Raw genomic sequence first — 265,999 nt, forward strand, 5'->3', positions numbered from 1 at the left:
ATGAGTAATAAGTAAGAAGAATATCAATAATATGTCACATTTACATAATGCCCTTCATTTGATGATTTTTAAGGGCTTCACGGTCATGAATAAATTAAGCATTTAGACAACAGTCTGCAAGTAAGTAATTTTGTGGTATAAGGAAAAAAATGAAGTATAAGGAGTGACATCGATCACCTAAGTTGAGTCAGTGACTGATTGGGAAGAAGAACTTGAATGTCTGAGCCCTTATTTTCCTTCTAACCACTAAGCGTATTTTCTGAACTTGATCACTTGGACTGTTACACCAAAAAATCAAAACAGAAACCTTATCAAAATGTTATGGACAGAAGATAATGAATCATGAATCAGAAAACATCTGGATTGTGAGAGCTTGAGAAGACTGCCTCCTAGAAGGTCTTTCTAGGTACCTTTCCCAGGCAAGAACAGAGAGAACAAGAATCAGCTATTTTCAAGAAAATGCCACAGACTCCCCCTGTGGTTTCCGACCTTGCTGTTCTGAAGACAGTTTTAAAGCAAATTCTGCATAAAAGTTGGAGATGAGTGTCTGGAAGGGAAGGGGAGGAAGGGAAGCTATGCACTCACCCACCCATCATGCTCCTCAGAGGTGCCACCAGCTCTTCACCTCACTCAAGATGAACGAAAAATAATCCAGCAATTTGTTTTTGTTTTAAGCTCAGGTTTGCCTTAAAACTGAACTTTATAAAGAGTCCTTCTACTGAAGGACTGACTTTCAGACTTGGCCCAGTGCCGCACCCATTGCAATCAACAGTCTTTCCTCTCAGCTGCAAAGTCTATGGCTGTGCATAAGCACTGGAAGACGACGGTAATTTTGCTAATCAAGAAAAGAATGAAATGTTTCCTTTAGATATTTCTTTACATTTGTATAAAAAATAATAATAATGAAAAGCAGAAAAGTGATAATGAAATAACAAAATGGCAATGTATCTATAGCATAGAAAAATGCCTGTGAGAGTCAATTAGTGACCTTTATGACTTTAGCTTATGATACAGTTCTTTCCTCAGAGCAATAAGAAACAATGAAACTGGTTCAATAATCATCAACAAAATGATCAGTTTCAAATCTAGCAACTCTCTCTTGATATAAAATGTACAAAAACACACCTAGGTACAGGTATCTATTTTCTCATGTGGCTATAATGTTCACACTTAGGTTTTTTGGTGGATGGTTTTAGGCCTGTCACATTTTGTGATTAAGGAGATCTGAGTTGAAAGGTGAGGATGCTTCCCTCAGCAAGCACTGATTCTGAGAGACTGGGAAAGAAATCTCAGTTTTTTTGCTTGGAGTACACTGTCTTGATATGGGCCTGAAGAACCTCAAAGGATTCAAGTAAAGTCAGGCAACACTGAAGAGAAGAGCAGAGAGTCACAGAAGAAAAAAGAAGAAAATATAAAAGCAAAAGGAACATGGAAAATTTCTCCATTCTTGGTTACAATGTAGTAAATACAGAAAAAAATGATGACTTAAATGGACTTATGCTAAACACACTCCAGCTAACAGAATGATGTGTGATCTGAGGTGCTCTCAGCAAAATAACTTTTTTTTGTTCTTCTTGTCACTGGTATTTGCATCTGAGATGGAAAGCATTCATTCTCCTCTACACTCATCTTAGCTTGTTTCTGGATTTCTGTGCAGAGATTCTTCGACCAAAGTGTTCTTTAACATCTAGATGAGAAATGGGAACTTTGTGGTGGCCTGTCTGATAATAATTATGGTTAGTACAACCACTGCTGGAACCTGGGACAGGAACAGCATCAGACAGGCATTGCAGTAGCCTCTGAATCCTCAGAGACTGTGTTTCTTCCACCACTGCTTATGGTTGTGACTGATGGGACACTTGTTGCCGTGGAGTTTAATGACTGTTTGAGCTCCTTTCCTTCATTTTTCCATTTCGGAGCTCCTCCATGGAGTTATGTCTCCACCGCTTTTATATCCAGACACCTACTGGGCTCAGAGCTTTGTTTGACACCATCTCAGAGGCTTTACCACAAAGTCCTCAGACTCCTAAGATCTGCATTAGTCTTTGTTCCAAGCTGTACGCTATAAAGAGGCACAAGTAATGCAGGCTAATGAAGTTCTAAATTGTTTGTGAAATGTACAGGCTTAGGACAATATAACTTCTGATCTTGTTTAATGGAAAACATTACACTGAACTTGACCTTCTGACTGAATGGAATGCCGCTCTAATTACATGTCTTTCTCATTTGTATTGCTCCAGGACATCTTGCTTTCTGCGACATTAAGTTTTATCTGTGCCATCAATCTCCAGCCAAAAGATGTACAGAGGCTCTGCTTCTGTAAAAATCTTTTTTCTTATTATTAATGCTGAACATAACCACTTTGTACTCGTTATTTTCAAACTTTATCTGTTCATTTTTCTGGAACTTGAGAAAAATATAGTTTTTATGCTTTATTTAGTGAACTGTCATTTGCACTATAACAGAACTGCAAACGACTGTCAAATCACAGAGAGTATGCCATATGTGATGTTATACTAAGCTGTTGGGCCAAATATTCTGGTGTAAGTCAGCACAGCTTAATTTATATGAGCAGAGCCTTTCAATCAAACTTAAAATAACAAATCCATCCACCCAAATTATCTTTTCCTTCTTCCAGAGCCTAAGTGCAGGTTTCAGAAGTTGTATTACAACCTCTGGAAGTGTGAAAGCACTATGGCAGAAAAGGAAAAAAGGAAAGAAATCAAATCAATCCCTTTTAAAAGAAGTTCATATATACCTTAAATATATTTTTTGTGCTTTGTCTGCTTCTAAACATTAAACTGTTCAGTCTGTAGTAGAATTTTTATCTCCAGTCATCAAAATTTAATGCATGAACTGAGTCTTTCCATTTCTCAGTGTGATGAGGGTTCTCAGGGACAGGCAGGGAGATAGCTGTGGAGAGAAATTGTTCAGACGACCCACAGGTCTTGCATCCCTTCCAGTGATGGAGATGCTGGATGACCAGATTCACAGCAGACACATGTTGGCAGAACCAAAATTTTGGTAAATGTTAGAGGCACTTCCAGTCATTGGATAAGAGAGAACACGGCTTTGCAGTGTCAGCATGGGATATTGTATGACCTGTCTCTGCTATAATATTTTTCACCCTGCCTTAGTCACAACTATTGTCATTATCAGGCATTAACAGTGCTAAGCACAACATGGATGCTGTGTGGGACTGAGGCAAGAAAGTCCCAACAGTTCAGCACTTGGGCAAAGGCACAGACAAGTAAGAGATAACCAGCACATGAGAAGAGAGCAGCACAAATGTGTTCAAAACTTTCACAAATTCTACAATTTATAGGAAACTGGAAAATATTAAAAAAAGACAATAATTTTATGGGGGGGAGGCTGATCTAGGACCTTTACAAAAGACACAGCAGTAATTACAACAGTTAGAGATACACTCACAGTCTGATTAACACTCATCAGTGCTTGAAGTTCCGGACAGAGAGAAAGTGAGAACTGAAGCCCTGCCATTTTTATCATCTAAAAAAAAAAAAGCTTTCCTTTCACCTTGGAGTGTATCAGCACAAAGAGGGCTGTTTGTGTCCAAGCAGTCAGAAACACATTGCCAACATTTAATCAATGTTTGGAAAACTGGAAGCTTTAGGAAAGAAAGGATGGGAAGATTTTTCCACAATGTTTGGGAATGCTTGGCATGCAGAAAACCCCTGCTGACTGCCTGCTACCCTGACAGAGGGCCAGAGGACAGAACTGCAGATTCTGCTGATAACATCCAAATGTGTTAATTTTGCTGCTGCTTTGAGTGTTTTTCATCACCCTTTCCTAAAGCAAGAGAAAGACAGGAGGGACTTTTTCCTGCTCCCTTTGAAGCCTACAGCAAGTTTCCTTTCAATGGCGAAGTGTCAGGACCTGTCCCTGATCAAATAGTTTTGTATTTCTGCAGCAGACTGCATTTCCCTAAAAGCTCTTGATTTGAGCCATAGATCCTAGCCATAATCCTTTGACACCATAAGAACAGATTTTGGTCCTGGAGCCGGCACCCTGTGCAGACAATGCTTTTTGACTTAGTCTCACTCTGCACAGTGAACCCTGCATATCCTATTGATGACAATGCCCTCCAATTGTCTTTGGGGCCGTACCTTCTCCTAAAGTTGTACTTGGCCCTTCTTTTTTTCCTTTTACAGTCACACTCACAGTGGGGCACCAGCACTGGTTGTAATAGCACCTTGTCATGTCAGGTCAAGAGGGATCATCAGAGTGGGTAAACTTCCTTGCAGACCCCTCAGTTCTAGTTCTGTAGCACAGTATTGCCTTGCAGGGAAAGCCACCACAAATAGTGTCCTTGTTGAACCCTGCTCTGGTCCTAGTGCCACAGGCAGTTTGAAGGATGTGACCCATGAGCTGCGTGCCCTAAGGAGGCAAAGGTTTCTTAAACCACATGCACCCAGAAAGGACACTGGTTATGTTGACTGGAAAAATAAACTCCAGCCTTGAACACCATGCTCACTCTGGCATAAGCAGACTGGTTCACATCCACATGCAAGGACTGTGCATGCTCCTGTGGTCCCTCCCCATTTTGGCAGGAGGAATCTAGGAAAAAGCTGTAAAGAAGAAAGCCTTTAAAACATCCACCACCAAATTTTCAAAGTAACAGTTTGGAGCTGCTTTCTGCCTCACTGCCATGGGTAATCAAGACAGGAGCAATGGGAAATGGTAACACTCCATTTTTAAGCTCAAAAGCATCAAGAGGAGTATGGCACTGAAATTAAAAATAATATCTGATTTCTGCCCTCAGGAGATGTATGCTTTTCTACTGGGGAGATCAAATTTGAACAGGCACAAAGAAACATTCACATAACAAGAAGGTATGCTATTTCTTATAAGACTGTTAGAAGCAGCATAGTGTAAAGGCAATCTGTAGGCCAGATCTGAAGTGGCTTTGATTTTCTGATGGTAGCAATACTCAAGCAAATAAACCACAGGGCTCTGAGAGCACATACAATATATGCATTAATGCTTAGGGTGTTCAGATGAGAGAAGAAATTAATCTGTTGGAGTTATTCCCTATCTGAACAAGATGCAAAGTAGTAGAGTTCGCAAGATGCTTGTGTGCTCAGAGCTAACAAACACAATCAGAAAGCAGGAGGCTCTATGTTACATGTTTTCACAATACATGTCATACATAATGCTTTATATCATGATACGATAAATCGCTTGTTTGTATCCACAGACTCACATACTTTAAAACAATCAGCAAAGGACTGCATTGCAAAACAGTTTGTCACTGCTGATTCTCCAAGCTTTCAATGACCTCTGTTTGGCCAGGTTGTTACTGATGGTCCTTTTAAAGAACATGTGGCAATATAGCAAATATCAGAGCAAGAAGAAAGGAACATTGCTAAGCAGAAGTTTAACTGTGTCAATCCTTTCTCAGAGCAGACCAGGTGTTAGACACCTGCAGCCTGGACTTTAAAGCACTGCACCTTTTCCCTTCCTCCCTTAATATCATGTAACTCGCAGAGGTATCTAAAGGTCTTGCACCCTTCTGCAGGCTATGGTCCCATGTTGTGTCTCTGATTCTTTAAAGCAAATAGAATATGTGTAGATTTTTCTCTCTGCCTTTTACTATAGTTAAAAAATACCAGGTAGCAAGTCAATTTTATTTTGCTTTTTATCCAAAATTTCATGCAAATTTACAGACACAAATCTCACAAACCTCAAAGGAAAGAATGTGTCTGTGCATTTCGTCAAGAGGAAAATACATGAACACAGAGGTTAAACGACCTAATGAAAAGCATACCAGAAAATTACTGACAACCTCAAGAATGAAACAAAAATAAAAAAGTCCTATCTTGCCAGCCATCTTTTACCAGCCATTGTACCACAGAGCCTCCATCACTGCCCCTGTAATGCAATGCATAGCAGTATACAACTGCTTCCACTGACACTCTACCGTTAACAGTTTCATTGCTTAACATTTTTTTATGCAGACGGGAAAATATTGTGATCCAATTTTTCAATATAGATTATTCCCTGCTGTAACAATTATGTCTAAAATCCTCAAGTGATTCTTCAGTGTTTTATGCTTTGAAAGCGCCTTCAGCAAATTTTGCTGCTTGAGCAGGAATAATGTAGTAAATTTTTTTTTGTTGGGGGGTAAGATATTAGGATGACCAGAAAGGATGACCCACTTCTTAAGGAAAGTCTAATAATGACCATAATTTTCTTAAATTATTACCATGCAAGTTGAACACTAGGGGTCATATTTAGATAACTACTGACATACTGCAGAGCACATCCAGGAGAAAAACAACCACTGTCTCACTCACTAATGACCTATGAATGTTTAACAATTAGCAGAGGAACAGCTGTGATTTTCATAGTATACAGTGCAAATGCTGCTTTGCTGTGAAGTGCTAGGTTGACCCTTGTATTTCCGTGCTTTCAACAGAAATCTGAAAAAGAAATAGGAAGGCTTGCAACATGCTCATGGCATCAGATGAGTTCTACCTTTTTCCATAATGGGGAATGCCCCTGCACAGACATCTCAGGGCTGGTGGTCTTTTTGTATTTTCAATACCACAATAGTTCCAGTTCAGGAAAAGTGGGACACAACACTTTTGTTGTCGAAACAAAGTGCTCTTGGAAAGGCCATGAAGCTCATTTAAGAGCCAAATTCAGAGGCAGCAACATTGTTTTTTTCATTAGTTTTACTAATCTTTTGTATACTTACATTTCCTGAAGTTAAAATTCACCACCTATAACCTCCAAACGGAAGAAAACTGGCTCCAAGCAAAGTGCCTTGAAATTAACTTTTCATCATTCTTACAGGAGTAGAAATAGACCACAAGGAGATATGCACATTTGTGGAAATGCAGCTCTACTTTTGCACAGTCATGTCTCTACAGACATGTTCCTTTTGTAACCAACAAGAAATGCTAGAAGTGGCCTGGTGAGTGTCTTTGCATTCCCACTAACTCCAGCGGTGCTGTGGTTCCCTGATGAATGTGGAGGGCTTGTATGCTCATGCTGTTATGGATTGTCATAATTCTGGTTAGATCTCAACTTGCAGCGTCATGCAGTTCCAAGGCAATGAAATGCAGATGTAGAATATAAGCATTAGTTCATGCCTAACACCTTTCTGTCTGCATGGCTTGCTTGTTTCCAGCATTTCCTCTAGGAGACTATCTCACAATTTGAAATATCTTGCTGTGACAGAGGTTTTCCTGACATCCATCCTAAAATTTCCTTCTCTTAATTTCATCTCGTTATTCCTAATTAAACACCCTCCCACAACTACAGCCAGGTTGTGGCTCTTGTTTTGTGCACATGCTGAAGAAGAAACAGGGAAACTGAATTTAACCTGATCCTGTGAGGTAAATGCAGAACCAACAACAAGAGACTCTTTAAAGAAAATTCTTTCAAATTTGGAGTGATAAGCAGTTTAGTTTGAACTCAGATGCTGTAAAAAATGTGAATCCAAACTGAAAATAAATAAGCAGTTCAAGACAAATAAAAGGTGCAGAGGACTTTCACCTAAAGGCTTTTTAAGAACCTTTACTGCTCTTTCATACTAAATATATGTCACATGTATGTCTTTCAATCTTTCTTTGAAAACATACTGCCACACTTAAGTATCCCCACTGTTTTGTGGAGTTTCTTGTGAAACTCCCTGACCAGTACAACAACCATCTGAAGTGGTTAGCAAGTTACTCCAAAGCCTTATTGCTAGTAACTTATTAGTAACAGGTTATCCCTCAAAGCATGGGTTTGCACTCAGGCATGGTTGTAAGAAACCCTGGATGCACAGATTTGACTAAAACTCATCATCACTTTGTGCAATACTAAGAGATTATTCCATGTTGTCCTGGTTAAATTCCAATTTACCTCTATTGTGCTGACATTTAGTTCTCCTGTAGTTTCAAATTGAGAGGGCAATTTTTAATCTCCTTTCTCAAAAATAGTTGCTAGTACATAACAGCTAGTTATGTTACATCTGTTGCAGACATTGAGCCTCAACACTGAGTGGAATAAATGGTGAGATACTTCAATCCCTAAATACTCTGCAGGAAGTCAGAAAGTTCTATCCACCTAGAAATTTAGCTGTATAGACATCTTTATGTTAAAATACATAGCTGTTCACAAAGTTTGTTCTTCAGAAACCCATGTTATTTCACAGAACAAATTTATCTCTAATTTGATTTCAGAAAAGTCAGAACAATATCAACTGAGACCCAAAAGGACTAAAACAACATTTCACAGTCAAAATCCTACAGAAATAAAAAGAAACTTCAGGAAATGCTCCAAGTCAAATGAAATAACAAACATTTCAAATGTTCTTTTTTTCTTTAAGATCTCTGGGAAGAAATCAATGTGTCTTAACAAATGGCTCTATTTTAAAAAGCACACCAAAGCACAGCAAATACCAACTATTGAGTCCTAAGTCTGTTGAGTGGGATACCAAAAAAAAGTTTTATTTTCATTCCTTTTCCTGCTTGGAACAGAGAATCTCCACACAGCTAATGGCTGAAATACAGCTTTTCCTATACCATCCAAAGCTGGATTTGTGGATTTGTTTGTAATCCTAAGGCACACAAAAGTGCATTGTGTAACTATCCACCCTATTTCATCTCAACAGGGTGGATTTCATCTGGCAATGGGCAGCAACGTGAAGCTGACCCTGATTTCAGAGTGGGTTAGGAAAGTACATGTCCAGGTCATGGCCTCTGTGGATTGCAGGTGGAAAGCCTGATACATGGTCTGCCAATGTGTTGCAAAGGGCCTTGTCTGGAGAAATGCCAAGCAGGCAGTGAAATAGAAAGAAAACTTCTGGTTTCTTGGAGTCCTACAGACAGTTCATGTGCAAAACTGGTATAGTAATAGCATAGTTTTATATTAAAATTTTTCTTTCTTGGGTGTGATGCAACAAGGGAAGCATGTAAAGCGTGAGGCTGGTAGTTGAAACAGTATTCTCATGTGAGTTTTCACAAGCTTTACCAGTAGTATTTTCATGCTGGTAGGTTTTAAAATGTTTGTTATACTCTATCATTGTGACCCATTTCAAATCATAAGGGGTGCCTTGTTAATTCTGTCAAATGTCGTTTCAAAAAGGGGAAAGTTTTACAAAACACTATCAGAAGTTCTGTGTTCTGTTACATCTGAGTCTCAGAATTAGACTTTTAATGCTAGGATCTCCACCCCATACTACTTAGAAAATTATTTTCAATGAAAAATTATGTTTATTTTAACATAATCAATTTTTATAAGATGGACCATAAGAGGAAGATAAATATTAAGCTACAGAGTTTCTATCCAATAGTGATAGAGATCCAATAGTGATAGAGAACTATTTTTATCAAGTGTGTAACTTTGGGACAAAATAAACACCTGGTGTATTAAAGTAAGGCACATGGGACAACTTATCAGAGGCAGGTCAGAGGCTGGAAGAATTAGCATAAGAGTCTTATACAGATCACCTCTACTTGATATATTTTTGTATTCCAATAGGAAATCACATAAACAAAATCTGTGCACTTAAATATTGAATTTTGTGTTTCAAATCACAAGCTAAACACATTTTAAAAGCTGGTGAGAATGACTTAGCTTGGGAGCAGCTTATGCAAAACACTGAAGCATAAGCACTTGCTGTGACAATGAAGAGAGTGACTCATCTTTGGAGTACCAGCTTCAGTATTTGACTCTTCAAATCACAGTTTCCCTGCTTGGGAGTAACAGAGGCCCCTACAAAGCACACGACTGAACATCCTCACTTCTTCTTTTCAATGAGGATTGGTGAATTCAGCACCTTGCAAGAACTGGGGGTAATGTTTGAGGAACTACAGTGCTGTCTTCTGTTGTAACTTGTTGTGAAGCTGAGAAAACATTCCTTCAGTAAACTGTGGTTGGAGAATTATTTGCATACTGCAAGTCAAATTTTTGATACTGTAAAGCACTAGGACTATACCCTGCAACCTACATATCTGGAGTTTTGTCCAAAACACATTATTAAAATTTACTGATTCATTAGGGAATGCCCCACCAGTATATTTAAATCAAATGTAACTGTTCTGCTTTAGCAAACAAGGATACAAAACTAGGAAGTCCCTACATTTCTATGGGCTGTCCCAAAACACAAGCAGCAAATTAGTGAGACAGCTCAGGATAGGGAGAATTAAAGACCAGTTGACTCTGGACTTGCCCAAGGGAAAGAGAGAGTGGGAGTCTCTGGTAGTCCCAGGAGCTCTTTTTGCTGAAGATGAGGAGCTGTTGATCAAAGTCTTCTGCAGGACTGCAAGGTGGCCTTGGGATGAGGGACTAAAATGTCACCTCTCCCCTTTCTGCCACATCCACCTTTCAGAAGGTGGTTGATTCATGAATCCGTGGCTTCCTGCCATGACATTTTGGTGGCAAAGCCTGCTCAAGGTGTTGCCATCCTCATTGCCCCACGCTACACTCATGACACCTGGCAATGCTGCAGTTTCTAAGAGACCCGGAAAACAGAGACTATTCCTTTACTTTGGGATGGATGAATCATTGCTCCAGGAATGACTTTTAACCATAGAGTCTATACACCTCAGTATGGCCAGTGCGACCCTTCCTGCCCAAAGCACTGTAGGTCTATCTTAGCTTTTCATTCTCTCTCTCAACAGTAGCTCATTCCTGCCCCACCACAGCCCAGCTGGAAGAACAACTGCTAACACTGAGGAGCCTTCTAGGGAGGTCACATACATACAACAGGTTCTATCATGCTTCTCTTCATATTCCAGGGCATCCCAGAGCATAGAGACATTTTAGGGCCAGATGAAGAGAGAAGTGAGACAGCCATGAGAAAAATGGGGGTTCTTGTGGGTCCAGTTTCTCCTTTGAGCTGCGTTCAAGCCTTAGGATGCTTCATAAGACAATTAGAGCTTATCTAAGGCAACATAAGCTCCCTGGAGATGTGTTCACACTGTTTAATTTTAGAGATTTAATGTATGTGCTCTGACTAGACTTCTGAACAGCTCTGTCTCTCTCTCCATTAACTCTGTCAGGAGCTCAGGCATCCAGGCTTTCCCCTTCTACATTGTCTCTTGCTATTACAAGCCCCAGGTGGCCCAAAGTATTGAGATCACACATTTGCACAAGTGCCACTTTCCTAAACTCCATCACCAGGAGCTGCTAGCTGGTGCAGGAAGTAAAATACCCCCAGCATTTCTTCTCCTGATGGACAAGACCCTGCTGGGGGAGGAACTGGGGCATGAGGAGGTCTCCCTGTCAGCAAGCACTGCTGTGTATTCACATCCACATGTTCTTTGTGATATTCACCTGGACAGACTCTTTCAATATGAACAGCCATCCTCAGTCGTCCAAGGGAACGGCAAAAGTACCCATGATGCCAGGAATATCAAATGGATGATACACAGGATGCAATAAAAAGCCTAGAAAATGAGCATTTTTTTGTCCTTTCTGAAAATGAGTGATGTATTTATGAAGTGCTTAGCTGCCATTTTATTCTTGAATAGGTTGTGATCTGTCTTGCAATTGCAAAGTGCTTCGAATCTTACTCTTCAGTGACATCTTGTTTATGTGAAAATGAGATGCACTAGGGACTGAAATCTGTTTGTTGTAAAAAACAATAAATGATACAGGTTATATAAATGTTCAGGTTATTTATAAGAATAGTATATCTGATTAATTCTATTTTTCAGAACTGAATGAAGATGAGTACTGAGAAAATATTAGAAATAATGAAAAATAAATGGACTTGAAAAAATACCAGTTTGAGGACAAAATTATAGATCTGTGAAAGCAAACATGGTTAACTAAATTTACTGTGAAAATGTCTGACTGTCCCTCCCTAGAGAGCAGGGATCCTCAATAACACTGACACATAGTGGCATTCCCACGATACCTGCTACTTTCCACCTCTGGCCATGCATGTTAAAGGAGTGGTGCCGCTGTTGTATGATGTGCATGCAAGGCATTGGTGTGCTGTGGACAGCTGTCCACCAGAAACTATGACCCTTTGTCCCCTGCTCACTCTGCTTAGAGTGGCACCGAGCTCACCAGTGACTCTAGCTACTGGGGAAAAAAAGGTCATCTCCTTAGAGTGTTTTTCTCTTAATCCTGTGCTGAAAATGCCATCGTCTGAAAAGACATCCAAATCATATGCTTCTACAAGAACAGTCCCTCTTTTCCCTGGAAAGATTTGCCTGATCTTAACTGCCTTTCCACCCCTGCAATATGTCTTGATTTGAATCTCATTTAGATCAAAAGATCAAAGTCTGATATTTTTCTTTAGCTACATTGGTCCTGAAGATATTCAGATAGTATTGTGAAAACTGAATTTTGATATTATTCTCCTTCACTCAGATTTAGGGTATATTTGCTCTTGTTCTAAGATGCTACATGATGAATTTCACCTATGAAGAATCTGTTTTCTAGGGTCTGAACCTGAATCAGAACAACTCTAAACAATCTTGCCTTTTAGTTCTGTTCTTAGCAGAAACCTCTCATTTCCCTCCTGGGACCTTTCCCCACCCATATGTGGAATGTTTAAGGCTCTAGGTTTTTTCCAGTGTGATTCTAGAAGTGTTCTGTTTACTTCAAGTGAAGAAAATAAAGATATAACCAGAATCAGGCATTCATTTTCTGATTTGATCTCATCATGAATGCATTTATGAAAATCATCTATTTCAGTAACTTCAGTTAGCTTTTTCATCATACTTGTTTTCATCATACAGTTTTCATCATACAGTTTTCATCAGCTGCCTAGACCAGCAGTTGGAAAAGCCAGCAGTGTTGCTCTGAGTAGTTTCCAGTGCACACATGAACTGGAAGATACATCAGAACAGCATAGAACTTTTCAGTGAGTTCAATCCCCACCAAAAGCAGACATCCAGACTGGCTAAACAAAGATGTCCTTCACCAAGGGCAAGTCCTGTCTGACTAACCTAGCGGCATTCTATGATGGCTTGACTACTTCAGTGGACAAGGTAAGGTCTTCCCTGGATTTCTGTAAAGCCATTCACACAGTTCCCCACAGCATCCTTCTCTGTAAATAAGAGAGAGAAGAATTCAATGGGTGGACTGTCTGGTGCATCAGAAATTGGTTGGACAGTCATATCCAGAGGGTAGTTGTCAATGACACAGTCCTGATGGACATCAATGACAAGTGGTGTCCCTCAGGGTCCATACTGGGACCAGTATTATTTCATATCTTCATTAATGACACAGAGAAGGGGATCAAGTGCACCCTCAGCAAATTTGCAGATGACACCAAGCTGAGGGGTGCAGCTGACATATCGGAAGGTGGGGGTGCCATCCAGAGGGACCTGGACAAACTTGAGAAATGGGCCCATGGGAATCTCTCTCCAAAAGCCCCTGAGCCCCTCCTGGCCTTTTCCTGGGGAGTCACACTGTAAAAGGGAATTAGCTGGGCAAGCCTCTGTCCTTCAGGGATAAAAAAGGTAGTACAGCAGTCCAAGCCATAATTTGAATTTCACTTTCAGAGTCAGAATCAACCACTCCAGGCAAAACAAACAAACGCATCCTTGTGGTTGAAGAACGGCCAATTAGTAAGCCATGGATCCTCGGTCCCAAGGGTCCCCACACCCCAGTAGGTATTAATGCCATGGTAGTGGATGTTATGGTCACTGGCTGTTTGGAGGTCAAGTCCAAGCCAGCACTGCCCATGGTGGCTGCGAGTCAGTCACGAACTGATTGTTTAACGCTGAAGTTGTTTGATTCGCAGGGGCACGCTGCGCCCCTGTTTCCCGGAAATGCGGGCTGCCTTCTACAGTAGACTTTGAATCGACACTCTCTATCCCAGTGCTTCCCTTTGCTGCAGCTATGGCAAGTTGTCGAAGGGGGTTTTCTGGGGCAGTTTTTAGCAAGGTGATTGGTTGCTCCACATCGGAAGCAGCCGCTATTCCCTTTCACCCCTTCATATACCCGTAACTGGGCTGCTAAAGCCATAGCTAGAGAAACCATGTGGTGGTCGACAGACCTCACATTCTGGCAGGCTTGCACCATTTTGGCAATCGCGCAGCTTTCTCGCTTAGTGATAGATTGCAGCGCCCACCGACAGTCACTGTTGGTATTCTCATATGCAAGCTGCCTAAAAAGCAACTCTCTGGCTTCTTCATTTTTGATTTGTCTGCTTAGAGAAGCCTGCAACTTGTCAAGAAACTGCGTATAGGGTTCTGTAGGTCCTTGTAGGACCTTAGCAAAGGACAGATTACTGTCTTTGTCTGTGCTGGGAAGCTTTCTTACTGCTCTCAATACCAATATCGTGATAACCTCATAAATTTCTCGTGGATAATGAACCTAGGAGCCATGTGCCGTGAAAGCTCCTTCTCCCACCAAATGGGCACAAGTCACTTCAGCCTGTAAACTGCTCTGATTATTAACGTAAGCCGCACAACTCTCCCTAAAGTCTGTAAGCCAAACACTGTATTGAGTCACTGTTAGGACCATTTTTAAGAGCGTCTTCCAATCGTGAAGAGATTCTTCCAATTGAGGTTTCCAAGTAAGAAAACATATGGGGCAAGGAGACACCACTTTCTTTAACTATCTGCCTCAGTTCCTTCATCACATCATACGGCAAGCTACGGAACTGAGGGTTTTGTTGCGGTTGATATATTACAGGACATGCGTTTATCACTTCCCAGTCCCCCACTCGTAATGCCTCCTCCCGACACTTTTCCCATTTGCTTACAGAAACATTTGCACCCGCGCCTCTGTTCTCAACCTGAGGGACTATGGCTGACCCCTCTCCAGCATCTTCCATTATCTCACGCCCTACCAGACCGAGGCATCCAATCTCTGATATGGGCATGCAAAAAAACGGCCACTGGACTGGAAGAGAAGGACTCTCTTATGCCGCGTGGCTAGGACAAAATGGCAGCCCCCAGTCAACCATGCAGTCGCCACGTGGCCGCAGCTCTGCCTCAGCCCTGTGGCCAAGGTCATCCTGCACGTGTCCCTCCATTTCACAGCAGGAATCTGGGAACCACTCCCGGATAACACAGTTTGAATTACGCATTTGCTTCCTAGGTCCCGCACACCCATGAAAACTCGGCACATAGCTACTGTCCACGACATCCCCCTCCCGTCCTTGGCTGTGGGAATACAATACCGACTCCGAGAATATGCCTTCTCCTTCCCATATTCTTTCCTCCTGTATTCCCAGCAGTTCCCCCCCACTCCGATCTCTGTGCCTGGTCTCTAGGAGAATTCTATGACTGTCAAGGTTTGTAGGGGGAACAGGAGGGTTAGGGTCTATTTCCATGGAGGGACTGGCTCTCCTCTGTGCACTCTTTAAGGCTTCCATGACCTCCATCCAGGTAGTAAGGTTTCTAAATGCCTCCATGTCTCCCAGTATTGCTCTGTCTCTTAAAGTCTTTCCAATTTTTTGCCAAGTAGTCACGCTTAGAGTCCTGGCCAGCGGGAACCCCGGTACAGCTCTGTTAATTCATTTTAATAGCTCGACTAATTTGGCTTCCTTGATTTCTTGCAAGTACTTTTTAAGTATTAAGCTTAAGGCTTCAGCATTTTTCTCTAATTCTCGGGAAGCACTCTTCCCCATCTTGGCTGCTTACCTGGAATCCAATCACTGAAGCCATATTATCTTATTTTTTCTTTGTAACTTGACTCTCTTAATGCAGGATTTCTTCCTACCGACTCCAGGTACTATGCGCGCAATTCTTTTTAGCAACTCCTTTCTTCTTTTACTTCAGCCAGGGGTGCCACTGGTAGACGTTCACCTGATGTCTCTTACTTAATATCCTTGTTGCAGGGTACCATTTGATGGCACTGTGGGCACGGACCCTGACGCTTGGGTTGACAAGCGTCCGAATCAGAAAACAACACCTTATATATGCAGTTTAAAAAGTAACAAATGATGTTCAACCAATCACATATGAGTATTCCACAGAGCATGTGCAATAGAGTATCAGGAACTACATTTCCCAGGATGCCTTTTGGCATTCTTCCTGTGACACTAACCTCCGCGAAAGTCCAAAGCCAAACCCAAACTCAAAATAAAAAAACAAACACTCTCAAACTCCTACTAGAAGGAATCTTCTTTCCTTCCTTCCTTCCTTTCTTCCTTCCTTCCTTCCTTTCTTCCTTCCTTCCTTCCTTTCTTCCTTCCTTCCTTCCTTTCTTCCTTCCTTCCTTTCTTCCTTCCTTCCTTCTTTCCTTCCTTTTTTTCTCATTTTCTTTCCCTCCACCTCCCCCTCTCTGAGACTTTAAAAAACCATTAGAGACACAATTTATCAACATTCACATGGGTATGGAGTACAGATTTCCCAGAAGGTTTCTTGTCTCTACAAACTAGCAGCTATAAATCAGAAGTGCACTACTATTTTGCTCCCAGGAAGGTCCTGAAATGAAAAGAGTCTGGAATGAAAATGACAGCAACTGGACACTGATTTAAAAAAAAAACCACATAAATTCATATTAATTTCTAATTAATCTTGAAATAGAATATCAGGTTTACAGAAGAAATAGTTATATTACCAGAGCTAACAAAGTAAGAAACATCACCACACAACAAGAATATGCAAACCTGCCTTTTCCTGAAGAGTTACACACCTTACAACACTAGATGCCCAGCCTTCACCTGTAAGTCTATTAAGTAATTTCAGGTGCTACAGTACACTTATTAGACATTAGAACACATGAACACACTTAATTGAGCAAGATAGCCAAGAAAGACTAGAACAAATGCTGGATTTATTACCCAGTCTAAGTAGACATAAAACTGCAGCCTTTACTGCTGTCAAATTACCATTCTGAGAAACCACCAAAAAACTTGGTGCATACTTCGGCAGCTTTCCATATGTTACAGATCTTCAATGTGACATCAAATTCAAAGATACTGACTAAAGCCAAGTTCTTGTCCACCTCTGACCTGAATAGGGTTCACAATCCTTCTTTCATAACTTTATGTATGTCAAAAGATGAAAACACATCCTCTTAATCATACCATCATACTTTAAAATAGCTTTTGATGGTATTGTTTTAGTAAAGGTAGTTGTGATGATTGCATAAAGGGTACAGGAAAAGCATGTCCTTAAAGACTGCAGCCAATACCATTTACCAGAAATGAGCTTGGCCCAGGATAAGTTATAAAGGCCACTTGAAATTATAATAAGGTGTTTATTGCCAGGAATGTTCCTCTCTTTGATAAAAATTCCCACATTTCTCTCCCCAAAACAATTGACAAATGTGGTTGGTCCAAAGGTTATAGTCTGCAAACGCTAATAGTTCATTAAAGTGATGGTTAGGTACTACCTGTCTAAAAAGTAAAAAAAAAAAAAAAAGTAGATTCAAGAATAATAAATTTGGCTGTACAAGCACATACTCATGAGAATACTCTGATCATACTATAATCATGAAAGACAGGCAGTAGCGTAAAACCTTTGGAACATCTAACATTCTAATATTTTATAGTCTGAGAAACTGAACAAAATACTTATCAGTGTATGCAGGCTTATTGTGTTGCAATACAGTAAGTTGCAAAACATAACCTTACATTGACATCTAGAGCTATGTTCTCCACACACTGCAGAACAGAAGAGGAGAGTTCTTTAGGCTCGGCTCTGGTTGTCTCTGGTCCCACTAATGTTCTGCCAACTTGTTTCTGAATGATCTATGGTAAACAGGCAATACAGAAAAGAAACCAGGAAAAGCACAGATGAGAGTGACTTATGAAAAACAATTATGTGTCCTTCAGGTTTTTTGTCTCTGATTGAGAACTATATTATTTTTATTCAGCTAAAATGCCACAGGTATACTGTAGACCGGAAGGAAGATATTAATCTTATTTTTTCACGGACAGTTCAGATATATATGGTTATTGTCCTAAAGCAATCAAGAAAACCAGTAAATATTTCTGGGGTTTGCCTCTGTTTCTTTTTCTCAGGATAAAGTGGAATACTATTGCTGATGCAGTTACCTCTGTGTTCTCTCCTATTATGCTGGATAGATGCTCATTGTTTTTAGGATGCTGAACTTGTTTATTTCATTCATATTTTGAAAGCATCAAAATAAGGAAATAGGAAAAATAGAAAGCATCTCTGCAGTCATTGGAAAGAGATTGTGAAACACAATCTATTCCCTACTGAAGTAAAAAGAGTAAGAAAGAAGGAAAAAAAAAAGAAATAAGGACCTTAACTTCTCAGATGTCAGTCTGATTGAAGATCTAGGCTGATCATATAGAGTGCTATTAGAGGAATCCTCCAGGTCCTCAATACTTACTGAGACCATGAACACAAGAATGTTTTTTTTTGTGACCACTCCTTACAAGACATTATGTATTGGACCCAGGAAATACTTACAAGTGATGTTGTTCATCAAACTGCATTGAGGTTGGCACTGTATCTGTCTGACTTTGTATCAGTGCCTTCATTTTGGTAACAGTAGACTGAGAAAAGGTAAAAAAAAAATACAAACACTTCTTCCAGAAATATATTCTGAAAAGCAGATTAACTTGTCCCTTAAAACTTGGGTAAATATCATAATTTAATCTCTTATTACATGATTTGCATGACTCTAGATTCCATTGGTTTTGGTCATGCTTTTTTTTTTTTCCTCTGCAGTAATTGCACAGGCATGACCTTGCAAGGTATTTTTCTGGCGTGAAAATCACAGTTTCAGTGCCTCTTCCTCCTTGGGTTGTGATTTTCTGGCAGCAGTTGGGAGAAATTGACAAAAGTAAGAACAGGTCAAGTGTTTCAGTGGCTGCATGCTGGGAAGCAATATTACTTTACCCAGACTTGGCTGGGCAATTAAGTTAAGTCCTGATCTCTTGGATAGTGGAAAGGTTGCTGACAATGAGACCCAAGGTAGCGTTAAGTGAAAGAAGACCTTACATCTCCTGATGTCCTCGCTGAAGTAAGGGGTTCCCACAGTCTCCTTCAATCAGAATAGCCAAGTCTTATAGCCTGTTGTTAGTTAGTGTGGTAGTGCAGTACTGAAGATGGAGCTGCTTCTCTACAACCAATTCAGGTTGAGTTCTGTGAAGGACAAAAAAAAAAAAAAAGCCTTTTCAAATGGCCTTATCATATACACTCTGCCTCCAGACTTTGCCCTGGGAGTAATAGCTAGATCAATGCTGCTGAAATTTAGTGGAAGGACAAGAAGCTTTGTAGATATTTGCGTCCATATGCTTAGTTTTGCAGTCCTCAAGAAAGGGAAAGCTACCCTTTGAAGAAGTACTGCTGTGACAATTACGTGCTTCGTAGAGGACTTCAAAGACTATCACATACCCTCAGTGACTTACTTAAGAATGATCCTAACTTGATTAGTATAGGTTTTCAATTACACTTCTGCAATGGATTCCCAATGGAGAGACACAAAATGTTACATAATGGCAGTCTTCAGGGTCTCATTAACCTGTTGTGCCTGGCAAATAAATAAATTAAACTAGCTAAAAAGGCCTGGAAGCTGCAAATATCTTCAAGATCTTGAAAAACAATTTCAAAACACAATGACAAGTTTTGAGCTGTTAGACTGACCCCGCAGGACAATACATTACTTTGGTGGCTTTCCATGCCTCTTCACTTTCCTTGTGCTCAGTATGCACAGGAGATCTATTTGGTTAGGACCTCCACTCCCAAGGGAGAATTAAGGACTTCATTTGCAATATACAACCCAAGTGCATTGCATTCTTTTGCTTTTAAAATTCAGCCTCCTGTTATACTTTTACCCATTTCAGAAAACCCCGGTGATGTGGTAAGGCCAGAGATTGGTCATAGCACCTGCACTGCTCTGCCAAGTACTGATACCCATTATCAAATATTTCAGATTCTGAATATTAGAATCAACCCCAGAAAATTGCTTATTATCTAGCCAAATAATTGCTATATATCTTCTGGAAATAGTACCAGTAACTACATGAAGGAACACAGGTGCTAAAGAGCTACTTCCTACATTGGTTTACAGCCTGTCAATATTTATTATTCTATAATAAAAGAATAAGGTACCAACTTGTCCTTCCACTAAATTTCAGCAGCACTGATCTAGCTATTACTCCCAGGGCAAAGTCTGGATGCAGAGTGTATATGATAAGGCTACTTGAAAAGGCTTTTTTTTTGTCTTTCACAGAACTCGACCTGAACTGGTTGTAGAGAAGCAGCTCCATCTTCAGTACTGCACTACCAGACTAACTAAAAACATAACATGACTTCGTGACAGTGTAAAGGTGTTTGCTGGCAAGAATGTTAGAATAAAAAAAGTTAACGGGAAAAAAAAGGGAGCATCTAATCACTGTAAGTGACCTTCAGATGATAGATAAAGTTAGGGGAAAAGATACAAGCAAAAAAAACACAGTGGAGCACAACAAACTAAACTTATCCCAAGTATAATTCCAGGCAGCTGGCCAGTATCTGTTTGTCAAAATAAGTGTAATGGGGAAAGAAAGAAACAAAATAAGGTATGAAATCTGTTCTAGAACATAGCACATTGGTTTTGTTTGAATAGATCAGGATGTCCTCTATAATTCTTTGAGATAAATTACTTGTTGCTGTACCTTCAATATCAAGCTATGAGTCTTAACATTTTTCTCTCCCTTTCACCCCTCCCCTTTTTTTCCCCACAGCATTTTATAAACATCCAATGTGATATTTTCCTGTGATCAGAGTAAAGAGGGGGTTTAGGCGTTTTTTTACCTATATCACCATGGAAACAAGATCTGTGTATTCATCTACAGCCCTTTTTCTCCAGAGTAAAAACCTTCATTATCTATGCAAGCTTATGGCTAATTGTTCTGCATAAGAGATGGTTGTCTTATTCCTACCCACTATTTTGGAAATTCATTTCATGTAGTTGCACATAACGAGCCGTAAAGAAGGTTTTATGAAGCCAATAATGCAGATATAACACTTGAGGAATTCCTTTTGGATTGGACATATTTATTTTTCCAAACATTTTGTTTGAGAGAAAACGAGATTGCTATCTGCTGTTTCCTTATTTTTTTGCAGGAAAGCAAAGGGTTGTTGACTTCCTCTCCCCTCCCTTCCTTCCTTCTTTCTGAAGGTACTGTACTCATCTGAAAAAAAGAGAACGAAATGATTGTTCCTGTTCTCTTTCTTAAGTCATTTGAAACATTGTCCCTGCTAGTTTTCTAAGTTTACTGCAATCTCTGCACGGGGGGAGGGAGAAAGAGGGAGAGAGACACAGATATTACAAACTTGAGAACAGGTAGAGTTTAGGGCAAGACTCCTTCCAGCTTCAACAATTGGTAAGTTAAGTAAAATTCTTTTATGGTTAACTTTTTAGAAGTGCAATATATATATGCTTTTGTATTAAGAAAAGGCACTAATCAGATACACATTTAACTGATAAAAGGATAATAATCATATGCATTGACAAGCAGTCTATTTATGCTATAAATACCTATAGTCTGGTTTTTAGATACTGGTGCTAATACCATATGGTTTAACCAGAATTTCCCAGTAAGGCTAGAAACAAAGCATAATCTGCTGTGAATTTCGCATATATAAGTCCTACCAGAATCTTGTTACGGGCTTCACTAACTTTATCAGTGCAGTTTCAGCAAGAGTCACTGGGCCATTGCTGAAATATAGAGAGGAGCTGTGTCATAGGCAAATCAATGTATTTCATTTCTCTACTGAAGTCTGCTCCAACCCACCAACCTGTGCTATATCAGGAGAAGAATTAGCAGGGCCATTGTTTTTTTTTCCTTCTAACTGTATTGTGTTTAGGATTACACAGGTTTTTCTCTACTTATCTATGTATATGATTAGTCCAGAAACAGTAACATTTAAGAGGTGTTAAAAAAAGTTCCTGATTCTCTTGTGGAAAAAAAGAAAACAAAAAGTTCATGTTGTGTAGTATATAACAACAGTGAGGCTAATTACCTGCATTAGTAATAGGATGGACTCAATTGTTTATCTGTTGTTTGCATTGTTATAGACACCAATAGCATTTTTCATGTTGGTCATTAATGTATCACAACGATCAGAACTGTCATGTGAAATGAGTGATTGAATGCAAGGGTATGTTTCAAATATTCGAGAGAAAAATCCCCTCCTGCACACTTTTATAGAAGCAGAATGCAGAGGTGGGGGAAGAATTGGGACAGGTGTCCATTTCTTTGCAGAAGGAGAGTTATTCATCTTATGATTCAGTATTTCTTCAAGCTGCATCTCTCTGAAGTGCAGGGTCCTCTGCAGAATGCCCAGAGCCCAGATAGAGAGGCTACAAATGGTGAGCAGATAGGGCAGAGAGCCAGCAGGCAGCTCTAGCTGCCCCTCTCCAGCTCCTGCTCCCACCAGGGTACCTGGGCTGCGCTTCCGCCCCGTGACAGCCTTCTGCTCCCACCCCTCACTGAACCAACTAGCGGAAAGGACTTTCTGCCCCACTCTATCTGGCATCTTTGTGCAAGTTTTTTCATAGGAAGGAATGATCTACCACAAATTCAGCCCAGTTTCTGGGTAAGTTGTAGATTCCGTTTGCTTTGGGAGCAGCTGATGGGTTCTGCCAAAGGAGATTAAAATAGCTTGTTTCTTGAACTTCTTAGCTTAATGTTACAGCTCCATTTAGTTTGGCACCAGTTATTAGGCTTATTTCATTATATTTAACCCACAAAGAATCCTCTGCTAATAGAAAGTGTATGCCAGGCATTGCCGTGAAAACCACTTGCCATATTTTTTGCTTGGGATATCTGGGTTTATTTTTTTGTGACTTATACTGACCCTAATTTAGTAGATTTTTTGGACATCTATTTTGACAGTTACATGTTAAACACCTGGAATACCACTTTTTACTTTAAGTGAGAAGTAGAAGAGTCTTCCAAACACAAAAAAGAACCCCATAAGCTCTACATTTGTAGTGGTATTTTGCTCAAACTGCAGAGTGTTACTTGGGATTGCAATCACTTGTAGGTTTTGGTCTGGTTAGTTCAGAAGTCCGGTTTGTCATATAGGTAAGAGCCAGCCACAGTCTTTAGGTACAGACTTTTTTTCTGAAGATGATAAACATTAATGTATTATTGATTTAGGATGTGTATACAACAAATTCTTTCTCTCAGACATTGTCAGAAATATATAAATAAGAACACGTGTGTTCAAAATCATAGTAGGTGACCAAAAGCAGTACATACTATTTTAAAACCCAGTCCTCAATAATGAGCACAGAGAAAAAACATTTTTAAAGGAATGCTTAGTAATTTGACAGTAAAAAGTAGAGCTTGAATTTCAAACTTCATTCTTAGATTTTACCTCTTGGCTTTATTTTTCCTTCAAATGATACACTTTTGCAGTCATCTGGAGTTTATTTGTTTTCACTTTGTGTAATTTATTGCTGGGAGAGCTCTAACATGATTCAGTATAACAGGAATTTGTAACAGAACTAATATCTTTCTTGAGGTATCAAGAAGATTATTCTTTTGCTGACATGTTATCCTTATCCCACATTGCTGAGATACTTGCAAGCAGAGAAAGGTATAATCTGAGTCTGGTTGGAGTACAGATCTACTACCATCTTATGGCACAAATTAAACATTTGTGAAATGAATTTTCAATTATTCACCTCAACATTATAAAAAATATTGGCACAACAACCAAAACCAAAAAGAGAGAGACTGTGTTTATTTTGCTTCAAGTGTTATTGCTTCTATTGCTAAGAACCATATTTATATATATATAAATAAATATAGCATAAATATATATGCTATATTTATGTATATAGCATAAATATACTCTCAGTTTATGTATTTTCCCAGAGTATTATTTAAAGCCATTATTTCCATTTGATTTGCTCTCAAGTATAATGAAATAAAATGTAGAGGGATTTTCCTTTTTTTTTTGAAATAGAAAAATAAAACCACAAAAGTAATGGCAAAGTTGTTACAGAAACAGGTTGTAGCCTGTGGGAATCTGAAGGTAACATATCTAATTCAAACAGCACAGAAGCTGAGAGAAGTCTTTATGTAAATGTCAGTTGCCTTTTTATGTTTAGGACCAGCTTCTTTAATGGTGAATACTATTGAGAATGGGAGTTTTGGATGCAGAATAGTAGCACTGAGTTACATTCTCAGTAACATTTTGACATCTTTAATGTAGAGATTTTGACCAGGAGTTAATTTGAATCTTTGAATCTTAGTGAGGTTTGGTGTTGTGGTAAGTTTTTTCATTTTTAGTTGGTTTTGGGGGTTTGTTGTTAGTTTGTTTGTTTTTTGAGTGGTTTTGATTCTTTTAAACAAGCTCATCAATAAGAACCTTACCTTCAGACTATCTGGATGCAGAGCAGATAGTGGTGATCTGAAAGCCATGATGTGCATCTCACAGATAAACATAGTGTCATGTTTTTAAAGTGCTGTTTCTAGTAGTGACAAACAGATATACAGGATTTAGAATGGGAGAAGCACAAGGGGATGAATCATGATAGCAACACAAGATAAGCCTAAAATACAGAAGAGTATGGATTATCCCAGAGAATGCTTAAGTTGTTTCTAATCTTTGAAATTGCAAGGACATAATGATGCAGAAAAATGACCGTCTGGATGAATAACTTCATTCTGCTAGGCACATCAACAGAACAGCACCATGAGAAATAAAAACCGTAAAGGCTGCATAAGGTAATAGGGTTTTTCTATGGCTGTGGTTTAAGGACACTAATCAGGTAACACTGTGTAAGGAAACATTAGTTGGCAAAAAATGAGCCATAGCTTTCGATCACTAATGTATGTTCCTCAGTAGCAACTCATGCAATGAAACAAACTGCTCCTTCAAACAGACCTTATAAGTGCTGTGAGACTGCTACAGATTTTTCATTTGTTTGATGGACTGATTTTATACCCCAACCTATTTTTAAGAATAGACCACCTGTTAAAACCAAACAGTGGTTTTCCTCTCGAGTGCAGTAGTTTTCCTCATTCTAGTTTTCCGTCCTAGAAGACCACTGAAAAGGAATGAACATCATCTTGGACAAGAAAGAATTAGATAGAAGCAAATAATGGAAAGTCTTTAAAAAGAAAGAAATAAGTCTGGAAAAAAAATTACTTGGGATTATCTTTTTTCTGCTGAAAAGCTGATATTCTGAAACTGAGACTGCAGCTTTCCATTGCTGCGGATAGAATGGCATTTTATGGGTGATATTGAGATTTTATTCAGTGAAGAGGCCTAAGTTAGTACTCAGCGGTTATTTAAAACACACATTGAGCTGCATGCTGGATATCTGGTTTTTGTTTATGTATATGGCAGGGACTAGTCCTTGCTTGGCTTCTAAAATGCTAATGATCCAATTAAAAATGTTACTTAATATTTTGTTTAGTTCCTTCCAAACTTAATACCTTTTCGACTTGCTTTTGTAAAACAAATGGTTTTATTTGAGCATTACTCTGCTCTTGATAAGCAAAATGCATAATTTTCCTTCTAAACCAACAATGCTTAATGTAAAAACTTCTAATGTCGTTGGGAGTAATTAAACTAAGAAATCATATAGTAAAAGAAAATATTTTTTCTGCTCTGGAGGTTATGGGAAGAAATTATGTGAATAATTGCCCCTTTTTTAAACTTTCATTCTTTATTTCCTGCTTTTTATGTTAGAAACCACTTCCCCCCCCCATTATTAACTATTTGAATGAAGGATGAAACACACTATTTTTAATTTTTCTTCCCTCTCTCCTCTACTATGACATCTAAAATGCAGACACATTTTTCTTTCTACTTTGTGGGTGTGCATGAATTAATCTGATTTAAAGGAAAAAACCTATTTTCCCCTTGCCAATCTTCAAAAACTCTAAACCTGGAAACACCTAACTTTTCATCTGCATATGGTAATTAGCGGTATCAGAATTTAGAGGACACTGAAAAATATAAATGTTACTGAATTGGAAGATTTATTTAATTACAAAAACCTACAAGGTAAACTGAGTCTCCTACATTGATAATATCCCCTTTTGCTAATGAATTTGCAACAGGTACAACTGATTTGAAATTGAAAGCAGGGCTGTAAGAAGGGTCGTGCATTTTCAGTGCTAGAAAGAGAACTAATGCAGAGCAAGTAGGCATTACCCACGCAGTCCTCTGTCTGGAGGTCTGATGAAGAACATAAATCACCTAATTTCCCTGCAAGAAGGAACTTTGAAAGGTGGTCTTCCTAGAATGGAGGAGCAGGTGTGGTGGCTCTGGAATCCCAGAATGAATCACAGAATATTCTGGGTTGGAAGGAATCTGCAAGGATCTTCAAGTCTGGCTCCCGAGTGTCCCATATGGGGATCAAGCCCACAGCTTTGGTGTTATTAGCACCATTATCTAACAGCTGAGCTACTCTCAGGGACGGAAGCATGTGATTTTGCCCCTTTTTGGGGAGCAGCTTGTTCTGACAGCAGCCCCTCAGAAAAACCACAAATGTTTTGGCTGGGAGGGACAAAATGACTTCCAGCCTTCCTCTTCACTAGTTTGTTGATGTTTGTGACTGTGCAAAAGTCACTTATACTTCAGTTATCCCTGTTTAAGCTTGCAGTGTAACTGCTGGGCTCTTTTTTCAGTGATGAAAGACCTTCTGTTTTGTGAAGAGCTCTATGCTGGGTCTGCCACTAAAGACTTTGTAAATTGAAAAGAGTGTGTGCTCTTACCAACACACAATACACTGGATTTAATCCAAACTTATACACACTCTAAAGATATCCAGGGAGATCATTTCGGAATGTAGTTTCAGGTTTAGTCGTTTCTCTGTGCTGCTTTCTAAAGCATCAAGTGTTTCAGCTTGCTACTTTTGCTCCAGGTAAAAATGATTTGAAAGCACTATTTGAAAATGGGCTGTCTGTCATAGAGTACTTTCAGTTAGCATATTATTTTTCTACCTGTTTTCTTTTTCTTAAAATTATTTAAAGTATATATGTATTGAAAACAATATCAGGAGGGGGAAAAGGAAGGGATGACCTGTCTTTAGAGCATCTGTCAGCTTCTAAGGAACACCAGAAATTGTTTGAACCATCTGGTAGACACCAACCCACGCTGGGTCAGTTCCTTAGTGCAGATTTCTGAAGCTATGAAGATCATCCTGTATTTGTCCAAAACTATTGTCCTTTGATAGGAATTCAAGAAAATTGTAGTGAACCTCCTAGAAGAGCAAGATGACAAAAATGTGCTCATAAGTTCACCAGAAATTAAACCCATTCATTTATAAATGTGCAGGAAAATATTTTTTCCACAGCACCACAGCAGGGAATCACACTAGCATGAATGTTATATCAAACAGTTTTCCTGTATAGTGCTGAACTCACAATATGAAGTCACCAAGATTTCCAGAATAATTTTGTATGTCTGTAGGCAGCATTTTGTCAGGATGCTACAGAAGTTGTCACATACATCAGAGGAATGGCGCTGACCAACTCTTCTTTCCTCTGCCAGAAAAATGGAAATACTAATTAATGACCTTAGATTCCAAATATATTAATTGATTTTTTCATGTCCCACGGAAAGCAAACCCCACCTGAACTTCAGCCATAGGTAAAGAGTATCACCAGATATGACAGATAGCACTGGATTCTGTAGGCATATGATTGGGACTCTGGATTTACTCTAATGACTTGAAGTGGAGATTTTCACTAATTTGTTTGCTACTTAAAAATACATGAATAGGCATCCAGTGGAAGGTACTGAATATGATTAGGAGAGTAAGTTGTAACAGAATTCAGTGGGTAATGTCATCCTGCCCAGATCACAACCTTACCTGCTACTGCTCCCAAAACACAGCAATAATTTCTATCAAGTTTTCCTGGTTTTTATATGTAATACTTGCTTTTTTTCCCCGGGAAAAATTCCTGGGTAGAATGACCGGGGGTGAGGTCATGGGGATGTGGGCAGGAATTGCTAGAGAGAGTTATATTAATGTATAAGGTGTTTTTTTACAAAACTTTATTTTATATTGCTGGCTGGCCATTCTTACTCATGTTGTCGTGGTGTAGAGTCGCAGTGGTTTGATGGGGTTTCTTGGTTTTCTTTTTCTTGTGATGAAAATCTGAACTGAGTTAATATCCAGTTCAAGTCTTTGTAATCACCCACCTCGAAGGATTAGTACGAGAATGGTTTGGGAAATGTTCAGAATCTCAGATTTCATACTATATTGAGTTTTTTCTCACTATTTCTTTTTTTTTCCCCCTTTGGCAAAAAATAATTTCTTGTTTGTTTGTAGCTCTAGTCTCTGTTTCAGTATCTGCTGATGACACTTGGCTAAGTTTGAGCTGTCATTCCCGTGCCATATCCTAGTTTATTGAATTCAGTAAAATAGGCATTTTACATCTGTTTCGGCTTAAAATAATTAATCTCAAGAATTTTTTCCTGTATTTACCATAGAAATTTGTTTTCCAGTTGATGAAAATCACAGAAGCAAGATAAACATTTGCTTTAAATTTCAGATTTTCTGTAGTTGTGGCAACAAACTAATGCTTATTTTTAAAACTTTCTGGAAATCAAAAAATAATTAAAGGCAATATGCAGGATTCATTTTGAGGATCGGAGAGGGAAAGTGTTGGTTTGTTTTTTTTTTTTTTACTATTCAGTCAAGGAGAAGATTCTAGTTTGGCATCACAGGTAAAGAGCAAAGACAGAGAGGAAGGTATCTTAAATTACTTCCTTGCAGATGTTTCATATGATCAGTCAAGAATACCATTCTGTGCTGGGGACTAATAATACTCCTCTGTGTTTAAGAAAAACTAGACTTTCCTAAAAACTAATGTGTTTTGGAAACTTTCTATGAAATATCTCCCATACAATCCTCCTCAAGCATGTGTGCACATTTTACATGGTATGTTCTTTTTTGAGGTACCTGCAATGCCCAGAACAAGCAATTTTGAAGTACATGGAATTAAATGCTAATGCAATGCAGCTGACTGGATTGAAGAACCAAGTTGAAGGTGGCCCTTAGCTACCCTTTAAGATAACAAAGAGATAGGAGGAGAACAGACCATCTCTCTGGCCTCCATATATGATAAGGACACTGGGACTACAGGAGGAAGAAAAGCCCAATGCATTTCCTTTTTAAAGGTCATGAATGCCAGTGAAAGGTTTACTTTCAGAATAACAGCACAAGCAGGACAGCATGAGGGTTATGGAAGGGCATGCCTTTTTGATCATTCTAATTTTGGATGTTCTGCATAACTCTGTTATTTTTCTTAAAATAACACACTGTACAGCTCAAAACCTCTCTGTTCTCTTTATAGTGTTTAATGACTATGTGTCCTTAAAGGACTCCACATTGTATTAAAAATCACTGTTTTACTACCAGATCATTCCTAATAGTTACAATACCTATATGGTGAGAAAAGTTTCATTAATGTTATTTGATAATTTTCCAGAGGAAAAACTATTTAATACCTAGGAATCCTGTGGTGCCAGAAATGTACTATTTTAATTTGCAGTGGCAAATATGTGATAGACAGGAAATAGGGATGGAATGATAGGACTTCTATAAACAGTGATTAAAGTGACTCCACATACTTTATAAAGGAAGGGACACATCCACGGTTCCAGCCTATGACATGAAAATTCCTTATTCATTTAAGAAAAGGAAGAAATTTGTCTAATTGTCATCACCTCATAACTGTCAAATACCAAATCTTGTTCTCAACTATACCACAGATTTTCCATAATTATTTCAGTACAATACAGATCACTCCAGAGAGAGAATTAAGTCAGTTGCTTACGATGAATTGTTTAATTGAATAGTCAGCTGGGCTGGCCAATCCACCATTAATTCCAATTCCTAGTCAGAGCAGGATCGAATTACGTTTCCACCCTGTCTGCTGGCACCAGTTAAACTGTGCATTTAGAACTCTGCTACTACATGTGCTTCAGATGTCACCATCATGGCCAGTTTGATCTTGTCAGCCCTGAACTTTGGTCATGATCTGAAAACTCAGTACATCATTGCCCAAATGCTCTTGGGGACCCGGTCCTGCAAGAATATTTATATGTAACTCAATATACACTGATGACATCAAATTCAGGGTAAAATATAACAGGTAAAAGACGGGAGACTTTGATTCATTTCCCTCCTCCTTCCTGATGAGTTTGGTCACACATCTCTATTCTCTTAAGGGAGTGTCCTAGCTAAAGCCTGCGAGGGTGACCCTGGTTGTCTTTGACGGGAGCTGGACCTTTAGACAGATAAAAGTGCAAGTGCCAAGGGGCGGGGAGCAGAGAGAGGTCTAACGTGTTTTTTGAGTGCTGCGAACTCCATGCCTTTAGCGATAGGTCTGTTCTGCTCCCAGGTGTCACTTCTTTAGGTTTATTGAAAGTTTAAGGCACTTTACCATCCTGAGTGATTACATTTATAGCTTGGCTATGGTGTCAGGCTTCTTCCAGTTCATTCTGCCTTGTAACCCCTTCTCTGCAGTGCTAAAACTCCAGAAGAAGGGAGTGAGGATCCAGTATGGGTGAGTGAAATTTCTTTAGGTACATCCTCGTTCTAAACTCAGACCTGCACTCATTTCCTGGAGAACAGCTCTTGGCACTCAACCTTTCTTTTCTGTTTTATTTTCAAAACAGGTGTAATTAGTCTGGGGTAATTAGTCTAATACAATTTCTTCTTGACATGAACATAAGAGCACCTTCAAATGCAGCTCAGTGCCACACACCTGTCAGCCTTCTTGAGGCGGTAGTTCACCCTTGCATATCCTCCAAATTTCTATTCGGAATATGAATATATTTTGCTTTCCTGTTTTTGTGACGGTGGGGGGGAAACAAAGGAAAAGGAGAGGAATTATACATTTAAGAACCCTAACTAATAGAGACTCTGCAGCTGAACCGTTACCAGCAAAAATGATCCATCTTTACAGTGACAAAATAATGGTTTCTAAAGATGGGGCAAATGGAAGCAGGAGAGGGTCTGCTGTTCAGAGAGTTGGTAGGGAGATGGAAAGCGAGGCATAAGCAAAATAATCTACAGTATGTTTGGGCTTCAGTGGACTTTAAGATAAAAAAATAGAAGCACTTCAGGGAAAGGTAGATTGAGAAGAGTGTATGTGGGCATATCATCTCCTGCACAGTGCAGCTGTCAGTGCCTGGGCTCCTCTCTAAATCTTGGAGGCACAAGACTTTCCATCAAACCACTGAGAGGTATGTCACATCCCCAGAACACAGTACCTAACTCTGTATGTCCCTCAGCTCACAAGAAACAGTTCTTTGTGGTTTTTATCCTAAATAACTTTTATCCGCATCCATGCTTCATTGAATAAGAAAAAGCCAGAATGCAACATCTTTAGTTCAGGAAAGCATGAGCCACAGATCTGAGAACCTGTCTGAAGATCATGCTGGAAAGTTGACATGACACTATGTCCTATACCTTGTATTCTTCACAAGACCAAGATTTTGAGTTAGCTACACTGCTAGCCTGAGCTGATATGTATGGTTTTACATCTTCCTGTGCCTTACCAGCTGCTCTGTTTCAGGATACACTTAGCAGGTTTCTGTGGAGGAACGGAGAAAGACAAGAGTTTGGGCCAGAGCCCATCCTGCTGTGAGCAGAGATGGGGCAGGGCTGTACTGTGAACCCAGAGGAAGAGATCTGCTGGTGAGCAGCTATTCCCCCTCCTGCTTCCTCCCACTCTAAAGCAGCCTTGAATTTCATGATGGTACCAGCAAATCAAGAAGATGGAGGTACTTAGCTGAGGACAAATAATCTTTGTCCCCTGACACTTTTAGATCGGATGATTTGCTCTGCCTTGTAGGCTCCTGTCATGTGCAGCTGTGGTTTGGTGTGGCTGTGTATAAACAGCTAGCACTTCAGAGCCTGTGGACTTAACATCCATGTCGTTATGCAGGTTGTCTACGTGTTGCTGACCCTTTTAGCAAACAGAATAGAGTGAACAACAAATGGAATACAGAAGTGAAGAGGTAAGGACATATAAGAGAAGAACTAAGAAAACTCATAAAGAGGAAGAAAAAAAAGAAAAAAAAATAAAAGAGAAAGGAGGATAAGAAGAAGAGAAATAAAGAACCAAAACAGCAGTGAGCCTAAACTGTACTCAAAACCCACTTTGTACATACCCAGAAATGACTAGAGAGGTCCATGAGGCTAAAGTACTGCTAAAGGCATTGCCAGTAAGGCCCTAGAGTTAGGCCTAGAGTAAGGCCCCCAGTGGTTAGCCCAGCCATTCTGCTCTGAGACCTTCATCCTCTGTCCTGTTAGACAACAGAAGAGTAACAGCAAAGGTTTCCCTAAGGTAAGGACAGAGTGCACATAAAAGCAGTGAGAGAGAGAGCAAACCATTTTGCTAAACTGACAACATGGCACTCATAGTGGGGAGAAGAAATACATCTGCAGCTACCTCACTATAGCATCTGGCAATCTTTTTTTTTTTAAATCTAATTAATGAATGATTGAAAAGCAAATTATGCCGTAAACTACTCTATAAACATATCTGATACCACAAACAGTGCCCCATCTCTGGCAGCGTGGGTAGTGGGACAGCTCCAGACTTTCAGCAAAGTCTAATCTAATCTAATTTAGTCTAATCAAAATCTAATTTAATGCTTTCAATAATTACCAGAACAAAAATAATCTGTAAATTATGGGAAAGTGAATGTGTGTTCATTTTGATACTATTTTAGAGCATTTGCTCTATTACAATGAATACCAAGATAACTATACTCCTCTGATAATGCTTGTAGTGTTTCTTTCTCTGAAATAAGTACAAAACCAAGTTACATGCATATCCAAGATGACTTCAAAATCTACTCTATAGGCAGTGCAGCCAAATGTGTGCTTATTAAACTTCTCTATTTCCCAGCTAAAATAAAAAAAAAATTGTGCAAGTTAAATTTGGGAATAACAAAGACAATGCAGGGAGGCTATTTCTATTACACAGTTTTCTGTATTTCTTTGTATTGATGTCATCTTGTAGACTATATTAATGCAGCTACACTGGATAGGAAGCCCTAGGAGCAAAAGGAATATCTGAAGTGTTAGAACTTCAACCATGAAGCAAGAAAGGTGCCAAAATAGTAAATGAAGTAAAAAAATTATTTAATAAATAAGGTGTCTTTGAAAGTTTGTTGCTTGTTTCATCTGCTTGCTGTGTCATGTTAAGCTGTCAGATTTTTTTAATCAATTAAGTTTCTTTGTTGTGTGATTGTATGATTTACATTAAGCTTGTCTGCAAATGTTACCAGCTGCTAACTTCTGAGGATATAAATAATTTTTTCGTTTGGTTGTGCCACAGATGGGTTCATATCTCATTGGACAATAGAACCCATAACAAAAAAAATTCTAAGAATTACTTTCAGACTTCATTGGAAGTCTTCCCACAAACCTTAATGAGCTCTGATTATGCCCTAAGAACAATTATAAAGATGATCACTTTACCAAGCATTTACTGAGAAAAAACCCCCCACATTTCTTGGTGGAAAGAAGAAGTTTTAACTTGAAGTCTGATACCAGCAGATGAAGGTAATTTCCCAGGGAGAAGTGAAAAGACAGCGAGCTCCTTGGTACTATCATACTAATGTAGGAAGAAAAAACCTGATCTAGTCCACTTCTCATTTTCAGTCATTCCAAGTCATTTTTGTGAACAATTGTTTACTTGTTTTCAATTCTAAGTCTATTAATGATGGTAATCCAAAAAGGGAAGAGGGATATATGTGACAATACTTTTATCTTGATAGTGTTCTCCATTTAAGCAGACATTTGTCTCACAAAAACATGGGGCAAGAAGCCTTATGTCAGTAGACAATTATGCTAATGGTTAAATCATGGACTTCATTTGACACCAGGTCTACATGCATGTGAAAGTGAGAAAACAAGCGTTTGTAGAAGTGGTATAGAAAAAGATTTGACTAAACTCAATGACTGTTATTTCCAGCTCAAGCCTGTTTTTCTAAAGGCTTCCACAACATTTGTGTCTCTCTATAATCAGTATCCACAGTTATTGATTCTGAATACTTTCCCTAAAACCATATTTAATTTTACAAGGTAGTCCAAAGTTTTGTCTTCTCCCATCTCCAGATTGAGGCAAAAAAAGTACTCTCTTAATTTAAAATGTAAATAATATTTTAGGTTAGCTTCAAATACTGTAGCATAAAATCTTCAAGGCTGTTTTGTGTATGTTAACATATATTTAGTTTACATATAACATGCACACAGTTTATATATTCAGATAGAACATATTAACATACACTCAGTATACGTTAATAGAGTCAATTTTTCAAAACTGTGCGCTTGAAACATGGATATTTACGCATGGAGAACATGGATAGAAAATACAGCTTGCATGGACTTCTCTAAAGAATAGGACAGTAGGGTTGACACTGATTTTAGAGAAGTTCTGTTATGGGTTTGAACACAATCTTTTACCTTCTGTCTGGAAGGGTTCATACTGCCACTGAAGGAAAATAGCAAGGAAAATTGTAAGGAGGGATCAGATGTGTACTAAATGAAAATACTTGATTACCAGTAATGGATATATTCACATTTATATAGGTATTTTTGGCATTTTCAAAATCTGACAAATAGCTCAAAGCAGTGTGTCATTGAGCAGAGAGCACCTTCTCACTGTTGAAGTGAAATGAATTCATCACAGTAAAGTTTCTTTGTCAGATCCTGAGACAGATGCAGTTTTGCATCAATAGTAAATGAGAGAAAATGTAAGTAATTTGGTGCTTAGTTCAACAGTTGTATGACTGAATAAATTTAAAAAGATAATGTATTTGGAAGTACAGACTGAGAGCCCATTAAACCTACTAAGATAATGATAATTATCACCGTAATAACGATTGACAAAAAACAGTGATTGAGAAAAACCCAGATGGTAGTTCAATAAGGCTGAAGCTCAAGAACTGCTCAACTTTAGCTCAAGAAATGTAATAGTGTTAAATTTGTCGCTAATACTTCCCACATCCAACACATTTTTTCATTTTTTTCCTTATAGATGCCAATATTTCAGTTCTCAAGAGGAGAGCAAACATGCACTGTTACAGATCATGGTTCTGCAGTCCTACACATTCAATTAAACATGGAACTTCTCTTCCAGTTAAGAGAAGCTTTTTAGCCTATTAAGCCACCTTTAGACTTCCTCCATTTTCATGTGTTTTGCCTTCTTCTGAAAGAACAAATATAAGTGCAAACGTTGTAAGAAAGTAAACCATTTCCTTTTGTCAGAGGGTACATACCACTTTTGCTCACCTTGGCCTCATTCCTGGTTTTATAACTGTGTTACCCAAGAGCAAGATCACAACAGTAATAGGCAGTGTTTAACTTTGAGAAGCTTCACAACCTCACATTGTTGTAGCTGGACACATTATTAATCTACAGATAGAAGGCATTTTCATACAGGAAGAAGAATCTTGGTTCTACTGAAGTCTAAAGAAAATTTGCTGTTGACTTCAGTACCAAATATTAGCAGGACACTGTAACAATCCTTGTAGAGTGAATAGCAGCATTTGCATACTTTTTTAAATCCTTTGTCTGTAGAAGTGAGAGAACGCGAGAAAGTAAATGGTGATTCATATTCTGTATTAAACTCTCTTCCTCATTCATAGAAGTTAACAACATTATTAGCTGCTGCATAGATATTTTATTTTGGAAATACCTCAACAACTATCTGAACTCACTGTCACATTTCTTTTGTTGTTTTGAAAGGACAGGAAGAGATAATTTTTGGTTCTATTTTTCAAACTAGTGTATTTCCAAATATATTTTTTTTACATAAAGAAAGAAACTGTGAGGATGCTTGTCTCTTCTAAAGAAATTGACTTTTTAGTAAGGTCTGGAGGGCTAGGTTTTTTGGAGGGAGTGTTATATTTCAGTGACAATACAGCATGGAAAACTCTGTCTCAGTGAGTTTTCCAGACCAAATTTTCAAAACCTAGGAGCTGAAATATTATTGATGAAAGCTAGAATTTTTAATGACCATCCAACGTTTAGAATCACACTACATAGCACTACATTTTAAATATGACGTTCTGTAGAAAGAAGGATACTTTAAAGTGCTTGTATAAGAAACAAGCACTTTATAGAAGACCTGTAAGTGATATTCAAATATAAAAATATTTAAATAATAATAAATATAAAATAATAATAATAAAAAAATAAATTCACCCCCTCCCTCCTAATTTGTTGTTGAGTATTAAAATGAGAGCAGCTACTGCAGAGTTAGATAGACAAAACGTATTGGGAAACTATTAAAAACTTTGAAGTTCTCTACTGAAATTATTTAAAGAAGAGGGACTCTCCTCTTATTTCACAGAATATTCTGAGTTGAAAGAGACACACAAGGAACGTTGAGTCCGAAGTGAATGGCCCATACAGAGTCAAACTCACAGCCTTGCTGTTATTAGCACTATGCTCTAACCAACTGAGCTAATCTTAGTCCTTCTGTTCCTTAACTACTTCTTGCATGGTGGTCACATCTGTCATCTCTTCTATGGTTTCATCAGGACTCATGTTTTTATGGAATTCAGTTCTGGACAAGGTTAAGATCACAGCTCCCTTCAAATTAGCAAGGTTTTGCTGCCAGAATGAAAGAAGAAATAATTAATTTATACATTATAGGTGTTGGCAGATTCAAGGGGGAAAATAAAGCAGTAGAGCGATCCATATATATAGACCTCCCCTTTCCTTCTGAGTGCTCTTGTGTTGGATTATATAGCACCTCTGATTGTGCTGGTCACTGACTATTTAAACACTTTCCTTTGTAGGCTTAGTCCTGTGATGCATGTAGCTGTGGACAGTGAAATCAACCCCTATGCTCAGTGAAAGCACTGAAAGGTTAGTAGCACAAGGAAATTATTTCTTTCTAGTAATTTCAAGGAGTTCTGCAGCCTCTGCCGTAACTGCGTGTTCCAGAAAGAATGAAACTGCACAAAACTGGCTGTGGAAGAAGGTAGTAATGGGCAGACAAGAGACAAGAGAGCAATGAGACACAACTCACTGTCATCTCTGTATATTTTTGGCAGCATTTCAATAATCCAACAAAAGCAGTAAATAACATAGCTGTTTCTCAATTGCTACATGCCTTTTGAAGAATGTTATACCCATATCGGTGGGAAAAAATAAGATACACTAGTTGAAAGATATTTGAGGGACAGACCCCAGAAGGAAAGATTTTGGTCTACAAGCATATTTTATGTTCAAATTGTGTGAGTTTAACGTTGTTAAAAATTATTTTTAAAGTATTTTTTTCTTGTGGAAAGAAGTGAAGAATTTTTCAGTATTCAGGGGATTCCCTTGCCTTCTCCAAAAATTTTCAAGATCTAACTGTTCCTTATTTTGATCGGGGAGTTAGGGTGACAAGGAAACAGTAGAATGAACAGTCGATCAAAGTCCTCTCTGATTGAACATACATGCTATGTATGCATACACACATATAGGTGTGCAGCTTTGGGTGCCACAATACAAGAAGGATATAAAGCTATTAAAGAGTGCCCAAAAGAGGTCTATAAAGATGGTGACAGGCCTTGGGGCAAGCCTGATGAAGAGTGGCTGAGGTCATTTTATTAGTTCACCCTGAAGATGAGAAGATTGAAGGGAGACCTTATTGCAGTCTACAGCTTCCTAGTGAGGGGAAGAAGAGGGGCAATCACTGATCTCTTCTCTGTGGTGACCAGTAACAGGACTCGAGGGATTGGCATGAAGTTTTGTCAGGGGAGGTTTAGGTTGGATATTAGAAAAAGGTTCTTCACCTATAGGGTGCTTGGGCGCTGGAACAGGCTCTCCGGGGAAGTGGTCACAGCACTGTCTGTTCAAGAAGTGTTTGAACAATACTTTCAGGCATATCATGTGATTCTTGGGGTGCAGGGCCAGAAGTTGGACTCGATTCTTGTGGGGCCCTTCCGAATAGGATATTTTATGATTCTATGATTCTATATTGTGTACATATATGTATGATATTTCCAGTCAGTGAGCTAGAAACTGAAAGCCAAGTTGTGGTACAATTATTAGATACTTGTCCAAGATGTAACAATTTTTTAATCTTTTTCCTCTATTGGATGTATTTTTTGAATTGTAAGTTTAGAGATCCTTCAATTTTTGCTTCAATTAATACCCCCTCTTCATGTATTGTTTGATCCTTTTGTCTAAATTTTCTGCCTTAGAGTTTCGTCATTGAGCCTTTAGCTTCACACTTTATCTCAAAGATAATTCCACAGTGTATTCCTTCTAAAAAAACAATGTGCTTGCAAGAAGTTTTTTAAGATGCCTCCTCTTCCCCATGGCCTAACTAGGTTACAGAGATCTGCTTTTATCTATCTTTAGAAGAAGGTTTATCAAGCATGGAGCTTCCTGAAAAAGAAATAGGAGTGTATATAGTACTCCATTCACCTTCGTACTCTCCACCCAGCATTTCCAAGAATGATGTTATAAATAGCATCAGCATGTCACAGATGATAGAGGGAAAATATGTCTAGTTTTCCAGCCTAATCTCTGCCTGGTTGGCTAGATACATGTACACAAACACACACACATTCGTATAAGTGTATCCCTCAGGAGGGCTACAAGGATGTCATGAGGTTATGCAGGGAGAAAATTGGAAGGGCTAAAGCCCAGCTAGAACTTAATTTGGCTACTGCCACAAAAGACAATTAAAAATGTTTCTGTAAATACATTCACACCAAAAAGTGGGCTGAACAAAGTCTTCATTCTTTATTGGATGTGGAGTGAAACATAGCAACAAAGGTTGAAGAAAAAGCTGAGGTATTTTGTGCCTTCTTTGCTTCAGTCTTTAATAGTCAGACCAGTTGTTCTCACTTAAACCTGTACAAGTCTATGGGACTGGATGGGATCTGCCCATGGTCCCGAAGGACCTGGTGAAAATGCTCACCGAGCCATTTTTCATCATTTACTAGCACTTCTGTCCATTTGGGGAGGTCCCAGTTGACTGGAGGTCGGTAAATATGACTTTCATCTACAGGAAAGGCTGGAGGGAGAGTTATGGAGCAGATCATCCTGAGTGCCATCACACAACACATACAGAGCAACCAGGAGATCAGGCCCATGGGTTTAGGAAAGGCAGGTCCTGCATGACCAGCATGATTTCCTTCTATGACAGGATGACCCAACTAGTGGATGAGGGAAAAGCTGTGGATGTTGTCTTCCTGAACTTAGTAAAGCTTTTGATGCCATTTCCCATAGCATTCTCCTGGAGAAATTAGCTTCTCATGGCTTGGACAGGTGCACCGTTTCCTGGGTTAAAAAAGAGTCAGGATGTCCAGGCATCCAACATGGTGTTGGATGCAGTTACATCCAGCTGGCAGCTGGTCACCAGTGGTTTTTACCAGGGCTCAGTGCTTTGTCCAGCCCTGTTTAGTATCTATATTGATGATCTGAATGAGGGGTTACAGTGCACCCTCAGTACATTTGCTAAGTTCTGTGGGAGTGTTGATTTGCTGGAGAGTAGGAAGGATCTGCAGAGCAATCTGAACAGGTTGGATTGTTGGGCTGAGGCCAGTAGGGTGAGGTTCAAAAAGACCAAGTGCTGGGTACTGCACTTGGGTCACAACAACCCCAGGCAGCACTACAGGCTGGAAACAGAGTGGCTGGAAAGACACCCAGCAAAAAAGGATCTAGGGGTACTGGTCAACAGTGGCTGAACATGATCCAGCAGTGTGCCCAGGTAGCCAAGAAGGCCAATGGCACCCTGGCTTGTACTAGCAATAGTGTGGCCAGCAGGACCAGGGCAGTGATTGTTCCTCTGTCCTTGGCACTGGTGAGGCCCCACCTCAAATCCTGTTTTCAGTTTTGGCCACTCACTAAAACAAGCACCTCCTAGAGCTGGAGCTTGTCCAGAGAAGTAAAACAGTGGTGGGTCTGAAGCACAAGTCTGAGGAGGAATGCCTGAGGGGTCTGTGGTTTTTTAACCTGGAGAGAAGGAGGCTCAGAGGAGATCTTATCACTTTCTACAACTACCTGAGTGAGTGAGATGTGGCTTGGCCTCTTCTCCCAAATAACGAGCCTTAGGATGAGAGAAAATGGCCTCAAGTTGGTCCAGGAGAGGTTTAGATTGGATGTTAGGAAAAAACCTCTTCATGTAAAAAGCAGTCAAGAACCAGACCAGGCTGCCCAAGGAAGTGGTTGAGTCACCAACCCTGGAGGTATTTAAAAGGTGTAGACATTGGTGCTTAGGGACATGTTTTAGTGGTCGACTTGGCAGTGCTGACTTAATGGTTGGACCTGATGATTTTGAAGGTCTTTTCTGACATAAAGGATTCCATGATTCTATGATTCTAGAAAGACAAGGGAAAAGGTAGCAACCTTATTTAAGATGAACCAAAATTTATAACCAATATTTTAGATGAACCCCAAATCCAGAAAAAGACATCTGTATAATCAGTGGGATATAAAATTTTGCCAGAAGGAAATAATTAGTCTGCCTCATCACATTGTATCACTAGAAAAGCTCAGAGCATTCTTAGTTGTCAATTACCGTGGAATCCCGGGGGTTTGTTGATATTAATTCTATATTTGGTTTTATAGTGAAGATTTTGCCCACCTGTTTAGAAACAAAAAACCCCTATTAAACTGAATGTAATTTGGAGAGTTGTCAAATGTCTTTCCTCCCCCAAATCTGCCAGGTAAATATCTCTGGGATTAAAACAAAGAAAATAAATTAATCTCCGCCTTCTTATTACAATACAAAGTGAGAGAAGTCAGGAAACACGGCGCAAAATCTGATGGTACACAGTGTCCTTAGATCACTTGGCCATTGTTTTCTCTCACAGTAGCACATGTTAATGATACAAAGAAGTTTAATATTTTTTGGCTTTGGCTTTTCATGTCACAACCATAATAAATGTCCACATTGCTGTTTGTATTGCCATATCCTTTAGATGCATCGCCAATTTCTAAGAGACTGTGCAAGCACAGCCAAGGACAGAATTTTGCCCACAAACAGCCTGTCCGAATTAAATTAAGCAGAAACACAGCCATACAGATGCAGCTGCAGAGTAGCTGTCACAGTACAGAATATTTATGTCGTAAGGATGCTGTGTGAGTCAAACTTGATTTAAACAACCAAATCTCCTTCAGGAAGACCAAAGTCTTTTTGTTCTTCACTAAGAAACTTAATTCTTCTTCAAAATGTCTTTGTCTTATATAGGTCTAAGACATTCCTGGTTGTATTTAATTAAAAAAAGCCAACAACCTTCAAAACAATAAAATAGTCAATAAAATGTTAAATCCAAAAGAATAGGAAGAAATAAAGAGATTTTGGTTTTTTGCTTATTTTAAGGAATTTGGGCCACACAGAAAAAAATCAAGTATGATGAAGAACGAAGAAACGGATTTTAATGTGGACAATACCCAAGCCTCTCCCTTCTCCCGCTGCCTGCAGCCACTCAGCCCTGTTACAAAGCCACACAGAACAACTCCATTTGATGAAGAATTCAGAACACACCTTTCACATTTCCGCTATGGTCCTCCTCCTCTTGAAAACATGGAATCTTTCCAGGGGTCCTTGGAAGGAGGGTCTCGGAAACGCAAGAGCATGCCAACAAAAATGCCACCTTCCATCACCCTTGAGGATTCCTCATCACCACCAGACAGACCTGACGACCACAATGACATAGGCTCTTCCAGTCTCCCCTTGGTGTTCCAACAGCCAGCACAGCCCAAGTACAGCTCCCAGATGATTGACCTCTGCAACTTTGGTTTTCAATTCTACAGAACTCTGGAGCATTTTGGAGCCAAGCCCATTAAGCAAGAACCAGTGAAGCCCAACATGGCATGGCCCAGTAGCCCAGCATTCATGCAGGCTCCTTACCCTTATTATCCTAAAGTCCACCCTGGTTTAATGTTTCCTTTCATTGTACCACCAAACTTTCATTTCAGGAACCCCTTTCAAATGAAAAGGCCTCCAGAACCACCCTTCAGGAGGGCTGAAGTAAGAGAAAGCGGTGAAAACAAACAGAAAGTTGAAAGAGTAGATGTTAACCTTCAGATAGATGACAGTTACTATGTTGATGTGGGGGGTGAACAGAAACGCTGGCAATGTCCCATGTGTGAGAAGTCCTATACATCCAAATACAATCTGGTCACCCACATCTTGGGGCACAGTGGCATTAAGCCACATGCTTGCACCCGATGTGGCAAGCTTTTCAAGCAGCTGAGCCACTTGCACACGCATATGTTGACACACCAGGGCACTCGACCACATAAGTGCCAGGTGTGCCACAAGGCTTTCACTCAAACCAGTCACCTTAAGAGACACATGATGCAACACAGTGACATCAAGCCTTACAACTGCAGGATCTGTGGCAGAGGTTTTGCCTACCCTAGTGAGCTGAAAGCACATGAGTCTAAGCATGAGAGTGGCCGGGAGAACATTTGTGTGGAGTGTGGTCTGGACTTTCCAACTCTGGCCCAGCTGAAGAGACACCTAACCACCCATCGTGGTCCTATACAGTACAATTGCACTGAATGTGATAAGACCTTCCAGTACCCAAGTCAGCTGCAAAATCACATGATGAAGCACAAAGACATCCGCCCATACATCTGCACTGAATGTGGCATGGAGTTTGTGCAGCCCCACCACCTGAAACAACACTCCCTCACTCACAAGGTAAGCATGGGTTGCACTCTGATCTTGCATCTGAAGGTAGCAGGAGGGTTACAGGCTGCTAAGGTATCTACCTCCTTGGAAAGAGAAGAGACTATACAGCCTCATGTGGCCTTTTGCCAGCTTTTGCCATACTTACACAGAGCAGAACCCCCAGCACTGCTGGTGGAACTATAATCCAGGTGTCTCTGTCAGACTTAAGAAAGTACACACAAACCGACTTCATTATAAACAGGAGTTCAATTAAACTATCCGTATTACTTTCCAAAACTGTATTCACATCTTTCCGGTTTCTGTCTTTGGAATGACCTTCTGTAACATAACAAAATTTTGCAGAGCTGTATAATAAACATCACCACCCCCTGCCCTGAAAATTTTAAAAGAATTTTTTTTACTGAAATCCAGTTCTGCTGTTTTGTTCTCCTAATTAGGAACTAGGTGGGTTTGCAGTAGACTGCAGCAAAAGAAAGTATACTATTACTCATCATATTTTGAAGAACAATTAAAATGAGATAATTTAAAAACAAAAAATCCTAGGAAAAATTCCCCTTCATGCATAAGTTATCCAGAATGCCAGTTAATATAAATGGGCAAGCAGGACCATAATCGCAGCCAATTCATATCAAGTAGCAGTCTTGCCACTGCTGACAATAGTGACAACAGAGTCAGTTTAGGGTAGAAGCAAACTTTGGAGCACTTCCAGAAAGATTGCTTTCAGAAACAGGGAAAGTGTAATTGTTCTATTCAAGAAGCTCAGAAATTGACTGTCCACCTTTACAAAAATATTGTTAAGACAAGATAAACCCCCTCATTTAAAAAAAAATTGCTTCCAGATTTGCGTATTTTTCCTTTAAATCTTGAATTTTGGCTTTTATATGAAAAACATTAAAAATACAGAAAGCTACAGCATTTTAGTTTTATAGACATATTTTCTTTTAAAAACCAACAACCTCTACTTCATATTTGCTTTTTCTTTCCTGCTTAATGACTATAGTTTTTGCTTTTCTTGAAGATTCCCTGGTCTTTGGATTTACCATGTAAAATCCCACTAATTGAAGACTTTAGTCACAGGAAATGAAATGTCCCTGCGCCTTTGCAGAGCTTCTACTTCTTTGTCCACAGCTGCAGGTGGATTCTGCTGTGAACACAGTTTACAGTACTTAGCTCACCAAACCAAGCCTCACATCAGATAAGCAGACACTCAAAGCTGCTGCTGATGTTCACAGTTTTAGCTTTTAAATTAACTGTGAAAATCACTGACAGTCGTTTCATGTCTTTGTGAAGAGAGCCTGCAGGAGGAGTAATTGCTCTCAGCACCTCACTAGTAAATCCCTATACCTTCAGCAAGTCATACTCAAACTATTAAGATTTTTGGTGGCAAATTCTTTGATTTTCATAATATCTGAATCACTTTTTGAGAAGCTGACATTTGGACCACACAGGTGTAAAAAGACAGATTTATGCATTTTGTATTGAGTATATGGCATAAAGCATAATAAAAATGCCCTATAAACCTCATATAAAAGGAGATCATTCACTAGGGTTACTGCAAATCCCACTAAGAATATATATGTTTTTTCCTCTTCTATGAATGTAAAATATTTAATCTTATTTGGTACCATTGCTTGACTACTTCTCAGTTACTTCAGACTATTTTCTATAACTTTCTGCAGAACAGGGTTATGACTTTTTCATAATCCAGTGATGCTCAATTATCAAAGGCAACTACCGCTTTAGTCTTATAGCTGCTTAGCTTTTATTCTTGGTCAATAAATGCACATATTTGACCAATACTTTACTTAAGCAGCAGAGTAAGACAAGGAAGCACTGACACTGACTGTCTCATTGATTTGTAAACCAACTTCATTATTTCATTAAGCTTATATTTTGGTTTACTTCTCTGCTTCTCAGAACCTTGTAAGAATTTCTCAGGAAAAAATACATTGATACCTCTTGAACAAATATTAAAAGTGAAATAATTTATTATCTACTTTTCTAATATGGAATGAATAATTCATAAATCACTGTACTGATGATTAAATTATCTAAAAAACTTTCCATCTACTGAATTTTTCTTTTCTTGCAGGGTGTAAAAGAGCACAAATGTGGAATTTGTGGCCGGGAATTTACTCTGCTGGCCAACATGAAGCGACATGTACTGATCCACACCAATATCAGAGCCTACCAATGTCATTTGTGCTTCAAGAGCTTTGTGCAAAAGCAGACTCTCAAGGCCCACATGATTGTTCACTCGGATGTCAAACCCTTTAAATGCAAGGTAAGTGCATTTGGTGACAGAGGCGTTAATCCACAGTATATGTCTCTGATATTATCATCTTGTGATATCAAAGAATTAGAAAAACAAGACTTGTTAACACCTACTGCATTTAAATCAGCATAAAGCATTCTGGTTTTCTTTATTTATCCAGGTTCTTCTTATGTAGTACAAAATAATAGAATTAAATACCTGTGGTTTAGTCCCTTCCTCTTCAATACCAGTAACTTTCATCCTCACGTAGTTTTGGTTTTGATTTGTTTTGTGAGCATTTAAGTGCCACAGAGGTTTGAGGACAAGACAATATTTGACATTTGCTTTGTACAACCATCCAAACAGAAGTCTAAGTCCTTAATATCTTGACACACTAACTAAAACCATAAATCAAGTCATGCACCCTGCAGAGGATCACGGAAAAGCAGCAGCCACAGCTTCACACAGTGAGGCTATGCAACACTTCGAGAAAGGAGACAAAAAAACCCACAGCAAAATACAGAAACTACAGAAGGGATTTGAATGGGCCAAATGTAATTACCAGACTGAAATTCAGGGCAGGACATCAATATGCTAGCAGAACAACCTCTGAGACCATCTGGCTTTTTTATGATCCTTTGCAAACTCCAGTTTGCTGCTTCTCACCAGTACATTGGAGGCTGACATTTCCTTTCCATCCTCTCTTCTCCTCCCTCTCCATAAAAATCTAAGAGTTTCTTGACCCTGTTTCTCTCTAATATATTCTTTATGGATTATTCCTGTTTATATTCTTACTCAGTATTGGATACTATGTAAGTTCCTTTTTCTACCTATATGGTTCCTTACTGTAGTCATACCTTGTGAAGTCAAAGGTTGTAGATTTTATTCCCAATTTAATTTGCTCTAATAAATAGCAAATACAGAGTGGAACATATTACTCAATTTATATATAAGACTGATTTGAAAGCAATTTCTAAAACTCTTTCATCCTACATCTTTATGGAATCGAATATTTGAATATTTTATGGAATTGAATATTCCTTTCTTAAAAGGAACATTTCATCAAGAAACAGAGACGTATGAAAAATTTTAAATAGAATGATTTCACTTCAAAAACCATAGAACTTTAAAATGCCATAGGAATACAGAACATTCGGTACTAATTTTAATAAGAAAAACTAAAAGAAAATCTTTCTGACTTCATTTTGCTTTGTCATTTTATTTTGAAAAAATAGCAGCAAAGGTTTCTAACTTTGGTGTTTTGTTTTTTCCTAATTTATGTCCTATTAAAATGCTATTTTGTATACTTGGGCTTACATTATTCTGTATTGATAAAAAAAAATTTTTACTGAAAAGCTTGGGGAGTTTCATGTCAAGTCTGCTGGAGATTTTCGTTCTTTGAAAACATCTGGAAACCTGCCTTTTTGTTCCCATGTGGTCAAAGTCCTCTTCTGACTCCTCAAATTTCAGAAAAGAAACTCAATTGTTTGGTCAGCTGTTGTGAGTGCAGTATGTGGACCCATACAATTTTTTAGGTACGTGCAGATTAGCTGGAAGGTTGTGTTCAGCTTAGTGTTTGATGATGGTAGACTATTAAAACTTGGAGATGGCAATAACTGGAACTGGGAAATGGAGTATCACTAGAATGTTTTCCAGCCAGTAACAAAAGCTCTGCAGGAACACCTGTTTTTCTTATTTTTTCACTTTTCTGTCCCCACCCAGTGTTCCTAGGAGGAAAGAAATAAGTAAGCACAGTGAACCTGTTTCTTCTGTGGCTGAAGGGGTATGAATCAACATCAGTGCCCCTGAGAGTGGAGATTGCAGCAACAAGCAAAGGCAGAATCAGGAATTGCTCTTGGTCATTAGGAACATCCTGACATTACCTCTCTGACAGAGCCCTCAAAACACTCTTGAAAGCAAATTTTTCTGGTTGGTACTTGGAGGGTTAAGGCAGTGACCAGATAGCAGCCTTTTGGCACCAAGCTCCTCCTCAGCAGAAGGAAGGATATAGCTGTATGAACAGCCTGCTTAACAATGGCTCACATGTCCCCAGGGAACCGCCTGCAAATAGATTTCATCTTGCTTTCTCTTGTACTTTTCAAAGCTTCCTGTTTTCTCACGGTCCTTTTGGACAGTTTACAGTCATTCTCCCTCTCCCTCTCTCTTTGAGGAAAGGAACACCCTTCTTATGAAGAAAAAAAAAAAAAGGAAGAAGAATGCAAAGGAAAGAGAGCACAGCAGTAGCCTTTCTATTTCACCACATGCAATGGTTTTCTTTACCTTTTTCTCACAGCAAAAGAAAACATGAGCTTTCCTATGAGTCTAATCACAGCTAAGCACAGACCATCAGAAGTGAGGGAGTAGCAAATAGTTGTCCCTTCTGTTTCCTCATCCAGCTGCAGCCTTCATCTGTGTTTGATTTCTCTTTGAAGGGTGAACTTCTCTGTAACATTTAAAGTCCTGAGCCCATGTTGCCGTGTTTATTTCTGTTAAAGAAAAAAAAAAGACTGAAGAGTTATGAAGGTGTTACACCAACTGTTGCAACAGTGCTAATTCTGACTTGTAGAGGAAGGTTCCATGAAATTTACTGTTGTTTTTAGTGCTAGAGTAATCAGTGCTTCAGACCTCCAATAAAGAATGAAATGGATTTTTTTCCAGCCCAGTCAAATACACTTCGCAGTGGACGTTTTGAACTCTACTTTTTTCCCATCTAAAATTGTGTGTTTTAATCAGGAGTTCAAAACCAAAGAAAATGTGAGAGAGAAGTACTTTGAGAAGAAACAAAGCAGGCTGACAAATCTAGAAGTGTGATACTTCATGTGGTATCTTAGGAAGACAAAATCTACCATTGAACTAATGCAGGATTCTTCTAGCAAACTGTACTGAAGTCCATTTCATCAGCGAGTGCAACAAAATGTGTTCAGCAGACTTGCAGCTGAGGTCTGTTTCTTCAAGGCTTTAATTTTATCTTGTCTGGAGTAGACAGCCCAACAAAAAATCCACAAGTTCCTGACATCCCAAGTTCTCTTGCATAAAACTGCATCATTTCCTGTCATGCCGCAGAGAAAGAAAATCTTGTACAACCTTCTAGTTTGATATGCAGACTCAGCCTGTTCATTAAGCATTAGCTGTGTACCCCAACCAGCTTTGAGTTGTAGTCTTCCAGCATGTGACCAAAAACCTACTTCCTTTACCCTCTGGATCATTCATCCAAAAGGTGTCTTGCACCTTTTGAAAAGGAGCAGTTAAACAAAGACCATGACACACAGAAACATCATTCTGAAACACAATTTTAATATCTGCGATTCTTTAATTTTCCTGCCACACCTCTCCCTTCTAGTGCCATTTTCTCATGTATCCAGAGAAGATTTCATGACAAGAACACATTACACAACCCTAAGATACACCTGACTTTGGGAAATGGAAAAATCTGTCAACTTTATTCAGAGACAAAGAACTTTTGTACTATAAAGAACTATCCTTTATGAAGTTCCTTTTCTTTATGAAGAAAGAGAAATAGATATTAACTTCACAGAAGAAAATAAATGCTCTTACTAGATCAGTTTTAATACTCAAGAACCTATAAAGATATGGATTTGCATGAAGTATTCTAGCTACTCACCTATTCAACTTGGTTTTCCTTGGCCACCAATTTAGATAGAGAAATAAAGACCTAGCTATAGGAAAGCAAGATCTGATGACAATATAGGTCAGCCACAACATAAGCAGATAACCAGAAGCCTTCATGTAAGAGGTATTAGAAAGCTATTATTACTGGCATTCTTGTAGCAAGAGTAATATTGACATATTATAGGTTGTTCCAGTAGCTGTCAGAATACAATCAGCTGCTGTTATTCCTTGCGAATTTTCTGGGCTCATCAGTACTTTTCCTCTTTGTTTTCCCTCAGCACTTTGGGAGTATTTTTTTGGTGCATTCATTTCTCTGAATATAAGCAATCTTGCATATTGACTTTGTTTGAATGCAAAGAAGAGATAATACTCTTTCCTAAATGGATGGATGACCATTGGGACCAGATATCCTTATTTTAAAAATTAATAATTCATTTCCAGTGGCTTTTCCCCCCCTCCTACTGTCTTGCTGATAAATTTATTTGCTAGTATGTTCATTTTAGCAAAATTGCAGAGAGAAAATCATGGAAGAAAACATATGCAGCTGAAGCAAATATTTGTTTTAAAAACAAGTGAATATTTCCAGAGTCTTTGTTTTTGCAGCACTGGCTCAGCTCTAATTTTAATTGTGAAACAGTACAAAGTTTTGGTATAAATGAACTGACTCAATTTTCCCTCAAGAGAAAGTGTAAAATGCAAAACACATAGTACTGTTTCACCAATGATAATTCCACTATCTACATTTCATCCAGGTGTTCCAGGTGATGACTTTCTGAATATGAATCTACAAGTAGCATATCAGATCTTCTACAATATCAAAACAAATAAAATCAGAATTCCCATTATACAAAAAATGTGGTGGAATCTTAGTAATTTCTTTTTAGTAATTTTCTACCAGATGATTACCCTGCTAGATGGAAGTTTCAGTTACTCAGTAATGGTGATTCTGGCTCATATAGAAATAAAGATCATTTTAAAAAATTAAAATCTGATAGTAGAACCGGTCAAAAAAAAAAAAGGAGCTGAAGTAGAAAGCACATACAGAAGTTTGCAGAGGATGGAAATAGCCACTTGAACATGAATAAGACTATAAATCCTGATAAGGAAAGACTAGAAGGCAAGTAAGACTAGATACTTGTAATAGTGATGTCAAACTCTCATGTCTTGAGAATACATTTGTTTTATAAGAGTCCAGACTACAAAAGGACTCATCTAGATAAACAACAACAATGAAAAAACCCGACCCTTATTGTTCCATCAAAGGAAAAATTGCAGGATCAATGGCTTGAGCTGGCAGGAACATGCTTCAGGGAAAGCTGAGTCATTCTTGCAGCCTCATGACTGTTTACATTCCAGCTTACTCACCAGAGACATCAAAACACAGAATTTGATAAAAAAATGATAAAGGGATCAGAGAAAAAAGGGTGAGCAAGAAACAAACTAAAATAAGGAATTGCTTTTTCTAGCTTTAAGCAAAATATGCAGCTGTTTAATTTCCACTTAAGGAGAAGTAATATTCTGTTTGACTGTGTCACAGAAACCCTTAATTGGTTTTATTTTTTATCTCCATCTCTACCTGACATTGTTCTTGATTAAAGGCTAGATTTATAAACTACAAATTAAATGCTTCGCCAGGGCAGAAAGTTATACTTTGAATGTCATTCAAGTTAAGAGCCTACCAGATTACTCACTTAAGTCTCTCCTCTCCTTACAACAACATTGCCTGCTTTTGGGGAATCCTTGACTATGTGTCTTGGTCACCAAATTAAAAAAAAGCCAGCAGTGCAGAGGGCTCTAGATACTCAAACACATATTCCTGTCTGTAGGATTATTGCCTGGAACTTTGAAAAACACATTGCAGCCAAAAGCTGCCAAGGCTAAAGTAGAAAAGTGTAGGTCTTACTTACTTTTAAAATATTCTCCTAGTAAATACTGATTCAAACTAATAATTTTCATTTTTACTGTTTTTACAGCTGTGTGGAAAGGAATTTAACAGAATGCACAATTTAATGGGACACATGCACTTGCATTCCGATAGTAAGCCTTTCAAGTGCCTCTACTGTCCCAGCAAATTCACCTTGAAGGGGAACCTAACCAGACACATGAAAGTCAAACACGGGGTCATGGAAAGAGGATTTCATTCGCAAGGTAATATTTTTCAGAAAGGTTGTTTTCTGTGAGATCTGAAGATGCATATCAGTGAACCCAAATGGGCTTTGTACTACAGATCCACGAACTTGTACCATGGATCCTATGCTACTGCCAGTGATAGAATCCCATAAGCCTGAGAAGTTGCTATTAACTATATTACTACAACGTTACAGATCAGAGATTCCCAATAAATCATAAATTAATCCTAAATTGACAGAAGCAGAAAATCTAGAACATTTATGGGTCTTGCTCACTGCATATTGGATTCCAGTCTGGAATGCGGATGGAGGGCTGAGTGTCTCTACATCCAAGAGCCTTGGTTATTCTGTACTGTATTGGCATAGCTGATGTGAGGTGAAGGCCATAGGCTCAAGACCCAATTTACAAAGGGGTACATGAACAGGAGATACTACTGCCCCATTTCAAAGTACAAGGATTTTTGACTACCCAGGGTATCCTGCAAAGCATTTCCTGTCTGCCATCTGCCATGTACCATTCCAAAAGTTATCCTTATGTATGCACACATGTCAATGCTAACTAAAAAGTGGAGGAATTAGGGAAGATTGTTTTGAGAGTTTGATTTTCCAAGATATGTTTTTTAAGATTTTGTGCATAAATAATTCTTTAATGGGAAAGATTTCTTAGTGTTCCTCAAATTCAAGTGTTAAGGCAGTCCAGCACATATGTAGAACACTCTAATTACACTACATCACTCTAATGACATTTGATATAAAATGTACAAACATCTTAATGGATAATGAAATAAGTGTGTTTTTTCTGTAAACCTCCTCCAGCACCATGCTAGTTAGACAATTACTTGGAATTGGAGATTGCTAAGAGCTTTTCATTGTACAGGGATTCTGCATCCCTTGAGGCTTATCAGACACAAGATAATTTGTAAGGCCTGCCACTTGCTTATGAACCATTTTAACAAATACAGTCTGTTGCAAAGTAGCATCTGTTATCTTGTGAGATTGCATAGATTCTTCAGAAACTGGATTCAATTACTGAGGGGAAAAAAAATCAAAGCAAACAAAAGCAAGTAAAGTACTGACTTTTGTATATATTTACTATGGGGTGAAATCCTCGCCCCAGTACTGTCACTAGTCTTTAAGGAAAATGGTCTATGCCTACAGTATCCTGATCTTCTTCAGTGTCTCCTGGTGCTTGCAGCATATTAGAGTACACAGTTGCCTCCTGGGTAACATCTATATTTCCAGTAAGAGGAAAGACACTCTGACAAATATTAAGGCAAATCAGATCCAGGAGTACATGCAGATTTACACTATACTGCTCGAAATCATTGTTTGTTTATAATGATTTCCTCCAGCTGAAGCACTATCTAGTGCATAGAGCTTTTCAGTTGATTGGTTTCTCAGTGGATGAAAGGAAAAATTTAGGAGAGTGGAGGTCATAGACTGCTGAGACTTTATTGTCTTTTCATTCTTAAAGTATTAACTTTGAATTGGAGTGTCCAGAGAACAACTACATTAACACAATTTCAGTATCTTCCACTCCTATGGAAAAATAATATATAAAACCTGAACTTGGATTATGGACTGTGATGCTTTAGATCGAAGTTTTCATTTAAAAAAGAATAGGAAGGAGGAAGTGGATAGGTTCACTGGCAAAAAATAGCTTATAAAAGGACAGACCATTTCACTTTTTTTCCTAGCTGCCTCATCAAGAGTCTGGCATGTATAACACAATGTTTTGTGTGTCCTGACCTGTCTGTGAAGTGTATAGAATAGCACTCCTTTTTGCAGCATCTCAAAGGAGATGCCATGAGATGCAAATAGTGAAGTACTTGGAGGTAGCTGGATGGAAGACAAAGGTAAAGTATGAACTAGAAGGCCACCTCAGAATTTTTTAGCCATGTATCAAGTACTAAAATTTCCGATATATAAATTTTTCCTCTTCTCCTCCCCTCAAACTGCTACAAGGTTTTGGAAGAGGAAGAATTGCTCTGTCGCAGACAAAAGTCTTGAAAAGTTTGGAACAGGAAGAGCCCTTTGATCTTTCCCAGAAAAGCCAAGGGAAGGGAATCTCATTTCATTCTGATGGCGAGAGTGCCAAGGGAAGCTCATGCCAGGAAGAAGAGGAAGACAACTGCTATGAGGCAGAGCGGTACAGCCCTGTCATGTATCATCATGATGACAACAAGCTATGTGTGGCTCAAGATCTCTCTGGCAAACCCGAGTCCATGATGAAGGACTTCAGAGAGTCCTCCTGCAATGAGAAGGAAGAAGTGCTAAGTGAGGGAGGACTAAGGAAGAGAATAGGAAATTCGGACAAAGAGGAGAGCCAAACAGAGGGGGAGCTTGCAAACAACAAAGAACGTCTCAGCTTTAAATCCTTTGAAAAGGCCAGAATTGGCCACTCTTTCTCTGATTACTTGTATTTCAAGCACAGGAACAAGAGTTTGAAAGAATTGCTGGAAAGAAAAATGGAAAAACAAACAATGCTTATAGGCATGTAAAATGGACACTTTGAAACAGCTGGAAAATGGGAACCAGAGAGTTTTTAACGTGAACTGTAGTTTACCAAGACCTGAAGTCTGTAGTATTCTTCAGAAATAAACAAGCCAAATAGATAAAAATAATTTAGTGTAAAACACATACATTAAAAGCCACTGAGAAATGCAATAGATATTGAACAATAACACTTTTATATTTATCCATTTGATGTAAAAGCAAACAATGGGTTAGGTACAGAAGTTTATTTTCTATTTTATGGGGATAGATACTTACATGCAATTTTCTAGTTAGCAGAAAGCAACATACTTTAGCATCTGATTTATTGTCTGACTAGATATATATGAACACTTCTAGCCATATGTCTCAGAAACATTTGAAATACTAAATATTTCACATTATAAGCCAGAGTACTATTAAATGTGACACGCATGAAAATGCTGTCAACATTCAGAACTAACACAGTCCAAATACTTTGATTTACTGAAGTGACTCTTAATCCAATTCTCACTTATAGTGAGAATTGGGAAAGAAATTAAGAAGAAATACTAATGTCTTGGGAGGCAGTGAAGGGAAACTCTGTAAGGCTTTGAAAGGACTGGAATTTATTACAAAAGCTCTTCCTCTAGCACAAGGAATGTTCCTGTTTTGTTTCAGTTAGTATGAGAGTATTCAGTAATTCTTCAAATGAAATAGCATAGACTGTGTTGACATTTCATTCTACTGCCTGCTCAGACCAATATATCTAATGGGCAGCAGCAGCATGCAGCATTCACAATCTTGCTATAATTACACATAAAGAAATATGAGTAATTGCACTGAAAAAAATATACAGTTTTACCATTTATCTCTTCATTTTTTCATGACTAGGAAGGATAACTTTGAAATACACAGGTGTGATCAATTTTTATTTTAGAAGGTAAAAATAACCCCTATAGGACAAGCAGTACCTCACAGAGTAAAACTGATTTTCGATTTCCTCTTATGGGAGGCAGAAATTTTCCCTTATCAATGTGTCTTGAGGAGGGTCCAGGCCTTTCAGAAGAATTCACTTACACTGTTTTTACCGTCACACCCAGCTTTGCATCCTCTGATTCCCATACAATTACACGTTCATAACAAAGATGCTTAAAGCATATTCCATTCAACTTTTCATTATTTGCATGAATAGTTCAGCCAGCATATTAATTTCTGCATCTTCAAGATAGAAAACAAACAGCCTTGCATCATGCTATTCCTTATAAAGAAATAAAAATTTAAGAAGTCATAAAATTTGTCTTATGTCCCTCCCACATCCCAGCTTAAAAGGTTAAAATTCTCTTCCAAATACTACTGCCTTCTTCACTTACCTGCCAAGTTCTTGATTTGAAATACATTGCTATCGTGTTCAACATATAGCAAATTATAATTAATATAGTCATATACTTATGTTTTGCTAAGACTATAGTCAAGTAGCTGCAGCTCTCTGCCGCTATAAGAAAACACATACCTTTCAAACTAATGATTCTCACACCTACCAGTTAATCAGCATTCACAGTGCAGAAGCCTTTATTCCTCGAATAAAACTGGATTTGTGTAGTCCAAGGTTGGAGAAGGTGGTTTCACTTTCCAAGGCTCAAACATGGCATAATAAATATTCTGAAAGAAGAGCAGAAAAAGCTGTTGATAAAAGAAACTGTAACATACAGGTGACTCTTCTAAATGTAGTTAACTTACATAATTAAAACTGATGTGCATACTTTTTAAAATATAAAGGGTATGCCAAACTGATGTGGAATGTAGGTCAGTTTAAACCTAGAATTAAAGAAGACTTTGAAAACTGAGTGTATTTCAGTTATAAATAGCGATGACGTTCAGGAGTGTACTGTTTTACCGTATACACTCTTCCTTGCTGCAACTGTGAGATGACACCTCTTGAAAAAGGAGCCATCCTTCTTTCAAGGAAGACATTGTGGTCACACAGAAGAAACTGAAAAACTTTTTTTCATTATTCTGAAAAAAATTCAGAATAATGAGTGTAACTGCATTCTTTCTTAGACTATGGGGAAATGATCCAGCAAAAATTCAACGCAGTCTAGGAGATGGTCCCTTAGAAATGGGAACAACTCCTTTGGTTACCTTCTTGTCACTATCTTGTCTCTATCAGACAAAAGCTCCCATTTGAGAATGTATACAGCCAAAAGCTGGGAGTCACTGAGTCTTAGAATTGTCTCTGTCTCAGTGGTGTAGTTTCCAGCTATGCATGATTCCAGATCAGTCCACTCCGCTTTTGCAGCCATATTAGCTCTCATGATGGGAAGAACAAGCAAGAAATCAGAAATCTCTTTGCAATTTCTAGAATGGTAATCGTGCAGATGGGTTGAACTTAACAAGTCCTTCACTTCTGTGGTGGGTAAAGCAGGAAAGCACTCAGTCCTTCCATTGCAAAGCCTTGTTGTCTATTCATTGGAAAGTGCTATGGGACAGCTAACCAATCCTTACCAAGAAAGAAAGAAACAAATGATTTCGTATCAACAGCAGTCCAGGCAAATGGAACAAAGGAGAAATTTTCAGTAGAGTTCAGCTCACAGAAGCTAATATCATAGGATGTTATCTACCTGGACTTTAGCAAAGTCTTTGATACTGACTCCCATGGCACTCTCCTGGAGAAGCTGGCAGCCCACAGCTTGGATAGGTGCACTCTTTACTAGGTTAAAAACTGGCTGGATGGCTGAGCCCTGAGAGTGGTGGTGAATGGAGTTACATCCAGCTGGCAGCCGGTCACCAGTGGAACACAGTACTCCCCAGAGTACTGGGGGGCAGCCCTGTTTAATATCTTATTGATGATCTGGATGAGGGGTTTGTGTGCACCCTCAGTACGTTTGTACATGACTCTAAGCTGTGTAGGCGTGTTGGTCTGCTGGATAGTAGGAAGGATCTGCAGAGCAATCTGGATGGGCAGGATCAATGGGACAAGGCTAGTGGAATGAGATGCAAAAAGACCAAGTGCCAAGCCCTGCACTTGGGTCACAACAACCACAGGTAACGTTACAGGCTGGGGACAGAATGACTGGAAAGCTGCCCAGCAGAAAAGGACCTGGGGGTGCTCGTTGACAGAGGCTGAACACTATCCAGCAGTGTGCCCAGGTGTCCAAGAAGGCCAGTGGCATCTTGGCCTGTATCAGCAACAGTGTGGCCAGCAGAACCAGGGCAGTGATCGTTCCTCTGTCCTCAACATTGGTGAGTCCCTACTTCAAATCCTGTGTTCAGTTTTGGGCCCCTCAGTCAAAGAAAGACATTGAGGTGCTGGAGCAAGACCAGAGAAGGGCAATGAGCCAGGCACCATCCCTGGAAATGTTTGAGAAATGTTCAAGAAATGACTGTGTGGCACTTAGTGTTACAGTCTAGTTGACCTGCTAGTCTTCAGTCAAAGGTTGGACTCAATAATCTGAGGTATTTTCCAACATAAATGCTTCTGTGACGCTGTGATTCTATAACCACAAGAATTATGTCTACTGAAAGCACGCAGTCCAGAGTTCCCTTACACATGTTGTAAGAGAATGTGCCAGTTGTGTCCTTGGGAAAGGAAATCACTGCAAACCACTCTGGTTTTCTAAATGGTTAACTTGAATTCTTTCAACCACACTGTCACTGCAGTCAATTTACCCTCTTCTACAAATGCACTTCTCATTGGAGCAGAAGCATCTGACAACCACATACTATTTGAAAATAATTTGTAATGGGAGTCCCTTTTTTTGCATTTTTCCTAGAAAGCAGAGAGTATTCCATTACAACGAGATCCTGAGATTCTGCCCAGTCACAAAGTCACACTAAGCTAATTCACAAACACCCAAGTGTAATTCATGCTAGAATAGTAAAGAATTAATCTAAAACTGTAAGTTACCATAAGAGGAGTTGCAAACAAAACTATTACTGAAATAAGGAGACAGCGCCAAGTGACCCAAGCAAAGGGATTAGATGACAGTCATCTCTCTGTGGAACATAATGCAAATGGGTCTAAGACACTTGTTACAAAGAGGTCCCAAGGGACAAATTAAAAGTGAAATAACAGCCTTCATTGTGAAGCACCTTGCTTTTCAAACATGAGTTATTTTCATGCTATTTACATTGGCATCGCTTTAGGAACAGACAGTAACAGCCTTTGCTTTATAATAGCTTTGAAAACGCTTTAGAGAAATTTGCTCTCATAATGAAGCTATTTCCCATTTCTATTTTTCAAGGGATTAGCTTCCTTATTTTGCCTTGTATAGAGGCTCAGAAGTCCAGTAGAGACATTACCTGTGTCCTGGACCTTGGGGGATATTTTTTCTTCTTTTTCTGATTTCTGAGTTTATCTACCTTCTTCTTGCTATGTTGTGGGAAAAAAAAAGTATTTATCTTACTGTTCTCTGTATTTGGGTCTTCAGTGTGTGGTAACACGTGAAACTAAAGCTCAGCCTCTAACATCTCTATGTAAAATTGCATACATACCATTTCCCTGCATTGTTAGATGAAGTCTAGCTTCATCCTCTTGGAGAGCATAACAGCAAATAAGAGTGGCCACAAACTCATGCAGCTGAGATGCTTCAAGAAGTCATGCTGAGGAAAAGTAAATTGGCCCTATCATAATGAGTCTGGGCAAGTGAAGGCAGGTGGTTTGTTAAATTAGAGGCTTTTCTGATGTTTAGGGCAGCAAGGAGAATTCTGCAAGACACTTTAGAGTACAGAGTAGGTGGAGGAAAAGCTAAAAGCTGAGTTACTAAAAATTAAGGATGAAGATAGACAACATATTTATGTGGAAAGAGAAGTTATAGGTGACCCTGGAACAAGATGCTTTGATTCTAGCCACTAGGACTCAGTCATCTCCTTGTGAATCAGAGTTTTCCTGGCTGCCAGACAGGTGCTCTGTGTTCAGAGGCTCAAAGCGTAAAACACTTCATGATAGTATTATAATTGATGTTTATCCTGTGCTGTTTCTTCTAAAACAAGTTACCAGAAAGACCAGGTAATGCTATTGCACCCACCCTTTTACAACTCTGTGTTTCTCTACTACCTATTCTTTGATATCTCTCTTTATATGGTGCTGCTGGACTCCGCTGTTTTGAGTGTACAGTTAAGAAGTAATATAAGTACTGTATTTATTATTCCAAGAAGTTTTTAATAATTATTAACAGTTTTGAAAATAAGTCATGTCTGCTTAGCTGAACAAGATGTAACAGAGCTAACATTTTGTACTCCTAACAGATTTTGCAAATAATGTGTTGCATATTTATTTCACATAGAACATTGAGTTCCTATGTAAAGCCACAACTCAAAAAGTGAACCAACTATATGTGAATATTTAGGTTCTGGCTTTCTATCTCAATAGTAAAAGCATGTATAATGTATCGTATTAATTTAAGCTAATAAATACATACTGAAAAAGCTGCTGTACTTGGTATTGAAATGCATCTGGAGTTCTTGGCATTCTAGGCATTTTATATACTAAATGCATGGGGCTGGTCTGACGAGGTCATGCTTCACTCAGCACCACTGAAGAGTGGTACTTGTAAAGGGAAGCCTAAATCAATGATGGACAGTTAGTTAGAAGACCGGAGCAGAAGAACTACCAGGTCCTCTGAGGCAGAGATATCACTTTATTATTACCAACTACACAGAGGACATAAAGAATGCTCTGGAATGCTTATGTTATTTGTCAACTTGTCTTCAGACAAGCTAAAAAAGAAAGATTCTTATCTTAGACACATTTGAAAGACCTGCATGACGTAAAAAGATGGGAAAAACCAATCAGATATATTGTAAGATTGAAGTTAAGAAAGTAGGAATACTTTTATAGATTAAGGAATAAGCAGAAGACTGAACTCAGAAACTCATTGTCACTGTTTTTAAAGGAAAGCATCACTTTTAAGTGATGATTAAACTCGTGAATTTGTTTGTTTTAATGAGATCCTGATTAAATTGGCATTATCAGATTTCACAGAGAACATTTCTGTTCTCTGAGCTGTTTCTGAGCACAGAGAGAAAGCAACTGGAATGTTTGCTATAAAATAAATCAAGTAATAACAAAAATAGAGATATTCTGTTTCTAATTCTCTGAGGTAAATGCCTTAAAAAGTGCAAAAAGACTTATGCAAATGCTAGAACTACATGCAGGAGGCTAAATAAAACAGAACGAAGCCTTTATTTTCTTTCTTGTTTTCTTATTTTCTTTTTTTCCCCCTCATGTTTTGATGCTAGGTTACAACTACTATTAGGATTATAGGCAACCTCTACATAAGGAGGACAAGGATATGTTGGAGTGTGACCTAGTTCATTCCTATGGGATTCAGTATCACTGAATCTCGGATTCCCCTTTGCCAGTCAAAAAAATTAATTTAGAAAAATGTATGTTTGGTCTTTTTCATAAATTTCCAGGTGAAAAATGAGCTATGCTCTCCTATGTTTTCAAACAAGCAGAAATTAGGTAGAAGAGAAATTGAGCCTCTCAGACGTTCCCAGAGGGTTTTCTGTGACTGTAGTGACATGGTGGAAGGCCCACTCCATCTAAAGGTATGGAGACAGACAGATCAATATCAATGGTATGACAAGAAGTGTGGATTATTAAAAGGAAAACCAACACTAGTTCAATACAAATGATATGAAATGTCTCTGAGAAGAACAAGTCACTGTCAAGTTTCAGTGTATTAGACTTACAGATTAAAATCCTGGTTTAAGTAACAAGTTTGCATACACAACCTCTTACCAAATTTGTTCCATTAATACGCTCTTAGGCTCATGTAGTGTGACATGACTAAGTCTGTTTGCCCACAGGCTTATAAAGTGAAAATCTGATCTAAAAATATATGCAGGATGTCAGTCATTTCACCACCTGTAAATGATGAAACATAAAATAGAGCTCACTGCTAGTGCTGTTTCCAGATATGATAATGTGTGATATGATGTTGTGTTGGATCATATAGCACAAATTTCCCAAATGATCAGCCTGCAATGAAAGTACAGTTGAATAGAAAACAGCCACTTTACAAATAAATCTTCTGGTGTCCTATCATTCTGTTTAAATACTGAATACTTTGAAAAAATACTTTACATCCAATCCCATCATAGAAGTGATTTAATTTGAATGGAGCCAGACTTTCCCTTTACTGAATTACTTCCTGGACTAAAATATCTCTTGTAGTAGAAACATTTTCATTCAGAAGACCTCTATAAATTTATATCACTAGAAGATATTGGCTTGTGGTTTTGGAGATGGGATTGTCTGTTTGTACTGCACTTTTTTCAGTACTTAAGTACCCTTATAGTTCTGAATGGAAAATCATTAAAGAATAAATTATCTTCAAAACATTAATTAGGCAACTAAAAAAAAAGGTTATAGTAAAATGAGAATGATGGAGTTGTGTGAAAACTAGAAATGCATTTTATCCTGTGGAGAACTATTATAAAATAAATGGAGATAGAAACTGTCTAAAAATGTCAGAGAAGATGTCACAAAAATGTCTCTAAAAGAAATAGAGTTAAATAAGATAAGTGGCAAATATAAGTGCAGAAAAATATTTATTGATACAGAGTCATATGCTGCAAGAGAATTCTGCAAGCTGCTCAGTTCTTTACAGACCTTGCTATTTTCTACTACAAATTATAAGACTTTTTTGGAAACACTAACTCTTGATGGTTTTTATTTGTTCCATAGGTAAAGATAATTTTTCAAAATCAGTATATAAAGCATTTGTGCAAGATAGAGAACCCACTCTCCAGCCAGCCCCATAAATATAATGAAAACTGACAACAGTGGTGAAGACCTGCTGTGCAAAAAGTTACGCTAAAATTGAAACAGCATTGTGCCTAGTACAATCTATCTTGAAAGTCTATGACAGCAGCACCAAGATCAGACAGGTCCAAAATTATATAGGTTGATAAATGCACTTGCAAACAATTTCTGGAAGCTTAGAAAGAAACATGATCTTTCCACTTAGGTGGAAAACATTTAAATCTGTTCCCTAATGAGAATTTTTATTAAACCGGGATTAACTACATTGCAAGGTCCAAAAGGATTATATGAGACAGACTTCACATGAACAGTCAATTAAGACTAGACACGAGCAAAATTAATTCCACTGAAATATTTCCTACAGAAATGTCTGGAGTTGCTTACAGCCATATTGGGTCATACATGCTTGTTACTACCACTCTGTGGGAGGCACCACACCACAGCCAGCTGGAAGGATGGATCATGAGAGAGGATCATGCAAATGCCACCCATTCCACTGCAGTTAGTTAATTTTAAATGTATTATCCCCAGGTTAAGCAAACCTGCCTAATTTCACTCTGAAGGGGATGAGGCTTGCTCGTGTGGCCTGTTAAACACACTCTTCCATAACATGCAGCTATGGGACAAAAATATTTTAAATAGCGACACCGATTTCACTAATGAACATCTGATAAGGACATACACTAACTCTCCCGATTTCAGCAGTGAGGTCAGTGGACTTGTATTAGCAGAAACAATATCTGTACAGCATGAAATCACTCAACTTCTCATTCCCGTTGGATAATATAGGGTCTTTTAATTTCCATCATGTCAGTGGTTCCATTGCAGAAGTCTAACAACCGTATAGTTGATAGTTTGACCTATTTCCTCAGTTTCTTACAATCACACACTTACAGGTTTATTTTATTCCAGGGCTTTAATTATGCATTTTTAGTCTTCAGTGTAGAATTAATTTCTGTGTAGATCCTATCATTCATATGAGTAAAGGTGAGTGACTACTTGTACGTGTTTTCAACAGATAGTGGCAAAATAGAAAGTTATATTTTATTATTCTTCTGCTTTTTTATTTTGTATTTTTTTAAAAAATGTTTCTTCTCTTTTAATTTTACTTGTTCTCATTAATTCTTTAAGACTGTAGTGCATAGATCACTGATTATCTTTCTACAGGGATTTTAAGTGTGTGGCAGTGAATATAAACAACACCCTCCTGGGATGATGGAAAATGGAGAATCCTTTATTAATGACTGAACAAGTTCCTATATTTGAAAAAGGCTTGGTTACAAAACGTGGGGGGGTCAGCGCAGTCCTGTCCAATCACTTGAAAGCTTCTTCCCAGGACACTGCTAATTGGTCATCTTTTTGCAGGCTTCCATCAGACCTTCAACTCCCAGCATACACCGCGACCATTACAGAACAAGCATCCCATATTAACTCGCTCATAACCTCACATAAGTGGTCGTGGTGATCTCTGAGAACACTACTGCAGAGCCGTTTCCATCCTGCTCTTATTAAATGCTTGAAAGAAAAAAGAACCCACTGCGATGGACGAGCAGAGAGAATGACAGACCCATGTGCACTCAACATAATTTCCAAGAGCCAGTGCTGTGAGTGCAGTAAGACAAAAATCTGAATATTTTTAGATTAATTTTAAAAAACTATTTCAGTGTTTCGGGGTTTGCACTTTTCAGCTTACAGACTAAATATGTGAGCAATAGCAGACAGTGGGAACATACAGGTTCACCTGTAGTCGACAAAGATTGTTAATCTTGCTTTTATTTTTAGATCTCACGAATTAACAATCTAGTCAGCCACAGTCTATTTATAATGCACCAATTTACACATGTGAAATGCTTTAAGGACACATAAAAAATTACCTTTGGATTGACAGCAACCATAAAATCCTGCAATCAGTTTATGAAGGGTGGTCCCATCCCATTCGCATCATCCCAAAACAATAGTTTTATAAAGCAACACAATCAGCAAACCTAGACTCACTTTTGTTATGTAAATGTGGGTTTGTTCCACAGTAAAGATCTCTTTGCCCAAAATTATCTGCTTTCTCTTTTCTGCAGCTCAAGCACCTCAGTTACTGTGTTGTCTAAAACAGAGCAGCAATTGCCTGTACGTCAGAAGATTTTCCCCATTTTGATTTTTTGTTTTCAAGAGTTTTAACTTTCACTCTAAAATCGTATCCCAAATTGCCATGAGTCATCCAAAAAAACAGTTAGGAGACCTGGGAAAGACAACATAATAATTTTGAAGATCTATGTTGATTAAAAAAATAAGTAATCTTACCAATATTAAATGCCTTCCAAGTGTATATTAAACATCTCTAAAATTTCTCTTATTTTAGAGCTGTTTTGAAGACAAGGCCACCTGCCCAGCAAGTAGAAAGCTATCCTACACTGTTCAAACCTGAAAGCCCTCTAAAATAATTTAGTTAAATGAGTAACTTTCCAAGACTTACACTGCATTTTTTTTTTTTTGCTATATTGTACTTTCCTATTTCTGACCCTCCTCCTGCTTTCTGATTCAGTTACACAGGACAATGCCTGGAGGCAGGGCCATCAGAGGAATTATATCTCCCTTGCCCTGCAGCCCTATCCCCTGTGGCCAAGGGGATAGGTTTTTACAATCTGGTTACTGATCAAAAGCTTTCCACCTTGGTCTTGTGGAGTATAAGCCATTGCAGTAGGATTTACAGGAGAGATGTGAGGCTTTTCCCCACTGTGATAGTGACAAGCCTCAAACAGACCCCATGGCTCCCAGGGACAAAGTGGCCAGAATTGCCCAGAGGCACACAGTGAGCCTGGAGTCAGCCTCCCACTAGTGGGAAAAAAGGATGCAAAAGGTGTACAAGAAAGGACTACCTCTGTATGTCATCACTACCACGAGTCACTGCTTCATCACCATTTGTGCCGTAAAACTCAGTGTCAGCGGATGCAAGAGACAGGGTTTTGATCAGACCTGCTCCATGCATTGGCTGGAATTATTTTAGGAAATGTGTCTTTCAAGAGAGCATAAATACACACAGGAGCAGTCAGCTGTGTTGAAAACCAGCCCCAGAGCTCAATCAGGGGAGAAACATGCAGTCATAACCAAGACACAGTTGTGTATCTTACTACTTCTGGCTTCTCCCTTCACTTAGCTCCACCTCCATTTTCTCAGGAACCTCCAGCAACCATTTTGACAAGGATATCCAGTCCTTACACTCCTCTCATTTTTTTTTACACATTTCCAATATCAGTAAAACAAACCTGCCAAAACCTCAGTATTAGCTGCAAGCACTGAGGAAACTGGACTTCTTCCTTCCAGCTCTCTTGAATGCCCCTCTCGACCTTGCTGCTCCCACTGACTAATCTCTGTTACTGAGTGCATAAGCTCTCTTGGTTTCCATGCTGATGGGGGCACTTCAAATGATTCCTTGCCTGGTCAGAACCCATCTCCTCGCACCTTCTTTATTTCTGCTAACCTTTGGGTATTTGACTTTACAATCTGAATAATGTCCTTTTAGAGTATCCATTTAGTTGTTATGGAGCTCTCATTTCTGAGAGGAGGAATAGCATCACTCATCTCCAGTGCCATTAGCTGTCCTTTCTAGCAATATTTTTTCCCTTCTGCTCTTTCTTCCTTTTGCTTATTCTTTCCTCTAGGCAGCTGCTACTGGCACATCCTCTTGACAAGTAGGAAGCAGTAGGTGGTTATGTTAGTCAGACCATAAGACCAAATATAGAGCAAAACTGCTCTATATGCAAATGTGCTGCTCCAACTGTGCATGTTAAGGTTCACTGTGCAAGAAAGTAATAGTAGCTTCATATTTTTGGTGAATGTGATTGCACTTTCCATCTTTAAATGAAAGTTTTACTCTTGTCTTCTGCTGTCCTATTGATGTTGTTTTTAAAAGGGTAAATTTTAAAACCATGATCTATGAGTCTGACTTTTAGAACTGACTTTTGCTTTACCACAAACCAAGTGTAACACATGTAAGAGTAAAAAGGACTTCATGGACACAGTTCAGAATGCTTGAACAGCATCTCAGTTCTGTCTCCTCTCTTTAATGGGCAGTAGATTTGGCTTGACAACCAAAGCAGTGGTTACCTCATCCAGTGGCAATGACAACATCAATCTGAGCTGTGTGTCCTTAGGCAAGGCATACAGGTTGAGCTTGCAGATCAACATAGTCCACCCCACAGTTCAAATGGAAAACAGCTTTAGCTGTCAGTTGAGACTGCTGCCTGAGGTTTATGCTTTCAGCCCATTAACTGAGGAAGGGATGTACCAAAAACAGGTGCCACTAGACCTTTCAACTTTGAATGCCTGACCAGCTGCCAGTTGTCTATTTACAATAGAAGATAAAATAAGGTTTCTGACAGTCAAACTTCCTTTGCTCTCTCTTCCTACTCCCATGGCTGAGCAGACTCTGATCTGAAAATGCTCCTGTGCTGGCTAGACAGCATTACCCTGGTAGAGTGCAAACCTGACCCAGTTTGACTTGGCTGTTCAATTTTTAATGGCATATAGCCAACTTGCTACCAGTTAGGCTATTCATGCTGCAATAGGAAGCAATCTTCCTGACATGCAAACTTCCTTCTCCTTCTGCCTGAGCAGCAGTGCACGCGAAGATGCTAAGCTAGATAAAGAACAATTTCACCCTGTAAAGATACGGGTCTTGAATAAGGCTTTACTTTGACTTCATTGTGCTAGCCAGCTGCAAAAACCATCCTTACCCATGGCAAATCCAAAAAGACAGGACCAAGTTCTTGAAATGGAGAATCACACCTCATAATCAGATGTAAATTTGTGGTCCAGAAATCCCTGGCAAAAAATGGACCATGAAAAGTGGTAATCAAAACAGGAATTCAAGGTGCCACTGCAGAGTTTGATTACATTTAGCTTGCTGTCAGGAATATGAACCTATTAGAAAGGCTTTATCACTTGTTTAAATTGGTTATATGAGATCGCTTTCTTCCTCTCCTTTTCCATCCTCATGGACACTCTTAATCCTATTAAAAAATAAGCCTGCAATGGGTCTCACTAATCAGTTTCTAGTCACTTGAGCTGATATACAGTGTTCTTTCTGGAGGACAGCAAGTTAGAAGAATTATCTGTTCCAAGAACACCGAGACACCTATGTAAGTCGTGTCTGAACAAGGCTCTCCTTAGCTCCTTGTCTGAAGGGGAAGGAGAGGCTTGGAATAGCAGTAGGAAAGACATGGGCAGCCTTTATTTTAGTTTTCAACTGAAACAAAGATATTCCGGTACAGTCTACACCACAACACTCTTATATTTTTTACTGTTGTGGTAGTTTAGTCTAGGCCTTCCTTGGTGACCAGTTTGTAACCAGATTTACCCAGTGTTCCCTACGATTTTTACATAAGCCAGGGTATAAGAAGAAAGGAGGAGAGGCCTTCGCTCTTTCGTTCTGGCAGCTTGGAGGTGCAGGTTCCCTGCTGTTGAGTCTGTCGTGTTGGGGAGCAAGGCCTGGTAAGGCCTTGCCGACCTTGGGAGACGGAGGTTGCCGGCGATCGTTCCAGCGCGACTTTCTGTTGTCCCAAGGAGAGTAGGAAGATATTCTTTTGCTAATTCTTTTAGTTGTTAGATCTTGGGCTATTGATCATGTATATTTTATTTTGTGTGTGTTCCTTTTTCCTTCCCCCTCCCCTTTCCCTTTTCCCTTTGAAATTGTACATATATTTCAATTGTATATAACCGTAATATAAGTGTAAATATATTTATATATATAGCTTTAGCTGTCTCTCTCTCATTTCAGTTCTCTTGGGTTTTTTTCCCCTCTTCTCCCTGAGGTCTGGGGAGGGGGGACTTCTTGTGGTAAGGTTTGGAGACTTGGCAGGGAGCCAGCTTCAAACTATATCAACTGTTCAATTGAGCAACTGGAAATCAAAATCAGTGATAAGAAATTCCAAAGGGATGAGGTTCAACAAGGCCAAATACTGGGTCCTGCACTTTGGCCACAACAACCAACCCCCTGCAGTGCTAGAGGCTGGGGCTAGAGTAGCTGGAGAGCAGCCAGGCAGAAAGGGACCTGGGGATACTGACTGACAGCAGTTAAACATGAGCCAGCAGTGTGCCCAGGTGGCCAAGAAGGCCAATGACATCCTGGCCTGTATCAGGAATAGTGTGACCAAGGAAGTGATTCATTAACTGTACTTGACACTGGTGAGGCCACACCTGGAGTACTGTGTCCAGTTCTAGGACCCTCAGTTCAGGAAGGACATTGAGGTGCTGGAGTGTGTCCAGAGAAGGGCAGCAAGGCTGCTGAAGAGACTCGAGCGCAAGTCCTGTGAGGAGAGGCTGACAGAACTGAGGCTGTTTAGCCTGGGGAAGAGGAGGCTCAGGGAGACCTCATCACTGTCTACAACTACCCGAAAGGAGGCTGTAGCCAGATAGGGGTTGGTCTCTTCTCCCAGGCAACCAGCAGTAGGATAAGTGGGCACAGTCTTAAGCTGCATGAGGGGAGGTTTAAGTTAGGCATTAGGAAGAAGTTCTTCAGAGAAAGGGCATTTGGGCACTGGAATGGGCTGCCCAGGGCAGTGGTGGAGTCACCATCCCTGGAGGTATTTAAGAAGAGACTGAATGTGGCACTTAGTGCCATGGTCTAGTAGATAAGGTGGTGTTAGGTCATATGTTGGACTCAGTGATCTCAGAGGTCTTTTCTAACCTAGTCGATTCTGTGATTCTGTGATTTTATGAAAGTGTTTAGGGAAATCAAAATAATTTGAAGTTTGTGATACCCCACCGTGGTCTCTGTAGTGTACAGTGTATTTGTCTAAGCCAGAGGGATAAGAAATTCACAATAGGAATAAAGTAGAAGTATTCATAGAAGAATAGCATTTTTTTGGCAGAATAACATCCCATCCAAGCTGCTTCAGCATTGTGACCATGGTGTTTTTGAGTCAAGTGCCAATGAGCATCTCTTACCTCTTGCTGATCATTTCCACTAGTTTCCCAGAAGACTTAGAGGTGAGTTCAGGCAAGGGACACTTTCACAAAGCTGCTTTGTTGCAGAGTAGGATGTGGGTTCACGGTCTGAAAACAGCCTAGGCCAGCACCCAGGGATCTGCCCCCAGGAATGAAGACTTTGTGTTAACCATCTCCTCAGTCAATTTGCAGATGACATCAAATTGAGTAGGAGTGTTGATCTGCTGGAGGATAGAAAGGCTGGGATCTGGACAGGCTGGATCAATGTAACAAGGCCAATGGAATGAGGTTGAAAAAGACCAAGTACTGGGTCCTGCACTTGAGTCATGACAACCCCAGACAGTGCTACAGGGTGGGGACAGAGTGACTGGAAAGCTGCCCTGCAGAAAAGGACCTGGGGGTGCTGGTTAAACAGCCAGCGGTGCGCCCAGGTGGCCAAGAAAGCCAGTGGCATCCTGGCCTGTATCAGCAATAGTGTAGCCAGCAGGACCAGGGCAGTGATCATCCCACTGTACTCAGAACTGGTGAGGCCCCACCTCAAATCCTGTGTTCAGTTTTGGGCCCCTCACTCGAAGAAAGACACTGAGATGCTGCAGCAAGTCCGGAGAAGGGCAACAAAGCTGGTGAAAGGTCTGCAGCACAAGCTCCACAATGAGGGAGCTGGGGTTGTTTACCATGGAGAAAATGAGGCTTAGGAGTGACCTTATCACTCTGTGCAACTACTTGAAAGGAGGTTGTAACCAGGTGGCGAGTTGGCCCAGGTAACAAGCAACAGGACAAAAGAAGGTGTACACAAGTTGCTCCAGAGGAGGTTTAGCTTGGATATTAGGAAAAATTTCTTTACAGAAAGGGTTGTCAAGCATGGACCAGTCTGCCCAGAAAGTGGTTGAGTCACCATCCGTGGAAGTATTTAGAAGACGTAGATATGGCACTTAGGGAGGAACATGTTTTAGTGGTGAACTAGGCAGCATTATGACTCAATGATCTTAAAAGTCTTTTCCAATATGGATGACTATGATTCTGGAGGTGTGCCTGACATCACCAGGGAGCAGCACAGGGAGAGAAAGACTAGTGACTTGTCCTGCTATTTATGTCAGTGCACGCTATGCACAGGGAAAAACACAATTTGCGTTTAGATTCTTGAATTGCCCATTTTTTTCTGCCTGAGATAAATACTCACTTGCAACTGTGTAAATGGAACTGAGGAGTACAGTTTGCAAAGACAGTGGGTTTTAAAAAACAGTAACTTTGAATCAAATATCAAGTACCCTGAGGCATATAATTCTGCTTTCAGCCATGAGTTTTTAGGTAAAGCACGTTAAAAATGGAAGTTTGCAATTTGGGGTGTGTGTTGCTCTCTGTTTACAAAGTACGTACACAAAACTCTCTCTCTTTGAATACAGTTGGGACAAACAACATGCAACGGTTTCTTTGTTCATAAAATCAAATCTCTTTTAAGCCAGCATTCTGGCCAAAATTAGAACATTGTTTCCCACTCTAGATTTTTTTCCAGGACTATGCATATTGCTGGTACTTCCTTGGCTGGCTCTTTTTTGACTGCATTTTTCTTAAGTTCATGTCACACTCACACAAATGCATCCTTATGATCTAGTTGGTGTTTGCAGAATATCCCAGAGAAAGGTTTTTTGGCTGGTACATACCAGGCTTTCCTCAGGACATCACTGATTTGTGACTTGGGTAGCAGTTTCTCTTGTTTCATTTGTTGCTAAATAAAAAGGTATTGAATAATTTTCTCCCAGACTAGAAGTGTTGTATTCACTTGAAGGAAACCAATGCAGGAGTTCAACTGGCAACATGATGGAAATCGAAAAATTAATTTGAACTATAAAGAAGTACCATGTGAAGTGGAGCATTCTTACAGATTTAGATTATTAAGTGCTAAGATACTGTGAATTTGATTTAAGTTCCCTTTGAATTTGACTACATAAAAATTTAATTCTTAAAAACAGTACACAAAAAGGTTAAATGCAGCTTACCTTAGCACTTTTTATAATCAATTTTCACAGAGTTTCACAACTCTGAAGGTCACATTTTATGTCTAAACTTCCCTGACTCCTTCCATGAAATGAAATACGTCTGGTCAGTATAATATTAATATATACTGACATGCTTGAAGAAGTACGTAATAGACATTCAGCATTGTCCTGAAAAATTACTCCAGCTGATGATATACAAAACAGAAGGTATAACAATGTGATCCCTCTGCCAAAATTGCTCTTAACAGCAGTGGTTTTCAGATGCGAATTGAGAACACTGTGATTTAGTAAATGTTTTGCTGCTTGGAAGTGTGTCATATCCCTAGCTAGCCCATTTTGGGAATCAAATAGGAGAGTTAGTTAATTCATCAATGGGAAAGGAGCATGAGCAAGCTGGTTTGTTGGTCCTAAAGCCACCTGAAATCCACTTTAATGAGAGTGAAAATTTGATATTTGTTTTATTGGTAGTGTCGCTGAAGAGTAATATGAAAGATTGCCTTAGAAAAATGCTTTCTGACCTGGAGCTTTTCTAGGATCCCCTTTTAGCAAATGGAGGGCAGTAATTGTCTCAGCCTCCAAATCTACTCTCTCAGTTCTTGTGACGCAGCATCAGAGAATACAGACATACACCTCACTTTCTCTGCTGGCTGTGCAAGAAGACTGGCTTCCTCGTGAGCAGCCAGCTCACCTAGGTAAAAGTTTATAGCATATATACCAGCTTCTTGTTCACAATATGTTTCAGTATAAAGCAAATCTGAGTCACATGTTACACTAGCAAATGGAAAGTCAGTTTCTATCAGGTGCCCAGAAGCATTAACAACTCATGTTATTTATGTAATATCATCTAATGATATCAAGTAATATTTTTGTTTCAGAAAAGATTCCAAAATGCAATCTGAATATTTTCTGATTTAAAACCCTTTCTGACTGCAGAAATTTTCACTGAAAAGAGTACAGCTTTGCAGGACAGAAATAGGTTGATTTGAAACAGCTTTTTCTGACAGGAGTTACTCAGAAAGCATTTTTCAGTTTTCCTGACCTTATAAAAACTTCAACTGTTCTCTAAAACTGGAAAGCTGTGATGGTTACATATGCAGTACTGTGTTCCTTTGACTTTTCCCCTTCCTTTAAAATGTAAATCCATGGCAGATCCTCCTATTTGTTTATCTTTCACAGTACAGAGCCATGCACATTTCTTGTCCTATACAAATGATTAATAATGTCATGACTTTTAAGCCACTGACTATGAAGAAACACTTTGCTTCTTACCCTCTGCTTCATAATTTGAAGTCTCCCACCCCCATCCATGACACACAGGCCTGTCATTCTCTTTCACTGTCATTTCCTTCTATTTTATCTGAGTGTTTCAGAGTTTTCCCCAGGAAATTCTTTTCTACTCATTTTTAGTGCTTTTAAGGGAGCAAACAAGATGAAAGCTTAAGAAAAAAAATGTTGTCTTTCTGGACATTGTAAATATAGCTGATGTTTCCCTTTCTGCAACTATGTGGGATGCAATCTGAGAACTACTAGGGTAAATAGCAATTACTGAAGCCTTGGTTTCACAGCACAGCAGACACTGCTGAAACTGAGTATGTTTTTAAATCACTTAAAAAGCATCACAGAATCAGAGAAACAGAATAAGATATCTAATACTTATTTGCTCCTCTCAAAAGCAAGTAAAGTAAAACGTTTAACTATTTGTTGATTCTTATTAGTACCTTTGAACCCAGGAATATAACTGGATTGCCCTCTTACGCTATAAACCAGGAATAACTCATTTAATATTGGGTTGTTCTTCCATGGGAGGCTATTAATGAGACTCCAGTAAAACAGAGGATAATAGTTTACTTTTCTCTAGCTACTTTTGTGCAACAAGCAACAGGCAGATGGTAAAATGTCTCTCCACATGTTTTACTGGCACCAACAGCCTCTGTGCAGACAATTTACTGAACACTGTCTTTCAAAATCCCCATCTGATAAACCAATGGCATGGTGAAAAAAAGAAAATCCTGTAGTAATCAGGAATTCCTTCACCACCACTTAAGTCTTCTTAAAACATGGTAATTAGCCTAATAAGCAGGAAAAATTGAGAAATAGGAATTCCCTTTGTTACCATGGAAACTACTAGTTGTCCGACTGACAAAGGAATATAGATTTGTTGTATTAATAACTTTAGCAGCTGAAGAGGACACAGTATTTATAGAATTGGAGAATCACAGGACAAATGAGGTTGAAAGGGACCTCTGGAGGTCATCTAGTCCAACATTTTGTTCAAAATGGGTCCAACTAGATCAGGTGGTTGAGGATGTTGATCAGTTGAGTTTTGAGTATCTCCCAAGGACAAAGACTCCACCATCTCTCAGGGAAATCTGTTCCAGTGCAATGCAAATTATCCAATGAAAATTGTTTCTTATTCCTGTATTCTGATTTGTGCCTGTTCCCTCCAGTCCTGTCACTGCACTGCTAGGAAGGATTTGGCTCTGGCTCTATCTGCAACTGCCTCACATCTTCCCTTGACACAGTTGCAGATAGCACTAAAAAACACTCTGCAAAGTTAATTTCCAACCGCTCATTTCACTCTCTCTATAGAGTTGCAGGAGGTTACTCTCTACCAGGACTTTGGACTTGTCCTTGTTAAACATTTTGAGGCTCCTGATACCTTATTTCTACAGCCTGTTGAGAATTTCAGCTTCCTCTCAGCATGCCCTTCACCGTATCTACTGTCTCCTGGCTAGATATCACTGGCAGGCTTGCTGAGGGTGAGCTTCCTATCATCCAGGTCATTAACAGAGATATTAAGCAGTATGGGTCCCAGTACTGGTTTTCTGAGGGACACAGCGAGTAACCAGTGAACACTTAGAATTCATACTCATGGTCACACAAACCCTTGAGTCCTGCAATCCTGCCAATTTTCCACCTACTAGACCATCTGCATAATCAGTCTCTAGCTCACCAACTTGGGTACTAGGATACTATGAGAGAGCATGTCAAAAGCCTTGCAAACTGTGGTGCAGACATCTCATATTAAGAGTCAGTAGGTTTAGTGGTAGTGACCTTTGAGCTGCTAAAGATTCATTTTGATTTATTGTTTTTTGCCTAGTTATTTTAATTTCTTTTATAGTTTTGATCTTGTTATTCATATTTAGTTAAAGCTTCTGGTTTCTGTTGTCCATTTGATACAGTATTGTTTGAAAACTCAAAAATCATGTCAAAAGAGGAGGAACAGGAGCCTATGAAAGGAGACCTGCACTGTCTTATGGCTCCTGCTAGTTGGTACAACACAGTTGCTTTTGAGACATATTTTTCAGCCAGAATGCTATTTTTCTTTACTGGTCAGGATCTCTGGCTGTCTGAAGTCTCTGAGAAGGCACTATGTGCTCTCCTCCTCTGAAAAAAAAAAAAGAAAATTTTGTTCTGTGCCTGCAGAGCCAAGATGTGTGATAGATGATGTGATAGATGATGTTGTTTATTCATTGCTGATAAGTAACACTTTGCAAAGACACTATTCAGAAAACAGGTCTTTATTTCAGTTGAAATATGACAAACTTCAATCACAATGAAAACCTCTGCTGATTTCTATGAATTCCCCTATTTGTCCAAAACAGAGATTGATTTTTCTTCATAGAAGACACAAAATCCTTGAGGTAAAAGTCATAAAAAAATTTAGTTTTCACACGAAAACCAGTTTAACCAGAAAATATTTCCAACCTGTCAGCTGAGGGTAGGTGTAGTGAGTCCCTGGAACCTAGCAGAAAATTAAATCCTGTCACTGAAAAGCAAAAATAGAACTAATGACACTTAGGTACCCTTCATATAATGCCCCAAGTCACTCTAAAAATGAATGTCTGCTATCAAGCCACTATTGAAAATTTTGTTGCAATTATTCAAATACATGTTTCAAGTATATGTTTGAATACCCAGTATAAACTACCACTATTACTATTATTATAAAACACATCAAAGGGTGTGGATAGTCTATTTGTTTCCTTACAAATCCCTGTAATGAGGAGAGCCACACAGACTTACAAATATTAACATTGTTGTGTGATGTCTCAAATGTCCATATGACCTCATGGATGCCTGATATGCTCTAACAAATTTCCATTGCATTCTTTCTCACTATGTTGTTCTTGCTTCCTTGTACCTTGCAGAAAAAGTATTAGAATAGTAACTCCTGTAACATTATCCTTGCATGACATCAGTTCTTGCAAACACCTTATTAACACATATCTAAGTAGTTTCCATTTGAATTTATGTAAACATTTCTTGCTATTCAACTAAAAATCACTTACTTTTGCACCTGTCCCTTCCTCAGTTTAAATAATATAGAGATATTTCTCCTTCCTGCTATTGTTCTCCCATATAGGAAAGTAAGAAGATCCACAGTGTGCAACTTGTGAAGGAAATTACATTAATGTATATTGGAAAAGTGCATTAATAATAACTGACTTAGCATGTAGAATAGTCAGTCAACGTGTCTTAATGTCTGTTTGACTCTTAATTGGTAAAGGATGACTATTTATTTTGCATAGCTGCTTTTTCTCAGGGAAACCACCTTCCCTCCAACCACATACAGCAGAGAAGTAATTTTAAGAGGACAAGTTCCAGAAACTTTGTTTTCAAATTATTGGTAGAAAGTGATTGGGATGGTTAAGGTTTTTTGTTGGGGAGTCTAAAGCATCTCTAGTCACCCCTACAGCAAATGAATGGGAGGACACCAGTATCTATCTAGACAAACTGTAGATTTCACATGACACCTCTCTTCATAGTTGAGCATCTCAAATAGGTTGGAAAAATAACATTTTCATACCATGATGTAAGATCTCAGAGCATATGGAACATAATTCCTTCAGTGATGAAACTTTGGTAACAGTGGTCTATTTTCAGTCTTGCTGCAGAAACAAGGTGTGAGAAGAGGTAACTGACTTTCTGACTTTCCATTTATTGAAGCTAAGTTACAGCTATATTCACTGAAATATGTTTATGCAGCATGTGGGCATTTTTCAGACATTTCAGGAGTTTTTCTAGATATAATATTGCTCAGTTAATAGTAGACTTCTGAGAGCCATGGACACCAAACGTGGGGCACCAATACAAAACAGTGCAAGGTATTCAGAATAGAAAAGTCCATCAAGTTTAGGACCTATGATGAGATTTTTTTTTTTTAATTCAGCAATTTGGTAATGTGTGTACTGTGTAAAGAGCAGAAAATATCTTTAACCACAAAATTCTTCTAACTGTTCTTTTATATGTAGAGGTGGATGGCTGAAGGTCAGTATAACCCCTGGGCCACCTTTAAAACCATACATAAATAACTTTTAGCATTATTTTGTATTTCCATTACTGCTTGAAACTATTCCAAAAATGCAGTCACTTTGATAGAATTATAGTTTGTGATGTTCTTAAGAGTTAGTATCCCATACTGTAAATGATAAAGGGCATATTTTTACTGTATTAGTGTCACAGTAAGATAAATTTTATTTTGTGAACGAAAGTTTTTACACAAAAAGATGTTTCCTCAATGTTACATCTCCTGATAGCTGAAACTAAGGTCATAGCCACACGAAGTTGCAAAAGCAGCAATGGAGTTTTAGCAGAGCATCTTCTAAGTATGTGCAAATTTATTGTAGGCAGAAGGTGCCTGCTCTATCAGCAAGTGCAGTACAGAATTCAGCAGGTATGTAATACAAATCAAAAGTTATATTTACTTGCAAAGAATCCATAACAGCAATTTTGTCACACAGGTGTTGGACACAGGGCAGAACCATGTTGAAAATACCTAAAATACGGCAAGTAGTCGGACTTAGGTACTAACAGTGCTTACCAGGTCAATGGCAAACTTGCAGTTGCCCCCCTAATACTTCAGAAACATTAACTATATACTTCTTTACATCTACAGTACTTAAAGAATTAATTTTATTTATGTGTCACACAGTGGACTCAGTAAATGTAAAGTAACTATTTCCCAGATGAAACATCGTTTCCTACTTATATATGTATATATTTTTAAATTTTTTTTCAGTAGATGAATAGATTTTGTTCTGTGGAATAGCCAGCATAACAAGCACTACTAGTCTGGGTTCCCAGTTGAAGAACGTTTCTCCTGTGTAGATAGAGTTTGCTCAAACTGGTCACTCTATATTTGACATACAGGATTTTGAGATACAGCTCTTCTTGCAACACCTAGAGAGTTCTTGCTTTGTCTTGCCTTCATTTGTCTTCTGCTGCAGCTAATTCAGCATGATGATATCTGTATGGCCAGGTCTGATTCCAGCTGTAAATGCTTTGTAATGTGAGCTGATCTCATATTATTTCATCTACCATGCTTCAAAGTGCGCATGCAACTACCTGGTCCGTGAAACAGCAAAATATTCTTCTGTGGATTTGCCCAGTTTCTGTCCATGCTGCTGAAATTTATAGCCTAACACTACAATGTAAAGCTTAAGCACACAAAAGGTTGTTCTATGCCAGAAGAGCAGTATCACATTTTTCATTAACAAGAGGAAGTGCACAAAGCACCAGCCAGCTTCAGTGCAGTATGCAAGCAGAACATTTTCTTTTCTCAGCCTTAGGGCCTTTGGCCTCACCAGTTCTTGAACACCTGAATCCATCAGTAAACTTAATTATAGTCTCACCCTACCTTCACACAAAAAGTCACAGGAGGGTTCAGATTTAGCAAGACATCTTTAGCACCATTTTTCTGTAAAACTGGTGAATTCAGAGTCTCAATTTATTCCGTAAATGTAAAGAAACAAGAAAAAACAAAGAAAGGCTACATCTACAAGCAGCAGCAGCTGCACTTGTGAGATCCACAAAAAAAGATCGGTCTATAGCAAAGGTAAAAGTTTCTGCCTCCTATCTTACTTGGCAAAGCCTGAGGTAGGTGAGAAAGAGAAAACCGTGCACAGATAAAGATCAATACTGGGAGAACTGCTTCCTTGGCATTCCAAAACAACCTTGCCAACGATGAGGCATAAATCTTACCAAAAAATGTGGGGTTTATTCACTTACACAATGAAGAAAATAAGTTAAATTAGACAAGGCAAACAGTAGCTTTGTGCAATAAATTGTGAATCTACTGTGGGTTTTTCTACACTTCTGGACTTAATTTGTCTCTAGTACTCAAAAAGTACTAGAGTGCTCTAGTACTTTTAAAAAATGTCTGATATTCTCAGTTTTATACTTTCATTTTTACCCTTAAGGTCATTTAGGGAAACAGGAAACATTCTTACTCAATAAGGTTCTCTGTATTGTTTAAACAATAGCATTCACTGAGCTGGCCTTAAACCACATTTACAAGGTCTACAGACTGGGTTCTTGGTGCTGGAATCCAGTGGAAAATCCTCTAACAGCAGAAGTAATCAGAGCTCAGATGAAGCGAAGAAACATGCAACTTATTCCAGTGAAGGTCTGGCTTCCATATTTTCTTGAGTTTCTACAGAAACCCAGGGTCTTCACATATCTGAATGAAGCCTACTGAGATACTGTAATACAAATTACCTCTGTTTCAAAATATGGTATGTTTCATGGAAGTTTTCAGGTTAATTTCCAAGATTTCAGGATCTTTGTATTTAAAAGGCATGTAGGAAAAATTCAAGATCAGATCACTTCCTATCATCCTTCTACACCTCTATTTCTGGCACAAAAAAGAGCTTACATAGTAAAACAATTTGGTTAAGAACACTTACAGTGGGCATGTGACTTGACTGCCAGGAGCTATATAATTCATTTCTCAGCAGGAAGACACCGAGATACCATATAACTTGCAGTCAAAGCTGTCAACAACACTTTTACAAAAGACATCCAGTCTGATGGGCCTCATTTTTGGGACACCTTACGTTGTTTGATTTTTCCGAGCTGCCACACTGTATAGAAAATCTATGTGGAGCAGTATCTGAAATTCTGTTCCTAAATTTCCAGAGATGATCTCTTAAAAACTGAGGCAGATATCAAAAGCTTGGCTATAAGTACATAACTGCTTCTAAAATACATCGAATAATCCATCACATAAATGTTACTTCTCAGACCCTCAGTCTTTCTGTCTAGAAACTGAGGAATCAGGATGGTTAAATTATCTCAGGTAGTCCCAAGGAACAGATTTCAGTTCTCACATGAGTTATTGGTTATGGGCATAGCAGCATATTGAGAATATATCTCTTCTTGTGCTCAGAATCAGAAAGACATGGTAGTCCCTCATGACAATCACAGGAAATTTTCTAAGGTATTGCATTGCATAGTGGAACTGACTCAATTATTCAGCATTCAGTAATTTTCTATGTGTTTTATTTTAAAAAATATATTTATTGGAAGCATATTGGGCTATTTAATAGGGTGTCACAGGTGTTGAAGCAGATGGGAAATGTTCTCGGCATAAATTTGGAACCAGATGATTTGTTACTACTCTTCATTTCTTTGATTTGCCCTAAGTCACATCAGGAATTGTGACCACATCCAGGATAGGAAAACAGCTCTGATGAAGTAAACACCCAGTGGTGTGGTTTTCTTCTGACATGGAGAAGCAGGTCTTGCTTTCTCTTCCTCACCACTCTATTTTCACAGGTCTCCTTTCTGAAGTTGCAAGTTTAAGGATGGATATATTAAGAAAACAGATGGAAGAACAACACAGTATGACTCTCAACTTGCAGCTCCCGGGATGTCTACATGAATGTCTAGACTAATTATATGAGCAGTCTTGTTCAAAACACACACTAATGGCCTGACTCACTATTTATAAGAATGATCTTGAAAATTTAAAAGACAAAACCCACATGTGTAAATTATTCCCTGCAGCTAACAGGAAGACTAAGCATTTATGCAAGCAAAATGCTATAATAACATGAATGATAATTGGCAAATTGACCACAGTGTTAGACCTCTCGGTAAGTTACAGGCAAGTTACAGGATCGAGCAGAACACAATGCAGGGAAAAAAAAAAACACACCTGGCTTTATATGTGAGCACAAGAGAGAAGAAACCTGACACGTTGGGACCAGAGAAAACATCTGACTGCTCAGATCTGTGGAGAAAATAGATTATTATTTGGACATCCAAACCTGAGCAAAGGAGAGGAGGCAGCACAGCAAGTCCAATATTGCTCATAAGCTTTAGACACAACACACACTCACACAGGAATAATCAGAGCAATAGAGGGATATTGCTTCTTATTGCTGCTATTTTGGCAGTGTGAAAAGTCTTTCCTTGATCTGGATATTTCTAGATATGTCATCATGATTTGGCAAGAGCTCTTTAGACAAGTATCTTTGGGAAAAACATCACTAACACCCCAATCCCTAGGACTTAGAGGGAAAAATGGGCTAACTATATAAGCCTCCATTAAATAACTGACTTGGGAAGTCCTGACTTGGTTCAGGAAGTTATGCATACACTCTAACTCCAAGTAAAAGACATTTAAAAGTAGTTTGTGTAAATATAAAAAGAACATTAATGGAATAAATGGGACTTCAAATTGTGTATTTTTTAATTGTAGATTCACCTGTAGCAGAGCGAGACTATTTAGCCAGTACGTAAAGAATAGATGTGGGCAGAATAGAATGGTGCTACAAGAGTGAGTTACTTAAAATCATCTCTCAATGCAAGAACACCTCTTTGCTCCACTCCCTGGAGCTCAGAGGATATTTTTAGGCATCCTGGCTTAGGGAGAAAACAATAAAAGCTAGTTACTAGTGCAGGACCTGATTTGGAGAGGTTTTCAGCCCATACTTAAAACACACTCATTTTAGGAACAGGCAGGAACAAGAGCTAGCTGTAACCAGGTACGAAGCAAGACACTTAACTGAAAATATATGTCTCTTAAAATGAATAAAAAATGACAGAACAAGCTTGGTTTCACTAGCAGAAAGGGAGCTGCACCCATATGGTTACAGTTGCACAGGCAAGGATTTTAATTTCCTTTCTCTGACCTAATGTTTCAGTGCAATTCTCTGCTGATATATAATGAGGGGTGGGACAAGATGACCTCCAGAACACTCTTCCATTTTAAGTTACTCTACAGTTCTGTGATTAACTTGCAAGAAACAAAAAAAATCAACCCAAGACACAGGTATCACTAACATGGTTACAAACACGTGTAAACCAAGAAAAATACAAAACTGTCTTTGGCAATGTAAATATGACAAGGCACCACACTTTTCCCATCACATTCTTCAAGATAGCAAACTATTTTATCTGGATACCCACAGCAGATAAAGATACATGGCAACTCAAGTGAGAAATGCCTTGCAGGCTGACCAGTTGAGCCCATGCAAAAATGTATATGGTGTAAACTTTCAGGCCTGAAATTTGACATGCTGATGTTTTCACCTGTGTGGTTGTCCATAAAGAGCTGCATTACGGCTACAGCCACCATGGGCTCTTTTCTAAATTCAAGCACACACTTGTCTTAGCATTTTGTGAGGAATTTTTAAAAACTTTTACTTGTCAATGCTTACAGATCTTAAACCCTTCCAAAGGGTAGTAAAAGTGCAGCAGAGCAAATTTTGTGGTCTGAATTTCCCCTGAAAGTACTTAACCACTACAGCTATTTTGTAGATGCATCATCCTTTCTCCATTACAGTTCTCGTTTTCTGTCATTCTGATGTGAGAACTGATAAAGCTTCAAACATAAAGAAGAAGTTCTCAACAATGTCTCTGCCTTTTATTTCTCCTTTTTTTCCCCCCTTCCCTTTACCCCTCCCCAAGTGATGGTACTATAGAGAAGGAGGATGAGAAGTTTCTCGAACTACTTTGTTCATGCTTAACCATTCTTAGGACTTTTTAAATTATGTAAAGTGAATTTGTGAACTGATTCCCTTTCCCGTTCTAACAAGTTATGCTGGACTCTCTGTCTCTAGTTCTGTAGCATATGGTGGCTGAAAGGAGTGCAGAACCACTCTCAAACAGTTAAGTCAGCAACAAAAACCCCTACTGTTAAAATCCTACCATCCAGAGGAAGGTCCATTTACTGTCACAAAGCTGAAAGAAATGTTATAGCACTAGTAAGTAGTTATAGATGAAATAATTACCACGGAGTTGTTACTTGGTGTGCTGGTTTTGGCTAGTATTGGGCTGTGTTTTGAATTTGTGATGAAGACAGTGTTGATAATATAGAGATGTTTTTGTTATTGCTGAGCAGCACTTACAAAGAGCCAAGACCTTTTCTGCTTTTCATACTGCCACGGTGGTGAGGAGACTGGGGGTGTGTGGGAGACTAGGAGGAGACACAGTTGGGACAGATGACCCAAAATGTCTAAAGGGATATTCCAGACCATGGGATATTCCATGACATCATGCTCAGTGTATAAAGGGGGGAGAAGAAGGAGGAGTAGGTGGACACTTAGGGTGATGCCATTTGTCTTCTCCAGTAACCACTATGCATGATGGCGCCCTGCTCTCTTAGAGAACTGTTCTGGCATTGCTTACCCACAGAAAGCAGTGAATGGATTCCTGTTTTGCTTTGCTTGTGCGAGCAGCTTTTGCTTTCCCTATTAAATTGTCTTTATCTCAACCCAGGACTTCTTTCTTGCTTTTACTCTTATGATTCTCTCCCCGATTCCACAGGTGGGGGAGAGATCAAGTGGCTTTGCGGTACTTGGTTGCTGACTGGGGTTAACCATCACACTTGGGAATTCTCGCTGCATTCTCTCAGCTGTTCCAAATGTTACTACTTTTCCATGATTCTTTCCTAAAATTTTCCGTTGAGATTGGTGCAGCCACATCTCCTGCTACATGTCCTGTTCCTAAAGTAAATGTGATAATCTGCTAGCCTGAATTGCATAGCAGACGCAAGACTGGAGATGGGTAATTTTCTATTTCATTTTGATTTTGCAGTTTCTGCTGGATATGGATGAGGCTCTAATCTCTCTTCAAGCATCTTACATTGGTCAGTGGGACTGAGACTCCACAAACTTCCCTTAACTGCTTTGAAACTGAAAACAATTACCAGCTTACAAGTTAGGGAAACTGCACATGAAAAGTTCCTCTTACAGTTTAGCTAGAATACAAAGCCTTGAAAAGAAAGCCTTTAGTGTGAAATAAGAGGACAACATCTTTTTTGGACTAGGTGCTGGAGTGGATGCAGGGGCAGGTTGCTGTGAGCACATATCCCCTTGTGACTCCAGGAACAGTCACAGCAGTTCCAGGCAAACAAGTGTCACACTGCCTGTTCAATGATACCATCAGCCCAGGCAGCTAGGTCAAAGGTTTGTGTTTGACAACAGTGAGTGCACCTTTTTCTTTTTATTCCTGAAGGTAGTGGTTATTATTTGAACATAGAGCTGTGGCTTTTTGTCAAGAAAACTAGAGCAGCCTGCTGGTGAAATGGTGCAAGTGCACACCATTGTCTGCTTTGATACTGTATGTAGAAAGCTGACCCCTTAAATTACTTCAAAGATGGCAAGAAACATGAAGACCATTTCTCTAATGGCCTGTTCTTACTGATATTATGAAAAAAAGCTTATTTGAGATGTATGTTTTCCTCTACCCTCGTAAATTGTGAAGTTTCAGAAGACTGATAGTCTTCACAGTCAGCTGTCCGTGAAAACTTTTTACCAGCATCTCAAGCCAAAATAACAGGAGGACTATCATATTCAAATGAACCAGAAAAGGAGAAATAATTCTAGGTCTAACTGGATAATCTTGCAATTGAATATTTGAGTTGAAGGCTGAGGACACTGGTTTTGTCCAGAAGAATCGCAGTAGCAATACAATGTTGATCTTATCCCACCGAAAAAGGAATTATATTTGACCATATACCACAGGTCCTGTAAAGAACTGTTGAAAAGACTATTCATGCCCATTTAGGATGTGCACAGGATCATTGCTGATTCTCAAGACCACCTTGTTGTTATTATACCAAGTCTAGCTAAATTTAGTGGTTTCCAGTCTGAAAGGTGGAATTACCAGACTAGCTACCATCATGACTATTTTTGAGCACATGATTGTCATATGATTTGGAAATTTGCACAGCTATATTCTGTACATCTCCCTATTTTCCATACGGCTGCAAACTTCTAACAAGTCTTTGCTTCATGTTACTTAAACTGCTATAGAAGGTTCATTAAATACATGAAAACTCTTCTTAAGGCCTGGAGCCACTCCTGCAATGACTAAGCCTTCCACCTCCACTTTTATTGTTTTGAAGCAGAAAATTAACTTGGGAGAAGCACAAAGAAAGTGATCCTCCCTCACCAAGACTTAGGATATTTGTGGAAAGAAATATGAAAAAAAAAGTATTAACTCATGGAGAAAAGCAGAAGCATCTACAGCAGAGGAATTTAGAGGCCTTTAGAGACTGCACAAAATCCAGATCCCGTCTGAATGTAAAAATGAATGCTTTTTCAATTTAAGTCAGTGCCCAACTTTCTCTTAAAGGTAAAGCCTGTATAACTGTCACTGGTGTACAAGAAGAATATCAACACCCTGTCTTCTAGGTCATCAATTAGTATTGCTACAGAATACTGTAAAAAAATGTATTATGATCATGAGTTGTTTCAATAAATGCAGTGAAGTTTCAAATTAAGTTCTGCAAATCTTCAGGTCTGCAGTCATCATCAACCATCACCGACCACTTGAGGCAGCCGACTGTTGCCTGGATTTTCCATTTTAACACGGCATGCATTAAACATAGGGCAGACCACTCATTCTGCCCTGCCTTTACGTAAGTGACACTGCAGGTGAGTTCATCCTTGGAAATAACACTGGCAGCAAAGTATGGTCAAGAAACGCCACCTGCTGTCTCTTGGATCACTGCTCCAAAAAGCTGCTGGGGTGCAAGGACATGCACAAAAATCACGTTGTCTTTTACTGGACGAAGAACATTTGAATATGATAAGGAGCAATCCTTTTCCACACAAGAGGTCCCAAAAGAGGCCTCAGATCCTCATCTGAGCTACTTACTACATAAGCAGCACTTCCTACAGAATCTCTTGCAGTGAAACCTAGAGAAAAAAAATGTAGCAATTCACTTTGAAATGTAAATGCCTTGGTTTTTTTCCAGATCGTTAAAAAAAAAATAAATCTGTTATTGAATTTAAGAATGTTGAATTCTCTTTTATTTCAAGGTTCATAATTGAAAAAAAAATTATTAAAAGCTGCAATAACATAGTGTGGATCCTATTGTCTGAGGCTGTCTCCAAAAAAACTGTCTAGTAACTCAGCCCTTGGCATTACAGCCACTCCGACCCAGCAAAATCCCTAAGTGTTTGCTTATCTCTAGACAAGTTTGGTCTCCTGATCTTGGGTGCTTGGAAACCAGGAGTAAGCACAATCTAATAACAGTCAACTAAGCACAAGGATGAAGACTTTTCAGCACAAAGGCCAGTGTGCTTAGGACCTTGATGCACCAAAATACAAATTCATAAATAATAACTCAAATCCAAGATTTCCCAAGTAACAAGTCTCTGCACCTTGTATGACACAAATTTGACTTTGTTGGAAATCAGCTGCATAAATATTAGAAGTTGCTAATTTTTTCCCAGCTTTCTTTTTTCTGAGGGATAATGTTACCAGTCTTCTTAAACACTTCAACATTCAATATTCTAATTTTAATTGTCTGAATTTTGTGTGTGTTTCTTTGAATGTATTCTTTAACTTTTGTTGAGTCCCTGCTTTCTTCTTCTATTAAAGTATTTTTAGTTTTTTAAGGGTATCTCCTCTCAAGACAAAGACATGTTATTTCTTTAAAAAATCAATTTGTTACTTGGAGTAAATAAACCTCAAGAAAACAGGTAGCCAAGAGAACAAAGAATGGAAACATCAGGTATATTGACAATTTTAATAGAAGTTATAATTACTTCAGTTGCAGGTAGGATACAGCCTCAGGTAGGAAGCTATCCAATTCAGATCTGAATGAACAAGCAAACATGCAGTCCCAGGATGCACCAACTTCTTGTAATTAATACAGAACTGACCTTACATATTTGCTGTGTAAGGTTAAATGGATGTGGCATTTATAAACTTAGCATCGAACAGCTGTCCTGATAGTACTGGATGACATCAGACGGTTGTCCTGATAATACCAATGGAGTAAACTGAGGAGTAGTTAATCCCTCCACATTTTTTGCCACTAGTCCTTGCCATAATGCAAGCAGCCTTTACAAATCCCATATCAAATTTATTTGTGGAGAAAAGACTAGGAGCTTCTCAAGGGTTCATATAGTTTTGAAAAATTTGAAAGAAACCTTGAAAGAATTTCCAACTGAGGGAAAAGTATTAAAAACCTCTGCTCCTGAACTATATGTGGAATTATGTGCTACACAATACTACAGAAAAAGTAATAGTTGTGTTCTTAGACTAATGTATGTAGTATTTAGTTCATGCCACCACCCATAAACAGTGTGCATGTGATTCACAAAAATGTAATACACACTTCAAATGATTCCTCATTTACACTTGTATGAAGTTCCCTCTACTGTGTAACAGTTTTTGTGCATTTTAGTATTAACAGGACATATTGTGACAGCAACAAATCAGAGAGAGTCTCAGACAGAAACCTCTGGCGTGCTGTAGCCACATTTTCTTTGAAGCTGTGTTTCTGCATGGATGGGTTCTTGTTCCTTCACAGTGCCTCACTGGCTTCAACAAAGTTTGATATAGCATGCACAGATTCATTCACAGAAAGTATACTCTGAGTTCTGACATTGCTCGACTGGGGCAGAGACAAAATAAAAAGAACAGAATCCAGAGGAGAGATAATGCTGCCCAGCTTGGAGAGTAAGAGTACCAAGCTGGGCTCCAACTAGTCTAGTGCTTACAGGACTGCCAAGTTCTGTATCAACAGGTTCATCACTTCATAGGTAGAAGTAAACCAAAAGCACGCAAAGGCCAGCCAAGGTATAACTGCTTCTGACTCCTTCTATTCTGGATGGTGAGTGAGTACAGATTTTTGGGTGTACAGGACTCACAGATCAAGCACATTTGATCTGCAGCCATTAAAGCCATCACAGTCATTATAGTCTAAAAATGTGATCGTACTTGCTCTAAGAAACTTTGCAAATTTGTGCCAAGATCTGCTACGCTGGGAAGCTTAATATCAGAAAATTAGAAGAGGTCACTTGCTCATTGTGGAAATTGGGAGAAAACATTTTATTTGAACCTGGCTTCTAAGAGATGCTATCAGCAGTTCAGTTTGCCACCAAATACTGCACTATTCCAACAACAGATTTGACTGAAGTGGATTAGCAGCCTGATAGCCCAATTGCTTCTGACTTAAAAGCTTTGCAGTAGTCTTCTTTGAACTAGGAATCTGGAAAAGCATGTCTTCTAGTGTGCACATGGTAATCTGTCCAGAAGCTTGTAGTTTCGTATAAATATCTCCTAATTTGACAGAAAGGTTAGGGTTTTCTTCCATCTTTCCCCTGACTGTAGCCAGCTGAGGAAGAGAAATTTACATATTGTTACAGTTCAGCAAGTGAAGATCATGTTCTACCATCATACTGAAGACAAGCAATCGCTCATCGTAAACAAACAAACACACAGCATAAGATAGGTTGCTAAGGCAATGATTTTATGGAACACACATTATGCATCACCACACAATGGTGGAAATGCACTGGATACCTATCAGAGAGGGTTTATTACATTTAAAACTTCCTCGAAGTTGTACAGTCCTATTTTCAGTCCTAGTACAGAATAACACAATTATTTTCTATTTAAATCCAGGAAACTTAATTGCTTCCTGGAATCTACTTTTCAGATCAGCACAATTCTAATTATTATTACGCATCTCAGTAAATGTACAGTACAGAAGAAATTAATAAATCAGACTATAGAGTCTGACAGACTACAGACTCAGTCTACAGAACTGAGAAGTTCTGTATGCCATACACAGAGCATGAACTCAAGTGTTAAGTAAATCTCTTAAAAAAACATTATTTATCCATAAGCTTTTGTGGAAGGGAAGGGTTAGGACTAATGCTTAGTCTTTTTATGCTTGTTACAAATTTCCCAAACAAAATCAAAACACAACACTGACGCATGCAACATTTATTGCAAAGACTTTACAAAACGAAATGCTGCTTAAAGAATTTCTTTTTGACATAGCAGTTAATATAAATGGGCTATACTTTGAGAGGAATACCCCCTTCTACGTGATATTTTACATATCAGTTACAAATTCTGTTTAATAGGCAGCAGTGAATGGCTAAGTATTTAATTATTCTTGCCTTGTTCTACAGGTACATTCAAAAGGAATTCACTGATGAGTTTCAGGAAAAGCAGCAGCAATGCTGACAAACTGATAGAGGCTACATATGTGCTATGAGAAAGCCTTCTTGCTGATCAAGACTGTAAAAACAGTTTTCACAGTAGAACACAGTTAAATAGCAAAAGCTACAATTTCTCATATCGCACTTCCCTGTATAGCACAGATCTTTGCAAATATTACCAATCTAACAATATCACTGCGATCAGAAACTTTACTCTCATTTTCATATCAAACGAAAATAGCATAGAAAGCAAGGGATTAAATTATTTAATGCCACTAGGGTAGGCTTCACTTACATTCAAATGAAGTATGAGCTTCCAGGAGCAAGACCATGGAAAGTGAACAGCTAAGTGTTTTGTCCAACAGTACAGGAAGCCAGATAGATGCTTTGGCATCGGAACCCAAACAACTTCAGTAGGGCGAACTTAGGCACCTGAGGTTCTGTAGGTACCACCATTACCACGTCTCAGTCAAGTACCATTACTGTGTACTTACCACCTGCTCAGAAAACTCAAGTTTTTTCACAAAGGGAGGAGTATCTACTTCCACTGCTGCCTCTAGCGTCTTTATTACTTCTTCTAGCAAACCAGATCTGAGCTGGACAAGAACCTTAAAAATAAAATAAAAATACACCACACAAATAGTGGTGGTTACATTCATCAGAATGTACATTTTTTAAAAAGTGTTTGAGAAAGACATGAGGCAAAGGAGAACAAAATACATTTCCAGATGCTGCACTGATAAAAATCCATTCATCACAAAGAAAGCAGATGGAATGATCAATTTCCTCACTGTTTTTTTTTCACAGCTGGGACCTGGAAAGGAAGGGTGAGTCTGAAGGTAGAGCTCCTCTGATGAAGCTGCATTAGCTAAAGTGGTTTTTGCCATAGCTTAGAGAGGTCGCTTACATGGCACATGCAGTACATTTTCTCTGAGGTTATAGACTGTTCAAGTAAACAAAAAAACTGTTGTACACACACATGTGGCTAAGGTCTGTAGGAGGCCTGAAGTGGGCAGAGCACAGCTAAAGAAGGCATTTACTTGGAGCTGTGTTTTTTTTCAATCTTTTGTAGGAAGGAAGCAAAAAGTTACAGTGTCATAATTAGAAATTGTTCATGGTTCTACACCCACAGATGTAGGACTGGTCTCATCTATGGTAGGAAGTTATTTTAAAAAATGGGTGAGGATTGTTAACAGTTCAGAATTTGTTGACTCAGAAACAAGCTCATCAACACTACTAACACACAGATGTGCTCCTAAGAAGCTGCTGCTCCATTACTTTGCACATGGAAGTTTTTTGTCCAGTATAGCATACTCCTTTGCAAGATTTTAATACAAAGCAAGCATACTTACTTTAAGATTATTGTATAGTTTGTTCTCTGTTTTCATTATCTGGGAGCAATAAAGTTTGGCTTGTGCTACATCATTCTGGGAAGGAATTATAAACAATAAAAAAAATACAGTCAAACATGCATCACAAAATTTTGCAATAAAAGTTCAAGAGAAAAAACAGTCCTTCACAACTTTTCAATAAATCACAAACCAGCATCTAAAACCCCTTCACCATGACCCATGAACACCAAACAGCATGCAGCCTGCAAAAGAAATGCCCCATGCTGCATTTGTCATGTCATCTGGGTCTTTACTACAGTGTGTTGCATGTAACCAACACTGAGCATGAGATCACCTAAAAGATACATGATCTACACATGTGCTCGGTCTGACACATTTCAGAGTACTTAAATGAAGTGCAGCATATGTTAATGTGGATATTTATCCTGTCCAGCCCTTTTAACCTTTTGGACATACACATTTACAGTACTGTATCTATGTTATCAATTGATTTGTGTAGACAGTTAATGTTACACTGGCATTTACTAGACCAAGCAATGTTTCTTGAGATCAAGAAACATCTTACTCACAGCAATAAGTACTGATCATGCAGCTTAAAGAACAGTTAAATATAATGTGGAGCATTACTCCGTTTGCAAAACAAGAATTTTATCTGATTTTTACATACAGCAACATCAAGCACATTTCATTTTGTTTCAGAGATAGAGGTTTTGTTTTTACTCAATGACAATTTATTTCAGTGTTGCTATTGCTATTGCTCAGTGTCTGTCTTCACAGAGACAGAGTAAAAAAGACCACACAGTGCACAAGAAACCTTTAACAACTCTACTTCATTCATTAAAAGTTGTGAATAAGACCAAATCTGTAGTCCTTCCAGTGCCTCTGACCTCTGTTTTAACATGAAACAGAGAAGGTTCAGAGCACACCCATGCTGTATAGACAAATTAATTGCAGAGATTTATTCCAGCCTTTAGAATTTCCTAAGTGTTATTCTCTTGCTCAGAATTTGACCCTGTGCTGCCTCAGAGCCTCAGTGCTTAGGCACATGAGGTATACAAAAACCTCCCCGAGCAGAAACATGTTGTGAAGAAAGACAGGCCACCTCCCATGCAGTAGGGAAATACACAGCATAGCCTTTGAGCCTGCCTCCCAAGATAACCATTTTAAAGAGATGATTGCATAAATATTTTAAATTATAATTTAAATTCTATTTAAAGGAAATCATCACCAAATAGTAGTATCTGCAGGAGTAGATCCATGGTTACATCTAACCTGTTTGCCTAACTCGTTCGTTGTCTAGTAATATTCTAGATGGCATTGTCACTAGCACAAAATACATTAGACTCAAGACATGTTTATATTTCAAAACTTCCAGGTTCAATTTATGTGAAAGTTGTCTATAATCATACCGTTTCAGGAGCCTAAAAGTTTCAATACTTGAAGTTGTTACATAGATCAGTTACACTTTCTCCATGTTAACTTTCTTTCACAATAAAACTAGAGAGACCCAGGCAGAACCTAAAACAAAAGGCATTGTACCTGCTTGAGAGCAGTTGCCATGGCAAAGCAGTATGCTCGCAGCGACAAGGTGTCACCTTTCAGCTGTGCTTCCTCAAGCAATTTCGCAGAGATTTTGGAAGACTCCAGGTTGTCCTGCATAGAAATTTCAAAGTAAGTTGTACTTGTTATTCTTGTGATCTGACAGGACTGTAAGCAAATGCAATCACATTCAGAAGGCATGCAGAAGTCAACATACTATATGATCACCAAGGCAACATGTATCTAAACCCAACCAAGCAGATTCTGTGCAGCACTTCTTGAGAAACACAACATCAAAATATGATATTTAAAATGACAGAGGTCAAAAGAAGGTAAACATAACTTCCATTCTTTTAAGAATTACACCTGGCCCTGTTTTGGCTTCTACAAGAGATAAAAAACCTGTGGCAATATCCTAAACCAAACAGACACTTTCCTTTTCACTTCTGAATAATTCCAAAATCAGGAAGGAAGATTAATTTTTGTCCTTTATTCTAGAATCCACATTAGGTAGTTACTAAAAAGTCAATATTTTCTAAGCATTGAACTACTCAGCACCACTACACTAAAGAAGTCTGTGTATGTGCAAATTTGAACGTTCAGTCATTTTTAGCCTCTCTTACAGATCAAATCTTGAAAAACGTTTCCAAAGCATATATTCTAATATGACTGCTTAGACATTTGCATGTTTTTCAACACAGAAAGCTTCCATTATTCCTGGGACAATTTTCACTAGAGTCTATAATAAAAGGCAATGAGTTTAGCTATGTGCTACCTCACAAACCACCAACTCTCCAAACCAATACGGCTCACACCGGAAATTATGGGTGGAACTGACTGGACTCCAAACAAAATAGTATCTGCCAAACTTAAGAGCTGGCAGCATGAAGATTTTGTAACAATTGGTACACCAATATGGATAAGAGTCCTCATATTTGGTGCTGATTTCTGTTCCTAGTGTTCAAAGTGTCATTCCTGCAAAATATGGTTTAAAACATGTTCTCAAAAATTTAGAAACGTTCTGATCACCAGAAGATTGATTATTACGTAAGTACTTTGTTGTCATCCAAAGGCCTATAGCTCTTTCCTGCACTAAAAGAAGGACCATCTGTTGTCTCAGAGGATAGTAGTGCCTTATAGTGATTTAAAAGTTCCCAGAAGTGTTTCAGAGTTGACCTGTAAAACACCTCTGAACAAAGATTAAACATCAATTCCTTTGTTTATCCACTGGCAATAATCTGAGCTTTAAGCCTTGTACATTGTTCTGTACTGGTCTCTGTCAGGATTATTCATAAAAAAACAAAAATTATTCATAAAAAAACAAAAATTAATTTCCATTATTCAAGTAGTGCATATTGAAGCTACTTCCCATCAAGATTTTTTCTGACATTTCTTATCTTGCAGCATGCACAAAAGTACTTTTGAGCTTCGTGGTTTCTCCTCCTCCTCCTAACAGATGAATCAACAGATTAAGCTTCTGAAAGAGCTCCACCTAATCCTCTTTAGCACATAAAGGGTTACTACAGCTTATTCCCCTATTGGTAGTATTTTATCTCAATGAAAAAACCCACGGGTTTATTGTGGCTGTTAAAACAATCAGGTGACAGTTTAGAATTGTTTCCCCTCTATTTTCATCAATAGTAATAATGGGCTAGATTCTCTATTGAAAACACATGTAGGGCCAGATGTAGTAGAAAACAGAAGCCTCGGGAACCTCTTCCTGTTGCATGTGCCATGGGTCCAAGCCTTCTGACTGCAGGCCATGTAAAAAAACACGTAGAGATTTTAGGGAAGAAGCTACAGCAGACCTAAAGGCAGGGCTAGCTCATTAGAACTGAGAATTGCAGAAGCACCACGTAAATTACTGCTGAGGTACTATTTTAGGCCTACTCCTTTTTCACATAGGCACTCAGTTTCATTTAATGTTTAACTGAGAAACCTGAGGAAGTTTAGTCTGGTGGTATAACTTTTTCCTCAGCTAGCATCTTCGTAACACATGAGAAAATGGAAGAAAACTTTATAACTGAGTTTGGGAAGGGTCCACGTTAATATTTCAAACTGCAGAACTGACTCAAATCTGGAGAGGAAGATCAAAACAAAAAAGTTCTGGGATCTCACTTTGCTACAAAAGGAAAACAGTTCTAAGGAAACACTCGTAAAACCAATGTAGCCCAGCTTCTCACCGTGTTCATGCTCTTTTTCTTTGAGACAGGTAAGCTCAAGGACAGCCTGTCTCTCACTAGAGGCATTCCTTTAGGTTTCTTTTCTCCACTCAGCTGTCCATTTTCATCAGGCACGTAGGGAACAGATTAACTTTGACAGCTCTATTCCTTGTCAAATTTGGATGCAATTACAGAAATGGTTCAAGGCTACTTGTCGGGGGAGGGGGGAAATGGATGGGAGATGTCTGACAAACAGACCATATCACATATAAGCCTTGTCTCTTAAGGAAACCAGACTATAAAATTGATATTGAGGCTCAAGCACACAGTATAGTCTGAAGAGTTGTAAAGTTCCCAGGGAAAGAATACTATAAGGCTGTAGCAAATTTGTTCCTAAATGCTTATGTCCATGCAAACTTTCAGAGATTTGTTTTGTGACATTAGTTTGTATGGGAAACTATATATGGGCACTATATCATGCACAATGAAGCAATTTAGGATTTAAATATGTCTAAAATATTTCCAGTAGACAGGAAATCATGACAAGGAAAATATGGAAACTTTAAAATCCAAAAAAAATGCATTTCAAACACTTTTTCATAATGTAAATTGAAAATACTTACCAGCTTATAGCATATTGCAAATGCAAGTAGATAAGTTTCTTTGTTGAAAGGTATACCTTGTTTTTTCATTTCTACCAGAACTTCCAAAGCACCTATCAAAAATATATTAGTCTTACTCACTTCACAAATTTATGGTTATACCTTTAGTAACTGAAAAAACAGTTCAACATGCTATGAGCTCAGTAAGTCTATTTGCAAATAAGAATGCAAACTGAAATCTATTATTTTAAAAAGAAAATAATTCAAAAAGTTTAATGCATGGTCAGTTGGATAGAAATACCTCTTCTTAGCAAGGAGGTTTTCAGTCTACAGTAGAATATGGCCTTACTCTTTCATTATTTTTATATGAATCTGAAGCTAAATTCTAGATACTTGACAAAGTCACCCTCATTCTTCCTAACTGCCCAGAAATCTTGCACCACTTTAGGCAAACTCCATAACATCCCCTTAATAACTCACGTGCCTCAGCATAACGGCTGCATTCAGGTGCTGATCTAGTTATTTTTACAGTGCTTCAGTCTCAACTTCTAGGACAGCTGCTGAACTTATATTTGCTAAACATCAAGAGATCAAGTGCTGTGTATTTAACAGATTTCAAATAAAGGGATTTGCTTGAAAAGCTTATTCCATACTAAGTTTAAGGTTTTCTCATGGAAAGTCTTTTAAGTTAGGTTAGATGATTTTTCCTTATCCTCACAAAAGGCCAAACTGATTTTAAGCACTGGATTTAAACACTGCAGTAGCCACTCTGTGTGATGGCACTAGTAAGACAAACCAAGAGAAGACCACAGTTTTGGAAAAAGGGAACTCTTCTCTCCACTGACACTAATGCAGACCAGCCAAAACACTGCTGAAGAACATACCATTTCAAAACCCACATAAAGCAAACTCTGAATAGAGAAAACAAAATGCTATGGGAAATTACAAAGCAAAAAGAAGTTAGCGCTTTAGAGAAGAGGGTTTAGGAGACAAGGTCTCCTGGATAAAAACAATTCCAGGCAACCTGAATGGCAAGAATACTGCAGGAAGTAGAAGACCAATACTGTCTTCCATTTTTATTACATGCTACAGTGCAACTCATTCCCATCTACACTTATTTACATGATGTTTGGCCATCTAAAACCATAGCCAACTAGCACTATTCATTAAAAAAATACATATATTTATATACACACACAACACATACAGTGAGAAGCATCCTCCTCAAAATTAACTTGTCTTAGTAAACACAATACTTACTTTCAAAATGGCCTTTTTTAAACAACATAGTCATCAAAATATGGAATGATGTACTCTCCGAGAAAAAACCATGCAAATTCTGGAAAAGAAATAGAGCAAACATAAAAAAGGTCAGGAGAGTGAACAGTCTTACTGTGCACAGCATTTAGCAGGTGTTCCTACTGGAATAAGTCTCATCTTTACAAGTTCAACGTTTAACTCTCTGGGTTCCCTGACTGTCCATCCCTCTGTCAAGTAATCGCTAAAATATCAGTGACTCAGTATGGTCAAAAGCTCACCAAAATTAAACAGAAATTTCCCAGAGAGTCCTCCTATCATTTTTTTAATGACAGATTGTAACCCCTAAGTCACTGCAAGCGGAAGTCCCTGACAGCTTGCAGCTGACGAACAATATCTTTGTAGTTAAGCACATCGCCATGAAATTGAAAGAATTTTTTTCTAATCACAATATCAAATGATGAACAGGTCAGCACAAGAGCTTGAATGATGATAATAAGAGTAGCAGAAGAAAGAGAAATTACATATTATGTTCTACTTCAACCACACTGTGTTGGGAATAGCCAAATAAAATGTCAGACATATTAAGTTTAAATTTCTGTAGCAGAGTCTGAAGAAGTATCTCAGACTCAGTATCTCAGTGTCCACCAGTTACTATGTCCTGCAAGTACAGCAGGACCTGTCTAATGACATAGATCCCAATAAGAAAAAAAACAAACCAAAATTCTAACTACATACTCTTACATGTCTAATTTAAGAACAGAGAAAGACTTCTCCCATGAGATACTGGGTGTATCTCATGCCTGAATGAATTAGCATCAGAGACGTGACTTTTCACTGGCTAGCAGACATTTTTGAAAGCACAACATTATTGCACACACTGGGCATGATTAATATCTTGCCTTAATAGCACACATAAGAGTTTTAGACATGTTCAAAAACAAGTCCTTAAGTTTCTTCAGCACTAAAATGGCCAAGTTCTTGAGCTGTTGAACATCATACCACCTCTACAGAGTTCAGAGGGAATCTGAAGTAGAGTACCATGATAAATCTCCTGGTACAAATAACACAAGGGATTTCAGAGGGCTACCACAGAAAAACTCAAAAGCATTCAAGAGTGATCTAATGCAATACAGGATGTGGGAAAACATGCATCAGCCATGTTAACTTAAGTAATTATTTTTTCATCAATATTTTTTATTCAATTTTATCATACAGAAATAAAATAAAGTTACCAGTCAAACTAGCATTTAATTTCCTTTTAATTACTGTTTTGCTATTGGTATCATACCATTTCTCATATTTGGGAATACATTGACTGAGAATATATTGACTAATAATAACAACAACAACAACAACAACAACAGCATTTTTGAAATATAAGGGGAAGTACCTGATCTTTGATAAGTTCTACTGCAGGTCTTTCAAGGTCTAGCTCATAACATAGCCTCATAAAGAGGGGCCCAAATTTAAAATTCTGTAAGGCTGTTATTCCATTCTGTTCATGGTACCTATTGGAAAGATTAAAAAAGTTAATCACATAGAGCATGGAATTTGCCAGGGAGAACAGCTTTAAACAGAGAGCAAGATCTGTATGTGCAATGACAGAGGCACACTCTTCTACCTGCACCAGCCAAAGATATATAGATAACAGGAGATTAAATTTTAAGGAAAAATATAGTTTTGATCAAACTAATAAATTAACTAGTAATAAATAACCTCTTCTATTACCACTAATCTGCATTAAATCAATAATAGAATGGGTCTCTACCTAAAAAATTCCCAGCTACTTTACCTTCTATTCATGGAACGACAGCACAGAAGTTGCAGCAGTCTATTTTAGCAGCAATACCTGCTAAAATACCTCTACAAAAAGAGAGTATTTTAATTTTTACTTTATAGGTCCTACACTGTAATTGCTGGGAAAGTTTTCACTCACAAAACCTCCTGCCATTAATCTGCCACTGCTGGTTCCAGACCAGTTTATAATCAGGCATGTCTTGGCTGGAAAAAAACCCTGAAAATACATCTGCTTCTCAGCTGTGGGATGATTTTTCTGTGTGGTTCACCATTCATTCTGCAGTAGGACACTACTTTGCTCTCATAGCTTGACCCTCCTTTGACCTGAGAGTCTTTGAAGGGTTTGAAGATCCAAAGAAAATGAAAACACAGCCTTAACTTAAGGGATTAATTATGCCTATAGCCATTGAATCAGGACAAGCACTCAACTGCAGATATACCCTGGGATGATCGAATAAAAGACAAAAAATAAAGACAGAAAAGAGCGTTACCTGGATTTTAAAAAATACCTGTAAATAACTTTTCTTGCTAATTCCACATCAGATGAAGTCTGACATAAATGCAGTAAATTTTTTAATTCATTTTTGAGAATTATTCCATTTTTCTTTAATTTTTCTTTAATACTTCTAAAATATGGATCTGAAAATAAAATACATAACAGGAACAGTCTATAGACAATTCCATTACAGGTGTTGCATACTTGGTACCTAAAACATGGAGACTGAATGAATCAGAAAGCTTGTTCTTTCACCAAGAAAAATGCATAAAGCTTCTCACAGACAAGCATGCCAAGGTGTCTCCATGAAGTCATGTCAAACTTGGAAAACCAAGAAGATGCATACTGTGAACTTAATTCATTGTGTATGTTATGGAACATATCTGGAAATGAAAAAGTTTTAATGAGGAAGAAAGTTTTGTGACATTTTTTGTCTTGTTTTTTTTCTAAAGAGCAAGTAAACAAACAAAACCAATTCCACACAGCATTCAAACAACTGTAAAAACTACTCAACACTGTTCATACAGAAGACTCAAATTTCTTCACAGCTGATGAAAACACAAAGACTTTCCTATATAATCTGTGTTTTTCTATACACAGCCATAAACTTAAGAGTTGCTTCCCTTACCCTGCCCCAAAACAAGATGGTTCTCTATCCCACCCATTTTCCTACGACAAATCAAGCACAAAGATGAGTCCTCCAGTTGGTAATCTCAATCCACTGACCAACACACACAAGATTAAAATCACATGTACCACCTGACAGCCTCATTCCTCTCATGGTGCTGACCACATCCTGGGAAGAGAAGCAATCTTTTTTGTAGCACTGCTGTTCCCAAGCTAGTGAGCTACACAAGAGGTAAAAAGTAGGCACCACAGGGAACAACATATTCGGCTACTGGATGCATATCTGTTGCTACATGCAATTGCAAGTCCTTACTCGAGACTGAAATACAGAGCTGAATCCTGGAAGTTAGAAGAATGTATACATACAAGTAGGCATATATAATGCTTGTGTTGTGTTCAAAGGTGCACAGAAATTAAAAAAATACCTGGGATCTGAATGGTATTTATACTATTGTAGGTAATTGTATAACTGCGGTAGTTAATAGTATAACTATTGTCGTTAATGGTTGGATTATAACTACAATAAATAATAGCTATTATATATTCTGTGCAACAGTTATTACTGCTTTTTCCATTACTAAACCAAGTTTTTATTAGCTCTAATTACTTATTTTCATTTTTCACATATTACATTAAACACTGAGTACAGAAACTATTTACACATACACATAAACAGATGTTTAGCACAATGTTTTCATTAGTTTTCAGAGGCTACTATTTGTATGAAACTAAAAGGTCAACTGTGACCTGTAAAGCCAAACATTTGGCTTCTACAAATCTGCTTTAGCAAAAGTGATTGACCCATAGCAATAAATTCAATGTATCTCAAGTATGGGATGAATAAACTACAATATAAGTATGTCATCATTACAGCAAAATATAATAACATTATGACTTGCAACTGCACAATTTAAATTTTACTAAATATAGAAAAAACTGTCAGGTTGACTTTACTTCCCTCTCTGTCCCAAAAGACTGATTTACATAAAACTAGATTTGTTTATTTGTCTCTTCCTTGTCTTAAAATTAAGTACAACCTTTGGAACACTAGAATACCCACACATGATAAAACAGGAGTTTTGCCTAAGCTTTCTTAAATAATAAGGGCAGCTTTATGTTTATACCTATGTTTCTTAAAGAAAGGAATTTGTATACATTTTAAACAGCAAGACAAAATCCCTGCTAGAAAAAATCCACTGATTCTGCTCCTATATTAGTTTGGAAGACCTGAATTTGTTTTTCATATTCGGTGTAGCATATGTCAGCTGGAAGTGGGTGTACAACTGAGAACTTACACTAGGCAAAAGAAAAAAAATCTAAAAGAATATGCTAACTAAACTTACAGAACAGATTAAAAGAGAATTACTGGTGAAGGCCTTTTCTGGATACTTAGGTAACTATGCGGCTTTGTGTTTCCCTTCTCTGTTGATGATGTATTTGAAGTGATATTTGTAGACTGAAACAGTATTTTCTATTAAATTATCTTAAAAAGTTAGAAAAGGGAGGACACAAACATTTCAGGTCTTATGCAAACACCTTGCAGACATGAAAGCTTCTCCACACATATTCTCAACACAGCATAACATTGTTTCATTTTACAAAGCCTCAGATCTTCCAATAATGGTAGATACAAAAAATTTGCAGGAGGAAGACATAAGTTGTTTCTTTAAATGGGATCAATTGGTGTCATACTTTTGTAACTTGGACTGTTTTGTTTCCTAGGACTTATGCTAAAATTGAGAATGGTGACTATGAAATAAATTCTATACCTTTATTGCCATGAACTTCATTCCTAATTGCCACTTTCATCTGTTGAAATTCTTGTAACTTTATATCTTCTTCTGTTAGCAGATACCGCTTCCCTATCACAAGAAAAAAAAAGAGGAAGATTGAGTTTTACGTTACACTGTCTGATTTATTACTACTAAACATTGCATGTATTAATTACTGACTTCAATTTTCTGATGCCAGACCATTGTCAGCATGACATTAAAATACAGACTGCAAAACCTGAAGTTGTTCATGTCACAAACAAAAGAACTCAAATACTATGTTACAGCTCTATGGACTTTATGTGCACAAGGATGAAGAAGTATTTAGTTATTGAATGAGCACAGGAAAAAGTAGAGGCAATATTCCTCTTCACCAAGGAAGAGGAGCATTCTGCTCAGGAATAAGATCTTTCTCCCTTTTATACTTTCATAATGATTTTTTTGTCATTTCTTTATTGGCCACAATTCACTAGTGGCACAGCTTGCTTTCCCCTCAAGTGCTGTTCCCACTGCTGTAGAACACATCATTCTGGAAGCTACAAAAGCAGTACGAAGACACAAAAAGCTTATTTTTTGAATTTATAAAAACACCAACTGTATTACTTGGATTCCAGTAACACTCAGGAGACCTAGTGAAGTTCTGTTGCACTACAGACATAGAGGTAAGACAGTTATTTAATCTAGAAGCTCAAAATTAACTTTGGGTGCTGACCTCAACTGTACTGTGTTGCAAGCTGCTTTAATAAAAGTGTCATGCAAAAGCTATTTGACAAGTTTTTGCTGTTATAAAATCAGATGTCGATTAGATTTTTATTTGCAACTAATGACTTTGTAACAGAGAGTCACTGTAGTAGCTTACATTGTTACAATCTAATATTTTAAAGTTTTGGCTTCTTAAAGAATTATTGGAACCATGAAGGGACAAGAACAAGTATTGAACTGAGTTAGGTGGTTTATTCTCATTCTGCATTTCCCTAGAAAAATGTAACAGGTCATGCAAAAAACCCCACTTGTTTTCTATGCAAGCAAAGCATGCTAATGACACACTTCATAAAACCTGAAGCAAAAAATCCATTAAATGGCACATTCATCCATTAAATTTAATGGAAACTGTTCCAATGGGAAAACTAACACAATTTATCCAGCACGAAATTGACCTGTATTAGCCACCATTTAGGTCCCACAGACCTGGTCTAACAGCGAAAGCCCATCCCAGTCCTGGGCCTCTCCAGGGCTGGTGCAGCAATCATGCTAGTGCCTGGGGTGGGACCAGCACACTGCATATCACGGACACTCAGTGGTCACGGACAGTGTCAGCAGAGAGTGGGGGGCAGCAGAATTTTACCCTTCTTGAATTCAATTTGATGAATTCCACTGCTTCCTTAGATTCATACCTTACAGTGTTACAGAAACAAACCAGTGAAAAACCAAGCAAAGGGACCTCCAATGAAAAAGGAGGGAGATGGATATGATGGCTGGCATGTGCAGGTGGTGCAGGCTATCCCAGAGAACTTAATCAACTAACCTGCTCTGCCTCACAACCCTCTACCAGGCTGGCCAGTGAAGAGGGGTGGGCAGAGCACGAGGCAGAACGGAGGGCTCCATGTCTCTGAGGGGTCTAACAGAGCTGTAACCTGAGCGAAGCCTCCACAGGCCAGGAGCTCAGCCAGGGCCTGGGCTCAGAGCTCTGCAACATACACCTCTTTTCCATGTGCCCCCATTTCCTTCTCTGGGCAAGGGAGTGCCTTTGGAAGGCCTCTGAAGCCCAGAGTCTGGATAACACTGTCATCCTCCCAGAATAAACACACATTTATGAAACTGCACATGTATTTGGTTGGTTGTTTCCTTTTCAATGTCACATCCTGACAGCAGCAAGAAGGAGATCCACTCGCTAACGCTGACCTCCAGGGTGACCTTACTGTGGCCTTTCAGAACCTGAAGAGGGCCTACAGGAAAACTGGAGAGGGACTTTCACAACGGCATGTAGTGGTAGGACAAGGAGGAATGGCTTTTGACTAAAATAGAGTAGTTTAGATTAGATATTAGGAAGAAATTCTTTACTCTGAGAGTGGTGAGGCACTGGAATAGCCCAAAGAAGCGGTGCATGTTCCATCCCAGGAAACGCTCAGGGCCAAGTTGAATAGGGTTCTGTGCAACCCGATCCCGTAGAAAGTGTCCCCATGGCAGGGGGTTGAAACCGGACGATCTTTAAGGTCCTCTCTAACCCAGGCCATTCTGGGATTCATTTTATGATCTTGTAAGGCCACTGCCCACCCTCCCTGCACGGCTTGCCCACCAGGAGCCCCTCGGCGCTCCCCGCCAGAACACCACGCGCCGAGAAGGGAATCCAGGCAAGAACTACAGTTCCCGTCAGGCCCACGCCTGGCGGCGGCGCCGGACCTGCCGAGTGTTGCCGTACCCGGTATCCCCCGCACCGGCGGGCAGCCTCGCTCCCCGGCCAGGCCCCCCCCGTCCGCCCCCGCCGCGAAGCCCGCAGTACCTGCGGGCACGCAGCCCCAGGCGCCCGGGGCGGGCAGGCGAACCGCCGAGCGCCGCGCCGCCTCCCGCGCCGCCCGCCGGGACCCGCCCGCCAGCACCGCCGCCATCTCACGGCCCGGCCCGCGGGGCGGGGCGGGCCGGGGCACTCGCAGTCTCCCCGCGCCGCCCACCTCCTCCGGCCTCGGCACCATGGCCGCCCCCGTGCTCCGGCGCGCCCTGCTCCGCAGCGGGAGGGCCCTCGGCGCGGGCCCAGGTCTGTGCGCTGCTGGGGAGCGCGGCGGGGCGGGAGGCGCGGCCGGGGCACGGCGCTGGTGGCCGTGGTTGCCGCAGGCGGAGGTGGGAAGCGTGAGGAGGGGTGGGATGCTGCGCCGGGACTGCCCTCACCTTCCCCCGTTTCTCTCCGTATATCTGTGTGAAATTGGAGGCAGCTCTGTGGACGTCTTATCGCTGGCGTGCAGTGTAGGAGAGTGTTCGCAGTTTGTATTTTAGTGGATCCTCCACCGTGCGGATTTCATAGCTCGACATTTTAAGGCCTGCCCCTTTGGGCCGGGGGAACCCACGCGGAATTGTATGAGAGGCCGCCAAGCCCGTGGCAGTGAGTGCCCAGCACAACCTGGTAACGCCGGTGACAGAAGAGCCGCAAGGCTGATGTCTTGGAAAAGACAAAAATGTGACCCTTGGGAAGAACTGAGCTCAGTAACGTTTGCCTAAAGAGTGGTGGTGATGGGTGACTCCGTTGTGCCTTTTCACACGCGGAGCACGCTTTCCTCCGTTCTGCTTCCTGGATGCCCAGGGTTCAACCACGCCGCCCTTCCCTCTGGTGCTGAACCGGCGTGAAGAGCTCAGCCCTGACCTCGGCTTACCCGAGCATAGAGCTGTCAGGCGGACAGTTTTGGTATAGAAAATAGTTTTGTAAAGCCTCATGCTTGGTAGTAGCATCCTTCGCGTGAATAAGCATACAGTAATTTACCCTAAAAAAAAAGACCAACCAAAAAATCCCGAGAAACTCACACCAACCTCCCCAGGTCTTCTGTATGTCTCTTTTGTCAACCTAATGAAAAATAGCACTAAAAGAAACCGTACTAACCAAACAAAATACCTTATTTTCTGTTTGGTGAAGTGATGTACATACTCTCATATTCTGACTGTGGAATTCTGTGTTCTGGGCCTTTTTGATAAAGGTTTGCAAAGTTGTTCGGAGATGGACATGTGTGTATAATGATGTGTCAGAAGGATGAAGAGAAAAATTGTTTCAGAACCAAAACTAAACTTTCAGAGGTAGCTGATTTTCAGATTAAAGCTTTAAGGTAGTTGCTTAGACTTCTGTGTAGCATTGTAATGTCTATTTCTAAAATATTTCATGTTTCTTAACATTACTTTCTGCAACCTTCTACATGTATTCCTATATCTTACTTCAACAAATTTTATCCAGGTCTTCCTCATGCATTTTCAAGAACACATCATCTGTGGCTGATGTACAAATTCTTCTAACTGAAGCATTTACTGTTTTGTTTCAAAAGCTAGTACAGCATCTTGAAGAGATTTCAAAGGTGGTACAAAGAGTATTTGGAAAAAACTTCCAAAAATGTTTCCGTGAATGCACAATTCACAGGAGATGGAAAAAATGGAGAATATTAAATAAAAAGGGAAATATTTCCAGATGAGCATCTAACTTTCACTTCCAGTGAGACAGGTCTTTACAGGTAGAAAAAATAACTATCCAGCAACAACAGAAAAGCCTTTTTGTGCACAGCCATGTTTTTTGCTTATGTTTTTTAGCCTACATTTAGCTAATTGATAGCATTTGATAAAAAAGGTCTATGTGCACAAAGAAACTGCTTTTATTGTTCTTCGGGGTTTTTTCTGCCTTTACAAATTTGTCCTTTTCTTAAATAGAGAGTTCAGGTTTGGAAATACTTGTTTCGTGATGAAAAAAACCTTATAGGGGAAAGCTTTTCTGTTTTAAATATTACAAGAAAATAATAAAAATAAATAAAAATAAGTATAATAATAATAAATACTAATTAAAATAATAATAATTACAATGAATCAGAATTGTTACAGTAGTAGTTGCTGACTGCTGTGTTATAAAGACAGCTTAATGCATCCCACTCAGTAAATGGGACAGTAAAAGTTAATATCTAATAAAGTGTTACTTTGTTTAGAGTTGTCTAAGCAAACTAGCTTACATAGTATTGTCTTTCTTCATTAGGTAGAAGATCTCTTCTTTCTGCGGCCTATGTGGATAGCTCAAAATGGGAAAAGAGACAAAAAGAGGAGCACAACCTGGGTGAGAAAAGTTTGTTTCTTGTCTCCACTTTATCAAATGAATAGCAAGCTAAACTAATTTTTTACTAGCTCGTCATCTGTAAATAAGAAAATGTGTGAAGCAATATGCTTCTAAGGTTCTATGTCAAAAGATGTTCAGCATTTTAAAAATTTGTCATAAATATTCACAGCTGTAATGCAGAAACAAGTTAGAATTTGCCCATTTGATTAATATTTGGTTTCTAGAAGCTAGTTTTTTTTGTTTCACAAAATCCAAAGTTTTATGGCTGTATCCAAGTGTCATCTTCGTTGACATTGTTTTAATTGTACAGCAGTGCGAAAGAATAATAATAAGATAGGGGCCCCTGGTGGTCTAGTGGTTAGGGTGCAGGACTCTCACCGCTGCGACCCGGGTTCGATTCCCAGCCCCCCGGGCAGATGGAGCTCGTCAACCCTGTAAGGCAATCCATCTAAGAGAAGGTCACTCTAAACAAACCTATGTTCTGAGACCCTCACTGCCACTGTCCAAGCTTGCTCGGCCCCGGCAGATGAACCTCAGGATTAAAGGGTGGGCTCAGTTCAGCGCACGCTGGGTCTCACCTAAAAAATCCACTGCGCAGGCTCGAAGGGTTAATGACCTTTCCCAAATCTTCGCTCGCGAAGACTGGCCATTATTATTATTATTATTATTAGTGCGAAAGAAAAACTTAAGTATTGCAGGACAGTCCTGTTTAAAGACGTTTTTTAAAAGGAACATTTTCCTCAGAGTTTTGCAGTTTCTTGTTGAATTACAGATTTTTTGGGGCGGAATGAAACCAAAAGTTTTATTTTCAAGAAACTATACGTTAAACTGTATCTGCATACAGAACTGAGATCTCTAGTGCAAGTTTTATAGCTAAATTATTTGGCTATGTTACATTTGAAATTACATTCCACCATCTTTTTGGTGACTGTGTTAAATAGAAAACATCTTGCAAAACATATTTCCATGCTAAAGATAGATATGCAGTATTTTGTACCACAGGTGTTTGGAGACTCCTTAATGCATAATCCTTGTCTTCTCTTTTTCTTTCCTGAGCCCCTGAACCGTAGTTGTTACTTACAATGCAGATTATGAGGCTGAAAGAAGAATCAGCAGGTGAAATTCCAGGAGTTGTGTCAGGCAGGAAGCCAGACAAAATGATCAGAATGGTTTTTTATGCCCTGATTTGTTTCTCGTATTTGCATGTGAGCATGTAGGGGTTGGGATTGCCAACATGTTATACTGTACCTGGATCAGAAACAATTGGTGGGTCCTCATGGCTGTAGCTAGAATCCTGCGGAGACTGTTAATACCATGTTACCCTTTACTGTCAATAGGACTGCTCATGCAGTGTTTTTTGGGCTGGAGCCATAAATTTGTGCCCTGTGATGTATTTGAACCAGTCACCTTCAGGTGAAAATGGGTTATTATTTTGACAAATGTCATAGCCAATAGAAATCCACCACTGAAGAAAACACTGTTGTGCAAGTGCTGGTCCAGTCCATGTTTGGCTTTTCCCAGGCCTGGCAAGATCTTCTGTGACTGTTTGGCAGGCACAGTTCTTGCTGCTCCTCTGCTGATTATCTTGATCCAAAGCAGATGTCTGCTCCATGCTTTTCAAAGAACTGCTTTGCATTTTCATTTTGTGTTCACAGAAAAGAGAAAATAAGTTAACATGGTGTCAGCTTTATTAGCATTTTCAAAGAGGAGACAGCCCTGCAGACGTCTGCTCTGTAGCTGTCAGTTGTATGGTTGCACATATAATCTTGTGTGTGGTAACTGCTGATTATAGCTTGAGTGAATTCCTTGTGCTGAGGAGATGCTCTTTTATTTGTTCTTCAGACATTGTTTCAGAACTGTTATTATGCAAAACTATGTTGTGAGGATACTTTTAAAGGAAAAAAAAGTATTTAAGTATTTTCTTATTTAAAGTCAATTCCATTTCTCTGCTGCAATAATGTGCCATCCCAGACTTGAACTCATTTACTGCATCTATGTAAGATACACTTTATTGTCATCTCTGTAATCTCAGTTTAGCATTCCAGGCAGGAATGAGTTTAGCAAACTTCAGTACTGAAAAATGTGTGGGAAAGAACAAGTCTGTATTTTGTGTACAAAAGGTCATTTGTTCAAAAAGATAGGAATGGAAAATATGTTAATTTGGAATTTACAAGCTGCTTGCTGGTAGGAATATATCTGCCTAGATGTGGTTTGGACTCCATTTACTAAAAATGAAGTATCAAGGAAACAGAAGGCATGGCTCGGTTTAAATTCTCTATTGCTTCAGTTGGTTCATCACTAACAAGAATGAAAGTAAGTCACAGTAAGCACCTTCATGAAAAGAAAAACAATTACCAGAATCCCAGGGGATGGCATTAGATTCAGAGTGCCTAAAATGGCTCACCTGCAACACCAGGTGGCAGTGCTGCCTTTACAGACTTGAATGACTTCCATTCAAAGCCTTGTTCGGTACAAAGCTGTTGTTCTTTCCAGAAGCTGCTAGTTGTGTGGAAATAGAGAGAAATGTGGAACGTATAAATTGTAAGGTAAAATATTTGCCTTAGCCTTCCTTTATATTTTAATTGGATCTTTAAAATAAGTGAAGGCTTTCCTTATATCAAATGGTTAGCCTATGAGTTAGCTCTGCCCATCATTCCCAAGACAAGTAAATTTTGCACCACATTTGTATCTTCTTTCCCTATCACTGGATCAGAACACTGTTCTGGATGAACCACTTCTAAGAATACAAGGATATAAACAGAATAAAAGTGACCTTACGTGGTGGTTAAACGTGCCACTTACTGATAATGTTCTACTTGATGTGGCTACGTTCTGTGCATAGGTACACACTGCGAACCAAACTGATACTGTGATGATTTCCTAGGCCACCAAACTGGTGTTAGAAGTCATAACCACTGACTTGGAAGGTGACGGTCAGTATTTTCTCAGTCATTGTCCTTAATCACCCTGTTGCAGGCAGCAAGACACTGAGTTTATGTGAAAAAAATGAAAGTAAAAATGAGCATGAAGTCTCAGACACTGATCTTCTGGAGACCACATGCCTGGAAGTTTGCCTCAGCTCATATTTATGGTTTGTTTTGTTAGTTTGTTTAAATCCATTAGATTCTTCAATATATGGAACTATGTTTTTAGAGAAGTTTAGTTTTGAAGGAGTTAATCTTGTAGAAATGTATTTTTAGGCATTGTGTATGAGAGATTATATACAGTAGTGTCCTCTTTGGTAATTAGTCACATAAAAGCACTTGCAACATCTGTCTGTTAAAATGAATTAAATAGAATTTTGATCTCTCTGTTAAAATACTGATTTGGTTTATATACTAATGTTAGCACTCAAGTTTTACTACCAGCAATGACAGAAGATTTGGGCATTCACATGCTTGCATTCTAGTACTTCTGTCAGGTTTTTTTTGACGAAGAAGAAGTTTTAATCTTGATTGTTGAGTAGCAACAATGGAGAAAACTTGATTTACAAAAGGTAGCTGAATTATTTCAAACTGTGAATATGAGAAAAAAAAAGTCTGATTTTTGATGCTCTTCAGAGAAAACAAAGCAGTAAAGAATTGCTCACTGCAAATTATTCTTATCTAGTAACTACCACAGAAACAGCAGCTTGTATGGAAACAAAACTGAATTTCCCATTGTCTTAATTTGTCTGCTATTCTTTTAGATTTAATCAACTTTCAGTTTATTGTGACTCTTACACTGGAGTTGATTGATAAGTGCTTCATGTTGATTTCCATACTATAGTTCTGGTGGAGAGTTCCAGCTTTGTAGGCAGCATTAAAGGTCAATGATTAAAATTCTGTGTGTGAACTCTCCCAGAGGATGCTGGTGTATAATGGCTAACAGTCTTGTGATCTTGCATTCATGCCATTGTATTCATTGGGTTTATATTCTGCTTAAGTACTCAGTGGGCTGTTCATCTTCATGAGCACCTAGACAAAAGAAATGCCAAGCTCAGGGCTTGAGTGTGGCCCAGAATGGCCGTAGGGATCACCTAGTTTTCAGAGAGTGATGCGTAACAACTGTAGTTCTGCAATAGATAAATGAACTCCCAATATGTGCAGTTGTCTGTCTCAGGTCCACATTGCTGTGTCCAGCATATCAGATTTTGGAACGAATACTTCTTTCCAGCTGTCTCGAAATGGAGATGAAGAATGGTGGATGACAGTTGGCTTGGTACATTTAGGCAAGGACCTAGGTAGTCTTTGTTCTGGATAAGTTGACTTAGTCTTAGCATCCCTTCTCTCTAACTTCAGTCACTACTGGGAAGGCTCCCAACACCTTTGCCCGTGTGTGTCATCATGGTGTTTGTGACTGCTAGAGAGTTGGATAATATAGAGTCAAATATAGACACTTCTTGTAAGGCTATTCCCACTTAAATTTCTTTACCAATAAAGAAGTCAATCTGCTTTTTAGTGGTTATCCGGTGTAGCATGGCCTTGGTGGCCCACATCAGCTCAGCATCCTTTGTTGTCATCTTCATTTTCCAGGAACAGTATAAAACTAAAACTCCAAATTAAATTAATTTAACTTCCAATTAAATTCATTAAATGCAGCAATGGCTGGCTACCTGTTCAACAGTCAGAAGTTTCAAGTTGTGTATGGTTGAATTAATATTGTTATATGACTGCTGAAGAGAATGCTATAAAGTTAATAAGGTACTGGCACAATGCTCAATTTGATTAATAGAATTTCTTTGTATTGCTGTTTGTGACGGAAGAGTTTGTCATTATGGTACTGCTTGTTTCTGTTTCTCATTGTTTTACTGTAAAATAAAAATCCGTGCCAGAAGCACTGTCCAGCGTATGCTAGGCTTGAAACCAAGTGGGAATTCTGAGGACATCTGGTCAGTTGTTTTTTTTAGAGGAGTTATAGTAGTTATATGAATTTCATCCAGCACATTATAGGGTAGTTTGCTTTTCCCCCCATTTTACTAATAAGTTAGGATCATCATGTTGAGAACCTTTCAATGTATTATTTTCTGTTAAAGTATTTAACAATAATTGAAAGTACTGTTTTCATACAACTTCAAAATGAGATGTTAAAAAGTAACCAGAATTTGATTTCGTGGATACAGGTTCTATTCAAGGTTATATGATGACTCTGCAGATTTTCCTGTAATGCCAGTTGATTAAATGTACTCTTTTTCTGCTTTCTCCAGCTGACTTGGCCCACTTAATGGACAGAACCTATGAAAGAAAGCTACCTGTCAGCTCTTTGACAATAGCCCGGGTAAGAAAATAAATCCCAATCATGAAGTCATAGAAATGACCGTGGAATGCTTGTGTAATCAAGTAAGCTGAGAAGGAATAAATGATATCACCTCAGTTGGGAGTTCTGGGATCATAAATGTCTTGCTATACTGTTAGATGGCCGTTTCATTGTTACTTTAGACTCATTAGTTAGTACCTGGACCGTAGGGTCTTCAGAACAGAATATTTCTTTTTTCTGTAAAATCAGGCCTCACTATTAGTGGGTTGTGTTTTTCCCTAGTATATGTTCCCAGCCTTCTTGTGGTTTCTGTCTTTGTGAGAGCTTTAATGCCTCCTCAGGCACTGCATAAGACCCCAGGGTGCTAAGGGAATGCAATAAATTAACACCCTACACTGTCTGTCTTCCTCCACTTCCAGACTTCTTTCAGTGAGGCAGAGGTAGACGTATTTTGCTTCTGTAGTTTTCTTTCCTTGCAGCAGACTGAGGCAGAACAAATGCTGACATGGGTTAAGCAAAGCCATTATTTTTACTTGAATTAGTAACCAGTTCCATCCTCTGCATGGGTTAATCTGGAGAGGGGGAGCGAAAGCAAAGATGTGAGCTGTGTTTTTAAGTTACCTGTGTAAGAGAGTTTGTACTGAAGAAGGAGAATAAATATGTCACTTGTTTGAAAAAAGGAAAACAAACAAATTTCAGTCTTCAAAATTACCACAAAAAACTGAATTACCACCCTTGTACCTCAGTAATATCATTAATTAGGATCATTTGCACCACTGACTGAGGAGTCACAGAACCCTTTGTTCAGTTACAAGAGCAAGCATTTTTACAGATCAAGCATTCTTGATCATTGCTTCTGAGACAGGGTCCATGAGAGAAATGAGTGTTCCTCTCCCTTTTATTAAATAGCTTTATTCCTTTCCTGCATTCTCTTGCTTTGGGGTACCTTTTTTGTGGAGAAATGGCATTTTCAGATTGGCAAACAGCCCCTCTTTCCGATACCTGGAGCTCACAGCAGATACTTATTTTCTAAAAGGTAGATAAAGGACCTAGGCATGCTATTGCCACACTTTAAAGATGAGACCTATATATGTACAGCATGCAAGGATAATTAAGAAATGGGAGATCAAATACCAGTCAGCTGAAATTATTATTTTTAGCTTAGGATAAAGACAAATACTGACCTTGAGAACATGTTTATATATTCTCAGCTAGAGATATTATGTTGGAAAGACTCTAGTGTTTCGGTGTCTTTATGTTAGTACAAGGTGCAGGAAAACAGGATACAGTTCCCATAACACAAAGTCTGGGTGAAAACTTGGCTTGTATTTAGTTGATAGCACTAGGAATTTTGTAAGATTGCCTGAAGAAGACAGGGTTGTAAATGAAAGGAAAATTGTGTTTTATAGCATGGAGTTTGATTTTTTTTTGTACCAGTGTTTATATGCATGGTGAAATACAAAATGCTTTTGCTCTTGTCCTTCAGAATATATAGTAAGAATAGGCACAACAGTCAACTTTAGAGAAAAAGATATTTTTTTGAAGAGAATTAAGGTATGTCAAGGCTCACTTAAAACTGTAGCAAACAAACCTAAGGACCTGAATGTATTCTTAAAATAAAGGATGTGATTAAGAGAAAAAATTCAGAAGAGCACCAAAAATACAGGGTACTAAACTCTAGAGACTTAATCCTCAGATGGTCTGCAAGTTGCATAAAGTTTCTCAGAGGAGAGGAAGGGAATTGTCTCAGTTTAGAAAGATTTGACTTCTAGCAGTCTAGAAGAAACCAGAGTTAGGAGCAAACAAAGATGTGAAGAATTCCAGTACTGTCAGACAGCTAAATATGCTGACAAATGTATTTTGTTATTGCATTTTCTTCTAATATGCTTTGTGAGTGCTCTGTCTTGAAACTTTTGTTTCTTATGTTTTAATCAGTTTGTTGACAACATTTCTTCACGAGAAGAAGTGGATCAAGCTGAATACTACCTTTACAAGTAAGCATCTTTTCTCTCCAGCACGAACTGTGAGTCATACAAGTAAATACCATGAGGTGTTGTCCTTTGAAGAAGACTGACCCTTTACAACTTACTGGCTTTGATTTCTCTCTAGCAAAGTATGCTCATCTACTTGTCTTACAACTCACACCTAAGGGCTTTCTTGGTTGTTATGGCTGTCCTCCTCTGGACCTCTGCCACTGATTCCTGTCAGGCATGTTAGTTTGAACTACTGAACAGCCAATGCAACCTCCAGCTGTGGTTTACATTAGAAATTATAAGGAATTATGTTTGTTCACAGCTTTTCCTTCTGATAGTTTTTTATTACTAAGTCATTATTTATCTAAATTGCTATATGCATATTTGTGTGTGTATGTATAGGACTCAGTGAAGCTTGTTTCCTTGGAACTAGCAAAAATGAAAATGGACATTCTATGGTAATGATCAGGTCAAGGTTGAATGAAGTGTAGTTTTTATCCCCTTACTATTTTCATGTTTCCCAGATCAGCTGTGTGGTTCACCTTATGCATGGGTTGTTAGGGTTTTCTGTAACTATTCTTTTGTTAAGTGAAGTGTACAGGGTACCTTTACTGCTGGTGTCAGGTTGAATGCTTGCTTGCTTTAAGTCAATACCTCTCAATATTGACTTTAAGAGGGCAAAAATTCTTGCTGATCACTAAAACAAATTAATTCCTTTATGGATGGTTGCACACACACGTTGAAAGCTAAGTCTTCTGATGGAGAAAGTAACTCATGCTGTCAAAACGTGTGAGAAGGCATCCTTACAAATAATGTCAGGTTGTTATTTGTAAATAACAATGATTTTTATTTTAATTAAGATGTTTGCTGGATGGCTGTTTTAATTAAATGCATAGTTTTAAATACATAATTGCATTAGAATTCAAATCTCCGTGATTCGCTGATACTAATGGGACAGTATCTGAATACTAGCAATATCCTGTAGTGAGAAAATAAAAATAGGAAGAATCTCTCACAGAGGGGTAGTTAGTGGAGCTTTCATTCCTTTTGATCAAGATTTCCTTAGTCCTGTCAGAATCTGTGGTCAGAAATGAATTTTCCGTCCTGCAATGGCAGAGATGAAAACAGGACAAGGTAAAGCCACTTTAATGCCAGCCATCTGGTACCTTTTAGTAACATTCTTGAAGATTGAAAAGTATTTTGTGCGACACGTACTTAAGCCCTCTCTGATTGAGTCAGGGCCTCTATGATCGGGGATGTCAAGAGACCTTTGATTTCCCTGACATGCAGAGGAAAGGGAATTACTAAGTCTCAAAATGGTACAGATAAAATCCAGATAGTGAGACATCCATATATAATGTATCTTTCAGGTTCTTTATTCTTACATGTTCTTTCTTTTTGAAAAAAGTTCAAGGAGAGTGACAAAAAAACAGAAGCAAGAAAATGGTCCATAGTAAGAGGTAGAGAATGGTATTGGAATCTCCTAACATGTAAATATCTTTTTTACTTTTCATCTGTGCCTGGCTAATTCATCAGTTTAAAATACAAGGTTTTTATCTTAAGAACACATCCTTGTGTAGAGAGTTACATTTCAAGAATAATTACAGTTATTTACCATTTCCCTAAGAAATAATTCTCCCATGGCTGGTGAGAATATAGTTATGTGCACATCAAATACGATCATTTGTATCAATGTGGAGAGAATAGAGAAGTACTGATGTGTCACATGGCTTGTCAGACATGCTTTAGCTGGAATTTTTCTTTGTGTCTCTGCAATGCTGCTTTGTTTTGGTGTTGTAGTCTTTTGGTGATGTTAGCAACGTTTTTCAATTCATTCCAGCATTGATCCATGAAACTATTCTCAAAAATGCACATATATACAGGTAGTGATTGGTATATGCAAGACCTCTTTAAACTGGTCTTTGCACTTAGACTGGAGTTCAAATGAAGGATGTGTTTATAAAAATAGGCCTTTGCATGTGGGAGCATGTTCGGCACAAAAAAGTCCTGAAAAAGGGGCCACACCAGGAGACATAAGTGAAGGGAGTAGAGAGGGAGAATTAAGGAGCAGAGAAGCTTTGACAAGTAATCTCTTTTTATGCCTTCACGAGAAACAGTTCCAAGCACAATTTTTGTACTTTATGTAAGGAGAATAAGCTTTTAAAAAGAAGAAAGGCAGTGTAAAATAAAGACTGGTTTTGTGTCCTCTGAGGTATACAAATCCATTGCAAACAAATGGTCTGGTAAGTTGACTGTATGTGCATTTTCCTGAACATAAATGAGAGAATGCTCCCAGAGTCCTGTGTTTTTCCCCTTAACTGCTTGTAGAGTATAAAGAAGGGATTTTGATATCTCTCCCCAGTGTTTGGTGCCTCTGGCAACCTGAGGTGAAGGGTAGTCAGTTCCAAGGCCCCTACAAGGCTGGAAGATGTTCCTGGTACAAAAGGCAAAATCCCTGCAGGAAGAATCAGGGGAAAGTATGCTTGCTATCTCGAGGTTTTCTGAAGACAGGAGTGACAGAACTTGTAATCATTAGCTTTGTAGACTGGGGAGTTTCCTTCTATTATGTCAGATGTTTCAAAAAGTAGTATTCTGGAGCATTACCATAATGCATTTAGGGTTCTGAAATACAATTATATGTATTATATCTAGACCTGTTTCAATTTTCTATCCTTTTAAAGCAGTGGATCTCCAGCCATACTGTCTCCACAGAGGATCTTGAGCTCCCAAGAATAGCTGTGTGGAAACTGCTATGCCACATTGTGAAACATGTCAGTAAGATGGTAAAGGCCAGTTTGAGGCATGACGTCATCTGCTTTCAGTGCTCCTCTTTTTGTTCTCTTCTGAATACCTCCCCCCCTCTGTTAACTGTCAGACTTAAAAAAATCCTTTCATCTCCTAGGATCCCAGCAAAAATTCTAATCAGAATGCAGAGCCCTTTCAGCTAGATCAAAGATCTGCAGTTCGCCTTACTTTGTCCTGTCTCACTGAGATGTCACTATTTCACACATCAGGGTGTTTTTCATATGATGGAAACATTAGCATAATGGAAGGAGGTTTTGTGGTGAGGTAACTGCTGATTCTGTATGTAGGTTTTATGCCAACAAAGATTTTCAATGGGTATGAAAGCAATTGGTGAAGTTTTATGTTGAGATTCCTCAGGAGAATTTTTAATTGCATTGAATGCATGACCCACTCTGTAGATAAAAATATACACGCTATCTGCACAACACGTTTGTGTGTGCATGCGCTCTGCAAATTCTCGCACAATCTACCTAGATGTTTTTATTACCTTTCTGTGATTGATAATTGCTTTTTACCTGGACTCCTTACTTGATTATAATCACAAAATGGGACAATAGTCTATTAGAAGTTATTCTTAGATGTAAAATATATATATATATATGTAATATCTTCATAGAAGTGTTTAGATTGGATGGTAGTAAGTTACAGCTTTGAAGCCTGATTTCAGCCTTTAAATCATTTTGGGACTAAGATGGTCCCAAAATGCTCGATATATATGAAATTGTGCTTATTCCTTAAAATGCTTGTTATCAGTAGTTAATGCAACATTACATGCAAAATAAGTTTCACCTGCACTGTCTGTATTTGCATGTCTGTTTTGTGGGTGCAGAAGTTGCAGTTTTTACTACTTTCATGCCAGTCAATCAGTTCAGTGTCTGAAAATGTTGGTGCATAGTATGTAGAAACAGATAGCAGATGTGATACAGGTTCCAGAAGGCGAAAGCCTTTGGAAATGGAAAGAACATTTAAGATGACCCTGATAAAGGATGAACTAATACACCATAGTTACACATCTGATCTTATTTTGTTCTATTATGCACCATTTTATATAAAGTCAGTTTATAACAAAATTATTGTGATGCATCTTTCTTTAGCTTGTGAATGACTGGACATGTTAATTTTCAAACATCTGACTTTTTTATTTACAAAAATTGATGGTTTTGCTTTTGTAGGACTGACATTTGGTCAACAATTGGTTACCGGATAATTTAGAAAATTATCTGATTATATCCAGCAGACCATAGATTTCTTTTTGGCTCCAGTAATAAAGAAATTTGAAAAGCCAGCTTATGTTGCTTGATTCCAATGGCTCATCTTTTTTCTAAATATGTCCATCTTCTTCAGAAACATCAAGAATTATTAGAGTGCAGAACAGAAATGAAAGTAGGTACATTAAGCTTGTATATCTGCTTATTTCTGCATATACATTTGTGCCTGTGAAAAAGTGTTCTACTCCCTAAGGGCAGAAAAGGCTTGATTGCAGACAGACCCACAAAACAATGTTTTGCTGTAATTGAATAGAGTAATATTGACTCAGTAGATAAGCAAAGGTTATGGATTAACATTTTCCTGGGGTGATTTCTGAGGTTATTACTCTTTCTCATTGTTTTACAGAAATGGGAAATTAAAGTGTGAATTTTTGAATGTAAGATGCCCAGTAGCAATGTGAAAAAAAATGGTTATTTGGGGTGGGTTTTTTTTTTTGGTTGTTTTTTTGGGGTTTTTTTTTGGTTGGTTGAGGTTTTGTTGTTGTTTTAATGTTGCTTTAATAGTGAGCTATTTTTAAAGATGCATTCTCCGGATAATCTATCTATATTATCTGCTGGAATGAGTCCAATTTCATTTTTGATGCTTCTCTGTACCAAGCACTCGAGTTACTCTGCTCAGGTACCCGCAACTGTTCCTTCTGCCATAGACTCTATTATTTCTTTCTATTTCTGACATTTATTTGGTAAATCTTTGGTTCCTGGGCAGATTAATCCCTTCCTTACCTTTTTGTTTGTTTGTGGTTTTGTTGTTTTGTTTGGTTGCTTGGAGTTTTTTTGTGGAGGGCATTGGTGGTGGGGGAAAACAGTATGGGGTTGAGAAAAGCTTGGATAGAAGTCCAAGCCTCTCTTATTAGCTAATCACATCCCCTTACCTATTTCCTAGAATCCTGACATGTCCCCTGTCTCTGAAGGAGAATGTCCCCAGGCTTTCCAGCTGCCTCTGTGTCTTCCCTTTGCTACTTTGTCAGTTTGAAAGCCTGGGGGAGCTTGTCCAATGGAGAGTTGGTTTCAGAAGTAACAGTGTGGCAGCTCTCAGGGGTTGGTTTCCATCTTCACCACCCTTACTTACCCCTGTGGGATGCTGGGCTGCACATCTTTGAAAGGTGCTGAGGTTGTCCTTGCCTCCCAGCTTTAGTCTAATTAATGATCATGTGCATGTGTGATGTGCCAGGTCCTCAGCTGATTGAGGGGGAACCACATATTGTCTCTCTGAACCAGGTGAGGATTTGATCCAGGATCTAGTTCAGGGAACATTTAATCAGCCAACAAAGAGTGCTTTCTTGGGTTTGTTGTTAAAATTGGAAAGGGATATACTAGAGAGCAGCTGGTAGAAACTCCTGTTTGCTCAGCTGTAAATGTAGACACAATAAATAGTCCTTTCTCTTGCTGAAAAATGAACAGGGATTTTGGTTATTTCACCCCCACTCCACTCTCTTCACTCTAGGGCTTGTCAGGCTTGCAGTACAGATTTTGGCAACTGGCTTTCAAGCAGATTTTCACCTTTATGAGAAAAATCTTTTTTTTCAAGAATTGGTGGGGATATAAAGCTGGCTTTAATCTTTAAGGTCAATTAATTCTGATTTCTCTTCTGTCATTACTGTTTTCATTTCACAAAGGGGAAAAATACTCCTTTCTTCAGCCCAAGTTCCATTAGGGAGTGAGCAGAGCTAGACTAAATCAAGCTAAAAGCAAACTAGATGGCCTCTGGCAGCAGACATCTGGGAGTAAAATGGACACCATCACCTTCCACCTTGTCTACACTTTTTGTACCAAAGCTCTGACAAACCAGACTGGCTGCTGGTCTGTGTAACTGGGGGTGGACAAGGTATGGCAGATATTGTGAGAGCACGACAGAGAAGCATTTGCAGTGGGAGTGGTACTGTCCGCTTTATTGGCAAAAGGGTTTCTTTTTTTGTCTTAATTCAAATTACTGTCCTCCAGTGATCACCTCTTTTTGCAGTTTCCCTTGCCTAAATTAAATCATAAAGTGGCAAGTTCCTCTTGCATAAGATACTACTGTGTTATTTTGAAAGTCATGATTCATTAGAGAAATAAAAGAAAGTCAGACTTAAATGAGTGTGGTATGTAAATACCGCATAGTTGTAATGTTTTTCCCTCTTGCAGTGGGTAATATGACATATATAAGAGCCCTGTACCATGACTTGCAGAACTGTGTGCTTTTAAGTGTCAGTTTAGGGCCTGAATACAAGATCTGAGTAGGCCACTGCAATAAGACAAAGTAGCAGGACATCCTGGCCTTGCATTACAGATTGATCATCAGCAGAACCAAAACCAGTAGTGGGTTATCATAGAATCACAGAATATGCTGAGTTGGAAGGGACCCATCAGGATCATTAAGTCCAACTTTTGACACTATGCAGGTAAAGAATCACACCACGTGCCTCAGAGTGTTGTCTAAACGCTTCTTGAAAGCAGACAGGATTGGTGCTGTGACCACTGTATTTCTAACTAGCAGTCTTGGCTGTATTCCTGTCTCAAAAGGGGAAAAATTACAAAATATCCCTTTGCATTATGAAATCCTCTGCCTGTTTTGGGTAGCACAACCTCGTTTTATTGCGCAGCTTGTAGCTACCTACGCAAGGGAATATTTGTCCTTCAGTACATGCAGTACTTAAAGGGAAGTACCTGCTGTCTCTCTCTTTAAATAACAGATCTGACTGCACAGTCTTTTTCTGAAAAGACTAAAACAGTAACCAAGTTGGTAAGAGCCCACAAATTTCAAACTGCCTGACAAAACGCTTGATCCAGTTTTGCTATGTTTATCCTTGATTCATTTCCTGGTCCATGTGATTGACGTGATACACAATATGGATAAAGGACATTTCTGTCTCAGTGGTCTTAGGAGAAGTTAAGTACTAAGAGATATGCTGAATATAAGCCTCTGAAGTGCTCTCATTGGGTAACTTACAGTGGTTAGGGAACAGATAAAAACGTATTAAGAAGGAATTGAGCATTTTTTGTTACTCATTGCTAAAAGTATTTTCATAGGAAAATGCATGGTTGGAAGAACAAAAAAATACGAGTAAACTGTTGCTCATTGAGACGTGACATGAGAAGTAAACAGATTAATGGTGAACTACCTGGTAGCCAAGACCTGGCTGTGCACCAATAGTTGACCTTTTGGAAATGGTTGCCTTTTTGACAGTGGTTGTAGCTGAAACTACAGGTATCAGGTGCTTTGACTTCTTTGTTGCAGATGTTTATGTTTAATATGAAAACCTTATTTGTTTAACTTGACAACTTACGTAACTGATATATGGCATTTTTTACAGCTTTGTGTTAATTGGTTTTCAAAGACCCAGGTAAAAGATTCCAGCAGAACTGACCCTTTCTTGAGCTTTTAAGCAGCAGGTTTTGTCCTGACACACTTGGAAATTGCTGAGATTAAAAAAAATTACCTGAAGCAAGAAACGTGTGTTGTATGGTTCTTAATTTCTCTATGTTTTTGTATGCCAGGATACCAGGAAAAGATATAATTAATGGGAGAGTTGGTTTTAAATTAGGCTTTATTGTGGTTGCATGGGGACAAGGAAGGGCACTAGAGAGTGTCTTATCAGAATCACTATGGCAACAGCTCACTTCATCGTTCCTATGTTTTTCTCAGCCTATAATATTCTCTATGCAATCACTAGATTAATAGCATTTATATTCAAAACCAGAAATTTAACCTGTAAGTTCAGAAGTATTTGTCACAGAAAGCTGTGTCCTGTACAGTCAATAGTTTAAGGAAATATTGGGCTTTTTATTATTGTTATTATTATGATACAACTTTTCCTTTTTCATCTTAGCTGTTGCTCTTAGAGTGAATTTCAGCTTTATGGTGAAAGTAGTATATATTCTTCATGTGTGTGAGAAGAAAACTGGATTCTTCCTGACTGTCTTTTAAAAAAGGAGTGGGAGAGGTGAAAGGCGGTAGATAATTCTATTATCCTAGGATGACAAGAAAAATAAAAATACTTCATCAAAGAGTCTGTTTATTTGGTTTCCTTCATTGCAGTTCACCTCATCATTCTGTTAAGCCAAAAAAGGGGGTTACTTTTTTCATAGTTTGCATTTGAAATTAAACTTCTGAATGTCTAGAAATTTATTTTCTGCATGAAATGAAAACCAGGCATCACCACCTTTTTTTGGTAGCAGTGTTGCTTTATCTACCAGTCATGCTGAGGATACCCAAATGACCAGTTTTAGTGAGCTAGCTGGCAACCTTCTCTTTAACCTAGAACACTGACCTGTGTTGATACTGGATTTTTAAATGTTAAGACCTTTAGTTTCTAGCTAGGTAAGGCCTGTTGAGGCGTGCACAGCATGCTCAACCACGCTGACATAGAAGAAATCCTGACCTGTGTTCTTAGAAGTGAACTTCATTGGTGTCCTACCAGAGAAAGCAAAGTTCTGGAGTATTTTGAAACTCCATGACTAGAGGAGGTTTTTAGGAAGCACAGCCTGGAAGCATTTTCCCAGGGACAAAGAGCGTACAGAGTGTATGTTGTTTGAGCCTTGGCATTGCTTTCAGTCTGGTTATGAACTGGTTAGAATGAAGGTTTTAGACATTTGAGGTGAGCCCATGGGATGCTGAAGTTGATTGAGTAGTCTGAAGTATTCCTCCTCTGTGCTTTGCTAATGATTCTGGAGGGGTTCAAGGCTGCCCGGTGTAGCCTGGTGCCAGAAGGTTGGAAGAGCAACTCCACTGCAGTTCTGTTATATTCACTACCTCTGGATGGAAGGACCGGTAAATAATTCAAGTATTTTTTCAGAAATACCAGTAGTTGCTTCGAACTGTTGCAGTACCAGGAATACCAATAAGTTGCTTTAAACTTTGCTGTAGGCTCCTTATCTGTTGTGTTACTACGTTGTGGTGGTTCTTACATCCCTTTAGGTATAGTCAATGCATTTCTTTCATACTGCTGTAAACTGCTTGGGCATTGTCCATTATTTTGAAATTTATAACATTTATCTAGGATTTTCCAATTCATTGATACTGTTTTTTCTTTTAACATAATGAGGCTGTTCCTTAAGGCTGTTCCTGTTTTACTCACAAGGGTGCCTTAAATTCATCAAAAGGAGGAAGAGCATTTAGTGATAGAAGAGATTGACAACAATGGGCAGAAGTGCTTGTTGTATCAGAAATTCAGCTTATCATTTATTAAGCAACACTAAAAACTGTCAAAGTAACTAGGTCAGTAAAGGATAAAGTACATCCTAGCTGCCATATGGTTGATTGCTATGTGATAGTTATTGTTAGAAAGAGACTTTGCAAAGCTGAGCTTTCTGTGCACAAATGTGGTTTTGAGCAATGCAGTAACTACCCTGAGACTACTGAATGGTGAATTTTCTCCCTTCAGTTGATAGGAGAGGGTGGTTACCAGAGTGATCCTGAGTCTTCCTCAATAACTGCGTGGTATGTACTTTGACCCAAAATATGTCCTCTTCCAGATTTAGTCTTATTACCAAGCCTAAGGGTTAAGGAAAGGTAAATCTGTAACACTGGAGTGAACAGAATTAAAAACTGAATATGGTATAAAATGAAGAAAGACCTAAAACTAAAAATATCCTTTAAGTCTCCTGTTCAGCCGTGGTGTTTGACTGTGCTGTCTGTACTGTCATTTCTCCATATCTGATGATTTAGGTCTGTTTTTATCTGATCATTTAGATCTGTTTTCGTGCTGTTATCAGACATTCATCGTGGTGTTAGAGGTCTGTGCAAGTCCTCAAAAAAAACACTCTGCAAGAAATACGCGTTCATGTGGGGATGGAGTGAACCTAATTCAGAAGAATTAATTTTAGCATCAAAGCAAATGAGTAAATTAGTTCAAAATAAAAGATGGGGGAAAAGTCAATAAAAATTAAAATAGAATAGCGGCTGTATGTGGGCTTTTTCCCAGGGAGTCTGCAAACCAGTTCTCTACTTGTATAAGATTCTGCCTCAGCATTAGACTATCCTCTCTTATCCTTGACGTGTGTAATTTTTTTAACCTGTCTTATTACTGCTTTTAATAGTTGATTTCTTATAGTACATATGCTACTTGAGTTTTTTCTTTTAACACAAAAGCAAAGTGCTCCCTCTGGTTTTGAGTGTAGGCGGTTAATGTGTGAGGTATTTCCTGTAGGACTGATAGGTTTATATATGAAATTTTAGAAAGGATGTATACAAAGAAAGGTGAAGGCTAAGATGCAGGCAAAGAAGAGATGGAAAAACAGAGTTTTGTTCACGTTTAAAAGGAAATTTTGGTCAATAATGATTGTTTTTTCAGGGCTGTTGCCTTTGACACCGACACATGAGCAATGCCCCTGGGTCCATTTAAAATGCAGATGATTTTCCCCAAGGCCTGTGACTTGAAATGACAGACAAAAGGAGAGTTTTGGATGACAGCCTTCCAGTTTCCAAGCTAAGCCTGCCTGGAATCCATTTGATCATTATGCATTGTAGCTTAAAAAATGTGCCTGAGAAGAAAAAAAAACATGCATTGCAAGGGAGTTTCTCAGCCCTGTATAACTGGTGTAAAATGTGGAGTTGCTTTGGATTTGTTCCCTTGAGAGAACTTCTTCCTGGCTTGCAGAGGTATTTCTTACTATATTTATTCATTTTAAGTCTCATTACATTTTGCTTTGGGACTTTTTAGAATTTTATGTGAATGAGAAGAAATCTGACACTCTTCCCCCTCCTGATTAAAGCAAATGAACATGCAGACCCATATTTCTCTCTAGTTCTAAAAGAAGTAGGGCGAGTAGGAAGTTAGGATGTGTGGATCATTACAAGGTACTTTCTCATTAGGTCAGGTAAATGTGGAGAAAGGAAGGCGAGGAGAAAAAATAGTGTCTTGCACAAGGATAGCCTCTGGCGGTACCAGGAATTGAATCAACCCTTAAGAAAACCACAGAGTACAAAATGGAGCATTTGATCAGCAGAGAATTGGAACTGATCTGCTGAGCTGGCTTTCCCTCTGTACTACCAGGAAGAGAACAACAGAGCTCTTCCTGGTAGTATATTACTTCTGCAGCACTTTCTCTTCTGTAATCCAACAAGTTTTCCTTCGATGTCTTCCTCATTTGTGACTGTCCCCAAAGCAGTGTACTCCCTTCTACCAAATGTACAGAAAAAAAACATGATCCAGCAAGAGGTGCTTCTGTTTGCTCTCAGGGTTGCTGTATTACTTCCCTTGGGAATAATACAAGGTGTGTGAAAGCAGCACAAGAGTGCATCACCACTTGATGGCACCAAACAAATTGAAAGAACCTTTGAAGTAAATAGGGAAGGAACTCAGCTTTTCTGCAGTGTGTGAGGGCACCAATATAAGTCAGTCATGCTTGCTGTAGTACTACAGCACTCCATGAAGCGCTCTCAGCATCTGTTAAACTTTTTCATTTTTCAGTTTGTTTCACACGGCATGAGTACCTCAGCACTGTTGTAAAAGATAAGCAATAGGGCTTTATGCAGGAACTTAGTAAACAGACAATGTATTCTTAGCCCGAGGTGCTGGCCAATTTGTGAGAAAGAGAGTGTAATTGCTTGGCTAAAAATGTTCTGGTTGCCTTGTACTGAGGCAGTATGCTCCCTGTATCTCTTCCATGTTATAATCATTTGCAAGAGTACAAAGCAACTGTTGGTGAAAATTGAGCTTCTGGACTGCATGATTTGAATAACTTTTCAAAACAAGGAGAATTCTAGAACCACTGCATTATTTGCTGTTAAATTCACAATGACCTTGATATTTCAGGATCTTCTTGTATTACAGATATTCCTCTTCGTGTTTTCTGTGGGGGCAGATGTTCTCAGCTCAATGACTGAAAGGATGACTGTATTGATTCTTCAGCCATTAACATTGAAGTGTACCAACAGAGAGGTTCCCTAATACTGTTACAGTTGCTTCTCCTTGTCTTTTCTGAACACATTTTAAGAATCCTGTTCTTCTTGGGTTTTTATTAGTTCTCTGAAAAATGAGCTTCGGCATCAGGCATCTGCAAGATAACCTTCTGGTTTTTCCATTAAATACACAGCAATTGCTAGAGGCGTCCTTTATTTAATTCATTCTGAATCCTCTGCTTTCTGTAGTTTTAACTTCCTTTTTCTTTTCATCTGTCCCTGAACATATTGCCTTGCGTAATTATATCCTGTTTTGTGGACAAAGAGAAGGAAGAAGATGTTAATGCTTGTCAAAATGATGAGCAACCTCTTCTTTTCCCTGATTCCAACTGTAAAACCAAATAACTGTTGGTTTATCTTCTCAGCTAGCAGAATAGAGACAGAGCTTATCTCAGCCTGAAATGGATCAGAAACAATCAAAGATTGCAGCATACTTGTTTTGTTTCCCTTTCACTTCCAATTCTCCTACATCATGGATTAATGGAAGTGTCTAGTGTTGAGAATCTTGTACGTGCCTATATGTTGCATTCTTGCACTAGTCCCGTCTCTTCATTCCCATGCAACTGCTTTGTAATTGATTGTTAGAATTAAGTAGCAAACTGCTTAACTGAGAAGCTATTTGCTTTTCATTTGCATAGCACCTAGTACAGTGGAGACCTGGTCTGAGCAAAAAATCCTGATAGTAACATACATACAGTAATAATACATGAGATATCCTATGAGTCACCATACACATGCGCACTCAAATCATTCCCAGCCCTACCAAGCTCATGCAGATTTTTTAAGAGTTTTTATAACATGCCTCTGAATTTTGTGCATGTTGATTCCAGCGATGAGTGTTGACTCAGGATCAGTTTCATTCTGTTTCTAGACTGCATTGCATCCCTGTTAGGCCTTTTTCTGTCCAAGTGCAATTTGACTTTAAACCTAGAAGCTTTTCATCACTACAGTAAGCTGTTGCAAGCCCAAGGTGCAGGAGGTATTGGGATGCTCTCTCTCACTGTGGTGTACTCAAGAGAATAAATAGAGCTCTGCAAAGAGTTGAATATTGAAACCCATTAAAAACCTTTGGCTGTGGTTTTTTGTTGGTGTTTTGGTTGTTTGGGTTTTTTTTACTGCTTGCTTTCCTTCTGCAAAGATTTTATCAAAAGAAAGTCCTAGGTATTTGAGAGCATCAGTGTCATGTTTTTTGAAAGGTGAGTCTTTTATTTTCCTCTTATGAAACTATATTAGCCATTTAATAAAACTTTAAAAGATGCTAGCAGCTTTATTGCTGGGTGCTGGTGTTCCAGTTTGACCCTTCTTAAATCGCTGGTGAAACAGTCTGTAGCAATTCGATAATTTTTTTATCAAAATATGATTAAATACAAATTCCTGTAATTGATGCTTCCTGTAAGGATTATTGATACAGGACTTTACTGAAAGCAAATGTATGTTTGAACTCCAGAGGGAAGAAAATGGAAAGCAATTACAGCAACAAAGTGGATGTTGTAATGTAATATTCAAAGCATGCTTTTCTTTGTCTATTAAATTCTAATTTAATGGGGAGATTTCATGTGCCACTTAAAACTCCATATATTTAGACTCTGCAGTGATTTAGCTCTGCTTTTGGCACAGATGTCTCCTTCATTCTGAAGGCTCTCTAGGCTGCAGTACTTTTCCAGGCTTGGTCATCTGTGTAGCCGTCAGCAATAGGCAAGAGATTTACTGAGGGGGACAGGGAGTTGGTGGCCACGTTAATCTGATAAACGTTCTGGAAAGCATGCTTGCTCAGATGGAAGAGTCAGCCCTGCCTCTAAGTGGTGCTGGAGCTTGGCTTGGGGCTGCAGGCATCTGCACATGAGCTCAGCTAAGTCATTGGCATTTTCTAGGGAATTGGCAGTCATTTCTGTGCTTATTTTTCATGCATACAAATTGAACTGAGAAACATTGCATGCATCTCTTCACACTGGGGTGTGAAAATCAGCCCAGGACCAAGGCAGCAGTTTCTAACATTGGACTTATAATAGGTTTTGAGTGTTGGCCAAAGTTAAAGCTCCATGTGCTTTTTGTCACCACTTCTCCAAATGCAGAGCAAAGTGCATGTGTGTGAATAAGGATGAAATAAAAGAGGCTGAACTTAAAGGTATTCAATTTTACAAATTGGACAAGCACTGGAGTAGGTTGCCTGACAATACTGCTGAAGCCATGACATGAGATGTGTCAGAGTAGGTTGTCAGTGCAGAGGGGCAGGGACGGGCTCTCAGCAGAGTTTCCCCTTGCATAAGGTTTACCTCACTGATGAAGATTTCTAAGGCAAATGGAGCATGCAAGCAGCCCAGGGATGACCTGTGTTGAGGCATAATGGATTCTTAAGTGGTGAAGCGAAGGCATGAGTTAGAGTATGGGAGGGACCAGATTACACAAGCTCTAAAGTTTCAGACTCAGTTATATTTTGATGTAATTCTGATGCTTGTGGATATCATCAGTCACATCTCTTTGACGAGACCAGCAACAATACAATATTATAGAATCACAAGGACAAGGTTAAAAAACACCACAGTATTTATAGCAGTATTTATATATGAAGTGGCAAGTTCACCATAGAGTAGGATCTTAGGGAGGCGGTGGTCCTTCATCCTTGAGACGTGCCCTGCCCATCGCAGCTGCGTTCTCAGTAACATGGCCTCAATACTTGTCACTGCTGCTTGTTCTAGAACAGATGTATTGGTCACGTAATCTGATCAGTGGATGTTTAAGATTGAACGGAGGCAGCGTTGATGGAAGCGCTCTAGGAGACGCAGGTGGTGGCGGTAGATGACCCATGTTTCGGAACCATATAAGAGAGTAGACAGCACAATGGCTCTGTAAACACTGATCTTGGTGCTTTTCTTCAAGTGTTTATTATGCCATACTCTTTTGTGGAGTTTTCCAAAGGCACTATATCCCTTTGCTAACCTGTTGTCTATCTCTCCGTCAATCTTACCATCAGAGGAGATGAGGCTACCGAGGTAATTAAACTGTTGGACTGATTTGAGCTCTGATTGGCCAATGGTGATGTGGGGATGATGGGGGACTTCCTGAGGTGCAGGTTGATGGAGGACCTCTGTCTTCTTTAAGCTGACTTCCAGCCCAAAGAGCTCAGCAGCATCTGCAAAGCAGGATGTTAAACGCTGCAGGGCTGCTTCTGTGTGGGCAACAAGGGCAGCGTCATCAGCATAAAGCAGCTCCCGGACAAGATGGTTTAAGGTCTTGGTGTGAGCCTTCAGTCGCCTTAGGTTGAATAGGCTTCCATCAGTACGGTATCGAATTTAGATACCGTCCTGATCATCGAGGTCTGCTGTGGCCCTTTGGAGCATCATGCTAAAGAAGACGGTGAATAGGGTAGGAGTGAGAACGCAGCCTTGTTTCACACCATTCTTAATTAAAAAGGGCTCAGAAAGTGTGTTGTCATGTCTGACATGGCCGTGTTGATCCTCATGGAGTGAGATGATCATTTTAAGGAACTTGGGGGGACAACCTAAACGTTCCAAAATCTGCCATAGACCTTTTCTACTCACAGTATCAAAAGCCTTGGTGAGGTCGACAAAGGTTACATAGAGACCTTTGTTCTGTTCCCTGCACTTCTCTTGCAGTTGTCTGAGGACAAATACCATGTCTGTGGTGCTCCTGTTGGCTCTGAAGCCACACTGACTTTCAGGAAGGATTCCTTCTGCAATAGTGGGTATTAGTCTGTTCAAGAGTATTCTTGCCAGGATTTTGCCAGCAATGGAGAGCAGAGTAATACCACGATAGTTTGAGCAATCTGATCTGATACCTTTCTTCTTATACAAAGTGATGATGACTGCATCACGAAGGTCTGCTGGTAGTTCACCGAGCTCCCAACAGCGCACCACAAACTCATGAAATTTGGTGTGAAGTGCAAGGCCCCCATGTTTCCAGACTTCGGGTGGAATTCCGTCAACCCCAGCTGCCTTGCCAATTTTCACCTGCTGTATGGCCTTGAGGGTTTCTCCTAAATTGGGGGCAGTATCCAATTCGTGTTTCACCGGTTGTTGTGTGATTGACTGAATTGCTGAGTCTTGGACTACACGGTTGGTACTGAAAAGAGTCTGAAAGTGTTCAGACCAACGATTCAGAATGGAGGTTTTATCTGTTAGAAGCGTTTGCCCATCTGCGCTGAGTAGAGGGCTTTGTACCTGGTATGTAGGCCCGTATGCTGTTTTCAAGGCCTCATAGAAACCTTTGTGATCACCCGTATCTGCGCATAGTTGAGTTTTTTCGAACTTGCCACTGGCTGCCGCATGAGAGGAGCCCCGAAGAAAAGATACAAGGACTCCCTGAAACAACATCTCAGCCTTGGCCATATTGATCACCACAGCTGGTCTACTCTGGCCTCAAATCGGGAGGCCTGGAGACACACCATCTATAACGCAGCTGTCTCCTTCGAGAACACACGCAGGATCACTCTCGAGGAAAAAAGGCAGCGCAGAAAGAACCGTAAATTGCAGAATACACCATCTAAGGAGTCTTTCTGCTGTGCCTTTCGCAATCGGATATGTCTGTCACGTGTTGGCCTCATAAGCCACCAACGTGCCTGCAGCAAATGTGGATAGAGCCTTCCCAAATCTTCGTTCGCGAAGCCTCGCCATGATGATGATATATATGAAGTTGATCTTCATATATATACCAAGCTGTTATTTTATGGTATTCATCTTTTCAGGAGAAAAGCAGTAGGCTTTCTGGAAAGTGAGAAGTTTAAAATATTATACATTTGTGAAAAGGTCAGATTCCCCTTTGTACATACTGTTAGGGTGTTAAAGTTTCATTTCTTTTACTTGAAAGGGCTATCTGGAACTCTTTAGAGAGCGATGATTGATTGCAAAGGCAAACACAGAGAGATTTGTATCTGAGTTAATGAATGCTGGGGTTTTGAAACTTACAAATCTTGATTACAGAATTTGTTTCTGTGATAACAGAGTCATATTGTCACCTGAACTATTTATCATCTTTTAGGTTTCGTCATAGTCCAAATTGCTGGTACTTGAGAGACTGGACCATCCACAGCTGGATCAGACAGTGTTTGAAATATGGTGCTCAAGACAAAGCCTTATACACATTAAAAAACAAAGTAAGATTTACAAAGGAAAAGCCATGAATATGTTTGATCAGCTTTTTGAGACAAATGTGGCTTGACTGGAATTCCTGTTGCAGCCAGGTCCTGTACACTGTGGTTTTTAAGTTCAGATATTTCTTTGTCAAAATAAAAATTTATGTTGCATTTGAATTTTAGCTCTATCTCTTTACAGCTTTTAAAATCCTCTTCTTTCCCAGGAAGCTTTTTGGTTTTAAAGAGCATTGGTGTCCAAAACGTGCTAGGTGCAGAAGAGGCATAAAAAACATGACAGGCAATGCCATTCCTGGTCCCAAAGGCTTAGATAAAATGCCAAAACAAATGCAGTGCATCAAAAGCTGGAAGGTCTCCATCACAGGAGAGGCACACTAATCTCCTTGTGGTGCTTGACTGTACGTTGCAGCAGTGTGCAGCGCCATGGTTCTGGTCTTTCTGATACCTGTAGGGCTGTGCTTGGGAAGATTTGTACAGCACGTTTGCACACTGAGCTTTTTCATTCTTCTCTTTAGGTTCAGTATGGAATTTTTCCAGATAATTTTACATTCAATATTTTGTTGGATTATTTTATAAAGCAGAAGAAATATGAAGGTAAGAAAATATGTACCGATACTGAATCCTCTGTTGTATGCTCTTATATTTGCAGAGCCTTTCTTTGAATTAACAACTCTTAGCCGTATTTTTTCTGAAGTCACGGTAAAATGTGCCTTCTCCTTCCTTCAAACTATTTTTCTGCATTTTTATCTCTCATTTCTTTATCTCTCATTTCACAAAATTCATGTTTGTGAATCTTACAAACATGTAAGATTCACAGTTTCTACTGTTATTAATCCTATTACAAATGTAAACCATCTTCTTCAGTTTTTACAAGTCTGATTTATGTGCTAATAATGTCACAGGAGTTATTAGTGACAATTAATTAGAATGTTATCAGAATCAAAATGCATATTGGTAGTGTTCATCTTCCATACGTTTAGCTGTTCAAAAAGCTACGTATCTAAACTTTGTCTAGGCTTTCTGTCTGTCACTGGAGCAAGCCAGCTATGCTGAATTGTCATGCTGGGGGTACATCTCACTACTGACTGTTTAAATGTTCAGATGAATAATCCTCTTGTGTTTGATGACATATTAAAGATTTTAATTTCATTTCAGGTCTTCTAGTACTGTAGACTTACAGTAAGCTTCCTTTGCATAAAGCTCTTGTAAAACAAATAACTGAAAGGAACAACAGCTTTTATCCTGAAGGTTATGCTAAATGGCAAATTAATACATGTATTTATTTTATTTTGAGACACACCCCCATCTTTGAATTCCCCCTTATTTCATCCATACTTCTTTTCTGTGTGAGACTCAAGGCCTTTTGTTTAACAAACTGTCCTTTCTGACAGGGAGTGTCACTGGAACTCCCTGCAGAGCTCCTTCAGAGCATTGTTTGCTGAATAGAGAAGACTGCTGTGGGTGATCTGTGACAACATTTCTGGTCCTTTGTACTCTCCTGTCACCCTAAGGGTAGTGAAGTTAAGCCAGTCTTCTCTTGTTTGTAATCAAAACACAAGAACAAAGAAATAATTTTAAAATATTTCTTTAAAGGTTAATAATTGAAGAGCTGAGCAAAGAAGGGCCAATTGAAGAGCGTAGAGCTAAGATGATTTTGAGAGCTCCTTTGCTGTAGTTTTATGCTATCAGCCCATTCTTCTTGCAGTGTGTTTGAATAACCCTAATGAATAAGACTAATTCTGTAGTTGTATTCTAGAGGTAAGAAATGCTTAACTTTCTCCCTAATTATTTCAAAGCATACTACAGCAATAAAGCATGGGGGAACATAAGTGGGTACAAAAGGCAACTGCGTACTGGGAGCTGTGCTGATTATGTATTGTTTTCTTCCATAGATGCTATGTCAGTAGTAACAGAGATCATGCTCCAAGAAAGTTTTGATGAATTTTCAACACAGCTTCTTTCTCTCTATATTTTATACCAGTATCTGGCAACCAAGTCTGATCATGCGGTAAGCTGACCACACTCAAAATGATACACAAAGCCTCTACTTCTGAGTGTCATAATGCAGTCAGTTGGGCATTCAATCATGAATATATTTTATTTCCCCTAACTTTACCTGGAAAAAATAAATACTCTATAGCTTTAATTTTTTTTTACAATTGCAGAAGAAAGAAAGGAAAAAAAAACCAACAAAGTGTGAAAGCCATCAAATCACTTGTCAGGCCTTTTGCTCCTTTCTCTGAAAGGGAAGGTGTGTTGGGATTTTCAGATGTATTGTATTTGAAGGATATGAAATGATAGTTCAAAGCAGACTCTTATCAATTACCACAAAAAAACTATGGTGCATATTGTATAGGACCCTGTTAAGCTGAATGTTGATGATGGTGGTGGTGTGGAATTATAGAGCATTTTCACTGGGTTTTTTAGTATCCTATTTGCCTTTGGGTGTATTGTTTCTTATACATATTTGTTTTAAAACTAAATTTGTTACACCCCTCCTGTATCCTAGGATGAGGGGTTTATTATTCACAGCTTGCTTGTTTAAGGCCAACGTGACAGGTCAGGGTCTTGGAAGTGGCATTATTCTACCTTTGCACAAGGGGCTGAGTCAGCAAAGGGTTCTGCAGTGCCCATCACTTTTAGGGAGCTACTTTTCATGTAGTTTGGCACAAGCTTTCAATAGCATGTTGTCATGCATAAGGAAAATGCTTGGAGCCTCCATTTGTCTTACATGAAGCATCTTCCAAAATGCATATTACAGGTATCTTAAAGTTGTACCCAGCTGGGTTGTAATTTCAGTTTTCACCAAAGAAAAGAGATGCACATTTGCCCTATTGGATATTCTTCTTCATTACCCAGAAATCAAGTATGCTCAGTCACTTTTATATGAAAAGCGTAGGCATGAAAATCTCATTTTTCTAGTGTGTTTGTCCACACTGTTTGCATATCCTTACTGCAGAGACAACTGTTTATCAGTATGTGTAGGGTTTCATGAAAGCTGAATGTGCAAGCAAGAGTGGTGTGACCATACAACATGTTGAAGGCAAGCGTATTGACATAGCTGTGACTTACTTAATATGCATTTTGAAATAACCCCATCCAAAGACAGCAATGAAATTGTATTTTTATTTGTAGATGCTATTTAAAACGTCATGATGCTCACCAATTTTCTGTGTTTGATTTAGGAAGTGGGGGCAGACAGAGTAAAGAGAAATGCTCAGCTGCTCCTGAAAATCCCATTTTTTTTCCCAAGGTGCAAGACAGGTCAGCCAGTGTCCTGTTGCAGATAGGTCCTTGACTCTAGCTTGGGGTCCAGCAGCCTAATGAAATGTTTTTTAACTTTGGGAACTAAATCTTGGGCAATCTGACTGTATTAGTTCTTCGTGTGTATGGCAGTGGTGATAGGGAGCTTCCATTTCTCTGTTGTTGTACACATCACTGAAAGCCGGACTGGTCTTGGCTCTCCCCAGAAAGTTTCCTCCTTGAGAGCTGCAAATAATCAGTATGATTGCTGCCTTCTACTACAAAGCAGTCCCGCTAGCTCCCAAAAGAACCTAGGCTGGTAACAGCCCTGTTTTTCTAGTTGCATCTGATTTTCTTATAACATTCACCTGGAGTGTTTAATTCAGCGCAAAGTAGCCCTGTTGCCTTGTATGCTTTTTCTGAGTTGGGCAAATACCTTGCCTGGCTGTCAGGTGCTGGTATTTTGTGTCAGAGAATAACACGCAAATTTTTGTAGCACTTGAATGGAGACAAAAAAAATGCCGTACCTTGAAAAGAGAACTCTAGTAAAACCAGAAGATCGAAACTTTTATGTTTTTTTAAGGCTCAGTGTACTTCAAGGATTTTTTCAGAAAGCTGCTTCGCCAGGGGTATTTCTTTCAGTTCATAACGTAATCAACAAGACATTGAAGTACCCTGTCACAAAAACCATGTGTTAAGATAGTCAGACTTCCTCCAGTCTGTTGCCTTTTATAGCTTCCTTTTCCTCATTTTCTTAGCCATGGGAGTTGTTCACCTCCTTTCACTTGCAATAAAGCTCTTTTTACTTGCTTCTCTGGTCATGAAAAATGCACTGTGCTGTGGAACAACCTAAACAAAATTTACTCTTGTGGTTTTAACATACTTACTGATAGGGCACCCTTCTTTAGCCGTCATTGGTGGTCTGGCTCAGACAGCTGGTACGTCTTTGTAGCTGGAGAGACAGCTGTACTTTTAATCCTGTGGCATGGAGGGGTCTTGGTGAGTTGCACATGCTCTTTTCACAGAACAGATTTTGCACTCAAAGCAGCCATTAGCTGCATATGCTTCTCTCAGCATTTTCATATTCTAGTGAGGGGTAGTGGAGTGTATATCTTGCCACATACTTTAAAGAAAGGGCTGGTGTAGTGCAGAAGCCATGTAATAGTTTTCTTAGCAGTGCTAGCCTGAAGCAAGTGGTAGGACATACAGGACAGAGACAGGGCTTGGCCAGTGTAAAGCAGTGTAATCCATTGTCCTGAAGAAAATACACTGATTGACTTCCATGCAAAATTTCAACCACTCACATTTTACAGTCTTCTGGGAAGAGAGGTATTCCTCTGTGTAATGTGTACTGCTCCTGTAACTGAACACTGGACATGTTTAACGATTCTTTACTTTATTGCTAAGACATCTGATGAAAGCCACATGCTGTCTTTGCTGCCATTTTTTGTGTGTTTGTTTAGGAACGCTTACTTAGTTTACATTATTTGCAGTGGGAAGAGGAGAGAAATCTTGGAGCATCACTAGTGCTTGCGAGTCTAAAGCAAAATAGCACTGTGGGTTTCAGCTCCCAGCTGTATGGCTATGCATTCCTTGGTAAGTTTCACCTCCCTCAATTATCTTTTCCCTCGTCTCTTCAGAGGTTGAATAAAATTGCCATCTTTGCTTTATTAAACTGTAATCAAGGAGAACACAAAGGAAAAAAAAAAAAAGAAATAATGGAAGGACAGTTTCAAGAGTCATGAGTGAATCTTTTGTAAGCCTGGAGGGTAGTACTGACTTGAATAGTATGCCCTTCATCAGACAACTTCAGAACCAGCTTTAGGGTTCCCTGCAGGTTTGGATTGGCAGCTGAAAGAAAGAAAACATTCTTAAAGAACACAGGATTGGTTTCTTGGTCGACCAACAAATTTAAAGAAATACCCCAAAAGTACAGATTTCCATGACACAAATTTAAGGTTAAAGACAATAGACTCTTTTTCTAGTTATTAAGTGTCTTAAAACAATCTTTAAACCTTAGGAAGTCAGAGAGCACAGCCTGAAAATCACTATGTTTAGAACATATACTACTCACTGTAAAGTTAATGTTTGGCTTGTGAACAGCAGATAATAGTGCCTTTATCCTGTATCTGTTAAGGAGTCTTCACTGCTAATGACTTGCTGTATTATTAAAGAGAAGTTAGATCAGAACATGTTCAGAATCGGAGGGAAGGGGAATGGGCAAGTAATTCTTGAATTTCCTTTAAACCTTTAGATGAATATAATGCAGACAGGTTTTTTCCTTCTCTACAAAATGATTATTTACTAGAAAGAAATTAATTGATTTACAATTTATTGTGAATTGTTGTTCCATTACTGCATTATTGAGAATATAAGTGGATTTGTACTTAAAATGTGGCCTCAAAATATGATGTGTGGTGGCAGAGTTAGGGTGCTGACTCACATTTATCATTTCTGTAAAACAAAAAACTTAATTTTCAGTCAAAAAGGGCAGTAAATGTGAAAATTAATTTGAAAGCAGGATTTTCCATAGAGCTGTAGTTTGTAGTCCAGTGGAGATACTGATACAAATAGGGACTTTGCTGTCCAGTTGGCATTCATGTTGGAGAGTTTTTAATGTTGTATGGATTGGTTGAGTAGTGGCTGTATTTCACAAATGCACTTCACTCTTGTCTGTGAGCAGTAGTGCTGGTTTCATGACATTGACTTCAGTAGATCAAAAGCTATTTACTGTTATGTCACATATTCCAAAGTCTTGCCAACACTAATGGAACCGACCTCTCAGAGAGTGAAAGATGTCTGTGGGCACAGTCTGGCCTCAAGCACCTTAGCTATTTTAGTTTAGCCATAGTCCATAGGCTTTGTGTGTGCACTTATTACCTTGCTTCTCCTAAACTGTTCTCTTCCATGTAAAGAAGAGTAAGGTGCATTTCATAGTTTTGTGTCATTATAGCCAGAGTGCAAATTAGATTGAGATCTTGGACACAACTCCTGTGAGCTGCACTTGAAGGGGTATTACTTATTACATCAACAGTGACAAAATCAAAGCCTTAGAGTGGCAATCATTGTAAATTACATCAACTGCAATGTGATGCGCATTTCGTCTATTATGCAGGAGTTTCATGTTCTCTTGTAGTTACTGTCAGAAGAAAAACCACATTGTCAGTGGTGCAGTACATCACAGGTCCTGCTAAAGTCAGTGAACACCTCAGTGCACAGATTGTCCTAAATCAAGAACCAAAATTTCATTTTGGCAGGTCTCCCCTATTTTCTCTCCGGAAGCTCCAGCAGAAAGAGGGGTACTAAGTTGTATACTTAACCAGAGCATTTGCTGTAATCTGTGGGTAAAGCCTAAAGTCCACGGAGTTGAATCTAGAAAGTCAGATTTAATGCACATGTATTCCACAGTCAGTCCCTGAAAGCTAAGGAGACATTTATCTGCCATCTTCAGACATCCTTCTGAGAGCTGGTGTTCCAAAGCCAGACAACCAGAAAAGCTGGCCACTCTAGTCTGATTTCCATCTGGACAAAATTTCTAGGTGAGGCAGAATGGGGAGGAATCAGAAACAAGCACATAATAACCTTGAAGTTGTGCAAAAAGAAGGTGCCTTAGTAAAATAAGATAATAGTTCAATCAGAGCAACTTTATAGAAGTGTGTTGTTTTTATGGCAGAAGCTAGGACACTTGCTGTCACTTCTGAAAACCAGAGCCAACCTATATGGATTCTGTTAAGACTCAGGTATTGAAGTAGTAACACTAAAGTATGTTTTTATCACAGGAAAAGTGGAGTTGAATAAGGGACTAAGAGCTGTATACAATCTAATGCCACTGATGTGGACACCTGGATATTTGAATAGAGCCTTGCAAGTGATGGAGATTGTGGCTTCATTGTCAGGAGACAGCAAAATCTGCAAAGAAGCTGTAAGTATGAAGGCAATAACCCACTGAACAAATGGAATTTTATATAAGTCAAATCCAGTAAAACCTGTGAATTCTGTGCCTTGCTAATGAGAAGATGCCTGGCAAACTTCAGAGGCCTTTGCAAGACAGAAGTAATGTTTAGAACAAAATCACTGCTTCTACTGGCATGTCCTTGGCAATGAATGTTTATTATTGCCAGAGACCATTTAAGTATGTTTTCTAAGCCTTTCCCTCCCTATAGAGACATATGGATCTGTGTCGCAGGGAGCACATGTCTGTGGGGGTGGGAAGACACCTTTGTTTCTCAAGTTTTTGAACTTGCTCAGAGACATACTTCTTAGCAGTGAGGATGAAATACCACATATTCTTACTCTCACAGCTATGCCCTCTGAGATGATGTCCTGAGTGGTACTGGTCCAAAAAGTCAACAGAGTGATTTCTACAAGGTATCACCCTCATCTGGGGAGAGTGGATAGATTCAGTTCATTTATGAAGTCAGCAGTGACTAAGGGACTTGAGGCTTAGGAATGTTGTGGGGCATCAGACTGATCCTGGACTCAGATTAGGAGTAACTTAAGAAACCACCACAACATGTGCTGAAACATTGCTAAAGTCTTACCTCCTCTTTTAGGTACTTTTTCCTGAAGGTGTCCCTGGTCATGGGAGCCTCCCTTTTGCTCACGTAATTACTAGGCTTGCAGTCTCTCTTGAAACAGAAGGGCAGGGCACTGCTCAGCAGGTTCTGCTGTCTGTTGCTCCATTTTCTGAAGCATTTCTGTAATACATGACAGTACAAGGACAGGTCACATCTGCAACTTCTACCATTCTGAGTTACCTCTTTTGGTGTATGGTTTTGGAGGTATCTTTCTTGCTCCAATCTAAAGAACTCAGCCTAATACACTAAAGCAGTCATATTTTCTGCTTACAAACCCTAGACAAATTGAGGAACTCATGAAGTTGTTTGAATACATGACAGTTGTGTTACTCAGATTGTATTTCCAAACTGTTTATGCTTACCGTGACAAATGTGATTGTTCAGATTGATGCCCTGGAGACCATTTTACAGTCTGTCCTTGAAGCCAAACCTGGTCCAGATTCTGCTGAAGAAGTCAAGGGATTAGAGCAGAAGTCACAGAGTGCAGAATCAGAAGAAACAGAGCAATCTAAAGCACCTGAGTACTACAGTCGATTCAAAGTAAGAGAGTTTCATTTATTTAAATATCCTAAGCTGTAGTATATCTCTGTGATACATACTAGAAAATATATATACTGACTTACTGTGGCTAATAGACTGACACCCCTTCAGTGTCAGTCTAGTAGGAGTCCCACTTGATGTTTTTGAAACTGATGTCACCTTACGTTTTCACTTGTTCAGTCAGGAAGCAGCAAAGATGTAAATGCTCAGGGCCACTTGTCTTTTGTCTGTCTGCTGGGATTTTATCTTCACTTTTCATACATCAAAATGATAAATCCAGTCCTGTTCGCATAAATGTTATGTCATTAGAGACCCATTATTTGACCTTGTGTGGGCTCTTGCTCATTAAAATTAATTATAATAGGCATGAGACCATCCTGAATTTATTGTCCATTTGTGTACACTACAATTATTTAGAAATGTTGCATCCTGTACTTTCAGTCTGGGGAATTAAGTCAGGTTTTCTCACCTCTCTTTTATCTTTAGATTGTCATGCTGATGATAACAGTAAGAAAAACAGCTATTTGTTACAGCGCATCTGTATAACAAGTGCATTTTATGTGATCATCTCATAGCTATATAATGAGCTCATTTTATTTTATCATCTCTGATTTGTGCTGTGGTAAAAATCAAATACGCTAGGTTAAAACTCATCTGATTTATAGTTTCAGGAGCAGTACTCATCTCATAGCCCATCAGTTTCCCTTGCTGCTGTCACCTGGACGGCTGTGACCTTGCACAGTTGTTCTGGATACAGACTGTTCTGAAGAAATTTCAGAAGTTAAAAGACAAGTATCCTATGGTTTCACCTCACACACACAGACTTTTCCTTTCTTTAATTTTTATTTACACAACTTTGCCACTAATCTTTAGATATTAAACTTGCTTTGTAGGCAGTTAGAACTTTTTAATTAAAGTATTTGGAAATCAGTGAGTGTTCAGCATGTGGTAATTAATGCCTGGATGAATTACAGTGAATTAGGTAAACACAAGTGCCCTTTGAAAGAGGGAGTGAGACATTTTTATGTGTCTCTCATTGCCTATCCATTGTCTAACCTTGAAGAAAATAATGCAGAGTGCTCGAAACAAGGCCTAAATATCAAATTGGGGACAGGCTAGTGCCAAGAGGGTAGTTTTATTCTCACCTCAACCTTTCCACAAGTTCCATAATTAATCCCCTTTCAGGCATTCACTGGTGTGGCAGTGAGTGCCCTGACTTTGGGCCAAAAAATTACAGACCCACTGCTTAACTCCTAAGGTCTCACCAGGTCTGCATATGAGAAAGACATAGCCCTCATGTGGAGTCTAAGCATCCAACAGTAATTATATGTCCATAAGCCACACTTTCAGGTTTTCTGAATGAGAAAAGGGGCTCTCAAGTCAGAATGCCATTTCAGCCAAGCCTGAAAGAGTTCTGAGACTCTCCTCTCAAATCCATCAGGACAGCAGTAGTCACTCTTCCCAGCTTAATCCTGGACGCTTACAGGTGTCATTCACAGGGTAGAGTAGTGCACTAGAAATCCATACAAGTGTGAGGGAAGGTGGCAGCTCTGAAGCAACCTGGTGCTGTGTGCATTCACAGCTGCTGTCCCAGGACAGATCACCTGCTCTTCTGTGTAACCCCAGCAAAGGATTTGAACTTCTGCTGCTGAAAACAATTCAGTTGCACTTTGTTTAGCCCTGCGTTAGCCAGCATATCCCAGTCTTTCTCCTTGAACTCAAAACCAGTTGCTTCTGCCTCCTGCATGCCCAGTTCTCTTTCACAAATCATACACCTCAGAATACAAGGAAAAGCATATGGATTTGCTCCAGATACACACATACTCCTCCATTATATTCCATGGAATGGACTCAGTGTCTCATACCAACCTTCAGAACATTTGTGGAAGTACCTAAAAAAGCCATGGCAGCCTAACAGATACGGATACATGTCCTTCACTTCCATGGAAACAAACAGAACTTGAGGGCATTTGGCTCTTTCTAGATAAAGCCTTTAGAGCTGTAATCTAGACACTGACACTGTCATTTGTGTTGTAATTACCCATTTTTGGATCCCATATGCTGAGACTACTCAGTACAATGCTCCTCAGGCAATTGCTTCCATCTGTGAATGATCAGTGGGCAAACATTTCATCACATAAATGCTGGGAACACCTCCCCTAACTGTGTGCATGCAGAGCCCTGGAGACTGCTTATGAAAATCAATGATTTAGCCATTTAAGAATGTGCCCTTTTGGTACCTGCAGGACATACAGCCTTCTGCTTTCCTAAATTAGTTTTACTGATATATCACAGAAGAGCAATGAATATTCCAGAAGTTCAGTGATACCAGTAATGGCTTAGGAGACAAGATCTGCTAGTTTCCAGGTTGCCTTTCTGTAGTTCAATTTCATACTGTTCAAGTTCAGTGCATAAAGCCCCTTTTCAGCACATCCTTGGTAGAGTCTAATAGTAAGAATCTGAAGGATGTAAACCAATTACATTTAAAATGTATATCTAGTCCGTAAACATGAGCATAATTGTCAAGTTCCTTCCCCAAACCCAAGCTGTACTGTCTCCTCACTTTTCTCCCTGATGCCTTGTATACTTACTTACTGATACCTCAAACAAAATAGAGACTAATACACCTGAATAAGTTTATTCAATTTGGTTTTAGTCCATTAGCGTTGAAGACATTGGCTTTGTTTTTATTCTGTATCATAAACTTAAAAACCCCTCAGACCTGCATGTCTAGCATTTTAAAGAGTCTTTAATCTGCTCTCTGTCCAGTTCAAACCTTCAGGGGCCTAATAAAACACAACAAAGCCTGCAGTTGTGCTGGCTAAGGGAGAGAGAACTGGAGAGGCCTCAGAAGGGATGTAGTAGTTTCCTCCCTAAGAACAAGGCAGAGCCTCCAGCCAGGAGCTGAGAAGAAGTGCCTTTGCAAATTATTGCCAGCATGGGCTCAGGTAAAAGGAACACTGTGGGCCAGCAGCACAATGCATAGGCTTTCAGTTATAGCTGGAAGTCTGGGTATCTGCATCGCTCTAGAACTGCCATTTTGTTTGGAGGTGAATGATTCCCACATCTTCTTTCCATTATCCTTCAATGCAAAACAAGAAGTTTTATACAAATGAAAGAAGTATGGATGTACCTTTCTTTAGAACGCATGCTTACTTAAAACATTTCTGCAAGTGCTGGGCTCAGTAAAGTCTTTTGTTTAAAAGAACAGTCAGGAAAATATGTATAATGAGTGAACAAGGGATACAGAATCTTCCAGTGCAATGTCATCTCCTCTTTGGTTGTGTATCTGCACTTTTAAGGCAATTAATCAAAGTGTTAGTTAACCATCAGGCTAAAGATTCCAGAAAGCCAGAAACAGTATCACTGGATGATTCATCATCCTAAGTGAATTAACATATGCTGCATGAAATCTAGATAAGTAAAGCTTGAGAAAGAAAAACTGCAGTTTCTTACTGAGTTACTCTGCTCTTAGTTTCAGTGTAGAATATCCCTGAAAAAAATATCACTTAACAGTGTTGTGTAGTCTATGTAAGCGTAGTCACTCTTTGGATCACAGTAACTTAGGAAGAAGAACCGTGGGAGTTACTTAGTATGCTGTTAAAACATTTGAAATTACTTGTATCTGTTGAGAGGGATGCTGATGCAGGCAGTGTGGATCAAATTTTCGGGCTGGTTTTGAGGTAAGACACAAAACCAAAGTGTTTAGATTATATTTGTTATGGTTGACTGGTCAGCTGATCTTTGTTAATATCAAATAAATGAACTTGGAAAAAGAAGACGTTTTCAGTGGTTAATGAAACTAAAAGTTCATTGGTTTAGTTTTGTTGTTCAAAAAATAATATTCTTGATATTAGCATTTCAAGAAATGGTACCAATTACCACAGTTCAAACACTTTGATGTGATAGTTACCAGGCCTGTATAGCCCAGATGATGATAATAATAATAATAATAATAATAATAATAATAAATAATGCTGCAAACAGTTATAGGGAAGTATTTCATGGCTGATTATTTTGTGATTGACTGGCTCTTTCCTTCACTCCCTACCAAATCTCTTGTTGTGACAGGAGCTGTACTCCAAGCTGCATTCACTTGGCAAGGTTGAATCTGAAAGCCTGTTAACCCTGACCACCCAACTTGTCAAGGAAAAGCTGCCAGCATGTGAAGTGGAAGACATTGCCAAACATGAGCAGAAGCTAAAGGAGTGGGAAGAAGAACAAGTACTTCTCATTGAGAGAGAAAGAGAGTTCAGAGAAAAGGCTAAGCAGGAAATGGAAGCTAGGAAGCTGGCTAAAGCATCTGCTTAGTACTGGAACTAGGAATGCAGAGGTGTGCATTCCTCTGTCTGTGAACATAAGTGCATTCCTCTGTCTGTGAACATAAGTGCTCACCATTTTTAATATTTCACTTTAATCATGCTTTGACACCTGTTTGCAAATTAAACATCCCATTTTGTCTGTTTCCCAAAATAAAACACATGTGGTTTAGAAATCTTCATCCTGTATATGATGTTTTCCTCTTACCATTAGCCAGGCAGGGGATGGGATAGAGACAACACAAAGAAACAAAGGCATAAGGAGTAGCTTGCCTGTGATGAAGGGTCTAGAGAGTGGAAGGAACAAAGAAAAGGGAAAAATTTCAAACACAAGTTGTTTCAGTAGGGGTTTCTCACAGGAAAGAATGCCATTGCTACTCTGAACTTTGAACACTAAGAGGATTAACATCTATTGATTGCTTTTTTTTCTTTTTCCCAATCCATTTGGAAAATTCAGGCTACTATGCATGGAGCTGGAAGCCTAACTTTAGGCTGTTTTTAAAAGTACTCTTGAAGAGTTTCAACCTAGTGAGCTAGCACTTGTACAGCACCCAGATGTGGCCTTTCCTGTAAGGATGTTAAAAATTTCTGACTTTGCCAGTGCTGCTTTGCTCCATTTCTAAGGTCACTAGAGAAACATGCACAATCATCTCGGCACACACCAAGGAGCCTCATACTGCAGTGCAGTTTCCTTTTATATTCTGGGCACTGTTTCATGAGGTTTTTGACCTAATTCCTTTCACGGTCCCATGCCCCATTCTTCAGATCCATAAAACAGTGTAGCTATTCACAAGAGCACAAGGAAATGGCAAGGGAGGAAAGCATCATGCTGTGTTGGTTGTGATGCATCAGCATCATCCCTGCTTACATTCCCTGTCACCACTGAATCTCATAAGCTGCAGCCAGCAATTTTAAGCAGACCATGGCAGGACAAGGTCCTTTAAAACAGGGAGACCCGAGCAATAGCCCTGCTGTAATTGCAGCTTGTTATGGCAAAAGGACTCGTCTCACTGTGCTTTATCAGAGGATCTAATAAGCATTTGCAGTTTTTATTGTGCATCTCTCTGGTTTTACAGTGATAGAACTCACTTCAGAAACTCATTGTAAATCCAGTGAGAACATGCTGCAAATCCATGAATTTGTTTTAAGTGTAGGAAAGTGTCACAGATACAGCACACACCAGATATCTTTCTTACTCTCAGCAAAAACACTCAGAGCCTGATTGCTTTTTCATGTCCAAGAACTTGGCAACTTGGCACTAAGGTCCTTCACCCCATCTTGTCAGCAGGTCCCATAGTTTCTCCCATACTTCAGTAAGGGCGTGCTGTCTCCAACCAGGAAAGTGAGTGATTTAGTGGCTTGGCCAGCAGTGGAGCAACTTGAGAAAAGTCTCCTGAAATTTTTTTCCTCTTTCTTGGTCTAAATGCTTTCTGATTACTAGGAGAAGTTAGGGAACCTTAAGAGGGAGTAGGAGGCCAAACACACTCATAAGAATGATTTCCTTAAAGCTGGGTGGCTTTAAAGGAGTTGTCACTCCTAGCTTAGCCACAGGAGAATGTAGTGTCCCTTCCCTGGCCACATATTTCAGTTCTTCAGTGTTAGAACATGGGTTATAGCTCCAAAGGTTCACAATCACTCCTGCATCCAGATTCCTCTATGAGCTTCTCTCTACAGGCATCAGCTTTTGGGATATTCTCTACACCAACACAGTTTTAAGACCCTCCTTGTTGACATGGCCTCTAGCCACTGAAGTACCTGATCATGTTGCTTGTGAGACACCATTCTGGCTAGGCCAGAACAGACAGGGACATATTTCTCCTTGGTTCTCCATGGCCTCTGTTTCTTGGCAGCACAAGGAGCCTGTTTCTGGCCCAACCTGCACCCTCCCTTGCCCTGCTGATAGATACGCCAGGCTGCTAATGCTAATTGAGCTCCAGCAAGCTTCCAGCTGCCATGTCCCTGCTGTCTAACAGTCTACACTGCACTTCCCCCACAACTAACCTCCCTTTCCATTTCTTTAGACTTAAGTATTACAGCAATAGGAGTAAAAAAAAAAAAAAAATAAAAAGTGCCCCTGAGAGCTCTGAGTGGCCTGTTAATGAATATTACAGGTTGCCTCCATGTTTTACTCCAGGCCTGTGGGTTGGAATGCTCTGAGCCTAGTTCAAAGTATAAACTTGAAACAGTATAGATACAACCTTTCTTTACCTTTTCCCCCATCTCCTCCCATATCCCTCTCTGCCCTTGGGAGAAGGATATATCCTTGTCAAATGCTTTGCAGGCTGCAAAGCAGATTCCTGGGGCCAGATGAAGGACACTGAACCCAAGACCTGCAGCAGAGGGTCCAGACTGTTTGTGACTTGAGAAGCCAATTTTTTTGCCAAGCCCTCTAATTTATCTGTCCCCTCAATTTTACTCTGAGTGAGAAACCACTTCTGACAAGTCTACCAGCTGGACCAGCTGCACAGCAGTGCCCCTCTTCCCCTCATGCCCCAGCCAAGTATTTCTTCATGGTCCAGTAGCTATTATCTTGCTCTTCCCCACCCAGGTTTCATCATAGTCTCAACAGCAACCGGTTTGTAATGTTTTGTCTAGCCAAACTGTCTTCACACCTAGCAAATCCTCACATTTCCAACAAGTGTACGTGCACCCTCTTGAATTCTCCAGCAATCCTCATTGCATATTCCTTTTTTGATCTCACTCTTAATCCCTTTCAAGTTCTTCCTATATATCATATCACATTTATTTTTTCCCCTTTTGCAAGAGACTGGCCATGTCTCTGCCCTGCACCCACATCTCAGTGGTGCAAGCAGCCTGGGGTACCAAGCGCTCAAGTACCCTGAGTTTTGAGGACACCTGGACACTGCTGATTCTCAAGAGGCTGGAAACATGAATTAGCAATTGAAGCTTGAGGGAAGGGAGGAAGGTACTCTCCCCTTTGGTGCTCTCTCCTACCTACTGGCTTTAAGTAGGGTTGACAGTGAGACAGACAAATTGTGAGAGAGGCTGATTTAGTGACCAGTGCTGTTCAGGCATGTGCTTGTCTTCCTAAGGAAGACATGGATAGTAGCTGTGTACCAAATGCAGCAGCAGGAAAAATAAACAGAACTTGGCTTGACTTAACTGCTTTTCCCCTTCCCACTACAGGAAAACTAATATAGATTTGACTATTTGCCCCCTTGCATAAATCACGTTGCACACACAAACCATTTTTTACCTGCTTGCTGAAACACTCTGAAACTGGGTCCCAGGTAGTCAAAAGCCCTTCTGTCCAGATGCCTGTGGCTGTTTGTGCACTGCTGTGTTAGCCATCACCTACTGGGATGCAGCTGTCCACATTTAGAAGGGGGAGGATGGAGAAGTCATACAGCTGCTTTTGATCTGCTGCTGCCTAAATGTGAGCTCTGATGCTAAGGGAAGAATGTGGATGTGTATATATGCATATATAAAACATAGTTTTGTGCTCTACAAACACAAAAAGCTCTGATTTCATACAGCCCTGCTCCCTAGTACTTAATTTGATTCAAGCTCACAACCCAATAAGCACTTCCTCACTAAAATACTCTCAGTTTTTTTAAATGTTTCTGGTTCTTGCTGTACAGTTTCAGACAGCTGCCTAGACCTTTTTATATGTGAGTGAGACTGGCTGAATATTTCCTGGAGGGGACATACCAAAATATTTCTTGGTAGTAACACTATCTCATTTTTTTGGATCACCTCTCCCTGAAGCATTCTTTCACATCCTGTTTTCATTTGACTACAGCTGTGATTTGGATTAAAGCTATTGCCATTTCTCCCTTGTCAGTATATTTCTAAATCATAGGAGCGCATCTTTCTTCATGCAAGTTTTTAAATTATTTCCCTACTCATTGTCCTACTATCTGTATACCTAAAGACAGGGGAAAATCTCTCATTGCTATAAGCAGTACACTGGCATGCACAGTCACTGAGCTGTGACAAGCAGCCCAAATAATACCTGACTGTGGCATTGCCAGACTTGCACATGCCAGACAGTGTTAACAGCTCTCCTGTGTTTTCCCAAGTGTGGGAGAGACCGTTCAACAATACTAGCAAAAAGGAACAGAAACCAGTACAAATGCAAAGACTGCTTGATATGCTGGTAAGAATTTGTCTGTTCTTAGGAGAAGAAAAAGTAGCACTTCAAAGGTTAAAGCGCTTCCTTTTAATTGAAAAAAGCAGCATCCCAATTCAAATCCATGGCAGACACCAAACACACTGCTGATGAGGCAAGCAAATATGTAACTTTTCCTCCCACAAGTGTTACTGGCAGAACACTTCTAGTGAAGCGTTGAAGGTCATTATCCATTTTTCACAAGAGGAAAATTACATATTTATTCTCTTGCAGTTCAAATAAATGTTGCCAGAAGCCTTGTGCAGATGGGCCCTATTTATGGTAACACTTGCCAAGATAAGGTTACAAGATGCTTTCAGACCTGGTCAGATGCTGTGTCTTACACAATGCCAGTATCAAACCCCCACTTCAAGCACCTGCTCCTTCCATCAGTGGCCTGTCCCAGCTGCTTTCCTGCCCATCCCAGGGCTCTTCGGTCACCCTAAAACTGTGGGACCAGAAGGATGATGTTCCACAGCTTCAGAGGAAGGTTCGCTGGTACAAGATGGTTTCTGACCCGAGCGGTCATCACTGTGCTGCTGAGACAGGCAGAAAACAGCCTGGGGCACAAGTTACCAAGTGTCCTCTCCTCCCCTGCCTCCTCAGGAAGCTGGATTCAATAGTTACAAAAGGGAATTGCATCATTGACTTTGAGGGATAAACACATGGTCCACTGAACAGCATCTGACTTTGCTGGGTTTCCTGGGTCTGCTTATGTACAAACCAGAATTCAAAATGTATTTGAGTATCTGTGGAAAGTAAAGTTAAATTTACCTTTCCAGAAATCTATATATTTAATAATAGAAAATGTTGAGATGAGGAAAATGCTTTTCAACTGTAGAAGAGAAAGTATTGCTGACAATATGAACTTGGGACAGATTTCAAAATAAAACTGGAGAACAAAGTATAGGTCAAGAATTAGTGACATAACAATAATTCAGGAGTTACTTAAGATGATAAACGTGCTAGAAAACTGTCCCACCTACCCATGTCCCCACAGAAATCAAAGTTGTCACTGAACTTGGCTAGCAATTAACTCTGTTGCTACCCTTAAACCCTTCTGATGAACTCAAGTCCACTCAACCCATTCTAAATTGCAGATGCCTCAGGCACAGAAATATCATTAGAGATCCATCGACAAGCACATTAGATTATCAGGACAAAATTCAGCTTCCAATATATCTTGTTTATTGCAAATTCTGACAATTCCTCCCCTAAAGGATTTGGGAAAAAAAATTTTCAAGCCTGTTCTGGTCCTTACACATGGTAACTGCTGCTATAATTTCATCTTTGGAAAATGTAAACTCTTCCTGGAAATACAGACTTGCACTCTGGAGTGGGGTTCATGTTATGTATTTAAGTGGCTCAGTGGTTCAGTTTACCTTCAACTCTTTAAACTAAAAATGTAACACAGGTGAGCTGAGGGAACATAACATGATGTTTGTAAAAGCTCAGTGAAAATTTCCAGACCTTAACAGATATAGAGGATGAAACTGTAGCACATACAGGCATTGTTATGTGTATTTAGCTTTATTTGTATTAGGACATAAGTTTCAGCTATTTCAGTTTTCTTTTCTGTGTTATTCCCAAGCATGTGTGATGGGCTGAGCTGCAGTATGATGTGTAAATCATGGCAGTGTTTTGACAGTGAAGCTGACATCAGATGCACAGTCAACCTCCACCTTGCCAGCTATTCACACTGGGTCTGGTAATGCTGGAGCTGTTGAAGTACAGAGAAGCAGCTACATCAGGCGGTAACGATCTGTGAGAACCAGAGAACAGTGCTTGTGCAGACTATAGTGCCTGCTGATTTAGTTCTGGATTTCTCCTCTGGATTTTGTTTCTGGTGGAAATCATGCTACATAATAGTCTAAAACAAGCAAATCCCCTGGAATGATGAGGCCACTCAGCATTACTCAGCCTCTGGTAGTTTGGGGCTGAACCTGAAGAAGGCACAGACAGCACAACAGAGGACAGTGCATGCTAGTGTGACTAGTCTTGTCTCTGGTAAATGAGAATACGGACTACAGCAGCAGGCAGTGGCCCAAAACTGTTGAGTGAAGGACACGGGCAACGCTCATGTGCTCAGAGACATGCTTTAGAAAGCCAAGGAGCTTTGCAGCAGTGCTGGGCATGAGCTGGATCTAAGTTGTGTCACTGTAGCTCTTACTCAAGAGACCCCTCAACATCTCTTTTTTGCCCCATCAGTGAACAATGAAGCACTACAATTTCCTGCCATCCACAGAACTCTAGCAATCAGTATTAAACAGTCCACAGGTCTAGGATGCCACAAGAATGGTCCTTCCTTTTAGATAGACTGAAAAGATTAGAGGGACCGTCATGTTCCTATACCACCTAAAACACTTCATAAGCTGACTGAATTTGTGATCCCACCTGTGCAAATCCAGAACGTCACTCTGCAACTGCAGGTAAATAATTGGGATTGAAGCCTAACCTGGCCTCCTTTACACAATCATTATAATATATTTTAAGTAGTGTCAGACTACCACAACAGCTCAGAAAACCTGCATGAACACATTTGCAGAATTATACTTAGGATGTAAGATTTGCAGCACTTGACTCACCTCATCTAGTCATCATTTTCCTCTACTTCTCGATGCTCAGCCCAATTAAAACCAAGTGCAGTATTTCTTCTTAGTGTCATAAGTTTTCAAATGAAACCTTGGACACTGGAGATGGTTAAGGGCCCCCCAAAAGAGACTGCTGTCTCAAGGTGAAGGAAATCCCCCAGGACCTCTGCTCCTCCTGGGAGTGAGAACCCCTTGCACCTTTCTGCCCCAGCCTTTACCTGCTTTTATATCATTACCATCTCCCTGAGAAAAAAACATTGACTGCTGCATGTCGCCACAGCAAGCATCACAGCAGCAAGCAAAACTACAAAGGCTGAAAGCCTGATCTTAGCACTAGAGAAAGTCTGATCTTAGCACTAGAGAAAGTCTGATGTTTATAGAAAAAAACCTCCTAAACTGAGGGCCCAGCTTCCCCAAAAGCTCTATCCCCTCTCACTGAGATGACTGGGCAGTGACAATTGGGAAGGGTCCTCATCTACCAGAGACAAGCTGCACATTATTGTTTAACTGCTATAACTTCAGAAAAGATCTCTTTCCAAACCAGGGTGGGCTCAGTTGAATGTAATTTTATTGGGTATCATCTCTGACACAGCTCCTTGAACACGTACTTACCAAAAATGAGGTGTTTTCTCATTCTGCTGAGGAATACAGAAATGAGAACAACAGAAAGAAGCCACATCATGGTACCTCATGGTAATGTTTTACACCACAAGAGATAAAAGTAATCTTCCACATTTATTTTCCAGTTTGTAAAGAGAGATTGGGATTTATCTGATATTTAAATAGTCATTGATCTTTAGAAAAAAAAATCCTGTATAGTAGGATAGGGACTAAAGGAAAGGGAAAACTTAAAAATACATTCATACACAAAGACAAGAAACATGTCAACACCACTTTACCACTTTTGAATTTTATTGTGGAACTGAGTTTATTTCCTTTACATCAAATATCCTCAATGGAAGAGGGGATATTGCACACAAATATCATAAAAGCACTACATATTACTTTCACTGGAAACTAATTTTCTACATTAGATATGACTGGATAGAATAGAAGTGATGCAGGATTATAAGACATAATACCATACACAGCTGCAGACTGACACAAACACCATTCAGAACAAGAGAGAGGAGGTGTGTGAGGTGCTTCTCAGCCAGCAACAAGACTTTCTTTCCATAGTTTGGAAGATAATGGCTGCATGCAAATGCGTGAAAGCATATTTCAGACTTCATCTTTTACAGTTGTGATTACAGCCCAGTCTTGAAGAGGCAGCCCCTGCCACCTGGAGCTCCTAGCTAGTCTAGTAGAGAGAAGCTGCTTTCAAGATTTTTTCTTTCTATATTTTACGCCATTGTTTTATTTAATTACTTAAATTTTTTTAGATTTTTTTTTGTAAAGTCACAACAAACAGACTTTTTTCTTTTTTTTTTTTAAATTTTAAATAGCAAACATTTTTAAACCAGGTGAATAATATAAGCATTCTAAGAAATGCTTACCCCTAGATGCTCTTAGTGTTTTTTCAATTACTAAGTGAAAAGATGAAAGCTTACAGTTTCTTTCAAGTGTAAACATTATATTTTTTCATCTTCTAGTAAATCCAGACCAACAAAATTACTATTTCTCTCAAAAACATCATTACTGAGCAAGAACCTCTGGTGACAGATGAACAAAGAGAAGCGTATGACAGAAATGTCCCAAATGCACAGTAAGCGCTCTTTGGAGCTTATTTGCTTATGGTGGGAGGGATTGAAAATTCAATTAACAAATTTATTAAATCTTAGTAAAAGAGTACCAGAACTCTCCTAAAATGCATAAGCTATCATAGACAATTAAAAAAACCCCAACATTCATATACACAGTTATCTCCATTCACCACAGTATGTAAAGTAAGTAAAAAAAAAATCAAAAGTGATTTCTATGAAAGATGGGGTGAAAATAGAGGTCAATGAAGTCAGGCCCACCACAGGACTTTGAAAAGGCATGCAAGAGAAGCCCTGTCCAAGTTCAGGAGTGGGAAGGGATCCCCAAAGTTAATTCTTCATTGAATTATATGAAGCAGAATATTAATAGCATAAAGATCATGACTGGGAATGCTGTTATGGGTAATACCATCATTGAAACAGAGTGTCCTTTACACTCAGATATTGAATCTTTACAATTAGAGTAATCAATAATAAACCATGCTCCTAGAAATCTATGCTGATCAACAGCACTCATCGTTAATGTACACAGTACATTTTGATGACTGTTACACTAAACTAGTTGTGTAGTACTAGGATTAGCACAGGTAGATTAGTTCGACAGGCAGGAAAGACATTAAGGGCAAGAGGAGCTAATGGAGGAGCTCATCGCTGTGTTGAACCTAGGTGCCATTGCCATTTGGAAGGGAATGGATGGAACAGGCATTACAATACCTCAAAATAGCCAGACCAGGGTTTTAATATTCTTGTAGCAGCAAAAAAAGCAAATGTACACGTTAAGGTAATCTGTAACTGTCTAATTATCACTATTATTTCAGAAGTAAAACAAATGCTTCAGCCATCATAAACTTGCTCAGGGATATTTAAGGCTTGATTCCAATTTAATTTACAGTAGGACCAGATGACTGTAACTTCCCTGACAGTAGTGAAATTGCTCCTAATTCACAGGAGTAAGTGGTGTAAGTGAGATTAGTCACAAGACCACTGATGTGCTTAAAACAAAAGCAGTGATACAAACCATTTCAGGTATTGTCAGAAAATCAGAAAATCTGTTCCCACCCACTCAAAAAGTCTGAATTCTGACCTATATAATAAAGTAGACAAATCAGAAAGAATTTTAGAAATAGTATAACTTATTCTGCCAAATATTTTGCCTGTATCTTCGTAGACTATATATTATAAAAGCAGTTTTAAGTGAATGATATGAGCTCAGCAAACATGCATGTTTTCACAATACATTTCCATCTGCCTTTTGTGCCATAGTCATTCTGAGTTTAACTACTTAAAAGGTATAGCAATAAATAAAACAACATTGCTAGAGAGACCTAAAAAAAGAGTAGACAAAAATAAATCAAAACCCCAACAACCGACAAACAGGAATTCACAGCATTAAATGGGCCTCAGGAGCCCATATTTAGAAGACCCTAAAGCAATATTAAAAAAACCTCATAAAATTAGGAGTGCAAACATACACCTATTAAACAAAAATATCCTAACCCTGTAAAACTGAAATAAATTATAAGTAAAGAAAATAAAATGAGGTCATAGTTCACTACATTGTGAAACTTAGTATCAACCACAACGGTGAATCATACAGACCAGCACATAGGTCCATGCTGGAGGCCTTTACACCTTCTTCAAAATCAGATTTGCAGATCTTCTGCAATGCAACAACTTTTTAATTGGGATAAAATTTCTGAGACTAAAAAATCCAAACTGTCTTAAATCACAGAGCAGTGGTGCTGTTCCTCTGCAAGCAGTCCAGAGAAGGAAGGGAGATATGAAGGAGGAAAGGAAAGGAAGAGTAAAATAAAAGTAAAGGAAAAAGCAGGGAAAGGAAGAGGAAAGGAAGAAGAAAGGAAGAAGAAGAGTAAAAGAAGAGTAAATGAGAGAAGGAAAGAGGAGGATAGGAAAGAATAAAGGAAGGAGGAAAGGAAAGAGGATAGAGTAGGAAAGGAAAGAAGGAAGGAAAGAATAAAGGAAGGAGGAAAGAGGAAAGAGGAAAAGAGAAAAGAGGAAAGGAAGGAAAAGAGGAAAGGAAGGGAAAGAGGAAAGGAAGGGAAGGGACTTATTTTAGCTTATTGCTTCTATTTTTTTTTCAAGATCTTGTGAGGGTTGAGAATGTAGGTTACACCCTTGTAAGTATTGGGCAATCAACTCCTCAAATCCCATTTTCTCTCATCATCAATAGAGTAATCTTATAACCAGGGTGTCCTTCCACTCCCCTCCCACCCAAAAGGTACTGGCAGTTGACTGTTTTCAATAAATTGTACCTCAATATCCATTCTCACTAGAATCTTAAACAACATTATTCATTTATCTTACAAAACTACTAAAAAAGTTGCCTTCACCTGAAAAATTTTTCTTTGCATTTACCTGCAAATGAAAATGCTTGTTAAAAAATCATGTATTAAAACTTCATGCAGCACTAAAAAAAAAGGTTTCTGTACATTTGTTCCCATGTTCACTCTTAAATTAAACAAATAAAATAAGGTAAGACAGGAAGGTTGAACACTGTACAGGTTCGCAGGTAACCTTTTTCATCATTCTGAATGTTTCACTAAGTTTTGTAACTCTGATACTGGACACCACTTCAATCTTGCTTCCACAGTACGAAAGAAACTTTGAAAAAAAATGCTCATCTTGCCTTGTTGAGCTGTGCAAGTGCATCAATGAAGTGTTCACATAATTAACATAAGTAATTCATAGCACCAAACCGTTTGACCAGTCAGATAGGTTCCTAACACCACACATGCACATTCATACTTCTTTACTGGTGTAACTATGATCCTACACAGATGTTTTATAAATACGCTGTCTCAGCATTAAAAAATAAGTGCATCAAGTTTCTTTGTACATTCAAGTCACTTTCTAAGGCAAATTGTCTACTGTATGTATTCCCGACTGCTTTGGTATTTTGCTTCAGTTAATTGACAGTGGACATGGGTGTTCAAGCATGTGGACTGGTCAGTTCTGGCTAGAGTGAGTGGGCTTTCACTGGAAGCATGCCTTAGACCAAAATTCTGCATGTTGAAAAAAAAGGTTCTAGATTTCTGGATAGGGTGCAGACTACATGCATATTTGGCCTATGATTGTTATGGTATGTCAGTATGCAGAGTTCAAATTAAAGTGGAAAACTGCTGATGAGTGATTAGGCTGTACATCCCTTCCTAGCTACGTTCCATTTCTTTTTATTTTTGAGCTAACTTAATTCTTTAAAAAAAGGATCCCCATAGTGATAGCTCAGATTAATACAAATTTAAAACTTTCTTCTCATGTAAGAATATAAGCAGACTGCAGTAAGCAATACATCTATTGCCATGAGACTAATGCAGACCTAATTATTTACTACATTCTCCTCCTACCCCTCTCTCTCTTTGTGTTTCTTTAGAGGGCAAATGCCTCTACCTGGCAGAAGTCAGTTGGGGTTGCTAGTGCATGGTTTCCAAATGTTCAGCAGAGATGCAACTGGAACTGTATTTTCGCAGTAATTTGTACTCTACAATGGGAAGACTGTTATTTCCCTTAGCAATCAACAAAGACTGAAAAATATTAGTGATTTGCATCACTCTGACACAGTATAGCATTTGGCAGGTATATAGTTCAGCAGTTGAAATAGATGAGTTGAATTTTTAGAAAAGGTGTTTTCAAATTGAAGAATTTCTGGAAGTAAAGTTTAATCTTGTGATGCACGGTTTTGTTCTTACAATTCGATCTTGCATGCAGGAAAAGATTCATCTTGCATAACAACAGTGCTGCTGCTTGCCAAAACCATGATGTTGAGGTCCTGCTGTTTCTCATGGGTCTCTTGGTACCATTCCCTCATCACTTCTGAGTCATGCGTTGGGATTAATGTCACCTGCAATACAAAACAGAAGTTCTGATGAATGGACAACAGAAACGGTTGATAAGTAAAATGTCTTTGTAAGAAGCCAGAGCCAACAAGTATGTTTCCCTTTTGGAAAGAGTAGGTCTTTGCACTGATACTCTTTAGATAATGGACAAATATTTTATTTCCTCAGTCATCGTGATGGAAGGCATATGAAGTTTCCAAATGCATGTAATAACTGTATAAAGTGTGCAACATATGCTTTTCTTCCCTACTTACAAAACGCAATGTTTCCAAACGTGGATCACATCTATGGTACAGTAAAAAGATGAAACAGCCAACTGGCCCTTTAGGCCAGCTCTCAACTGTTTTATTCTCCAGGAACAGGTCTGAAGGGCCAGAAATGGGGGAGCAGCTGAGTGCAGTTCAGCCCTGTGCTTCACTCATGCATCCTCTCTTATCATCAGTGAAACAAGGTGCCCAGCCCGGGGACTGCATTCCCTGGCAGCTGCCAGCCACTCCTCAGAGGTGCTCTAGCTTCTCATAGCTGTTTCCCAGACAAGGTTAAATTTCCAGGCAGAGATATGAGTGAAAAGCCTACCTGCATGTTACTCTCCCACTGTGCCTTGCCCTCCAGCAGGGAGTCCAGAACAGCCCTGCTTGGCTCCTCGGCTGCAGAATCATTCCCGCTCACCACATAGTAGGATGACCGCACCCTCTTGAAAAACTCAACGTCAACATTCTTGCTATTGCTATGGTTGGGAATGTATACCAGATCCAAATACACCGGAGGTCCTGGAGGCACTGCTGAAGATTTTGTCACCTTAGTATTCCCAGGTCCTTTGGAAACAGAAGTATTTATCACAGGCTGGTTAAAAACATGCACTTATTAATTATTGTTATAACTACTGAGGTGAACGTGTCCAATTATGGCATTACCCTCATACCTACAACGGCATGTTCCACTTTTGTTGTACACCAGTTGTGACTGTAAGAGGAGAAAAACCTGAATAACTGGAACTATATAATACAACAAAAAAATCACTACCACAAACAAAAACTCAGCTGAACCTTACACAGTAAAATACTACTATTATCCCATAATTACTATGCAGGTCTGTGATTACTGAATTACCATTCAATAAATGGTGGTATTATTTTCCAGGTGAAGAAGTGCAGCTTTTTGAAAGTCTCACACACACAGGATTATAAAAGGACTATAAAGGGTCTTACAGGGAGCCATGCAGATTTGAAGCAGGCCTGAAATTTGAGGCAGACAGCAAGACATGGTAGCTATTGATATGCTCAGGCTGCCTTACAGGTGCTTTAGAAAGCACCTGTAACATGAGCAGAAAGAGGGTCAAGGAGGAACTTGGAAGGACAGAGACATTTGTAAAGCAATTTGGGGAACAGAGTCAAGTGCTTGTTTGCCTGCTGTATCCTAATTTGCACACCCAAATCAGCCACTTATCACAAGAAGTAGGAGGAAGCATGTCTTTGCTGTTGCACATAATATATATAGTACTTGTTCTAAGAAGAGCTTCAGCGAAAAGGAAATACAACGTTTAAACTCATTGAAGATAATACACAAAACCCCCTGTCTTTTGCTACAAACTAGATCATGGTGTGAACTGAAAATTGGGATTCAACCAGTAATTTTATCCAGATGATCGCTATTCACAGTCTATTAGCCTCCTCATGTTGATGAAGCTTGGTAAACAATTATCTGAGCCATACACTCAATTTAGGGTGACACAATGTAAGGCCAGTGAAGTCCAGTTGTCTAGCATATCCTGCCATTCATTAAAGGGCAATACCTCAAATGATATGATAAGATTTCCTGAATTAGAGAGTTTTACCATTGGGGTTTTTTTACAAAATATTTTATCATCTCTGATGAAAAAAAAAATCTGTGATATTTCTTTTTGAATTGCGCATACCAACACTGAATAAGTTATTAGTTACACTTTACACTTAAACGTCATTACCAATAGAGCCCTGTTTTATTCCGGCATATAGCTGAGAAGTATGCCTTAAGGAAGAAGACTCAGGTGGAGCTAAAGTCATGGAGAAATGCACACCATGAAAAACTATATTGCTGCTTTGAAATGTATCTACTAACAGAGACATGCAAATGATGGTGTAAGAAAGGAACAGTGCACTACTAAAAACAGGGAAGACAGTTGAATGCTGCTTTGTTTGTACAGAATCCCAGACCTGCTCCTTGTAAAAAAGCTTTCGACAGAACATCAGTCCTCACAGCAGCAAAATCAAAGTATGCTCCAACACTCCCTAACAAGGTCTGCCGGAAACAACAGATTAGCACAATGCCTCCTTCAGATATCTAAGTCATATTTTATTGCTACTTAGAATATACAACAGTCGTTCAAAATGACATTAACTTTCTGTATGTTTAATCATCACCGATGGTGTAAGACTTTAATCCGATTATGTGATGTACATGCTTAGTTCACTGAAAATGTTATAATTTTTTTTAAATGCTTCTTTTAAAATCAATCCAGCGTAGTAATGAGAGCATCCAAAGACTGATCATGACTTTGTCTCCCACACTACTGAACTGCATTAATTTATGTTAAAGAGAATTGTGCCTACCTATTTCCCACAAGTAATAAAGGAGTTCACTTTGCTACTGATTTCACTTCACCTACAGCAGTGATACTTTTAATACTATTAGGTGACAGATAGTATTAAATTCTTTCTATTTTATGTACTCTCTGGGCAAACTGACATATCAATTTTCTCAGATTACAACAGTAAAACTAGTGAATTCCATGCATTTAAATGTGGTCTTTACATGCTGGATTTACACTTAAAACCGGAACTTTTTTGAAGATTTGCTACAAACCACATCCTCAGCTGATAAAAAGCTAAACTAACTTCACCGCCACAACTAAGAAAATTGTAACACTAGGGAAATGCTATTTGTCTTTACCTGTGGTTGCAGTCTTTGCTGACTTGGATGTTGTTGTATTTGCTGCATTCTTGGTGTCCTTATCTTTCTCTTCCACTCGAGACTTTACCTCTGGATTAGAGATATTTTTGGTTGCCTTCTCCACAGATTCCTTCTTTTTTGGAGAAGCTGTTCTGGAAATTTTGTCTAAAGATTCTTTTATAGCTGGCTTTGGTGAAGCCACTTGTTTTGATTTACCATCACTTTTTTTAACAGGAGAAGATGACTTGGCCTTTGTACCCTGCTTTTTTGTCTTTGTCTTTTCTTTGAGGTCTTTCTTCAAAGGTTTACCTAAATTCTGATCAACTGGCAGAGCTTCTGGATCAACCATGGTAACATCAGGGTGCCGAGGGGAAGGGCTGCGATCCTGCATTGGGACAGGTGGCGGGTCAATGTGTTTGTACGTAATTGTCTTGTCCGTTGGAATGGTTTCTGACTCATCTTCTGAGTCAATGTTAGCATCTGCAGTGATGGAAGGACATTCCTCAGTCTCCGGTGGAACATCTGAATCAGTCTGAGATGGGGCAGACTCGCTCACAGATGTGGGAGGGGTTTCATCACACTGCCGCCCTTGCTGCTTTCCCCCAGAAGGCGGCTGAGCTCCCCCAGACTGAGTTAGAGGCTTCTCTTGATCTTGAGACTGTTCTTCATTTGCAAACCATTCAAGGGGGTTTGGGTTGATAAATGAGGGTGAAAGTTCAGTTTTCGGATGTTTATACTCGCAAGAGGACACAAGGCATAAGTCAACATCTTGACGGGATTCTGCTAACGATTTACTTGGAGTGAAATGTGCACTTGCGTCATAGGAATAGCTAGTAGCTTCGGGTGACCTGGTGGCTCTCCCAGTTGTCTCAAATGAGTAATCTGTGACTTCAGGTGAACTGGAGGCCTTCCTAGTTGTCTCATAGGAGTAAGCCATGGCCTCTGATGACCTGGTGGTTCTCCCAATTGTCTCATAGCAGTAGCCAATGGCTTCTGGTGACTTAGAGGTTTTCCTTGTTGTCTCATAGGAGTAATCCATAGTCTCAGGTGATCTGGTAGCTTTCCCAGTTATCTCATAGGAATAATCTGTGGTCTCAGGTGACTTGGTGGTTTTCCCAACTGTCTCATAGGAATAATCTGGGGCCCCTGGTGACCTGGTAGTTTTCCCTGTTATCTGATAAGAATAATCTGTGACCTCAGATGACCTCATATTTTTTCCAATTATCTCATAGGAATAATCTGTACCCTCAGGTGACCTAGTAGTGTTCCTGGTTATCTCATAGGAATAATCTGTGGTTTCAGGTGACCTAGCAGTTTTCCTGGTGGTCTCATAGGAATAATCCATGGCTTGAGGTGATTTAGTAGATTTTCCAACTGCCTCATAGGAATAGCTAATATTCTCTGGTGACCCAGTAGTTTTCTCTCTGGCCTCATATGAATAACTAAGTTCTTCGAGTGACCTCCTGCTTTTCTCCGAATCTTCTTTCTCTGGGCTGAGTAAAGGTTCTGGACTGTGCTTTGTTAGGGATTCCTGATAACCAAAGGCTTTGACAGAGGACACTTGCTGTGACAACAAATGTGTGTGACTAGCTGATACTGCTTCTTTGATTGCAGGAGGTGAATCTGGAAAAGTAGGAGAATACAGAGGAGAAGATTCCCTTGGAGTTAATGGAGATAGGTCAGATTTTGGTGACAGCTTTTCGCCTGGGCTCTGCACCTTTTCTGAGGTAAAAGAAGAATACAGTGACATATCTCTGTGTGGAACAGCACCTGAAAAAGTTTCCTCTGGCAGTGGTGAAGCTACCTGGGAAGGTGTATGAGCTGATGAAGTTGAGGATGAAGCTTCAATTTGAGAAACTGAAATAATTTCTGAAATATCTTTCTCTTGAGAGTAAGACGACTGCTCCGTGGGTGAAATTTTCCGTGCAAAAGGAGGCTCCTGTATATCTGAAGGGCTATAATCTACTTCTGTTGGTCCATTTTCAGATATATGGTGTATACTAGCGCCTACAGCAGGATATTCTGGAGACTGCCTAGTAAAGTCCATTGCTAAAGACTGCTCAGGGGACTCCTGACCATATGCTACTGACATAGCTGACTGCTCAGGAGATCTGTGATCATGCACTGGTGTTCTTGATTTTGCAGTTTTAGGTGAGAAATCTGGTGGAGAAATAGACATGGGCCTTGGGCACTCTTCTTTAGATGGAGACATTTCTGTTTCCTGAAAAGTTGTTGGTGTTTGTACAACTGACACTGAAAGGGAATCATCAACTTCAGTAGAGTGGGGAGAACCAACCTCAGCATGCAAAGAAGGAGATACATCATCAGTAGTTGGTTCTGGAAATGAACTAGTGGCAACAGATGCTGTAGAGACAGAAGCTACTCCTTCTATATGGGAATAGGTGTCTTCTGCGACAACCTCATCAACGGGAGTTGCAGACTTGTCAGAAACGGTGCCTTCAGAAATTGACATTTTGGTATCTTCTTTTAAAGAGCCAAACTGACTGCTATCTACTTGAGTCGGTGAGAGATCATCTGCTAACTTCCGCTCATGCAAGATCAGTGAAGACTGAGAGCTGCTGGGTTCTGTATCCTCCATTTTCCTTTCCAGGCTGAAGCTTTCCCTAATTACCATAAACTCCATGCTTTTTTCATCTTGTCTCTCCTGGAAAAGGCCCACAGAGCTGGCTTCTGAAGCTGGGCTCATCTGAACAGGGGATTTTTCTTTTTCAGGTTTCCCCTCAGAAGGACTTCCATAATCTCTGGTGGGAGACTTTAAATCAGCACTCAAAAATGTATCATAAGTGGTCTCTGAACCTATCAGTGGTGGACTCCGTAGAGGCGAAAGAACCTTTTCAATAGGAGATTCTGAGTCTGGCACAGGCTCATCCATAGGGCTTATTCTGCATTTTGCAGACTCATCTTTGACTTCACTGAACTCAAAGCTAACAGGTGCTTCTGTTGACTTTTCACTGGTTTCAGAGGGAAGCTGACTGGACTTTTCATCAGTGGGAGACTGATAATAAGGTGTGTGGCCAGCACTACCAGCAGCAGACTGTGAGGGAGATGCTACTTCTAATGTTTTATCTTCAGGGCTTGCACAGTGCTCCTCAGCAATTTCTTGGTGTACATCAGGCAATCTAGCAACAGGGACTGACTCAGAAGGGACCTTGATCTCGTTTGGAGTAAGTGAAAAGTTCACACTACGTTCACCCAGTGGTGTTTTGGCAACAGGTGATGGAGGGGACAAACTGGCAGCTGGACTCTTGGCTGCACTACGTTTTCCATCAACATCTTCTTGATAGGGTTCTTTGACGTCTAATTTGGCAGTGCCATGGATTTCACTTTCTTTTTGCTGGTATACATCTTGGAACGCAGATTTGCAGAATTTGTCTTCCTCTAATGAAGAAGGTGGTGAGATGGTGGAAGCTGAGGCATTATAATCCTTACCTTCCGTGGCCTCTGTTTTGGATCCTTCAGATAATCCATTAAAAGCATCTGGAAGTGGAGAAAGTTTAGGTCTGCCAAACCCTTGAGAGAACAGTGATGTCTCATACTTGGTAATGTTCACATACTCCTGAGAGGGTGACTCACTTTCCTCATTGTTAGTTTCATCACTCATGACATCTCGGGGTGTCGACATTTCATCCATTGGAGTTGGTTCACTGGATATTTCAATGGTAGACTGTGTGTAACCTGAAGTAGCAGTGAATTCCTCAGGTTGATCTTCTCTATTTTCTTCATCAGAAACAGTGGCTTCACTTTCTGAACCACCAGGTAGTGTCTCATCATGGATAGAAGAGGCTGGTTCAATTACTGGAGACTGAGACTCTGAGCGTTTAGTTGGTGTAATTATGAGTAAGCCATATTTATCTTCAGCTTCACCCGATTCTGCAGCTTTGTCTACCACAGCCATCACATAATCTTCTTCGGCTTCTATTTTTTCAGTTTCCTCGTCATCTCTGATGTCTTCTGCTTTGTCTTCCTCATCTTCTTCAGTCTCTTCAGTTTCTGCCTTTTCTATTGCTTCTTCCCTGTCTTCTTCAGCCCGTTCATCGGACACCTCGTAATCTGCCTTTTCAATATACTTTTCATCTTTAATGTTAGCATCTACTTCAGTCATCATTTTTTCTGAGCCACCTGCAACTTTTCTTGCTTCTTGCATGTACAGTTTTGTGGCATCCAGATGGGTCTTTTCTTCTTCATTTTCATCTCTTTCTTCAGCTTCTTCTGTCTCTGCCTTTTCTTCATAATCTCCTGCTTCAGATGATTCTTCCAAGCCAGTTCCCTCATCTTCAAACTTTTCATTGTCATCAACGCTGTGCTTTCCCACAGGTTCCAATTCTTCAGGCGTCTGTTCACACTCACCCTCAGCCTCTGTGGTAGTTATGCCTTCATCAGAGGACTCTGCAGGTCCTTCATTATCCAGTTTTTCTTTTTGTACTGTGCCATTGAGTTTCAGTTCATCCTTTATAAGTGCAACTTGAACTTTTGTTTCTTTTGTTGTTTCTACTTCTTCAGCCTTTAATTCCTCAAAATCCTTTGTTAAGTCCTCTGGTGAAGACATAAGGGATCTCTCTGCTTCAAGCTCCTTTCCACCAGCTGTAATTTCTGCAGCTGCTACAGTTGTGGCTCCAACTGCTGCAAGGGCAGCTTGTGTTCCACTGACTTTGAGGTCCTTCTTCACAGTTTTAACTTTTCCTTTTTCCTTTGGCTTTCCAGCAGGTATTACTTCTTTTTTAGCAGGTTCCTCCTTCTTTTGTGGTTTAGGCTTTGCTGCTGGCTTTTTAGCTTCATTTGAAGAAGCAGCTGTCTTCTTTGTTTCTTTAGGAATCTTTTTTACATCCTTTTTGGCTTCTTTGTCTTCCTTCTTAATTTCCTTCTTCTCTTCTTTTTTAGCTTCTTTTTTAGCTTCTTTTTGAGAAGTTTCTTTCTTTATTTCCTTCTTAGTTTCCTTCTTCTCTTCCTTTTTCACCTCTTTTTTAACTTCTTTCTTGATGTCCTCTTTTCTTGGTTTCTCCTCTTTCTTTAGTTTTTCTTTTTCCTCTTTCTTTTCTTCAGGTTTTGCTTTGCCTTCCTTTTTCACTGTCTTCTCCTTCGACACTTTTGGTTTTACATCTGTACTTTGTTTTTCAGGAGTTTCGGATTTTACTAATTGTTCTTCTTTACTTACTATGTCTTTTTCCACCACTATTGGTTTGGTCTCTACTTTTGCTTGTTTTTCTTTTTTAACTGGAACTTTTTCTTTGCTTTCCATCTTCTGAGGCTTTTCTGAAGCCAGACTAGGCTTCACAGGCTCTGGTGTTTCCTCTTTAGACTCCTTTCTCACAGGCTTATTTGGTGGTGTCTTTGCAGCAGGCTTGAGACTCTCCTTGCTGTCTGTTCGTTGTTTCAACTTCGCTTGTTTCACAGCTGGACTAGCAATGTTCCCAGTTAGGTCTTTCTGTGTAACCATTGGTTGTTTAAGGAAGTCTAAGTGTTTGAGTTTTTCTAGCCCTTCTAGAATATTATATTGGGTGCTGTTTCCAGGAAACAGAACTCGGATTATTTTTTCTGCAGGATTAGCTGGATGCCACACAATCAGGGATGAGACAGAGGTGAAATAGGACAATGGAATGTCTAGTTCTTGGCCATTCGGTAGCAGGAATTCAGCTTTATCTTTGTTAGTACCACTCCACTGCTGCATAAAATATTGCATCTCTTTGCTACTTTTGACAGGATTAAGCACGTACATCTCTAGCTTGCCAACTCCCATTTTCTGAAATAAAATTATGGGGTCAATGGTATTTCCTGTGTTTCTGAAAAGAGGTTCTGGTTTCATAGACAACTTGTTTAAATACTGGAGAGTAAAACAAGCTTCTTCTACACTCCTTTTGACTCTAAAATTAGGATCCAGGTTTTTCAGATTCTCAGGTACATTAAGAAATACAACTCCTAAATCAGGTGAGATCAGATTTTTCATCCAGTCACTGTTGGTAGTAGACCCTTGGGACTGTTCTTCTTCTAGTTCAGCTATCTTTCGCTGAAGCATGCTATTGATTCCTGGCAGATTGTCATCTCCGATGTGAGTGAGCAGAATGGAATCTACTCTGTCCAAGTGCCGGATAAGTTTCCAAAAGCAAGACTTTCTTTCAGATCCTCCATTGATAAGCATATTGAACCCATTCACTGCAAACAATGCAGAGTCCCCTCTTCCCCCTGGGAAAATATAACAGCAGGGTTTGGAGAGTTTCAAGAAACCGCCTGAGGTTGGAGGTTCCAAAATGTCAAAAGGTGATGGCACTTCTACTGATTCTGACAGATACTCTGTGAATTCAGAGAGTCCTTCCATTTCGGGCAATATAGAAGCTGAGTTGAGTTTAATGTTTATAAAGTCTTGAAGGTTGTGTCTGTCAAGGTTGGAATTTTTCCAGTCCCCTTCCTCAGGGCAGAAAAGAGTTAGGCTGGCTTTGTTGGCAGGGTGTGTGGTGCTCAATAATTCACCAATCTAGGGTTATAAAACAAAAACACAAGAAGATGCACACAAATTCACTTTTTTAATTACAGTAATGCCAGAACATAATATTTCCTGATCAGTTAGATAATACCTTTTTCATTTACTTCTGCAGTGGTGAGTACCCATCCCCGAAGCCAAAGTAACCTGTTACTACAATTAGTTCACTGCCGTACTTTTTAAAACACAAAGGAGGACCTTGTCCTGGTCACTATTGCCCAAAGAACAACAGCACCCAAGGTTTCCTCATTCCTCCCTCCATATAGAAGGATGAGAGGGTATGAGGATTATGAGGCTAAGGCAGCCTGCACTGCCACTACGTCTCTACCATTGACTCATGAGTCTGCCTGATGCCCCAGTTCAACCAGAAGAGCCAGCAAAATATCTAAAGGACAAAGCAAAACCTCTTAACAGCCAGAAAGTAACTGCATCATGGAGGAGGCCAGCATCCTCCTAGGGACAGCTGCCATCCTTTGTCCTTTTCTCATGGGATATATTGCACCGCACCGTCATTACTGCAGGCTGGCTCCTTAAAAGCCAGTACTGCTCCCAGATTTATCAAGACTGGCTGCAGAAGAGTTTTTCAGCACAGTGACAATGATAGTGGAACTCAGGATCCTGTGTGGAGGAAGCAAAGAAGTAAGCAGGACTAGAATCCTGAACTTTGACCTCTTCCAAGACCCACTTAGAGGAATCCCACGGTTTAGGGCTCTAGAAGACCAAGAGAGCTGGTCAATATTCAAGCATCACTTCCTTCAAGCTCAAGACCAGTGTATACCCATGAGCAAGAAATTAAGCAAAGGAGGCAAGAGACCGGCATGGATGAGCAAGGAGCTTCTAGCAAATCTCAAATGGAAGAACGAAATTCATGAGATGTGGAAAAAGGGAGAAGCCACTAGAGGACTAGAGGAACATTGTCAAAGTAAGAAGGGATGTAATGAGGAAGGCCAAGGACCACTTGGAATTGAGTTTGGCAAGGCATATCAAGGACAACAAGAAGTGCTTCTACAAGTACATCAGGAGCAAAAGGAAGATTAGGGAAAATGTGGGGCCACTGCTGAATCAGATGAGTGTCCTGGTCATGGAAGACACAGAGAAGGTGGAACTAGCAAATGCCTTTTTTGCCTCAGTCTTTACTGCTCAGACTGGCCCTCAGGAATTTCAGATCTTGGATGTAAGAGAAGAAGGCTGGAAAAAGGAAGACCTTTCCTTGGTCGTAGAGGGTTGGTTTAGAGATCAGCTAGACAGACTTAACACCCATAAATCCATGGGCTCTGATGGAATGCACCCATGGGTGCTGAGGGAGCTGGCAGACGTTGCTAAGCTACACTCCATCATCTTTGAAAAATCATGGAGACAGGAGAGGTGCCTGATGACTGGAGGAAAGCCGATGCTACTCTCATCTTTAAAAAGGGCAAGAAGAAAACTACCAGCCAGTTGGCCTCACTTCTATCCCTAGAAAGGTGATGGAATAGATCATTGTGGAGGTCACCACCAATCAGGTAGAAGAAAAGAAGGTCATCAAGAGTCATTACCATGGATTTGCCAAGAGGAAAATCATGCTTGACCAATCTGATAGCCCTCTGTGATGGTATGGAAGGATGGGTTGATGAGGGGAGAGCAGTGCAATGTTGCCTACTTCAGCTTCAGCAAGGCTTTTCGCACTGTCTCCCCTAGGGTAAGCTCAGGAGATGTGGTTTAGATGAATGGACAGTGAAGTGGATCAAGAACTGGCTGAATGGCAGAGCTCAGAGGCTCAGGATCAGTGGAGTAGAATCTAGCTGGAGGCCTGTAGTCAGTGGCACTCCCCAGGAATCAATGCTGGGTCCAGTCTTATTCAACTTGCTTATCAATGACCTGGATAAAGGGATAGAATGTACTCTCGGCAAGACGCTGATATGAATCTGGGGGGAGTGGCTGATACACCTGAAGGCTGTGCTGCCATTCAGTGGGACCTGGGTAGGCAAGAAAGGCAAGTTTAGGGTCCTGCACCTGGGCAGGAATAACCCCAAGTACCAGGACAGGCTCGGGCCAACTGCTGGAAAGCAGCTCTGCAGAGAAGGACTTGGAAGTCTTGGGGGATGATAAATTGAGTATGAGCCAGCAGTGTGCCCCTGTGGCCAGAAGGGCTAATTGTTATCCTGGGTTGCATTGGGAAGAGTATGGCCAACAGGTCGAGGGAGGTAGTCTTCCCCCTCTTCCAGGCCCTAGCGAGGCTACATCTGGAGTACTGTGTTCAATTCTGGTCTCCACAGTTCATGAAAGACAAGGGGCTACTGGAGAGGGTCCAGTGGAGGGCCACAAAAATGATCAGATGTCTGGAGCATCTCTCTTATGAGGAGAGACTGTGGGAGCTGGGTTTGTTTAGTCCAGAGAAGACTTGAGAGGGGATCTCACTAATGCACATAAATATTTCAAAGGCAGAGCCAAGAGGATGGTGCCAGACCCTTTTCAGTGGCGCCCAGCAGTAGGATGAGGAGCAATGGCCATAAGCTGAAACACAACAAGGTCCACCTCAATATAAGGAAGAACTTTCATGGAGGGTGGCAGAGGACTCTAACAGGTTGTCCAGGGAGGTCACATAGTCTACCTCTCCGGACATACTAAAAACCCACCTGGAGGCATTCCTGTGTCACCTGCTGTAGGTGACCCTGCCTTGGCAGGGAGGTTGGATTGGATGATCTCCAGGTCTCTTCCAACTCTAACTATTTTGTGATTCCGTGATTAAGAAGTAAGTTATTACTTCAGAGATGGAAACAGCTACAAGTTTTTGGGCCATTCACTCCAAGCAAGACATTGGAGATGCTGGAGTGTGTCCAGAGGTCAACAAGGCTCGTGAAGGGTCAGGAGCAGAAGTCCTTTGAGAAGTGGCTGAGAGAGCACCAAACTTCTTTAAAGTAGTAATTCAGATATAAAATGTCAGTGAAAAACATGCCAGCACATCATCATGGAGAATACCATAGCCTTCTTTGCAGAGGCTATGCAGTATCAGTTCAAGCTGTAAGAACAGTTTTCATCAGCTGAATAATTGGGGATTTTTGGACCACAAGCTGTATCAACAGCAGAAATGAATATATAACAGATTAAAGATGTTTGATTGCCTTAGATCTCTTCAGGCCTCTCTGCGTGTAGGTCTTACTTCCTTTCTTGGTGTTACATAACTTATTTTCAGCATTTACCGAAAATAGGACTCAACAAAGATACAGTGGCTGTTTGTTGTTTTGTGTTTTTTTTTTAAAGTCCAACCAATAGATAAATAAAGCTGAAAATAAATATTTTCTACCTTCCTTTGTCATCCTTTGTTGAGTATCGAAACCATTTGACAGGAGTATAAATTAATCTCACCCATATATCAGACATGGCCCTATCTGAAAGGGAGCAAGTGAAAAAAACCCACAAAACCAAACCAAATAAATGGAGAAAAGGCTGAAAAGGCTGAAAGACAAGGACAATAGGGTAAGCATTGCTGTTTTCTACTGGAGAAATAAGAAAAGAGGGGCAGCACAGACCACAACTCTGAAATGGATTTAGGATCTCAATGAGATGTCTCTGATCAGGGTTGAAAACACATTATTAGAGTTAAATGTAGTAAAAAATCACTTCCTCTGAATGAATAAATCCAAGTCTGTTGCATACATAAGGAGATAACTTGAGTAAAGACTGTTTCTCATACAGAGCCAATTTTCTGCCTAGATAAAAAATCATATGGTAATATAGTGGGATAATGAATATATTGCGTCAATGAATATACTGCACCAAAGTCTGGGGTTAATCCTCCCCCATTTATATTACACCATATCTGGATTTATGCTTCATACTTCTAAATTCTGACTTTTGCTCCTAAAAGTTAGTATGCCTAATGCAGACAGTGTTAAGCCAGTGGTAGTCCAGGCCAATGAAAAGCTGAAGAAAGATTATTCCAGACATAGATCAAAACTGCTAGGAACAGCAAGTTCAGAAATGCCCCAGAAAAGGTCTCAATGGATTTGCCTTTCAGATGGTGACACCAGGGATATCAACAGTTCCACTCATTTGATAACATGGAGATGGAACTGCTCCTTCTCCCCTCCAAATTCAAAGTCAATCTGGGAGCAAATAAATGTGCCTGTGAACTTGACTGTCTTTGTGAACATTGAGAGACATCTGTTGAGGAATCCTTAAGTTTTAAAAGTGCTGGTGAAGACAAACAGCAAGTTGGCTGTTCAGAGAAAACACAATATTGTTTCCTACCCTGAACCACAAAGGTGCTGGTGTTGAAGAAGCAGGGGACTATGACATTTTCAATCTTTCAGCATGGGAGAAATTGAAAATCCTACTTTTAGACATTGCATGAAGGGACCTCTACATGTTAGAGATGGATATGAGTATCTCCCAAAGGGTATTTACTTATTTGTAAACACATTCCTTGACCATAGCTCAAATTTGGCCCAGTGAAGTGGAAATGGGCAGAGGCAAGAAACACCAACTCTATGCAGTACTCATCCAACTTTACATGCTTATAGAATCATATAATTGTTTAGATTGCAAAAGACCCTTAAGATCATTGAGTCCAACTGTGAACCTTGCACTGGCAAGCCCACCGGGATCAGGATTGCACATGAATTCTTTCATCTCATCGCCACTCAGAAAATCACTTATCACTTTTTTCTAGATCTTTTTTTCCCCCAGTTTTTTAAAAATGTCGCACACACGAACTGCAGTATGGCAAGCATGATCTTTCTTTGGTTTTGTGAAAACGTGTAGAAACAGCGAGACCCTGAGGCTTCAGAAACAATAGGCTAGAAGCCGGTGCTTGCCAAGAGCCCTGCCAGCTGGCTGGTGAGCACACTGCCAGCTGCAGGGACGAGCCAAATGAGCCTTAGTCATAGCCCATGGGAGTATGTCCTGCACACTCACTACTGTGGCAATCCCTCAGCAACTGTAACTGATAGCCAACCCCCCAACTCTGCTTCCCAACCAACAGTTTTGTTTCCTAATAGTAATGGTGGTATTTGCCCCTAGTTTTGCATTTATCACAGAATCACAGAATCAACCAGGTTGGAAAAGACCTCTGACTGAGATCATTGAGTTCCAACCTATGTAGTCATATAGTAATTTTGTATCACTGACTAGAGATGTAAGGAGCTTGGGTTTGTAATTTCAGAGAAAAGTAACTCTGAGAAGTGCCCGTGAGTATTAGGTGTCATGCATATTTCAGAGAGCAGGAAACCAGTTCTTTCCCTAACCTACAAACATATGCTGAACAAAGAGGCTCTGGGAATAGATCACATGGATACAATAAGGCCATGCAAACTTTGCTTTCTCACTGCTAAACTTTCAAATCTCAGTCCACTGACATGAAACTAATTAATATCGGAAACTAAATCCCTAGGGATTGAGCCATCCAGTTTATTTAAATATATACTTTACACAGCAGCCAAATTAAGTGTGACAGCTTGTTTACTATGGATTCCTGCCCTATGGGAGCTTTCAGACACAGTACATTAAGAAAGACAGCAAAATAACAAGTCGTGAAACAAATGGCATTAAATACTGGTATAGCTCATGCTTATTTTTGTGGTATGTAAAAACCAAAGGTTGTACAGATTTATTGGTCAAATTTTAAACACTAATATAAAGAAGTTAAGCAGGTAGATGGTACCAAAAATACAACTATTCCGACAGCCACCCTCTGCTTATTAATGCCACCTATTATTTAGCTGCCACCATGTAAGAACCTGATGTCAAGTTCAATTTGACTGCTTTGTATGTGCACCTCAGATGAATAATCTGTATACTTTAAACACAGCACTCTCTCCTTCGATTATCAAAACTTCCTTGATTTCCTCTTGTAATTTAATTCCCCAAATCAAAATTTAATGCTTTTGTTAAGTAATTTACACGAAATCTAAAATAAAATAAATAAATGTTTTGAAGCCTATAATTAAGAGTAAAGACCAGCAGTACCACGGCTGCCTAAGCTAACTCTATCAGAGAGCCATTTTTAGTATTCTAGAAACCTCTGCCACCACACAACAACGTATAGAAGACACTTTTCCAAACTAACCTCTTGATCTGTGAAGATCTCAATGAAGTTCTGGAAGGAGAAGGACCCTGACTGAAGAATAAGTTCTCCCGTGTTTTCAAAGCACTGTCCAGTGAGAACAAGGAGCTTGTGCCTCGCAGCATCTGTGATCATTAAGCGCACCTAGAGTGAAGGAAAAAAATACATCAATAATGGGATTTACTATGTGTTTCTGCATTCCACTGAGAGCATACAGTTTATTTCCCCTAATTTAAAACCGTTGTCTGGAGCAGGACTGTCAAAACATTATCAAGTATAGTGCTGTTTACAAAAGACAATGAGAAAGGTGAAAAAGGGAAAAAAGGAAGGACTAGATGCAATTAAAAAGAAGGTCTGAAGAAAGGACTAGATGCAATTAAAAAGAAGGTCTGAAAAATAAACCAAACTAATGACATGTAAAAAAGAGCAAGGAGCAGAATAGAATACATTTTGATTGAAAAAATAATTTTTTTCAATGAACAAACATATTAATAGTATAACTATTGGTATACTTCAATAGTTTTGTATCAGGACAAACTTGGTAAACTATTTAAAAGCAGATGCTTGTTACTTTACTTGACCCTACTACAGCTACTAATCATTCTTGTTTACTACCCCCAGAGGGAGATTTACTTGCATGCTAAGAGAAATCCGTATATTCAGTATACTTCTATTGGCTGAACTAAACTGAAGAACAGAACTAAATAAAACCTATGTAAGATTCTGTACTGTTGAATAAATATTGTGCAAATACTTCAAAAGTATTTACGGAAAACTGAAAAATCAATTCAGCCTATGGTCAGGTACGAATTTCAAGTGCACTAATTCCTCTGTTAAGGAGGAATTAAACTAAATTAAATTAAATTAAATTATTAAATGAATAGTGATTCTAGAACAAGGCTATCCACCTATTAAACTAAATGAGCAAATGAGCAGAGTCCATCTGGGACAAATCCACATGATGTTGCATCCAAGCTCCATCTCCTTGGAGATGACACAATCACCTCATCTCTCCTTGCAAGACATTCTTTCAATTTTTTTTTATTGATTGTTAAGCAATCAGTTGTTCTAAAAAACTCCTGTTAACGCCTGGGAGGCTGAGCCAGGAAGGCTTAACCTGAATCTCTGCTGAACAACTCACATTTTCAGTACAAGTAGAAAAGAGACACTGGAGAGTTTACATCTAAAATAATATCCCAACTCTACCATGTTTTCATTGTTATTTTACTAAATACGTGACCCTGATGCTGAGCAGCAAAAAGTTCCTTTAATTAAATGTAGGACTAATGCTGGTCTCTCACTGATTGAACTAACTATAATACTGAAATATCCTTGATGGATTAAATAGATTGAGTGTATCTATTTCTATTTTAGACAAAAATATAGACAAGTGCAGCCATCTGTCTGATGTGCATTGCTCAAATTTTCTCTGTTTTAGCTGTATTAAAACAATATCAGAACTGGCTTCCTCTTCTATGTTTTCTGTTGTTGCTGGCAGCAGTACTCATCACTCTGCCAACTTTGGTGTAAACTCACCAGGTTTTGCAACAGCAAAACTGTTTCCTGACTTGTGAATTACTATACGTGACTGTCACATAATTTCCCTTCAACCTATTTTATTAACTGATGATAAAATACATTCTGCAGAGCTAGCAAAGAAAAAAAAAGTAAATAAATGCTTGCAGATTACAGAGCATAATGTATCATACACATGGAAGACCTTAAAGATACACATAAATTCTGTGTCTGGGTACAAGCAAGGTTTCCTGAAGGACTAGCAGAAATTTGTCTCCTGATTTCAAGACCACTCAATTTCATAAAAAATACTGCAAGGTGATGATTTTGTTCAGTTGAACTGTTGGTTAAATTCCCAAATTGTTTGAAGGAAGTGCACAAGCAAGAGGTAGCCTCAGTCCAAATGGAGGTAAAGACAGAGTGTATACAGAGATGGGCACACGAGCAGATCAGTGTTTTCCCAGACTTATGGTAGGCACAGGAGCAACAGAGAAGGGACTTCCTAAGAAGGAAGTAAATACTCATGGGCATTTCAGAAACTTGTTTTCTTTGGGAAACTTCAAACACAATCTCTCTCCCTTTGGGCCTCTCTCTTCTGGGAGTTATTTTGGCATTTGACAGAATATGACAGGAGCTTCAGGCAGAACCTTGCTTGGACTGCCACTAGGTATGGCTAATAGCAGCCAGAATAAGAGGAATATCATATTTCTTTCTGTTTTTTATTTTATTTTGTTTGGGGCTTTGTTGTTGTTGTGATGGTGGTGGTTTTTTGTTTGATTTGGGGTTTGGTTGGTTGATTGGTTGGTTTGGTTTGTTTTTTTCTGAATGGTTTCAATTTCCTCTTTTGGTGAAGTTAGAGCTTCACAGTATATCACTGTCTCCCCAGATACAACTTGGAAATCTCTTGATATGTGAAACTAAGTTTTCTATTTGCCATAGTGGGCAGAGCATGTCTACTCCAACCTCTGATTTAATTCTTCCACCTCTTTCTTATTGTCTCTTTCTGGATTGTGTCCAGTCAGAGCCTTGCTTAGCTAGCCAGCTTCAAATCTCAGCTTGTAACTTCTGACTGTGACCAGTTTGGCAAGATGAACACAAAGAAAAGATTGGCTCCCACAGTCTAGTGAGATGAAATTAACAGTAATGTAGCCAAACATCTTCCAGAACCAAAGGAGTAAGGCCAGGGTTCAGAAGTCATTAATGGGCCTCAAATCATGTTCTTCCATGTGGTCATCCATCAAAGGAATGACAGGCACTAGAGAAAGAATAGCATTTCCCAGCTTTTGGCAGTTTTTTAGCCCTTCTACTCCTCTGCGCATGCACACGCATTATAGCTTTATAGTCTGAATAAATGTATTGAGTGCTGCTACCCAGGTGACACCCTTGTTCTTACCAACCACCTCTAGTGGTTTGTAACAGATTTTCATGCGTGGTTTTTTGGTGAATGAGTTGCCTTTAACTAAGATGACTTTTAAACTTTTACAACTTCAGAAATTTCATTTGTTTTGGACTCTTTTCTTCTGTTTGCACTTAACATTACTTAAAGTTGGTAACAAAACAGATTTTTTACCATGTACCACAAGCTTCATTTCCCAACAGAAATTATATTGTGGCAGTGCTTCCCAGCACAGGCCAGCAATGAAATTATCCCTATTATTTCAACCTTCAGTTTCACTAGCTAAATATACCAGTTTTGTCTTTGAGCTACACAATCAGTTCTTTGATTCTACCGAGTTCATAAGGAATTGGCAGTCTTCTTGTGGGCACTCTCCAGAGTCCATTAATCATGCCACATGGTTTTTGAAGGACAGATAGATCAACCTAGAGTCACTACCACATAGTTGGTAATTCCTCTCAAAGACCCAAATTTGTCCCTGGGCACCTTCAGGCACTTTCTTCATATGTAAAATTGGCATCCAGAGCTAACAAACAATGGAGAAGCAGAAGAAAATCAGATGTACTTTCACCAGAGCTGCCTCCGCTGCATCAAGAAGAGAGTTTGGTGCATTAGAAGAAAAAGAATGCTGGGATCAGAAGCATGTTTCTCTCCTATGCCTCTGACCATCTGTCAGGAGTCTGGGAACCCAGAGAAAAAAATCCAGGGAATAAATCCAGGGATGCCTGATGTTTTTCATATTTGCTCCTAATATGCCCTTTCATTCACAGTTAGGACCTGCTCAAAGTCTGCTACAGCTCTGAAAGACAGTATTGGAATTTGTCAGTCACTAAGCTGGAAGGCAGTGACTGATTCTCTATAATCATCTAACTATGTCTGCTTAAATGCTCTCATCATGTCCACTTAATGGACCCTGTATGAGATGTCCAGTGAAATATTTCTGACTTACCTCAGTACTAACTGCTTCATCTGAGGGATTGATGAGGACTACAGTCTCTAAGATATCACTTCTGTGGTGAAGAATCTTCTGACCTGCAAGCACAGAGAGAAAGAAAAAGGTAAGAAATTAAATTCAACCATCATGGTGTAAGCAAAGTTTCCTGTGGGGATGGTTGGACACTTGCTGCGCTGTCCTGCTTTGTCTTCCTCCTGCTTACAAAAACTGTAGCAAGCGATGTCAGGCAACAAGAGTGAAAGGCATACAAATAGCATCCAGATACTGATTTAATAAAGTCTGTGCAAGTTTGGAGGAGCCTCGCAACCCACTGCCTTTCATACTTAGTCTGTCTCTGTAGTTAGTAGTGATACTCATCTGACTGGGAGCGGATGCCAGAAAAACACAACAGGACTGTTGATTTTTTTTTTCCTTTCATTAATTGGCAAGTTCTTATCAGACTCTCTTTCTGTGAGAACTGCAGTGAGATTAATTAGAAGCCATATTGTCATTCAGAAATCCAGACTGGCAATTAGTCTAAAAAACCAGAAGAGCTGTCCCTTCTGAGCAAACTGCTTGGCTGCTTGGTGCAATATTAAACAATTAAAATAATTAATTGGGCTTAAAAGGGAGTATGAGGGACACAGAATAAGTTACTTATCTGCCAACTTAGAAAAACTCCCCTGTCAAGAGATGTAAATTAACGAGGCTGAGGATAGTCAGGCTGAAAGGAGCTCTGCATGCCTGAGGGCATCGTCTGAGAGGATGGGCAGACAGCCATTCCCACACTGCCCCCGGCTCGGGCAGGCTCAGTGCTGCCCCCACCCCTGCCCCAAGCAGACTCAACCCTGCTGCCGCGAACTCTACCCATCCCAGTGATGCTCTCCTCCTCGCTGACCTGCCTGCACCCCTCCTGCCTTCCTCCTCCTTGCCCTCCGAGTTCCCACTGTGCTGAGTCTGTCACTGTCGCTTTGGAGAATCTCTACATTTATAAGCATGCAAGTTTACAATCAAACGGCAGAAAGTGAAGGAAAAGAGAAAAAAACCCACAGTGTTTTCAAGTAAAATGTGAGATGGGGTTGGACTCTATTCTCTTGTGCATGACAGTGCCTAGAGACTCAGACTAATTAGTTTAAAGAAAGCTAGTTTTCTTATTTCCTTTTTGCTATAGTTCCTCAAAAGAAGGAGACAGACTATATATTACAAAAGGGGAGGAGGGCAGGTCTCTTTCTCTCAGGAACATCCAGTTCTGGCATTACCCTTTGCAATTCAATTTATTTTTATAGCTTTGCTTCCTGTTTAACAGGAATGCACATCCAGATGGCTCTGCTACTGCAGGCTCCTTCAGAAGATGCTCTATGGTCTGATATTTCAGTTGTTCTTCAGATTTCCCTTAAATTAAGATATTAGGTGGAGTTTATTGAATCTAGTTTATTGAATCATCACCCTTTAGCTGACACAGAAATTTCTTGCTTAACAGTTGGTGACACTGAGCACAAACTTTGCTTCAGGCCAGACTAAGACTGATATATCATTAGACATTAACACATTAAACACAGGTAGAAAAGAAATGCAATTAGCCACATACTAAGTTAGACAAAGATGTACAGTGTCCACCTGACTCAAAGAACACACTCTGGATTTAACTGAAGCTGCTCCAGGTCAGGTATCTGTAGCTGGAAGGGATTTGATCTGAGCAGTTACAACTCCTGCTGACCAACACCAGTGGTGGTTACTTACATCCTATGTTCCCACGGGCCAGACACCCAGCTTTAGTGCTTGTGTGGGTTCATGGGCCTTGAGACTGATTTCCAGAGGCAACCCTGTTGGTCTGCACCACGTACACAGTGCCTGTTCAGAGATGTATCCGTGACTGTCTCCCTTTTCAACTCCTTGGCATCAACATGTGTTACTGCTTACCATACAGGGTGGGGACCCAGCACTGGCACGGAGTGAGTCACTACAAGGGCTCCCATCCCACAGAACACCTGCGAAGTTTGCAGCTATTTGCTGATATTGGTAACATGGTCCCATGTCGCTGCTTGGGAAGTAAAAAAAAAAAAAAAAGACTTTTTAAAACTATTTGCAATTTTGTAAGAGCAACACAGGCTTGCTGCCCAGGTTGATACCCTGAGATGCTCAGCTGGAATGAAGGAAAGTCTCCCACGGGAACAGTTTTATCAGACAGAAATTAATTATCACAGCGTGGGAGCAGAAAGCTCAGCAAGAGCATGTCACAAATTGGCAAGAGACTGTAACTTACTAAATTACAGATGGAGTGGGAGAATCTGAGACTTACATGGAAGATCTGGGATTGCTTTAACTCTACTGGATTTTTGCAGCCCCTCTCTGTGCATGTGATAGATCATTTTTGTGATGAGATAGAGGAAGAAAGGAAGGAACTTTCAGGTCGCACAGAAGTGGTTAAGTGGAGAGATTTTACCTGCTTATAGTTTCTGGGAAGCAAGTCAAAGCCCTATCTTTGGGGCTTTATATCTTTCATATATAAATATTATTTATGTTTGGAAGAAATCATCTTTTGATTTTATTAAGTAAAGCTTCCAATTAATACCCTATATGAGTAAAGAGTCTTGTCAGCTGTTTGATTCAGAACCAGGAGAGAAGTAAACAGCAAGTGACAATTGCTTAAAGGGTGACTTCCGCATGTATCATCCCATTTCCTATGGCCATAGGATGCTATTGATCCCCTACTCAGCCAAATATCAATGCAATTTCATTTTAGGATTATTGAGATGGGGATGGTGTCAGTAATACTTCCTAGAAGTGACTGAACAGAATTCTTAACTTACACAGTTGATCTTTTCTGGCCAGTTAAGCAGCGTGAACATGAGGCCCATTTTCTACTACGTTAAATTCGTGCAAACACAAAATGCAAATGAATGGCAAGGGAAAGAAACCAAATCCTCTTTCAGGTCTTGTTTAACCAAGAATCACTACTGACACACTTTTACTGGGCATGCCTGTGCTGCCTCAGCCCATGGATTTGCATGCTGTAGGCAACGAGTTACTGAACAGACGGGTTCCCATCAGCTTCTCCTGCCACTCCAGGTGAACCTCAACACTCACTTGCTCCCCATCACAATATTCCCACACAAAGTAAACGCAGAGGAAGGAGGTAAATCTCTCCTGCAGTGATTCTTGGCAGAAGGGGGGAAGGTATTCCTTCTCTCTGAAGATGGTAACTGTTTGACACCTGAGGTGGCATTCAAACACATCTCTTTGGCAACTTTAAACATCTCTTGTTTTTCATTGTAAAGAACTTGAAAGCATTATTTCACCACCAGAATACATGACTGCTGTGTCACTAGCTGCTGTGTTACATCAGTCACCGTGTTGGGTGGTATTAACAGATGGATGGTACAGCCTGCAAGGCTGGCTAATGAAACTTCCCACAAGTCATGAATAAGCAATGAACTGTCTGCAGCTAGAAACTTCCAGTGTTCTGCACCTCTAAGTAACTCCAATATGCAGTCCCCCCAGCTGCCTCCGTCTTGTGGAGGACAGTGAGGAGAGAACACTGAGGGGAGAAAAATCCTCCAAAATGAACCATAAAATATCCATTCCTGGAGTTCTTTTTTAAAGTCTGAGAAGATACTTTTAGCAGACAAATACACTCACTGAAGAAAAGACATTTTCCCAATAGGGCAATGCTGCATTTGAGAGCAGAGACACATAAACTTTTCCCACATTTCTAGGCAGAAAAAGCTTGGTGTATTTTAATTCCTATTCAGGACAATACCTTCTTTATTGATGTCCACATGTAGTATCACCTTCAAAGCTTTCGTCTTTTTTGCCTTTACATTCATGGTAAGCAAGAGTTGGATGACTGAAAAATATTATTAACTAAATAGTTTTGTATTTATTAGTGCATAGGTGGCTTGGAAGAGAAGTGGGAGAAGAGAGGAGGGGTTTTACTCTGCATTTCTGTGCACCCCTGAGCCAAAGGTCAAGGCATGCGCAAATCAGACATTCTTTTACATTCAATTAAATTGGTAGAAGAAAATACACCTTCAGCAAAAACAGAAGTAATAAATAGCCTACAGAATACAACAAAGGTCTTCACCACTGAACAAGAGGTCATATGGAGCATGATCTTTGGGCTGCCAAGCCTCTGAAAGATAGTACTGGGGCTTGTCAATCACTACGCTGGGAAGCAATAACTGATGTTCAAGAATCATCTCAAGTAAAATCTTTTTTAAATTTACCAGGTCAGATGAAGGTTATTGGAAGGTTATAATACCCCTTGCACATGATACATTTAAATCAATAAACTCCTTTAGAAAAAAGGAGCTTTTTGCCTAGCAAACAGTAATCCAATAACTCATAAATCTTAAATAATTTTAAACTGCTCACTGTTTCATCTTCTATTTCTAGGACATCAAATTTGTCCTCCAAAACCAGATGTGTTAACATTCTGTTCATCGTGGTTGTTCTATATTATCAGCAGACTGGCCATCTGAAGGTTACTATGTCTTATACTAACTGAATAAGTCTATTTTTCCTTGTTTTCAATACAAAGATCTGTGGGTATAAATTGTCAATAATGTTGTAATTGTGACCAGCCCCCAGACACCCACACTATCAGCCTGGAGGCACTACATTGCAACAAAAAATTCCAGACCAAAGAGAAAGGATCAAGATCCCCTTTTACAGCAGATTATTAATTATCTGAAGAAATCTTGTGTAAATTATATGGAACACTCCATCATCTCCACCTTCTTTGCTGAGACAGGGCCACCAAAGCATGCTAAGTTTCCTGCTGAACTAAACTGCAAGCTGGAGAAATAGGTAAGTGCACAGCATTAAGCAAGGGAGTGGGTTTTATAGTCACTGGAGGAAATTCTGACATTGTAAAAATCTGGAGTTCTGTATCTGCAAGTAAGAAGAAAATGATTTGCAGACTTGATGGAGAAATACATCCTGTATAGTGCCCACGCACCGTACTACGAGAACAGGACTTCAGAAAACCCCTTCCAAGCCCTGCAGGTGATGCCAGTGGCTGCGGAGAGTAATCAGTCAGCCTTGTAATTAGCTGACACGATGGGGAGTGCATAACACAGGCGTAAATTCATTTATGCCAGAGAATATAGATTCACTGCCTCCAGGGCTCAATTCAGCCCAAAGGCTTCTTAAATTTAAGATGCCTGCAAGGACAGCATAGTAATTTTTTCCAGCAAGAACTCCTATATATGTGTGAATATCAGAATACTTTACACATTTCTATGTGAAAATAAAATCCATATACCTGCTAGGATGACAACTTGGTGTGACAGCTGTGAACAAAAAGTCAGGTCTACTACCATTGCTGAGCTCTCTGATGGTGACATGGACGTGGAAGAATGACGCTTACTGCAAAGAGTGACTGTTCTCCTTGCCATCATTTAAATCTGCTTGCTGTGGACACAATGGTTAGTTCAGATTTGTATCTAATATTACATGCTTTTTATAGAGAACTACGCCTTGTCTTTGCAGTTAGGTTAATCTTTCTTGCATCTGATCAGCTGGAATACTAAACTGTGTTGTGACTCTCCAGACAGCATAAAACCTTTCTACCTCTACCCAGTAAATGTAATTCATATTCAAGTTTCACATGGCTCAGCTGCAGCCTGGTGATAGTTAAACGTTTTTTCAATCCACATTTGACATTCAACAATCTATTAACTACAAGTTCTGAGAGGCAATGTCCTGCAGCATACTGCATTTTTTGATTTTTAAGCTCACATTTATTTAATAAGTCTAATTGCATATAATTTCATTTTTGTTCTTGGGTAAGTCCTTATCTGTCAGATCTCATTTAAATGTATACCTCCAGGTAATAATAGAGCCCTGAAAGTGGAAGGCTAGACAGAAGATGATTGTGCAGTCTGAACAGTGACTGCAAGATTCCGCCTCCAGCTACTGTGCATGAAGCCAGTTCACCAATCCTTGCTCAGGACTCTTAACAGCAGTGAGGGAAAGCAAACTGACCTGTTTGCACTAATTCTCATAACTCATATTTTCTGACTCAAACTTTAGTACTTGCAGACTTAAGAACTGAGCTGAGCTAGGAGCTGCTGCAAGAACTACAAGTGGAGGTGATTGTCCCACTCTGCTCTGCACTGGGGCAGCCTCACCTTGAATATTGTGTGCAGTTTTGGGCACTATAATATAAGAAAGACATTAAGCCATTAGAGAGTGTCCAAAGGAGAGCAACAAGGATGGTGAAGGGCCTCGAGGGGAACCTGTCTGCGAAGCAGTTGAGGTCACTTGGTGTGTTCAGCCTGGAGAAGAGGAGACTGAGGGGAGACCTCATTGCAGTCGACAATTTCCTCGTGAGGGGAAGAGGAGGGGCAGGCACTGATCTCTCTGGTGGCCAGTGAAAGGGCCCAAGGGAATGGCCTGAAGTTCTGTCAGGTGTCGGGGTTGACAGCAAGCCTGTCAGCAGCCTGGGATTTATCGATGGAGCAGTGGACATAAACTGGATTACAGTATACTCCTGAAAGGAGGAGAACACAGCATGCAGAGGAATGTGGGCAACTTTCAGAAAGGAAGAAGATGGAAGACAGAAATGGACTTCCTGTACTTTTCTGCAAGTCAGGATGACTCGGTAAAAACTGTGTTTATTAGTTTGCAACCAATCCTGGTGTGTGTATACACGAAAGTACCAATAGCAGGTTGACATGTGGATGGCCTGATGTATGTATACCAATAGAAAGTGACATGTATGTGGCCTGATCTATGTGTACCAATAGCAGGATAACATGTGTATGACCTGATGTATGAAGGCACCAATAGAAAGTTAACATGTGTGATGTGCGAAAAGTATGTTTGCAACCTGTTGCAATAAAGTGATTACAGCCTTCTTGTAATCCTGTCCCTGCTTTGAAAGAAGATTCTATGTCACTCTGTCTGTCCCGACTTTAACAGCGACAGTCAGGGAAGGTTTAGGTTGGATATCAGGAAGAGGTTCTTCACCCCAAAGGTGGCTGGGTGGTGGAACAGACTCCTCAAGGAAGTGGTCACAGCACCAAGCCTGAGAGAGTTCAGGGAGTGGTTGGACGATCCTTTCTGGCACCTTGTGTGCCTCTTGGGGATGGTCCTGTGCAGGGCTAAGGGTTGAACTCAATGATCCCTGTGGGTCTCTTCCAACTCTGCATATTCTGATATTCTGTGATTGCAGGGGACCTACTGCTCTGCGACCATTCCCACTGAAATATCCTGAAGTAAATTCAAGGCATTATATCTTCTTTTTACACACTCCATTTATCAATAGACTATTTGTATTATCTTTTCACACTAAATATTGTTTTCTTGCATGTTTGTCAACTTTGTGTGACATCTAATTTGCTGTCAAAATACAGCTATTTATCAAGTGGAAGCAGACTGCTGGCCTTTCACTAACATCTGTTCCTGTCAGGGCAATTTATTACTTTCAACTCCAATTTCTCACCATCAGAAAATTGTATTTTTCACATTCTTGCTATTTTACAATTTCAGGGCTTTTGAAGGACTGCTAAAACATTAAAATCAAAAAGGAACTCTGAAGAAAAAGTTGAAGCAAATCAGTCTAAAGTACAAGAACAAGAAAAGCTTATATAATATAAAGTAAACTAAAACTGGTTTATCTCCCAAAAAAGGGAGTATGCTACAAAAACTGAACCAAGTACCCTAGTGATTTCATTATTGATTTCACTGAGGCTCTGGAAAGAAGTGAAATTTAAAACCAAAGACTGCTGAAGACCCCAATAAAATCAGTCAAAGAAAAAAAGATTACATCTCCTGCTTATATACTGAACTTGTAATGGTAGTGGAATCCAATGCTCCCAATAAATGGGTTCACCCTTGACTTTGTTTAAGAAAAAATTATATCCAGTAGTCAGTCAGCATTCTCATTTGATGCCATGGTCAGGCACAGGTGTCTCCAAACTCTGCCATTTCTGTTCTTCCATTGATCTGTGTCATTTACAACCCATATGGTGGGTAAAATTTAAATCCCAGAAGCCTTGTCCACCACCATTTAGCAGCACTGTGATTTCAGTGAGAGAATGGAAAGCAAAGGACATAAATCTGAACTGGCACAGCTGGAATGCTTGCCAGACACAGAAGTGCAGCTGTATGATCCCACTCCAAGAAACTATCTCCTGTAATTACAGGGGAAGGCGGAAATAGGAGTGTTTAGATAGCTGAGCAGTTTAACATCTGGGCAGAAAGTGAGGGAAGAGTAATGTCTGTTTACTAGGGGGCCATGCAACGTCCCTAGTCATGAGAACTGCCCTGTTCAACAGCATGGCTGTAGTCAGAGTAGCTTTGAGAAGACATCTGTTTCCAACCCAAGTGTCTGACATGGGCTTTCTTCCTCATGAATCACCCTTCCAACCTTGAAACAGAGACAGCTAAAAGACTGCTGCATTCATCAACTAGTTTACCCTTTTTATATGAATTATATTTTCCATTATTTTCAAGGCAATATATAGCACTTATTAATAATACTCCATATAATTAAAACTTAGGATCTTCCTCCAAAATATTCTCAGTTCAAAGTGGCTTTCTGAAATGGGTATCTTAATCTTGTTTGGGATTATCTCCACATATTGATTTTGTAGATTAAAACACTATAGACACCGTGAACTCTGAACAACTACTTTCACAATTAATTTTATCTTTAGAACATGTCTGATAGATGTGAAAGTATTTTAACCCCATAAAATGCAGATAGGGAAAGAATTTCCAAGGTCATATGGAAACAGAAACATGAATCTTTAGAAGCCAAGCAGAGTGCTGCAGCCACACAATCCTTTTGGTTCTGCGAGAACATCACTATCTTCTGTTTTAGAAAATAGTTAAAAAGCTAAGCTATGCATAATGAATTATTTTTTGAGGCACTCCCTAAGTCATCTTTAGCTACTTCCCAGAGCTGAAATTCTTCCATAAACCACTTGCCTGACTGTTATCAATATTATCTAACAATAACAATACTATCACTGCAGACCTTGATACTCTAGCTTCAAATGGCAAGAAAAAGAGAAACCAATGCCAACAGAAATTTCTCAGAAATTTGTCTGGGACTATCTAGGCAAAAACCAAGCAACTTTATCTTTTCCTCTCTTAGATTTTGTATGTCATAAACTTGAGGGCAGGCAGGTAGGTAAATGTGAGGTTCTCTGTAAGCAGTTGTCTTGAGTTACACATCTCCATTATAAGTAATGATCTTAAAAAGCTCTTCAGAGCAAGGAAGTTATATGTGTACCACAGTCAGCCCTATTTTTTTAAACTGTAATCCTTTCATTGTCTTTCATTAATCTCTCTAATTAATCTCTCTCCTATGCTTAAATCTTAATCACGAAGAAAATGGCAATGCTCTAGGATGCACTGTAGAAATAATTTGTGAACCTGGAGATTCAGTTTTCAGCAGCAGAGCACATTGCCCTGGTACTGCGTAGAAACTGGCAGCCAACACACACCACGATGGGAGACTGCAGTGATGCAGAGCTGACTCATCAGTACTGAAGGTCAATAAAAGTCCTCATCTGAGACTGCATTTGGGAGTGTTACTAACCAGGGAGAGAAGCAGAGCTGCGCAACATCAGACCTCTCCCACATACAAACTTCTCCGTCTAGAAAAAAGGAAATTTCTTCTTTTACCTCTGGAAAATATCTTGGACCCAGAAACTAAAATAATCCTGAGGAGAACAGACACCTTCCCACTATAATTTATTTAGAATACTTCCTGCAATGTGATAATTTAAATTTCCTCAGTTATTCAGAAAAGCAATCTCTCATATCCCAACTGTCAAATAGCCAACTAAAATCTTATTTGGAAAAAATTGCTACTTATTTCTCAATACCTCTGTGGCATATTACCTCATACTTCACTGTTTATTGAACACACCATATACTGTAAGTCACAGGACTGGTTAGAACCTTAAATTTTTTTTATTATATCAATATATTTATTGATATATTCATATTACAAACAAAACCATTTACTGGGCTGTTAAAGATGCTAAGCAAATTTGTGAATCCAACATGGTTGGCACTTTTTGCAAGGGCTGATTTTAGGGGGCAAAAAACCCCCAACCATCAGATTTACTTTAATTATTTTTTAAAACAAAATATAATTGTGCCAATTCAATATCTAGCACAGCATCTAACTCAAATCTAAATGTACTCCATAGGAAAATTGTCACTGAGCTCAATGAGCTCAATGAGGAATGGAAAAGGTTCTCTGATTATAAATATCTGCTGTTAAAAACAAGATAGGGAACATCAGCATTATGTTTCTCCTTAGTGGTATTTAACCAAATAGCCAAGATCCTTCCTGTATTTCAAAAAATACCCAACAACCTCAGTTAAATTTATTTTACTTCCTTTCAAATGTTGCTATTGCTAAAACCTCTTTTTTTACATCCTTTTATTTTCCCTCCCTGTGCTGCAGTGCCTGGCTGTGCCATTCTGCCCCCAACATCCCGATGGCCAGAGAAGGGAAGCTTGCTGAGAATTTTTTCCTCTTCTCTGCAGCACGCTCTGCAGATGCTTCATTGCACTTCACCGCAACTCCCACCTTTCATACGGAAAATGGAGCACAGCAGCATCAGAGAAAAGCTGATGTAAATTTAAAATGTGTACTGAAGGGAGAAATACTGAAATGAATATTTCAGAAAAAAATAATTCAGAAGTCTGCCTTTCCTCTTTATAGACATCTCTACCTGAATATGTTTTTAGTCTGCTATTTCTCTTTAGAGAGAAGGATGTAAATTTTGATCACTTCAGAAGGTTTCCGTTACTGTTTCTAAATTGCCGCAGCCTTCTTACTAATGGGCTTTCATTGTTATGGCAGCTGAAGCCAAACCCAACAGCTCCAATTAGAATCCTCTGGAGGATATTTCTGGTCTTGGTGTCATTACTGTGTATGCAACTGAGTTTTAAGTTCATCTGCCATCCTTGTTGAAAGTCTGACAAGTCAATACAACCTATAAGGGCTTCACACATAGGAAATCCATTCTTTCCCTAGAGCACATTTTCTTTGCCACGTATTTATTAAAGTTTCTCAGTTTAGCTATAATTTCTATCCTTCCTTCTAATTCAAATCAGAAAGCATTTCCTCTCCTTTGGCAGCCTATGATTAATGAATGACAGATCTGTTTACAAGCACTAAGGCTGTTGCAGGGAGGCTGGCACTACAGATCAGACACTTAATTTTGCAGTATATAAAATTATTTATGGTTGAATCTTCTTACAGTCTGGCAATCAGTAAATTTTCTTGGGTAAAAAACTCCACAGTTCATAACCTACCCTTGATACTTGTACTGTAATGTTTATAATGTACAAGAAAACCCCCATGTTTTTTGCCAAAATATCTCAACAAATTTACCTAGTAGGGCTCTTTGAAGAACTGTGAAGTTCTTCTTTCTCAGGTAACATCACAGCTTTATTGCTATTTCCTGAACAAATCACATAATCATCATAGCTGAATTACAGTGGAAAAGTTATATTTTTTAATACTTGGGCTTACTTTTGTGCATTTTAGAAACTTGTTTTCTGTTGAATGTATTATTACTATCAACTAATTACCAGCTGTGGAATATCGCTGAGCCTCTGCAAACGCTACAAAACATAACAAGATGCTCTGTTTGTAAGCCTTTAATGAGAAGCAGGTTTAAGCTTTTCCCCTGGCAACCATCCGGCTTCCCAGCTCCACAGCACAACTTGCCCAAAGCTTTTAGTCTGCTTTTACATATAAGCAGTGTTGCTAATCAATTTCTGGATGTGAATTCGCTGTCCCTTTCTAGCAGCAACCATTTTCCTTGTCTGAAAGAGCAGAGCAACTGTTCTACCCCAAGGCAGAGACCTTGCTCTGCCAAGAAAAAGACTCACTTAAAAGCCTCAAAACACCTTCATCCTTCGATTCTTTACTGGATGTGTGCAGTTCTCCACTGTGATGATTTTATATAAATCGCAAATGTAACATGAAATCAATTGCCTCTGCATAGAATACAGGCAAGTACTATTAATTAATTCCAGGTTTTACAAAGAAGAAAATGAGAAGGCACACCAAAAGGAACACTCTTTTGGGTTTCATTTCCGTAATTAAAACAAGCCATAAGTAGTCCCTCCAGTCTTTGGCCTTTAATTTTCTGATGATGTGCATAAGTACAACCAATTGGACTATATCGTAAGACTGAAATAGTCAACACTATCCTGTAATTAGAAAATCACAAACAGGGAGGGAGGGAAAAAACAGCAAGGATTTTCAGGAAATACAAACCCATATCCAAATATTATCTTGCAAAGGCAATGTCTTTTAATACCTAAACTCTAAAATTTCACAAAGCAATTATCCTTATCAGTGGTTGAAACTGTAGTAACAAAAAGTAAAATATGAAAAACAAATAGTGATAGCTCATATTTGCTGGTACAAGAAAAAAACAGAAAACAATGAACCAGCAAGTGTGACAAAAAGCAAAAATTTGCCTTCTGAATTACAAAGTGAGCAGACTTTAGCTGTCAGTCAAGAGTCTAGCTTGGATTATTTCATTTCTTTACTGGCCCTGTACCCTCTCACCGCTTCACCTTCTGTAAGGAAAAATCAGCAAGGAACAGATCTAGTTCTGAAAACACCTATTTTAATCTTCAAGTACTCAAGTTGTTAAGTCATCGTCTTTTTAGGAAGAACCACGTGCCCCTAGAAATAGTTCAGGCAGACTCTGAGCTGAGGAGCAGAGGACTACTCTTGCAGACTCACACTGGGAGAATCCTTTCTGCTTTATGCAGCCACAGCAAGCTTTTACAGGAGGGTGCAGAACTCACACCTAGTGAAACAGTTTACTCCTGCATATGCAAAAACTGGAGCATCTCTAACTGGATAAATACCCACCAAACTCCCAGAAAGCATGCTTAGTACGTATCAAAACTATTTACTTTAAAATGAAAGAAAGCAAAAGCTCACCCTGTCACAGAACACAAAACGTTTTATTAAATATGAGCTCTGTCTCAGATTCTGTCTCTTGCAGCTAAGTATTCTTACCTTCTACTAAATCTTCATTGTTATTTCGGAACCCCCTAAAGACCCTTTAAGGCACAAGCATAAAAATCTCTGAAAACACTTAGTGGGAATAATAAAATTTTGGTCTGGTCCTTTGTGAAATTGTTGGAAACCTTTAGCATACTATGATTGCTTAAACTTCAAGGTCTATTCTTCACTTTTTGTGCATGCTTAACTCCTATTAATGCCAATGAGAGTTATGCGCATACAACAATAAAAGATTAAACTTCATTGTTTAAGGGGCAGTGTCAGCCCTCTGCTGCTTAAGGGAAAAAACCTCAAGGATATTGCAAGTACTATGGGGAGTTAATCTCATTACACACTACTAATAGCATTTGTGGCAGTGTTTGCTTCTTCAATCAACCATAGGTGACCACCTGGTGCCCTGTAACCAGAAATCTGCTTCAACAACACATGCACAGATCAGGGTCTGCTTGGGAGACTAATCTGTAAGCTGCTATGGATCTATTCTCCTGACACTTTCTCTCCCACTGAGAACAACATGTGGTTTTTATTTTCAGCTTGAATATTTTCAAGTAAATGATAGAGCTTTTAAAAGTAATTTTGCATGACACAAATCCTTAAAAAGTAAAGATGTTTCATTGGGAATGAACATATCGTGATGCTTTTCAGTGCAATCTTCACACTAGCTAGTCTTCTTGAGTTATCATCTGATTGGCTTCACCAAGTAATTTCCAAATGTAAAATTGCTGCAGGGCTGATTTTAAGTAGTCTTCAGGACAGCCATCAGTGAAAATAAAGACATCCATCAAAGAGAAACTAGTACAATGAAAATCATACGAGATGTTTCTTTTATTGGTCAGCATTGTCTTGTCTATGTAAGTATTATGAAAGATAAGCATTAAATGTACAAAGGTATTTTTAATTAGGCTTTCTTAGTGCATACCAATTAAATCAGCAGGGTCATGCTGACTCAAACCAGCTAGCGACCTAGCACACAAATGAGCTTCACTTCACATTTGAACAGAAAGGACACAATCACTAAGCAACTGTTTGTAGGCACCAACTGAATAATTAAAGCTGGTTTCATCATACAGATGACACATCATGCTGTGAAAAAAAATTACCCCTGGCAACCCCTGCTTCTGAAATCTAGACAATTTAAAAAAAGAAACACTAGGCTCTGTATTACAAGTAATTTTGCTGGCTTGCATCCTCTTCGGATGCTTTAGGGTAAATGCACAAAGAATGGCCATCATCAACCTTTTAAACAAATTTTCGTTTTCTAATTACTTCTGGCAATTGACACCAAGTAGCCTCCAGCAATAGATTGCTAAGATGACACATTTTAAGTGTCAAAACTAAAATCTACAGATGTGTTGTGAGAATATTTTTAATAGAGCTGATGTGTTGATACAAACATACAGGAATGAGAACTGTAATTAAAATACAGTACTTTCATTTCATATGTTTTAAAAGATGTCTTGTATCCATATTCCATTTAAGGATTTCATAACAGCACTGAGAATTTATTTAAGCGGTAGCTCTTGAGCAATACAGGGTGGATCCTAGAGATCTAAAGGTTCTGTTTAAATTAAGGGGTCTAGAACTGCTCAGATTTTTAAAGAGAGCCAACCCACCTTCTCACTGATAAAGATGGTCCCTCCAACTCTTAGGCGCCTCTCCCCAGCAAGGTCCAAGCTTTGCCTTTACCTCTGTGCAAGGATTGCCCTTGGAAATGTGCTGCAAGAGTCCTGAAATCTGGAGGCTCTCACCTTGGCTCCAAGGGTCATACTGTTGAAATTAACTTAATGCTGTCTTTTTCCCCAGATAAGACACAAGAGCCAGAAAAAACACCAGGTCTTAGGAGTTTCTTAAAGAAGATCCAAATAACAGGGAAAAAATCCTCAGCTCTCATTAGTTGAGAATGAGAGAGTGTGGTAAATTCAGTAGATAAAGGGCAGTTTTGTTGCAAATTTTTAAGTATACATTATCTACCAATAATCAACATCTTTGTTTTTATTTATCTATTCCTGAAGAGTTTCACCTCAAAAATTCTGCAGAATTTAAAGTGGCAGAAGTGGGAATTTTATAGCATTTGGCAAGACTCCCTGAGGACATCAATAAGCTTTAATATCATGCCCTTGGACAAGCACGCACAAAAGGAGGCCCATTCCAAGACACCTTTAAGGAGACCTCTAGAAAAAGCAAGAGAAAAACATCTTCCTGATTGAGATATGATGGTGTAACGTTGCTTGTTTCCTAAGAACAGATGTGTACAGGGTAAATGAAGGAAATCAAGTCTAAAAGTAGCATTAGGGCAGTCAAGTGCTGTACAAATTCAGAATGAATGTGCCTGAAGCCATACCTGTCTTACAGTGAACAGTATGCACTAGGACTGTACAAGTGGCAGGAAGCAAGGAAACATCACCTTTGCACAAAGGGTGAGATTTCACAGTGTTCTCCTAAGAAAAAGAGCGTTCTCTATTGCCTGCATTTCTTACCTTAAAGGTAATTTCTGGACACCTCTTCTTCAAAGTACAGTCAGTGCACAGGTTTTTGGTTTTGGGTTTTTTTCCGCCCAGCTGATACAGAAAAGGACTTTCAATCAACTTCTAGCTCACACAGTGCCACAGGATGTGCTCCATATCCCCCTTTCCTCATTGGTACACAGTCCTACTTAGACTGATGAAAACTTCAGCCAACCTACAGACCCTGTGCCTTCCTCATTTGAAAAAGAATGGGCACTGAAACAGCTGATTTTTAAACACCTGGAAAAAATAAATCCCTGGTGATTATAAAAAGAGCTGTTGCTTTACAGTGGCTTTCCCCACATAAGCCTAGCAGCGTGACTAAATCCCATATGCTACTACTCAATTTTTAATAGGTCATTGGGCAAAATTTCATTCATTTTTTATGAACACTAGAGTTAAAACTGAATACAACTGTTGGTAGGCATGGGGTAAGAGATTATATATTTCCATAAAGAAGTTTATATATGGAGTAAGAGGTGCATATAGCTATGAGAGATGAAATGAAAAAACATATACGTTTATCGCTGCACGGCTGGATACATTCAGTGCTTATCCTAAAGCTGCTTGCATAACACTCAGTTAAAGCAGAAAAACAGAAGACCCATTTACTGATCTGCAAGGCATGGGGATTTTAGAAACACATCAAGATCACCCTTGATGAGAGCAAGTACCACCCAGACATGAGAGGGCCTTAGAACTATCTCAGGATAATTCACACTGGGAATCCACAGGGAGATTGCACCCCAGTTTGAGGATCCAAGCTCTGCGATGACGGGCAGATTTGCTGAGGTGTATTTACTTCCCCGTCACTTCCAGAAAAAAAATGGTAGGTCAGACCCACACTCTCCAGTGCTTTAAGTAATCACTAACAGGGTAGGAATAAATTAGATTTAGATTTCAAAACAATGTTTCTGATCCCCTCCCTAGCATTCCTTCCCAGACTGAAGGTCTCAGCAAGATTCCTGCATTTCCAACAAGTCTTCTTTTGCCTTTTTTCTCTGCATGTGAGACAGTGCCTGTGCTTTTGTTTTTAATTTAGATGACAACAAAGCATGGGATAGAGACCAATCAAATTCTAAGCACAGATAGTGTCTGGTATGAGTATTAGACCCTGACACTTCTATTCAATTTGTTCATCAATACAACCCTCATTAAGATAGTTACAGTTAAAGGAAAATGTTTCTCTTTTATATGACAAAGAACAAAAAAAAAGTATGAAAGAGTCTCAAGAAAACTAGCACACTTACCTATAAACTGTCCTTGAGTTGGTTGCTACAAAACAAAACCAGAAGTTCTTTGGCATAGCTCTCATGGCATAGAGATTTAATATATTTGCTCTTGGTGAATATCAGATCTTGATCTGCAACCATGAACACACATCTCTGCTGTTCCCCAAGGTGAAAGCATGTAGCCTTGTATTTTATATCATCAAGACACAGTACGTTTGCTGTTATTTAAAAATATTTATAAAATGTCCCATGCAGCTTTCCTTTGAATGCAAAAAATTGCTTTTATAATCTACTTAGGGATACTGAGAATTCAACTGGCATTGCAGTATTTCATTTAACGCATAAAACTCTCAGAAACACCTTCTAACAGTCAGCTAAAATAGATGAGAGAATTCTTAAAATATTAAAGGCTCATTTATATCTTCAGAGCATGGGTCAGTTTTCAAGCCACATGAGTTGTGTATGCACACTACATGTATGGGAAGGATATTCATGAGCACAAAATCAATTAGTAGGTCTGACCTGAAGTTTTAATTACACTGATACAATTCTCTTTTCCCTCACTCAACTTCTGTATAATAACATATGTATTACCAAAACTAGGAGATGGTGCTTCATTTTCATTTGTTTGAACGTTGATCTATGCTAACAGTAATATGCCCACATTTACCCTGTCCATTCCAAATGCTTGAGCACTTACAGCCCTACTGTCAGACTTACTCTATATGCTATTCTTCATCCACATACACACTCAGTTTCCATAGTGCCCTCCTCTCTGTCATTTTAATCTCTAAGAAAAACATTCATTGCTTACTTTAGCATCAGATAATATATTAAACAATAGGTTAATTTAATTTACGGATTGCAGGGCATCTTTACAGCTTGTAAGGCAGTAAATTCTAAACCTTTCTGAACCGCAAAAGATCTTAATTCTTGCTCTGAACAACTCAGTTTCAGTGTTTGCCTCTTTCCTGTTTGTAAATCCAAGATCTGAACACCATTCAGATGAATTGTACCACTGAGGTACAGTCTGATGGCTTGCAAGTATCTGTCTTCACTTGGCCAAATCCACTGCTGGCTACCTGCACCTCCTGGTGACTGGGAAGGAAATAGGAAAGCAGTAAGAAACCAGATCCTCTGGAAGGGTTTGGCTCTCTGACCTTACAATGAGGATAAGATGTCCCTTCCCCACTTCACACCACTGAGTTTCATTTCCTTTGCACCACCATCATGGCAAATGTTGAACATGTTTGTGCTGATTAATTACAAAAATCTCACAATTTCTCTGCTCATTCCCTTCTCCTCTTGTTCCTTGTCTCCTTTCTGTCTAAAGTGTAATTTTCAGGGGCAAAAACTCACATTAGAAGTATGTGAACTGACATAAACATGCAGTACCAACACTGAACATGAAAGCAGCATGGCCATGAGTGCAGCATGTATTAGGTGTGATGAGGCAAAGAAGATGTATGGGACATTGTCTGCAAGTCCCCCAGTGGAGTGGACACGGGCAGTATCAGCACATCAGGTCACAGCTGTTGCTACTACAATCTTACTGTATAGAAAACAATGCTTTTATGGTAAGAGTTTTTAAATGAACTAATTTTTACGACATGTTCTATTTGGAAATTGTGGGGGCAGCAAAAGGAAGATAAGATTTGACACATTTTGCTTGTATCTGAAAAATCCTTTATATAAGGAAAAATAAGACATTTTAGCAGAATGTGAATTCTATTGAAAGGGCATTTTCAATTAAAATTTGCTTAGTTCAAACCTTTCACCAGCTTAGCAATCTTTATTTTTAGCAACAAAGGTCAAAATTCTACTTTTGGTTTCCTTTCAGCATTCCTTCCTTTAGCTCCTGGGAGCATTTGCTTTATTCCTGACAAAACCCCTTCAGGCCACAAGGATGGGGGGGTTAGTGCCTGTGTATGCCGCATTTACATTTGGAGTGAGTGCTCTGTCTCACAGCTGCATCTGCTGGCCTATAGTTTCTGTCATTATTTGCATTTCAAACAGAATCAATGGAATCAATGAACTACAAAACAAACTGAAGTTCTGCAGAGAAAACCAATACCTTTTTTTAATCTGACTCAACTGCTGGAGTACTGAAAGATGGAAAACTTGATAAGATTGCACAGTCCCTAATGCTGAGTATCATTTCAGGTGAGACCAACAGTACTTATATATCAAAAAATGTAATTTAAAAGGGAAACTTCTTCTACAGCTGGTGATAACCTAGTTTTCATAGGTAATCACCTATGTGATTAAAGCCCAGCTAAAATACATTAAAATACAATTCCAAAAATAGTGTAATAGAAAAGAAATTGAGGCTTAATAAGTCTTCCTCTTTTCTTCCCTAAGTATCTTATGCTGCTCTTCCAAATGTTTCATGTGCTGTAGAAGTCTGCACTTCCTGTCTGGAAGTTTGATTTGCAGTTCAGAGATTAATACCTATTTCAGCCCTATTGCTATGTCCTTTAGGTCATTTCTCACTCACATTGATCCAAAATTTGAAAACCTGCTTTGGAGGCTAGTGTCAGATATAAGTGGGGAACTGAAGGCAGTTACCCAAATTCTGGAGGAAAATAGAAAAGGCAGGAAAGTCAGAGAGAAGCTGCAAAGTCACTATTCAAATTCAATGTTTCTATAACAATGGTCAAACACCATCCTAGTTTATATGCTTCACTGCAGCATGGCAGCACTTTTGCAAGGTGTTCCTACTGTACTAGCATGTCTGCAAGCAGGTAGATCTTCTGTAGGGAGCAGAATAAAGAGAACTCTCCCATTTTCACCACAACTAACCACTCCGGCCACTCCTGCTGTAAAGGCAGCATTCAATCCTACACCGTGTAACAGGTTCAAGTGTCATTTAATCCTGTTCATTCTCCCCTACTTCCAAATCACACTGTCATCCATGCTGTACCTCCAAATGATTGTGTATCATCATGTTTGAATACTACAGAACATTTCTGGCAAAATAATCCCCCAAAACTATTCCCTGGGATGCAGGGCAGTGAGGAAGCATTAGTATTTGAATTGGCTGCACGGATCCTGTGGCTATGACCTCAGATCTCTTAAGTTGATGGCTGGGAAACTAATAGCAAGAGTACTTAATTTCCTAATGGACCTATGGGTTCTTCAGTGCACTCTCAGTGCAAATAGGCATTCGTCCTTTCCTCGACTGTTTCCGGTTTTTTCCTCTTCAGAGTTGAGATAATGCTAGATATATAATCTTTGCAAAAAGTGGCAGAATCAAGGTTACTCTTTTACCTTCCGGTCCTTGATGGGAAAAGTGTTCAAAGGATAGCCAGATCCTGCAGGGACTCATCTCGTCTCTTTGTAGATGTCTGGATGCCCTTGCAGCTGTGGTGACTCCGCTAGACACAAAATCAAGGTTCTGTCCACAGAACATCTCTCTCATCTTGCAGAATAGTCTGTGTGTCACAACTGAATTCCCACACAGAAGTACTTTGTTTTCTGCCTACTTAGTATCTCCCTGGCTAATATATTTGCTAGTTTTTGTTATAATTCTCTGTGTGCAGTAAATAAAGTTGTCACATAGCTGCACTTCAAATAAAGCAATGTCTGTTTAGTGTTTGCATTTCTGTTTGTAAAGTTGTTTAATGAATGTTTTGGAAATACTTGCATTCTACAACTTGCTGCACACAGGGATCTTTGTTCCAGTTATGACTATTGTACGTGATTTGCAATAAAAATAACAGAAGTACTACAGATCTCCTCTCATGGGCTGGGACACCTTTCACTAGACCAGATTGTTTGGAGCTCCATTCAGCCTGGCCTTGAACACCTCCAAGGATGGGGCACCTGCAAGTTCTCTGGGCAACCTGTTCCACCCTCACAGCAAAGAACTTCCTCCTAATATCTCATCTAAACCTACTGTCTTTTAGTTTGAATCCATTCCCCCTTGTACTGTCACTACACGCTCTTGAAAAAATGTTCCTCTTCATCTTTCTTGAAGGCTCCCTTCAAGAGCAATTGGAAGGTTGCAATTAGGTCATCCTGAAGCTTTCTCTTTTCCAGAACAAACCCAATTCTCTCAGCCTCTCCTAGAACAAGAGATGCTCCAAACCTCTAATCATCTTGGTGGCCTCCTCTGGACTCACTCCAACAGGTCTATGTCTTTCTTGTGATGAGGACCCCAGAGCGGGACGCAGTACTCCAGGTGGGTCTCATGAGAACAGAATAAAGGGGCAGAATCACCTTCTTCAATATTGTTCTTCTGTACAGAAATAATTGGACTGTGTAAATTTCTCATGTACCATGAATCACAAACGGTGGAAACAGAAGAAACATCCTAAGTTACAGACTAAGGGCAGATCCAACTGGCCTTCAGACAACAGACCTTTTTCCACTGATTTCAGTGGGAGTTGGACAAGCTCACTAGATTAATTAAAAATAACACTCTAGAAAATGTGTTTTACAAGATAAAAATATACTATTTTTCACACTGCCAAAAGTATTTTAACTTGCTAATTAGCAATCCCAAGGAAACTTAATGTTGACAGATTTTAAGTGAATTAATATATCCACCATGCACCACAATGTGAATTTTCTTGTGACTTCAAGAATAAGTTAATTGTGAGTTCGTTCTTGGTCTAATATTGTGAATTCAGACCTAAATTATTCATCCTCTCTCATATACTTCTATATCCCCTCTGCAAGTCACATGGAAATTACCGCCCCATCCCCGGCACAGATTCCATCTAATGTAAATTGGCACAGCAACAGTGGATTCACAGTTATCCTATGTTTAGCATGCACTTAGCAAGAAGCCTAAGAAATTTTACTTCAAAATGTCTTCAGTAAGTAAGCAGCTACTGTGGACTGAGTTTTGCAACATATGTGTACAGCAGAGGTCCCAGCATAAACTCTCTGGTTCAACTACAAGATGGATTAAGAGCTGTAGTAAATAGTTCAAAATAAAAAACAGTATCTCAGTAGAATGCTTAAAAACAATTTAAATTAAAGGTCTTGGTCTAATTTTACTAATTTAGGTCCAAGCATCTGCAAATATGTATGTCCTTTTTTACCATCATTCAAGCTCTTCTCAACAAAATCAGACTACGGAGGCAAATCAGAAGACAAAGGGAAAGTTTAGAAAACTCCACATTTAAAAGAGCTATTTTTTACATCTCCATTAAAAAAACCAAAACATAAAAATAAACCAAGTGTTTAAATCTTTGAAGGATAGGATCCAGCCAAATCTCTAAGTCCACTGATTGAGTCAGCTGAGTGAGAAGATCAGAAGTACCCACGTAGTAGTAGAGCTTTTGTGATAATAAAGTTATTATAAAAATATCAGAAGACAATCTCTTGATTTCATATCTGTTCATCCCACATATTACCTTTTTGTTGTGCCTTAGGTTAATGTTGAAAGTGTATTTTTAGGAAATATGTTTGTGAAAGTGCTAATTATTTTAAACCATTACCTTTAAACTCTCACAGGTGTTTATTTCTCTTAAGTGTATGTGCAAATCAGCACCCAGATTGCCACCCTTCTTTGGTCCACGAACAGTACCTGCCAGTTTATGTTTTCTTTTTTATTGCTGTAGACAAATCCTACTATCATACCAGATACTTATGCAGTGACAACTTAAGACAAGTGAAAGATGAAAAGGAAAGTTATTTCACTGCCCTCTCTTACCTTCTAGCATGTCTGATTTTATTCATGCCTGTCTTTTGTGATCTCCTTTTGCAGCACACACAGCTTATAAACTGACAAAAAAATAAATGTATAACAAATATTCTACAAGACCAGACAGAGGGATTTACTAAATATAAAGAAATCGCCTGGTCAGACTTCTACCCTCTTCCCTGAGGGTAGATACTGTTGCTTCTGACATCTCTCAAGTTCTTGCAGCACCGTTTCAAGTACTACTAGCAACTAGCAACCAGTCTAGTTCTCACATGCTTTAAGGGTCAATAGGGAAAAAAAGGCAACAATTCCTACATAGATAACCTTAAAATCCATTTGCACAACTGGAATGCTGCAATGGAAGGCTATAAACTCTTCAGAAGGGATAGGCAAGGAAGGAGAGGTTTTCAGGTAGCCCTGCATGTTAGGGAGTTTTGATTATCTACATGTTTTGATTATCTACAGCTTAATCATAGTCATTATAGGGTTCAGTGTTTACGGGTAATAATCAGAGGGAAGGCCAACAGAGCACATATTCTGGTGAGAGTCTGTTATAGATCACCCAATAAGGATGAAGAGGCAGATGAAAGCAGCTAGGAGAAGTATCATGATCCCTGGCCCTTGTTCATGTGGGGAACTTCAAATTAACAGATGTCTGCTGGAAATAAAACACAGCAGAGATAAAACAGCCTAGGAGGTTCCTATAGAGTGTGGAAGATACTGTCTTGGCACAGCTGATAAGGAAGCCAATCAGGGAATGTGCCCAACCGGACCTATTGCCTGTGAATGGATACAGACTGGTGGGTGATGTGATGGTTGGGGGCTATTTTGCATACAGCAATCATGAAATGAGTTTTTGATTCTGAGCAGTAAGGAGGGGCATCACAGCTGGAATAGTACCTTGCATTTATGGAGGGCAGACTTTGGCCTGTTTAGGACACTGATTGACAGAGTCCCTTGAGAGACAGTACTGAAGGTCAAAGGAGTACAGGAAGGCTGGACATTCTTCAGAAGGAAATCCTACAGGCAAAGGAGCAGGCACTCCCCATGTGCTGAAAGACAAGATGGTTGAGACAAAGACCATCCTGTCTGAACAGAGTTTTGGTTGCAGCTCAGGAAAAGAAAGAGTTTATGATCTTTGGAAGAAGGGGAAGGCAACTCAGAAGGACTACAGGGATGTCATGAGGTTATGAAGGAAGAAAATTAGAGGGGTAAAGCCCAACTAGAACTTAATGTGGCTACTGACATAAAAGTTTCACTGAAGTAAAAATGTTTCTATAAATAGAGGAGCGACAAAAGGAGGGCTAGGGAAAATCTCCATCCCTTATTAGATATGGGGGGAAACATAGCAGCAAAGCGTGATAAAAAGACTGAGGTACTTAATGCCTTCTTTAATAATAAGACCTGCTGTTCTCCAGCTACCCAAGGCTCCTGAATTGGAAGACAGAGATGAGGAACAGAATGAAACCCTGTTAATCCAAGGGGAAGTGGTCAGCAACCTTGGCCTTGGTGCCAAGGAAGGTCATGGAGCAGATCATCTCAAGTGCCATCATACAGCATGTACATGACAACCAGAGGATCAGGCCTAGCCAACACGGGTTTGGACCAACATGATCTCCTCCTATGACAAAGTGCCCCAGTTAGTGGATGAGGAAAAGCCTGTGGATCTTGTTTACCCAAAGCTTTTGACACAGTTTCTCACAGCATTCTCCTGGAGAAACTGCCTGCTTATGGCTTGGATGGGTGCACTGTTAACTGTCAGGATAGCTGGGCCCAGAGAATGGTGGTGAATGGAGGTTCCCAAGGCTCAGTACTGGGGCCAGTTTTGTCTTCTATCTTTATCATTGACCTAGGTTCAGGGATTAAATGTACCCCCAGTAAGTTTGTGGATGACACCAGGTTGGATGAGTGTCAATCTGCTGGAGGGCAGGAAGGGTCTACAAAGGGATCTGGACAGGCTGGATTGATGGAATGAGGCCAACGGTGTGAGGTTCAACAAGATCAATTGCCAGATCCTGTTCTTCGGTCACAACAGCCCCAGGCAGTGCTACATGCTGATGGCAGAGTGGCTAGAAATGCCCAGCAGAAAAGGACTTGGGGGTGCTGGTCAACAGCAGATGAACACAAGCCAGCAGTGTGCCCAGGTGGCCAAGAAGGCCAATGGCATCCTGTCTTGTATCAGCAATAGTGTGGCCAGCAGGGCCAGGGCAGCGATTGTCCCCCTCTACTTGGCACTGGTGAGGCCCAGGAGTACAAATAAAACATTTGTACAAAATACACAAATAAAACATTTTCAGGACTTTCTTCATAAGCTACTAGTTTGAGTGGTTTAGAATTTGACTATTGTAATTTTCTTCCCTTAGAATAAAAGCATGGGAAACTGAAAGTCTACTGTACCATTTTGAAATGAGTAATGAAAGTTCACAAAAACACTGGGTTTCAGTTACATTTCTGGTGCTCCAATTGTTTTTGTTTCTTCTATAAATACAGAAAAATACAAAGTATCATTTAAAATTGCCTCTCTCAGCTTAAAAGTTTCCTATGAATCATCTAGTTCTGGCCTTTATAGAATCCAGTAGTTTTTTCTCTTATGAAAATTATGTATTTCCTATGCTGATGGGCTTGGAGTCTAAGTAGGTGGGAGAACTCACAAAAGAAGTGGAATAACATAAGAAACAAACAAGCAAGTCCAAGGAAGTGTGAGAAAGGGAACAGAGAGCGAGCACTGCAGACTGGGATTCTTATCCTTAGAAAAGGAACTGGGTTGGCAGCTGCCAGGAGGATGATCCAACAGTCTGGAAGTACCAAGGGTTTCCAAGATGTCAAACACACATCATGGGCTCTCAGGTTCCCTGACTCCTGCGTACAGAGCAAGGGCACACCTGGATGCTCCATGGAGGGAGTCAACTCTCATGTATGCCTTCATTTCCATTAGTCTGCACTATGCTATGGTCCACACAGCCATAAGGGCCATATAACCAAAGCGACACCAGCACAATTACCTGTAAATACAACAGCTTACAGTAGCACTGACTAGTTGTATTTGATAATACATGGACTTTACCGAGTTCCTCTGATATTAATGACAATTTTCTCAGCCTTCTTTCTACAAAAATTCAGAATGGAAATCTGTTTAAATAAGGCACAAAGGAAAGACTTGGCTTCCCATCTCTTATGTTTCATTAAAGATGAAGGGAAGGAAAATTTAATTCTAAAATCATTTTTCAAAGGGTCTTGTGTCAAATTTGGCCTCTGCATTGTTTAAGCATATTATACATACAGATATGAACTGCTAACTATTTATGCAGAGTAAACATTCCTGTGCACATATGGTCTCCCATTTGGGGACTGATTCCATATTTCTCCATTTTATTACTTTGTTAACAAATGCAAATTTCTTTGTAATTAAACCAACCATTTATAGTTCTGAACTATGTGACCATGTCAAGATTTGCTGCGATTTACCCCCAATTATCAGGTATGTATGGTAAAAGGGAGCTGTTAGCAAAGGAATGAGATAGCAACCCCCCAAAACTATAAAGAAACACAATAATGATGAATCTCTAACCTCAAATATTTTTATGCCAATGACTGATCTGAACAGGTCATCTGACCAGGGAAGAGCCACTGACCTGGTAAAATTTTAAAGGTTTAAGCTTTCTAAGAATTCTTCTTTAGCACTGATTAACCTGAAAGAGCATATGTAACACCGAGTATACACTGCACTCACTTTTTTTTTTTATGGGAACACAAAAGCAATTTCCAGGTCTGAATTTCAGTCTATTAATAAGTATTGCCTCCATGGGAAAAAAAAAATATATTACTTTGGAAATAGCAAGATTTCCCTTGGGCTGATACTGGGAAATAACAGGCTTTTTAAACGTCTAGATTGAGGGGTTTTTACTACCCTTTTTTTAAAAATAAGTAAAATTAAAGCACTACCAGGTACATTGCACTTTGATATAACCAACAAACATTTTTGCTAGGAATGAATAAAGCCCACTCAGCGAGACTCTGAGTAACACCAGGGAAAAGAAAGTTTCCTGTAGTCTCCCTCATAACCTGCTTCTCTTCCTCTCAGTCAGCATTAGACCAATTTTCTTCTACGGCTGGCTGCAGGGTGGATGGATGTACCAAGTCTAGCACTCTGGAGTGCTCTTGTTTTAAAAGCTATCTCAAAACAAAGCCGCAGAAGAAACAAATCACACCTTTTTTGAAACATCCAGAGTGATTCTAGAGCTCTTTTTCTGCAGTCTTACCTGGATAATTTTCAATTAGAAAATGCAGAAAAGCAGTGGGCAAACTTGCTCTCATTTCAATACCAGTGTCTACTTTGGCTTCTGTGTTCTATACTTATCACTGACATAGCAAGAAAGCAACTGTGAAAACTGAGGGGGTCTCTGGCCAACCCTATCTTAGGAGATTGGCCATTCTCATTCAACATTTGAGCCTGTTAGAAGGTATGTGAGCAGCTACCACAAAGAGGTCTGAGTGGACCACAGCCCCAGCTCCACGGATTGGTGACTGGGAGTGTTATGCTGGAAAGGGTACACTAAAGGGCAGAAAGCAAAAGGGTCAAAAAAAAAAGGAAAAAAATGCCCCTCTCCCTCTTCAGGGCTTCTTTTAGCAGGAGCTACGAAAAAAAAAATTCTTGATGATGTTTTGATATGAAAACATTGAAAAACTGGACTTAAGTAAACCTAATGGAATTGAAAGACATTCTTTCAGCCCATGTAAAAGTGAACAATACGACTGTAAATTTCTGCCATTTTTTTCTTTTATAGCCATGGGGGACATCCAGAGATTGCACAGAAGGTGAGTAAAAGCCATCCAGTCTGTCTGTTTACCACTGATCTTCCACTTGATATATTCCTTAGTCCCTCTCGTTCCTCCCCTGAGAGCTGCTGTCACTAACACACCAGTCCTCATGTGCCTTAGAGGACAGATTTGCAGCCTCTGAGAAGCTGTACTAGTGCTGATCTATTCATCATCTGGCAGACTGTGCTCTTACAGGCAATTCCATTATCAATATCCATCTCAATGACAGAGTACATCTTTTACATGTCTGGTTTCCAACCACATAGATCTAGGTATTATGCTAGGTCCCTTTTTCTGAAAATGGAAATCACCAACCTAGTGCAAGTTGTGTTTATTGCCTACTTTCTTTCAAGCAGCTGGATCGACAGAAGTTTTGCCTTAAAAAACATCTTGTCATTCATTCATTCATGGCTGGGCTTTGCGAAGATTTGGGAAGGGCTCTACCCACGTTTGTTGCAGGCGCGTTGGTGGCTGAAAAGGCCAATACGAGACAGGCATGTCCGGTTGCAAAAGGCACAGCAGAAAGACTCCTTAGGTGGTATATTCTGCAAGACACGATTCTTTCTGCGTTGTCTCTTCTCCTCAAGGGTGATCCTGCCTGCGTTCTCAAAAGCATCAGCAGCATTATAGACGGTGTGTCTCCAGACTTCCCGATTGGAGGCCAGAGTAGACCAGTTATGGTGATCAGTATGGCCAAGGCTGAGATGTTGTTTCAGGGAGTCCTTGTATCTTCTCTTTGGGGCTCCTCTCTTGCGGCAGCCAGTGGCAAGTTCACCATAAAGCAAGATCTTAGGGAGGCAGTGGTCCTTCATCCTGGAGACGTACCCTGCCCATCGCAGCTGTGTTCTCAGCAACATGGCCTCAATACTTGTGACTGCTGCTTGTTCAAGAACAGATGATGGTCACATAATCTGACCAGTGGAAACTGGTATGCTTTGGTGATAAGCACACTGCTTTGGCTGAACTAAGAGAACTAATAACAATGTTCAGCTTTCCACGTAACACCAACAAAAAATGAAATTAAATTGATCTTTGAAATCTAAAAGATTAATATTAGGTCAAGAACATTGGGAAAGGACCCTTCCAAGTTATTAGGGCTCTGCACCTAACTTTACATTATTATTGTTGTTTAAATGAGAAAAGTAATCCAGTGAAAATTAAATGAGCAATTTTCATTTCAATAAAGCCTCTGGGCATTATTAAGATTCACAGTACAAAGTGTCATGCTGCTTCATAATAAATTGATCTGAACAAGGTAGTAAATATCTACTGCCTTTATAACTAAGAAAACATTTTGCATTACCAGTGCTTCTGAAACAGGCTGACTGAACTGATTTTCTCCTTAAATACACAGCCACAGGGTTAAATGCTCCAGCATTTTCCAGTGGCATCATCCATCATCCTGTACTTTGGCAGGCAAAATAACCCTAATTAATTAGTGTCTTCAACTACTGTTGTACTCATTAGCAACCCTCCAACATTGTATGTTCTGAAGATATATCCTTAAGTGCAGTAACTGTAGGTGTTGGTTTGTTAGTAAGTATGATCAACATGAGTTATCAAAAATATTTTTCATGTATAACAAAGAGAGCAAATTACTAAAGCAATAAAAGAAATATCTAAGATCTACAGCAGTCAATCTACATGATGTAATATTTAATTAACATAATTAGAAGTAGATTTATAATAACTTAATTTGCCACCTTCTTTTTTCTGAAGGAGATCAGGGATACTCTCTTGTTTCTTGAAGAACGTTTATGCCCTAGCTGGCAAAATGTCAGGTGAAATTATACTGAGCAATGAAGAAAAAGGCTATTTTGGATGTGGTAGACTCCCTTTAGAAATCTTACTGATTGCACATGGGCTGTGTAATTACAGATACTTGTGAACTGTACTTCATTATAATGACAAAGTGTCGGCACTGGTAAGATAGTTAACTCTCCCTGTAATAAGTGAACACAACTCAAGTACACTTTTAGTATCATCATAATTTTTTTAAAAACAACACAGGGGATGCTTAAGGAACACAAAACTAACATAGCTGCATTCTCCTCCAAAGGTTAAAACAACACAGCGTTTAATTTATTTTCTCATTTTGGGGGAATAGAAATCCCATGACTTTCAATATTTCTCTTGACAAAGAAATATGGAGACTGCCATTAGATTTCCACTGGAAGCTTCTGCTGCCTTATGTGATAGGCAGAGTTGCAGTATTTTTCTTTTCTCCATATGAATTGTGACCCATTTTAAGTGTGGCACACTTAATTTTCTAAGGAAATTACACTAACAGGAGAACTCTTGCTAGATGTTGATGAACTGACCTATGATTGATGGCAGTTCTAGCTTGTACAAGTGCACAGGTATTCTTTCTTACCAAAAAAGTACTTACCCATGGAGAAGAGAAATAACAAATGACGGAGGGATTGACCCTGACTTCACTGGGATCAAGAGCAAAATTCTAGCTCATTTCCAAAAGGACAATTTCATACACAAGATGTGCTACAAATTCAGTTTATATTTGAAGACTCCAGCAAAGAAAAGAGAGGTTTATTCATGCTGAACTAGTCAAATCATCTGTATTTGCCAGTCTGAGCATACTTTTTAACTTTGTGATTGTGGTCTTTACTGTATTTTTTGGAGATGGCTACACTTCTACAAAATTACATTACTGTGTAGTTCATAAGATGTTAACCTGGAAAATGCACATTTTAAAACAGAAATATTTATAATATATAATATTATAAACATACATTAAATAAAGCCATATATAAGGAAAATGCACTAAAGATAAGTTTTTACCTTGACTTTGTCTGTTAAAAATTTTGATTTATGGCTTCTGTTTCAAGACCTTTATGAATGCTCACAAATGAGCATATTTTGCATATTATTCCAACATGCTCTCTAAAGGGAAAAGTGTTTCCCTTGCAGAGAACACTAAAATTAATTTGAAAAGAAAAATCGCAAAAAGAAAATCAACAATGACCTGATCATGCAAGCCCTCCTCATGTGACATTTACTGTATAGCCTCTGTAAAGCTGGCCACTCGTGTTAAGTGTTTAGAAGATTAGATCACTTCATACTTGCCTTTCACATCATATTTGCATAACCATGATAAATTTAATGGAATTAAGCTACTGAAAGTTCTACCCAGCACAGTGGTTGCATATTACTCTACAGCTATGTATTTACATTTGGGTTTGATAATCTTTAGCCAGTGCCTTGACCCATTTTACATAGACTCTACACTGCTTCAAGGGAAGGACAGTGGTCCCTGAACCCAACTCCCTCTATCCAACCTAAGTATCAAATGAGAATAGCAAGGCACAGGAATGCAGATCAAACTAGAGACAATACATGGTCTGTCACGTAACTGTTAATCCTTTTTAATATTCCACTTCACACCAAAGAGGATTTAATTGTTTCTTAAATGGCTCTAAAGCATCTGAAAGAGCAAACCTGTCTAACAGAGCAGACATTTATTCGAAAAAAATCTCTATAATAAATATTGATCTATCGTAGCCATAGATCGTTCTGGAGTCACAGCAATCTCTCCTTTCCTAATTAAACTGTGCTAATATGAAAATGAAGGCCAAGCCCATAAGGCACAGCAGATCTAAGGAAGTGTGGAAATGCCTGGAAGTCATGAGCTCTGGGAAGAGAGGCAGAAAGGCTCAGGAACTCTGCCTGCATGCTGATGAACTCCATCAGATCGTAATCCATACAGATGCAATTTAAATTCCCTTCCACATCTTCAGCCTCAAATTCTTCTAACTGACCCCCGGCCATGAGATAAGCAGAGGGGGGGATGACACAACAGAGGTGATAAAAGGCAGAAGACTACTCCTTGCCACTTCTCTTCTACCCAGGATTTGAAGGTTGTGTCAGCCACAAAGACAAATTTGGAGGGATAATCAAAATGTCATTTACTTCATCTCCTCATGGCATTTTAACTTTTACCCTGTAAGCATTCCTGGATTTAGGACTGGCAACAATGTTTTAGCAGTCACAAAACATACATTTCTGCAGCCATGTGGTAGCACTTAAAAGCATTTCATTCGTCCTTGACATGGAGCTTTGTTAGAGATGGCAGGCAGTTTTTTCACCAGCTTGGCTTACGTTTTGGACAGACCCTCAGCTTCCTACAGAGGCTTAAGTTTAACGGAAGTCAGAAAACTTATTGCCTTGCAGACTTGCAAGGAAACCATAGGAGAGAATTGCTAAGTTTTATTTCAAGTAGTGCCACAGCAACCCAGCAGTGTTGCATGTTATTATACATGGAACCGGTTACGAAGCATAGTTGCCCGCAGCCATTTCCCTCAAACTGTCTGTAGATGTCTACAAATTGCAATCCTTCAGCAGCACTCCAATGCTGCCCTAATGTGTAACAGGGTAGATCTGGAGAGACCCTGTAAAATTCCTCATAATTTACACTTGTTCAAGGTAGAATTTGTCAAATTGTTCTGGTAATCAGAATGTAAGATAAACTGCTGGATATGGTTTTGGGTGTTTTTTTCTTTTTTGTTTGGGTTGGATTTTTTAAATAAGTGGTAACAGACAGCTGCTTCCAGTGAGCATCCAGAGTTCTGCTACTCCACCACAATTAAATCAACTGAGAAGTATTTGATTGTCTATTTATCAGTATTTGCATATATGAAAAGATTTTCCCTAAACAGATGTATGCAGGTGTTCGCTTTCATAAAAAGGTCCTCACATGTTTGGTTTTTTATTTTAATACAGCTCAGAAATCTGAAGGAGTTACATGATTTTGAGAAGGCCTAATCTCAGCTTTTCATCTTTGCTATTATTTTCAAATCAAATTGAGTGATCCCTCTCCTGTTTACTCTCTAACATCTGGCTAGTAGCTTCCTTGAAGAGAGTAGGTGGCCCTATTTTGAATTTTAATGAAGACCATGCTGCATAAATCACTGTTGTTAGATTCCCTACTGGCACACTTGGCATAGCAGTCCTCAATGAGAAGCTGAAGCAAGACAAAAAGAGTGCCATTACAATACTGCAGATGAATAATCCAAATCATGGGTTGTCCACAGCATCTGAGTGTGACTGCCACAGTCAGTCTTTGCATAGTTGAGGGGCAAAGTTTAGAACTAAAATTCAGGTCTCTTGATTTATGATATATCTTGTGTTCTACAGTCACTTAGAAAGACATGATTTTCTTTTCCCATCTCTAGGAAAGGCAAAATGCCACACTGGGATTTAACTTGTATGAACAAGTATTTTTAAACAGACAATACTGAATTGCTTTGTCAAACTACCTGCTACTGTACTCCCATATTCCTAACAGACTGTCATGGCACTGACTGAGATGGGAAAAAACCTGATATATACTAAACTTGACAAGTGAGTCAGACTCTACTTGCTTAGGTCTCAGGTCTTTTATTCCATGCTGTGCTCTAAATTCAGCATGGGATTCAGGCACTACTGTACGTCTTGGTGTGGTTTATATTGCAGCTTCAAAATAGGGGAAGCTCAGGTCTACTAGAGACATCCTGAAAATACAGAGAATGTATGATCTGTAAGGTTGATTTTCTTATCTGTGTCCACAGATGTGTTAATTTATGCACAAATATAGCTGTATGGGTAACAAACTTGCTTTTCTCCCTACTGGCTCTGCAAAGTTAATGTACTGTTAATCATTTTCATAAAATGATCACTCTCTGTGGTCTTCAAACTGAGGGAGCTCTTGCCCTGCATGAGCTATACTCTGCTTCTCCTCCACTGCTAGTGAGAGATCTGAAGTTTGCCGAGCTCACTTCACATTGAGGGATTCGTCTTTCACAGTCAATAGAGCCGAAGTCTCTGAAATTTAGACTCCAAACAAGATCTCAAATAGAAACATATGTCCTACATTAGGAACACAAGTATTCATCCTAACTTTAGTACGTGGTCATTTAATGCACAGCAGTGAGCATGGGCATTGTGAATGCCATCTACTGGCAAAAAAAAGCACAAGAGAGCATAATTCCATGGCAGGAAATTTCCAAAAAAGGGAGAGTAAGAAATATGATGTGGGTTTTTAGTGTGTTTGATTTTTGTTTTTTTCTTAATTGCTCATTTGAAGTTTTTTCAATAAAGTAACTTTGCAGGCTATGATGCTGAATTTTATGTAGAAACTTCGGTATAAATGGATTTCGAATGAGAAGAATACTACTACACCTTAGTTTTATACTGGAAAAGCCTAAATAATAACAATTTTTAAGGCATCAGGAATAATGACAAAATATGAATAGAGCTGCAAGACTGAGATTGCTTTTACTTTCCTATTCTTATGGAGGGTAAGCCTTATGAGGAGCAGCTGAGGTCACTTGGTCTGTTCAGCCTGCAGAAGACGAGACTGAGGGGAGACATCACTGTGACCTTCAACATCCTCACGAGGAGAAGCGAAGGGGCAGGCACTGATCTCTTCACCCTCATGACCAGTGACAGAACTGAAGGCAATGGCATGAAGCTGAGTTGGGGGAGGTTTAGGTCAGAAATCAAGAAAAGGGTTTTTACTCAGAGGATGGTTGGGACTGGAACAGGCTCCCCAGGCAAGTAGTCACAATACCAAGCCGGACAGAGTTCAAGAAGCATTTGGAAAACACTCTCAGGGACATGGTGTGATTCTTGGAGTGTCCTGCCTAGGGCTGGGAGTTGGACTTGATGATTCTGATGGGTCACTTCCAATTCAGCATATTCTATAATTCTATGATTCTCCTATTTCGAAAATATCAGGATTTTTAAAAAATATTTGGTGAGAATACCTCTGACACTAAAAATCGAAAAAAAATCAACTCAGCAGTGAATCTGTTTGTTATTGTGTCATCAGCTATAGCAACTGTGATTCCAAGCTTTATGTAGCCATTTGTCATTTGACCACAAATAGTGTCCTGTTAACTCCACTTCCAAAATAATGACTATTGTCGTACTACTACAGCAAGGCAGATCCACAGAAGCTACCTCTCTGCTGGTTTCAGAACTGTCTCTCCTGGTTTGAAAACATCTTCTCTTTTTTTCCCCTTGGTGATTATGGACTAAATGTTTTATTGTGTCCGGTCCACAGCCAACAAACAACTGAGTTACCTAGACTATCTAACAAAAAACAATTGGTCTAATATTGCCCTAATATTTTCTGAGAGTATCCCATCTTTGCAAGTGAGTCACAGACATGGGATAATACAGGGAGTAACATTTGGTGGGGTTCAGCAAGGACCTTGGTCTAAACATAATTTGAATATTGCTTAGGTTAAGTTAATAATCACTGACAAGGAGACATAAATCTGTTCAAAAGTAAGACCAACAAAAAAGTTAGAAGTGACAGAAGTCATCTCCAACATACTTAATAGCAGAAGGAAGCCAGAAGTGAAAGGAAGAACTACAAAACATCATTTGTGACCAGAGTCATCCCTGACCACAGCTTTTCCTAAACTCATCTCTTAAAAAGTAAATATTTATTTGTTGTCAGCTGTGGTGCAGTTCCAAGAAAGGTAGCAAGCCTGGAAGAGCCACAGAAAAAAAAGCCTTTGATCATGCTTTGTCCATGCAAAAAACTACCCTTGCAGGGACACCAAAGCTGTCTCTGAAACATGGCAGTATAGCACTGCTAACTCAGAGCTGTGGCGAAGCCTCATACTGATATGGTGAGACCCTCCTGATGGTCTTCTGAGAGGCCCATCACTGATGAGATCATTCTGCTCTGAGGAACTGAAGTCTGGGGCTGCACTGTACTTGGTTAGAGGTATCAGCTCATCTGCAGCTGCCCAGGTAGCTCTATACAGGGCTGCCTTGCACCACCACTCTTTCACTTCCTATAGTGAAGGAGAGCTTTTAGGGTGGCCCCTTTTTTTAACATCATCCCTGTTTTTTTGTGACTACAAGTCAAGACAAGAAGGGAAACTGTTAATTCTGTCAGGACTGGAATACTGCCCTGTGCTGAATATACATCACTACTGCCCCCCTGGAGAGCAGCAGGCACTGTGTTAAAAACTCATTCGATTCTCAGAGACAGGCAATTTCACAGATGCTCAGCTGTCTGTGATGTTCAGCTGTGATGTCCCAACATCAGCAGGGAAACAGACTCCATTTAGGAATGGACTGAAAGCTAGAGAAGCATCAACTCTGCTAATATATATTTCATGCCGTGTGAAACTCAAAAAAGTAGAGACACATAAAATAAAGTAAATCTCTAAGTTTTTCCCAGATTCTCTGCAAGAAACTGATTCCTTGGCCTAGAATTTTCTTTCAGTTTAGAGCAATTTAATTACAAAGGGAGCACACAGGCCATGAAACAGTCCAGAAGTCAAAACAATACCTTTTTAGGTAGGTACAGGTCTAACATGATTGTATCATACTTTTCAATGGACTGAATAGTAAGTCTATACTGTTTAGGGAAATCTGAATGCTTTGCATTGCCTCATTACTGTGTAAAAATTGTTGTGGAGAACCCACAACCCACACCAATCAGCACAGCCCAGTAAATGGGTTTCCCCCACTCAACAGCTTCTAACAAATTAATACTACCAGATCCTCCTATTTAACATGAAATGAGAATGTTAGCAAGGTCTTCTTCCCCATAGTAATCCCCTACTTGATCATCATGGCTGGGTTTCGCGAACGAAGATTTGGGGAGGGGTCTAGCCACATTTGTTGCAAGCGCGTTGGTGGCTAAAAAGGCCAATATGAGATAGACAAGTCCGGTTGCAGAAGGCACAGCAGAAAGACTCCTTAGGTGGTATGCTCCGCAAGGCATGATTCTTTCTGCGTTGCCTTTTCTCTTCAAGAGTGATCCTGCGTGTGTTCTCAAAAGCATCAGCAGCGTTATAGATGGTGTGTCTCCAGACCTCCCGATTGGAGGCCAGAGTAGACCAGTTATGGTGATCAATATGGCCAAGGCTGAGATGTTGTTTCAGGGAGTCCTTGTATCTTCTCTTTGGGGCTCCTCTCTTCCGGCAGCCGGTGGAAGGATCTTAGGGAGCAGGTGGTCCTTCATCCTTGAGACGTGCCCTGCCCAGCCCAGCTGTGTTCTCAGTAACATGGCCTCAATACTTGTGACTGTTGCTTGTTCTAGAACAGACGTATTGGTCACATAATCCAACCAGTGGATGTTTAGGATTGTACAGAGACAGCGCTGGTGGAAGCGTTCTAGGAGTCGCAGGTGGTGGTGGTAGATGACCCATGATTCAAACCCATATAAAAGAGCAGACAGCACTATGGATCTGTAAACACTGATCTTTGTGCTCTTCTTCAGGTGTTTATTTCGCCAAACGCTTTTATGAAGCTTTCCGAAGGCACTATATGCCTTTGTTAACCTGTTGTCTATCTCTCCATCAATCTTACCATCTGAGGAGATGAGGCTTCCTAGGTAGTTAAACTGCTGGACTGATTTGAGCTCTGATTTGCCAATGGTGATATGGGGATGATGGAAGACTTCCTCAGGTGCAGGTTGATAGAGAACTTCAGTCTTTAAGCTGACTTCCAGCCCAAAGAGCTCTTTTAATCATGAAGCCAACTCCTGAGAGATACCTTTCGGTTCTGGGTTTACCTGACTAAAAGAGTGTGTAACCGGTACGCTGTTCTCTGAGGCTGCCTTCCTCGTGGAGACAAACTTCACTGAGAGCAGCAATGTCGATGCTGAGACGTGACAGTTCATGGGCAATTAGGGCAGAGTGACAATCAGGATGTCCACTATCCACAGTATCAAGCATGGTTCTTATGTTCCACCATGCAAGAGTCAATTTGGTTACACCTTTGGAGGCAGGTGTATGCCTTTGTCTTTTGATCTTTGTGTGACCACATTAGTAGAAGACGCACATTGGCCACGGTTAACCAACCAGCTGAAGGGGGAGATGAGCTTTGGTTAGGCCACCTTTGATATACAATGACATTATCCCACCAAAGCTGAAGACAAAATGTAATTCTTGTTATAATTACAGGCTTTAATAGGTACAGAGGGTTGTTAGGTGCAGAGCAACTACGACTACTAGGGACTCTTCAGCAATACAAATGGTGCAGCCAAACTAGTTATGCACCTGAGATGGTGCTATGATCAAAGAAGCCAATCCCTACTTTTTAAAGAGTTCCTTAAATATTAATGCCATCTCCATTTGGATTTCTTTTTGGTGACTTCAATGTCTTTCCTGTGTTATGTTGAAAGGTGACATGTTTTTATCTGATAACAATTCACATTGTAGAACATAATAAAAAAAACAAATGAAATACCATTTCAAGTTGGTTTTTTTTTAATATAGAGTGGATTGAAATGGAATAAGAATCGAATTATTTAAAACTTCCTGTCGTAAGATTAAAATTTATGAAGTTCCTTAGAAATGTTAAATGTATGAAAGCCTAACAAGTATTGAAAAATATTTAAATCTTCCACATCTAATGAACTTTTAGAATTTGAGCTTTGCAGCTAGTAATGATAAGTTTGAAAGAATCAATGGCACTCTACAAATTATTATGAGTAATGCCACTGAATTATTAGTTTGAGACAGGCATTAAATCCTGTCCTGAAATACTCATGAAGGCTTGCCCCCTATATCTATTTAAAGTACTGGCCACATAATAAAAATGAGCAAAAAAATTATTTCCTAGGTTTGTCTGTTATGCAAGCTACAGAGTTGCTAGAAGAGTTTAGTATTTCTCACTGGGATTGACTTAACTTTCTTCACAGCAGTCAGTAAAGTGCCATGTTTTGAATTTGAGTCTAGAACAGTGTTGATAACACCAGTGTTTTGGCTACTGCTGAACAGTGCCCAGACAGCATCAAACTTCTTTTTCCCCCACTCCATCCACCAGTGAGTGGGCTGGGGGTGGACAAGAATTTGAGAAGAGACAAAGCTGGGACAGCTAACATAAGTTGGCCAAAGACATGTTCCATACCGTATAATATCATGCTCAACAACAAAAGCTGGAGTAGAGGAAGAAGGTGAGGGTTTTAGTTATCAAGGTGGTGACTGTTTAAAGACTGGCTGGGCATTAGTTTCCCAGTGCTGAGCAATTTCCTTCACTGTGCTTGCTGGATTGGTTTTGGCTTTGGTTGGGGTTTTTTTGTCCTTCTTTCTTTCATCTGTTAATTCACCTTTATCTGGATTCATGTATTTTCTTACTTTTGCTCTTTCCACTCTCTCAGAGGTGAAGGGGATACTTAATCCACCATAAAAAGCTTACAAAACCTAAATAAGCTTATTTGTGAGTCAGGATATGGGAACCAAAGCTGGGATCAGCCTTTTCTCCAGAAGAGCTACAGAACTGCCATAAAACTGGTACGCTTCCAAAGGCTGCCATTGGCAGTGAGGAGTTGACTTCCAGGTGAAAGTCTCCATGGCTCACTAGAATCACTCTGATTACACAGTCTAAAAATATGGTTAATCTCATTGGAAGAGGGTTTTTTGCTTGGTTTTCAGGGTTTTTTGTGAGTTTTTTGATTGTTTGTTTTAAATAAAACCCCAAGCTTTCCAGAGTTCCAATGGGCAGAATGTCCCCCACACAGCTATGCAGGAGACAGGGGCATAGGGACACAGGACAGTGACTCATGTCACCATTATAGACAAGTTTTACAGACAAGGTTGATACCAGGAGCCACAGCAGCAACTCTCATTCTATAGCTGGCAGCAGGGATAACTATGTGCTCTCCATTCCACTCAGTCTAGAGACAAGGAGTGTCTCAACTCTTCTTCCCTGGGTCTGGTCATATTTCTAGATATAGTAGTACATAGTTCACTGCAAATAAAGTAACATTTTTGTCTGGCAAGAAAGGAGTTAAAATGTTCACTTTCTCCCTCACTATGTGATAATTTGGTCCTTGTTCTACCTTCAAAATACTAGATAGCATTTTATCTAATCTAAAGTCCAATCCAATTATTTCAGTGGCCTTTGGATCAAGTCTCTTCTCATTATAAAGTCCAATTAAAACATTTAATGTTTGTCTCCATAACTGATAAACTAGACGAGAAAGTAACAGAAAATCCAGACAATTAAAACGGTAAGTCTTTACAAAATTAAGAAAAACAGACATCTGAGAAAAATGTTGCACATGACAAACAGATATTAGATTTAAGAAGTGGCAATGATATTCTGGTTACACATTTATTATAAATCCATGATGGAAGAGATGAGAGGTAGGTCATCTAAATGATGCTGGGCAGAGGTCAAAAACAAAATAATGTTGAAGTTTTCAGTTTCAGAAATCCCACATAAACAAAACCTTAGAAAGATTGAGGAATCTCACAAGGGACAAATAAGGAATTATAATTCTGTAAGATAACCCTTAATAAAATAACCTTTGTGAACATACCATTAGTTATGCTTAATTATCATTCTAATAAAGAGGAATGGGGATTCAAATTTCATAATGCGGTTAAAATTCTATCATTATTCAAAACTAACTTAATCCCCTGCCTCTGGTAGCTGCCTCACACAGGTCAAAAATCTATTCTCATAACGTGTGGGCTATTCTAAGACTATTGAACTCATTGTATATACTCATGATATGCAGCATTCAAAAATAACTTGTCAGTAATTTTGCTGACTCATGCTAACAGCTTAGCATCAGCAGGTACTGGTATTTTGGCAGCAATGTAAATTCATGCTAATTTTCTTTGAGATGTTGCCTAAAAAAAGAAGAAATGGAAGTCAATCCCAGAATGATTGTCACATAAGTGCAATAACACTCACTGGAAAAAAGACGATAAAGTCCCTTATTAGCCCACCTCTGGAATTTTGATTACTACTAAGAAAAGGTTTTGACAATTCTTGTATCCATAACATATAGGCTGTTACATTGTAATTCTCTCCTGAACCATCAAAATCCTAGGATACCTCTAAAAAAAAAAAAAAAATCTCACCAGCAGTCCAGAGCTCCCCAGCCAAGAGCCTCCACAAGGACCTGGGGCTCCCTGACTTGTGCTGTGGGCAGCACCACTGCAGCAGCCCTGGACCACTGGCAGCTGCAGGTCATTCTGCAGGGACACCATTCACAGCCACTGTTGCGTGAGTCAGCTCAATTCACTTTTCAAGTCCTAGTCTGCCTCCATTTTCTTTCTTCCAAAGCACAAATATTTAAGAGACACAAAACAAGTCTAGTATGCAACTAAAATTAATCTCTGCAAATGCATAATGAGGTAAAATGACTCCATTCAATAGATATTCCAGCTATCCATAGTCTCCAATATCAGAAGAATCATATTTATAGCATATCCCTAAATGTGCATACCAGACTACTTGAGATATTAACCAAAATTAATTCCTAGACATTTAGTGATGGTACTCTGATACTACCTGAGAAATCTGGTCTGGCCTTCTTGTCTTTTCTTTCTTCCAAGTGATAGGTTTTGCTCAAGTACCTACGTCCTCTGACTTGACAAATTTTGTCAAACTGGAGTTTTCAGTAAAGCAGCATTAAAACCATGCCCTTTAGGATTTTATCAGCGACTTCATGAGCTCACATTGCAAGCTACCAGGTGCAATGTTAACTGGATTTAGATCTACTTTGACAAAGGCAATAGGACTATACAGCATTTTAGCAAAGTATGAAGCTGCGGTCATTGATGACCAACACTCTCAGATCCAAAAATTCTCCACAGGTTATTCCCCACAGGCTACTAGCAGTCCTAAACAGTAACTTTCGAAGTGGTAACTTTCAGAATGGAAGTTATTAAGGCTTTTTGGGATAATCACAGTTTCAGAGGACCATGACCTTTCTTTAGGAAGCCTGACGGAAGAAAGCCCATTGCTGTTACTACTGCAGGTGGCTACCAAAAGAAAATCAAACATGTCTCACACTTTGCCAAGGTGTCCCCTGGCTGCAGGCAAGTTGTCAGTTATAAAGACTTAGGCACAGGTAAGGAAGGAGTCACTTAAATCAGCTGGAGGCGTCTGTACTGGCTTATGGGCAACAGGAAGCCTCTGGTATTGTTCAGATAAGAAACACATATGTTCTTGGTAACCACAGGACAATGTACAAAGGACAAAGATTGAGCAGTATTTATTAGAATGTTTGGGGTGACTAGCTACTAAACAGGTATTTAAATTAAATGGATTTCATCTAGACAAGGGCTTGAACATACACCAAAGCAACAGTCAAATATTCCCAGGTAGAAACTGAGAGACAAAATGGCAGTGTGGAAGTCTTACAGAGGGGCCCTCACTGGCTTCACACTCCCCCATGCCCCTAAATCCATTTACTTACTCTTTTGTGAAGCTGCTTTATGCAGCTGAAAGTTTCTCATTAATTAAGAAAAGATTGGTAAGTGCAGCTGCAATTTCAATGGAGCTCTTTCCAAGAGTCTCCATTTGCTCTGCCTCACTACCAGATGCACAGTTCTTTGTCCAGCTTGTACATGTTATAATTCATTGTTTGCATTTTTTGTCCTTTTGACATTAACATAAGATGGAAGTTATCATTACACGACAGAGAAAACAGAGGCACCACTGGAGTAGCCCTTTTAAAGTCATTTTGCCTGTCGTCTTTGCAACCACTTAATTAGTTGTGCTACTCATTTTTCACCAGCACCTGACATCATCTCTCCAAGATTTGTTGTTATTATTAAGGAGCCTGCTAACTCAGCTCCTTTACAAGATAGCAGAAAAGATCTTCTGGCATTTCCAATCTGAATCGTATTCTTCAGGAATCATAAATCACCCATAAATTGCGCAACAGCTAAATACAACGTGCACAAATACCACTGTGACAACCCATTCCCTTGAAAAGAACACAAAAAAAGTGTTTGGATCCAGTCATGCTCCCTGCAGTATCAGTATGTACATTGCTATCCACTACACAGTGAGAAGGATTAGACCTTAAATTCTTTAAGTGAAAACACAGGAATGCTTTGACAGAGATAATCTCTTGTATGTCTCTCCTTCGACATCACAGGCATATGTCATGAGGACAGAACTGGCCACGTTTCCTTCAAGCTTCCTTTTGGTGAACGAGCCCTACCCTTCACATTGCTGCTGTGCGTATCCTCGAGCTGTTCTGAAAAGCATAGAAGCATGTACTGAGCCAGCACTGCAATTACCATAATTAAACATGATAATCGAACAGGCTTCAGTCAGCAGGCAGACCTGACTACAGCAGGAGCCTTCCTCAAGACTAAACCGTCCCTACATGCAAGTCACACAAAGACTTCAGTCTCAAAGGGCTGAAAAGAAAGCTGTTTAATTACATTCCATAGACAAACCACCACCTTGGATGAATACTTTCCTTGGACAAAAGGTCACCTAGTTACCTAAATCCCACAGAATTTCTGAGTTTGAGACCATAAGGGAACGTGTACTTACAATCATCTCTTTAGTATGAAAGTTGACCATTTCAGCAGCTAAACACCCAGAATTCAACATTTGGGTGCTGTAACAGAAATCAAAGATTCTGAAACATTATTTAAAAAAATGGCAACAAGGAAACCTTTTCTCTGCCAAACAGTAGAGAGGATGCAAAGGAGCCTCATGCTCCTCTAATTCAACATCAGAAACCAGCAGAGAAACTAAAATAAATGATCCTCTGATCATGGGGATTCTGGAAGCGCAAATGGGCTTCTCCAGAAAATTTTAGACACAAAAGTTGGTTAAAAGGGATAGCTTTATGCCTGGATATTGCCTTTATTCAAGTTTCAGCTTTCCTTAATTCTCTTTAAACATAGATTTTCGCAGTTTCTTGTTTAAAGATTGAGCAGTGGTGAAAAACACATTTATTTCTGCTTGTCAGAGATATTGATGAATTCTAGTCACATGCAATTAGGCTGTAATTCAACACAATGACAGACTAAACAGCCAAGTCTAGACAAACAAGGAAAAAAAAAAAATCAACCAAAAATACAATTCCTAGAGAAAAATTCGCAAACAATTCTACATTCTTTCTGTTGGAAAGGGGATGATAACCTTATTTATCATATGAAATAAGAGTATTTTCTTTACTTTAATTTATGCAGTGGTACCAGAATGTGTCATCTAAACAAGACAGTAAAAATATTAGACACGCTGTAATATTTTTGCTATGGGAGAAACATGGAATCTTTTTGTCTCCTTGAAGTTTTAAAGTAAAACATACACATGTTAAAAATGGGATGCATTGCATTTTGCCTTCCTTAAAAATAAATCCCCTCTCTGTAAAAACAAAGCAACTAGTGTGACCAAGAATATGAATTGGCTTCATGACATTTAAACTGAAACGAAAGGCATGTATACTAGGCCTGAGTTTACTCCCAAGATTTTGCCTTGAGTCAAAATCTTCGTGCCGTGTGTTGTTGTATTAGTTCTGTTGGTTTTCAAACCAGAGGAAGAATCATAGAGGTATGTAACTGTTTTCTTAACTCGGACAATGTTTTACTCTCTATACATATGGGAAGATACAGAAAAAACTACCTTAACTTATGCTGCAAGAAGAAAAACTAGTTACACGAGACATTTTTGCACATTATTCAAAACCATGAGATCAGTGCTGTCATACTAACATGGCATCAGGATCTCTTTGTCAACAATGTATACCAACTGGCTTTAGAAATGTGATGTAGTAGCGAGATACAACATTTCATCGCCCTTTTTCACCACTTAAGAGATACCCCTGAAGCTGGATTTATAACACGCATCAGTACTAGGTTGTACTAGTCAATGTGCACATGGCCACAGTGATTCCATCAAGGAAACAACCTCTACTACTCATTGAAGGTCAGATATTTTTACATGAGAACCTTGATTAATTTCATCCATACTCACTCAGCATTTGTATTAGAAAAATGAAATCTTACAAAACTTACCAAACACTTGATTTCCATACAACCAGAACAAAACCAAATTTTACACTTCACCAAATTGGAAAACAAATGTTTCACTTTATTGTATGAATCCTTGACAGGAAGGACAGGCTTGAAAAAAGGTAGCAAAAGAGTTTTAGTCTTATGAGCCCTACAAATTTCTAATTTCCTCATACAAGCCAAAGAAAGTTACTGTGAGTGAAGGCAGACTCACCGCAACTCAGCTTTTCATACTAAGGAAGAGATAAGTCCATGTCCCTTGGGAAGAAACATGGGGCTTGAGCTGCACTTGTGCAACAGCTGTGACATCAGTTCTGGCTCCATCAAAACGTAGAGCAAACCTTTCAGGTTATTTTTTTGTATGTATTCTACCTACTACAATAAGCTTCAGTATCTGGGGCTACTAAAGTGGTGCTACATAAAGAAAGTGATCAGTCAAAAAGGTAAGTTTTCTTAACTTTAATAAGGCCCTAAAACCAATGTAATTTATTAGTTCTGCTCTTAAACTCACCTCGAACTTCAGGAGAGAATCGAGCTGAATGGCGAGACACAAAAAGTTTCAGTTCTTGATCCAAGTTGCATTCGACCAAGTTTGTGTCCCATGACCGGATTCCTAAAATTCAAAATACAAAACACATCTAGCTTGAAACATGAGCACTGGAAGTTTTGAGTATGTCTCCATGTGTATCCATGCTATTTGCATATTTCTAAATGTCAAACCCAGCCTCATTTCCTTTCAAGGCACACTGCTATTTTTTAGAATTTGCTGAGTGCTAAGAAGGACTCTGACAGGAATCAAAAAGAGCAAATCTGCCTTTCCAAAGGGTGACCATTCTTTAAGCTTTAGTACTGCTGGTCCCATACCCTCGTAGCCACTTTACAAGAAGTCACCAATGTCCCTGACTTGACTTTAAAATAGAAATACACAGGCTTACAAAACTGAAAGAGTGAATCACTCAGAGGACACTTTTGTCACATTGCATATTGCTCTTTTGAGGAAAAAAAAAGACAGCATTATATAGCATGTTGCTAATTAATATTTAAATATAAAGTATGGGATGCTTCAAAGCTTTTGAATGAAGTCAGCAATTTAATATTTAAAATTAAAATTTGTTATCTTTTATTTATGAAGTGTCAAAACTCTAGTTTTGTGATTTAAAAATGCTATGCTTGATCTTTTTTCTTTTAAAAACTAAACAGCACATTGCTGATCCCTACTGCTTTTCCCCCCCCAGTTACTTAGAACGTGAGACTCTTGACACATATATAACCAAAAAATGTATTGTTCCAAAATATATTTTTAAGGATTGATATTTGACCAGGAAAAAAAAAAAAAGGCATTACAGCCAAAAGAGAAGTTTCTATTTTTTTCATAAGATTTTGATGGCTAATTAAAAAAAACAACCAAAAAAACCTCCCAAAAACCCCACCACCCAAAACCAACCAACCAAAAAGAAAAAAAAAAAACAAATTAAAACATCAACAGGAGAACATGCTTTAGATCTTTCCATCATTTGCTTGTTTTGAAATTGTTATGAAAAATCTTTTGGTTTTGAAAAAATGATCAGGCAGCAGCACTACAGGTCAGTCCAGGCACTGCTGCAATTCTGAAAATCAAAATTACACTGATTTTCTTTTGTTCTAAAAGAACATCATTAAATTCACACAAATTAAGCGGCAAACATAAAAGGGATAGCTGGTGAGAAAGTGTCTGGTAGCCCCTCCCCACACGCTTGACCATGCCTTTGCATGAAATCGTTGTTAAACCACTGTGGGGTTTGACAAGGGGATGCCTGGGGAGGTGCGTGGACAACCCCTCACCCTGAGTCTAGCACTAACACTGCTGGTAACTCTGTCAGGCTTTCAGGATGTTACTGTCAATGCCACTTCCCATGTTATACATTTTGTTTCAAGCCAGCAGAAGCATGGGGGCTTAGATGGTAGAAGCCATGTTGCTGGGCTGAATGATGAGAAGAAGAGAGGGAATAGCAGAGAAACCAGATCTACAGTGCCAGTCTCCCACTGCAGCTCTGAATAGGTTCTCCATGCAAATATGAACATCTGCATTTCAACAGCCTGAAGCCTCTTCAAGGAGAATGCATCCAGGGCTTTTCCTTGTCAGCATCTAAGTCCATGCAGAAGCATGCTTACTATTGTAATATGCTACGAGCTATTAAGTGGCTACCACTTGAATCTCTGGAAAAATTTGAAAATACAGTATTATGTATAACCACTTGAGAAAAATAACTCAGCTATAACCAGCCACCTCCACTTTCTGAGTGATGCATCATTGTTCTGAGGCATAAGCAGCAAGCTTCTTCTGCAAGTCTCCTTATTTTCTTTTATCAAAAATCTCTCAGCCATATGGTGCATTTTTGGGGCAAGTTTTGGCAGACAAAGACAGTTCAACAGACTTTAATATTTTCCAGGTGTTGGAATACTTGAGAGCAAGAAAGCAAAGATGATATAATACCATACGCAGAGCGTATATGAAAACTATAACTGTTAAACCAATATTGATCATAAAGTTGAAGTATGCTGAATGAATGAATGCTGAACTTCAAGAAGCTTGAAGATAACCAGCTCACTGGCCTATCACACCAAGCTTGTGTGGAGAGACTACGAAGCTCTCTGGAGTATCAGTTAAGCGATATGGACTATGATTCAGCAATGCTGCTAATGATAGGACCTGTCCACTATGCCTAGCTGTTTCTGTCGCAAACACAAGGGATAAGATTCTGACTAGATGTAATCAAGAATGCTGAGCCAGGCAATGTCCAAAATACAGGACTCAACACAAAATAAATAGGAAAAAAAAGAAAAACAAATAAACAGTTTAAAAAAAGCCTATATGCCCTATGCACGCAGAAGTCCTAGAAGCCGAAGCTGGACATTTGGATAGAATGTCCCAAATCTGCCACTGCATCATTCAGCAGTCTGGATGCAAAAATTATGCATGTACATTACAGAGTAGCATAATGTATTAAATACTTGATATAACAAAATAAGGTCTGGGGTAGAATGAAGGTAAACCTGGAACTAAAATCCAAGGTCAATCAAATGATGTAAATCATTAACAGCATGGACATAACTGCTGTAAACATGGCTGAATTGGAGCTATTTCTTTCTTTCTGCAGTCTTCAGGTGCAATGCCACTAGACACAGGACTAATAAGACAGCAGGCAGGGCACACCCAGTAGCATTTGCCAAATCAGTGGAAAAAACTTGAAGCTTTCTCTTCACTCCCTTCTTCTCTTTTGGTGGATAGCGTGTTGGAAGATTGTGCCCTTAGCAAAGTCACATTCCAAATGTAATTACTGAAAATGCATCTTGCCACGCCATTCCCTCCTCATGATATATTAAGAAATGACTCTGCATTCCACCAGGTTGCGTAGCATCACGCCACTGATGTGTTATCAGCAGATGTTTTCTTCGACACGTTGCTCTGCAGTTTGGTGCACAAATCCACAGTTTTCAGTGATGGTACTCAGGAGATGTACCAGAGAAGGCAGGGAGGCTGAGTTATCAAGAACCAAAATGCATTTAAAGCTCTTTTGAGCATAAAAGTTGAAAGAAGTGGTTTTTTCCAGACTACAGCAGACTCTCCAAAGAGAAAGATACTAGCTGAGCCCATATTTGTCTCAAGTAGATAGAGCTTCAGACTCCCATCCAGAACAATGTACCTCAAAATTTCATGAAGGATTCCTCCTAGCAGGCAAAAATTTCAATCAGGTGGTCTGATACTAGGAGCAGCAAGGTGACTTCTAATCCAAAATTACGAATTAAAAAGCCAAAATGTTCCCTTTGAATATCTAAACCTGTAAATGGGCGTTTTGCTTAGTGGCAGGAGATAGCAGCAACTGAGCTATGCAGCAGCAATAGAAGATTCAAGAAGAGACTGAAGAGCATTTCTTCAGAGGAAGGGTATTGGCTGTTTTGAGGGAAGAAATTTTAAGTTTGTTCTACAATTTTAACAATTTAATTAAAATGCAGCCAATTCACTTTGACACGATTGAAAATTAGATAGAATTAAGAAAGTGCAGTGCTGAAGAGGCTCTGAATGACAAAGCACCTGCCTCAGTAGTTCGTTCTTCCTAGGAGACAATGGTAGCAATAAAGATGAACAGGTCATGGAGAAACTGGTTAGCTGAGATGAGGAAGCCTTTTACCACAAGGCATCATGAAAAAGAATCCAGAGAAATAGCCAACTAAAGCAACAATGGTTGAGAAAGCAACAATAGAGACAGATGAGGTCCTAGCTGTACTGCTGAACCACACCTACATGACAAGGCTGCTATCAATTCCCCATTCCGAGGTCTCTTCCTTCCCTCTAACAATAGCAGGTTTCTGAAATCTCGGCTTTCTCCAGCTCAGAACAAAAAATGCATGATATAAAATCAGGTATAAACTGAGTTTAACAAACTATAGGTTCTGGCAATAATTTTCTTTGTGCTTCATTCCACTAATACTGCAACGTTTTTTTCCCCCCTCTCTGCATATACGCTGCAATCTGTTGTATCATAAACCACAAAGAAAACTTATTAAACTGTCGTTTCACTTGCAATACAATCCTGCATCGCTGTTTAAAGAAAAAGGACAAATAAACACCGAGTCAGAGCAGCCCGCAGCCGGACAGTAACGAGGCTGAGCACTCAAGTAATAGCATTGTTACTCACATGGGTTATCTTTATTGGAATACATATATGCGTATATAGAGCTTGGGTCCTGAAAAATTCCCCAGACGGGAGAAAAGTCCCACCACCCAAAGTTAGACACAAAGGCGCGGCTGCGCTCCGACTCGCGCAGCCCCTACCACCGAGGGGGAAAACGCCCTGAACCCGCCGGTTTGGTCTGGCGGCGAGGAACGGGGGACTGCGGGCAGCAGCCACCCCGCAGCTCCAGCCCACCCACCCCATCCTCAGCCGCCCTTTGTCCGCCCCAGGCTGCCATCGGGACCGCAGTGCGGACCGCGCCACGCCCACCCGCCGGTGTCTCCGGGCAGACGGGCTGGGCGGCGGGCGCTGCGCTCCCGCCCGGCCCCTCCGCCCCGCCATGGCGGGCGGGGGGCTCGCTGCGGCTCCCGCAGCCGCCGCCCCGCCGCGCCCGTACCCCGCCGGGGAAGGATGGGGGGTGGCTGGGGTATTGCGGCGGGACCCTCGGGAATGAAGAGCCGCAGACCGCTGCTGGGCGGCTGGCGCGGGATGGGTGTCCGGGCGGCGACCCCGGCCGCGCCCAGGGAGGGGCAGCGCGCCGGCGGGGAGGGTCGCGGCGCTGCCTGTGGCGCCTCGGCTCCCGCCGCCTCACCTCGCTCGATGTTGGCGATAGCCCGCCGCAGGTGCTCCTCGGTCACCAGCTCACCGATGACCACCAGTAGGTAAAACTTGCTGTCCAGGAAGCGGTGAGAGAGGCTGGGCGAGGTGGAGGTGGGGTTGGCGATGCTGCAGGAGGGCTCCGAGTCCACTTCCACCACCACGGTGGCCATCGCCTCCGCCCCGCGGCTCCGGGGCGCTGAGGGGACAGGGGCCGCTCGGCGATGGCTCCGCAGGCAGCAGGGAGAGAGTGAAGGCGGGTGGGGAGGCGGCGGCGCTTTTATACGGAGACGGTGCAGGGCAGGGACATGGTGAGGAGGAGGAGGAAGGGGGGGAGCCGGCGCATCCTCCGCGCCGCCGCCGCCGCTTTTCCAGCATCCACAGCTGATGTCATCTGCGGCAAATCCTCCCCGCGGCGGCCCCCGGAAGCAGGAAGGACGCAGGGGGCGAACAACGCCCCGAGGGGACGCCAAGGGCTGTACCCGGCTCCCGGCCCTGGCGGTGGGACCCCGGGCCCGCGCAGCCCCGCCGGGCCCCGGCACCGCGCCCCGGCGTCCCTGGCTCCTCGGGACCAGCGTGGGCGTCACCCTGCCGGGCTGGTCACCCAGAGGCTTGCCGGGGGTCCCAGCCTTGAAGGAGGGTGGTGAGGAGCCGCAGGTGATGCCCTGGCAGACCCGGGGAGCTTATCTGGGAAGGCCAGCATCGGGACTCCAGCAGCCGATGGGTGAAAGCAGTGCCACTACCCAAGGCCAAGAGTCCTCTCTCCTGCATCTTGCTGTAGCACTGCAGCAAAATTTGGATCATACTTAAATGCACACCCCCACCCAGCAATTTAAATATTCTTGATAACTTTTTTCACTTGAAAGCAGTTCGCTTAATACAATATTTCAGACATAACCTTTCTGCACATATTTAATGCCCATGGATATATGACATACACCAGAAAAACACTGGTTTTGGACAAGCTGCTGAAACCCATATTCTTAAAGCTCAAGAAGTTCGAAAGGTTTTGGGTAACAAATTTTTACCAGGCTCAAGCAACTCCAGGGAGCAATGGTATTGGAAAACCTCTACAGTTACAAAACCAAAAGTTTGATTTGCCTTCATGTTGATGTTACAAACTGCTCCCCAGCACTCACTGAGACCCACTGAAAAGATAACCACCTCCTAAAAGTGTTTTACCCTCTCTTAAAATGGCTTAGAGCAGTCAAATAAATCATCCTCTATGAAATGTTCCTCTCATTTTACTGACATAAGCAACACACTGCTTTACACTAAACCTCTTGTTTATATGGCTGAAATGATGCAGGAGAAATTTCATTGCGACCTAGGAAAGGATATAAACTTTTACAACCTGTTTTTTAAGGTAACTTCTGGTCCCTGACTAAGAAGACGCTCCTCTGAGTGAAGCTTCTTCCAGTACTGGGTGCTCAAATGCACTGCCTGCTGCTCAGAAATGGAGTGCTTGCCTGGATGAACCAATACATCAGACCTGTTTTCTTTGTACTTAGTTCCAGGGCACAGTGGACTTATTAACATGCATTTCAAGTTGTCACTACTAAGTTTGAAACACCAGTGTTAAACGTGCTGGTCCATAATATTGTATCTGTCTATAGTAGCTAGTGTTTTTAATATGACTAGTTCCTCTGCATCACTACAGCTCTGAGAGCCTTGGCTTATATGGCATGATGCATTTGGATGTTGCATCAAAAGTAGACTGTTTTTCTAAGCTGCCATTAGTCTGAAGGTTATAGAGTACAGACAGGCGTTTTCACAGCCATATTAGGTGTCTGAGATGACACAGTAGTAAAGAGCATCGGAGCTCATTCTTCACTACAGCTGACACTGCTGATAAAACAAATGCAATGGCAGAGATGCAGGAGAACTAGCAGCAGTTTTAAAGTTTGCGAGGTATTCAAAGGAACAGAGTACTACTTTTTGGGTACCCCTGTTCATCTGAGCCCCACTGTGACTTTACTGTTTCCTTACTGATCCTGTCAGTTTCCATGGGATGGTATAATGTCCATCCCCTTGTGGGCATGTCCTGTATGACCCCCTCCCTAATAATCTATTCTAATTATAGATACCCTCAAGACTTGCCACATGGAGAAAACTAGCTTCAGGCTTCTCCCGCTGCAATACCTAGCTGTGGGATGTGCCTTTATTTTGATCACCAACAAGAGCAGCTAGTCTCTGGAGCATGGAAGAGACTTGCCAAGGGAACTTGCCGACTGGTTGCAGCATAGACTGATAATGGTTCCTGGACATGAAGGTAAAATGATTACTTGCATCACGAGCACAGGAGGTTAAATATGATACTCTGAGAAATGCACACCAGTACTCAAAAGGCATTATATGTGCTTTTAAGCACTTTCTGATTTTAAGGAAAAATTAAGACATCCATAACTGGAAAGGTGCCTGTGAGTTTGAGAAGTAAGAGGTGAAGAGAATGTATTTTATCAGGGAAGAAAATGCTTACATATACATAGGGAATACAGTTATGTCTGAAATAACTTGCTCAGGTAGTCTTCTATTTTATACAGCACTGTATAATAGTGTGCAGCTAGAATACGGTATATAAAAAAAGGTGAACTGTTACAGTCAAACTGTCTTGTGATGGAGGACGTGTCACACATTAAAACTCTAAAGACAAGAGGTTGCCTTCAGAAGAAAATGGTCTTCTGCCTTGTGCTCTTCAACAGATGCAGACCTCTGCCTTTGTCTATTCAAAAGCATATGCCACATCATCTGAGATGGAAGGTAGACAAGAAAAGATGCTTTAACTTCTTGAACATGTCTCTGAGGAAGCTGCAGGGACCCGACCCTGTGGTCAGGTTCACACTGTGACTTGTCCTCTTGGTATCTCAGTCAGGTAGATTTGTTTGTCATCACCTTTCCCTATCTGGATACCCATTTACATTCTGCAATATGGAGCGTATCATCAGGTCTACTGCGCAGTGAAATGTGGAGATGTGCTGCATAAAGCTGACTTAGTATCCAGTGACCCTCACTGTTTGAAAGCAATACCAGCTGACTAGCTACAGCTAAATCACATAGATTTTTTTCAGTAGAAGAAAGAACAAAATTGTTGGACTGTGGAATATGTCTTGCTATTTCAAAGAGACAGTGATTGAGACCTTCACCTGTCTGGCTTTTGTATGTTTTGGTTTGGTTTTACTGTTTTAGTGTGTTCAAATTGGAGTCCCCAAGTTGAATATGGTCAAACATTACATATAAAGCTGTATTTTTTAGATGTAGTAATTTTTAAAGCAAAGAGGCAGTTTTAAATAAAGTGCTTGAAGTCTAAAACATGAATCTTGGTGGTATGTGCCATTTGTTACCCACTAATACTCAGGTTTCATTCAAGTCCTGTCTTCAAGTTTTAAATGAGGTTTCAGTGATGTACAAACCCTTAGGTTGGCCCTTTGTCTGAGGCCAAATGTCATTCCTGGCATAAAGAGAATTACATACCCATGGGAATTACTTCAGATCGACTGACATCCAGACTGGGGAATGAGAAGGTGGAGAGCAGTGCTGCAGAAAGGGACTGGGGGTTGAATATGAGTCAGCAGAGCCCTGGCAGCCAGGAGGACCAACCGTGTACTGGAGGGCATCAGACAAAGCGTCCTCAGTCGCTTGAGGGAAGTGATTGTCCCGCTCTGCTCTGCACTGGGGCAGCCTCACCTTGAATATTGTGTGCAGCTTTGGGCACTGCAATATAAGAAAGATACTGAGCTCTTAGAGAGTGTCCAAAGGAAGGCAACAAAGATGGTGAAGGGCCTTGAGGGGAAGCCATAGGAGGAGTATCTGAGATAACTTGGTTTATTCATTTTGGAGTAGTTTGAGCAAAGACCTCATCACAGTCTACAGCTTTCTCACAAGGGGAACTGGAGGAGCAGACACTGGTGACTCTCTCCTCTCTGGTGACCACTGACAGGACCAGAGGGAATGGCATGAAGCTCTTTCAGGGAAGATTTGGATTGGATATTGGGAAAGGTTCCTCACCCAGAGCACTGGGCACTGGAATAGGCTCCCCAGGGAAGTGGTCACAGCACCAAGCCTGTCTGAGTTCAAGAAGCGCTTGGACAATACTTTCAGGCACATAGTGGGACTCTTACGGATGGTCCTGTGCAGGAGTTGGACTTGATGATCCTTGTGGGTCCCTTCCAACTTAGAATATTCTATGATTCTTTGAATTTAAGAACTTCACTGAAAGTGAAGTGTCTCAGAAGGCTGTCTTCACTGAGAGAAATGCCAATCTGAGGACTGCACAATGTGTCATGAAACACGTTCCTAAAGTGGGTAGGATTTCATAAGGATAGGGAGGAAGCTCTAATTTCTAGAGATGAAGCTTTGCCAGTCTACACCAGAGGTGACAGAATCACAGAATAGCTGGCATCAGAAGGGATCTCTGGAGGTCATCTTGTCTAATTCTGCTCAAGCAGGGCCACTTACAGTATGTTTCTGACAGCTGTTTCAGTGGGGTTTGAGTATCTCCACAGATGGAGACTCCATCACCTCTCTTGGCAACCTGTGCTACTGCTCCATCACTCTCAATGTGAAAGTGTTTCCTGATGCATGATGAAGTCAAGAATATGGCACCAATATTATAGCAGATAATACTTGTAACATTTCCTACCTTACCTAATGCCTTCCCAATGTGACCATCACTCCCAATACTCCCACTCCCCCATGTGTGACCCCACACTCCACATTTCCCGCAGTCAGCAGCTCTACCCTCCCCACATGGTCCAGCCTTTACCTCCCAGAGTCTCTTCCCTGTGATGCTCCTTCAGGGCAACTCAGCAGAGCACTCAAGAGCAGCAGAAGTGCAGAGGGACAGTCAGTATGCTACCCTGATCCCAGCAGAGCAGAAGTGTCACCCTCCAGCCACTGGCCATGATGTGATTAGTCATGAGCCCTTCATGTCCCTGCAAGCACCTGGATATGGGGTTCATAAAGACAACTCTTGCCTTCCACCATTTTTTCAGGCAGGGGAGCATCCTCATCTCTTAATACCCTCCAGCTGGTGCTGCCGGAGGAGCTTCTCCTGCAGCAGTGATATGGTAAAAGCCAGGATCACCAGAGAGAGCTGTACGTGGATGAGCAGCCAGAGATTTGGACTCCATGAGAGACTCAGAGTCCATGAAAGACTCTTAATTTAAGAGGGGAAATAACTTCACGTTTTAAGATGGCAGGCTTTATTTTGATCTACATACAAAATAAAAGTTACTGATCATTCATTTCAAGTATTTTAAATTATATTACTTGAATTTAAATGATTACTTTTTAAATTGCAAAGGAGAGAAAAATTTTATTTGCTCATGGTGAAATACCCGTTTCAGTTGGTATTTCATCTGTTTCCTACTCCTCCCACTTTCCCCATAGTAAAAGAGAAGTTAAATATTAAAAAAAAAAAGTGAAGAAAGCAACACTAGTGCTTTTAAAAATAACATTTTCTCTCACTTTCAGCTTTCTGTCTTGAAGTGAGAGAAAAATAACACCAAGTAACATTTTGCTTTAGTTGCCAGGGGAAAAAGTTAATTATTTTTTATCAGAGTAATTTCCATCTGTTCAGTGGAAAAAGAAGTTAGAAACAAAAAAAAGAAAGAATACTTTATTTAACTGCAATGAGAATTAATTGAAAAAATTTCCTCTTGACTATTAAAAAAAGACATATTAGAAAATAATGATTTTGTGTAATTTTATCCTGAAATTTGCTAAGAAAAGAACACATAGCTTTACATGAAAAAAAAAAAGATTGCTTCTCCACTGTTGAAGGGAAAATAGAGAGGTTTGAAATAATTAGATCATGTTTACTAATTAGGATAACACTTAAAATTCAGCAATAAATGAAAATAAAAACATTGAAAGCAGTGATACCCATTGTACCACAAAGCTGGATGGATAAATAAAACATCATCGGCTGTCTTACAATAGTAAGACTAAGTAATTAGCATTAGGCCATAGTTTTGAGCTTCCTTTCAACTCAGGGTTCCGTTTTGTACCGTTCTGAACAAGAGGGACAATGGTCTGTTGATGCGGGATATAGTTTGGGTTTCAGGAAATGGGTTTGGCAGCTTTTAAATTCTTATTGAAGAACTGCAAGATACAGAATTTCACTTAGCTTCTAAGGGTAAAATGCAATGTATGTCCTGCCACATGAACCTGAGCAGCCCTGCAGTCCAGAGTCCCCACATATGCTTCCTTTCGACCCAGTTTTAGAGCTCACTCTTGACTTAAGACAGGGTAAAACAAGCTGTGGTGGATTTTGAATGACTAGGTGTGCACTATCATCTCCTTAATTTGGGAGGCAGCTGGAAGCTGAGAGTTCCTGCACCGTGTTGTTGGCTCCCATGACACCCATGTTCAGGCTGCCTAAAGTCTGTCTGCCTGAAGTCTGTGCCCTGGCAGCACACCCTGTGCATGGCCCTGCTAGAGAACCATCAGCGACTTTCTGTGTCAGGTGTTAGTCTTGTAACTCACTGCAAGCCCATATTTGTGGGCTGTCAGCCTAATGCTACTCCATCCTAGCTACTCAGGTGGCAAAAGCACATCGAGGTGCTCTAAAGCAAAGTTTTCATTTGGGTTTTTTTGTTTTGTTTTCTTTCCAAGCTGAATTGTCTAAAGCTGCCTCTGGAAACTGAACAGCAAGTAGATATTTTACAAGATATTCTCATCTAATCTTAAGACATGCCTTAAAATACTTTGCTGAGGTTCCCTGCTAGCTCTGCTAGTTCTGTAGGATTTAAAATTGCTTATTATTATTTTACAAGGGTCCATTCTCTTGTTCTCTTGAGCACACTACAATAGAAATAGCATATTGCTACCATATAGAGAATACGAAGCAAAAAATTCAGGCAAGCGTAATTCATACAGTGCAATGACAGGCTTCTGAACACAGAATGGGGGGAACTGCCCAATCTTCCTACTGCAAAGGTCCAACAGAACCTTGTCCTGCACTGGGAACATCACAACTCTTCAAGGCTACAGCAATTTCACATATTTCATAGCTGCAACCAGGGTAGTGCATCATTTTGCACCCTTGCCCAGGATTTTTTGTGCATGCAGCTATATTCCTGCAAGGATCTTGATGGGGCCTTTCATTCTAGTTCTCTTACTATGTAGAAAATTACAGTGAGTCCTATTCCTGAGGGAATAGTTTGTGACTGATATTGCCTAAAAAAGGTTTAGCCATTCTACTGGTGTAGCCTTTAGTCTTACTGCTACAGTCATCCAGTCCTTTAACTGTTTCAGCTACCACAAAATCTCATACTTTTTATATAGATCTTCATACTCGAATAACATAAACAGTAAGAATGGTTAACTTCATTTTATATGTCCCAAAACAAAGAGTTAATTCAGACCACTTACAAGACTGACTGTCTGGTTCCTTTCCCCTTTTGTACACTTTGTTATTATTAGCAACATTATTATTGGTACGATTTTGCAGCATCATCTTAGCATTTTTTTTGTTTCCCTGTGTTTTCTGTCTACTATTTATTTGTCTGTTCCATGCATTCTAGTAGGCTGACACAAAATAAAGACAATTTAAGAATATTTTTCCTCTGATCTTTTATTTCTTTCTTCTTTATATGCTCTTTAATAAGTCATTCCTAGTCATTGGTATTTTGCTGGAGGTTGGAATGTACTGTCTAAGAGTTGCATTGCAGAATTTAGTGAATGACCCAAGTGGAGAGCGTGCAGCAGGTGTGCCCAAAGAGGGCAGTAAGCTGAGCATTTTGCTAAAGGACCCCAGTTTTGGAAGTGGGCAGAGACTGCCACCCCTGTGCATTCTGGTATATAAGGGGTCACCATCAGTGTTTGCCTTGTGCCCGTGGGATTGCCTTCTAGTCCTACCATGGCAGTGCCTCAGAGTCCTTGTGGAGCTGGAACCATGCCATGGGACTGACAGTGGTCTGCCATGATTTCCTTCTAAGAATTGCCCTGATTTTTTCTCATATACCCTGCTTGCCAGAAGTTGCATTATAACCTCTTTGGGTAATTCTAGAATGGTGTTATCATATTTCTGAAATACAGGGAAATTTTGTTCTTTTTCATTACTTGTAAAGGCAGTAGAGCAACAATGGTAGAGCCGTTGCTGAAACTATGATCTCCAATGCAAAAATATAGATCAAGCACATTATAAAATGCAGGAAAGGAACATTTTTTTTATGTTCTTTTCCAAATGTTCATGGTATGATTTTTGGGGTTGTTCCTGTGCAGGGCCAGGAGGTGGATTCAATGATTCTTTTGAGACCCTTTGAAATCAGGATATTCTATGCTTCTATGAAATATTCCATTCAGTTTCACTCAAGATAGCTTGAACTTCTTTGATTATGCTTTTTTTTGTCAACTTCTCCTTATACTGGTTCCAAACACTTTTTGAATTCCAAATTTAAAAGGGTATGATTTAGTCTTTGAAACTCAAGGAAGTCAAGATTTGTATTAGCCTGATCTGATATATTTAACTGCAGTCACCCTGAATACGTACTTTTGAGATAGCAGTTATTATATTGTCATTCTGTGGAACAATAGTATGTATCTGTGTATATCATGTAAATTATATAGGAAACCCCTCTTTCTCCTCCCAGTAATTCTGCAACTACTATTTTTTTACATACAGTAATATTTTTTCAGTACTAAAATGCTGGTATTTCTGAGATAATACAAAGTGCAGTTGCACTCAGTTTTGTGAAAAGGCATGAATGAATATGTCCTTCCCAAGCAAAGTCATGGAAATATATTGCATAGGTAGAATGTAATCTCCATTTTGGGGTATCACAAAGGCGTCAGATTTTAGGAACACATGGTTCGACCTTTTTTTGATGTTTCTGAGAAAATCCCCGTTCCACAAACCTTAATGTATCAACTTCGTAATAGGAAATAGGTTTACTAATAAATTGAGGGAGCAGTGTTATTTATCTGGACATCCTCACCATAATCTGTGCATGTTTTCTTTGGAGGATTTGCACTGAGTAGGTTCAGTCACAGTAAATTGTGTCATCATTGAGAGAAAGCACTAGAGAATTCCTTATGACCCATCAGTCATAAAAATATTTATTGCTATTTTCCTGCATTTACACATTGTATTTTTAACAGCAATACAATCATTATAGATGATTCATTCAGTGAAAAGATTTTCTTATCTCCAGAGGAGTCTCTGATTACCTTTTAATTTTTTGAAATCTCAAGGCTGTAGGCTCAGTCTTCTAGTTTGGCCACAGCATTTTTCTTGGGTTCAATTAGTGTCTCAATCTCGTTTGATAGTAACGAATTCAGTAGGGAGTATAAGCAGCTGTCCATGGCCCCTTTTATAGAAAACTAAATTAAGACTGTGGTGGAAGGACCAGTGAAGCTGTATCTAGAAGAAAACAGCAAAAACCACCTTATGGTGCAAGGTACTGAGAAGAGAAATAAATAGAAGAAGAAAAGCAATATTGAGAGACTCTGCCAGTTTGGGCAGGGATAGAATTAATTTTCTTTACAGTAGCTAGGATGGGTCTGTGTTTTGGATTTGTGTTGAAAACAATGTTGATAATATAGGGATGTTTTCCTTGTTGATGAGCAGTGCTTACTGCTAAGGCCTTTTCTGCTCCTCTCACCACCTCATCAGCGAGGAGGCTGGGGATGCACAAGGAGTTGGGAGGTGACACAGCTGGGACAGCTGACCCCAACTGACCACAGGGATATCCCAGACCATATGGCATCATGCTCAGCATACAAAGCTGGAGGAGGATGAAGGAACGGGGGGCTGTTCAGAATGATGGTGTTTGTCTTCCCAAATCGCTGTTATGCGTGATGGAGTCCTGCTTTCCTGGAGGCAGCCTGCCATGAGAAGCAATGAATTAATTTCTTGTTTTACTTTGCTTGTTCATGAGTCTTTTGCTTTACCTATTAAATTGTCTTTCTCTTAATGCATGTGTTTTCTCACTTTTACCCTTTGGATTCTCTCCTTCATCCTGTTGGTGAGAGAGTGAGTGAGCAGGTGTATGAGGCTTAGTTCCCGGCCGGGGTGAAACCATGACAGAGATAAAGTGCAAAGGACATTGATCAAGTTATAACAAAATGGACAAGGAGTTATTTTCTCCCTCAGAAATATTCTCTGAAGTCTAGGTCTTGGTTTTCTGCCCCAAGGATTGTCAGGGTTGATGATAAGCTTATTTTGCCCTTTCAGGAAGTACAGTTTGGTGGCTAGCATAGTGGTCTGACTCCAAAGGGAATTGCTGGCTGGCAAAGCCCATGTTCTGCTAGCATCCAGCACAGAAAAGGGGTAAACATCAAGGACTGTGAAATATTTTTAAGAAAATAAGTTTCTGAATAAAAACAACATGAAATCAAGACAGTCATGTTATTTTGTCTGAAAAAGATGCCCCAGATACTGTGCAACTTCCTGTTAAAACACATACTAATACCTGCTTTCAGGCTATTGGCACTGGAGGGAAAGTAGAGTAAGACCAAAGAGGGGATGAGCAAGAGGGCTTTGGCATTGTCAATTGAAATTGGGTAGTAATTACATAAATAAAGGATGAGCAGATGTAGGGAGAGATTTGGATAGATACGGTAGGAATTGAAACAAACATTAAACATGGTCACTTCTCTTCCCATGCATTCTCCTTGGAAGTATCAACATGAGAATTCATCACTTGGGGAAGAAGAGGGAGAGGGTTGGTTCTGGCACAATTCCTCTTCAGCCTTAACCTTGCAAAAGCCAAGGCATTGCACAAAGGACAAGTCAAGGTGTTCACTGACCAAAAGAGTCACTTCATTCTCTCAGACAAGCAGAATGATTTCTTGCAGCAATGATTGTCTACATTCCCTATGGAGCAGAGCACTGGCCATGTAGTCAGCACTTTGGGCATCTCCTGACTCTCAGGATACCTCCAGCAGCTCTCATTTTCTCCTCTGGGCACTTATGAGAGGTGAACAGTATTGATTACACTCACCAGCTGCCTCCAGGATTTCAAGACTGAGCAAACAACTTATTATTTTAATCAAATTTCAGCATTTTTGAATTCATGGGCCATGCTGTGTAGTTGCAGATTACCACAGAGAGAATTTCAACCTATTGACAACAGAATAGGTTTTCCAGATTGCCTCCTACAGCTCCTTGGAGGGCACCTGAAGATTCTCATGCATCTACAGAGGACACTGAAGCCCCTGCTGTAACCAACAAAATGTTTGTCCAAAGCAAGGGCCCAGCATCCTGTCACAGGTTTGCTGTACAGCGTGCTGCTCCTCAACTTCTTTTCAAGCAGTGCCAACATGCTCTGGCTCCATCTCCGAGTGCTAATGGAATGCTCTTATGAGTAAGCATTTTCTGGGCTGAGTGCACTGTGATCTCCCTGAACTGCACGTCTTTGGGAGAAATTTCTCAGGATTGCTTGCAGACCCCTTCCTCCCTCTATCTCTGCATTGTACCATTGGTGGCTTGGCCTGTCCATCCGCTATTGCACCACCAGCAGGAGCAGAAAGACTGATGAGGGGCATCTAACATATCTCCACATTGGTGTTGCCCTGCTGACAAGGGTAGTAACCACTAACATTTTCATTCCATGAGGATTGTTTTCCAGTGTCTTCTCTATAAATTTCCATTTAAAAGCTTCTCTTAGGGTTTTTGTTTCTCTGGGTTTTGTTTGGTTGGTTTCTTTTGGTGGGGGAGGGGGTTGTATGTGTTTGGGGTGGGGTTTTTTGGTTTTTTTTGTGGTTTTTTTTCATGATCATGAGCAGGAAAATATACTCGAGAATCTAATAAACACCGAAAGCCAAGCTGGGTTATTTTGGGTTGATGCATCTACAGTGATATTTTGCACTGACAATTTAATTAACAGTTCTTTTGATGATAAATAAACCAGAATAAAATCCAGCTCATCTTCCAAGAGCTGAATTTGTTCTCTACTGCTAATGGCAGTAAAAATTGATAAAATATTATTTTACTGTGCAGTGTAAGCTTAGATAATTCTGAAAGAATGAGAAGAGCCCACTAGCCAAGGGAACCCATGTATTTTACATTTGTCACATAGATGTCTTTATATTAAATCATGTAGTTGACCTTCATTGTTCTTCTGTTTTCTCATTTATAAACTACAGGTTTGTATGGCCTTGGAAAGCTATTTGAAATACACGGGAGAAAAGGTAGATATAAGTTCTTAGAGAACAGCAAAGTAAGAACTCTTCCTTCTCTGGATTTTTGTTTATATCCATTTCCTTCTGCTCAATTTCCTACATGTCTGGTTTGCTTTTAAGAAATTTTCTGCTAATGTGACTCAGATGTTTGGGGGTTTTTACCTCAAGCATTTATGCTCGATGTCATTGATTCAAAAAGCAGGGAGATGTCCATACGTAAGGGAGTGAAGGTGAGTTTACATAACATGAGAGGATGATCATTCTCTTTTTGCAGTCTCCTAGCTTGAGGAGCCCTCTCATCTATTCTCCAGACACATTTTAAGCATGCTGTGATAATATTAACACAAGGAGTTTATCATATATAGCATTTATCATTCTCACAGAGTTTAAGATCCAGGCATGCTGAAGAAAAGTCTACAGTAAATTGATTTTTTTTTTCATGAGAGACTGAAAAGCTTACTGTGTTGGGGTAATAGTATATCCAGTACAATATAGTAGCATTGCTCTCTTTTACTTGTGATACAATGCCTCTGGCTTAGTATAAACTCATTAAGCAGTACGCCCAGTTTACTGAAATTCTGAGAGCTGAAAACAATAATTAAAATACTACATGACAAGTAGTATTTTATTATGCAATCCCAGAATGCCTCAGTGAGTTGTTAGGCACATAGCCAACTGCTTTGAACCACCTGGAAGAATTATTTTTACACATATTGTGGATGGTAGGGAATGATCTGATGTGCTTGCATATCTGCAGTTATCACACTCTAATTGCACTGGTAAGGTTTCATCTCTATTGGCTGAAGTGATAATGATCAGGGGTGAATGTTGCTACTGATTTGATGACTGATGGGGCTAAACATATGGCCCAAGGCATAACAACAGGCCCTTAGTCACCAGGCAGAGCCCCAAATGCAGCTGTGGATGTTATTATAAGCTGAGACTGACTGCAGGTGTTTCAGGTTTGTGGGAAAGGCAAGAAAAAGCATCCTTGGGTAAGCATAAGGTATACCTAATGAAAAAAGTGTACTTGAGCTACATGTTGTAAATGTGCTTAACATTTCATAGCCATAAATATGTGTAAATTGATCTGAGTAGCTTCTAGCTTTTTTTTTTTTTATGCTTAAAATTTTTGCAATCGAATTATTTAACCTGTCTTTAAAGTTTATATTTCAAGAAAATGAGACATCCTCAATCTGGACACCTAGTCCTCTGGCACCCAGTTTAATCAATTATTGCCTTGATTTTCAGATTTGTTTGTGTACCATTCCAAGCCTTTGCTCATGCTGGGTCTAACGTGGGGCATAATGAAGTCACAGCAAAAATCTCTGTTGTTTTACAGCTTCAGGATACTGTCAGGTTAAAATTTGAAGCATTTCTCTAGTCCAGACCACAATAGCTGCATCTCTTGTCTTTATTGCAACCTTAAGAACATGATGGTCTGTCCTTGAGTATTAATACTTAACAGTGATACATGTGCATTAGGTAACAATCATATCAGGATTTCCCAACAACAGCCATTGCAAGTTAAGTTTGAAAACTGCACCATGATTATTGGGAACAGTCAAGTTCTCTAAGAAAGACACCTACCTTGGGTTTCTTGGTTAGGAAGGAAATTTCTGTCTGCTACTTGTATTGTCAGGAGGGAATGAGATAGTGTTCAGAGCAGAAGGCTAATTGGGGTACTGTGAGGAGCACTCTGTGGGAGCATCCATTTTCCTCCACTTTTTGCAGTGTAGACTGAGGTTGCTGAACCATTCAGGACACTAGACTAGGTGCCTAAAAAATAATAATAACTTAAAAATAATAATAACTTAAGCTTATAATGTTAAAAATTTGTATTGTACATGGAAAGTAACTGAGTTGTTAGTTTTGGCAAAGGCTAAAGTAGTTTTGGTTGCTCAGCTAATGACATCTCATTGTTTCTTAGAAGATACGGAATATTCATCATTCGTGTGTGTCATGATTTAGGAATGGTACTCCCCAATTTAGTGCTTCCACTGGGGCTCTCCAAACCATGCTGCTATTTGCTTGCTCCTCCTCCCCTTGCAGTGAGCTAGAAAGGAGAATTGGAGGCACAAAAGGTAAAGACCATCGGTTGCGATAAGAACAATTTACTGGAAACAGTAATGAGATAAGAAAAAGAACAGTGACAACAACAAGATAAGAAAGCAAGCAGTAACAGCAACAATATTAATAACAGAAGTGTACAAAAGAGAGAGTGACTCTCATGCAAAATCCTCACTCAGAGCCTGACCCCACCGCAGCCACGATATCCCAGCTACTCCCTGTGGCTCAGAACTGCCATTAATACAACCACTCCCTCTGGCTTGGAACTGGCATTACCCCACTGCTTCTTATGCCAAGCTTACTCAAACAAAGGAACCCCTTCTCCCTGGAAGATACTCCCTTCCCCTGCCCCCGACAATGATGTGAGGTGGTATAGAATAACTCTCTGGGTCCTGGCCATACCCCCTCCTGGCAACTGCAAAAATTAACTCTGTCCTGACTGAAATCAGGACACTGTGTAAAGGAAACCCAGCTGAAGAGAATGAATACTTTGTCACTTGTTCAGTCGTTTTATTGCTGAGTTTCTCCTAAACTTAACTGTCCAATAAGGTGTTTGAAGAAAAATTGGTTTTCTGCTCTTATTAACTCAAGGGCCTTTAAGCAGTTTTGCCTTGAGTGTTGCCTCTAGAACATCATTTTGTACTACTTTTTCAACATTTCAGAATGCAAATTCTGAAAATGCATTAACACAAAATTCTATGCACCAGTTAAAAAATGAGGTTTATTTTCTTTAAAAATATTTCTAACTAAAATTGGAATGGAAATGTTTTATAAATTAAAGGTGGTTTTGCAAATAGCTGCAACTCAGCTTCTCCTTTTGATAATATTACCCCTTTCAGAAAACCCATCTTGCTCTTTTCCCATTTTTATGCTAAGTGCTAAATGAGAGCAGTGATTGTTCTCAGCCAGGAGGCCTGACTGTGTCCCGTATTGACGTTATTCCCTTTGTGAGTCTGTGGCTGAGAGTGGATATGGTAGATTCCGTAAAACAATGTATTGATCATCCAGATGATAAGAACAGAGCAGTATATAAAAGAAGAGGAAAGCCTTTAGACAAGCTGTCTAATTCCTGAAAGAGCTTCCAAACAAGTCTTGCAACTTAGTAACTTTTTACATGGTAAGGTTTTGTCTTGGCAGTTTTCTGTTCCTTACCCTGCATAGGTTCATCATCTATTTCCTGATCACTTTGGATCAGCTGTTCAACAAACTATCTTTAAAAAATACCCCTAGGGTTTGTGGGAAAGTCTTTCATCCTCATTGCATCATTTTTATTCATTATTTCTATCCTGAGAGTCCTGCTGGCTAGTCCTAATATAGTTACATATTGTAATTTATTAATGTTGTATTGTATACAATACAACTTTAATAAATTTCAGACTGTATGTACAAAGTTTAATTCATACCCAGTCTCAGGATAATAGAGTTGGTATTGAGGCACAGCCACGAACACTGAACTACTTCAGTTTTATTTCCTGGGAGCAATTCACCTGCTTAACATAAGGTTTTGGGTTCCAGGCACAGTGTTCCCAACGGTGTCCAGTCCTGGGACCCCTGCTGATCAGCCTGTTGTCCCATGGGTTTGCCTACTCTCCTCAATGAGGCAGGAGTCAACAGATTTGTGAGGAGATCACCCTTGGCTGCAATCTCAGCTTGACACCTGCTCTGGTTCTCTGAGCCTCATGCACAGGATGATGAAAATGGTGAGTATCTGCAAACACAAGTATGTGTGTGAACACCTGTAGATATGTTTGTGCTAAGGGGATTTACTGTGCTTTTGTGTCAGTGTAAAAAGTACCATGATTTTTGAAAACATTGCTATAAACTAATGCAAGTCATACCTGTGTCAAACTCCAGGAGCATGAGAATAGATTTTGAAAGATGTGCTCCTGAAGCCAAAGACCCATACCTGTATTTAAAACATAATCTTTTTTTAAGTGGAGTTTTCCCGTTGGCTTCCTGTAGGCAGAGGAATCTTACTGGAGACACCTGCTGAAAAAAACCACCCTGTCTGTGCATATGCCAACACATATTTTAGTTATATAGACTAAAATGCAGAAAAGATCATGCATCTAACAATTCCCACTGACAACACTGTTGTTTCCCTGCTTTATACTCTCAGATCTCTTTTGTTCTTGTAGTTGTGTAAATACATTATTCAGGCGTAAATGAACACAGACTAAGTAACTGATCAATAATAGGTATGCCATGGATCCACAGAGGAATGTATAGTGAATCAAGATTTTTTTCTTGAATGCATTTCCCACGGCATTCTCGTGCAGAAACTGGCTGCTCATGGCATGGATGGGCACACTGTGCACTGTGCAAAAAAACTGTCAGGATGGCTGGGCCCAGAGTGCAGTGGTGAATGGAGTTACATCCAGCTGACAGCCAGTCCCCAGTGGTGTTACCCAGGGCTCAGTATGAGCGCCAGTTCTGTGTAATATTGTTATTGACAATCTGGATGAGGGGACTGAATTTGCGGAGTACATAAACTTGGGCAAGAGTGTTGGCCTGCTGGAGCATAGGAAGACTCTGCAGAGGGGTCTGGGCAGGCTGGATCAATGGGCTGAAGCCAATGGTATGAGATTCAACAAGATGAATTGTCAGGAACTGTTCTTGGGTCACTACAACCCCAGACAGTGCTACAGGCTTGGGGCAGAGTGGCTGGAAAGATACCTAATGAAAAAGAACCACGGGGTGCTTGTCAACAGCAGCTGAATATGTGCCAGCAGTGTGCCCAGATGGCCATGAAGGCCCATGGTATCCTGTCTTGTATCAGAAACAGTGTGGCCAGTAGGACTAGGGAAGGGATCATCCCCCTATCCTTGGCACTGATGAGGCCACACCTTGAATCCTATGTTCACTTTTGGGCCCCTCACTTCAAGAAAGACATAAAATTATAAAGGCGTACACTTCTTAGCACTTTCAGTTTTCAGATAGCACACTGTTGTAACTCAATTTTGTCATTTCTAACTCAAAAGCAGCCTACATCTAAGAAAAATACTGTTTCCAAATATGGAGTTAAATGAATCTTAAACATAGTAAAATATTCTTTCTGTCTTTAGACCCAAAATTCCTAGTCTTTTAGTTCATTATTACCTCTATGTATAGTATTTGGTAACCATAATCATTATGTTGATATTTTATTTATAAGGTTTGCTCAAAAAACAAGTAAGCTAGAAACTGTTGTTAAATGAAAGTGGAGTTTTTTGTTTACAGGATCATGGGAGTGGACACTTTTCTTTACAGGATGCTAAATATTCTAAGAAGAGTGATTTCAGCCCCTGCTGGCATTTTTTGCAATTTTATTTCAATACTGCTAAAGGAGTGTGGCTTTCCCTTGCTATGTTTTCTGCAGTACTGCCACCTGAGTCAGCTACTGAGTATAGCCAAGTGCTACACATACAGCCAAAGGCTTGCCACAGGTTACTGCCAAACACTGTATAATATCAGAGATTACTGCCAAACACCATATAATATCAGTTTTTACTTCGTTTCTATGAAATAAGGCTCTAATTTGTCACTAATGCTTGTAATATGTGTAAGAGCTTAATTGTGTTTGTGATGCCATCCATTGTCTCCAACTTGGTTAAAACCAGTCCATAAATCACAGGGGGGAGGGAGGAGGGAAGTCTACAGGCAGACAGGCAGATAGACATTGTGATCATGACAGTCCCACACCCTTCAAAACCCAGCTGGAAGGACAGCTCAAATTCCACAAGTCTTTGCAATTTGCTGTAACGAAGAAGGGAATTTGTAACATCCAATGGTAATTTCATTTGCCTGACTGAGTGGCAGACCAGTTTAGGTGGCTGTCTAACAATGGCTTGCTCTTGTGCATGCTCTGGTCAGGTGGATTACACCAGAGGAATCACCTGGGGATAGAAGATGCCATTTGGATTCTCACCTGTGACCATATGGTCTGTCATAAAAAACAAAACAAAAAAAAAAAAAAACCAAACCAAAACAACAACAACAACAAAAAATGGGTGTAACTGATCAATATGTGATCTGCAAGCATAGAGTTGTGAGCCCATACACAGGTTGGCAATGTACAGTATTAACATATCATTTAAATCAATCTCGTGAAAGAAAAAATTATGGAAGAAGTTTGGGAAATCAGGAACCTGAATAACTTCTGTGTAACAATTAATAAGTAGAGTGTTTGAACATGTATTTACATGTCAAATAAGCGCTCCATCTTGGAAAAAACATTTAGCAGAAATCTTTTGGCAAACTTCATTCATGCAAGTTGATGACAGCAGTGAAAGGGCGAGTGGCACAGGGCATCATCTGTGTAGTAACACCATCCCCAGAGCCTTATGAACTGTGTTTCCGAGAGCAAAGCTGTACAAGATAAGTGGAGCTATCACAGCTATCCTTTCCGCAGCTTTAGCCTTGCCATGAATAGCTGTGCTGCTTCTTGCTTCCCTGACAGCTTAAAAGAAACGCAGCCCATAAGTATACTGCTGCCAGCCCAGTGTGACTTCTCATTGTTATCAAAATGTTCCCCACAATGTGTAACTCTAGAGAGCACAGACAAACACAGCAAAACCCCTGCTTTAAGTTTTAGTTTGCTGTTGTAAGCCCAAGGAAAAATGCTATGCATGAAGTTTTCTGTGAAACATAAATGGGGAATGGGATGGGAAAAAAAAGATGACAAGTGAAGATTTTTCCACTGTGCTACTGTCCTTGCTGGTGTGATGGGCTCAAAAGCTGCCTTAAAACTAGAGCTCTGCAGGTGGCTGCAGAAGACAAGCACAGTCTGTACTGCCTGGCTCTGAAGAAATTTCCAGTTTGATTGCTTAGGAGCAAGTAGCCCTGAAAGGTGCTATACCATCAGCAATTGCTGCCAAATGTGCTCCTTCTCTGGAAGTTTCAGGCTTTTAGCTCTAGGACCTCATCCAACTGAAGGCTCAGCAGTGATGATAAAGCAAAGCTAAAAATCAGCTAAGCTAGATGGAGAGTTGTCTCTTTGATGTAGTCAAGGAAGGGTTCTAGTCTCAAACAGCAGCATTTAAGGTTTCCTTTGCATTGTTTGTTTTTCTTGCATTTTATCTGGACTAGACAAATGGGGGGCCTTGAGACTTCTGACGTACCTTGTTATGAAAGTAGGTTAGTATTGCATTCCAACATCAGACTCATACAAAACAGGAGGCTATATATAACAAAATTTCTATCCCTCACCTTCTTAAAACATGTAAATATTTTCACCTTCTTCTGCTCTAGTGTTTTGACTCCTTTGGGTCCTTTGAATCTTATCTCTTACTCAAAGGCAGTGCTGAAGAATGGCTGAACTCCCTCACATAGCACAGGGAGTTGTGCCAGAACAGATTGCAAGGAGAGTGATGCAGCACAACTCAGCTTCCTCCTTCTCTTAAGATAGAAACTGTGCTTTGAAATACATAAGCCTCTCCACTAGGCATGCTCAGAAGCTTCCCACTAACTGCTGATTACTGTCAGCATCCACTTATGGCCTGGAAGCCCTTTTCTGAGGTGCAATAGAGTGAATCACTGCTTTTGTAGTCTTGAAAAATATGAACAGTTGAACTACAGATTATCATTGCCTCCCAGCTCCTTTTCCTGCACTGTATTTATCACATAGGAACACATATCTGCCCCTGTGAAATTGACTGTTAAGGTAAATGCATTTAGGTGTATCCTATATGATAATTAAAGTCGCATTATCCTATACTTCGAATGAAAAAACACTTTGCAAATTACAGATTTTCTCCTGCCAAAGCAAATTTCTTTAGCCCTTTCCCTTGGATTTTTCAAGTGTCATAAATTTTCAGTGCTATTAGTTTAATTCAACATTAGTAAAAAACTCTACAGTAGTGGTAAATTCTATCACCTCCACGAGAGTATTGATCTGAGACTGGACAAGTAGCCCCCAGTTACTTCTACTTCTACAAGTAGCCACCAGTTACACAGCCGAGTGTCAAGCTGGCAGAATAGAAGTCAGGGTAACTTTAAGGGTAAGGTCACCGATAAGTGTGAGAACAGAAATACTACATTCAGAGAAATACAGAAATAACAAAAGCCAAATAATTAGCATAAATTTTGAGGAAAGACTAAAGATTACCAAATTAAAATAAATCGTAAATTTTTTTTATTAAATTTTCCATGGCAGAACTTGTACAAAGGCTTTTTGAGAAGCCTTACAAGGAGCTTATAGCTCCCTCATAGTCACTACCAGAAAGGAATATTATCTTTTTATTTCAACACATGAGAAAAATCAATGCAATCATGACATCAGGGTCACCATAAAAAGAGGCTTGCCCAGTAATTAAAACTATGTGGGCTTTGACAAAGAACATTCACAACACCTGAAAGTAAAGTTTGTTCCTTGTTTCCTCTAAAGCTAGAACAATTCTTATGATTTATTGCACTACTGAAAATACTTTATTCTCTAATTTTCAACAGTCCCCAACTGTCTTAGAAATTCCAGCCCAACACTATTATATTATTCCCTGAAACCCAGTATTATGCATCTTCACAGCTCACAAACACTTTTAGTGTGAGTGGTTTTATTTAGATTATTGCAGCTAGAATCAAAAGAATCACTATAACATCTCCTTGATGAAGCACACAGCCTCTACAATGCACACAACAATATCATTGCTCTTGGACTATCTCACATGGAACAGCCCCACAACAGCATGTGACCCTCACTCTGTACCTAAGAAGGCACTGCACGGCTTTCCCATGCACAACACCATATGCTACTCAGCAGCAATAAAGACTATGTGTTCAAGGAATTGTTCAAGGCCAGGCTGGACTGGGCTTTGAGCAAACTGGACTAGTGAAAGTTGTCCCTGCCCAGGGCAGAAAGGTTGGAACTAAACTGGATCTTTAAGGTCCTTTCCAATCCCAACCATTCTATTATAATGAATATTCCAGATGAAGTTGTGGATAACATGCAATCACTCAACATTTTAGAAAGTCTCAAAGGTATTCACCCCATCCAAAAAATAAGTGCATAAAGTCCCAGGTCCTTCACGGGGGAATATTCCATCTCTTTGGGTCCAAATATCTCTCTTTGTAATGCTTCTGTAGCATCTTGAACTTAAAGGATAACTACCTGCCAAATTCCACCAAAATAAACAGGAGAATGAGACTAAACATAGAAAAAGGAAGAGCCATTTTTTTTTTATATATATTGTCATGGACTCTTCATCCCCAAAAGAGAAGGAATCATATTTTTAACTCTTAGGTTAGTAGGTATTATTTTTTCCTAATCAAAGCACAGCAGTCTCATGAATTAACTTTCAGCTAAGAATCAGCTTTGGTGAAGTAAAAGATTTGTGTTTCTGAAACAGTTATTGCAGGCTTGGGTAAGTACAATTGTGGATGAGGACCAGAGCTATTTCCAGGTCCATTAGTGAGAATAAGATTGATGCTATGGTGATCAATGCAATTATTTTGCTTCAGACGAAAATGGCTTGGCAGGCACATTGCAAAGGGACATTAACTGAAATGTTTTTTTTACTAGATAAATGACCGAGATGGTTTCTGTATTGTTTTAAATGCATGTTTGCTCACTTCTATTTTCCAGTATGATACCCAGTGTATACCTCTATAATCACTTGCCCAAGCACAGTATTTGGTAATCGGGACAAATGATATCCAGAATAGTGATTCAATAGTCTGCATCTAATTGCTGAAGAATACACCTGCAACTGGAAAATACATAGAATGATCATAGAATCATAGAACTGGTTAGGTTGAAAAAGACCTTTAGGATGATTAAGTCCAACTGTTAATTCAATACTGCAAAGTCCACAGTTAAACCATGTCCCTCCTTAAATGCTACATCTTCACACCTTAAGTACCTCCAGGGATGGTGAGTCATCCACTACTCTGGGCAGCCTGTTCCAATGCTTGACAACCCTTTCAGTGGAGTAATTTTTCCTAGTATCCAATCTAAACCTCCCCTAGTGCAACTTGAGGCCATTTCCTCTTGTCCTATTACTTCTTACTTGGGAGAAGATATAGTCACCCACCTTGCTACAACCTCCTTTCAGGTAGTTGTAGAGTGTGATAAGCCACCCTCCACCCCCTCCTTATGATCTAAGGTCCTGGAAAGGAACATTTGCATACTCCTGCCTTTATCAGTACCTTTATTTCTTCCCTTTGAAGAAAGAAGACAGACAATTTGTTCATTTTTCATGATAAATTTGAACCCTGCTGAGACTATAGTATTTGTCCTTTTTCCTTATTTCTTTTATCACTATTTTAAGGCCTTAGTTTTCCTTCAATGAAAAGGAGCCTATTAACACAGACTCTTCAATGGTATGATTCCTTTCTCGGCACCAGTGTAGTAAAGTCTTTCAAGTGATTTGCCAAAACTGAGATATCTTCATTTCCCTAGGGTTCACATTCCTGCCTCAGCTGGCAGTGCTGGGAATGCAGTAATAAAACACGTTGGATGCATACAGAGACCTTCCTATAAGTAAGATACATCATTTGGCTGTCAAAATGGATGATCATATTGTGTTTTACTGATAAATAGTGTTTACCTTTCATATTTAAATGCATTAAAAAAATTTTTAGTATTTTAACCCACAAAAGGAAAACGTTACAAAGTCATGCTTTCTTTCAAAGCACAGACACGCAGGCTGCATATCTCAGTGGTAACACAGTGATACACAGTAGGTACAGCTTCTGTGCCGTGCTTCTGGATTAAAGTAGTAGAAAAGTAGTAGAAAATAAATTAAATGTTTGAGTTCCAAAATACTGGCCAGATCTTTTATTTATTGAGTTACGTGAAAAACCTTTATTTTCAGTAAATGCAGGAGGAAACAGAAAACATTTGGATGCACTGGTATGAAACACCAGGAGTAAAATTACGGAACAGTCTTTCTTCCACAGGTGTTTAACACTTTTTTTGCCTCTGTCTTCAACACGGATGATGGATCAAGGGGGTCTCAGTGCCCTGAAGCTGGAGGACCATGACTCTGAGACTGATCAGCTCCCAGTTGACCCTGAAATTGTGCAGGATGTGTTGCTCCAGCTGGATCCCTATGTATCTATGGGGCCTGATGGGATTCAGCCCAGAAGCCTCAAAGAGCTGGCTGATGTCATGATTTTTGAGTGGTCTTGAAAATGCAGAGAGGTCCCAGCTGACTGGAAGCTGGTGAACTTTGTCCCACGTTTCAAGAAGGGCAAGAAGGAGGACCCTGGCAACTACAGTCCTGTCAGTCTCACTTCACTGCCTGGTAAAGTTGGGGAGAAGATTATTCTGGTAAGTACTGAAAAACAACTGAGAGACAACAGTGACATCAGTTATAGCCAGCACAACTTCATGAGAGGAAAGTCCTGCTTACCAAACCTAATTTCCTTTTATGACGAGGTGACCCACCTAGTTCATAAAGGGAAGCCAGTTGATGTAATCTTTCCGGATTTCAGTAAAGCTGTCAATACTGTCTCTCACAGGATCCTTCTGGGCAAAATGTCCAGCACACAGCTGGATAAACACATCATGTGTTGGGTGAGCAATTGGCTCATGGGTCAAGCACAGAGGGTAATAATGAATGGGGTAACATCAGACTGATGACCTGTCACTAGTGGAGTTCCACCTTAGGCCATGTGCTCTTCAACATTTTCATAAATGACCTGGACGCAGGACCGGAGGGGATACTAAGCAAGTTTGCAGGTGACACAAAACTGGGAGGAGCTGTTGACTCCCTTGAAGGCAGAGAGGCCCTGCAGAGAAACCTCAATAAATCAGAGGGCTGGTCAATCACCAATCATATGAAGTTCAACAAGGGAAAGTGCTGGATTCTGCACTGGAATGGGGCAACCGTGAATGTATGTACAGACTGGGGAACGAGATGCTGGCAGCAGTGCCACAGAAAGGAACCTGGGGTCCTGGTTCAATATGAGTCAGCAGTGCTCTGGCAGCCAGGAGGGCCAACCGTGTCCGGGGGGGGGGCATCAGGCAAAGCATCAATGGTCAAAGGAGGGGATTGTCCTGCTCTGCTCTGTGCTGGGGTGGCCTCACCTTGAGTATTGTGTGCAGTTTTGGACACCACAATGTAAGGAAGATACTGAACTATTAGAGAGTGTTTAAAGGAGAGCAGAGAAGATGGTGAAGGGCCTTGAGGGGAAGCCGTATGAGGAGTGCCTGAGGTCACTTTGTCTATTCAGCCTGGAGGAGACTGAGGGGAAACATCATCTCAATCTACAACTTCCTCCTGAGGGGAAGAGGAGGGGCAGGCACTGATCTCTTCTGTGTGGTGACCAGTGACAGGACACCAGGGAATGGACTGAAGTTCTGTCCCTTGATCAACCAAGTGGGTTACCTTGTCATGAAAGGAAATCAGGTTTGATAAGCAGGGGAGGTTTAGGTTGGATATTAGAAAAAGTTTCTTCACCCAGAGAGTGGTTGGGCACTGGAACAGGTTTCCCAGGGAACAGGTCACAGCACCAAGCCTGACTGAGTTCAAGAAGCATTTGTATGATACTCTCAGGCACATGGTGGGACTCTTGGGGATGGTCATGTGTAGGGCTAAGGTTTGGATTCAGTGATGCATGTGAGTCCCTTCCAATTCTGCATATTCTGTGATTCTGTCAGAAAAAATATTGCCACTATCTTATTGTCCAGAGCTAATTGGATCAATGTGAGACTGGACACTGCTTTTAAAAGGCATTGCACTGGTCTATGCTAATTTATTAATCCCATCCCTTGAGCAGGCCTTATTTAATTGCACACTCAGACAAAGTTTCCTAGCAGTCAGGTCACAAAATTCATGAAAGAATCATGATGAGACTGGATTTGATCCTAATTTCTACATCACTTGTCAAATCCTTATTCATGAAATAAGAAACAGTGCCGAATTTCCACTTTGTGATGCTATTCTGAGACTACATGGAGCTGCCCCAAGTGGTTCAGAAAAGTTCAGGATACAGGGCAGAGAAAATCTATCTGCCAGGATCTTTAAAAAGGGGTCTTGAGGGCTCTGAACTGACTTTGAGATTTCTGAAGAGCTGACTGATCCCTGCTCTTCAGAATTTAAGGGCTTCAGACAAGAATGGCCTTTTGAACTAAGATAATATGCATTTAGCTGTCTGCTCTGTTAAAATCTCTTCTTCTTTGCTAAGGAACCTTTCCTACTCCATGCCATTTTGTCTCTGTGCACAGCCGCCCCCCCAAAAACCCCTCACCTAACAGTCTGCAGGTCGGACTGCAGCAAGATTTTTCCCTGGTGATGGTTGCATCTCCCACAGCAGACAGGGCCGATGATCCTCATATGGGTAGAGCAGCTCAGCTTGATATGCTACCCAGAATCAGCTGTCAGAGAAGCTGACAGCAGCTCTGTAGGCACAGAGGTCCCATCAGTGGTACTGCTGCATGTATAGGACATTGGAATGTGCGAAACCTGGGCCCAAGGACGTAGGATTGACTAGGATGACCTTGCTTCTCTTAAGTAGTATATTAGAAAGTATACGAACAGCAAATAATAGTTGATGGCTGGTAAATAAATGAGCACACTGCACTGTCAGATTGTCAGTGCCATGTGTTGACATCAAAGCTGGTGGAGTTATTCTGGATTTGTACTGGTAGAAATAAGATCAGCATCCTGCCTCCTGTATGTGAAGTGGTGTAAATATAGAATAGCACAACATATTAAAATGAAACATGTGCCAGCCTTTTATATATACAGTGTGATTAACTTCAAAGTTGCTTCTATAGCACAGAAACCATCTTATTTACAAAAACCCCCAAAAACCCAAAACCAAAAAAGCTTCAGAAGCAAGTATATGCAGTATACTAATTTGTCATAGTTTCAGTGTTGTTCTAAAGATAAGAAAAATAACAGTCCTATACAAACTTTTTTCCACTGCACATTGATCTTCTGTATTAGACATGTTTTATTCCATATCCTTTCAAGAATATCACTTGTTCTCCGCCCTCTGAGTTACTATGCGTCTGAGGTCAGGTGTGTCCTTTGTCGTACAGGCTTAGGAGGGGGAGATATGTAAATATGCTTTGAGTTACCACACATGCGTGCAATCCATGCACACTAGCCCCACATGTCTCGGGGAGCATGGAAGACCCCAGTGGCTGTGCAGCCTCCTGTCAATCCCCCTTGTATTCATCCTGCAGCTGCAGCAAAGCTGGACAATAGCCTTTCTTCTCCCACATGATCCTTGCTGAAGCTCCAGCAGTGGCAACAGTAGAGTATCGGGCATGAGGATGAAGTGATGCCTGATACATATTGTATATTATGGACTCCCTGGACTGTGCACCCAGGGCATCAGTGGGAGTTTGGAAGCCTGAGTAACACCTCCACACAGTGTTTTCCTGGAGTTTATTTGGGGCATGAGGCCAGTTCCCAGTCTAATGTGTATGTGTGTGTGGGTGCTGCCCATCCAGTGTCCTGGGAAAGCTCAGAGAATCTGTCCCCTCAAAATACTGCAAGGGGACTGGGAATAAAAATTCCCAGTGAAGTACAGTCTCCTTTCATAGCCACACCAAGGTCACAAACCTCTTAATTTCCCAGTCTCCAAGAAAGTCTGCCAGAATAAAGAAGATATGGTTTCCTAAGGTAAGAAACCAGCACATTGTGCTATATAGAGCAGAGACACATCCACGCAGAAGTCACAAACCCTTACTTACTCTCCACCTGGCTTGAAGTGTGTAGTTTCTTTGGGAAAAAAAGGTATTTTCTTGTTGAATTATTCAGTTTTGCTTTGTCTACACTCAGATATACTTTATCATTACTATCATTATTCATTTGTCATTACCCACTAGCTCAGTTCCAGGGTGAGCAGCTTTGTGGTGGATATTGCAGAAATCTGAAAGAAAACAACAGTGACTTCTTCAGACAGACGAAAATGTCCTTTTCCGGCCTGATCCTGGCTCTTCCTACAAAAGGATGAACTGCGAAGTACTCAAGGGCAACATTTTCCCACCAATAATAGAATTAAACAATTGCCCCAAACAAATAGATGCATGAGGAGGAGAATAAAGCAAGGGCAACCTGAGAAGCTGTTCATGTAGATTAACTGTCCACAGTTTAACTCACCACCTGCCTCCTCCTAACCTGCATGTTTTTTGTAGTTTTAGTTAAAGGGGGAGGATTTTCAGTGATCAATATTTCATACCACCGTGTAATTTTGGAGCATGGGAACTGCCCCAATCCAAACTGTCCCCAGGGGTCTACCAGAAAGGAAGGTCCCTAGAGTGGAGCATCCTGACAACTCAGGAGATAGGACATAAAAGGCAGGCACAGAACAGAATCATAGAATCAGCTGGGTTGGAAGGGACCTCTGAGATCATCAAGTCCAACCCTTGATCCACTACAGCCGTGGTTACTAGACCATGGCACTAAGTGCCACATCCAGTCTCATCTTAAAAACCTCCAGGGATGGAGAATCCACTACTTCCCTGGGCAGTCCATTCCAATGCCTGATTACCCTCTCTGTAAAGAATTTCTTTCTAATATCTGACCTAAACCTCACCTGGCACAGCTTAAAACTGGGCCCTCTTGTCCTACTGCTGGTTGCCTGGGAGAAGAGTCCAACGCCCACCTGGCTACAACCTCATTTCAGGGAGTTGTAGAGAGTGATGAGGTCTCCCCTGAGCCTCCTCTTCTCCAGACTAAACAATCCCAGCTCCCTCAGCCTCTCCGCATAGGACTTGTGCTCCAGTCCCTTCACCAGCCTTGTTGCTCTTCTCTGGATCTGCTCCAGCACCTTGATGTCCTTCCTGAACTGAGGGCCCAGAACTGGACATAGTACTCGAGGTGTGGCCTCACCAGTGCTGAGTCCAGGCCAACAATCACTTCCCTAGTCCTGCTGGCCACACTGTTCCTGATCCAGGCCAGGATCCATTGGCCTTCTTGGCCACCTGGGCACACTGCTGGCTCATGTTCAGCTTCCTGTCCATCCAAACTCCCAGGTCCCTTCCTACCTGGCTGCTCTCCAGACACTCTGTGCTCAGCCTGTAGCGCTGCCTGGGGTTGTTGTGGCCAAAGGGCAGGACCTAGCCCTTGGCCTTGTTGAACCTCATCCCGTTGGAATCAGCCCAACTGTCCAGCCTGTCCAGGTCCCTCTGCAGAGCCGTCCTGCCTTCCAGCTGATCAACACTCCCTCCTAGCTTAGTGTCATCTGCAAATTTGCTAATGGTGGACTCAATCCCCTCATCTAAATCATTGATAAAGATATTAAACAGAACTTGGCTCAACACTGATCCCTGACTAGTGAGCAGCTGCCAACTGGATGCAGCCCCGTTCACCACCACTCTCTGGGCCGGCCCTCCAGCCAGTTCCTAACCCAGCACAGAGTACCCCTGTCCAAGCCGTGGGCTGCCAGCTTTTTCAGGAATATGCTGTGGGAGACGGTGTCAAAGACTTTGCTGAAGTCCAGGTAGACACATCCACAGCCTTCCCTTCAATGACCAGGTGGGTCACCTGATCATAAAAGGAGACCAAGTTGGTCAGACAGGACCTGCCCCTCCTAAACCTGTGCTGGCTGGGTCTGATCCCTTGTCCATCCTGTAGGTGCTGTCTGATTGCACTGAGGATGATCTGATTCATAACCTCACCAGGCACTGAAGTCAGGCTGACAGGCCTGTAGCTTCCCAGGTCCTCCTTGCAGCCCTTTTTGTGGATGGCCGTGACATTCGCCAACTTCCAATCATCTGGGACCTCCCCAGTGACCCAGGACTGTTGGTAAATGATGGAGAGTGGCTTGGTGAGCTCTTCTGCCAGCTCCCTCATCACCCTTGGGTGGATCCCATCTGGTCCCATAGACTTGTGAGGATCCAAGTGGCTCAGCAGGTCATTAACTGTTCCCTCCTGGATTACAGGGGGGATATTCAGCTTCTTATCTCTAGCTCCAGAAGCCAGCTGTTCTGAGGACAACCTGTCTTACTGTTGAACATTGAGGCAAAGAAGGTGTTAAGTACCTCAGCCTTTTCCTCATCTTTGATAACTATGTTCCTGTTGGTGTCCAATAAACAATGGAGGTTTTCCTTGCCCCTCCTTTTGCTATTGATGTATCCGTAGAAAAACTTTTTGTTATCCTTAACGGAAGTGGCAGGATTGAGTTCAAATTGTGCCTTTATCTCTCTAATTTTCTTTCTACATGACCTAACTATATTCCAGCCCTTTTTTCCATAGTGGATAAGCTCTCTTTTTTACCCTAATTTCTTTTAAAATCTCCCTGTTCATCCAGGCTGGCCGTCTTCCCTGCCAGTTTGTCTTTCAGCAGACTGGGACAGCCTGCTGCTGCGCTTTCAAGACTTGCTTCTTGAAGCATGTCCATCCCCCCTGGACCCCTTTGTTTTCAAGGGTTGTTTCCCAGAGTATACTCTGAACTAGTCTTCTGAATAGGCTCTTTTCCTACCCTGAAGAGCCATTTCCTGCTCTTACACCCACATGTCTCTATTACCCCACCAAGCTTTAATAAAGGCAATTCTTCTCCAAGCACAGAGAAGCATCTTCTAAGCTCTAACATATTAGAGTCTCCCAGTCCTGCGGATACCAAACTTGGTAGCCCAGGTTTTCTTCGAATTGCCTGGGCTGATCGGCAGTGAAAATGAATTGCCTTCAAGAGTGCATGATATACCAGCTCCCCATTTGGACTCCCATAGCTTTAGGGGGTTTGTAAGCAAACATGATGCTTTGGTATGAATTTTGAAGGCAAAACACAGAGCTGAATAACTCATATCCCATATGTTTATTATTACATTTCAGAAATGGCCCCATCTATATTTTGACTGCTAATTTACACTCCATAGAACCCTTTTGGCTTTACAAATGTCCTGCAAAATGTAAGGTCACAAAGATGCTGCTTCCAGTTTTTCTGTTATAAGCAATTGAGGATGTCTTGCCCCTATTCTCTCCTGAAGGTAGTCTTCCATGTCCAAAAAAATCTCATTTAAAAGCCAGGGTGGGAAAAAATATCAAGATCTGAAAGACTATAGGGAACACAATACCTGCAGAGGTCTGTGTGGATTTCAGGTGAGAGTTAGGACCTGGTCCCCTTGTTCATCACTTAAAAACAAGAGAGCAGCAGAATTCATTGCTTGCATATAAATAAATAGATGAGCTCTGTGATAGATTGCAGCCTACTAGAAGGCCTCTGCCTGCAGGAAAGCGTCAGGTGCTACCTTCCTCATCTCTGATGTTTTCTTCTGTCTGCCTGTGTTGGATTTTGTATTTTTGTTCAGTCCATCTTTCATATTCTCTCAGTGCCACTTTCTGCTCTCCTCCGTTTTCTCCTTCCTAACTAGGCACTTCCGAGTGTCTTCAGTGTAAATTCCAATCACTATTTATTTCCTTGCATGTTTACTGTAGGGAGACTGTAAGCACAAAAACATTTGTTTTCAATCAATCAGGGACTTTCAAAACTGATCAAACCTCTTCTCATATTGTAATTATTATTATAGTATTCCCATTTTGCTAAACGAGCTTTTTAACTTACTTTTCGTTGCCTATGCTTTCAAATTGGTAATTACCAAAATATAGAGAGAATTCATGTTTAGTAAACCTTATGTCTGTTTGCTCAACAGAAGAGAATGTGTGCTAATAAGAGGGCATTTAAATAATCAGCTACACAGCCCTCAGGAGCAGTGCAAGAAAACAGGAAACTGCAAGTCACAGTGGATCTGTAATGAAATGCTGTGTGAGGAGCATCTGAGCTCTACTAAATCAGCTAATCAAGGCAATGAAGGCCCTACTTGCATGAAACAAAATCAATAGATAAATAGTATCTCAGGACAACCTTTGAAAACAAAATAATAAAAAGGGAGGACCTTAAGCATGTTGCAGCAGCAAGGTAAGGGCTTTCCTACTGTAGGGCTTCAGAGCAGACATTGCCCAGGCAGCTCTCACACAGTGCCTGAATGCAGCAACAGGAGAATGATTCCTATTGCCTGCCCTGTACTCTAAAATTTTCTTAGATGCCACTCCCTCTCATTTCAGAAGTATTGTACTTAACATTTGATGTCTTGGTCTCTTTTTCCATCAAATTATTTAGTGTCATCTCCTAGAATGGTTTGCTCACTTTCCATTACTGGGAAGTCTTAAAACTGAAGTACTTCCTAGAGTATCCCTCACAAAGACGCATTAAAAGATAGCAGCACAATTTGAATCCCAACATGCCTAAAGTTGCTTGATAAAAAAATTTTCTTATTTTTCCATTTCTAGTATTTTTGGAACACTACCACCTGCCTCAGAGCTCTTGGCCGTTTGCCATCATTTTGAAAAGGGAACTGCCACAAAAGTCAATGGGAGTTAGCATAACACTCAGTGACAGATTTGGCACATTGCAGCTCTAATATTGAAGTTGCTTGAAGGGTCATAAGATTTAATCACTGTTCATATCCCCCTTTGGCCATGTAATAGTATATTCCATCACTGACACAGCATTAAAAACTTGAAATTTATTATACACAGAACCACCCATAGTAATTTTGCTATCACTCACCCTAATACAAGTCAACTTTAGTACCATAGACATTGTTTCATGACAACTCTGCAGTTCTTTATAGTCATTACAGTAAGTTGTTTTTCTCCTCTTGCCACTTCTGCCTGCCCTAGGGTTCTATTTTCAGTACTAGTTTTTAAAATCCTGCCTCTAAAACTGTATGTGAAACATATAGACATATAAGCGGGTATTCATTCATTCATTCATTCAAATTCATACATTCATTGTTAGATACTTCCTAGCTGGCCTTTGCATACTCACAGAAATGCTAATTCTGAAAGCAGATATAAAGGAAGATTCAGCATGTCTACATGTGACCTTAGATATCAGTTTGAATCTTCCTGGCATTCTGACCTTTTCCACTCACCAGCTCAAACTCAGAAATGTGGAAAAAAAAGAAGAGAGGGAGGCTTTGTTTTCATCCAATATATGAGCAATAGGTGACACTTCTGAAACTGGACAATCATTTAATCACCAAGAGAATGAAGCTAATTCAGGTTGATTTTGGATGAAAGCATAAAGTGTTACTAATCCCAACTGAAACACAGCAAACAACAATTACCATTCATTTGGAGAAGTAAAATTGAAGATTTGCCAACATTCTTTTACAAACCAAGGGCAATTAATAATTCTACACTAAACTTTTGCAGCTGAGTCCAAATGCTCACTTTGTAGTGTTTAACCTTTAATAACCAGAAAATAACCTCTAATCAACAGCAAATAACCTCTAGATCAAATTTTAAATAAACTCTAAACTTGGCAAGTGAGCATCCCCAATTAAAATTGGGACTGCCAATCAGGATCTTCACCAGAGGCTTTCAGCTGTGTCTGTTGGCCACTTCTGAGAAAGCTGAATAAGAAAAGCAAAGACAGACAGACAGACAGACACACACACACACACACACACACACAGAGAAACACATACACACACACACACACACACGTGTGACATTTCCCTGGGGAAATGCCCCTCCAGCACAAAGCAGCAACAAATGTGGCAGGTCTGGCTCTGTAGAGGGTGGCCTGCAAGCCCATTTTAAGCTCACTACCTATTATCCCACATCATTTCACCCCTTATTTTCATAAAGGCCCTCGCTACACCTTCCCTTCTGATTTGCTTCACTGTTCAAAGTGGCCATGGAAAAAAAATGAGTGCGTGGTGCCTTTCACAGTCCCTGGCAGCATGGAGATGAAAGATGTCTTTTGTAAACAAGACTCCCTGCTGCTGCAATTTCAAACCATTGGGGCAAAACAGAGGCTGACAGGCTTAAAACCCCTTTTCATAGTTCCAGTTCTTCTTTCAGGGTTTTGCTAGCTGAAATGGTGTTTTTCTAGATTTGTTACTGGGCTTGCATCCAATGTTTACATTGCATTACCAATATCTGCTCTATATTGTTTCTGTCACAGTGTTTCAGCTAGAATACATTTTCATTTCATAGCTCTCCTGCTTCCCTTTAACTTATGACCTTTATTGAAAATAAACGCATTTGTTTGCAGACTGCCAGGCAAAAGGGTTGATTCACAGGGGCTTGGCATCTGTGAAGTGCTTTGCAATCCAGAGCAGCTGTATCAGGGAAGAAGTGATAGAAAACTATAAACTGCCTGAGATTATCTTATTCTAGAGGACCCTAACTTTCCTTTGGATTGGCAAGCACATTTCACTTAACAAAATAAAAACAAAAGCTGGTTAGGAATGACCTTCTCGCTGCTTTCCTAATACATTTTTTGTTGACTCTTTTAAAAGCATTTCTGTCCTTTTCTTTATATCTGTACTGCTTACATATCTCACAGGCCTCCTCAGTGGATCCCAGGTGCTTGCATGAAGTTCTTCCAGAAGCCAAATGGGGACTGGGTGAGTTCCAGAACTCAGCAGTGTTTGGCAGCAAGGTCCAAATCGCAGTGCTGAGACATGGCATGTTACAAAACAGAGGCAAAAAGCCATTTTTCTTTTATTTCAGCAATTCATTAAACACCAACCACTCAGGATCTTACATCTGCATTGTTTCCCAGCAGCCTGAAGGATGCTCTCAGTTTAAGAAATGTGTGCATGTTGTGTTCAGAGAGGAGCAGGTTGAGCTCTGCACCAGTGCCCCTGACAAGGGGAAGTATTTAGAAGGAAGAGGATGGGATGGACATGAGACTACTTGTGTACCCATGTGCTGTTACTGCAGATATTTCCCTAGAAAATGCCTCTTCACACACAGACCTGGAGTTTCTACCTGGGAGCACCATTAAGGAGACTGCACAATTTTTCCTGAGTTTTAGATAGAAGCTGACACTGGATTAAGTAATTTGTAGAAGGCAACCACAAGTTAAGCAAATCTTCTGCCTTCTGCCCACCATCCTACTGGTAATGCTCTGAAAATGCGTAGTGGCAAGACCATGTGCTGTTGCCCCCAACACAGACCAGAGTTGGATATCTTCGTTCCTCTGGATGCAGCAAAATGAAACCTTGTGGTGGCTTCCCCTAAATGGGCACAGCCTTCAAGAGTGGTGAAGGGCATGAAAAATGGGCCAGAGGTCAGTGGCGCAAGCTTTCTTTTATTTATATGACTACCAAAATGGTGCTTAGGCTGTCCTGCTAGCTACGTGCCAAGTATTGAAAGCTCATACAAGTTCTAATGACCTTTGTACTGGTCAGAACAACAACAGCACCTTTATTGAAGTCTGAAGGTTTGAAGTCAGATGGCTTTGAGATTCTGTGACAGTAAGTTTGGAACACATTTCTGGGGAAAAAAACCCAACCAAACAAAACAAAAACAAGAACCACAATTCTTGTCAAGAAGTTGACAGTGGCATTTATATGTGGTCCATAAAACTTCTAGTTAAGTTGGTATCCTAGTAAAACCTACCATACATGCTTATCAGAGTATACTGGAGGCTCAGAGAAACCCAGCTGATCAAGGTTGAGCTGAGGTGTAATGGCAGAGGAAACAAGGGAATTGTTTCCCTTGTATGGATGTATGGAGCACTCGGAACTCTTAGAATGGCTTGGGTTGGAAGGCACCTTAAAGATCATCTAGTTCCAACATCCTTGCCATAGGCAAGGACACCTTCCACTAGCCCAGGTTGCTCAGAGATCCACCCAGCCTGGCCTTGAACACTTCCAGGGATGGAGCATTAATGATTTCTTTGGCCAACCTATTACCATGTTTCACCACGCTCATAAGACCCTTTTATAAGACCCTTTTAAGTACTGAAAGGCAACATCTACAACAACTCTTCTAGCTGTTCATACGAATTCTCATTTGCCTCAGCAGGCTATCTCAGGCAATGCTCTGAACTAAAGCCCATCCCCTAAAAAAGCAAACACCACAAAATATAATAGACAATTATGTTATAACTTGCCCTAAAGGGACATGTATCCTTGCCTCTCAGATCCTGAGCTACAGCCTTGGAGATGAAGGGAGGTCTGGTAGAGACTTAGACAAGTCATCTAGACTGACCCACTGGCAAAGAAAGATTGAGGTCTAAGTAGCAGACAGAGTTTCTAAATGTAAACTGCATATTTGTGTGGAAAATGCATTCTCAGAACCCAGCTGTGCTATTAGGGACAGTGCTTGTCTCCCTTTGGAAAGCCACATAGATTTTTTCTGGCCCTGCATGAAAGAGATGAGATCCTCTTTTTTTTTTTTTAAGTGTGTCGTGTCAGTGTTGTCCTCACTCAAAGTTTTTGACTTTGAGTCAGTTAAACAAGATTACTTATAGGCTATGGGATATTTTGTGATCTCTTCTTGATGACTCAAACAGCTGGATCACTTCATAGCAAAGTTAGGCTTCGTCTCCAAAGCATATTTATTGTTCTTTGCTCTGAAGCTGAAACACCTAACCTTGTCTTTTCTCCTTTTTCCATCACTGCATAAATAATGTGCTTCTGGGCAGCCTTGTATTGATCTATAAAGCCATCATAAATTTTCGAGGTTCAGATTGAAGTTGCATTAACTGGAAAAGGCAGATCACTGTAAAATGCAATATTCTCAAGGATCAATAAATCTTGCTATGAGAACGGATGATGGTTTTCACTACGTCCCCTCCAATTCCAACCCACCTCTTCAGAGGGAAGCAGGACATCCTGCTGTACAGGAGGAATGGTCACAACCAAGTTCCACAGTACCCACCAGCATTGTTCTTCCCATGGCAGCAGCATCACCACTCTGGCTATTGGACTAGGCATGGATGCCAGAGCAAGAGAAGGGCTCGAGCTGGCGAGTTGATTGAAGTAGTGTTGAAAGAGCACTTCAGGCTTACCAGTCATCTTGCTGTATTAATAGAATTGGGGTGTGCCAGGTCTGCATCAATCACTTGAGTAATTCTTTTTACTATTTTGCTTTTTATTAGGGTTGATTGTTAAAATTTAATTATGCATATCAGTGTTTCCTATTTTAATTCCCACAAAGGATGTTTTTTCTTGTAAATATCCCTTAAATATCAAGAACAACAGTGTGCCATTTAGATTTTTGTCCTCTTCTTGCATATTTTTAGTTGTAAGATCACTAGCATGGACAGGTGGTCATAACAAAATCTCATTGCAAGACACATTGCTGCATTAGACTTGTTGCTGGCTGTTTTACCAGGGACAACTGGTCACAGAAATTTTATCCGGTGAAGCATTTATTCCAGGTCATGGATCTATTTCCGACAGTTGGAGATGAAGTTTCACTACAGTTACTGCAGCTAATTCAGTTCTGCATCTTTTCACTATACAGAAGATTCATATAAAGACATTTCTCATGTGGCCAACACAGCCAAACTATCCTGGATAACTGAGAAATTATAAAAGAACTAGTTGCCTTTCAGGGAGATTGGACACAGTGAAATCACAAATTCAAGTGTCTGTATCCTACTTCTTTGCTTCAGGGTATGATTTTAATCAAGACTGTCAAAGCCGCTTGTCTTTTATTATTACAATCATAAGGAAAATGACAGATCTTACGTTCTATCAGTGCCATTAGCAAGAAGATTTACATATTTAACCTCTGTTCCTTTGGTCCAGTGTCCTCAGAAGTGGTTCTGTGCAAATTTGCCTCTCCAATGATCAGGAAAATTTCTTTAAAATCTTGCACCATTTATTCCTTTGCAAGTCCTATAATCAGTACCTACTCACGAAGAGTTGTACATTTCTTTTGACAGCTAAAAAAGTTGAATTAAAAGCAATGTCTGATTTTACTCCCAGTTGCCTTTATCACCTGGGCTAAGATCTGGCATAGTACAGTCCCAACAAATGCTAACTGAGCATTAGCAGCAGCACTGAGCAGAGCAACAACAACAACAACACAATTAACTCACATTAACTGATGGCCTGGTGGGACTCCCCCTCCCTTCCTCCAGTCATCCTACTGATGCCTCTACTGGAGGAAAGACCCCTGAATCCAAAAACAGTTTTGTTGCTTCAAAGTCAACTTGTCATGGACATCCAGGCATGACCTGCCATCAGAGTTTTCCCCTGTACATGGATGTGGCCAATATGACAAACTGATGAAAAAGAACAAACCAGACAGTTAGGTCAATATCTCAAAGTTTGGGATCATAACAAACAAAGCAGATGGCTGACGCTCAGTAGGATGCCCTCTGTCTACATGAGACCACTGTCTTTTTTTAAAAAAGAAAACAAACCTCTGGCCTCAGCTTTACCAACTGGGCTCATCTCGTGCTGTCTCAGTTTCCCCTGACTACAGTTCAAAAGTTCTGATGTGGTTTTCAAGGAATAAATAATCTAATTTTGTGTCTTTTTGCTTTAACTTTTTCTCCCCCTTGGTTTTCTTTCTAGATCCTTTATTTTAAAGTTTAAAAAGCTATTTATCACTCTTCAAATTTTCTATGTAATTTATAATTGCTCACTAAAACCAGAAGACAGATGCACCAACCAGATCTGTTTGGAGGGGGAACACATGACTGGCATAATTAATAGCATCTTTAATATTAGGCAATATAGAATCCCAAAATTCTGGCTGGTTCTTCTGGAGATCCTCTAGTCCCACCACATGCTCCAGCAGGATCAGGGGCAGCAGGTTGCTCTGGAGCATGTCCAGTTGAGCTTTCAATATCACCAACAATACAGAACAGTATTGTTTCATTGTTAAAAAAAATTAAAGTATCTACAGAGAGCCAGAGTTGGCTATCTTGCTAATTCAGAGTGTAAACAATTTTTAGTGGTATTATCGTCTGAGATAAATGATGTTTCATTAACAATTGGGGAACTTCTTTTGTTAACAGAATATTTTCAGATGCATCTTTCCATCTAATACAAGAAAAATGCTTTTGCTTTTCTGTTTTCCAATGGTAAAAATTATTTTATTTTGGGGACAGGGCATTTTAACCACTTGAACAATACGAATGTCATTGCAACCAGAGTATCTTGTATACTCAGTATTTCTTTAATACCAGATATATCAGCGTTTCTTGTGGTGCTTCAGGAAAGAGAGCGTTGGGGCATGACATTTTTGGCTACCTGCGCCTGCAAGGTGGTCCCATATCCTATGTCCTACACTACCACTGATGGGTTAGTCACAACCTTGTGGTCCATATTTCCTCTTCTCTCACAACCACTGGCATCTCAGGTTTTGGTTCTGGCTATTCTTTGCAACAAGGGAGATCTTCACAGAATCAACGAATATGCAGAGTTGGAAGGGACCCACAAGCATCACTGAGTCCAGCCCTTAGCCCTGCACAGCACCATCCTCAAGAGTTACACCGTGTGCCTGAAAGGATCGTCCAGCCACTTCTGGAACTCTGTCAGGTTTGGTGCTGTGACTACTTCCCTGGGGAGCCTGTTCCAGGACCCAGAGCCACCCTCTGGGTGAAGAACCTTTTTCTAACACTCAACCTAAATGCTCCCCTGACACAACTTCAGACCATACCCTTGGGTCCTACCACTGGTCTCCACAGAGAAGAGATCAGTGTCTGCCCCTCCTCGTCCCCTCATGATGAAGTTGTAGGCTGTGATGAGGTCTCCCCTCAATCTCCTCTGGAAGCCAGTTGATGTAATCTCTTTCGATTTCAGTAAAGCTTTCAGTACTGTCTCTCACAGGATCCTTCTGGACAAAATGTCCAGCACACAGCTGGATAAACACATCATGTGTTGGGTGAGCAATTGGCTCATGGGTCAAGCACAGAGGGTTACAGTGAACAGGGTAACATCAGACTGGTGATCTCTCACTAGTGGGATTCCATCTTAGGCCCTGTGCTCTTCAGCATCTTCGTAAATTACTTGGACACAGGACTGGAAGTGATACTAAGGAAGTTTGCAGATGAAACTGGGAGGAGCTGTTGACTCCATCAGGGAGGTGCTGCAGAAAGACCTTGACAAGTTAGAGGGCTGGTCAATCACCAACCATATGAAGTTCAACAAGGGAAAGTGCTGGATTCTGCACCTGGGATGGGGCAACCCCAGATGTTTGTACAGACTGGGGAATGAGATGCTGGAAAGCAGTGCCATGGAAAGGGACCTGGGGGTCCTGGTCAATGGCAAGTTGAATATGAGTCAGCAGTGCCCTGGCAGCCAGGAGGGCCAACCGTGTCCTGGGGGGCATCAGGCAAAGCATCGCCAGCCTGATGAGGCTGGGGGAGGGGATTGTCCCGCTCTGCTCTGCACTGGGGTGGCCTCACCTTGAATATTGTGTGCAGTTTTGGGCACTGCAATATAATGAAGACATTGAGCAATTAGAGGGTGTCCAAAGGAGGGCAACATGAGGTGGGAACTTTCACAGCAGTAGGTGTGCCTCCTGTCTCTTATCAGTTTATCATTTGATGACTCTCGGGCCCTAGGCTCCTTCTTGTGACATACAACATGGCACAGCAATTACCCCAGAGGAACCCCAACTAGTTACCTGGATCTTAGGAAAGTGCTCTTATAATGAATCCTCCTCCCCCCTGCCACATATATATCAGTCAAGACAGGGTATACAACCTTCATCTACCCTTGCCTGAAGCAAGTGCTGCCTGTTTTACCTCCCATCTTATCTGCCTGTCTGGTCACTACAAACTTATTACCTCCTGTGAAAGGCCATATTTGCACAGGACAACCTGCAAAGATGCATACAGTAAGTTGACAAATCCTGTTATCCTTTTTCCTTTTTCAGATGATGATAAAACCTTGCTGTCAATTCAAAACCCTGCTGTCGATTCAAAACCCAATTCTGCAACAGGAAGGTAACTGAGCTTTCATTAAAAGCAAGCACTTGTGCGAAATGAAGCATGAAAGATGTGAAAAGGTAATGGGAGGGTCATTATCCTGGGGTGCAAGGACTCTAGACCTTGGGAGACGTTCCTCCTTTACATGTTAGAAATATGGAGATGCATTTGTCATCAGCACAGCCAGAGTCAAATAGCAAGAAAAAAACTAATACAGTCCACTGTTTGCCTGGGCCTGGTGGGTGATAGAGCACTTCACTGAGTGAGAGGGACTGAGGCTGAGACCTGGGAGGAAAGAATCCAGGAAACCCAACTCCGTACAAGCGCAGAAAATGCTGAAGTGACAGCTCGCTCACATGCTGTGGAAAGCATGGGGTTACAGAGCTGTCACATGAGTCACAGCAGCAAGGTTTGTCACTGCTCTTATCCCCTGAGAAGACTGGATGTGTATCATGAAGGTGATCTCTGAAACAAACATGCTATTTTACACAAAAGCCTGCATGTACTTCTAGAAAAAAATCAAGGTGTCTCCAAGCTCCTCTCCAGCCTGCATGTAAATCTCACAAATGCATCTGTGCTCAAGTAAAGTAAGTAGAGGTGATAAATGTTTCAATAAATCACATGGCTGACTTCTTTTTCAGCATATCCATTTACGAACTGTAAACAAACCCCAGCAGGTAGTAAACCAACAAACCTTGCTATGAGATTATGTATTTCTATTCTTCCAACATGCTTACAGTGACAACATAGAAATCACAGAAATAATGTAGATGACATTTTCTGTTACTGCTTGCTTTGAATATTACTGTTAGCATTAATGTTCAAAGGCTAGATTTTCAAATCCAGCTTGCATTACCTTGATTCTGATCCCACAGAAGAAAATGAGGTCAGCTCTGAGAAATACTGAGAATCTCAGCCATGAACACTATTGTTCGTACCCATAAGGTATCTTCCCCTCTGAGAAGGCAATAAGCCATTCAAATATAAATCACCTTATGTCAGACTAACTCTGGCCCCTGCCCTATGGATGGGGCAATACTCTCACATCAGTGAGAGTATTGCAGCTCAAACCATGCACCACAGACTGCTTTGTGTTGACCCAGCTTCAAGGGTCTGTCTCAGAAAAACTCTGTGGCAGAGTCACATGCTAAAATTGGCTTTCCTAATTTCTCGAACACTGCTACAACCCCCATTTTTATGAGCTTTTCACCCATTCTTCAGTATTTACGTGTGGATATCATGTTAATTTGTGGTTTCTTTATTAAGTGAGTCTGAAAAAAAGATAGGTTTGTCACAGTTGCAGAACCAAAATACTGTATCAAACTGAAGATGAATTACTGAGATCATAATCTTATTCACAACTCAATTTCCTCAGTTTAAAAGAATGGTAAGATCTACTTTGTTAACACACTTTTTTCTTCTAATTAAAACATTATCTAAATTCATTTTATGTTGAGAATGACAATAATTTTGGTGATGATTTCTTGCCAAAAACTGACCCTGCAATAACCCTTTATCCTTTTCAAAGCTTTTGTCTTACTCTATATTAGAATATTAATACATCAAACCCAGGATTGTCCTTCCAAAACCAGAGCATAATTGTACTCCATTTTAGTACCAGAACATCATTCAGCAACAATGAAACTAATTACCAAAAGAACAGTTCACTGTCAGTGTGCCAACTTATTTTTTAAAGTACCACTAGCTAAAGGTATGCACATGTTTTTCTCTGACTATTCCTTGGAAAACACTCTTTGCTTTTGTGCTAATTTCCTATAATTATTGGTGCAATTTCACTTTTTTTTGTTGATACTTACAGAGAGCAAATTTCAAATTCACAGGTTTGATACTCCAAGCACCCTTCTCCAAACACAGGCATCTCTCAAGCTTTTTATCACAAGCTATATCCATCTAGAAAAGGCATGAAACCCTGAACACAACAGAGCGGGACGATCGGATTGATGGTCTAGTCAACGTGTCTCAGTCTTAACACCGAATTCTCAGAGCAAAATATTTGGCATAAATCCAGAGTTCAAGAAGAAGGGAGAAATTTTACCGAGAAACTCAAGGATAGGAAATCACAGTTGTCTCACTACCATTCTCTAAGAAGAAGGAGCATTGAAACAAATCAAATAAATCAGCACCACTGAATTATTTACTCAGAACTAGCCAGGACGTATTTGGAACAGTATTGCTTTAGAGGTGAGGTCAAACTCAATGTTACTGCAGTCTTTGCTATCAGGTGAGTCATATTTCTTTGGACACCAAATGGTTTGTTTGCTTTTTTTCCATAAGAGTGAAGTGCTTATGTTCCCTTCTTGTCAATCAGCCACAGGGGATTGTCTGGCAGGTCTCAAAGTGTTGAGTGACAACTTCACATGGAACACTACTAATTCAGTAGGAGCAACCATGAGGGGAAAAAAATTAAACTTATGCTGAGCCCATCTCTGATTCTCTGTTCCCCAGGAATTAGTGCTCAACCAGGCATTCATAAAAGTCAGTTGAAAACTTACAGCAGGAGTCAAGCATGTGATTTCACTCGGTGCTCTACCATAAAAGTGCTCCCATCATGAAGTAGAAAAGTGTTGCTGTGAAATACCTATCAAATAAAAGTAGGACAAAGACGCTGGAAGAGAACAAAGGGCTGGGGGGGGGGGAGGAAATTGAAAAAAAACACCAGCACTTCTCTTTTTTTTCCTTGAAACTACCAGCATGTATCTCTCTCTCAAGGTCTGTAACTGTGCTCTGTGTCACTCCACAGCACAGTTCAGAGATTTTCAGGAAGCCCAAGTGTAACACTGTGCTTTGGTTAATGTTCTTTATGTTATTCTGCTTGGTGATATGCCTCCAACGACAAAGAGGCTGAGATGGCTGTGATGCCTCATGGGCAGGGATGGCATGCCTGACAGGCAGCAGTCCCACAGAAGGTCCCACTGGGGCCAGCCAGATGCCAGACCACAAGCCAGAAGCCAGTTCAGCTAGATGACTAATTTTCTGCACTCCACAACACTGCTGATCTGTTTCTGACGCCTCCCCCTCCTTTATCTCATGCAACAAAGGCCCTTTTACAAGGAGCGGCATTTCCATTGAAGGGTAGAAAATCTGTGTATTCAGTATTTTGGGGGGAGGATGAGGGGAAATAATTACACACTACCACAGCCAGTTGCTCTGGTTTTGCCTGACTGCTTAGTGAACTTCCAAAGGAAAGCGAGTAGTCACTATAGAAACTGCCACATCATATTGTTGTTTATGTTGCCTCTGAGATATGGAATATTTTTTAATAAGACATTTGTATTTTTTCCTGTCTTTAGAAAACACTCTGCAATAAATTACTGGACTGGGCTTTGTTGTGTGTTTTTCTTTTTCTTTTTTTTTTTTTTGTTGTTTTTACATTTTAGATTAAAGGAATAGCTGTGTTCCGACATTCCAAAATGCAAGATACCATGAATTTGCATACATGCATTTTAAAACCTGTGTTTTCTTTCCTTTCTTTTTTTTTTTTTTTTTTTTTTTTTTTTTGTTTGGTAGGTTGTTTGGTTGTGGTTTTTTAATTATTATTATTATTTCTCAAGGTTTGTTTTTCCACCATGGAATAGAATACAATATAAAAGGGTTTATATGGAAATTCATTTCCACAAGTGATAAATTATCAGTCATTTCAGACTGTCTGAGCTTCGTTTTAGTACCAACGTGTGGAAGAACTGACAGTGCAGGATAGGTATAGTAAAGCTGAGGACAAAAATAGCGGTCAATCCACAGCTCATTGGGAAGGAGAGGTACAGCAGGTCCCAGTCTGATGGCTGGTAATTCAAAACTAAATGTCTATGGAGAAAAAAGCACTAGCTGTTTGCATTAACTTTATAGATAATTGAGCTGTCACATGAAAGGTGAAACCTCTCAAAAAGTGCTGATACGTGCAAAATACCTTGAATCAGTGAAGCTCTAAGTAAATACATTAAAAAAAACACGGTACATGTAACCACCCAGTGATCATTTACCTGTAATCCACAGTGACCTATTTCTATTTTATTATCTTCACCATGATAGACCTGAGGAGTTATAAATCATTCAATGGCACAAACCCACTGAACTTCTTCGTTCAAAATCTCACCTCTCAGTTCCCAGGTCTAGTTTGTCTTTTATTTCTCCCCACAGAGAGGAATGGAGGACTTTTGTCTGAAGTTTGTGATGTGTTGCCTGGGCTCCCTCTTTTCCCACAGTGAAAGCCTATTCTTGGGACATTTGCATGAATAAAGAATTATGTATTCAGAGGTGCAGGATTATTTCATGAGATGCTCTGGATGTTTTCCACTCTTTCAGCACAGCCTCCAGCTCAAAATATTCTGTTACACCAACCCCAACCTGCTTCCTCAGCCCCATGTCTTCCTGCTCCACTACACAGGCTCAAACATCCTTGCTCATCCTCAGATGGTACTGTCACCATGTGTATTGCTCCCTGTTTATCTTTTCCAGCCCCTCTCTATCCTGAAACTCTCCAGGATGCCAGCTGCCCTTCTTGCCTCAAAGCAGGCTTTTATCTGCTTGGTTCTGCCAGAGCTACCAAGCCTTTGCTTTCACCCAAAGTTGCAGGCTGCCTTCTGTGTGCTCTATGCCTTTTGCAGAAAGCATCAGGCAGGAGGAGAAACATACCTGGGGCCTGGCTGGGTGCTTCATGCCTACATTGTGGGGCTGGAGGGCGGCGAGGAAAAAACTAACTACCACAGTTGGGCCCAGATACCTGAGTGGCAGCAGTCCCAGGAGCTAGGCAAGGAGCTCTGATCAGTAGGTGATCTGACCAATTGGCCTAAACTGTGTGTCTGTCCTCTACAGAGATGCAAGCCTAGCAAGCTTGCATTTCTATCTTCATGCCTTCCTTGGAGCCACCACAGGTCTTACTCCACTGCTACCAAAACCAGAAAGGGCTCCTTTTGATTTTTTCTCTCTCTCTCTTTTTTCTTTTTTTTTTTTTTTAAATCATGACTTCATAACATACTTCATAGTTTAACTCCTGGAAAATTACCGTTAATCAACCGTAGGGGACTGGCCATGGTCTGAAGACTGACATGAATTACAAAGTACACAGATCCTGGATCTCTACCAAGCATTACTTCAGCAGAGTTTTC

General features: G+C 39.9%; 4 protein-coding genes across 16 annotated transcripts; 2 read left to right on the plus strand and 2 right to left on the minus strand.

Annotated features, from left to right (window-relative positions):
• The first annotated feature begins 21,086 nt into the window (after positions 1–21,086).
• Positions 21,087–55,795, plus strand: ZNF366 (zinc finger protein 366). Of its 7 annotated transcripts, none has more exons than XM_017808309.1 (7): positions 21,087–21,217; positions 31,769–31,841; positions 36,642–36,711; positions 41,168–42,496; positions 44,580–44,771; positions 50,345–50,519; positions 52,466–55,795. In XM_017808309.1, exons 4-7 carry the CDS (start codon positions 41,198–41,200, stop codon positions 52,999–53,001), a joined length of 2,202 nt encoding a protein of 733 aa, XP_017663798.1. In that variant the 5' UTR covers positions 21,087–21,217; positions 31,769–31,841; positions 36,642–36,711; positions 41,168–41,197; the 3' UTR covers positions 53,002–55,795. The 7 variants fall into 7 exon arrangements, with proteins under 7 accessions (XP_017663798.1, XP_017663794.1, XP_017663800.1 ...); XM_017808308.1 differs by lacking the exon at positions 21,087–21,217 and adding an exon at positions 31,477–31,518; XM_017808310.1 differs by lacking the exon at positions 21,087–21,217 and adding an exon at positions 31,548–31,604.
• Positions 55,796–84,430: 28,635 nt separating this feature from the next.
• On the minus strand, positions 84,431–101,731 carry PTCD2 (pentatricopeptide repeat domain 2). Of its 6 annotated transcripts, none has more exons than XM_017808234.1 (10): positions 101,371–101,731; positions 98,485–98,577; positions 96,084–96,231; positions 95,186–95,303; positions 93,796–93,874; positions 92,557–92,648; positions 89,772–89,885; positions 88,233–88,307; positions 87,375–87,488; positions 84,431–86,045 (listed from the first exon to the last, which is right to left on the minus strand). In XM_017808234.1, exons 2-10 carry the CDS (start codon positions 98,522–98,524, stop codon positions 85,821–85,823), a joined length of 1,005 nt encoding a protein of 334 aa, XP_017663723.1. In that variant the 5' UTR covers positions 98,525–98,577; positions 101,371–101,731; the 3' UTR covers positions 84,431–85,820. The 6 variants fall into 6 exon arrangements, with proteins under 6 accessions (XP_017663723.1, XP_017663725.1, XP_017663720.1 ...); XM_017808236.1 differs by having other exon boundaries at positions 101,600–101,722; XM_017808231.1 differs by lacking the exon at positions 101,371–101,731 and adding an exon at positions 100,988–101,276 and having other exon boundaries at positions 96,102–96,231.
• MRPS27 (mitochondrial ribosomal protein S27) lies at positions 101,148–140,407 on the plus strand. Of its 2 annotated transcripts, XM_017808237.1 has the most exons (12): positions 101,148–101,239; positions 103,199–103,276; positions 108,462–108,532; positions 110,447–110,505; positions 127,435–127,549; positions 128,062–128,140; positions 129,439–129,554; positions 132,283–132,385; positions 134,569–134,711; positions 135,751–135,906; positions 139,978–140,250; positions 140,281–140,407. In XM_017808237.1, the coding sequence occupies exons 1-11, from the start codon at positions 101,176–101,178 to the stop codon at positions 140,215–140,217; spliced, it is 1,224 nt and encodes a 407-aa protein (XP_017663726.1). In that variant the 5' UTR covers positions 101,148–101,175; the 3' UTR covers positions 140,218–140,250; positions 140,281–140,407. The 2 variants fall into 2 exon arrangements, with proteins under 2 accessions (XP_017663726.1, XP_017663727.1); XM_017808238.1 differs by lacking the exons at positions 139,978–140,250; positions 140,281–140,407 and adding an exon at positions 136,572–139,955.
• Positions 140,408–151,836: 11,429 nt separating this feature from the next.
• MAP1B (microtubule associated protein 1B) lies at positions 151,837–221,517 on the minus strand. The gene is made up of 7 exons (XM_017808219.1): positions 221,104–221,517; positions 216,311–216,412; positions 171,827–171,909; positions 167,970–168,110; positions 155,431–161,917; positions 153,079–153,317; positions 151,837–152,507 (listed from the first exon to the last, which is right to left on the minus strand). The coding sequence occupies exons 1-7, from the start codon at positions 221,279–221,281 to the stop codon at positions 152,352–152,354; spliced, it is 7,386 nt and encodes a 2,461-aa protein (XP_017663708.1). The 5' UTR covers positions 221,282–221,517; the 3' UTR covers positions 151,837–152,351.
• Between the last annotated feature and the right edge of the window lie 44,482 nt (positions 221,518–265,999).

This window comes from Lepidothrix coronata, unplaced genomic scaffold, assembly GCF_001604755.1.
Source record: "Lepidothrix coronata isolate B3197 unplaced genomic scaffold, Lepidothrix_coronata-1.0 Scaffold22, whole genome shotgun sequence".
NCBI classification, from domain to species: domain Eukaryota; kingdom Metazoa; phylum Chordata; class Aves; order Passeriformes; family Pipridae; genus Lepidothrix; species Lepidothrix coronata.

Excerpts from the sequence above, each read along its gene's own strand:
- ZNF366 (XM_017808309.1), top strand. The coding sequence starts at position 41,198 with ATGATGAAGAACGAAGAAACGGATTTTAATGTGGACAATACCCAAGCC. Across the intron at positions 42,497-44,579 it reads AACACTCCCTCACTCACAAG|GGTGTAAAAGAGCACAAATG; the intron begins GTAAGCATGGGT and ends CTTTTCTTGCAG. Across the intron at positions 50,520-52,465 it reads AAGAGGATTTCATTCGCAAG|GTTTTGGAAGAGGAAGAATT; the intron begins GTAATATTTTTC and ends AACTGCTACAAG.
- MRPS27 (XM_017808237.1), top strand. The coding sequence starts at position 101,176 with ATGGCCGCCCCCGTGCTCCGGCGCGCCCTGCTCCGCAGCGGGAGGGCC. Across the intron at positions 103,277-108,461 it reads AAAAGAGGAGCACAACCTGG|CTGACTTGGCCCACTTAATG; the intron begins GTGAGAAAAGTT and ends TGCTTTCTCCAG. Across the intron at positions 132,386-134,568 it reads GTATGGCTATGCATTCCTTG|GAAAAGTGGAGTTGAATAAG; the intron begins GTAAGTTTCACC and ends TTTTTATCACAG.
- PTCD2 (XM_017808231.1), bottom strand. The coding sequence starts at position 101,177 with ATGGTGCCGAGGCCGGAGGAGGTGGGCGGCGCGGGGAGACTGCGAGTG. Across the intron at positions 95,304-96,101 it reads GCAAGAAAAGTTATTTACAG|GTACCATGAACAGAATGGAA; the intron begins GTATTTTTTAAA and ends TCTTTCCAATAG. Across the intron at positions 89,886-92,556 it reads TTGCAATATGCTATAAGCTG|GACAACCTGGAGTCTTCCAA; the intron begins GTAAGTATTTTC and ends ATTTCTATGCAG.
- MAP1B (XM_017808219.1), bottom strand. The coding sequence starts at position 221,281 with ATGGCCACCGTGGTGGTGGAAGTGGACTCGGAGCCCTCCTGCAGCATC. Across the intron at positions 216,413-221,103 it reads TATCGCCAACATCGAGCGAG|GAATCCGGTCATGGGACACA; the intron begins GTGAGGCGGCGG and ends TTTGAATTTTAG. Across the intron at positions 171,910-216,310 it reads ATTCTCTCCTGAAGTTCGAG|GTCAGAAGATTCTTCACCAC; the intron begins GTGAGTTTAAGA and ends CTGTGCTTGCAG.